At 38.3% G+C, this 288358-nt stretch overlaps 4 protein-coding genes across 5 annotated transcripts in view; 1 reads left to right on the top strand and 3 right to left on the bottom strand.

Moving 5' to 3' along the window:
* MRC1 (mannose receptor C-type 1) overlaps nt 1-19097 on the bottom strand; it is a 120607-nt gene extending 101510 nt beyond the window's left edge. The window contains 2 exon segments of the mRNA XM_043969197.1: nt 1395-1796; nt 18901-19097. Of these exon segments, the coding sequence (XP_043825132.1) occupies nt 1395-1796; nt 18901-18961 (463 nt within the window). The 5' untranslated portion in view covers nt 18962-19097.
* An 18135-nt stretch (nt 19098-37232) lies between these two features.
* TMEM236 (transmembrane protein 236) lies at nt 37233-78166 on the bottom strand. Its single transcript, XM_043965385.1, has 4 exons — nt 77910-78166; nt 70610-70682; nt 62856-63000; nt 37233-37810 (listed from the first exon to the last, which is right to left on the bottom strand). The coding sequence occupies exons 1-4, from the start codon at nt 78164-78166 to the stop codon at nt 37233-37235; spliced, it is 1053 nt and encodes a 350-aa protein (XP_043821320.1).
* Nucleotides 78167-103640: 25474 nt separating this feature from the next.
* Nucleotides 103641-176434, bottom strand: STAM (signal transducing adaptor molecule). The gene is made up of 14 exons (XM_043967367.1): nt 176065-176434; nt 154830-154914; nt 137264-137339; nt 137089-137184; nt 134652-134798; nt 128896-128986; nt 121442-121634; nt 120201-120295; nt 117721-117809; nt 114986-115073; nt 114541-114595; nt 113547-113700; nt 111826-112001; nt 103641-108655 (listed from the first exon to the last, which is right to left on the bottom strand). Exons 1-14 carry the CDS (start codon nt 176282-176284, stop codon nt 108421-108423), a joined length of 1800 nt encoding a protein of 599 aa, XP_043823302.1. The 5' UTR covers nt 176285-176434; the 3' UTR covers nt 103641-108420.
* Nucleotides 176435-188744: 12310 nt separating this feature from the next.
* HACD1 (3-hydroxyacyl-CoA dehydratase 1) lies at nt 188745-228157 on the top strand. 2 transcript variants are annotated; one of them, XM_043967422.1, is made up of 7 exons: nt 188745-189112; nt 208283-208400; nt 208910-208928; nt 209183-209271; nt 213824-213945; nt 219972-220150; nt 226075-228157. In XM_043967422.1, the coding sequence occupies exons 1-7, from the start codon at nt 188976-188978 to the stop codon at nt 226155-226157; spliced, it is 747 nt and encodes a 248-aa protein (XP_043823357.1). In that variant the 5' UTR covers nt 188745-188975; the 3' UTR covers nt 226158-228157. The 2 variants fall into 2 exon arrangements, with proteins under 2 accessions (XP_043823357.1, XP_043823356.1); XM_043967421.1 differs by lacking the exon at nt 226075-228157 and adding an exon at nt 222627-222809.
* The last annotated feature ends 60201 nt before the right edge of the window (nt 228158-288358 follow it).

Here is a 288358-nt window from a genome sequence, read left to right as displayed (position 1 = left end):
GCTGCTCTGGAATTTGTTGCATATATATTTGGTATTGATATTACTTCATTGTCTATGGTACCTTTTCAGCAAAATAACTACTTTCTCCTTTGGAATGAGAGGACCCAGATTCCTAATTGGTGATTTCAACTATCTCACAGGGCTATTTTGAGGATCAAATGAGATAACACATGTACAGTGCTTTTCAAACCTTTAAGTGCTACATAAATGTTAATTATTATCATGGTGATAGTAGTAGCAGCAGCAGTAGTAGAGAGGAGTAGTAGTAGATGTAGCAACAGCAATAATAGAAGTAGCAGTAACAACAGTAGTTGTAGAAATAGCAGTAGAGAGTAGCAGCAGCAACAGTAGTAATAGTAAAAGTAGCAGCAGCAGCAGCAGTAGTAGTAGTAGTAGTAGAGAGGAGGAGAAGGACCAACAACAGCTATTGTTTGTTGGGTCCTCTAATTCCAAAGGAGAAAGTAGTTATTTTGCTGAAAAGGTACCATAGACTATGAAGTAATATCAATACCAAACAACTTATGTTCTCAAAAATAGAACAGATTTTCTTGGAAAAACAGTGAGGGGAATTCTAGAGTAAGCCACTGAGACTTTCAGTTCAGCTGTGAAGGACTCTCACTAATTCCCTCATAGTCTGGATAAGGAAGTATAGACTCTCAAATCTCTATTGGTGACTGATATCCAAAGTGCTTTTCTTTTCTGTGTAGTGCAATTAGAGGGCCATTCCTTTGTTAGTCCCAATTTATATAGTAGTAATAATTGATGGAGTAAGTAGAAATCTGAATATTTCTTTCTGTAATTGGGGGGGGGTGTCCAAATCTGTGATTTCATTAGTATAGAGAGCTCCCAATGTGCAAACTCACTCTATCAATGAAGATGGACGATTGTTTTGCAACTTATGCATTTAGAGAATTACCTGGGGCACACTGCCAGGTTAAGTCACTTGCCCAGGGTCTCACAGTCAACATATATGAGAGTTGACTCAAATTCAATTTTCTTGACTCTGAGGCTATATCTGTCTCCAATACTACATGATGCCCTTATAACATATTACTGTATTTTAAAGCATGACCACATCCTCCAAGCTAGCCAAAAACATTTTTGTTTCAATTAGTGATGAGAAACTAGCTTTTGATTGAGCAAATTTTTAAAAATCATAGGTTTGAACCGCAGTACAGCTCTAGACCTAGAAGGGAACTTCTAGCCCAACCCCTTATTTTATAGATGGGGAAACTGATGCCTAAGGCAGCTAAGTGATCTGCCCAATGTCCATAGATAGTAAGTTAGAACAAGAATTTGAACCCACGGTTTGTGACTCTAGGGACAGCACTTTTCCCCCCTCTATATTTCCTCCATAAGTAAGTAGGCAGGTTCAAATAAATTCAGAACCTTACCTTCATAGCCTCGTGAGCACAAGTCATCACTAGTTCCATGGATCTTCCATCTGCTCCACAGCCCCGATCCTTTGTAAAGCATAATATTCTTTTCTTGTTTGTTTCCATAGTTAAAATATAAATCTTCTCCGATGATTCCAAAAAGGGTGTCATTTTTGCATTCCCATTTCTGAAGGTCACTTTTTGAATCACAGGGAAAGAGAGTAACCTGAATCCAGTCACTCTTGGAGGACACTCCCAAGCACAATTTTAATGCAACACTCATCAGCTGGGTGTCAGACACCCAGCGAAATTTTTGTGATTCACTCTCTGGATTGCATGGGGCTGTTTGAACAGCAGTGGCACTTATTGCATTCACACAGCGCTTGTGGTCTTCATTGTAGATTAAAAATTGTTTGGTGTCTGTAAAACAAAACAAAACTTATACTTAGTTTGGTAAAGTTGACAAGGGGAAAAAAATTTAAGAAACATTTTTATTTATAGTTTTGAGTTCCAATTTTTATCCCTCCTTCCCTCCCTCCCCTCCACCTCCCTGAGGTGGTAAGCAATCAGATCTGGGTTATACATGTCCGGTTTAAGCCAAAGGTTCTTAACCTCTTCCAGAAGTAATCTCTTTCATTTTCTGGTAGTCATATCATCATTAATGAAGGAGAAAGGAAGGAAGGTACTGATGAGCTGAGAATGAAATCATTGAGTGGAGTAGAGAAGGCAGTTTGCCTGATGACCTCCCATCAGTGAATTCAAAATTGAAAGGGATTGATCCAGGAGATGATGGTGGTGGTGGTAGTAATGTGTTGATGATGATGGTGATGACAACAGTGACACCTCATCAAGCATTGGGAAGGTGCCCTAGATCACCAAGGTTATTATAATATGTGCTGCTGAATCTGCAGGATGTTTCTGAGATCCTTGGGAACAGATTTGTTATTGTTTGAACTAAGCCAGCAGGAAATAAAGGATTCTGCAAGAGCTGGTTGGGCATGTTGAGCAGTTGCATTCTTTTCATCATTAAGACACAGTGAGAAGACTTATAGTGTAAGCAGCTAGGTGTCACAGTGGATAGAGTGTTGGAACAGGAATTAGGAAGAGCCAAGTTCAAATCCCATCTCAGACTCTTATCAGCAGCATGACTTAACCTCAGTCTGCCCGAGTCTCCTCATCTGTAAAATGGGTATAGTAATAACAAAATCTACTTCTCAGAGTTGTTATGAGGATAAAATGGGATATTTGTAAAATGCTTTGCAAATACAGGGGCAGCTAGGTGGCACAGTGGATAAAGCACCAGCCCTGGATTCAGGAGGACCTGAGTTCAAATCCAGTGCCAGACACTTGATACTTACTAGCTGGGTGACCCTGGGAAAGTCACTTAACCCTCATTGCCCTGCCCCCCCAAAAAAATGCTTTGCAAACCTTAATGTGCTATGCAAATGTCAGATATTATTATCATTAGTGGGAAAAGTACTAGATTTGGTTTCAGGAAACCTAGGGTGGTTCTAGCTGTGTGACCCTGGGAAAGTCAGTTACCTTCTCTGAGCCTAGATTTCCTCATCTGCCAATTGAAGATATATCCCTATAATACTTAGCTCAAAGAGTTGTTTTTGTGTAGCTCACATGAAAAATTAGATGTAATAAAATGCTTTGCCACTGAGTAAAGAGCCTTGCAAATATTAGTCACTTAAAAATGCTAATTGAATAGTAAATTATTGCTTTGTTTCACCCAAGTCCAAGTGAACAGTAAGGAAACCCTTTATTTGTCTTTTATTAAAAGAATGTAAAGGAAGTATCTTTGAAACTGAAGATATTTATCATTTATGAAACTGTTGCCCTACCTTCACTCAGAGGACCTGAAAGAACTTTGCAAAGGGTCTAAACCCAGCTCAGACACAATAGATGTGTTCCTGGAAAAGCTGTGGGTTGAGTCATTCGGATTTTCATTTTGATTTGTTAAGGGCTAAAATTCTAGCTAAACTGTCTAAACTATTTAATGAGTGGTTGCAAATAAATTACAAGCTTTAGCAAGAGTTAGACTTTTAAGCATTTATTAAGGAGAATAAGAATTTGATAAAGAGAGAAGAAAGGCCTAGATTCCTATCTATTAAAGGGAGAGCACATTTCTAGCTCCGCTCTCCACCAGAGTCCTCAGGAAAGAGCCTGAGACCCAGTGCCAGTCTCTTCCTTCCTCCTCCCACTAGCCCACGTCACTTCCTGACGCCAAAGAAAAGACTCCTGGTCTTGCCCTCAAAGACCTTCGCTTCATGGGCAGAACTCTTCTACAGTAAGTCTCCAGCAGGTAGCGTCATTCTAATCGTTACAGATTCATGTGATTGCAGATCTTAATTCAGTTGCCTTGGACTTTTTAAAAGACTCTTGCACATAGTAAATGGCAGAATTTAATTTTAAACTGCTCCCCTTTTCTGCCCTTCCTCTCTCTCAGACTCAAATCTCAGTCAGGTAATGACCTCAACCCTTACCATCACATCCCCGTAAACCATGATTTCATTGGAATAGCAACTCTCCCCACTGAAGCAGCTCACAACTCCTTTGTAACTAAGGAGGTCTTCCAAAGTCAGGGCCTCAGCCCCACAATTCATCACCCAGAAGCCTTCCTGGCAATGATCAACTCCCAACCTAGCAAAGCCGGTCTTCAGAAGACAGAAGCTGGACTTGGAATCAGGAAGACCTAAACTCAAGTCTGGCCTCAGACACTAATTGGGGAACCCTCAGCAAGTCATTTCCCCATCTGCAAAATGGGGATGATAACAGTACCTACTTCCCAGGGTTGTGAGGATAAAGTGACCTAATATTTGTAAAGAGTTTGGCAAACTTTGAAGCACTATATAAATTTATAAAATAAATAACATCCTAGAGGTTATTGAATTCTATTATTATGAATAAGAATTTATTTAAGCATCTCCCATGTAACAGATACTGTGCTAAATACTGGAGCTATAAAGACAAAAAGTCCCCCCTCTCTAGGAACTTACATTCTCTCAGGGAAACAAGAGGGTATAACAACAACTACCACCACCATCAGCACCACTACTACTACTACCACAAAAAAGAAGAAAGAGAAGAAAGATTATTGTACAATCATCATATTATTCACCATGATTTTTATTTTAATATTATTTATGAGTGGGTTATTAATGATTAATGCATCCATTACTCTTGCGTTATTAATATTGTAATATATACTTACAAAGTATTGACGATTATATTGCATATTAATAATGTAACAATATTTGTTATTGTTAGTGGTGGTAGTAGTAGCAGCACCACCACCACTAATGACAGTAATAGTATAATTCACATGCCTAGGTCTCTTCCATCTTTAGGATGGGCCCCTTTCATACTTTGTCAAGTTTTCCAGATGTAAGGAGAGAGTATTAGAAACAACGATATGTTATGGTGTGCCCTATTCAGGCTGAATTTGTATCTTGTTAAGGGTGAGCTCCTTTCAAATTTTATGTATAATCTCCCACCTTGTGAGGAAGATGCTATAACCATTTTACAGATGAGGAAATGGAGGCTCAGAGGATTTATCAAATATCACAGAGCTAGTAAATGTCCGAGGTGGAATTTGAACTTGGGTCTTCCTAACTGCACGAGCCTAACATTCTCTCCACTACACTACCTAGCTGTTTCTGTCTACAAGTATATTGAAAATAAATACAAAAGAAATCCAAAGTAATTTGGGCTGCAGGGCACTAGCAGCCATGGGGATCTGGAAAGGTTGTAGGCAGAAGGTAATGTTTGAACTACGTCCTGAAGGAAGTGAGGAATTCTTGAGACTGCAGTTAAGAGGCATGGCTTTCCCGGCATGATGGAGTGTGTAGAGTTCGGAGTGTGCAGAACCTTTGTTTCTCTTTAGAGAGGCCAGCTGGGTGGCGCAGTGGATAAAGCACCAGCCCTAGATTCAGGAGTACCTGAGTTCAAGTCCGGCCTCAGACACTTGACACTTACTAGCTGTGTGACCCTGGGCTAGTGACTTAACTCCCATTGCCTTGCAACTCCCCCCCCCCTCCACCCCCCGCCAAAAAAAAAAAAAAAAGAAAGAAAGAAAGGCCAGCTTTGAAGGACTTTACAGGCAAATATAAAAGTTATCTCTTTTATCTCAGAGATAATAGGGAGTTCATTGAGTTGGAGAGTTACACAGTTAGATCGACACTTAAGGAAAAACACTTTGACAACAAACATTGACTAAACATCTACTGTGTATAAAAAACCATATTGGGTTTTTGTTGTGGTTGTTTAGTCATTTCAATCATGTCCGATTCTTTGTGACCTGATTTGAGGTTTTCTTGGCAAAGGTACTGGAGTGCTTTTCCATTTCCTTCTCCAGCTCATTTTACAGGTGAGGAAACTGAGGTAAACAGGGGTAAGTGACTTGCCCAGGGTCACACAGTTACCAAGTGAGGCCAGATTCAAACACAGGAAGATGAGTCTTTACTTTACCTAGCAGCCTTCCCTTGACGTCCTCAGTGGCTGATACAGTGCTTATAATAATAGCATTTTATAGGTGCTTTGAGCTTTACAAAATGCTTTATAAATATTTTCTCATTTCATTCTCATGACTACCCTGAAAGATAGGTGATATTATTATTCCCATTTTATAAATGAGGAAATCAAGGGAGGATTTAAATGACTCCAGATGACCTTGGACAATTGAATAAATAAAAGAAGATAAAAGTGAATACTCATTTATGGGAGAAATGGTCATACAGAAGTAGGTGTCCCTCATTTAGCAGAATAGAAAACTGATAGCTAAGTTAACCATATAATAAATTTCTGCTGTAAAATTCTATTTCCCCCTTTTTTTCCTCTCTTCTAAAACTGGAAATTCCATCTACTAGGAAAATTGATATATTAAAATCATACTAAGAAGGGCTGGAACTCTTTTCAAAGCACATTTTAAAGGAGAAATGATGAGAAACTTGGCTGTTTGCCCTTTGCTCTCTTAATCCAACGAGACTTGTCTGCTTTACACATTCTGAAGTGAGCTCTAGCCTCAAACAGAAAATACATAAAGACCTTTGGCCAGAGAAAGAGATTTTTTTTCCAAGTCAAATTCCATCCTTGCTACTGGTGCCCTATGCCCTTTCATAGATCCTGACTTCTTGCCCAACTTCTTGGCCGTCTCATAGTATGTAGTGTGTTTCCTACTTACCATGCTCCCTGGACTCTGAACTTCTTGCCAGCTGAAACCCACAGTTACTTCCTGCTCCTCCCTGGCTTTTCTGAACTGATTTCTGGACTTCCTCACTTCCTCACTTGTGCCTTACCTGGCTCAGCCCCCAAGGCCTGCTTGATATGTGTGGAAAGAGATAGGAAGGACCATCTAGTGCCTAAAATGGGAGGATGGAGCTCCTCAGGAAGGGAAGAAAGAGGAAAAAAAGGAAGTTTGGGACACTTTGTCTACTTCACAGTTTTGATTAGAGCTGGCCCAGAGAACAGGATATGATTGCTCAACTCATGCTTGCACCTGTCTTCTGTTTACTTAAGAAACAGAGGTTTGGGGGAGCCTGGACACGTAGCTGTGAATTATTGCTTGTTCACACCTGGACTATTTATCATGCAGTAAAACCAGACCACGTGTAAAGGGAATGGACAGGTGGGCTTTATAATAGTGATGAAAACATATGACAACCGGGTAGTTTACCAAGGGAATTAGCAACAGGAGTGATCAAAAGATACCACTAAGAATTTTATCAGGAGGTCCAAGCAAAGGCAGCATGGATAGGGTTGGAGCTAAGTAGGGAAAACATGGATTCAAATCCCAACTCTAACACTTGGCTGAAAACACAAGAGAGCATAGCACCCTTGTTGTTTCTGTTGATAACACCAAGCCTGAAAGGATAACTACGTTACAGGACAGTATAATTGAGATCCCAAACTAATTTAGTAAGTCACAATCATGATGGAAGAGGCAAAATTCACAAGGAATTAATGTAAAGTGTAGATTTGAGTTGGAAAAAAACAACTGTACAAATAATGATAAGCTGACGTTTTGAACACTGTAATAATAAACTGAAAATAGCATTTATATAACACTTTAAGGCTTATAAAGTACTTTACAGGGGGCAGCTGGATGGCGCAGTGGTTAGAGCACCGGCCCTGAATTCAGGAATACCTGAGTTCAAATCCGGCCTCAGACACTTGACACTTACTAGCTGTGTGACCCTGGGCAAGTCACTTAACCCTCATTGCCTGCAAAAAACCAAAAAAAAAAAAAAGTACTTTACAAATAATCTCATTTATATCCTCATGACACACCTGCAAACCTGCTATTATTAACCCCATTTTACAGTTGAGGAAACTGAGGGAAATGGAGGTTAAGTGACTTGCCTAGGACCCCATACATAGTAATTGTCAGAGGCAGGATTTAAACCCAGGTCTTCCAGATTCCAAGTCCAGCTCTCTCAACCACTGTCCCCCTAGCTGTAAAGGTTTGCAAAGCATTTTGAATGTATTCTTTTATTTGCTTCTTATAACCCAGTAAAGAATCAAAGCTGTTCACATTCCCATCTTACACAAGAGGGAACTGAGACTCAGAGAGACTAAGTGATTTGCCCAGAGCTGAACAGCTGGTTGAGTCTCTGAGGCCAGGTTTGGACCAGATCTTCCTGGTTCCAAGTTCCAAAGCTTTATACTGATACATTGTGTGCTAGCAGTTGCTAACATTATTATTTAACTTCAGTTCTAAATACGGGGTGAACCAAAAGTCTTTCTGTGGTTTTAGGCTTAAAACCGAGACAAGATTTTCGGGATATCCTGTATAAGAGGAAGCGGGGTAATGGAGAGAGACTACAGAGCTAGGAAGAACTGAATTCAAATTCCATCCCTGACACATGCTGACTGTATGACCTTGGGGGCAATTAACCTCTGACGATATCAAGGCAGAGAAGGTGCAGAGCTGAATGGGCACAGGGAGGTTCCTTATCCCAGAGTTCCTACATCAATGAAATCATAGCTCTAGGCTTACTTGCCATTACACACTCCTTTTGCCCACATCAGTATTTGACTGTATGTAAATGGTCTCTAAAGAGTAAGTATACTTATCCATAAGAACTAAAGCATAGTAATAAATTCAATTGAGATTAACATTTCTTTTTTTTTTTTTAAGTGAGGCAATTGGGGTTAAGTGACTTGCCCAGGGTCACACAGCTAGTAAGTGTAAAGTGTCTGAGGCCGGATTTGAACTCAGGTCCTCCTGACTCCAGGGCCGGTGCTCTATCCACTGTGCCAACTCGCTGCCCTGAGATTAACATTTCTTAAGTGCCTACTATGTGCCAGGCAGGAGGGACCTTAAATATCATTTGGTACAACCCCCTTGCTTTCTCCATAAGGAATCTGAAGCCCAGAAAACTAACTTAAGGTCACACAGTTATTACTCTAATTTAGTAATTACAGATATAGCACTTTACAAACTAATTTTTTCTCATTTAAAACATATCGAATTATAATTTATTAGTAACTATAGGTTGTAGAGAGGTGATAATCTACACTGGTGGAGGAAATTTGCTAACCTGAACGTCCCCCACAACAAGGCCATCACAGGTCTAGTCCCTATCTCTATAAAAGAATGATCTGGAAATGATTACTTTGTTATAAAAATATGGTTCTACACTTATCTATATTTATGTCTTTCATTAACCTTTTTAGTTTCTAACAAGGCAAATCTCATATTTATGGAAGACATGATTTGTAATCCTTCATGAGCCCATTAAACTCTTGGACATACAAAGAAATGTGTAGTTATTACAAACGGTGGGAAATTCACATGGTATACTCCAACCGTCAATCAGAGATGCTCTACTTTTGTAAATTTCTATAAGTAATGCTTACAATTTAACATTCTCAGGGCAGCTAGATGGCGCAGTGGATAAAGCACCGGCCCTGGATTCAGGAGGACCCGAGTTCAAATCCGGCCTCAGACACTTTACACTTACTAGCTGTGTGACCCTGGGCAAGTCACTTAACCCTCATTGCCCCACAAAAAAACAAAACAAAACAAAAAAACAATTTAACATTCTCCTTTTTCCTAAAAAATGAATTTAAAGTTCTTAGGGTTAAAAAAAGAAGACATTTGCTGTTATTACAACTATTAAGGAATGCAGGGTTAATCTAATTATTCTTTGAAAATAACAGTTCAGTATCAGCTAGGTGGCACAGTGGATAAAGAACCGGCCCTGGATTCAGGAGGACTTGAGTTCAAATCAGACCTCAGATATTTGACACTTACTAGCTGTGTGACCCTGGGCAAGTCACTTAACCCCAATTGCCTCACAAAAACAAAAACAAAGAAGTCCCATAATCAGGCCTCTTCATTTTACTGAGGAGGAAACTGAGGCCAAGAGAAGACAAGTTAAGGTCACAGAACCAAGGTCACAGAGTCAATAAGTAGTAAAGCTAGGATTTGAACCCAGGTTCTCTGGCTCCAAAGTCTTTCTAAGACACCACAGCTGTCTTCAGTCTCTACTAAGTGCAAAGTAATCATGACATTAATGATTCCTTGTCATGTGCAAAAGAGAAAATCAAAGAGATGCACTTAATTTTTTGTTTTATGGGTTAGGAATGTAATTGAGGAGTCTCTTAAGCAGACTCTTAAGAACCTAATAGTTTTCTTTTTGTTTTTTTCAGTCCCAGATCTCTGATTTCATCAGGACAAGTAGCACCTGGTGAAGAACTCTATCAGTGCAAATCTGCAATTCCCTTCAATTTAAATTCTTAAGAAAGTTGTCTGAGGCTGTAACGATTGGAATAACGCCACCTGCTGGATACTTACTGTAGAAGAGTTCTGCCCATGAAGCGAAGGTCTTTGAGGGCAAGACCAGGAGTCTTTTCTTTGGCGGGAGGAAATGACGCGGACTAGTGGGAGGAGGAAGGAAGAGACTGGCCCTCGCTCTCGGTCTCACTCTCTTCCCTTTGGACTCTGGTGGAGAGCTGAGCTAGAAATGTGCTCTCCCTTTAATAGATAGGAATCTAGGCCTTTTTCTCTCTCTTTACCAAATTCTTATTCTCCTTAATAAATGCTTAAAAGTCTAACTCTTGCTAAAGCTTGTAATTGATTGGCGACCACTCATTAGATATTTTAGACAGTTTAGCTAGAATTTTAGCCCTTAACAAGGCACTGAAAGGGGTGAATGAGTTGCCCAAGGACACATAACTAACATGAGTCAGAGGAAAGATGACCACAAGTTTTCAAAACTGAGATAGCATCTTTGTTTGCTGTCATAGCAAATATGTTGACATATTCGATGTCGACATCATTTTTAAAATAGCTAAAGCAATGAATGTAAAGTCATGAGTGAGAACATTTAAGGAATATGACCAATTGTCAGATTAACTTGTTCTTTTTGTTGCCATTGTTGTTCAGCAGTTTCAGTCATGTCTGACTCTCTGAGACCCCATTTGGGCTTTTCTTGGCAAAGATACTGGAGTGTTTTGCCATTTCCTTATCCAGCTCATTTTACAGATGAGGAAACTTAGGTAAAAAAGGGTTAAGTGACTTGTCCAAGATCACACAGCTAGTAAGTATCTGGAGCCAGATTTCAACTCTCTATCCTCTTTGCCACCACATTGCCCAACTTATTCCCTGCTTTTTCCCATTATCATCGGACAATAAAATGTGAACCTGACAATCATAGCAATTCTGGCACTGCTCCATCCTGCCCCTCCCCCAGTTTCCATTGGGTCCCTCCAGATCACATCCCCTAGGTTGGTTCCTATTGGAACCTATATAACTGGGAGGGACAGAGGGGAGGATAATCCAGGAAGATGATGGAAGAGAGGATCATAGGATCTTTAAGTCCACTTTGGAGATAAATAGATAGAGGTATGTAGATAAAGCATCAGGTAAATCATGGGGGGCTTAATTAATACAGTCTCTTTAGAATTCATTCTATGACCATGTAACCAAACACTAAGAGAAGATAAGGTCCATATGGTATGATATGGGTAGAATGAATGGAGAGGAGGACATTGCATCAACGTTCCCTCTGAATATATGACTATTATCAATATAAAAGTGTAAAGCAATAGGAAGGAGACTAGACATGTAGCCCAAAAGACCTAACTCTGAATCTGACTGCCATTTACTTATTGTGAGCTTGGTCAAGGCATGTCCCTTCTCTAGGCTTCAGTATTCCCATCTGTTCAATAAGCAGGTTGGATAAGATGGTCCCTAAAGACTCTTCTATCTCTAAATCTGTGATCCAACTGTAACATACAGTGATTCTGCGAATACCCAGAAAATCCTGCTCTCCATATTATGGAACTATTGTATTATCATTCTGGGTTCAAGACTTCCTATGCCCTGTAATTCAAGCAAAAGGTCACTTTTCAAACCTCGGCTAGGGTATAAAAATCTGTATACTGGGTCTAGTGGGACTCTGGTATTCAGATCCTGCTGGGATATTTCAATACTCTTTTTAGAATATGGCAATGTTATGAAATCCAAAAGGCGGGCATTCTTTGCTTTTTTAATTGGGATCCCTTTCATATAATCTATTGTATACAGAATCCTCTGCCACTTAAGAAGAAAAAAATCAGAGCAAGTTTCAGGAAATAAATAAAGCTGGCTCATTGGTGGCACCTAATTAGGAAGACATTAAAGTACCGGAATGGAGTGGTTTAGGCCATAGTCCCTCAAAAGAGTCATCTGTCCAAGAAAGGGAGCACAAAGTGGTTTACAATAGAATTTTGGAAGGAACTAACAGACTAATAATAATAACTAATAATGAGAAAGAAGAAAAGCTGAAATGGTGCCAGGGAAAGCTTTACAAGAATGAAAATGAATGAAGAAAAAGCTATCATTTGGAGGTGTTGCTCATTTCATTTTGCCAATGAAGAAACTGAGACTGAGGGAGGTTAAGTGATTTGTCTATATTCATACAACTAAATGTGAGTATTACAGGTGGAATTCAGAGTCAGCTAGGTGGTGAAGTGGATAGAGCACAGGCCCTGGATTCAGGAGGACCGGAGTTCAAATCTGGCCTCAGACACTTGACACTTACTAGCTATGTGACCCTGGGCAAGTCACTTAACTCTCATTGTCCTGCCCTGCCCACAAAAAAAAGGTGGAATTCAAACCAACTAACTCCAAGTCCAGTGGTCTTTTCATTATACCTCAGTGGCCCAATTACACAAAAGTACAAAATTGATGAGTTAAAGTGAGAGATGGATCGCTACCTCTAGAACATAATGGAAAAGTAAGAGTTTATCCTGGAAACATAAATAAAGGTCATATTATAAAAGATTTTGACTGCTGGGATAGGTAATTTGGTTTTTACTTACTAAGCAATGGGGAGCCATGGAATGTTTGTGAGAAGGGGACTTGTGTTTATTGTATATACTATTTCAACACTTCTATTTATAAAGAATCTCCATTCTAAAAATGTGCTTTATTGCCAAAAATTTGAGTAACCTACCAGAGACAAAAATAACATAGCAGGTACAAGAATCATGTTCCAAAACAGCTTGTCAAAGTCTGATCTAAAGTCCCCTAGAGGTCCAAAAGATTCTTTCAGGAGGCCCATAATGGCAAAACTATTTTCATCATAATATTAAGATGATATAATTATTAATATAGTACTATAAATATTTATAGAAAAACCCCACATAAACAAAAGCCCTTTGGAGGAGAATAGTCCTCAAATATTTTAAGTATATAAAAGGGTCCTGAGAAAAAGTTTGAGAACCATTGTCTTAGGATATACAAAAGAGGAAGGCTACAGAATCTAAGCATAATTAATTATAGTAGCTAAAATCAATTTAAAGCAAAAATAAAAATTAAGTACCTGGAAATCTTAGAGCAAAGGGAATGAATAAGGTTGGGAGAACCCAAATCAGACAGGAAAGACAGAAAAGGCATAAAATGCAGAAGCCTATATGAAGCAATTAACACATTGCCTCAAGTTCATTCACACTAAACATCTTTTAGTCAATCAACATGTATAAGTGATAGATTTTTTCCTGTTTTGCTTAGGGGATGAGAGCAGGAAGACAGGGGTACATGAAAGTGTGGGGGAGGGGGTGAAAGGGTCACCATGGAGGAGGGAAAGCTACATGGAAAGAAAAGACTGGGGATGTCAAGAAAAATACTTCCAATTTCATAATTTTTCTAAGTTTAGTCCTGTTCATTGTGTATAAAATGTGCGTAGTTTCTTTTTTTAAAATTTTTGGTTTTGATTTGGTTTTTGTCCTGTACCAATAAGAATATAAGTGGCTTAGTGAGAACATAAACTATTAGTCTAATAACTTTGTCAACAAAGGATATTAGCTTACTCTGGCATGACCTGTTCTTGATGAAGCCCTATTGGCTCTTTGTGTTCACCCCTTCCAGATGTTAACAATGGTCTGAAATTCTTTGAAAATATAAAGGAAACAAGTGACATGGTATAGTGGAAAAAAGAGTGGACTCTGAAGGGACCTGAATTTGTTAGTTTCTATCTGTACATTCATGTAACTTAAACATCTCTAAGCCTCAGTTTCCTCCTGTATAAAATGGGAATAAATAGCACCAACCTCCAAGGATTATTATGACGATAGAATGAGATCATGAAAATGCTATAGAAATGTCAACTATTCTGGAGTCTTGGTTTTTAAATTATGAAAACTTGCATCATTTTTATCAATAGGTATTAAGTAGATAGATATAGATATAGATATAGATAGATGATAGATAGATAGATAGATAGATAGATAGATAGATAGATAGATAGATAGATAGATAGATAGATAGATAGATATAATGGAAGGTGAGAGATCATGGAGTAGTAGATAGAAAGCTGGCCTCAAAGTTAGGAAGATTCCAGCTCAAGACCTGCCTCTGGCAGATACTGGATGTGTGACTCTTGGCAAGTCATTCAAATTCTCAAGATCCCCAGGAAAGTCTCTAGGACTGTAATTTAAAGTGGACATGCCCATCTGCTTAGGTAGAGGAAGTTCTTGACTGGGAGCTCCTGACACCAATGAAGTCACACGTTCAGTTTAAAAAAAGGGCAAAGCATATTAAAGCACAATTGTTCCTGCCTTCTAGAATACAAACAAGGAGGGGAATATGGGTGTAAAAGGATACAGATACCTACTAAAACATTAATGATAACTCACATTTATATACCACTTTTAGATTTACAAAGTAATTTTTTCACATTACTTCCCCCTTGTGAGAGGCAAATAGTGTAAGTGTTATCATCTGTATTTTTCAAGTGAGAAAACTAATGTTCAGAGAGGATAAGTGACTAGCCTGTGACTGCACATAGAACTAGTAGTAAGAGAGTCAGGATTCAGACCCTAGCTCTTCTGACTCCAAGGCCAGAGCTCTTTTCACTATACCACACCATGTTTTTGTTATAGGAGGAGGAAGAGGAGGAAGAGGAAGAGGAGGAGGAGTGGTGGTGTAGTAATAGTAGTGGTGGTAATGGCTGTAATAGTAGTAGTATTAATAGTAGTGGTGGTAATGACAGTAATAGTAGTAGTATTAATAGTAGTGGTGGTAATGGCAGCAGCAGTAGTAAAAGTAGTACTAGTAGTAGCAATTGTGGTGTTGATGGTAGTAGCAGTGCAGGTGGTAAATGGTGTTGATTGTTGATAGCAGAAGCAGAAGCAGTAGTAGTAGTAGTAATTGTGGTGGTGGTAGTAGCAGTGGAGGGATGGTGGTAGTGGTAGTGGTGGCAGTAATAGTAGTAATACTAGTAGTGGTAGTAGTACTGTGGTGGGAATGGTAAAGGCATTTAAAAGCACTTTAAGATTTGCAAAGCATTTTGTAAATATCTTCATTTGATCTTCACAACAACCCTGGGAGACAGGTGCTGTTAAATATCCTCATTTTACAGATGAGGAAACTGAGGCAGACAGAGGTTAAGTGACTTGACCATGGTCACATAGCTAGTGTCTTAGGCAGGATTTGATCTCGGGTCTTTCTGACTCCCAGTCCAGCACTCTATTCATTGTGTCCTTCCTTATCATAAATTAATACTGTGGGGTTTTTTAAGTGGCATGGAAATATCCAAAGGCAGGTGGACCTGCTGATTTGTTACCCTGAAAACTAAGACTATAGTATTTAGAGCTGGAAAGAACCTTAGAGGTCACCTAGTTGAATCTGATATCATTTGATAGACCAGGGAAGCACAGCCCAAAGGGGCAAAATGACTTGCCAAAGTTACCAGGCATGATCATAGGAGCAGAGATTTAGAGCTTGAAGGCACTTTATAGGCTGCATAGGGCAACCTCTTCCCTTTACAGATGAGCATCTGAATCCTAGAACTGCCAACAGTCACATAGCTATTAAGTGACAGAGTGAGAATTTGAACTCAGTTCTTTGAACTCCAGGTCCAGCACCCTTTTCCACAGTACCATGCTGTCAATAGCCAAGGTGATATACGTCTCCGGATTCCTAATCTGGCAGGTAATCTTTGAGCTAGCCAACCCTGGATCATAGAATGATAACATTGCATTGGAATACCTTCAAACCAGACCTGGACACAAATGCTGAATTAAAGTTTTTCTTATGTTCATTAACCCACCCAAACTCAAGCCCTTTCCTCAAAAATCCATCCTAGGAATGATAGCAAATGAAGTCCCATAACTATAACTCGTTAGGTATTTAATATTGGAACAGACAACTTGGATAATTAGACCGAGAGTATGCTCAGTGATTTTGCAGATACCAAATCAGAGGGAGTGTGGTTGCTAACAAGGGGAAAACCATCCCTCTTTCTTCCCTTGAGAACAGTTGCTATTTCAGGAGCCACATTTGGGCAAGTTTTGGAGAACAAGGAAGTCCTTAGCCCAGTACAATTCAACCCCAGGACTACCGGTACTGCTCTCTCTTCCCTTCCCAAAATCAATTCCATGCAATTGTCCTCAGGAGAGTAAGAAAGACAAACTAGCTGCTCCTTCTCTACTGAACTGTAATATTGAATTGGTAGTCTCTTTTATTTTTAATCACTCCTTTTATTGAGAAGTTGTTTCCATCAAACGCAAACTTCTGTTATGAAATTTTAGCTCATTTCCTCTATTTTTGTCCTGGGAAATGGAAAACAGTTGGTCAGCATTCTCCTTTTAAGAGCCATTTAATATGCTTTTAGAAGGTTATTAAGTTGCTCTTTAACATTCTCTCTAGAAAAAAAGCACCCAGTCCCACTATGAGAAGAGTGTCCTCATTGCAGTCCATCTTTCACTCAGTGACCTTCCTCCAGGGCAGTTCTGACTTTCTCTTCCCATCCCGACCCCCTTTATTATTAGTCCCTACTACCTCCAGGATCAAATATGAAAATTCTGTTTGGTTTTGAAAGTCCTCCATTTACCTTTCCTGTCTTCTTACAGCTTAGTTCTTTCTCCAGACTACAATCCAACAAGCAACACTGTCCTTGCTGTTCCTCATTCACTCCACTCCATCTTCCTGTTCCTTTTCACGGACTGTACCTCATGCCTGAAATGTGCTCTCTCCTCACCTCTACCTCCTCAAGATAGCTCAAATCCGGCTTTCTAAAAGAGACCTCCTGCTAGTACCTTTGAGTTCAGATGCAATTTATACTCTATATAACTCACATGTGCCTAATTGTTTACTTGTTGCCCTCCCCACACACACACACACACACACACACACACACACACCTTAGATTTTAAACTCCTTGAATGCAGAGACTGGTTTGTGTTTTTTTAATCTTTTTTTGCATGTGCTTGCCCAGGATCACACAGCTGGCAAGTGTCCCAGGCCTGATTTGAACTCAGGAAGATTAGTCTTCCTTACTCCAGGGCCAGCCCTCTATCCATTGGGCCATCAAGCTGCCCCTGCCTGGCGTATCATAAGTACTTGATTAAAGTTTGTTAACTGGATTATTGACTGATAGAGGACACAATTTTGAATCTTTTCTCTGTGGCTTTGGGTCTAAGTTTCTTCATTGGTGGTTAGGGTACTGAACTAGGAGTCAGAAAGACCTGGGTGCAAATGCTACCACTGGCACTTACTAGCTGTGTGGCCAGGTTCAGTAGATCACTGAACTTCCTTTCCCTCAGTGTCCTTTTCTCTTCAGTGGGGATGATAATGCCTCTCTCCCTGGCTTGCAGTGAGCATATGTGCTGTAGGGTGCCACATAAAATGTTAAAGAGTTATATCTTCCATTGCCACTGTCATTATGACTTTACCTAAAAGAAGGGGGTTGGACTAGATCCCCCGTGGCTCTGTCTCCCATTCTCCCTTTACTTCTTTTTATTTGGGGCCAGGTCTTCTCCCATCAGGTCTTCCTGACTCCAGACCAAGTGCCGATCTATCCAGTCTCCTGGCTCTTAGGTGATCCTCTTAGCAAAGGATCACTGAGACTTCCACACCTTTCAACTTCCAGGCTAATTTAGGAAGCTTCACTGCAGAAGAATCTCTGTATGGGCAGAGCACAGGCTCTGCTTTCTCCTTTCACCACTGATCCTTTCTCTCTCCCGTTAAGTTCTCAGCAACCCCATCGGGACAAACAAACTCTTTGAACCCTTTTGAGTTCTGTTTCCCTGTCCCTTCCCCATCTTCTCCTAGCTCTAATTAAAATAGATGAGGGGCAGCTAGGTGGCGCAGTGGATAGAGCACTGACCCTGGAGTCAGGCAGGAGTACCTGGGTTCAAATCCGGCCTCAGACACTTAACACTTACTAGCTGTGTGACCCTGGGCAATTCACTTAACCCCAATTGCCTCACTTTAAAAAAAAATTAAAAATAGATGGTCAGGTAGTGGGGGGAGGGGAGGAAAGGTGTGAACTCTTTGTGATCTTGGGAAAGACACAATCTCTCCGGACCTCAGTTTCTCCCCATGTAAAACAAGGTAAACAAAGGATGTGGGCTCTAATCTTGGCTCTGCCACTCAATACTAATGTGACCTTTGGAGAGTTAATTCATTTCTCTGTGAGTCAGTTTCCTTATCTATCACTTATCCTTGTCTTCTTTATTCTGAAATCTTATTTTTTTTTTGGTGAGGCAATTGGGGTTAAGTGACTTGCCCAGGGTCACACAGCTAGTAAGTGTTAAGTGTATGAGGTCAGATTTGAACTCAGGTCCTCCTGACTCCAGGGCTGGTGCTCTATCCACTGCGCCATCTAGTTGCCCCTATTCTGAAATCTTAGAACTAAATATTACTAATCAGAATTTATATAGTCCTATAAAGTTTATAAATCAATTACCTTACAACAATAGTATGAATCTCTAGGCTTAGAAATGTAAGTGATCTTAGAATTCCTCTAGCTCAATGATCACATTTTATAGATGAAGAAACTGAGCTCCAAAGGGTTAAATGATTTCCCTAGAGCCCCCCAGCCAGTATCAGAGTCAAGATTAGAATCCAGTCCTTCTCTAACAATGTGTCTTCCCTCTACACCTGACTGCTAGCCAGCAATGAATCCACAATACTTTGTAGCTATGACATTGTAGAAGTCTGTGAGCTCATCCCTCAAAGATGCCACAGTGTCCTTGGGACACACTCACCCCATTGACCACCACCACCAACCCACCATGTAAGACTTACCTAACAGCTGAGAAGCACCGCAAGAGAGAGACAGGAAGACCAAGAACAGTGAGACCCTCATGGCCCAAAGTTCATTCTCTTCTTCTGAAGAAGTGGAGAAAAGAAAGGAAAAGATACCAAATGTCCTGAAACCAAAGTCACCTTAACTTAATGGGATGGATGGTGACAACCTCCTTCCCCCACCTCCTTCCCTTCACAGAACAGCCTCTCAGAGAAAAAACAGCAGGGTTAGCTCTGACTTTTAAAGAGCTAGTGAATTGAGGGGAAACCTCCAATAAGGACATATCCTGTCACATGAGGGTGTTTGGAAAAACAGGAATTCAGTTACAACTTTGCTTTGTAAGCTAACTTCTGAGAAATGCAGATACAAAGGAAGAGAAGGGAGAAACTCAGAGAAAGACAGATACAAGAGGAGAATTAGGAAGGCACCAGGGGAAAGATAAGGGGGAGAGATGAAGGGAGAGAGGTGGGAGGAGGGCCTGATGGTTTGAGAAAGAAAAGCTATAGAGAGAAAGGAGAATAAGAGGAAGGCAGAAGAGATAAGAGGAAAGGTGATGAGATAGAAATGTAGAGAGAAAAAGTAGGTAGAGGTGAAAGAGAAGAAGGGAGGAGAGAAGGGAGAAAAGAATTGACTAAGAAAAGAAGAGGGAGAGGGAGAGGAGAGGAGAGGAGAGGAGAAAAAGATGTGACCAGCAAGAGAGATGGAGAGAGACAGAGACAGAGACAGAGCCGAGCTAATGAGTTCAAGAAAGAGAGAAGGGTTGTGGAAAAGTGAGAATGTAGGGGAGATAGACAAACAAAAAAGAGATATTGCGAAAAAAGAGAGCAGGGATAAAAATAAAATGAAGAAGAGGAAGACTCAAGACATAGATGGGCAGACAGAGATATAATGGTGTCAAAACCCCCATTCTTGTGTAACCAAATTGTTTGCACATGGAGAATTTAGATGTGCTCTGGAGAGAAACTAAGGTCAAGCTGCCTCAAGTACTCCTGCTCTATTGGAAGTGTTAGAAGTAACAACTCACTCAAGAGGAGGTAGAGATATGGGGACAAAGAGGAATTCTGACTATGAAGGATTTTGGGATTCAACCGCAGAGTTTTCTCAATGTTTTCCATGCTTCACGACCATCTCACAATTTTCTAAGTTTATGAAACAAAGCAATCCATTCTGGTCTCTCTCTCCTCCCACCCTGTCTTCTTCTCTTACTCTCTTCTTTTCTGTTTGGAAGGACTCTGGGAAGTTTGTGCTTTTCTATAGAAATGCAATGAGTGGGTTTGAATAAGATAGGGTTTGAGGAGGGGTGAGAGGGAGAAGAGGAAACGTAAGTACAAGGAAACAAGCTGAGATGAAAAACCAAAGATGAAAAAAAAAAAAGATGACTCAGGTAGGACCTCAGAAATCCCTTTCACGTTTAAAATAAGCAGTCACATTCTGTTGGGGGGAGGAGGGGGGGAATCCTTCCTGATCATGAAAAACTTACTCATTTCATCCTGCTCTTGCTGATGAGAGGCCAGAAATTTTTTTTAAGTCACGTCATAAAACACAATAAGAATCCCAAAATACACTTCTATTATCTTTAAAAATAAAAGTAAAAATGAATTACTTAGTTTTTTTCAAAGCAGATACTGAAAATTGGCTAATGATAGAAATGTGAGAAATATTGTCAAAAACAAATATATGTTTCATTCCTTGAGAGGCAATGCTCAACTGAAGAAGGTCTAAAATGAACTAAGGGAGAACAAAAGACTTAAAATTCCTAATTAAAACCTGATAGATGTGAAGTTATTGAAACAGTGGAAGTCTTTTAGGCATATTAGCAAAATCATTCTCTTTAAAAAATGGATGTTGAAGAGAAACCTACATAAATGATCAGCATTTCTATATATGACCAACAAAACCCAGTAGCAACAGATAGAAAGAGAAATAACTGTAGACAATACGAAATACTTGGGAGTCTACCTGCCAAGACAAACCCAGGAACTATATGAACACAATTATAAAACATTTCTCATACAAATAAAAAGACCACACATTTAACCAGTTGGAAAAATATTAATTGCTCATGAGTATGCCAAGTCAATATAATAAAAATGACAATCTTACCTAAATTAATCTATTTAGTTCCATACCAATCAAACTATCAAAAAAATTTTATAGATCTAGTAAAAACAAAACAAAACTCATCTGGCAGGTCAAAAGCTCAAGGATATCAAGGGAATCGATGAAAAATGCAAAAGAAGATGGGTCTGGCCATGCAAGATCTCAAACTATATTATAAAGCAGTAACCATCTGAACAATCTGGTACTGTCTAAGAAATGAGAGTGGTAGATCAGTGGAATAGAATAGTTTTGAATTACATTATAGTAAATGACTATAGTAATCTAGTATATTATAAATCCAAAAAAACAAGATTTTGGAACAAAAACTCATTATTTGACAAAATCTTCTAGAAAAACTGGAAAACAATATAGCAGAAACTAGGTATAAGCCAACATCTAACACTGTATACTAAAATAAGATCCAAATGGGTACATGATTTACACATAAAGGGTGATACCATAAGTAAATAAAGAGAGTATAGAATAGTTTACCCGTCAGATTTATGGAGAGGGGAAGAATTTTGGACCAAAGATGATATAGATAGCATTACAAAATGTAAAACAGATAATTTTGATTATATAAAATTAAAAAGCTTTTGTGCAAACAAAACCAATACAAGCAAAATTATAAGGAAAACAGAAAATTTTGAAAGAATTTTTATAACAAGTATCTCGGATAAAGGTCTTATTTCTCAAATATATAGAGAACTGAATCAAATTTATAAAAAGACGAGTCATTTCCCAATTGAGAAATGGTCAAAGGATATGGACAGTCTTCAGATGAAGAAATCAAAGCTATCTATAATCATATGGATAAAATGCTCTAGATTACTATTGATCAGAGAAATGCAAATTAAAACAATTCTGAGATACCACCTCACACCTATCAGAGTAGCTAATATGGCAAAAAAAGGAAAATTTGGATGTTGGAGGGGATGTGGGAAAACTGGGATGCTAATCCACTGTTGGGGTTGTGAAAAGATACAACCATTCTGGAGAACAATTTGGAACTATGCCCAAAGGTCTATAGAACGGTGTGTACCCTTCCATCCAGCAATGCCTCTGCTAGTTTTATATCCCAAAGACATCCCCAAAAGTAAAAAGGACCTATTTGTACAAAAAATATTTATAGCAGCTCTTTTTGTGGTGGCTAAGAATTGGACATCAAAGGGATGCCCATCAACTGGGGAATTACTAAACAAGTTGTGGTATATGATGGTGATGGAATATTATTGTGCTGTAAGAAATGACAAACAAACAGGGTGGTTTCAGAAAAAACTAGAAAGAATGAAATGAACAGAACCAGGAGAATGCTATACACAGTGATAGCAATATTGTTTGATGAAGAATTGTAAATGACAGCTATTCTCCCTAATACACTGATCCAAGACAACCTCAAAGGACTAATGATGATGCATACTATCCACCTCCAGAGAAAAAACTGGTATTGATTGCACACAGACTGAAGCATGCTATTTTCACATTCTTTCTTTCTTTTTTTTTCTTTTATTCAAGTCTTCTTACACAAAATGACTAATATGGAAATGTTTTACATAATTGCACATGTATAACCTATATCTGATAGTTTACTGCCTCAGGGAGAGGGGAAGGAAGGAGAGATAGAATTTGGAACTCAAAACTTTAAATAAAAACATCTATTAAAAGAAAAAAATGGATATTGAAAAATTTCACATATGAAAAGGACAATGTTGTATAGTGGGAAAACTGTTAGACTGGCTTGTCAGGAGACCTGGATTTGGGAATCAGCTCTGTCACTTATTGTGTGACCTTGAATGAATTCTTTGACCTATATTTTTCCTTTTCTGTAAAATTAAGAGATTGAATGAGATGATCCATTCCAGAAATAGTCTTCTGCAATATGCAATTAACTGGGTACCTTTAACCTTTACAGAAACACATATTTTTAAAATAAATCTTTCTCCATCTCTACTTAAGAACCTCTATTTCCTTTTTCTGAATATTAAATGGCAGAATGGGATTTTCAAATAATAAATGTATCTAAAGCCTATAGAAGCATTAAAATAACAATACAGACACTGCCTTTCCTATATGAAGATGAAAATATTGACTTAATTCAACAATCTAATCCACCAAGCATTTGTAAAGCACCTAACTAAAATTCCATCTCCTACAGGAAGGAAGCCTTCCTCAAACCCTCTTAATTTTTGGACCTTCCCTATATTAGTTGTTTCCTGCTTATCTTGTATTACTTTGTACATATTTGTTTAAATTGTCTCCACCATTAGACTGTAAGCTCCTTGATGTCAGGGACTGTCTTTTGCCTCATTTTGCATCCCCAACATTTAACATGGTGTCTGACATACAGTAGGGGTTTAATAAATGTTTATTGGGCGCTTGAATCCTATTCTGGGAAAACAACAGGTTAAAAAAGCCTAGCTCTCTCCCCATATTCTTTGTAAGCAATGTACCTACTCCTTTCAGACTTCATCAAATTTTCCAAATATAAGAGGCAAGTAACAAAACAATGAGATGTAAGGATGTGTCCCATTCATAATGAATTTCTACCAAGTAAAGGTATATTTATATTCAAATGGTAAATTTATATAATTTATTATACCATTTATAAAGGTATATTTATATTAAAATGGATCACTCTTTACCTTGAAAAGGATTTGAGGCTTTGGGTAGTTCATTTGTGTAAGAAAAGTCCAAGAATGGGGCAGCTAGGTGGTGCAGTGGATAAGGCACCAGCCCTGGATTCAGGAGGACCTGAGTTCAAATCCAACATCATAACTTTGACATTTACAAGCTGTGTCACCCTGGGCATGTCACTTAACTCTCATTGCCTCGCAAAAAGAAAAAAGAAAAGAATTGAATAGGCAAATGAAGACACAACAAGGTTTGTCTCTGTACATTTTTCCCATTTGCATGTATCAACAGGAAGTTTAAAATAATGAGCAACCTTGAACTTTAGAGCTATTTAGTGATTATTAGACAAATGACCATTGTCTATTTATGGCCTAACTTGCAGAGATAAGATTTGGAAAACATACTAGATAGTCACTATAAGATCTTTCACCAAGAGGAATCTAGTTCTGTACCAGGAAGCTATTGAAAGGCAAGACAAAGCAGAAAGATTATAATTCTGGGATAACCCTTTTCTCCCACCTTCCTCCTAAGAGATGGCAAGCCTGAGCCAAGGCCCCATGGAAGCAGATGTAGAGAGGCTGCAGTGGATAAAGCACCAGCCCTGGATTCAGGAGTACCTGAATTCAAATCTGGCCTCAGAGGCTTGACACTTACTAGCTGTGTGACCCTGGACAAATCACTTAACCCTCATTGCCCTGCAAAAAAAAAAAAAAAAAGATGTAGAGAGGCCTAAGGTAAGGGTACTTGTTCTTTCTGAAAGAGTACAATAGGACCCCTAACCAAGGATTGCAGCTAAGGCTGATGCTGGAAGTGTTGGAGATTATAGCTGCCCAGTGAAGCCAGTTCAAGTGGATCTTGGCCCACTTCCTGAGGAGAAACACAGAAGATGCACAGAACTGTGCACTTCAACCCACAGCATTAGACGCTATTGACCCAATTTTTTTTCCTACCTGTATAACTATAGGTACAACCCAAGGTTCTGATCTGAGCTCTCTTCTCTCATAGTAATGTCATCAACTTCCCTGTATTTGATCATCATCTTTGTGTACATAATGCTCAGATCCACATCCCTAGTTTTCATCTCCAACCTGAATTCCAGTCCCACATAAATAGCATTTCTCTTTATCTTTGAACATATGCTACATATATTACGAGTGAATTTTATAAAATGGTTATTTATAAATGGGATTTTCAATGAAGTTTAAGAATAATTTAAAAAGTATAATTAGAAGCTGAGAGCAGTTATAACTACTACATTTCCAACTTCATCCTACATCCAAACCATTGAGGTCAAATCAGGTCAGTAGTTTTCTCAGTAGTTCTCAACCCATTTACAGGGCTGGTTGTTTTACTTAGTACACAATTTCTTATAATCCAATCCCTTTAATAATTCAAATATGATTGATGTTTTATATTCACTTTTGTTGTTGTTCAGTCATTTCAGTTGTGTCTAACTTTTTGTGACCCCATTTGAGATTTTCTTGGCAAAGATAATGGAGTGGTTTTACCATTTCCTTCTCCAGCTCATTTTACAGATGTGGAAACTGAGGCAAACAGGGTTAAGTGGCTTTCCCAGGATCATACAGTTAATAAGTGTCTGAGGCTGGATTTGAACTCAAGGAGATGAGTCTTCCTAACAGCAGACCTGGCACTCTATCCACTGCACCACCTAGCTGCCCCTTATATTAACTAGACATACCTCATAGCATTTACATTTCTAAAATTCACCCAATATGATGTAATTCCATATAAGAGCTCCATGGTTTAACCCTAATTCTGACTATAATGGAGAGGCAATATAGCATAATACATACACTACTGAAATTCACAGACATCAGATTAAGACCCCATGGTCTAGGGATAACAAATGTGGCATTGATCCCTTGCTAATTTATTAAATTTAAATAGATATGCAGCTCCTCATCTGGTGTATCCTGGAAAGATCCCTTTTGTTTGTAGTTAAATTCAATCTCCTCTCCAGGATACTTGCTCACCTGTCTGAGGATCCCTGATTGCTTTTGGTGATGTAGCAGCAACTACCCACAAGCCACTAGCCCTGCAGGCTGATAAGCAGCATCAGGGAAAGGAATGATCCCTCGCTCAAGGCAGGCAGAATACACTGCTACATCCTACTAGTTATCAAAGTTACCAACACCTCAACCACCTTCATGAAGGATGTTTTATTTTTCTACATCCAAGGGAACATTAAATAATACATCCAGACCCATGAAAGAGAAGGGAACCACTGGGATGTTAATCTTTTGAGAAAACTGGTCATTTGCCAGTGAAAATGCCAGAAAGTAAAGGATGAAACAAATATACCTCATTCCTTGGGGCAGGAGAAGCAGTGCATTGCTGGTGGAGAATGTTGTATGAGTTGAGGACACTGTATGGGATCTGCCCAATTATCTTTATCATAAAGGACCTTTCAATCTGGTTAGGAGAGTGTGAGAAAACAATTATTAATAGTGAATTTCTTGGGGACCCAGGGACCCAGTTTCAGTTGTCTTTCTCTCCCCCTCACTTCAGAAAGGTCAGTTCTTGAGAAAGTTCTAATCTCAGAGAAAGCCCAAAGGTACAATAGAAATAGAGATATAGACTCTTTCATTTCAGCAAAATTGAGCTGATGGGATTAAGCCACGCCTACATAATGGATTTTGCCTTGAGCATCTTTGGGGAAAGTCTTTTTGCACACTTCCCCCTGATGTCATCATAAAGATCGTTTTAATATGGACCCCCCCCTCAACCAATGGAATTGCATGATGCTAGTAAATTATCTTTGATCAGTATATAATAACCTACCTCCATCAAAAGAAGATAAAAGCCAAGACCACTAGAGGCTCCTAGCTGTCGCCATCTTGGATTGTACTCTTGGCTGGGGAAGGCTCTCGGTTGGTGAGTGCTCTCCTTTTAGGACAGGGTAGGCTTGAGGCCATGTGCTCTCTCCCTCTGTGAGACATGGTGCTGGGGCTTTTCTCAGGCTTCTGTTAACTGCCATGCAGTCAATTCTTTATTAAGTTTCAATATTAATTAATAATAAATACTTACTATAAAAGGGGGTGCAATAGCCATTATTATATAAATAACAATTAATATATGTTGCAATAATATTAGAGAACCCGGCCTAGTGCCAATAATTTTTTTTGGTGGGGCAATGGGGTTTAAGTGACTTGCCCAGGGTCACACAGCTAGTAAGTGTCAAGTGTCTGAGGCCGGATTTGAACTCAGGTCCTCCTGAATCCAGGGCCAGTGCTTTATCCACTGGGCCACCTAGCTGGCCCCTTAGTGCCAATAATTTTTAAATAATACCAAGAGGATTCAACACCCCACCACCCTACCCCAAGTCATGACTAAAAACAAGGAATATCCAAAACCAAAAATAAATAAATGAATGAAGGAATGAGTGAATGAATGAATAAAACAACCTGCCCCCTCCCACATTCCTTCCTTGCCAGTCTTTTTCCATCTTACTCCTCTCCATGAATTATGGAATCCAGTGACACTGGCATCCTTGGTGTTCCTTGAACATGAACCCAGGACTCTATCTCCCAAGTGGGCATCTTCACTGGCTGCTCCCCATGCCTGGAATGCTCTCCCTCTTCATCTCTCCCCCCTGGTTTCCTTGGCTTCCTTCAAGTCTCATATGAAGTCCCACCTTCTGAGACAAGCCCCTCCTAGTTCTCTCTAATCTCAGTCCCTTCCCTCTCAGATTATCCCTAACTTTTCTATATAAAACTTGTTTGCATGTAACTGTTTGACTGTGAGTTCCTGAAGGTCAGGGACTGTTGGGTTTTTTTTCTTTTGGCCTTTCTTTGTATTCTGAGTGACTTGTACAGTGCCTGGCACATAGTAGGGATACAATAAATGATAATTAACTGACTGGCAACAACAAAACTAACAAAAACAATAACACTTGATACCTTAAAGCATCCTATTCCATTGATCTCCCCCCAAAAAAGTCTCACTTTATTTTGCAAAAATATGAGGGGAAAATGCAGTTTGTTTGTCTAACATGGTCCAGAGATGCTGAAACATAAGCAAACAGGGATAAACGCACATATCTATTCCTTGGGGAGAAAAGAAGCATCCTGCTCTGGGTCTTCTCCATAGGGAGAGATTATTGAGCTTGCCAGTGGTCATTCTGATGCTGAAACTGGATGTGAAACAGTAAGAATTACCAGAGAACTGTGACAGCCACCAGTTGCTCAACCAACAACATCCTGTTTGTAACAAATGTTCCCCAGGGGCAGCTAGGTGGTGCAGTGGATAGAGCACCGGCCCTGGAGTCAGGAGTACCTGAGTTCAGATCCGGCCTCAGACACTTAACACTAACTAGCTGTGTGACCCTGGGCAAGTCACTTAACCCCAATTGCCTCACTAAAAAAAAAAAACAAATGTTCCCCAACAGACCAATTCTGCAAAAGAAACTGGCATATACGTGGCTATAATTATTGTGGCTATTGTTTTAATACTTGGAAATGAAGAATTAACAAATGATGAAAGGTCTTCTCATAGCCTCATATCCTCTTTCAGGAAACTATTCCTATCTTTCTTAACCTGGAAGAAAAGAATCTGAGAGAGATCAAGACTGCACCCTCCACATTGATCCTAAGGTCTTGGTTTCTGGGTTTATTCTACTAATGATAATAGCAAATCTATTTTTTTAATCATTGATATTGGCTCAACTCACTATTTCCAGGCACTTAAGTGAGTATGAAATGGGAATTTAAATTCAACAAATAAATACCCAAAGGGATCTGTGATCTCATCAACGTGAATGTACTCTCTGATACAGACCACACAACCCATCCATGCCTTTCTGCCCAGTGAAATTCTTGTCTATATTCTCTCAAAGATTGGCCACTGAGAATCCACCCACTATGCTATGCTGGGGGCTTTTGTCATTTTCTTGTGACATCATGAGAGTACTAGTGGAGTATGCACACTGTTGATTCAGTTACCCCTCACTTGTCAGCCTTTTTCCATTTGGGAGCATCCATTTTTTTAAATAACAGCCTTTACTCCAGCTCCCTATTTTTGTAGGTTTGGGTTTTGTTATGTTTTGCCAATTTTAAAAAAAACCACCTCAAGTGAGAATTGTTTAAGAAACTATAACACTAAACCACATGTCCCTAGATAGGGTAGTGATTATTCAAGAACAATAAGAGAAATTACTGAAATAGGGAACAAATATTTCTGGTCAACATGTTATCTACTTAAGGGAAAAACTAGTTTCAAAAATCAATCTCAGATAGAGCACCGGCCCTGGAGTCAGGAGTACCTGAGTTCAAATCCGGCCTCAGACACTTAATACTTACTAGCTGTGTGACCCTGGGCAAGTCACTTAACCCTAAAAAAATAATTAAAAAAATCAATCTCCAATGTTCCATTGTTTAAAAACCAAAGGTACTCCACGGTCATTCCTTGAGATATTGATGTGATTTCAGGACCCTCCCTCCAATGAGGCCCAGAGGTTACACAAAAGTTAAGCCATTATCACATGCCCATAGCACAAAAGCCAAAAGAGCTAGCATCTCCTGTAAGGGACAAAAATCAGGAATGAAAGTTGCCTTCAGCCCTTGATAGTGATACTCCTAAAACACAGGTCTGACCCTATTATGCCTGTGATCAAGAACTTTCAGTGATTACCTACTGACTCTAGGATCAAATGCAAACTTCTCTGTTAGACATCAAAAATCCTTCCCAACTTACTCCAACCTCTTCTTCCAGGCTAATGCCACGTGGCTCTCCTTCACATTCCAGTCAAAGTAACCTACTTCCTATTCCCCATGCATGATGCTCCACCTCACTGCTCTGATTTGGAAAAACATAAATATTCCCTGGGTTTAGAATATTCTCTCTGTTCAAAGGGGACACAAACAGGGCAATTTTGTTACTACCTTCTTAAATGTAATAGACACTTTGTGAAAACAAATTAGACAGGACAGAAGTTCATAGTTAACAGTCAATAAACAATTATTAAGCACCTACTGTGGGGCACTCACTGAGTTACAGCACTGGGGAAAGAGAGAGAGACACACAGAGAGACAGAGAGGGAGGGAGAAAGAAAGAAAGGGAGAGAGAAAGACAGACAGAAAAGAGAAAAACAAACAAAGAAGCAAAAATAGTCCCTGCCCTCAAGGAGCTTACAATCTAATAAGGGAGACAACATGCAAACAAATATAAACAAAGCAAGCTGTACAAATAGGAAATAAAAGATAGAAAACCCTGGAATTAAGAGGGGTTGATGAATGTTTCCTGTTGAAGGTGGGACTTTAGTTGGGACTTGAAGGAAGCCAGAAGGGATATTAGATAGCATGAAGGAGGAATAGTGGTCCAGGCATTAGGGACAACCAGAGAAAACGCTTAGAATTTTTAGTTAAGATAATTTAAGTAGATTCATATACAATCCTTTTCATTGCTATTCTTCTTGGTATATTGGAATGCTTTGTCAGTGATAATTAAATCTATAATAAAACAAACTTTTAAAAAATTCTCCCTGCTATACTTCTTAGAACTCTTGGATGCCTTCAGTTACTACCTCCTTATAAAAGGCCTTTTCTGATTTCCACCAATGATTAGTGCTCCTTTCCCATAACTTTGTATTTAAAATCTATTTTCTTATCTTTGTATATATTTTTTGCCCCCAATAGAATGTAACATTTCTGAGGACAGACACTTTCATTTGATCCCCTCCCACTGTGCTTGGCACATGGCAGGTGATTAATATTCACTCAGTGACTAGACAAAGAGGAGACAAAGCTATCCCCATTTGTTGACAATATGATTTACCTGCAAAGCTTCAGTGAGTAAGTAAAGAAGCTATCTTACTAGCTTCAGTAAGGTAAAGGATACAGAATAAATCTACCAAAATTACAAATGTATTCATATAATAAAAACACCATCCAAGAGGAAATCATTGAAAGAATAGTCTTATTCAAAATAGCTACAAAATGAATAAAATATCTGGAAGTGAGTCCACAATGGCACACTCAAGATTGCTGTAAATATAATTACAAAGCACTTTTTTTTTTTAGTGAGGCAATTGGGGTTGTGACTTGCCCAGGGTCACACAGCTAGTAAGTGTTAAGTGTCTGAGGCTGGATTTGAACTCAGCTACTCCTGACTCCAGGGCCAGTGCTCTATCCACTGCGCCACCTAGCTGCCCCCCAAAGCACTTTTTAAAAATAAAAAAGACCAAAAAAAAGGGAATATTTATTAGTTATTTGGTTGTGACAAAATAATTAAAATTATAATACTTAAATTAATTTAGAGTTAGTATTATTGTAAGGGGCTAACTAGTCTGTCTAAAATATCTAATAAGTGGTCGCCAATAAACTATAAGCTTTAGCAAGAGTTTAGACCTTTAAGGAGAATAAGAATTTGGTGAAGAGAGAGAGAAAGGTCTAGATTCATCTATCTATCTCTGGGAGCTATCTATCTCCTGCTCCGCTCTCCACAAGAGTCCTGGCAAAAGAGAGCGAGAGAACCAGACTCGCCCCCCTTCTTCCCACAAGCAAACATCACTTCCTGACACCAAAGAAAAGCCGCATGGCTTGCCCTCAGACATCTTCTCCTCATGGTGGAGCTTTCCTACAGTAAGTCTCTAGCAGGTGGCGTCATTCCAATCCTTACATTATACCAAACCACCAAGGTGATACTTTATAGAGCTAGGCAAAATAACTCTTTGGAGGGACAGAAGGACTAGAACCGGGGGTAGCTAGATGGCGCAGTGGATAGAGCACCGGCCCTGGAGTCAGGAGTACCTGAGTTCAAATCCAGCCTCAGACACCTAACACTTACTAGCTGTGTGACCCTGGGCAAGTCACTTAACCCCAATTGCCTCACACACACACACAAAAAAAAGGACTAGAACATCAGGGGAAATAATAATAGCTAGCATTTATATAGCACTTCCAGATTTCCAACTCACTTTACTTATGTCATTTCATTTATCCTCACAAAATAGGTGGTATTATTATCCCCATTTTACAGATAAGGAAACTGAGGCTGAGAATGGCTAAGAGATTTGCCCAGGAGCACACAAATTGTTAGTGTCTGAAAAAGGATCCAAAATGATGAAAAAAGTAGAAATGAAGGGATTTTTAATCAGACTTACAGACTTCAAATTATGTTAGAAAGTGGTAATCATAAAAATTAATGGGCAGTCATTAAAAAAAAACATCAAAGAGAGGGGATATGGGCTAATGGATAGACAGCTGACCTTTGAGTTACAAAGAACTGAAGTCATGTCCCACCTCTGACACATATTGGCTGTACCATCTGGGGGAAGTTACCTAACCTCTCAGTGCCCTAAACAACTTCCTAAAGATTGTAGAGTACAGAGCAGGTACCAAGTGCATTGATGGGTGGAGCTGCTCCCCAAAAACTCCCTCCAATGATCAAAACCGCAAGACCAATCCAAAATAGCAAAACAAAACCTACCAAATGAAAGACAGTTTTTTAAAAAAAGGAGAATAGGGACAGCTAGGTGGCGCAGTAGATAGAGCACAGGCCCTGGAGTCAGGAGGACCTGAGTTCAAATCTGGCATCAGACACTTAACACTTACTGGTTGTGTGACCTTGGGCAAGTTACTTAACCCCAATTGCCTTACCAAAAAAAAAAAAAAGAACAGGCAGAAATAAGCAAACTCAGTATTTAACAAAGCCTATGCTTAGCACAGTATATAGCATGTAGCAGGCACTTGATAAATGTTTGTTGATTAATTTATCTGAGAACATGAACCACTTGTGGAAGAATTATCTATATGACAACTGCTGGGGAAACTAGGAAATTGGCTTAGCAGAAGTTAGGTTTAGACCAACATTACCAGCATAAACCACAACAAATTCAAAAGGGATAGATAAAATGAATACTAAAAATCATACCAGTTTTTAAAAAAGAGAATCAGAATATGTACCTTTCACAATAGAACCTGATGGAGTTCTTAATTAGGTGGTGGTGTTCATCCTTCATTTTTGAAGAGGACCAATGACATCATGAGTGATATTTTGACTTAGATTTAAATGACACAGAGGTACACAGAGTCATCAGCCTTACTTTCTTTTCCAGACTCATTAAAGTCCAATGACAAAAGTCAAGATAACTGATGATGGTCTGGGACACAGTAGATGACCTTGGCATTTGATGTCTGCCTGAGTTCTAATGCTCCACAGCATCTGTTTCAACTGCCTTCATGGCCATTGGAACAAACTGTTCTTATCTGACCAATTCCACCTGGGAAGGTCTTCAAATGCTTGGGTACATATCCCCCTAATTCATCAACGGGTTTGAGGCCTATTGGTTACCCTCAACCTAGCTTAGCCTATCTGCTAAGATGGTTTTAGAGGGATGTGGTCACTGAGCACACTCATAGAAGAAGTCACAAAAAATAAAACTGGTCTTTTCAATTACATGAAATTGAAAAGGTTTTGCAGCAACAGAAACAATGCAGTGAGAATAAAAAGAAAGATATGAATTAGGGAAAAATATCTTTGCATCATATATCTCTTAGGGTCTGATATCCATGGCATACTAATATAGCTAAATATGGGTCTAAACCCCTTTCGGGTTTTAGTAGGAATGGTTGTCAGTGTACATGTGTTTGTGTGTGTGTGTTTCTCTTTGTATCAGATCCGTTAACTAGAATGAGGCAAACAGGGCTTTCCCCCAGAGAACTAAATTTAAGGTGAGAAATATTTCCTCACCAAGAGGGGTACACTCCCTATGCCTTGGCTTGGTAGCAAATAGTACAGTAGTCCTGTTCTCCATTTCCAAGGTCTTGATATCATGATATTCCTTTCCAGTAAGCCATGTCCTCCCTCAAAAACTCTGAGGGGACAAGGATCTCATTCTCTTTGGGATGGGCTACCCCGTCCTAGTGGCAAGAATGCACCCATGATGGTACTTTCCACTGTGATACTGTCTTTGCTGCCCCCCTCCACACACCTTAACTAAATTTTTCCCAGGTACAATTATAGTTAGTTACATCTTGGGTGTGTTGTTTAGTCACTAAACTGAGTCTTCATGAACCCATTTGGGGTTTTCTTGGCAAAGATACTGGAGTGCTTTGCCATTTCCTTCTCCAGTTCATTTTATAAATGAGGAAACTAAGGCAACAGGGTTAAGTAACTTGCTCAGGGTCACACAGCTAGGAAGTATCTGAGGCCAGATTTGAATTCAGGTCCTCCTAACTCCAGACCCAGCACTCTCCACTGCACTATTTAGCAGCCCACAGCTCAGGTGTATGCATATATGTATGTGTGTGTATGGATAGATGAATGTGCGGACACATACGCATGTGTGTGTGTGCGCATATGTGATCTTTACCTTTCTCTTTATATCTGTTCATTTTGTCATTCTCTGACTTCAAGTACCTCTGTGGTGTCCCAGTCTCTTCAGAACTCCTACATGATTGACACAAACTGACTCATTCGAGAAACCATAATGAATGCATAAACCCAGAATAAGTGAAACATGAGACCATAACACAAAATGTCTATGTAAAAATCCAAATATAATTGATATGCAAAGTATTTTAAGATACAACTTTAATAGCATATGTCTTACATGCAGTTTTCCTTAATAATTTCTTGTTATTAAAGTAGCACTTTTAAATTTTGTAGTCATATATGCATATAATACATGAAGGAAGAAAAGTCTTCAACCAAGGAAGCACAATTGGTACATTCACAAAGTAGGGTCCTATTTCTAGTTCTACTGTGAAAGATAATCCCATCTTTCCTTACATAGCAACCAACTTCAACCCTGGGAACTTTGACTCCATAAACAAAGACTTTGGCTCCCTACTGACAAGAGACTAGTGAAGTTTATACCTGTTTTTGAAATCCAGGCTCATTATTCTTAAATCACAATCACTAATATGTCTGAGGAAGATGATTGAGGATATTTCAATCAACTAATTAGTTAAACTTGTCCAGAGAAATATAAACATGGCCCTAATTGATAACAAATTTGCAAAATGTTCTTTCTTGCCAGTAATATTGACTACCTGACCTTTAATCCAGACAATAGATCTTTTAGCTGGGTCCAAAACATACCAAGTACATCACAACCACTAGTGAATGTACTGTAATTATGTCCAGACATTCTCATTTTCCCATTCTTCTTTGTCACATTAGCTTGGTTTGGGAACTGGCACAAAAATCTACTCAGAAGCTATTAAGTACAACACAAACTGAATAATATAGCTTTTCATCTAATCTCATCGAGTTTAAATCTAACACCTCACTAATATACCTTTCTGCATTATTTCAATACTATAGAGGAAAATACTTACATATCAGAACTATCTTTTAGTTCAAATGATCCAAGTTGGTTTTATATAGAATAGAGTTTTGTAAGAAATTGATTCCAATTCAACATATATTTATTAAATACTTTCTATGCTTCAAGGTCTTATTGTTTAAATTAAATAGAGTACTCTGTTATTAATTCAATGAGAAAACTGCACAGTTCCACATATCCTCTTGAGTGGGGTGATTTCATTATTTTGTGTGAAGTATTGTAATTTCCCAAAACATCAGTCACACCCACATTGAAATATAAAAACAAAAATTAATTCCAAAAGGCAAACATTAAATACTTGTATATCTGAACTACTGCTCTGTTTATTAATTCAAATGATCTAGAACCAACTTTATGTAGAATAGAATTTTGTTAGAAATTGATTCCCATAAAGGCTCTCCAAATCCATAAAAAAAAAAAAAAACTGTGGAATATCGACGCAGATTCTTTTGTTTTTCGTGCTGTTGTTTTTCTTTTTTGAGGTTTTTCCTCTTTGCTCTGATTCTTCTCTTATAACATGACTAATGCAGAAATATGTTTAATGTTATTGTACATATATAACCTATACCAGATTACTTGCTGTCTTGGAGGGGGGAGGGAGGGAGAAAAATTTGAAACTAGAAATCTTATTTTTAAAATGTTGAAAACTCTACATGTAACTGGAAAATAATAAAATACTTTTATAATTTTAAAAAAAAAGAAATTGATTCCAACTCAGCATGTATTAAGTTTTTCTTTGCTCCGGGTACTGGGGATACAATCATGGAGGGGGAAGGGGGGAGTGAGATGATAGTTCCTGTTATCCAGTGGAATTCTTCATAGATTTGGTAGGTGAGAATGAAGGAGGGAAAGAATGTGAATACTCACCCCATGGGCTATTATTACCTAAGGTGATATTTTGGGGACCAGATTGGACCCACCTTGATTCAAACCCCAACAACAACAAAATGGGTTCTAAAGGGCTTTTACCATGTATATATCAACATTTACATGTCTAGGTTTTAAGAATAGTCTCAATGTGATTGTGTGTGTGTGTGTGTTTTTTAATTTGCATTCTTCTGCTCAGTATGTCCCCCTATGTCTGAGTAATCGTGTCTCTTTTGGGTCTTTATATCCAGGAGATTATACCCATAATTAGTATGTCTTCATCTGTATTTGTACATGCATTTGTATATCTCTGTGTTATGAGAGTAGAAGATTCTTGAGGTCAGGGACGCTACTTTTTGTCTTTTTTATCAGCACGGTCTACCACCATGCTTTGGTCTATAGCAGGCAATTAGTAAATGTAGTTGGAATTCAATGGAATAAGGATGAGCAAAGGTACTTGGCCAGAAAAGGTTTGTGAAAATGGGTTTTGGAAAAAAAACAAAGTACATTATACAATGTGTCCGCTTGTTCTTAGGGTAGTTCAGGCGACTTGCTTCTCTTCTCTTATCTCTCTGGCTTCTTCTTGTCTTTCAGCCATCTTGATATGGTCATTAAGATCAACACCAGAGGGAAGATTGGGACAAAAAGAGGCAAAACACTGAAAGTAATATTGGACCATTTGGAGAATTGCGCCTCCTTCTGGGATGAGGCAAGGGGAAAGTATTACGTTTTATGACAAAAATGAGACTTGGAACTTTATAGCTAGGATTATAAATGAGAGATTAAAGAGACTAGAGGCCATCAGGTAAGGAAACTGAAGCCCAGAAAAGTTCAGTGACATTCAATGGTTTGCAGGATATGTGAATAAAAAATCATGGAGATTTTCAAGGTTATAAAAATGTCATCTACACATTACCTCAATACTTCCACTACTTTTCACAGAAGATAATTTCCAATTGATTGTCATTTGTTTTGTTAAATATAATACAACAACATATAACAAAACTTCATTTTAGGGCTTGCTCTTGAGAAGACAAGTCCATATTAATGAAAAGTCTCATAGAATATCTGTAAAATAATGAGTGGATGCTTGAAAATTTTTTTTAAAAAACTTCATTTCTCTAACCCTAAACTACTCATAAGACCTTTTCTGGGGGGTTTATGTTTTAAAGAATAAATAAAGCTCTATTTATAAATAGCATCCATTAGATTGCAACTAATTGATAGGTTCACATGTTTAAAAAAAAAGTTCCCTCAAGAAGGCTAAATATTTCATCTAAATCCTTGTTTACTATTAGTTTGCTTGACAAATCTTTATTTCATAGTTTTTTATCCAGACTCCAGATATAGCAAAGAATAGCAATGGGAATTACTAGAATGAGGTTTTTACTGTACTACTATTAAAAGCCAAGGAACATTTTCTATCTAAAAGGAAGTTTCATTGGTGTTGAAAACCCTGAATGTAGTGAAGTAGTTGAAGTAAAAATAAGAAAGGGTCACCAGAATGTTTTTTAAAAGACCTAGGATGGGAGTGATTGTCCCCAAAACAGCAATCAAACCAATTCGAACAAAGATAAAAGGGAAATCCTGTAAAAAGACACCTGCAGAATTCACAAGACTTTTTTGTGGTGTGAGTGCAATTCGAAGCAGTGAGATATAGCTAAATATGTAAACAGGATATAACCACCCTGACTTAAACACTGCAGAGTGCCCAGACACTCGCAGCATCTCAATGGTGTCAGACCACATGATGAAACTACTCAGAAAAATTGCTGCACGCTTGTCTTGGTGAGAAATGGCTCTCAAGACTCCAGAGTTGAAGGGTGTCTCATCAGCTATAGTTGATATAGGCCTAGGGTTCTGGGAGCATGTTCTTGGCTTGGGCATGGGATTCCTCCTTGCTGGCTCAGAGACTGAGTTGTTTTCCTCACTTGGCTCCACCTGCTCACTCACAGTTTTCATCTGCTGCAAATTAGTTGTATGGATATGCCAATCTTCATTTTCTGAAATAAATCAAATATTTAACAAAGTCAATTAAAATGTTATACTATTATACTTTAAGGTAGAACTTTAATATATTCTTTATATACCTAGTAGAACACAGATCTAGATAATGGCTAATAATTTATTGATGACATGATTTCAATGTGATATCAAAATCATCAAACATTTCTTAAGGACCTAGTGTGTGCAGAGCACTGGAGGAAATTAAAAAGTTGTAGAATAAGCAGACCTTGACTCTCAGGTTACTAAAACTGAGGTGCTACAGAGAGTCCAACTCCATTAAGAATAGTTATAATGGGGAGCAGCTAGGTGGTACAGTGGATAAAGCACTGGTGCTGGATTCAGGAGGACCTGAGTTCAAATCTGGCCTCAGACACTTGACACTAACTAGCTGTGTGACCCTGGGCAAGTCATTTAATCCTCATTGCCCACAGGGGAAAAAAAGAATAGCTATAATGTATAACAGAGGTCACAAACATAGGACTCATGGCCAACATGAGGCACACAATACTTCTGAGGGCTGCCAAAATCAGAATGAAATGCAATTGGGAAATATTTTACAAAATAAATAAAAATACAATAGAACATAGATAAAGTCAATATGTGATTTTCTAAATCAATATACAGCCTGCAAGTACCTTTATGTATAGTTTAGTGGCCCCTGTTTTTATTTGAGTTTGGCACCACTGATATATAAGATTATACATCATTGAGGTATTTGGGAGGACCAAGGGAAAAGGTTATTGTTGACAAGATGAAGGGAGGGGAAGTAAGAAGAGGCTTTATGAAGAGGTAGCATTTGAGTTTGAGATACAAAGAATGAGTTGGAATCCCAAAGACAAAGAGCTGAAGGAAAAAATATTCCAGATACAGGGATACCATGAGTAAAGTCATAGAAGTGGAAAAGATAAATTAACAAAAGGAGCACAGTTAGTTCAAAGTTTATTGTGCATGAAAGGGAGCAGTAAGTCTAGCTAGTTAGAGATCAATTAGAAGAAGGCTTTGAAGGACAGGCAAAGAACTTTGATTTTTGCTCAAGGAACAGGAATGAACTATTCAAGATTATTGAAGGGGCAGCTAGGTGACATAGTAGATAAAGTACTGGCTCTGGATTCAGGAGGACCTGAGTTCAAATCCAGCCTCAGACACTTGACACTTACTTACTAGCTGTGTGACCCTGGGCAAGTCACTTAAACCTCATTGCCCCACAAAAAGAAAAAAGATTATTGAATAGAAAAGTAGTATCATATCTATGTATAACTATAGGGTAACAAAGTTTGTTGCCAGCACATATAGGGAAAGGATTTAGGGACAGAAGATTGAAATGAAATGTGAGGCCTGCAAAAATCTCTGCGTAAGGATATTTTGCTTCCCCCCTCCCATTTATTTGTACAGGAGACCAAAAGGACTCTTGGGTCAATAAAACCTAGGTTACTTCAGATCCAGAGAGTCTTTGGAAGCTTTTTGAAAAGAAAACCCCTGAAAATAATTCCAAAGTGGTGTAGTTTGGCACTTGGAAACTACATAAGAGTTATAAGGATTTTCTAACCTTGGGACAGATAAAGGCTTAGACCAAAGATTTTAAGTCAAGGATTCTTAATTTTTTTCCACTCATGGGGCAGCTAGGTGGTGCAGTGGATAGAGCACCGGCCCTAGATTCAGGAGGACCTAAATTCAAATCCGGTCTTAGACACTTACTAGCTGTGTGACCCTGGGCAAGTCACTTAACCCTCATTGCCTAGCAAAAAAAACCCTATAGTGAAGAAAGTATCAGGGAGAAGAGGGTATTGACAGTATTAAAGACTGCAGAGAGTTCAAGAAGGATGAAGATTGAGAAAAAGTCATTCGATTTAGCAAGTAAGAGACTGTTGGTAACTTTGGAGAATGATGAGCTTGGGAGATAGGGAGAGGCAAGGAAATGAAGGCACCCATTGGAGAGAGCTTTCTCAAAGAGATTAGCTATGAAAGGGAGGAGAGATATAGGACAGCAACAAGTGAGGGAGTTTGGAGGATGGGGAATATAGAGACCTTTTTGTAGGCACCAGGGAAGCAGCCAGTACATAGGGAAAGATTGAAAACTAGTGAAAGAGTAGGGATGGTAGAAGGGACAGACAAATGGAGAAGACAAGATGGAATGGGATCACTTATGCAGGTAAAGGTCTTTACCTTGGCAAGCACAAGGGTCATCTCTTCATGGATGGATACAGGAGCAAAGGAGGATTAAGTTCGGGGAAAGCATCTGAGGGATGCGAAATAAGGAGGAATAGAGAAGAGGGAGCTCTTAGTAAATGAATTCATTTTTTCAATAAAATAGGAGGCAAGGTTGTCAGCTGAATGGGTGGGGAGGGAGGAAGACCATGGAAGTTTGAGGAGGGATGAAAGTATTTGGAAGAGCCACTGAGGTGAATCAAACAGTGACTCTATTAAGTATAAAAGTATTCCCTGGGGGCAGCTAGGTGGCGCAGTGGATAGAGCACTGGCCCTGAATTCAAGAGGACCTGAGTTCAAATCCGGTCTCAGACACTTGACACTTACTAGCTGTGTGGCTCTGGGCAAGTCACTTAACCCTCATTGCCCCACAAAAAAAAAAAAAAAGAAAGAATTCCCTTACCACAGTAAGGTCCCAAGGGAAATTTGGACATAAGTTTGTAGTGGACCCAATAGCCATGCTTTCATGTTTTTCATTCAGCAGCATATGAATAGGGAAAAAAGGGTTTTAAATGGTGAGAGCAAACCAAGACTGTGGCTAGACAGGAAAAGATCTTTAACAAAGTAATATAACAAGGGACTTGATAGCATATTTTGTTGAATTGGTTTAACAAGGGGTTAAAATGGAGAAGGGAGGGGTAGCTAGGTGGTGCAGTGGATAAAGCACTGGCCCTGGATTCAGGAAGACCTGAATTCAAATCCCACCTCAGACACTTTGACACTAGCTATGTGACCCTGAGCAAGTCACTTAACCCCCATTGCCCCACAAAAAAACAAAAAACAAAACAAAATAGAGAAGGGAGAATATAGTGAATGCAATAATGATGATGTGGGAAAGAACTGAAGAATTGATGGACTAGAAATCATGAAGTACGGGATAAGGAAGAAGGGAAAATGGAAATGACAAAAGATTATAATCAGAAAAAGGAATTCCAGTATTCATGAACATGGAAGTAGAAAACTCATGGGTCATGGGAAATTCAAGCTTAGCTCTGTAACTGGAGTGGGAAAGAGGAATAGATAATGGAAAATGAGTAAGTTGAAAAACAGGGATGTTAGGAGGTTTAAGGGAATATCAGTATGCATGCTGAAGAACTGTAATATGGGGGCAGGATTTGGGAAGGCGAGAAAGACTGCCAACCAGGTCCCAAATTCATTGAGGAAGGAAGGAGAGTCTCATGAAGTTCTGTAGATATTAGTGACCAGAAGGTTGATTTGGTGATAAATATGAATTGAATGAATCTCAATGGAGAGAAGGTTACTGAATGATGGAGAAGGAGGAAGAGCCTGGGCATGGCAATGAGAAGCAAGGAGTATTCTGACATTCCCACCACCAACAGTGACTAGTCAAGGGGATGAGTTCACGTCCCCATAACTAATTCCATTAGTGCTAGAGAGGTCAGAGATCCCATGTCATCAAAAGAGAGTCAGTAAGATCACCAAATCAGCATTTAATAAATGTTTGTTTTTCTTTCACTTATTCATTCATTTGATTCATCATTCATGAGAACTGGTATGTTTGAAGCCAAGAAAGGAAAGTCTATGCAGGGGGAGGGGCTGGTCGAAAGGGTTTGCAGAAAATGCACAGATCCTACGAATAGATCCTAGATTTAGAGCTCGTATTTAAAGCTGAGAAATCATGTAGTCAAACCCCTTCATTTGAGTTAAGTGGGGCCCAGAGAGAGGGAGAACCCAGAAGAATACAAGCTGCTGAAAGCCAGACAGTATTTTCATTTCTTTCTTTGTGCTTCCAGAACCTTGCATATAGTAAATTAATAAATGCGTGTTGAATTGAATGGAAGGAAGTCCCAAATAAAGCCTTTTGGTTGTCTTTGCTAGAACAGATTTGAGCTCGAGGTATCACTTTGCCAATCCTTCATGGTAAAATGCCCCATACTGTCTTAGTGGTAGGTATCCTTTAGGAATCATTTAGAACAATTCTCTCATTTTATATATAAGAAAAAACAAAACCAAGAGAGGTCAAATCACTTGCCCAATGTCACCTGGCCAGTTTTTAGCAGGGCCTCTTTGCCTGATTCCCATTCCAGTGCTCTCTACCGCATTCTATAAATTATAAATAGTTGAATATTGAGTTAGGATGAATTTTTAAACCACATACATGTGTTGGTATTGGAGATGAACACCTTGAGGGAAAAAGACCAAAACTGTCCTTTCTATATTAATTGGGGATAAAAGGGCAAGGGGCAATTTCTCCTCAACAGAAATAGTTCTATTTTAGAACAGGCCTCTATCTCAGTATACATTAGGCAGATCACATCACTTCCTCACATTTGGATTTACTACCTCACCACCCACTCTGCTTGCAAAGGCTAAAGGTTATCATTATAATAAAATAATTTGAATAAAGCATATACTGATCCTGCCCCAATTCCTACAAATTCAAACTACTGAACTAAGGCTTTGATAACATATCTTATCAGCAGTAACCTTCTTCTCACAGTGACAGACTAGGCAGTAAAATATCGCAAACCTACATCTGATAATTGCATACTGTTTATCTCTCCTTGTTACCTTGCACTTAGCAACAGTTTGTAAAACACCATAATAGCCACCAGTATTCACTTATTTCTTCATTTTCTTATATACCTAATGGCTGGAATTTGTAGGTAGAGTCCATCTAGTTTACAAAGATTTTCTTTGGGACCCAACAGAAAATAGCCACCATGTTTGTTTGGTTTTTACCCACTTTGTGTATCCTTCTCCCCAGGACATAATCAAGTCAAACTTCTTGATTTAATAGAGAGCTGACTTGGGACCAGAAAGACCATATCTGACACATACTCCCCAAAAAAGTCCTTTGCCAAATGGCTATACATTCCTCAGGGTGATTGTAAAGAGCAGTTGTTTCTGTTTTGGCCAGAAATCCTGACTGATTTGATTTGATTTGATTTATTTTTTACTAGGTAAGAGGAGCCATTCTTTGCCTCATTTCTTACCTAGCCTTAATGGTGCCATCTCCAGTCACCCTGATCCATATCTTGCCACTGGACCCAGATGGCTCTGAAGGAGAGAGTGAGGCTGGTGACTTCGCACAGCTCTGCCTCACTTAAATCCAATTCACCGTAAGTCATGACATCACTTCCCAATGTCATGGCCCACAAACAACACATTTCAAGAATGTCCTGATTTGCATTAATCATCGAAGTTTCCTTATCTGAGAGTTTCCTATATCAGTGAAACTACAGGCCCAGCCCTTGTATGTACCAGATGCAGTGCTTGGCACTGGAACTACAAAAACTAAAGTGAAAAAGACTCTGTCCTTAAGAACCTTACATCTTACTAAGGTGAATGGGGAATGGAGGCCAGGGAAGGGAGTTTGTCTAGGCACTCAGAGGGACTGTGAATGGCCCCACGGGACAGTAGATAGTCATGCCTTGATCAGTAAAAATGGTTACAGTGATTTGATAATAATTGTTCTCTGAGTGAGTTGGAAGGTGAGAGAGGAAGGGGCAAGGGAGAGCAAGAAAATGTGCAGATGGAAAGATACTTATGCTGGCTAGCCCCTTTGCACCCTAATATTCTGATAGAGAGCTGGAAGGGATTTTTCTCTGAGCTTAATCAGCTCAATCTGTTAGAGCATGGTTTTTTAAGGAGGTCAAAATATGAGTTTAATCCCTCTGTACCCATTAGCTTCACACAAAGAAAAATACTATTCCAAAGTCACAGATCAGACCAAACACAAGCCAACAATCTCAGGTAACTGGGGAAAATATATGGATAGTTTGTCTCAGTGGATTCCATTGTGCCATGACATATGTGTAGGGGGAGAGAAGGAGGAGGACACGTCTAAATGTTTGTCCTTTGATAGGGCACCAGCAGAGGTACAGGGTGCGGAGTTGAGATTCGTGCATATAAAGAATAGCACTAGGGGCAGCTAGGTGGCGCAGTGGATAGAGTACCGGCCCTGGAGTCAGGAGTACCTGAGTTCAAATGCAGCCTCAGACACTTAACACTTATTAGCTGTGTGACCCTGGGCAAGTCACTTAACCCCAATTGCCTCACTTAAAAAAAAAAAAAAAAAAAGAATAGCACTGGGGGCTCTCTGTTCCTTGTTCTTTGCAACAATTAAAAGAGCTGCTATAAATACACATTTTGTACAAATGGGACTGTTTCCTCTTTCTTTGATCTGATTAGGGGATAGGCCTAGGCATTATGTTTGCCAAGAGAATAGGTATGAGATAGAACCTCAGAGTTCCTGCCATTTACAGTTCTATAATCATTAGTGTTTTGAAGCATTGGATATAGCTACTGATAGCTTAGATTTCTTCCTTTGATAACTTCCTAGTCACATGCTCCAATTTTGGAAAACAGCTCTCGTTCTTATAATATAATTGAATGAGTTCCTAATATACATATTTGCTAGGAGACCTTTATCAGGGAAGCTTACTGCAAAATTTTTTTCCTCAGTTAAATCCTCTTCTCATTTTAACTGCATTGGTTTTATTTACAAAATAACTTTTACATTTTATAAAATAACACAAACAAGAAAAGAAAGAAAAGAGAATCACGGAAATTCTTTCAATGTATAAAAGGGAACAGAGAAGTTCAGAAGGAAATAAATGCCACCAAGGACAGTTTTAAAAATAACGTTGATTTCATTATACACTTTTTAAAAAAGCAAGCTGTTTGTAATTAAAACTCATATTTTCATATATAATTCTCTTTTTCAAATTAAAAGATCCTTTTTGGTGTTTTTGAAATTTAGAATAAAAAATTGAAATAAGATAAAAGTGGATTTTTATATATTTTAATATACAGCTAGGTCCCAATTTGTAAAAAATAATGAATCACCTTGTAATGGTGATGTTATGTGAATTTATACTACATATTTCCATTGAACTGAAGCCAATTACTTTATTTTATATAATTATAACTTTAAAGAGTTCAAATTCAAGTACATGTGACCACTTGAAGGGACTTGGATTTATTAGAACCAATTTAGAATCAGATCACCTGAGCTGGAATTTGGTTTTATTCAGTGATGTCTGGAAACCTCTCTGGAGCTCAGCTTTTTCATCTTTAAATGGGGATCATTGTTTGATGGGGCACAAAGGTCCATTCTCGCTTCTAAATCTTTGAGCCATTACTTGCTTTTTAAATGAGACTACTTGCATTTTTTTTTTAGTGAGGCAATTGGGGTTAAGTGACTTGCCTAGGGTCACACAGCTAGTAAGTGTTAAGTGTCTGAGGCCGGATTTGAACTCAGGTACTCCTGACTCCAGGGCTGGTGCTCTATCCACTGTGCCATCTAGCTGCCCCGAGATTACTTGCATTTTTTAAGCACAAATAGCCCTCCAAAGATTTTGTAGCCTAATAACTCACTGTACTACTGAAAGCCCCACTCTATAATTTAAAAGGGAGATAAAAAACATGTTTGCTAATTGTTATTCAGAATCCATTCAATTAACACTCATAGTGCTAGACGGGACCACAAGAGAGGTCATCTTGTCCAGCTACCTACCTTCAAATTACTCATACTTTGATGGGGAAAAGTCAATAATAATGATAACCGTAAGAGGCAATTTTGATTTCTACATAATACACATGTTATGCAAAATTATATATACAGGTATAGGTTTTATATGATATTAGGAATGCCCTGACCCTATGATTTCATCGATATCAGGAATTTTCAGGTGTAAAGTTTTAGAGTTAGCTCCTAGGTCAGTGGTGTTAAACTCAAACAGAAATACATCCTTTTGAGATGCTTATTGCTATAGAAAACCACAGATTAACATTATCTATGATTTACTATATACTTTTATTTTGTTAAACTTTCCTAATTACATTTTAATCTGGTTTGGGGCCCCGCTAAGGAGTTTTGTGGACCCCAAGCAACCCTTTCAAGTTTGACAACTGTGACCTAGAATACCAAATGATTAAGTGATTTGTCTGGCATCACATAGCCAGTACATGTCAGGGTAATACTTGACCATGTCTTTAAAGCCAGCTCTCCAATCACTAAACCAAGTTGTCCCTCTATGTGACATAAAGTATGGTATTAGTGGGGGAACTCCCCCTACCAACTGAGATCTTTACCCTTCAATGACTACAGATTGAGAATCAATTAAGGACCAGAGTTTAAGAGGCTGCCCTGAATCACACAACTAGTAAATGTCAGTCATAGCATTTGAATCCAGGTCTCCCTTGCTCAAAGTTTGACTCTCCATCCACTAACTACACCATACCACCTCACCATAAACATATACAGAGAGATATAGTCTATAGCTAAATACATCTATTTCTCTAGACAACAAAAAACTTTGTCTCCTACAAGAAACAGAATTAAGAAAAAATTACCAATTCAAAGGGAGGGAGGGAGGGAGGGAAGGAGGAGGGAAGGAAGAAAAGAGGGAAGGAGGAAGAGAGAAAAGGAGGAAAGGAAGGAAGGAAGGAAGGAAGGAAGGAAGGAAGGAAGGAAGGAAGGAAGGAAGGAAGGAAGGAAGGAAGGAAGGAAGGAAGGAAGGAAGGAAGGAAGGAAGGAAGGAAGGAGGGAAGGAAGGAGGGAAGGGGAGGAAGGGAGGGGAGGGGGAGGAAAGGAAGGGGAGAGGGCGGAGGAAGGGAGGGAACGAAAGAGAAAGAAGTGTATACATACATACATAAATACATATATATATATACTTATTTAACTAGGTATAGATTCAGTGCATGCAAATCTATATGTCTGTTTAAAGAGACATGTGTAAGGGAACTTATTTATATCCTTTTTCCTTTTAGAGAAGCTTCTCCATAGACTACATTTCTCCCAGTAGACAATTTTTTTGGCTGATAATCCAAAACCCTGAGCCAATTTTAAAAGCATATTACTTTGGCTACATATTTGAAGTTGGTTTAAAAGTCAATGTTGGGGGCAGCTAGATGGCGCAGTGGATAGAGCACCGGCCCTGGAGTCAGGAGTACCTGAGTTCAAATCTGACCTCAGACACTTAACACTTATTAGCTGTGTGACCCTGGGCAAGTCACTTAACCCCAATTGCCTCACTAAAAAAAAAAAAAGTCAATGTTGTTTATAATACAGGAAGTGGTCAACTGATTTTTATCAAAAGGGGGAGCGAAAATCCAAGCTTGGCTATTGACCAGACAGAAGCTGGCTGAATAATTAAAATTATAAGTGCTTCATTTTAAAAATCTTATCACAAGGTACCCTTAATAAATTCTTTTAACAAAAATGTATTAACAGTCTTCTTTTTCTATTTTTGTTACTTTTAAAAATATTTATTTATTTTAATCATTCTCTTCTTTTCAAATTTTGAGTTCCAAATTCTCTCACTTCCTCACACCCACCCACTGAGAAGGCAAGCAATATGATTTCAATGAGATCAATCAATGATAATATATAAAGCCTCATGTTCATCTCACAATGATTCTATATCATACACAATACACAATAGATATTGATGATGTCTGGTCTCCCCAAGCCCTGAACTCCATTCTCAATCTCCATTTACCCTCTCAAATACATTCTTTCAAAAAATAATATATTGATGTCTTATATATGTATATATGTGTGTGTTTATATATATATATCACTGACCATTCCCACCTTCTCTCTTCCCTCACCTCATATAATGTTTCTTTGGCATAAGTATAGTCAAGCAAAATAAATCACTCTGTTAGCCATTTCTTACCATTTCACTTTCTCTGTTTTGCCAGTGTCTGGTAGTGCCAAGATAACTTGGGGCTGTGGGAAGGGCAGAGGATGACTAGAAAGCTCAGGGAATCAAGAAAGGCTTCACACAGAAGCCACCTTTTCAGCTTCAACTGGGTGGGCCTTAAAGGAAGCTGAAGACTAAAGAGACAGTGAGTGAACAAGTGCATTCCAGGCATGGGGGCCAAGCAATCCATGTGGCTGGAAATATAAACTGAGGTAGGAGAGAGTTAGAAGAAAAGCTGCCAGAAGCTGAAGAAAGAATCAGAAGGAGAAAAGTTGAGAAAAGTTTACTGAATTTGAACATCTACAATGTCTTGTGATCTGAGGGAATATAGTTTCAGTAAATTAGAGGCTAGAATTGAATGGAAAATTGAGTGGGTGGTGAAGAAATGGTGGGTGGAAGCACAGACTAGACTTTCTTAAAGTTTAGCAATGAAGAGGAAGAGAAATACTGTATAACACAAATAGTTTAAGGGGGGAAACAGGATGTAAAGTAGGTGTTTTAGAATAAATAAGGCCTGAGAACATTTGTAGGAAGAGAGAAAGGAGTGAGAGGAGAAAGGAAAGAATATGAACATGGTTGATAGAGCAAGGTTTTAGAAGAGAGAGGATAGGGTGGTATTAAGGACACAAGAGGGGGTTTAGTCTTGACTAGGAGACAGTCCAGTTTAACCTCTTGAAACAAGAAGATCTGAAGTCTTTAAAAGACATTGGAATGCTGATACATGCATAATTTCAGAAAGTTGATGGTGAAGGATGCCTCCTATTCCTAAACAGAGAGGTGATGTACTAGAATTATGGATACAATTAACATGCATTTATTAAACACTTGATGTGTGCCAGACACTGGGAATACAAAGTCAAAAATGAAACTATGAGATGGGCCAAAGCGGTCATTTATTTTGCTTTACTATACTTGCTAAAAAGAGGAAGGAGGTAAAAATGGTTGAGAGGAGGAGGGGAGTGAGAGATGGTGGGAATGGGCACTAAGATACTTTTTAAAAAGGAAGGAATATGTGGGGGCAGCTAGGCGGTGCAGTGGATAAAGCACCAGCTCTGGATTCAGTAGGACCTGAGTTCAAATCTGGTCTCATACACTTGATACTAACTAGCTTTGTGACCCTGGACAAGCCACTTAACCCTTATTGCCCTGCCAAAAAAAAGAGTGGGAGCCAAAATGGTGGAGAGAAGCCATGAAGTTGCCTGAACTTTCCCAAATTTCCCTCATAAACATGAAATTAAACTTCTAAACAGATTCTGAAGCTACAAAACCTACAAAAAGACAGTGTGAAACAATCTTCTGGTTTAAGACAACCTAGAAGGACTTCAGGAAAGGTCTGTCTCACTTGGGTAAAAGGGGAGTGCAGCCCAGCACAGCACAGAAGGTGTCTGGGCAAGCCAGCAGAGGGCTCTTAGCCACAGCACACATCAGCAGCTGAGGACCCTTGGTCCTGGCTCAGCAGGCTAGTGATACAGTAGACCAGTTGTGAGACCACCTGCCTCAACACAAAAGGCAATCTGCCAGCTGGGGTATCCACTATACAACAAGTACAACTAGACTGGGCCACCCCAGTACAGAGAGCAAGGCTTGAGCTGCTGAGGCCTCAGAACAGAAAGCCAGTGATTAGGCCCCAAGCCCCAGCAAAAGAAGCTTGGGGCAGTGCCCCTTATACCCTAGGAGCAGAGCTCAACTTTAAAAGGCATGAAATAGGCTAAAGCATGAGTAATAAACATAAAAGAACCCACACCATAGAAAGCTATGGGCAACAGGGAAAAAGAAAACACAAACTCAGAAGAGGACAACAATGTCAAAATGGTGAAAAGTCTCAAAGGGAAAGATGAATTGGTTTTGAGTCCAAATAGCCCTCTTAGAAGAGATTTAAAAGGATTTTATTAATCAAATAAGAGAGGTAGAAAAAAATTGGGAAAAGAAATGAGTGTTATGCAAGAGAGAGTGAATAGCTTGGAAAAAGAAAACAACTCCTTAAAAAAAATACAACTGACCAAATAGAAATGGAGGTGCAAAAGCTAACTGGAGAAAACAATTCCTTAAGAACCAGATTTGGGTAGAAGGAAGCTAATGATTCAATGAGACATCAGAAAGCAGTGAAGCAGAATCAAAAGAATGTAAAAGCAGAAGAAAACATAAAATACCTCATTGGAAAAACAACAGACTTGGGAAAATAGGTCTAAGAGGGACAATTTAAAACTTATTGTACTACCTGAGGGCCATGATTAAAAAAAAAGGCCTGGACAGCATATTTCAGGAAATTATCAAGGAGAATTGCTCCAATGTCTTAGAACCAGAGGAAAAATAGTCATTGAAATTATCCACCAATCACCTCCTGAAAGAGACCCCAAAAGGAAAACTCCAAAAAAAATCCAGTCAAATTCCAGAATTGCCAGATGAAGGAGAAAATACTGCAAGCAGTGAAAAAGAAGCAATTTAAATATTAAGGCACCACAATCCTGATTACACAGAATCTGGCAGCTTCGATATTAAAGGATTGGAGGGTTTAGAATAAGATATTCCAGACTTAACTACTCTCAGCAATACAATGATCGAAGTCAATCCCAAGGGACTAGTGATGAAGTATACTATCCACCTCCATAGAAAGAACTGATAAAAAGAGCACTTGTGGATTGTACATATATAACCTGATTGATGTCTTGTGGAGGGGGGAGGAAAGGGAGGGAGGGAGAAAAATTTGGAACTCTAAATCTTATGAAAATGAATATTGTAAACTACCCTTACATGTAACTGGAAAAAATAAAACAAATGTTTGTTGCAAAGAATATGATATTCCAGAGGGCAAAGGAACGTGGGTTACAACCAAGAATCTACTACCCAGTAAAATTAAGCATAATATTTCAGGGGAGAAGATGGACATTCAATGAAATAGGAGATTTTTTAAATATCCAGAACTGAAGAGAAATTTCAGTCTTCAAATAAAAGACTCAAGAGAAGCATAAAAAGGTAAAACGGGGGGGGGGGGGAACCTTGTTATTCAATAAGGCTAAAATGCTTAAATCCCTACATGAGAAGATACAGATAAATGTCAAGAAGTATATCTCTAATAGGCCAAATAAAAAAGCTAGAAAAAGAACAAATTAAAACTCCCCAATTAAATACTTAATTAGAAATCCTAAAACTCAAAGGAAAGATTAACAAAATTAAAAATAAGAAAACTATAGAATTAATAAATAAAACTAAGAGCTGGTTTTATGAAAAAACAATAAAATTTATAAACCTTTGGTTAATTTGATTTTCAAAAAAAGAAAGAAGAAAGCCAAATTACCAGTATCAAAAAGGAAAAGGGTGAATGCACCACCAACAAAGAGGAAATTAAAGCAATAATTAGGAGCTATTTTGCCCAACTGTATACCAATAAATTTGACAATCTAAATGAAATGGATGAATATTTACAACAATATAAATTGCCCAGGTTAAGAGAATAGGAAATAAAATATTTAAATAAGCCCATTTTAGAAAAAGAAATTAAAGAAGTCATCAATTAACTCCCTAAGAAAAAAAAAACTCCAGTGCCAGATGGATTTACAAATGAATTCCACCAAACATTTAAATAACAATTAATTCCAATATTATATAAATTATTTGGAAAAATAGGTGAAGAGGAAGTCCTACCAAATTCCTTTTATGAGATAAATATGGTGCTGATACCCAAACCAGAAAGTGCCAAAACAGAGAAAGGAAATTATAGACCAATTTCCCTAATGAATATTGATGCAAAAATTCTAAATATAATATTAGCAAAGAGATTACAACAATTTATCACCAGGATAATACACTATGACCAGATGGGATTTGTACCAGGAATGTAGGGCTGGTTCAATATTAGGAAAACTATCAACATAATCAACCATATGAATAACAAAACTAACCAAAAGCATATGATTATCTCAATAGATGCAGAAAGTTTTTTACAAAATACAGCACCCATTCCTATTGAAACACTAGAGAGAATAGGAATATATAGAGCTTTCCTTCAAATGATAAGCACTGTCTATCTAAAACCATCAGCTAGCATTATATACAATGGGGATAAGTTAGAAGTGTTCCAATAAGATCAGGGGCAAAACAAGGATGTTCATTATCACCACTATTATTCAATATTGTACTAGAAATGTTAGCTTTGGCAGTAATAGAAGATAAAGAAATCAAAGGAATTAGAATAGGCAAGGAGAAAATAAAACTATCACTCTTTACAGATGATATGATGGTATACTTAGAGAATCCTAAAGAATCAACTAAAAAACTACTTGAAACAATTAACAACTTTAGCAAAGTTACAGGATATTAAATAAACCCACATAAATCATCATCATTTCCATACATGACCAGCAAAGCTCAGTAGCAACAGATAGAAAGATAAATTCCATTTAAAATTACTATAGACAATATAAAACATTTGTGAGCTGACTTGCCAGGGCAAACCCAGGAACTCTATGAACACAATTACAAAACAATTTTCACACAAATAAAGTCATATCTAAATAAATGGAAAAATATCAATTGCTCATGGGTAGGCTGAGCTAATATAATAAAAATAATATAATAATATAATAAAAATGACAATTCTACCTAAATTAATTTACTTATTTAGTACCAGACCAAACTCTTATTTTATAAGCTAGAAAAAATAATAACAAAATTTATCTAGAAGAACAAAAGGTCAAGAATATCAAGGGAATTAATTTTAAAAATGCAAAGGAAGGGGCCCAGCAGTACCAGATATAAAACCATATTATAAAGCGGCAATTATCAAAACTATTTGGTACTGGCTAAGAAACAGAGTGGTGGATCAGCGGAATAGGTTAGGCACAGAAAACACAGCAGTAAATGAATATAGCAATCTCCCCTTTGGTAAACTCAAAAATTCCATCTTCTTGGATAAGAACTCACTATTTGACAAAAACTTCTGGAAAAACTGGAAAATAGTATGGCAGAAACTAGGCATAGACCAATATCTTACAGTGTATACCAAAGTAAAGTCAAAATGGGTTCATGATTTAGACATAAAGGGTGATAGCATTTGCAAATTAGAAGAGGAAGGAATAATTTACCTGTCAGAAGTATGGAGAGGAGAGGAATTTATAACCAGAGATGAGCTAAATCATTTAGATTACATTAAATTAAAAGACTTTTGCACAAACAAAACCAATGCAAACAAAATTAGAAGGAAAGCAGAGAGCTGAGAAACCATTTTTATAGCCAGTGTTTCTGATAAAGGCCTCACTTCTCAAATATATAGAGATCTGAATCAAATGTATAAGAATACAAGTCAAAAAAAAAAAAGAAAAAAGAATACAAGTCATTCCCCAATTGAGAAATAGTCAAAGGATATGAATCGGTAGTTTTCAGATGAAAAATTAATGGTATCTATAGCCATATGAAAAAATGTTCTAAATCACTATTGATTAGAGAAATGTAAATTAAAACTACTCTGAAGTACCACCTCACACCTATCAGATTGGCTACTATAACAGAAAAGAAAAATGATAAATCTTGGAGAAGAAGTAGGAAAATTGGAATTCATTGGTGGAGTTGTGAACTGATCCAAACATTCTGGAGAACAATCTGGAACCATGTCCAAAAGGCTATAAAACTGTGCATACCCTCTGACCCAGCAATACCACTATTAGGTCTATATCCCAAAAAGATCATAAAAAAGGAGAAAGGACCCACATGCACAAAAATATTTATAGTAGCTCTTTTGTGGTGGCAAAGAATTGGAAATAGAGAGGATGGCCATCAATTAGGGAATGGCTGAACAAGTTGTATATGAATGTAATGGAATACTAATGTGCTATAAGAAAAGATGAGCAGGCAGATTTCAGAAAATCCTGGAAAGACTTACATGAACTGATGCTGAGTGAAGTGAGCAGAACCAAAAGAACATTGTACACATAAGAGCAACATTGTGTGATGGTCAACTGTGATAGACTTAGCTCTTCTCAGTAATAGAATGATCCAAGATAATTCCAAAAGACTTATGGTGGAAAATGCTCTCCATATCCAGAAAAAGAACTATAGAGTCTGAATGGAGATTGAAGCATACTATTTTCACTTTTTTGTTTTCATTGTTTTGGGTTTTGAGGGTTGGAAAGTATGGTATATAATCATTGAGAAATAAACACATAGACTGGCAAAAAGCAGTGCACAAGAGAGGCTCAGTAGCCCGAATTTAAAATAATCTAGCAGCTCAGTTTTATGACTTCCTCCATCTGCCCTGTGCTCTCGCTCCATAGTTCAGATTCAAGACAAACCAGTATAGAACTCCACAGAACTGTCTCCTCCATCACTCTGGACTCTATGTCTCTTAATGCAACCTATGACTATACTGACTTTTGGACAGCTGGGTCACAGTGTTGAATCACATCGTGTTTGCAGAACAGTGAAACCTTTAGGTCTTTTTCATGTGATCTGCTGTTTTGCCATCTCATACTTGTGAAACTTGTTGAGGTTTTTTAACCCTATCACAGGATTTCACATTTCCCTCTAAGAGTCATCTTCTAAGATTCTGGACATCTTTTTGAATCTTGCCCTTGGCATCCATTAGGTTTAACTAGTGATCCCTCCCAGCTTTGGGCCATCTTCCAATTTGATAAACATGTGATCTGTGCTATTATATGTCATTAGGGGGGAAAAGGTAAAACAGCACAAGGAGATATGTACGGTCCTCTACAAGGTCCTGTCCAAGTTGACATGAATTTGGTTTCCTTTGGGTCTGGCCACCGTTGCAAACTCATCTAACTGTATTAACATCTAGCTCACATTTCTCCATCTTTCCCACCAGAAGAACATGGGGTATTGTTCATTTCTTTGCTGAAGTCTAGGTGTAATATAACTGCAGTGACAGGGCTATCAGTCTAATACTCCTGATGGGAAGGAACAGGGAAGAGAAACAATACAAGCATCTATTCAGTGCCAACTCTATGCCAGGCACTGCACTAGGCATTTTACCAATATTGTCTCATTTGAAAAGGTAAATCTGGCATGATCTGTTCTTGATGTAGCCGTGTCATTACAAATCACGGTTTAACCATCTTTGTGACAGTCCATGCTAGAATTTTGCCAGAAAATGAAGTTAAACTCACTAAGTCTATAGTTTATATGTCCCCAGATGGCCTTTTCTCTGTTCCTCACACACAACACTCCATCTCTCATCTCTGTGCCTTTACACAGACCATCCCCATGAGTGAGATGCCCTCCCTCCTTACTCTTCTTCTAACTCATCTTAAGCACCATCTTCTGTATGGAGCCCTTTCTGATATTCTCCCCCATGCCTGCTACAATCACTAGTACACTCCTCCTGGTGCTACCTTGTATTTAACTGTTTTGTCATTTGTCTTTATTCACTTCATATTTATGCTGTATATATTTTATCTGTACTCATCTCTTTCATTGGAGTGCTAACTAGGAATTGTTTCACTCCTTGTCTTTGTGGCTTCTGTGCCTGGCATGTCGTTACTACATGCTAAATAAATACTTGTTAAGAGATTGATGACACCCTTTTGATCTTTTTGGAAATGGGGGCAATATTTGTCTTTCTCCAGTCCTGCAGCCTATTCTCCATGATTTCAAAGATCAACAGTAGCTTAGTAAGTCCGTACCTGCCAAGTCTTCCAGGACTTTCCCACATGGTTCATAACAACTTGTTGGTTTGGACTCATATAAGGGAAAGCAATTGTGGTCTTACTATCACTTATCTTAGGTTTCGATTCCCTGTTAGCCACATTTGTTCTAGCCTTCCTAGTCCAAAGATCATTTTCCTCCCAAGCAAAAGAAAAGTTGATGAGGCCCATCTTCTCTCCATCCTCCATTGTTACTGTCACACACCTCTCCTCCCTCCCAGAAGTTGTTAAGTCCTTCCTTGAATCCCTCTGAAGCTGTCATCTAGCTTTCCTCATACTTTTCTGACTGTTCCTTCTCAGACTCTTTCACTGGGCCCTCATAGGATTATTGATTTATAGCATGAGGCACTTCAGGAGACATCTAGGTCAACTGCTTGATTTTACATATTGCAGTTTACTCAGTTACAGAGGAAACAGGCACCCATCAGGGTTAAGTGATTTTTCCATGGTCAAACAGAACACACAGGAAGTGTCAGAGACAGAATTTGAATCCAGGTCCTCCGACTTTGGAGCCAGTGCTCTTTCCACTATATCATGCTACCTCACCAAGAGGTTCATCTTTCTCCTCTTGGCCCCTAAGTGTAGTGTCCTTATCTATCTTCTTTTTTCTCTATATTTTCTCCTTTAGTGATCTCATAGTTAGTTCCCAGTGGTTGAAATACCATCTCTAACTTGGACAACTGCCATGTCAATGTATCTATTCTCACTCACTCCTCTAAATTCTAGTCCCACTTTCTAATTGCCTGCTGAACATTGCCACTGGTCTACTGGTCCACTGACAACTCAAACGCAACCTATCCAAAGCTAAATTCATGATCCTCTCCCACTAAACTGATCCCTCCCCCCAACTTCCTTATTTCTATTAAATACCACCATTTATCAGTCTACCAAGACCAAATACTTGACATTCAGTTTTCCAGATCATGTTTATTCTAGTTCCTCATTGTCTCTTGCATACAGACCCCTACAGACATGGACATCAGTCTGGTTCGGGCCCATCATCACAGCTCACCTGGACTATTTTGTTACTGTCCTACCTTAACTCTTTGCCTCCAATGTGCTTCCCCAAACTCCATCCATCTTTTATAGAGTTTTTCAAAATAATCTTAATGAACACCTTCAGCCCTATCACCCTCTCCCCCAGTCTTCAAAACCTTCTATAACTCTTCATTGCCTAGAGAATAGAATGTTAATTCCTTTCTTAATGGAATGACTAGCCTGAACACTGTAAATATAATGTGTATAGAGTTAAACATAGTACTTGAGGGGCAGCTAGATGGCGCAGTGGATAGAGCACCAGCCCTGGAGTCAGGAGGACCTGAGTTCAAATATGGCCTCAGATATTTAACACTTACTAGCTGTGTGACCCTGGGCAAATCACTTAACCCCAATTGCCTCACTAAAAACAAAAAACAAAAAACAACAAAAAAAACATAGTACTTGATAAGTCTGTCCCTGTGAGCAAGATAGGATATGTTGGCTTTATAATAGTCTGGTTAGATGGATTAGTAACTAGTTGGAAGATCAAGCCAAAAGAATGCTACTTTCACATAGCACTTGTTTTATACCTAATATATTAATACTTAAATATAATACACAATATTACATGATATTTGTACATGAATCTTTTACCATTACTAACAAGTTACTTGAGAGTGGACACTATCTTCTTTATACTTGGTATCTCCAGTAACTTACTTTCCTAGGAGTGTGTCAATGTGAGTAACAATAAAGAGTCTCTGAAGGGAATGTATGTTCTGAATTCTGGTACCCTATAAATTCTAGTACCTTTGGACAAAATCCTGATCACCCTACCCTAAAAATGGAATTATGGATAGATGACGACAAGCTCGTGAAGATAAGCTCTAACTATCTGTAAGGTCTTTTTCAAGTCATCTTCCAGTTGCTTCTAATTCTCTCCTTTCTTTACATAAGGCTCCTGTACTTCAGCCTTTTGAAATTTTTGCTGGAAAGAGAGTATACATACTCTATTCCACCTCTTCTCCTCATTGTCCATTCTACATGTATGTTCTTAGATAAGAAACTGGCAACACAATCAGATCTACATTAAACATATGTAGATTCTAGGGGAAAATACCAAACCAAGGCTAATTTGGCCTTAATTAAAAAAGTAATAATGGAAGAGTAAAACCAATGTTGAGTAGGACCAATGGCTCAGCCCTTTACCATAATATTATCTCTATAAGAATCAAGAAATCAGAGCTCCTCCATCAGTTTTTCTTGTTTAAAGGTCTTTAGAGATGAAATTATTATTGTTGTGAAAGTTGGGAAAGTGATCTGAGATATATGCAATTAACAGTGAAGCAACAAAAAATAAGGGGAAGGAGCAAAATAAACAGGTTATGTCAACTTCAGAAGAGTAAAGGCTTAAAGATGGAAAAGAAGAAAAGAAAGAAAAGAAGAGAAAAGAAAAAAAAGACAAAGTAGATTGGGACCAGAAGGGACTTTAGAGGGACCTGGGTAGTGAAAAATCAATGAACATAAAACACCAAGTTTACCTTTATAGTTAGAGAAGCATCCTAGTGCAGTGGGAAAAATATTAGATTTATAGCTGAGGAAGTGAGTTCAAATCCCCTTTCTACTATTTACTACCTCTGTGACTTTGGGCATGGCACTTAACTTTTCTAAGCCTCAGTTGTCAGGGTTTGTTTTTTTAATCTGTCAATTGAAGGGCTTGGACCAGACATCTTAAGCTCTCATTGATTACTCCTGACATCAAAGCACAGCAATCCCATCATCAGCATCACCATCATTAGCATCATCCACAAGCATTCATCAATTGTCTACCATGTGCAAGGCACTGTACTAAGGAAAGAAAGAAAAGCACATTCTAATAGAGAAGACATGTAAATACAAAATATATACAGTGCAAGTGGGAAGTAATCTCAGAGAGAAGGGGCTACCACTGGAGGGTGACCAAAAAAGGTCTCTTGCAATAGGTGAGATTTGAACTGAGTCTTAAAGGAAGCCAAGAGATCCAAAAGGCAGAGGTAAGAAAGAGCATTCCTAGGCATGGAATGATAAGGTAGAGTCAGAAGATGGAATATCACATTATAGGAAGATCAAGATATGTAAGATCCTACAGGAAGTAGAGGAGAATAAAATAGACATTAATTTTGGAGAAGAGAAGACTGGGAGAGGAATGGATATCATTGTGAATATGTGAAAGTCATTAGATTTGTTTTCTTCTCTCCCAAAGGCTGAATTGGGAGCAATTGTTGGAAAGTGTCAGGAAGAAAATTAAGGCTTGATGTAAGGAAAAGCTTTCCAACAATGAGAGATATACAAAAACAGAATGTATACTTCAGGAGTTAGTGGATGCCACCTCGTTGGTCATCTTTAAGCAAAGGCTTCATGCCACTTTTCAGATTATTTGGGTATAACATCATTTTCTAGATGTCATTTAGATAAGATGTCTCTGCATTCCCTTTTTACTATGAGATTTGGTGAATTTGGATCTTTGGGGTCTATTTGAGAAGTAGCATACTCATTAAAAATCTAATCTGGTTAAAAGTTCATTGGAGTTTTTTGCTAAATCTAGTCAAAACCTGGCTGGACACATCCTGATGCTTGGTAATTCATAAGAAGCAGTGAGTAAAACCTCCATGCAGTAAGTGATCTAGATTTATTGCAAATCATTGCATATTTCTTGGGATACAGGGTGGGGATGGGCAGGGGTTGGGACAGAAATCCTAGAAGTGATGAGTTTCCCTCCAAACTTCCTTCTTCTAAAAAGGAGGTTCTAAAAGGAAACATCCTCCTCTTAGTGTGGTGCTTACTGGACATGGTGTTCTCCATGCTATTCTGTGCATTTTTTTTGGACATGTTGCACAAGATCTAAGAAATCACACACTGCATGCTCATTTCAATTGTTCAACAAGCTCCTTCTTAAAGAGAAAGGAAAGAGGAACTCTATATTAACTGCAATTCATACCTACTCAAAGAAATACAGTATTTTAAAATTTCTTTGTATAATCTGAAATTCCTTATATTGTACTGAACTAATAATTTCAATGAAATTGTCAGGTCCAGTGACTCACCTTTAAAGATATTTTGAACAACTTTTCTGACATATACTACCTATCTGGAGGTGATTTCTGAGAACAAGATACATGTCGTTAATCAAAAATGAAATTGCTATTTAGTTCACAAATGATACTTTGTTATAAACATCAAAACAGAAATAACTCAAAAATCAAATGCCTGGTCACAACAACTTTTCTTTGTTAACTGCAAGTGCAGCAACATCACCTAAAACCATATTTATTAAAATTATAAATATATAAAAAAGTAATCAAGCAATCAATTAGCAAGTCTATATTAAGTGCCTCCTAAGAGTCTCTGCTCTCCAAAGAGTTTCTATGATGTTGCAAATTACCTATTCCTTAAGATTATGTCATTATAATCACTGATTTCTAACTTTCTTTACCCTTTAATAGCAGATCTTTCAGGGGTTAGACCTCAAAGCTGTTGGTTCTCCTACTGGGGAATTCATTTTTTTCTGGACTTCAGTCCCTGACCCATGTGATTTCTACAAGTGTAGAACTGGCCACAGTTGGATATGAGTCCCCTTTCCTTCAAGCCTGGAGATGCCCCATACACATACTAGGGCTTGTCCTAGTTTTTTCTGCTCTTTAGTTCTCTGGCTGGGTTCTGCTATGGCTGGACATTGAAGCCATAGACAGAACACACTTCTGCTTTCCAATACCTTCTTTATAGATTTGGGGGAGGGGCAGGAGGAAGAGGCAGGCAGAGTTGAGTTCTGCTGCTTATTGTCACAGAATGGTGAGGTGAGGGCAGGATCAGGAATTACTCTCATTCTTTGATGCTTTCTTTCAAAAATCTGCTCAAGAATCAGATTTTTCATTAAGTCTTTTGTTTTTGCAATCCTGTATGCTCAGATCAATGGCATTAAGGCACTGAACAAAAAAAACCAAAGTGCCTTCTGAATCATAAAAGACAAATTAAACTGTTTGTAGTAATTCAGTTCAATTTGATTCAAAAACATGTATTGATTGCCTTCTGTTTACACAGTACTGTGGTAAGCACCAGAGAAGATACAAAGTTCTATCACCAAAATTCAAAACCTTGAAGTCACTCCACTCTACCCTGTCACCATCCTACATACTCAATTATTGAGAATGCAGGATGCCAAGTCTTATTGACTCTACTTCCTAATTGGTTGCTCTAGTTGCTAAAGTGATATTCTCAAACAATAGGTCTGAAAGGATATGTATCACATCAATTGGGTAATGGCCAATAAATTATGATACATGAATTAATGGAATATTACTAAGCTGTAAGACATGACAAATAAGGAGGATTCAAAAAAGCATGGGTAGACTTGTTAGAACTGATACACAATTAAATCAGGAAAACAACACAAACAATAACTTAATGTGAACAGAAAATAAGAAAGACAGTAAGACAAAACAAAGAGTGCTGTAAACATAATGAGCAAGTTTGGCCCTGAATAAAGGAATTAAAAACGTATCTCTCAGGGCAGCTGGGTGGCACAGTGGATGGAGCACCAGCCCTGGAGTCGGGAGTACCTGAGATCAAGTCCAGCCTCAGTCATTTAACACTTACTAGCTGTGTGACCCTGGGCAAGTCACTTAACCCCAATTGCCTCTCTAAAAAACAAAACAAAACAAAACAAAAATGTATCTCTCTCCTTTCATTAGAAAGATAGGGGAAGATGGGTATAACATAATGTATATACTATTAGATACATCAATAACTTGGCTGTTTTTGTGAAACTGCTTTTTTCTATTTCTTTCAAAATCTATTATAAGAGATGGCTTTCTGGATGGGCAGGAGAGGCATATTTGGAAATAAATATCACTTTAAAATAAAAGATGTTAACAAAAATATAAGAAAATTGATGTATGGTACTATATATAACTGTTCAATTCTATTTAGCAAACACTGAAGCACCTACTATGTGTTCAGAACACTGTGCTAGACACTGAGAAATTGATAAGTTTTAGATTAGTTTCCCCATTCAAAACCAAAAGCCTAATATGGAGATGTGACACATATACAAATAACCATAATACAAAAAATATATGATAAATATGTAAGAGGCACAAAGCTTGAGTAGGTGGAGGGCATTCTAGACACAGTGAACAGTTTCATCAAAGATGTGGAGGTAGAATAGTGTATGTATATGTATGTATGTATGTATACACATGTATGTATGTATGTATGTATGTAAAGCCAAGATGGAGTAGTGACAGGTTGTGAGGATCCTTGAATGCCTGATTAAAGAATATGAATTTTTCTCAGTAGAAAATGAGGAGCTATTAAATTGTTTAAAGTAGAGAAGTCACATGATCACATTCATACCTTAAGTAAAATAAGTCTAGTAGTGTGTGAAGGACAGAATCGAGCAGGGAAAAGAAACAGGACAGAAAGGTCTGTTGTGGGTCTGTAGCAATATTATAAATACAAACAACTTTGAAAGACTTAGGAACTCTGATCAAGAAATGACCAACCACAACTCCAGAGGACTCAAAAAGAAACATGCCCTTCCTAATAGAGAAATGATGAACTTATAGGGTAGATTGAGGCATGGATTTGGTGAGTTCATGGTTAATGTGGGAATTTGTTTCATTTGCCCAGATTTATTTTGTTTTTGAGGGTTTTTGCTCTCTCAGTTGGGGTGAGGATTGTATAAAAGGGAGAGAAATCAGAGCACAAAATAAAATAAAAATTGATTTTTTTTAATAAGAAAAAGAATATGTTGCAGTAGGCAAGAGGATTGGTAATGAAGTCTTCTATTAAGGTGATGGCAATTGCACTAGCGAGAATGGATGTGAGAGATGTTGCAAAATCATAGGACTTGAGAAGCAAAAGAATAAGAGATGAAAGATAACAGTCAATAACATTTCTTTTAAGAACTTACTATGTGTCAGGCATTGTGCTGGCATAGCACAAATGCTCTATACAAAAGAGGCTAGATGAATCAAGGTGTTACAGAGGAACAGTGAAATCGGGAGGAATATGTTTTGGGGAAAAGATTATAAGCTCATTCCTGGATATGTTTTGCTTAGGGACTAGTGGGAAATCCAAGAAATATCCTATAAACAACTGAAGCTCAAGAGTAGTACTTAATATCCACTTAACCAGAACCTCTCACTTCCCTCCGATTCCAGATAAATAGGAGTCACTGTGACTTGTGAGAAAATGAAGATGTTTCCAAGAAATCTTGATTAAGTGAGTAATCTATGACCCATTATATGAAATAAATTTCAATGATGCATCTGGAGCAACCTCAAAGGAATTATTAATATAACACTTAAATCATTCTCCTGACTGCTTATAATTAAAAAGTAGTCAGTTTCTCTCAGAAATGTAATTGTAAACTCTATTATTTTTAAATGTCATCAAACCTTTGAAAAGTTGAAATAATATAATGATTGAAATAGTAAAATGGTAATATATTGCAGACTTAAAAATAACCCAAGTTTCTAAATATTACTTACTTATTGGTTTTCCTTTGAGAGGATATTTCCGGAGTTTTTCAATTATATCAACAATTATTAAGGAACCCAGAACCAGTGATACCGGTAAGTCAGGTAAAGTGTCAGGCAGGGAAGATGTTGAACTGTTTGAGGCACTCTTTTGGATCTGTTTTAAGGGAACCAATGAGAAACATTTACAAAATTTTCATTCATCAATGAAAGACCTTTTCCAACTGTGGAATTGTGTCTCTAATTACCTTTACTGACATAAAAGGAAATTTCATTCCCCCATGTCCCCAGCTCAATGAATCACTTGAGTAACAAACTAGGTGTTTATATCCAAAGACCCTTTCCTAAAGCATGAAAACCTTCTTTCTCTAAGATGGAAGATGGTCACACTCATAAGTAACCCTTAAAGGATAATTTCAGTCAGTTGAAAGGCAGTTCTAACAGGAAGGCTGAGAAATATCATATCCCAGTGGCAAGCAGCATGAAGACATCATGAGAAGCAGAAAGTCCTTGAAGCACTGCAGTTCCAGATACGCAAGTTGTTTTGGCTATACATGTCCCCTATTTGTATGATTCTTACAGGATAGACTAAATTTGTAGCCACTCTTCTCACAAATGCTGTGTGTATTTGTAAGAGAGTGCACCACAGGTTTCTATGAAGGTATGTTTTGTAGCTATTGTTCTCACTGTGCCATTTTAGTAAATGGGCTCCTCTAAGCAAAGATATTATCTACTAGTTGATTATTAATGGGCAACACACCACTGGGGGCTCAAAAGTTATGAAGAGAAGGAGGAGCAATACTAAGAAGAAGGGAAGAGGAAGAGGAGGAGGAAAAGGGAGGAGGAGGGGAAAGAGGAATAGTGATAGTAAAAAGAGAACTAGTAATACTAGAAGGACCTGCCAACTGAGTGACCCTTGGCAAGTTACCTCAATTCTGCCTCAGTTTCCTCCCTATAAAATGAGGATAATAATAGCACCTTCCTTGGGGCAGCTAGATAGCGCAGTGGATAGAGCACTGGCCTTGGAGTCAGGAGTACCTGAGTTCAAATCCAGCCTCAGACACTTAACACGTACTAGCTGTGTGACCCTGGGCAAGTCACTTAACCCCAATTGCCTCACTAAAAAGAAAAAAAATGTTTATAAAAAAAATAATAGCACCTTCCTCACAAGGCTGTTGGGAGGAACAAATGAGATATCAGTAAAGTGTTTGACACATTGTTGTTGTTCAATCACTTTTCAGTCGTGTCTGACTCTTTTTGACCCCATTTGGGATTTTCTTGACAAAGATACTGGAGTAGTTTGCCATTTCCTTCTCCAGCTCATTTTACATATGAATAAACTGAGGTAAACAAGGTTAAGGGACTTGTTCAAGCTCACACAGCTTGTATAAGTATCTGAGGCTGGATTTGAACTCAGGAAGAAGAGTCTTCCTAACTCCAGGCCCAGCACTCTTTCCAACTGTGCCACCTAGCTGTCCTGCTTATCACCTAATAAGTACTTAATAAGAACACGTTTTACTTCTTGCTCTCCTTTTCTTACAAGGGATGTTTCAATGGGAAGGCTAGAGTTAGCTGTAGCTTTAAAGACAAAAAGGCATCAAGAACTTTTTTTGAAGAAAAGTCCTGAAGTTAAAAGGAAATGAATGAAAAAATAAATAAAAGGAGAAACTAAAGATTCCCTCTTCACCTAGTGTCACCCAATGAAAGTATCCTTATCTAAGGTAAATGGCTAAGTTTACAAAAGAGCTCTAAATACTAGTTCAGGTTTGGTGATAACAACAGATAGTGGGAACCACACAGGATTGTGGTTTTAAAAGGCCTAGATTTGGGGCAGCTAGGTGGCTCAGTGGATAGAGCACTGGCCCTGGAGTCAGGAGGACCTGAGTTCAAATCTGGCCTTAGACACTTAACAATTACTAGCTGTGTGACCCTGGGCAAGTCACTTAACCCCAATTGCCTATCTAAAAAACAAAAACAAAAACAAAAAAAAACAAACAAACAAACAAAAAAGGCCTAGATTCTAGTTCTACTCTGCCATCATTTAGCTGTGTGCACGTGACAGTCTCTCTGGGTCTCAGTTCTTCACCTGCAAAGTATGAGGCTTGCACTAGATGGTCCTTCTAAAAATTCTAGATTCTATCAAACTATTTAATGCCTGGAACAAATTCCACATAAAGAAAAGATTTGTTTGTCTTTAGGGGCAGCTAGGTGATGCAGTAGATAAAACAATAGGTGTGAAGCCAGGGAGAGCTAAAGTAAAAATTGGCCTCAGGAACTACCCAGTTGTGTGATATTGGGCAAATCACTTAACTTCTATTTCCTGCCTCAATGTCCTCAATTGTGGAATGAAGAACAATAGCCCTTCTCTATATGAAGAATCAAATAGTAGGTGCTTTATAAGTTCTGGCTATGGTGGGTGGTCATGATGGTGGTGGTTGTGGTGGTGGTCTAGGTGGTGGTGGTTGAGATGGTGGTGGTGGTATGGTACAATGGAATAAATAGTAACTCTGGAGTTAGAGAATGAAACCTCAAATTTCATTGCCTACAGTTACTCCCTGTGTGACCTTGAACAAGTCCTTTAACGTTCTCTGGCCTCAGTTTCCTCAACTAAAAAAGATGAAGAAGTTAACTAGAGAACTTCTTATAATAGTTCTGTTTCAGCTTTAGATCAATGGCCCTGTCGCTTCCCACTCATAGCAAACAATTTCCATCCACTTGCTATATACTCTCTCTCCAGTACTAAGCTTCCATATGGTGGCAATGAGAATATAAAGTGATGGATATGAGTTCACCTTTCATGCCTTTAACACAGTCCCTCCATATCACTGCCTATTGAAATACTTTTCTTCCTTTGAGGCCCAGATCACATGCCAACTTTTCCAATCCTATCTTCTTTCATAACCAAAAGCAATCTCTTTGCCTCCCATTTCCCGAGGCCTTGTGATGATACCTCATTAGTTCCAATCACATTCTACCCTATATCATCTCCATATCTTGTCACCACTATTAAATTTTAAGTTCCTTGAGGGATGGAGTGGCATTATTTCTCATCTTTCTATCTTCAATGCTCAGTGGGTATTTAATAAGTATATATTGAATGAATGCTGTGTGAATTTTGAAATTCACATATTAAATAGATATGCTTTCCAGTTTCAGTGATGATGATTTTGGATAAAACTATGACTCCCATGGTAGACACTCGGTAAATTAATATTTGTTGATTTCCGTGCATTGTTCAAAGAAAATGCTCTTAGCTGTTCAGGGGCAGCTAGGTGGCACAGTGGATAGAGCACCGGCCCTGGAGTCAGGAGTACCTGAGTTCAAATCCGGCCTCAGACATTTAACACTTACTAGCTGTGTGAGCCTGGGCAAGTCACTTAACCTCAATTGCCTCACTAAAAAACAACAACAACAACAAATCTGTTCAGTAATCTAGTCAATTGTCCCAGACTACTTTTTGGAGAGAGAAGTGTCCTTTCCCACTGTCTGCTGCTGATTTAGTTGTTTCGTTGTTCCTATGTGTCCACATAGACGAGAATACTAGAAGGTTCTGTTGTTTAATCAGTGTAAGACACTCCTACCACCAATGCAGATTGCAACCCATATGACTTAGTTGACAAATCTTGGGGAATTTCCTAAAGCACAGAAGGGTTAGGTAACTTGCCCAAAGTCACCAAGTAAAATGGAGAGAGGGCTAGACTTGGAATCTGGAAGAGCAAAGTTCAAATCCTGCCTCAGACACTCTTGCTAGCTACACAACCCTGGACAAGTAATTCAACATCTCTCAACTTCAGTTTCTTCTGTAAGAAGAAACTCAATTCCATCTGTAAAATGGTAATAATAATAATAGCAAATACTTCACAGGGTTATTGTTCAATGAGACGCTACATGTAACAAATGTTAATAAATGTTAACAAATGTCAAAATGCTATGTGAGGGCTAATTATTGTTGTTGCCGTTATTATTTGTAAGGATAATAAGTTATTTTTAATTATCATCAGAAGTAGAATTTGAACCCAGATCTTCCTCCAATTTTAACACTGCATACAATGCTCTGTTTCATGTCTTCTTATTTGGGGAACATAATAAAAGTAGAAGAAAGAGAAATAAGTGTCCTATTTGTTAATCAGGATTAACAAACACAAAGGATTTGGCAAGGGAAAAATGGAAACAGATCTTCCAGCAAGAGTTCTTAACTTTTGAAGACCATGATTGTGGAAGAGCCAAGATGTTGGAGGAAAGGCAGTAAGCTTTAAGAACTCACAACACGATCTCTCAAAAAAACCCTCCAAAATAATGCCATAGGACAATTCCTGGAGCAGCAGAACCCACAAAAGAATAGGCTGAGACCATTTTCCAGCCAAAGACCGCTTAGAAGGTCGGCAGGAGGGGGCTGCTGTGCTGGGGCAGGTAACTGAGGGGCTGACACAGATCCAGTCCCAGGCAGGCTGAGTCAGAGAAGGAAACCCCTGGCGCCTCTGAATTAGCTGCAGCACCAGTCATCTGGAACTAAGTTCACTGTCTGGTGAGAGGGCTGAGTGGTTGGTTGGGGGGAGATTATAGGGGTCTCTGCTGGTGCTGAGGTGGAACTTGGGTGTTTCACCCCTGCTGGGAACCAGGAAGTAGGCTTGAGTGGCAGTGGCCCAGGTTGGGGAGGGGCACAGGCTTGGCAGAGCTAACAACCACAACACACAAAGTTTTGCTGCCTGGTTAATTAGCAAGTAGGCCTGGGGTTATCTACAGACCAGAGAACAGGCCAGGCAAGTGAAGAACCTGCCCCTCCTTAAATCATTCTACCTTAGACCCCCTGAAGCTTGGGACAGTACATCCTGGAAGCAGTGCCCCACAAGAGTTCTTAACTTTTGGCATCATGGACCCTTTTGGCAGTAGTGAAGATGTTGGACGTATGCTCAGAATCATGTTTGTAAATAATGGTAGAAAAAATGGTAAATTTCAGATAGAAATGAGTGAAAATAAAGGTGTCATTTTTTCCCATCTAACATCATGGACTCCCTGAGATCTAGTAATAGACAGAACCCTTTAGGGCAGAGATTCTTAAACATGCAGTGTGTGTGCTTAGAAAAAAAATGTATAATCGTATTTTATTATAATCAGTTTCCTTTGTAATCACATGTACTATATTTCAAAACATCATTGTGAAAAAGAGCTCACAGGTCTCACCAGACTTTCAAAGGGGTTCACAATACAAAAAAAATGTTCTAAATCCCTGCTTTAGAATGTTTGTTGTTTTTCATCCTGAATTACCTTGAATATTAAAGGTTTCTAGAAATAAATGCCAATGGGTAGAGGTTATATATACTATCATATAGCAAATCCTTCCTGTGCAGAAGTAAAATTTATGCAGTAAACTATTCCTGTAAGTCTAAACATCAGAAGATTATAATGCCCATTTCGGAGGATTATTCTTTAAGAAAATTATTCAAGTGAACAAAGTCTGGTAAAGAATGTTTTTCCCTTTTGGTTTCTCTCTTCCTTCTTTTTTGGTGTTATCCTTCAAGAGGCAACTCACATATCTTCCTCAATTGCCCAAGTCCCACACTGAAAGATTCCATGGAGGCCTGCCTTTTCCTACCAGTGAACCCCAACCTGCCCATCTCACTTCTCTGCCACCCAGAGCTTATTTTCATGTTCTCATCCCCTATCTCGAATTTTACCGTAACAAGGGAAATAGAAGCCTTTATTATATCTCCTCAGGGCTTGACTTTTACCCAGAGTCAACAAGGAGAGTGTGCAGATTGGAAGGAATCCCCAAGGCCCTTCCTCCCTTTCCTCAGTAACATATGGTTTTTGATAACATAACCCTGACTCTGCCATTGCTATTCCACTGATCTTGCAGCATGAGGAGGCCTGTATTCAAAATCAGGACCTGCTTTGGAAAGTTATTTCTACTATCTGCTGTGTAACTTTAAGCATGACATTTAACCCCTCTCATATTCATCTCAAAAATGAAGAGGTTCTTACCCTAACATTCATAAACTTTAAAAAATATATATAATGTGGTGGCAGCTGGGTGGTGCAGTGGATAAAGCACCAGCCCTGGATTCAGGAGGACCTGAATTCAAATCCAATCTCAGACACTTGACACTTACTAGCTGTGTGACCCTAGGCAAGTCACTTAACCCTCTTGCCTCACAAAAAAGGAAGATAGATAGATAGATAGATAGATAGATAGATAGATAGATAGATAGATAGATAGATAGATAGATAGATAAACTGTTGTTGTTATAGTCATTTCAGTTGTCTGGCTCTTTGTGTCTTTGTGACTCCTTTGGGGGTTTTGCTTGTGAAGATACTGCAGTGGTTTGCCATTTCTTTCTCCAGCTCATTTTACAGAGGAGGAAACTAAGGCAAACAGGGTTAAGTGACTTACCCTGAGCCACACAGTAAGTAAGTGTCTGAAGCCAAATTTGAACTCAGGTCTTCCTGACTCCAGGTCTGGTGCTCTATCCACTGTGCTACCTCACTGCTGATAACTATTTCAATACATATGGTTTCCTTTGTGATTTTATGTGTTTTATTTTATGTATCCCTGTTTGTACAAGCTTTAACAGCTTAAAACTGGATCAAGACTTTTGGGACACTACATGTAAAAACATTATTCTGAGAAGGGACCCAGAGGCTTCACCAAATGGCCAAAGAGGTACCTGACACATTAAGGTTAAGAACAGGACAAGATGATCTCTGACACAGCTTCCAAAGCTAGATTCTATGATCCTGTCATCTTGTCCCATAGGAGTGATTCTACTGGTAGGAATTATGAGAAGAATTTAGAAACAATGTGGCATAGTGAGGAAGAGCATATAATTTAGAGTTGAAGGATCTGGGTTCAAATCCGAGTTCTGCTATGTACTAGCTAGGTGATGTCAGCACATCTCCTTAACCTATATGGCCTCAGTTGTCTCTTCTGTCAAAAACCAATGCAGTTGGGTCAGCTAGGTAGCACAGTGGATAGAGCACCGGCCCTGGATTCAGGAGGACCTGAGTTCAAATTCGGCCTCAGACACTTTACACACTTACTAGCTGTGTGACCCTGGGCAAGTCATTTAACCTCAATTGCCTTACCAACAAACAAACAAACTAACAAACAAAAACCAATGTAGTTGGACCAAATGTAGCAAACAGCTACAAAACTCCCCAATGCAGAGGAACAAGATGAAAATGTAATTGGGAAATGTTTAACAAAATAAATGAAAATACAACTAGATAATGGGAATTTCTAAGACAATATCTGACCCTTCTATTTCTTTTTTTAATTAATAAAGTATTTTATTTTTTTCCCGTTACATGTAAAGATAGTTCTCAACTTTTGTTTATACAAGCTTTCCAATTTCAGATTTTTCTCCCTCCCTTCCCTTCTATTTCTATTTGAGTTTAGCCCCACTGGACTAGATGACTTCTTTTTTTGGTTTTGTTTTTTTATTTTTTGCAGGGCAATGAGGGTTAACTGACTTGCCCAGGGTCACACGGCTAGTTAGTGTCAAGTGTCTGAGACTAGATTTGAATTCAGGCTCTCCTGAATCCAGGGCCAGTGGATATTCACTATACCACCTAGTTGCCCCTGACTAGATGACTTCTGAAGTCTCTTCCAGTTCCAACTATAATTCAATGGATTTTAGGTCAGATAAACAAGGTAATATGGTAAGGGAGATATTGGGGAGCAATCAGAGCCTTGGAGCATCCTTCAGTCAAGTCCATGTTCTAAAAAGTCCATGTTCTATCTAGACAAGAAAATCAGTCTTACCTACCTCTGTGACTGCTATAGAAAATCCAAAGCATGGAAGTGTTGTGAATATTATACATATCATCAACGGAGGTCTCCTAGCAAAGAAGAAAATAAGTGAGTAAGCATAAGCAATAATGTGCAGGATTACCACTTCCTGTTATATTTTGCTAATTCAAGGACAGTTTTTCTAAGAAGTTCCTTCTTCCCTATTTCCATTTCCGAAATGTTTCAAAGTGGGGACACACATACACACACACCCCAAATTATTCCTCTAGGAGAAAAAAATGAAATTTTGAAATCATGAGCAAAAGAAAATATATGCCACTGGAACTTTTAGTTTATAAGAGCAATGTAAAGTGGCATTTGTTGTTGTCATATTTCATTAACAAGATTCCTGTTCGAGAATTTGGGATCTGAGACCAAGGCAAATAAGGAAGATTCTGGTAAGCTTACAGGATTTGCTTCTGACTCAAAAACTGATCTTTGGGGGAAATATGTGTCAATAATAAAATAGCAGACTTGTTCTTTTTCAGTCATGTCTGACTCCTTGTCATCCCATTTGGGGTTTTCTTGGCAAAGATACTGGAGTGGTTTGCCATTTTCTTCTCCAACCCATTTGACAGATGAGGAAACTGAGGCAAACAGAGTTAAGTGACTTGCCCTGGGTTGCACAACTAGTAATGTCTAAGGCTGGATTTGAACTCAGGAAAAAGAGACCTGGCACTCTTATCCACTGTGCCACCTAGATGCCCCTGGTAAACATTTAGGAACTATTTTTAAGACACCATCACAAAAAAGGTATGACCAAAAGAGCATTGAATTTGATGTCAGAAGATCTGGGTTCGAGTCTTAGACCTGGGTTTGTGGTTATTTACTTTGCTAGATGACCTTGGGAAAGTCATTTCACTCCTCTAAACCTAGTTCCCTCACCTGGAAAATGGACTTAATGATCTTTACACTCCTTCTCTCACAGAGTTGTTGTGAGGAGAAAAGCTTTGGAAACTGTACATCAATAAGCATTTGTTAATCAGTGAACAAATTTTTATTAAAGAACCTACTCTATGTCAGGCACTGTGCTAGGCCCTAAGGATATGAAGACCAATATAAAAGAAGGTTAGAGACTTATAGTTAGAAGAGCAATCTAGTCCAGTTCCCTTTGTTTTACAGATTAGAAACTAATGAAGCCCAGAGAAAGGAAGTGATTTGCCCAAGGTCACACAAGTAGTATACAGTCAAGAAGTCAAGTCGATAATCATCTGTTAAGCACCTACTATGTGCCAGTCACTATGCTAAGCACTAGGAATACAAATAAAGGCAAAAAATAGTTCTTGACCTCAAGGAGCTCACAGTCTAATGGGAAGACATAATGCAAGGAACTATGTCTAAATAAACCATATATAGGATAGAGCGAAGGGGGAATTGAGAAAGGCTTCCGGTAGAAGGTGGAATTTTACCTGAGACTCGAACGAAGCCAGGAGGCTGAAAGGAGCAAATAGCATAGTCCAGGCATGGGGGACAACCAGAGAAAATGCCTGGAACTCAGAGATGGATGGCTTTGGTCAAGGAACAACAAGGAGGCCAGTGTACTTGATCACATAATACTTTGAGGAGGAAGGGGTATGAAGTGTAAAAAGACTAAAAGTGAGGGAGCAAGTTATGAAGGGCTTTGAATAACAGTGTTTTATATTTAATCCTGGAAGTGACAGAGAGCCACTGGAGTTTATCGAATGGACGGATGGGGGGCTGACATGGTCTGACAAGCATTTTCTGAAGATGGCTTTGACAGGTGAATGAAGGATGGACTAGAATGGGGGGAGACTTGTGTCAGGGAGCTCAACCAGCAGTCTACTGGAAGGCTTAAAGAGATGAAACCCTGCACCAGGGTTCTGGCAATGTCAGAGGAGAGGAAGGAGCATATGTGAGAGATGTTACGAAGGTAAAACTGACAGGCCTTAGCAACAGATATTTGGGGGTGAAAGAAAATAAGGAGCTGAGGACAACATCTAGCTTTCAAGACAGGGTGACTTGGAGGATGGTCATGCCCCCGACAATAATAGAGAAATTCAGAAAGGGCAAAGGTTGGGGCAAGGAGGTGGGGAAAGATAACAAGTTTGGTTTGGGACACATCAAGCTTAATATCTCCACAATACATCCAATTTTAAATGTCTAATAGACAGTTGGAGATGTAAGAATTGAGGTCCAGAGAGAGGTTAGGGCTGCACAGAGATGATAATTGAATCTATGAGAGTTGATGAGATCTTTATCTTCACACACACACACACACACACACACACACACACACACACAAAAGAAAAGAAAAAGAAAAAACAAAAAACCTCTCCCCCCTCCTGAATTTCTCTATTACTAATGAGAAGAAAAGAAATTAGAAGCACCTATTGTATATAATCTTCTCAAGGAGCTTAGCCACAAAATGGAAGAAAGGTATGGCAGGACAGCTCAAGGAGATGGATGGATTATATGAGGTTTTTTTCTCAGTATGGAAGCAGGCCACTGACAGGAGAGATTGGAGGTCCAACGCAGTGTAGAAGTAGAAACTTGTCCCTCTGATTCTAAATCAATTGTACTTTGCACTTCTAACCATGATTCCTCTCAAAGTCCCAACCTTTTGTTCTTAAAATTCTTGGTTGTTTTTGCAGTACAACCTTGTATTTTAGGAAAGAACATTTTCCTGAATAGAGCACCAAAAAACCCAAATATTTATTTAATTATTGGGGTATGAAGGGGCAGCTAGGTGGTGCAGTGGATAAAGCACTAGCCCTGGATTCAGGGGTACCTGAGTTCAAATCCAGCCTCAGACACTTGACACTTACTAGCTATGTGACCCTGGGCAGGTCACTTAACCCCCATTGCCCTGCAAAAACAAACAAACAAATAATTATTGAGGTATTGAGAGTCCTTTAGTTTTGTCAGTCTTACCATTTAAATTGGAAATCAAAGTGGTTGACTTGATTATTATTTTCAGTTCCCCAAACTTGCCAATCCATCTCTGACCTCCACATGTTTTCACAAGCTGTTCCATAAGCCTGAAATACATTCCCTTCTCATCTCCACCTCAAGAATTCCTAACTTCCTTAAGATTCAACGCAGGAGTCACCTCCTTTCTCCATGCCCCTAATTATCAGTGCTTCCTTAAATTATTTTTTCTTACATATCTGTGTAAATGCAATATATATAAACTCCTTGCCTTGCTTATAGTGTGTGTTGGATAAGTATTTGTCTAATTTAATATTATAATGATTATAATATTTATATGGTGCTTTTTTTTGCAAAGCACTATATATTTATTACATCATTTGATCTTCACATCCATGAGAGGTAGATGTTATTATTATCCTAATTTTACAGTTAAGGAAACTCAGTCCAAGAGAAACTAAGTGACTTGCCCAGGGTCACACAAACAGTCATGACTGAGGTAGAATTAAACTTGGGTCTTCCTGACTCCAAATTCAGGTGCTCAATCCATTGGCACTACCTACCTATGAATTATGACTTTCCATCTATAAATGGGAGTCATCATTCTCAATGGGCTGAGGATAGTTAAAGCATTGTGAAAGTCATTCTTATTTTCAGCATTGGTTGTGTCCCTTGACAGTTGTTATTTCTGCAGCAACCTCATTTAGACAACAGGACGTCAGAACTCAGATATTTGGCTTCCTGGTTATTGCTCCAAGTTCATGATCATATACAAAAGTACTCAAATGCCTTAAGATACAGGTTAGCCCAAGTCATTGTGCAAGAGTGGTCCTTTCATATGTGTGTGTGTGTGTGTGTGTATATGTATACACATACATACATACATGCGTACATAAATATATGCATATTTACCTATATACTTACATATACATACACATACATGTGCATGTATATGAATATGTGTGTGTATATGCTTATACGCACACAGAGAGAGAGAAAGAAACAGAGAAACAAAGACACAAAGAGAGAGAAATAGAGACAGAGAAAGAAACAGACAGAAAGAGAAAAATAGTGATAGAGAAAAACAGAGAGAGAAACAGAAAGAGGAACAGAGACAGAGGGACAGAGATAGGAAGAGAGAGAGATAGGGAGAGAGAGAGATAGGGAGAGAGAGAGACAGGGAGGGAGGGAGGGAGGGAGGGAGAGAGAGAGAGAGAGAGAGAGAGAGAGAGAGAGAGAGAGAGAGAGAGAGAGAGAGAGAACTTTCAAAGTCAAAGTCAAAGCAGGAAAGAGTCCAGGAGGCAGTGAGTGTCAGGAAGTCAAAAGAAACTATCTTTGGTGCTTTATTGAGCTTATAAAAATAAGACTTTCTAGGTATAAACAGTAAACAGTCACACCTATCGAGAGCAATTTGAAACTTGGAAGCACCAAGTGCACTTCCTGGGCTGGTCTCAAGAAATGAAAGCATTATTTATAATGCTGGCACATACCATTTTAGTCCAGAAGAGGCCTTTTGATCAGAAATGAGAGAAAAGCAAAAGTTACAGGATTCCTAGCCCAGAAGAGAGGAAAATCAAAGGTGGACATTTTAATATAATTCCCTCCCTTCCTACTCTCTCTTCTGGAAGTATCCAACCTGTTGCTTCCTGATTCCCTGGTAAAAGGGAGTTCCTGGCCTAAGAACCACCATGATTCTGAGACTTTTCCAAGAATTTGAGTCAAGCTCAGGGAAATCCTTGGAAACTCAAAGTTTCCCCAATAGTTCCTTCCTAGTCCAGGAGATTTTAGATTGGAAACCATTCCTGTAGCAGTTGGGAAACCCTAAGGGGACCTCAGAACTTCCATATTTAATCCTCTGGATTTTGGGGACCTTCCTACCTGAGTTCAGAGAAGACCTTTTCATTTTTTGTCTTATGAATTTAACAAACACGAACATTTCAATATACAAAGACTGGAAAGAGAGAGGATTGTATGTAAAACTGCAAACTCATCACATTTTTAAGTTTATATTAAATTTAATATGGTAGTAACAAAATGGCCCTGCTTAAATCTGTGTCCCCTTCTGCTCAGAGAATTCTTAGGGTAATTGTAATGGCAGGTCTCTAAATAATCCTTGGGAATCCATGGTATAAGCCAAACTACCCAAAAGCCCAAACATCCAATGACATGGTAACTCCAAGATGGTTAGTTTGTGGGTTTTGCTTCTGAAAAACAACTGAGGGGCAGCTAGTTGGTGCAGTGGATAAAGAACCAACCCTGGATTCAGGAGGACCTGAGTTCAAATATGGCCTCAGACACTTGACACTTAACTAGCTGTGTGACCCTGGGCAAGTCACTTAACCCTCATTGCCCTGCAAAAACAAAAAACAAAAAACAACTGAGCAATAACAACATTTTGGAAGCCAAGCATGGGTGGTGAGATTACATTCAGTAATTTTCAGTAATTGTGCTCATAGAGCACTTCACTTTTTGCTTCAGTTCTGGCATCTCTCTTCCTCCACTAGAAAGGACTTTTTTTTTCTTATTTCTAATCTTTCTTATTTTACATTCAAACCCTCATGTATATTAAAAATCTGGATGTATGATCTCTTACACATTCTGTATAGCTCAACTTCAAAATTAAAATGATAATCATAATGGGAAATACACATTTTTCCCAGGGGACATCAATAATGCATTAGAAAAGATCAGATCATTCATTAAAGTGGATAACTATATTTAGAAGAGGGAAATTTGTTCCCATAAGCTTCCCACCTCCCCCTGTGCGTTAGGGCTGTTTATGGGGCATATAAATGTGACCTCTATAAGTATAACTATAACTTCCCTTTAGTTACTCTAAATCTTGCCTTCTTGTTTTAAAATGTCGTTCCAACTCAAGATTCAGAATGAAGCACATTTTTGGACATAATCAACGTGGAATGTTTTGCTTGATTTTGCTTATTTGTCACTTTTTTTCTGTGGAAGGGGTTGGGGGAAGAGATGGGATGGAAAGAAAATGAAAGTTTAAAATTATAAAATTAAACAAATGTAAAGGTATTAGCCAGGATGTGGCTATTTAAAGCAATCATTTTCAAGTGATAGAGACCTTATCAACATATCAAAGTGGCTATGAGTCAGAATTTATGAGATCTGGCCATTTAAAAATCACATGCAGATAGACTGTCAGAATGCAAGGTAGACTTTGAAAACACCAAGTCACATAAAACAAAGTTGGCATTGTTTTAATGTTGAATAAGAGTAAAATTCAACTTCTAGGCACTCGTATCTAAGGCTACAATAGGTGTGTACGATTTTGTGTACACAAGAAATAGGTCTAATGCTTAACTCTCCCTAATGTAGCATTTACATTTTTTTATCATCTAGACCTGTGGTATCATCAGTTAAGGGAAAGCCTGGTGAGGAAGCTCTTTCCCCAATGTAGATTGACACCTCATTGGCAATTTCTCGTCTCAGAACGTCAGCCGGGGCACAGAGGTAAAGTGGTATAGCTAAAATATATGAGGAGGACTTAAGCTGGATCTTACTGAATCCAAAGTCAGTCTTCTATCTATTGTACTGGGCTGCCTCTCAGCATTTAAATACTAATTCCAACAACAATTGAGAGTATTGTGAATTCATGTTAATTTTATGCATATCAGGAAGACTCAACCTCAAGACTTCTCATCCAGCCTCAGACACTACTAGCTGTGTGACCCTGGGCAAGTCACTTGACTCTGTTTGCCTCAGTTTCTTCATCTGTAAAGTGACAAGAAAGCCCCAAGTGGGGTCCCACAGAGTCAGACATGACTGAAATAATTCAACAACAATTTTTAATGTGTTCTTCTTTCCCTAGGAAAAGCTATACTCTCACAATATGGACAATTTCTTAAGCATTTCTGTAACTGGGTCATGAAAGTGATGCAAAGTTTAAAAAGAAAAGAGCATCACCAAAACATTTAGAAACTCACAGAAAGAGCAAGAGGAAGTACGTGACACTGACAAAAACTGCTGTCATTTTAACCTGAATACGCACTTTTTAAATGTATATAAGAAAAATTCAGTTTCACATAATCTTTTTTGTGTTCTTTGTATGTTAAAGTGTCCATATTTTTTATGTTTAACTTAATAATAAAAAGTAATAGAAACAACTATTTTTCTAACAGCAAACCTTTTCTAAAATTTCAGTAGAATAAATTTTTTTTGCTTTCAGATTAGTAGTTAGGTCAACTCTAAGCACTCACGACATGGTCAGGCACTGAGCTAAACCCAGAACAAAGAAAGACAAAACAAGCCAACCAACACCACCCCACCCGTAACAAGTCTTGACTCACAACTTGGTGGAAGCATCACAGGAGTTTTCCACCCAACCTCCAGTTCCCCGGCTGGATGTCTTACCTGGGTATACTTACCATAGTTTTATTTTGGAGCAGAGACGATGCTTTTTGTGTAACAGAACTTTTACAGGAACCCAAAGTACCAATGCCAGCAATGCCACATAAGCTATGGAAATGGACACAACAAGCCAATAATATGTCTTCTCAGTGACATTCTTTGTCCTTTGGTAGGCTGAGGCAAACTGTTCTGCCACCACAATCGTTGGGGCAGAAAAAGAAACAAATTCTAGGATCTCATAAACCAGGAGTTTGATTAATTTTCCAGAGACCATTCTGAAACAGCTGCTTCTCAGGAGAAAAAGCTTTCTTTCCCTCTAGATAATCAGTAATAAATACATACGAAGATACTGTTATGAACTATGTTCAAGTTCTTTGCAGGAGCACACACAGGCGCACACATTAACCACAGATTTTTTTATTCTTTTATTGACCCTTGTAGGGTTCGATGATCTCACTGCCTAATAACCTCAAGGTATCTGTGAAAGTGATTTCCTAGATTATTGATATGTGGGTTACCTAAGTCATAATTTTTGTACCATATTTCTTTGCATTGGTCAAAAATATTAATTATTACTTATTATTGCCGTTAAACACAATGGTGCCTCTAAATATTTACAAAGCACCTTGGTCTTACAAAGTTCTTAGGGCAATAACTAGCTATCCCACAAGCAAATTCTTCTTGAGACAAGTAAATCCTGTTATTTACATTTCACCCATTAGAAAGCTGAGACATAGACACACTAGCAATGGTTCAACAATCAACTTTATTAAAATAACCACACCATGTCTAGGGCAAAAAATAAACAAAAAAATCCAGTATTTTAAAGAAGCCAATATCCCTAAGTTGTGGGACGTTGGTCTAAATCTAATTTCTTCCTTACTGCTCTCCAATTTTCCCAGCAGTTCTTGTCAAATAGTGAATCCTTATACCAATAGCTGGGGTCTTTGTGTCTATTTAATACTAAATTATTAGATACATTTCCTTCTGTATTTTGTATTTTTTCAAAGTAATTAAGTTGCTATTTGTTATTGCTATATACACAAGTTTTAGATAAGCATATTATTTATTTATTCAATATTATACCAGTAAAGGATTGACCATGTGTCTCCCTAACTTCTCATGGTCTCAGGCAGAATGGTAGAGAAAGCAGGGAGAGAGCTTCAGCATGCCAGTTAGCGAGCAGAAGAGCCTCAAAAGACCCATAAAAAACCCATGGTTTCAAGGAGACCTAAGAGAGCTCAGAAGACCTAGAAAACCCAGAAGACATCTAAAACCCAAAAAGCCCCTACTGGTGTCTTCCGAGGGTTTTTATCCTCTTTTGATAAGAGGATAAAAAGCTAATTGGTTAACATCATTCAATTCCATTGGTTGACATGATTTGAAGGTGGTCTACATTAAAATGAACTCTATAGGTGACATCAGGGAAAAGAATGCAAAAGACCCTCACTGAAGTGGCTCAAGGCAAAGTCCATTACCTAGGTGTAGTTTGATCCCATCAATCCTTCACTGAGCTAGACAAAATAATCTAATCTCTGGGTCCCCCTAAGAAATCCGTTATTAAGAATTATTTTCTCACATTTGTGTACCTCATCTGTTCCACTGATTGATCTCACTATTTTTAATGAGTATCAAATTGTTTTTAATAATTCCCACTTTGTAGTGTCACTTAAAATGCAGCCCTTTTCCTTCTCATTTCTTTTCATTATTTCTCTTTAGCTTTTTTACCTTTCCCCCTCCATAAGAATTTCATTATTGTCTTTTTTCCCACCATATTTTTTATTTGTGATATAAAATTAAATTGTATACATATACCAAACATAGATATAATATACACATACACACGTATATGACATATATAATGTATATTTTCTACCTTATTACATTTAGATATACGTAGATATATTCTAGTACATATAACTTAGTATTGTAAATCCTTCCTCTTCCTTTTTTTTTAAATAGGCAGTTTTCTTTCCTTTTTTTACACAGGTAAATAACTGTTTTATAAACAATGTATACATATCAATTTATATAAATAATATATATGACAAATTAGTTTAAATATAATTACTATATAAGACCTGAGTAATTCACATATGCACAACATATATATTTATATGTGTATGTATATAGATACATATATAATCTTGTACCCTTCCAGTAATCCTATGCTACTTTGATTGGTATGACATTAAATGAGTTTATGGATTTAAGTAGTCTTGTCCTTTTTAAAAAAATATATATTGTTTTAATTTCTTTTGTTGGTTTTGTTTTGTTTTGGGGGCTTGAGGGGGGCTTTGGGGGCTTGGGTTTTGAGGGGGGTGTTTTCTGTTTTTAATTTTTTTTGGTTTTTTGCTTTTTGTTGTTGTTGTCTTTATTTCTGTAAGCAGTTTTTGTAGTTATATTTCTATAATGTGCATCTTGGGGAGTAAGCTCCTAAATATTTTATACATTCTCCAATAATTTTAAATAGAATTTCTCTTTTTTCATCTCTTCCTGGAAACTAAGGGAATATCCATGAATTGAGGAAGGGCTGAATAAGTTGTGGTATCTGAAGGTGATGAAATACTATTGTGCTGTAAGAAATGAGCAAATAGCTTATTTCCAAAAGACCTGAAAACACTCAGAGGAGCTGACACAGAATGAAATAAAGAGAACCAGAAGAACAATTTCTACTATGTATCAATAGTATTTTAAAAGGTAAGTACCACAAGAATAGTACAAATAAAGTGTTACTGGAATTCCAAAGAGTGAGAAATTATTTTTGTATCAGTCTTTATAGAAAATGTGGCATTTGAGCCAGACCTTAAAGAACAGGTAGGACTTTGATGGACTAAAATTGGGCATTCCAGACAGAGCATATAAATGGACTGGGCACAAGTGAAGGTGTATCTAGTAAATGATGAGCTGTGGCATTTGATTGAAAGATGGGGGCTGAAGAACCACACAGAAGGAAATAAAATGTTCCAAAAGGAACACAAATAAAGATTTTGTTAATAACTTGTTAAACTTTACATATATAAGCTGTTGGTGCTACAATGGCCTGAAATAGTTTGGCAGCAATGGGAATGGAAATCAATCAACATATACTTTATGAGAACTTCCTATGGAGGAAATGGATGAAAATGGTACTTTTGACATAGAATTAATAAACTCACTGGCTATGGAGAACAAGTGAGCAGAAGGAACCGTAGATGATGCTAAGGTTTTGAACTTCAGTGACTTGGGAAATGGTAGAACTATTAACACAAGAGAAATCAGAAGAAAGAGGTAGAGATTTGTGGTAGGTAGGAAATGATAAATCCTAATTTGAACAGATTGATTTTGAAGTGCTGAGAGGATATCCATGGGAATATTTATTCCCCACACAGGTAGAAATGTATATATGAAATTCAGGTGAGGAGTCAGGGCTCAAGATGTAAACTTGGGAGTCACCTGAATAACAGCAGTAATTAAATCTCTGAAAGCAGATGAGTTCATACATCTTATCTATAATTTATATATTCAAATATTTGCATATATTTATATAGAGTGTGTATTTATGTTTCTAATACTTTCCCCCTTCTGTGGTCCTTCAAAAATTTGAAAATTGCCATCACATCTGAACCACCCCTATACCAGGTATTCTTTTCTCCAGCCTGGGATATTTGCTCATGGAACCCATAACTAGCAAGTATCTAAGGCAGGATTCAAACTGAGTCCTTCCTGATTCCAACTTCAGCACACTGTAATACTATTTCTGAAGAGATAAAAGGGTCCCTTTCAAATTTTTGCAACATATTTCCAGAAAAATGGAAAGATAAAGTCTATGAGCTTCCACAAATTCCAGTCTCAATATTCCATTCCTGTAGCTATACCTCTTATGAGAAACCCACAATGGTGGAACAGTTACTATGAGGAATAGTATGGAGACATTTTCATCAGGGGAGAAATATTTCTTTTCCATCACCCAAGTCCTACATGGTCTTTAATGCTACGTTCCACCATTTCCTTATAGTAACCAGATTTAATTTGTGGTGAAAAATTTGTAAGATCTGATCAGAATTCACTTACATACTAAAATCATTCATGCTATCAGCATCATTCCCCCCACCCACCCATAGAGATATTATATAATCCAATGGGATTCACATTTCCTATTCTTCACATTTCCAACTTCTATTTCCTTCCTGCCTATAGGAGTTCGGAAATTGAAAGTCTCTTAAGTGATTAGTCAAGTCATCTATGTTCCTAGGTTTGTTCATTGTTTTCAGCAAGTCCTATGAAACAAAATGTACAAACAGGCAGGAATGTCCTGGCGCATCTGTAGTTTGTTTCCTGTGAAGATAATTGTTGATGGGCCAATAGAACTGGTGACTGAGAACTGGCATTTAGAATCACAGCTGAAATCCCTGCAAAACTGAGGGGACAAGTTTAAAGGGGAGGTCTATCCAAAGGCCCATTTTATCACCTTCCAGTGTCAGGTTGCCCATAATTATGAGTATGTATCACCAAATAAACCCACTGAACCCAATTCAATATCCACATGAAAAGTGTATTTCCTGTTCACTATATGATCCCCTTTATGAAATATGACTGCAGAACAAGAATAATGGGGGATTAATTTGCATGATCATTTCTTATGTATAATCTATTTCCCCTATGAAATTTCAAAATCCTTGAGAAAAGGGACAGAAGTGTTGCTCATGTCTACTTTAATGGTGCCTTCTACAAACCAGGCACTAAATAAACAATTCAGCTCCCTTAAAATGAATTCTATCATTGGTGCTATTTCCCTTTAATAATAGAATCACAGTCCACTATGTGCTACAGCCAGCACACCTTAAGCTCACCTAGAGCTGGTTGTTAAATTTTCATTGTAAGCATTTACACCTTGGAAATGTACAAACACTATAAAGTCAGGCTTGATTTGTTGTTTTGTTGCTTGTTTAGATTTAAAGTGATAGAGAAAATATTAATAATCTGGATTAAACTTAAAGTGTTTCCTGAATATGGTTGGAGGTTTGGGGGGGAGCAGGTTTGGAAAGCTGATTGTTGGGGCAGCTAGGTGGCACAGTGGATAGAGCACTGGCCCTGGAGTCAGGAGTACCTGAGTTCAAATCCGACCTCAGACACTTAACACTTACTAGCTGTGTGACCCTGGGCAAGTCACTTAACCCCAATTGCCTCACCAAAAAAAAAAAATCCGATTGTTAAACATTTACCAGCACACCACTAACCACACCTTTATACACACACACACACACACATATGCTGTGAGTTGTGGTAGTCAGGGAGTAATGAATGTTAACAGAGAGGAAATGACCAGAACAAGAAAAAAAATGCTAGTTTTTAGGAGAGTCTCTATTTTCTTATTGCAGTAAAACCAAAATGACAAAGTGAAAAGAGATAGGAACTGATTTTTGGAAGTATCATACCCATGCAAGGTCTTCTTGTTTGTGTTAAAGAAAACTGACAGTATTAATACACCTTTAGTCTCTGCTGATTTTTAATCTGAGTTAAAGTGCACCATAGTTTGTTTTCCCAAGTCACACAAACCTAAGTAGGCTAATTAGAAGCAAACAGGCTAATCATGCCAATAATCCTAAAAAGAACAAAGTCTGCTATTTAGAACAGCACATGCAGAGAGATAACAGGTAGTGTTTCTATTTTTAACTTGGATCATTGACTGACCTTAGGTATGTTATTTAAGTTATATGTTTCTCTGCATTTAATGAAGATTCTATGGACCCATATCATAGGGTTGGGCTATGGTAGTTTAGGACATCTATTATTGTAGTTGTTATTTGTCCTTCATTCTTGAGGAGGACCGTGACATCAGAGTGATGTCATCACTTGCACTGAATTGGATTTAAGTGAGGGAGGGCTATGCAATGTCACCAACCTCACTCTCCTCCAGAGCCATCTGGGTCCCTTGGCAAGATATAATCAGGAAGACTGGAGATGGTCCTGGATGTTTAAGGCAATCAGGATTAAGTGACTTGCCCAGAGTCACACAGTAAGTGTCTGAGGTCAGATTTTGAACTAGGGTCCTCTCAACTTCAGGGCCAGTGCTTTATCCACTGAACCACCCAGCTGGCCCTTTTAGTATCTATATCTCCATTTTCACTAACTAGTTACTAGTTTGCCACAGTTAGTTCTGACAGACCCCAGTCAGTGTATTCAAGGTATTTAGTAATTTGGACAAGTCATTTAACTTTTGTACCACAGGTTCCTCAAGTGTAAAATAAAGAAGTTGGATTTGATGGCCTCTAAACTCTTTTGCAGCCCTAAATCTATGATCTTATCATAAATTCCCCTCTGAAAATATAGACAAGCAACCCCTCTATGACTTGTAGTCTTATAGAATCAGATGAAGCATGGAAAGGTTAAGTAACCTGCTCATAGTTGCACAAATTGTATGCATCAAAGGTAGGATTTGAATCCATGTCTTCTGGCTTCAAGGCTGACTTTCACATCACCACCCAACATTGCCTCTATATACTTTATTTTAACATTCAGTGCCATGTCTATCATGCCTTGAGTTGCACATCCTACAGCAGAGCAGCCAATTTAAGAGGCTAGAAAGGGGTGGGTGACAAATTTTGTTGGAATCAATCTGTCTTCTTAGCTCTTTTCCTGAAGAGATGGTTGTAGTATTTCACATTCTGGAGCATGTGGGGGTTCTCTATATTCTAGACTCTGAAAGAGTCCCAAAGGTTATTTTTCCTCGTTTTAAACTTTTAACAGGCATGTTACTGGTCCCAATAGCTTTAAAAATAAGACCTACCATCTCTTTAGAGGACATGGCCATAATTTAAAGATGTTTGAAACACATAGCATCTTTCACGTTTTTCAGCATTTGTTAGTGGCAACTGAAGGACTAGTACTAGAACAGAACTGTGAGAATAATAACTGGAAACTATAGAATGCCTTAAGATTTGCAAAGAACCCTCTCAACAAGCCGTGGGAGGTAGGTGCCCATTTTACAGACAAGGGAAGAAACAGGTTTAAAGAGGTTGACCTGGGGCAGCCAGGTGGTACAGTGGATAGAACACCGGCCCTGGAGTCAGGAGGACCTGAGTTCAAATTCGGCACCAGACACTTGACACTTACTAGCTGTGTGACCTTGGGCAAGTCACTTAATCCCAATTGCCTCCCCCACCCACCCCCCCCCCACCCCACCCCCACCCCGGCCAAAAAAAAAAAAAAGAGGTTGACTTGCTAGGGTCATGAAGTCAGTATTTGAGGCAGGCCTTTCCAGGTCTCACATTCTAACCAGATCCCCACCTAACTCACCTACCTGTGTAATTCAATTGGGCTATGGAAACTTGGTTTCAGCTATCACTTAAATAAAAATTCAGTCAAGGGGTTTGGATTTACTCAGAGTGCAATGTCTGAGTAATGCCACCAGGGGATGGTATGTTCCAGCTGTTCCTCACTATTCACTAGAGCTCACTTTTTAACAGGCTGCAATATCCCCTCTGGCTCCTAGAGGGAACTCAAAGCCTCTGTGATCATCACAGCCTTAGTAAAGCTAAATCATGACCTGCAATGAATTGGATTTAAGTGAGGAGGGACTGTGCAAAGTCACCAGCTTCACTTTCTCCCCCGGAGCCATCTGGGTCCAGTAGCAAGATACTTTCTCAGGACGACTGGAGATGGCCCCAGATGCTTAAGGCAACTGGGGGTAATCGACTTGCCCAGGGTCATACAGCTGGTAAGTGTCTAAGGTTAGATTTGAACTCAGGTCTTCCTAACATCAGGGCCAGCGTTCTTCCCACTGCGATACCTAGCTGCCCAGACCTTGGATAAAAGAGATCTGAATCCCCCCTGCCATAGTGTACCAGAGCTTAGCACTCCCTGCCTTTTAATATAAAAGAGACCACAAAGCATCATTAGTGTCTTATTTATCCTAGTCCTGCTCATTGCAAAGTAGTTGTTGGTAGCAGGGTCTCTGAATGGGATATGAAGCCTTCAGGGCCCACCAGATCTTTTCAAAAGCAGCAAAACTGGGGCAGCTAGGTGGCACAGTGGATAAAGTACTGGCCCTGGATTCAGGAGGACCTGGGTTCAAATCTGCTCTCAGACACTTGATACCTACTAGCTGTGTGACCCTGGGCAAATCACTTGACCCTGACTGCCCCACCAAAAAAGAAAAAAAGAATAGCAAAAAAAAAAGAAAAAAGTAGCAAAACAAAATCAAAATTCCCCTGGGCTCCATGGACATTCTTTCCAGTGATACAGATGACAATCTGCCCATGCCTGCCCTGTTCTCTATGAGGCTTTTCCATGTTCTCACTTAAGTTCAGCACAGGGAGTCACCCACCTTCCTGTGCATTTTTTTCATTAGTTCCCTTGATATCCTTGACATTTTGTTTCTCCAGATGAATTGTGTTATTATTTTTTCTAGCTCTATAAAATAATTTTTAGGTAGTCTGATGGGTATGGCACTGAATAAGTAAATTAATTTAGGTAGGATTGTCATTTTTATTATATTAGCTTTGACTATCCATGAGCAATTGTTCCATCACTCAACAGGCTGGAGCTGCACCAAGTTCTCCTGATTGCACGGGGCTGTCAGTAGAGGGTGTGAGCTGACCATTTACCCTCATTTCTCACCACATGACCAGACCTTCTTCTTTGGGGACCATGTTTCATTGAGGAGATCCTTCACACAGCTTCTCCTTCAGTATCTCTCATTTGGAGGTGTGGCAGCCTGCTCGCACACACCATGTACCTTTCCACTGCCCTTTGGATGAACCTCGGACTCAATTTGAGCCAAGAAACGGTACAATTTCCAAAGGCACATTAAATAAAATCAATTCGCATTTATTAAGCAACACTAAGTCAACACTAAACCTGCAATTTCAGGGACATAAAAGTACCGTAAAATAGCGTCCCTGTCCTTAAGATGCTTATAGTGTTGCATTATTGTGGGGAAAATACACACATGTATTACATATATTAACTATTTAATGAGCATATTAGCTATTTAATGGGTGTAGGCTCATTAAATAGCTAATAAAAACAATAAAATCACAAAACAACAAGATTAAATGTTCATTGAGTGAAATGAATAGCAAATGTTCCCTCCTTCAGAGAAGGCAATATTATTCCCTTATCCCTCAAGGAACAAGTACAATTGTTGCCAATTTGTGGTTGAGAAAACTGAACCTCAGGGGGGTTGAAACTTGCCCGAAGTCACTTAGTTAAGTGTCAGAGCCTAGACCAAAGGCAGGAAGAACATAAGGGATTTTAAGGGGGAAGGAGTCTCAGAGATTTTCTAGTTCAACCCTCTCCCATTTTACAAATTAGTAAACTGAGGCCCAGGAAAGTGAAGTGACCTGCCCAAGGCAAATAAATGAATGGATGGATGGATGGATAGATGGATGGAGTAAAAAGGAAGTAGATCACAGTGTCAGAAGCCAAATCCAGATAGATCATCTGGACTCTTTACACTGTAACCTGATGGAAGTTAAAGGGACTCAATGCTGTGGATGGGGAGTGCAGTGAATTTTTAAGGGGGAGGGAAAGGATCACATTAAAGGATAGCATTAGACAAAGTTGGATGGGTAAAATGGGACCAGATTCCAAAAGGTCCTAAAGAGTTTGAGGTTGATTCTAGGGATGATTGAAAACAATGAAAAAAATTTCTAAGTACTCCACCTCAAGATATTTCTTTTCCAATGTCCCTAAAAACTTTGAGCAGTTTTAAGCTATTAAAACTTTAAAGATTATATATAGCATTTTAAACTTTAGAAAGCACTTATCCTCACAACAACCCTGTGGAGTAGGTAGTACATTATCATCTTCATTTGACATATTAGGAAACTGAGGCTGAGAGATTAGGTGACTTGTCCAGAATTACATATCTAGTATTAGAGGCGGGTTTAGAATTCAGGTCTTCTAATTCCAAGTTCAGCTTTTACAAAGGGTCGTGTTATTCTTGCTTACACAAGCCACTTAGTTGGGTTAAGTCAGTCAACATTATGTATTAAGCACTATAACAAAGGAATATAAAAATAGTTTCTGCCCTCGATGTGCTCACATTCTAATGTGGGAAGACAGTGCACAACTAGGTACACACAAAATACATACGTCTGAGGGGGAATATACTATGGTGGGGGGAGGGTGGTGATGGTGGAGGTAGGATTTAAACTGAGTCTTTAAAGAAGTCAAGGAATCCCCAGTCATTGGAGGTGAGGAAGAGTATTCCATGCATAAGGGAGAGCCAATAAAAAAGGCACAGAATTAGGAAACAGAAGATCATTTACCAGGTACAGCAAGAAGGCAGGTGTTGCTGGATTGTAAATACATGAGATGGAGCAAAATGAAAGACTGGAAAGTTAGGAACTGGAGCTTTAAATGCCAAATAGAAGACTTTATTTCTTATCTAGGAGGTTGTAAGGAGCCACTGGAGTTTACTGAGTAGGGGGTGTGCATGTGAGACACGGTCGTGCTCGAGCTTTAGGGAAATCACTTTGGCAGCTAAGTGGAGGAGGGTATGAAGTCGGGAGGGACTTGAGGTAGAAGTCCAACCAGATGGCTTTTGCCAAAGTCCAGGTGTAAGTTGATGAAATCCTGTAAAAGAGAGGTGGTGGCTGTGAGTGGAGAGAAGAGAGTATTGATGAGATGCAGTGAAAGGAGAAAGGACAAGAATAGACAACAGATTGTACATATGGATGAATGAATGGTTGAGCATGACTTCCAGGTAATGAGCCTGGGTGACAGTCCATTAGACTGTGAGGTTCTTGAGTGCAATCAAGCATTGTATGTCTTTTGCCTTTCTTTGGATCCCCAAGGGCTTGGCATAGTCCCTGGCACATGACAGGAGCTTAGTAAATGCTTTTTATAAATAAGATAGAGTAACAGGGAAGTTTGGAGGTTGGATGGCTAATCCACAGCTTTTAGGTATATTCTCTCCTTTTTATATGAGACACGAAGATGCAGTTCACTTTTTTCCTTAATTATAACTGTCCCTTCCTAATGAGGATGATCTACAATCCTCTCAATGCTGCAGGCTGCCTGGAAGGTGACAAAAGGTGATGAGAAGCTTCTTGTGCTTTTCTTTCTCAGAAGGTTCAGAGTGAACCATCCATGTGGCTTTGGTGATAGATGCTCCTTCTCTACCAGCAGTTTGCCACACAATCATTTAGAGGTCAGCTTTCAATATGGTGCATTTCAGCACGAATATGAACAAGGCTTGAGGTCCTAAAGAAATAGGAACACTGAATGGAAGTTAGAAGGGACCTCAGATGCCATCACATCTAACACCCTCAATTTTCAAATGGGGAAACTGAGGCACAGAGAAGTAAAATGACTTGCATACATACAGTAACAGAGCTTGGATAAGAACCTATGTTTTTGTTTTTACTGTAAATCCAGTGTTGTTGTGTTTTTCTTCTTCACTATTCCAGGCCAAAATCCTGCATATTTAAAAATCTTTAAATCAAAATCCTAAAAAGCTTGTAATATGTAAGTTGCTTGGGGAGGCAATGATCTGGAATTAATTGCTTTGAAAACAAGCTATTTCTCAAGAAGACTGCCTAATGCTTCTATGGTCTTCAATTATATTTCCAGTTTAGACTTTTCAAGATCCCATCTCTGCTGTACCATCTACTGATGAATCTTGTACATATTTTTTAACTGTGATAGTCATTAAGCAACTATTTCATATGCTTGTACCAGTATATATTGTTCATGAAAAATATGTGGGGCTTGGTTATCAGAGGAAGGTTATTTTAGAAATGCTTTCAATTTTAGGACTACAGTTATCCCTTCCACATCATGAGGGTTAGGTACACAGCACCCAACCATCTGGAAAATTGTGTAGGTTTTGGCCCTCCCTTCATACCAGAAAAGTAGTCTGAAATTGTTCCTTTTCTTTTTTCCTTCATTAGGTCTTTACAGTACCTTACTGCAAATTTTGAGTTAAGCATTTGGTCATAGGCTCTGTGGCATCTACTGGCCTTTGTGTGTTGTCTGCGGCTTCTACAAAACTCTCCCCAAATTTTCTATTTAATTTTTGATGCCTACCCACAATTTATCTCAACCATGATGGGGAAAGTTGTGATGTGGAAGGGATAACTGTACTCAGAATCATGGGGGAAGCCACAGGAAGTGTTTTAGATAAGGAAACTGCCACCAGGATATTTCAGGTAAGATAAGGATAGGAAAGGGTCCTGTGGTGTCACTGGTATAAATGAGTACCAGTGGCCACAAGGTGAGAGAATGTGGAGGGACTAAAAGTAAACCTATCACCTTTACTGGCAAAACAATTCAAATGTCAGGTCATCAGTCTGTTTTCATGCATACAAAATATAGACTGATTATTTCAACAGGGCTTTAAGCTCATTGATAAGAATTTCCTCTCCGATGCTATGGTGCAGACCACAACCTAACTCAACCTGTGTGACTCTCCTCTGTGTCCTACCCTAAATCCTTCTTAGGAGAGTCAAAGTGCTAGGTGCATCTTCCTTTAGGCCTTTCGACATTGTGAGTACTAGCAAACATAGCACACAGACTGTTATTCTTTCCTCTCACAACATGACCAGCTCATCTCCCTTTCTGGTCATACATCTCTTGAGGGGTATCATTTATGGCAAAAATGACAGAGATAAACAATACATATGGCAAGGAAAACCAGTGGATCGGAAATCAAGGAGACCTCAGTTCTGTTTTTGGCTTAGCCATGTTGGACCCTAGTCAAGTTGCTTCTTTAACATACTTAAAGTTTCCTCAGCTATACAATGGATATAATTCCAACCCCAGGACTGGATCATCGCTCTTATCACTTCCTACTCTAAAAGGCTGATTTTATTTCCCAAGGATGTTGAATCAAATGAAATGGTGTGTTTGAAATGACTTTGAAAAGTATTAAGTGCTTTGTAAAGTGCAAGCCATTACTATACAACCTAAAATATTTTCAAACCTCTCTTAAGGGATAAATTATTCAGGCAGCATTGGCCAGCAATATTGGTCACACAAAACTTAGTAGCTTTTCTATTTAATGAGAATACAACTCATTTCTTAGCTCATTAAACTGACAGCTCTACCTAAATCATACACCACCCCGTCCCCACATGGAAGGCACTCAACTGAAAACATTATTGATTTATGAAAATGGATACAATTTGACAAAACTGCCTGAGCTTCAATACTTTCATGGTTATAGATATCTCCTCCCCCCTCCTGAGGAAAGATTTACCAAGTATGTTTTGATAGAGGTCTGCAAAAACTTGAAGTACTTCCCACATATCAAAAGGAAATATTTAATTCTGAGTTTTATAGTTTTCCCTCAGGTCTAACCCTTCCTGAAATAAAGGCCTCTTTTTAACAGCAATAATTTTCCAGTGCTGTTTCATGGTTGTAAGCGAAGGCATATATTCCCCAAAGAATGAATTACAGATCACTCAAAGATTAATGGAGTCCCACAGAAGGAGTAAGCTGCAGCACAATATCAATGTACAGGAAATTAAGACCCAAAGAAATAAAATGATTTGTTCATGATCACGCAGCTATTGCGATAGACAGGATTTTTTTTTTTCAGGGCAATTGGGGTTAAGTAACTTGCCCAGGATCACACAGCTAGCAAGTGTCAAGTGTCTGAGGCCACATTTGAATTCAGGTCCTCCTGAATTGAGGGCCCCTGCTTTATCCACTGCACCACCTAGCTGCCCCCAGATAGCAGTTGAACCCAGTTTTTACTAGCTAAGAAACTGTCATAGTATCATCTGCTCTACTTTTAACAAAAAGACTTCCAGGAGATTCCCCATGACAACTGTCTTGCCTTTGTGGTCTTCATCAGGAATTAATCCCCAGTTTCTTTCACCTGAGTAGACGACCTGTAGCATTCTCCCACATTTGTCTTTTCTTTGATCCTCATCCAGATGTTCTCCCCCAGCCCTGTGCCATCCTCTCCAGGTCTGTCAGTTGTAGCATCATCCCATCAAGTTGCCCATTATACCACCTTTCCGTCTTGCCTTCACAAGACCTCTCCCCATCTCCCATCACACAAGGCCAAATATTAAGCTGTAAGACAAGAGTACTGTGGTTTTTGGTTAGTCCCCTCCCTTTATGTCCCACTTCTCTGGGAAGCATGGTAGGGAGGGGAGACGGGCAGAGAAAGGAAAGCAGATGCCCAGGAGCCATCAGAACTGAGGTATAACAAATCCCCATCACGCCACTTTCACTCACTGGCATGAGTGAGACTTGATGGTCTCTGAGGTTCCTTCAATCTATGGAGCTTTCAACAGACATGCACCTTAACACTTTTCTATTGGGTTTCTGCACGCGCGTGCACACACACACACACACACACACACACACATACAGAAGCCCACAAGGTACCCCCGTCCAATAGCATATGGGCTAATATAATAATGGATATGCTTTCAAAACCCCCAATCATTTTCTGAAGCAAAAATGCCACAGAAAAATAATCAGGAATGGATGGAGGTTACCAAACTAGAGTTCTTAAAAAAAAATCCTGGAATTTAAAAAAATAATTACCAAAATACTCATATTATATGCTTTAATAATTACCTTTTCTTAGATAAAATTCTACTACTGGCTTATTGCCAAGATATAGATTTCAGCTTCCAAACTTACCAAATGCCTGGCCTAAGACTAAAGCTATGGGAAAAGGTTCCCATCTGTAAATGAAGCAACTCAGATAATTGATCTGTTTTGTCTACTTAAGTTCATATACAGAGCATCTCTAGAATATTAGTACAGCTTTAAGTTAAAGGCTTAAGCTTAAAACTATACTAAGACTTTTGGGACATCCTGTATAGTTCATAATTCGGCAAGAATAACAGCATTAATTGTTACATGTTAATTTACTACATAAAATCTTAAAATTAAAAGAATACATTAAAGGATTTCTTAGTTTTCATAACACTTTCTTTAAGGGCTTTCTCCTAAATATATTTTTATGAATAACTTCCTCGGTGTTTTTACTCCACTTGTGTGCACAAGTAACTGCTTCCACTTTTCTTCATCCCGGGTAACTCCTGTCTGTTTTTCCAGTTCATTCTTCATAGCAGATTCACCCAGTGAGGTGGTAAATTTATTATTTTGGAATCCTGGGGCAGCCTTCAGGTTGTCCATATGCTGTTCACGTGCTGTCCCTTTCTCACATTTCGTGACATTTTCTGGGCATGCACATCCTTGTTTTCAGAGATGGCAATATGATGTAGAACTACCACATGTCTTCCCCTGTCCTGTGGGTCACCTGGAATTCTGAACCTTTTCAGATTGTGGTGTCCTATTATTTGCACAAAGCTCCAAAGAGCAGGCAAATGTTGTTCAAGACAAGCTTTTTCAACACACAAATGTCTGAGATCATTAAATAGACAATTAATTAACTGAAATTCAATCCTTCCAATTCTAGGTCTGCATGAATTGTCCACTTTAAGAGCCCAAACAAAACCTAGAGATTAACTCAATGGAGTGCCCTCTAACTGAAACAGAAATTGGGACGTTTTCCATTCACTGTTTTTTAAGTGTTTTATGATTAAGCTGATCTCAGAGATCTTTTGTGCTAGAGCTTGATACAATTAGTAATTCTGCAAGGAAAAGAATTTGAATATCTCACCAAAAAGGAATTCTTTTGTTTAGACATATTCTTTTGTTCAGGACATCTTTGTTGACAAAAGTTCACCCTAGGTGGATCTACTATTGTCCTATTTGATGTAGCTCTCCAGTGGAACCTTAAGGTCATAAGTGATCCAAAAGAGATGAAGCTAGTTCAAAATTCTTATTTTACAGGTGAGGAAGCTGAAGATCAGATGAATAATGTTCCTAGTTACATCTGTCAATTTTTTTTTGTTTTTAGTGAGGCAATTAGGTTTAAGTGACTTGCCCAAGGTCACACAGCTAGTAAGTGTCAAGTGTCTGAGGCCAGATTTGAACTCAGGTCCTCCTGACTCCAGAGCCGGTGCTCTATCCACTGCGCCACCTATCTGCCCCCATACAATCTTTAAATATAAACCAAAATTCTGAACATGTAAATAAAATGTTGAGTACATAACCAGAGTTTATTTTGCAATAGGAATGAATAGGCTTTAACGAAGGGCTATTACAAATTAAAGTCAGAGTAGATAGTATATTTTCAGTTTCAACCAGGGTCCTTTTAAAATCAGTTATTTCAATTTATACACACACACACACACACACACGTGTTAGAAAAGCTACTCCTAGTGGGAAAAGCATGAAAATTTATAAAAAAAAAATAGTGAAGAAAGCTATTTTTATACAAAGTAGTAGGGTGCAAAGTATTTCTCAAAGTCAGACATTACTAAGTAGCCCTCTTTAACAAGAGTTATCATTCAAGAGAAACAAATTATTAAAACTAAGTTTAACATGAACCTTTCTAGACATTTGCAGAAGTAACTGGCTTTCTACGAAGGGTGTAGATGAGGGGAGCACATAAATGAGAATCTGAGAACCGAGTTCTGAGGGAGATGTGTAACCCTTAATATACAGTCACTGAGTAACATTACAGCAGCCTCAGCTACAGGGAATCTCCTTTTCCAGCCTTTCTGTGTATGTTGGAGGAAGACATGTTCCAAGCTGCATTTTGGGATTCTTACCGTGCTCCAGTGCTGGTCTAGGGTGGAGTTTTCCTCAGCAGTGGCAAAGGACAAAGGGATGATAGTCAAGGACATGGTACTTCTTAACATTTTTATTTTGAACCTTGAAGATTCTATTGGAACTTTCTGCATTTCCACCATCTGAATTACTTCCTTAACTCCAAAGTGAAGAAGAAACTGCTGAGTTGCGGGAGCTTTTTCATCTGCAGATCAAGTGAAAATGGCTGCAGAAATCTCCATCTAATATAGAGCAAGGAAGTGCTAGATTTGTTCAAATCCTAGCATTAAACCTCTGAGAACCTCAGTTTCCTTATATAGCAAATAAAGGTGACTCAATACCTCTAAAGCCCCTTCTAGACTTTGTATCCCTAGTGCTTAGCTTAGTGTCTGACAGACAATAAGTACTTAATATATGTCTGGCTGATTGATTTGTAAAATAGTTTATAACATTAAAATTATAGGCAAAGAATTACAATTTGGCCACTACAATGCACTATTCACCATGTTCACTGTTCATCTTCAACAACTTTATCTCCTAAATCTGAAAAGACTGCCATACGTTGATGTGCATTTACTTACGATAGCATCTATTTTTTTTAATCACGTACATGATTTTATATGTATATGCTTTAGAAGACATTCATATAAACTGAAAGTCTTATCTTTAGTCATCTAGTAGGAACAACAAAAAAGATACCCACATTTTTAAAAATGGCAATGAATACTCACATATCCACTTGTCTGGGAAACTGCTGTTAATCCTGATATTTTCATCAAGCTTTCCTGTCAGTGGGCCAGCTAGTGCAGATAAGGCAGGGTACTTACTCTGGCTCTCCCAATCTGACAGCATCTACAACTATGTATGTATCTACAATGACGACTGAGATAACTGGACTAAAATCACTGCTCTGGGACTCATCTTTGAATTGGGTGAATACCAAAGTTCTGAGGAAATCTGTTATAAGAATTAATATAATAAACTGTGCTTCAATATTCATTTCACCATTCTTTTTTAGGCAGTACTTAAGCAATTAGTATGAAGCAAAAACTGGAATAATTATCCTAGGAATTTAGACTCCTTAACATCTAATTGTGATGAGTGGGGGATTGGGAGGAGACGGGGAGGGAGATGTATAAAATCCATCATTGTTAGCAGCTGTCATTAATCTTATAAATAACAGATGTGTTATTTTTGTAATATAAACCTTTATCAGGTTATAAATTAAAGGCTGATTCATTTCTAATGAAAGACCTTGGGTTTGCCATTCTGAATTGCATTGATTCAAATGACAACTATAAATATGAAAGCATATTTTCATTTACTTTGTGAAACACAGGCGTGCCATCCTCTGAAAACACATAAAATTAAACTATTGTTCCTCAAAATAGATTTTGTATGAACTAAGGATAAATCACCAAATTACATGTGGTCCACAATTACTTCATTTTTTTATGAATAGGATGTATAGAAATATACTCCTGTTCATTTTACTTTCATCACTTTGAGAGGAAATTGTATTTCTTATAGGAAATAAATATAATTTGCAAAAGACTTTTGATATACTAACTAGAACACTTGTCATTCAACCTTCAATTTTGGCATGGACATCAATTACTTAAAAGTGGAGAATACATTGTCAAAGTCTATGTCTGATGATTACTTTTTCTCTGCTTATGCTCCATGCAACTACATTCCTGTAGCCACAAATATCATTGAACACCCTTGATGTAAATTTAGAAAATACAATGCAAATTGCTCATATGATCATATGGGTTTAAGAAATACATAAGCTTATAGCACAAACTGAATGCTTAACAAATTTTAATTTTTTTGCATTCAAAGCAAAAAGTTAACATTTGGGTTTTTTACAAATAAATTGTCTTTGACCAAATAAAAGGAACTTCCTTATTAACAAAGTACCGTAATGCAGTATGTACATAAGTAGTATGAAACTTTAAAACTTCACTAAAACATACTGTATACCTCGAGAAAAACTACATTGCTACTTATTTCTCTTCAATTCCTTCAGCAGAGAAAATTATCAGATGACCAGTATCCTAAAACAAACCTCAGCTACCTACTTGAAGGCTCCTAACTTTGAATTCATAAAGTTTTTACTTGGGAAATAAGTATGCTAAATTATTTTTTTAAATATAATTTAGATGCGATTCTGGGAGCACATGTAAATAAGATATATTTTTCCTGGTGTTTTCACACTGCAGTGCTTAACCAGTACCCATTTAATTTTTTTTTTTGGTCAAGTCTTAGGATTTCATTGATGTAAACATGTTAAGTTCTTTCTACCAGCTAGTATCTAAGGAGGAAACTAGTAACTAGAATCCAAAATACTCTAGTGTCAGAGGCATTCTGGTTACTTAATGATTAACAGGAAGCTTAAAGGATGGCAAGTGGGAATTGTTGCATCACATATGTAAAAAGCACAGAGTGAACAGGAAGACTAAGTCGTTGTGTTGCCTGGTATATATTTAACTCCAATGAAGCTAATGACATTTGATTAACGCCTCTATCCTTTTGGTTAAAGCCACATGCCTTACAAAGAACATTAACTACCACTAAATCCAAAAGCACCCCTGTAAAAATACAGTTGTTTAAAAGAAAAAATCAGCACCAGAGTATGAGATATTAAGCCTTAGCAATGTTAAAAGTATCTCCTCCCCAGGAGGTCCATATTTGCCGTGGTTATGGAAAAAAAAATTAAAGGACTGAAAGCCTATTGAGAAAAAGTGACTCCCAAAGTAGAATTTTGCTAGAAATCATATTCCCAGGCTTCTTCACGAAAAATTTAACAATGGCTCTGAAAGCTGGCTTCCACACACCCCTGATTATGACCCTTAGCCTTCTCTTCTACATTCTAGTGAAGAATAATTGCTACTTATTAATAAGACTTTTCTACAATGATTATTTGTCAAGCACTATGCTTAGCACTGACTAAGCTATAACAACAGTCCAGGACCTTAAGGACCAATATGATTTGGTAAGAGTTCAGAAGCTGGCTCATTCCCCCAAGCACCAACTCCACACCCCAACTCCCTGACTAAAATGCAAACACATAATTAGGTGTTTTATTATAGACAGAAAAAGGTCTAGAAAATGCATGCAGGCATGTTTTATATAAGTAACAAATGAATAATGCGATATTATAAGCCATCCAGTACTACATGAAAACAGTTTTGTTATACAGAATGCTTCCTTCTGGCAGTACTGGATACTGAGGCTTTTTTTTTTTTTTAGTGAGGCAATTGGGGTTAAGTGACTTGCCCAGGGTCACACAGCTAGTAAGTGTTAAGTGTCTGAGGCCGGACTTGAACTCAGGTACTCCTGACTCCAGGGCTGGTGCTCTATCCACTGCGCCACCTAGCCGCCCACCTGAGGGTCTTTTAAGTGAAAACATGTAATTCCTTTCTCCCAGGAATAAAAGTAGCAAAATAAATGCATCCTGATTTGCAATTTTGTATAAACCTCTGAGGTATAGCTCTTTTCAGCACAGAAAGAGAAACAGCAAAGGGTCTTACGAGGAAAGTAAAGGAAGCAAAAACTGAAGAACTTTCTAGGTTTTTCAGAGACAGTTCACTAAAATGTGGCTTTGTAATTTCATTTGAATACAAGCTTTCCAAAATAACACCGATACTGAAATAGAATAAAACAAAAATTCTTTGCCATAAAAGATACCTCTCACAGAAAGGTAGTGGGCAGGGATACAGGAGAACTTTGGTTGATATAAAAAAGATAATTTAAAAAAAAATAATAAAATATAATAAACAAAAAAGGAAAAATAGTCATTTTATATAAGGATATATATATATATATATATATATATATATATATATATATATATATCTTCACCACTGCTTTCCTCTCCATTAAGGAAGATATAATTGAGAGTTCCTTGCAAAATTATAAAAGGATATAGACTACAAAGAAATGACTGTCTTCATTCAAGTTTCATATTAATATCCAATATTTCAAAATATAGCAGACCTCCATTATAATACTGGTGCCTAATACTATCAAGTAAGGAGATATCCTCGTTATATACTGCAAATTATCATTTATGTAACAGACAAATTAACCAAACAGTACAAAAAAAATCTAGTCTTTCAATGTATGTAATACTCTTCTTTTATGACCATTACTTTTAAAGTATCCCTCTACCAGCTAATATCAGAAAAAGTTATGTCTTGCAATAATCTGTAAAAATCAAGTTTCTTCTCTAAAACTGGTGTAGAATATCACAAGTGGAACAACTGAGAAGTAATAACATGTAAGTTGCTTCTGTGTTGGTAATTCAGGGTTTCTTTGAAGATATGCATAGTTGAGACTTCAGGGGGTGAACCAAGATGGCAGAGGAAAGGCAGTGAGCTCTTGAACTCATGACACAATCACTCCAAAAACATCAAAATAATGCCATAGGAAAATGCCTTGGAGCAGCAAAACCCACAGAAGAATGTGCTGAAGTCATGTTCTAACCAAGAATGGCTTGGAAGTTCAGAAGGAGGGAGCTGATGTGCTGATACAGGAGTCTGGCCCAACCCCACAGTCACCCTGACACAGATCCAGTCCCAGGAAGGCCTCACCAGAGAAGCAGACCCCCAGAGCCTCCTAATCAGCTGAAGCACCAGTGTCGTCTGGAACTAAGCTCACAGTCTGGTGAGAGGGCTGAGCCCTTGGCAGGGGGGAGACTACAGGGGTCTATGTTGGTGCAGGGGCAGAAATTGGGTTTTTCACCCCTCCTGGGAACCAGGAGGTAGGCTCGAGTAGCAGGGACCCAGGTGGGGGAGGGACTGACAACCACAACACACAAAGCTGGCTGATTAGCAAGTTGGTCTGGGGTCATCTAAGGACCAAAAAACAGGCCAGGCAAGTCAAGAACCTGATTCTCCTTAAATCATACTACCTGGGACTTCTTAAGCTTGGGATACTGCAGCCTGGCAACAGTGCCTCACTTTAAGGAGCTAAAAGCCAAGTAAAAGAAAGGAAAGATGAGCAGATACAGAAAGGTGAGGACCATAAAAAGTTTCTTCAGTAACAAGGAAGACTGAGGGGCACCCTCAGAGGAAGATGTCAACGTCAGGGACCCTATATCTAAAGCTTCCAAGAAAAATATGAATTGGTCTCAGGCCATAGAGGTGCTTAAAAAGGACTTTGAAGATAAAGTTAGAGACGCAGAGGAAAAAATGGAAAGAGACATGAGGGAGATGCAGGAAAGACATGAGAAAAAAGTCAAACTGGCCAAATGGAAAAGGAGGTACAAAAGCTCTCTGATGAAAATAATTGCCTAAGAATTAGGATTGAACAAATGGAAGCTAGTGACTTTATGAGAAACCAAGACACAATAAAGCAAATCCAAATGAATAAAAAATAGAGGGCAATGTGAAATATCTTCTGAGAAAAACTGCTGACCTGGAAAATAGGTCCAAGAGAGATAATTTGAACATTATTGGTCTACCTGAAAACCATGATCAAGGAAAGACCCTAGACATCATCTTCTAAGTATGGTAAAATAATGGAATTTGGCAGACACCCAGGGGTCTGACTTGATTGACTTAGTAGTGTTTGAATTAGGTGTGAATAAGGAACTACTAAGTACCCACTTAAAGGTGATTAGATTTTAGCCACACCTGGCCTGCCCTGTTAGCTACCTAGTTTAAATTTAGCCACACCTGAGGAGAGTGTGTTCTCAGAGGCTATGGACTAAGACATCAACAGGAGACCGCTCTCAGCCAATCAACTTAAAGAACCTTCCATTTCTGGGAGGAGGACAGGAAGTAGGAAGCTGAGGCTGATGGATGGGATCTTTCTCTTTTGGTTCGAGACATCAGCTTGGTGACAGGACTTCGCGTGGGCTGTTAGGAAAGATAGGATTTCCATGCTATAAGGAATCTGTTCTCAATCTTTTTCTTCACTATCTTATATCTTTTAATAAACCCATAAAAGCCTAAAATTTTGGTGAATTTATCAGTGATTTTAGCCAGTTTCCCCCCAAAACTGGGGGGGGAGACAGATTAGAACCCACAGTTAGATTTTTTAGACCACACACAAGATATTCTTAGGGAAAATTGCCTTGATATTCTAGAAGCAGAAGGTAAAATAGGAACTGAAAGAATCCACCGATCACCTCCAGAAAGAGATCCCAAAAGGAAAACTCCTAGGAATATTATAGCCAAATTCCAGAGCTCTCAGGTCAAGGAGAAAATATTGCAAGCTGCCAAAAAGAAAGAATTCAAGTACTGTGGAACCCCAGTCAGGATAGCACAAGATCTAGCAGCTTCTATATTAAAGGACCAGAGGGCATGGAATATATTCCAGAGGACAAAGGAATTGGGATTACAACCAAGAATCACCTACCCAGAAAAACTCAGCATAATCTTTCAGTGGAGAAAATGGGACTTTAATGAAAAAGAGGGCTTTCAGGTATTCGTGACAAAAAGACCTGAACTAAATGGCAAATTTGACTTTCAAATACAAGACTCTAGAGAACCATAAAAATTTGGAGTTGGGGGACATACCTGGGGTCGTGCAGTGGGTGACTGTCTTGTGTCTGAGGCTGGGTTTTGGCTGGGATCCCCCTGGGTCCAGGGTGGATGCTTTGTCCACTGTGTCACCTAGCTGCCCCATGATGACATCTTTAGGGTTAAATTGAGGGTTGAAGGGAATGCACTGGGGGAGGGGGAAGGGCAGAGGTGAAATCCTACTTGAAAGAAACAGGAAAAAGCTTATGGAGTGGGGGAAGAGATGTGGGAGGAGCAAGGCAGTAAATGAATTTTACACTCATCAGAAAAGGCACAAAGACCTTAAACTCATCAGAGTTGCCTCAAGGAGGGATTAACACACACACCCAACTGGGGGGAGTAATGTATTTAATCTGGGGAGTAAATGAGCCTAACACTCATCAGAATTGACTCAAAGACCTCAATCTCATCAGAATTGGCTCAAGGAGGGAATAACATACGTACTCAACTGGGTGGAGTAATCTCTCTAACCCTGCAGGAAAATAGGAGGGGAAGGGGGTAAAGAGAGGGGAAAAAGAAGGAAGGGCAGAGTGGGGGAGGGGACAGACAAGCAAATCCTTTTTGAAGAGGGATAGGATGAAAGAAGATGGATAATAGAATAAATATCATGGGGAAGGGAATAGGCGAGCCACCCAATTAACTTTCCATATATTAAATTTAGCCCTAACAATAATAATCATGAAAAAGAGAAAAGGGGGAAAAATTGTACAAAAAATATTTGTAGCAACTCTTTGTGGTGGCTAAGAATTGAGAATCAAGGGAATGTCCATTAATTGAGGAATGGTGGAAGAAGCTGTAGTATATGATGGTGATGGAATGGTATTGTGCTATAGGAAATGACAAACAGGATGATCTCAGAAAAACCTGGAAAGACTCATGAACTGATGTATAGTAAAGTGAGCAGAGCTGGGAGGACAGTGTGCAGAGTGACAGCAGTATTGTTCAATGAGCAATTGTGAATGACTTAACTACTCTCAGCAATGAAAAGATCAAAGACAATCCCAAGGGACTAATGATGAAGCATACAATCCACCCCCATAGGAATAACTGATAAAAAGAGCATTTGTGGACTGTACATATATAACCTGGTTGCTGTCTTGTGGAGGGGGGAGGAAAGGGAGGGAGGGAGAAAAATTTGGAACTCTAAATCCTATGAAAACAAATGCTGAAAACTACCCTTACATGTAACTGGAAAAAAAAATAAATGTTTGTTGCTTAAAAAAAGAAGAAGTGCATAGTCTCCATCAACTAACAAAGGTATTAAATCATTAATAAATAGTTTGGTTGGTATTAGGGATGAATCAGAATTCAGAGAGTAAGATTATTATAGAAGACATTTACCCAGGTATACAGTGTCCTCTCTTTATAGAGTAAAATCATTAGCTTATCTAGATACACTTTAAATAGGTCTGGTTCAATATTTAAAAGTTACAGACTCTAAACACTTCAAATCCATTTTGTTTTAAAACCAACAAATTTCCTATTAGACACTCATATGGAAAATCTATTCATTCCCCCTGCTTTTAACAGCTTGGAATTACAAACTTTTCAAGATTCAAAAAAAGATAATGTAGTTAAGGAAACAGCCTTCACAGATACCCAAAGACCTGGCAACGTTCAGGCTAATAATACTTTTTAGGTGTGATGATTTTACGTTTTAATTCATATACATTCATATTTGAGTTATTAGCAAGTAAAAGAGCATTTCCCCCTTTTTACATTTAATTCAAGAACAAAGGAATATAATGTGACGTTATAAAGAAACAAAAATTATTTTAACCAAAGCAGAACTTATATATGCAAATCTATTTTCTCCCTTCAAAGTAAACATTTTGTACACTTACTCCAAATAAACTGCCTTCAAGGACATTCTCTACATTGGAAATAGCCACTGGGCTTCTTGAGATCATCAAAAGTCACTTAGAGGGGCAGCTAGATGGCACAGTGGATAGAGCACCGGCCCTGGAGTCAGGAGTACCTGAGTTCAAATCCAGCCTCAGACACTTAACACTTACTAGCTGTGTGACCCTAGGCAAGTCACTTAAAAAAAAGTCACTTAGAATCAAGTCTACGAGGCTGAACGCTACCAGACTCTTTTCTTCTGTGGCCATACCAACATGGATGAAATGTGTATAGACTCTTTAGGTGGTTATTTTAAAGGAGACAAGATTCATTTACTTATATAAGGTGTGTTCTGTACAGCCTCTGAAAACCCTTTCAACTCTTCAATTTTGTAGAAAAACGATTCAGTCACATTGCTTATACTTGGCTAATTTTCAGTCCACTAAGAAAAAATGAAGATATTTACAATAGCATATTGAAGAGCAAGCCAGATAATCACTTCAAAGAAAATATACTGCAGTAGGAGTATATTAGGCCTAGACAAATCTTAACCCTCATTGCCCCACCAAAAAAAAAAAAGAGTATATTAGAGAATAAACACAGGGAAAAGCTCAGCAAAGGCTATTAAAATAAAAGTGATTGTATAAGACAAGACACAGAACAAACTGGTAAAGCTATTAAAGGGCCTTATAAGATATATCAGCCCAAGGATCTCTAAGGAATTAGACTTTTCAATGATGGACTGGAGTTAACCAAGGTACATTCATCAAGAGATTAGGAAATAAACTTGATAAATGAAGAGTGGCAAAACAAATTATATTTTTAAAATATGTATCAATCTATTCAAAATTAAAAATAGATGAGAAAAAGTGGTAGAAATAATGTGGGTACTATTCAAGGGAGCAAACTCAGCTAAAGCAAACCTAACAAGGATCTTTACCTTTACAATAAAAGTATTAACGAACCAACAAAATCTTTTAAACACAGTGGGGGCAGCATGACCTAACAGACTCAGAAATAGACACAGGGCAATTCATTATACTTCTCTGTGCCTCAGTTTCCTCATGTGTTAAATGAGCATGTTGGACTTGACGGACCTTAAGGACTACCTAAAGAGAAGTTCTCCAGATATTTTATGGCACTGAGTCCATGATTTCATCAGTTTAGAGAAAGGAGATCAATACTTCACCCAGAACTTGTGCTGGAGGGTTGCCAGACACACTGAGGGATTAAGTCACTTGGGTTGGGTCCAATAGCTGGTATACATCAGAAACAGGACTTGAAGCCCTATCTTTCTGATTCCCAAGTCACACCTCTGTCCACTACATACTACTTGTGTGTGGTGATAGCTATGGGCAATTATAACCTTTTAAAATCTGAAGAACTCAATTAAAAATTTTAAAATTGTTGTCACCAAATCTAATGTTTAAGTATTTAAGAAACAATTGACTAGATCAGATTCAAAGCCTGAATTCTCCCAGATATAACCCAAGTGGTGAAAAAGGTCTTTTGAGTTCCTAAGTAGCCATCATCAGGTTATTAATCTTTCAAGTTCTCACTCAGAACAAGGTTTTTACTTAAAAATTCACAATAAGCTTAGTTATCTGGTTTCTCATATCAAGAGCAATACAATATAAAGTATTGGAGTAATTGAGACCCACAATACCGAGTAAACACATAAAATTTTTAAAATAGATCAAGAGTTATGCTGCATTTTACAGGAAAAATACAAGGAATGGCTCTTCATAATGATAAATTGGAATCATCAAGAAAAGGTTTAAACTATGATCAGAGCCCTTTAAGGAAGGAAGGTGAATGAATAAAAGACACTTTAGAAAGATTTCTACCAAGATTGGCTAAAGCAAACACAGAAGAATGTATTTGAGTTATATAGAAAATTCAGTAATTATAAAATTTACTTAAAACCTAATAATGTAGTTCAAGTTCAATACCTCAACTAAGTGAAGTATTAACATACTTATTAGAACGCACAGAGACTATGGGGAAATTTTAGAGAAAAAAAGGATTTAATATGTGCTTACTATATGCCAGGCAATTAGCTAAGCACTAAGGATATAAAGAAAGCCAAAAACAGTCCCTGCCCTTAAGGAGAATAGAAAACAAAACATCAAGGGAGCCAGAACTCGAAAGGCAGCCAGGGAAGAGGGTGTGAAGTAGAACATTACTGGGGAGCTTCTTGAAATAGGCAGGCAGTCATCAATCAAGAGAGCAGGGCCCTTCATGGAGGGGGTTTCTCCAGTGCAGCCAGGTGGCTAACCAGGAACAAGGAAAGTCTGGAGAATGGAGACAGGAGTTAAGTGGAGCATTGCTGGGGCCCATTAATAATTATTTCAAAAGAAGAATATCCTATAGAAAAAACAGACACTCAAATCTGAGACATATTATTTCACTTATATAATATATGGAAGAGAAATTACAATTTTAAAAAACCTTATCATCAGGTGAATTACAACACTAAAATGGAGGATCTTTACTTATTGCAAGAGATACTTAAGCAAAGTTTTTTATAAAGTGAAATTATCTTCATACTAACAACTGTAAGTAATCAGTTCAATGAAGAGAAGGCTCACAAAGAATAGGGGCTAACAATGACAAATTTGCAAAAATGGTTGCTTTTTCTCAAAAACAAAGAGCAACACAATCACAAACCACATATATTAGGTGGGTTACTAAGTAAATTAAGAAGAAAAAAATTATATGTATTTGATTCAACCACAAAGATTAAAATTTCTATCAATAACCCAATATTTTAAATAAACTTGATTTGTAAATATATAAATTTACATAAAAATCATGGAGGACACAACTTAAAACTTAGATATTTTCAGGCCAGAGGAGATCAGGTACAAAACATGGTATTTGTTGCTTATGTCAAATACTACAACCAACGACGATCAGTACTTTAAAGAAGAAGAAAACAAAATTTTCAAAGTTGTTATGTGGGAAAGAGGAACTATTGACATGGAGGAAATATCGTTCCAGGGAAGAAAGGATAAGAACAGTGATGGAGACATGCTACGGTTAGACACTGACTGCAAAGATGTATATGGACTACAAAACAGGATGCTCCCATCTCGAAACAGTGCTGCTGAGGTAATACTAAATCCAGCAAACCACGTCTACTACTATTTCTACACAAAATTCTCTCAAATCTTACAAATTTGGAAAGATAGGATTTCTTTGAAAGAAACAAGTAATTCAATTTACACTCATTTTTTCCTAAACTAATCTATCAGATAAAGGATATCCTAAATAAAGGGTTTATAAATAGTTTTATACCCAAGTTTGATACACAAAGGTTTCTGAAGCAAAAGCAACAAAAATATAATATTAAGTATAAAGACACTTCAAAAACTAAGTTACTTGCACATTTTATGCAAATTTTCTGGAAGTTGATATGTGAAATTTTAATAAGGCAAGACAGAAAGCAAAGAGAGGCAATGAAATATTAAGGATGAAGGAGAAGCTAAATTTTATGAATAGATTTCACACTTAGAGTCTTAATAAATGTAATAAACAAGAGAAAGATCCATATTTTTAGTTTTAAATACTTACCATCTGAAATGTTTCTGTCCATAAACCTAGTACTCTAATGAAGACACAAAAATCTGCATGAGTCTATAAAAAGTCTGAATCTTTCCACATAGGGATTAAGGATTATGGGATATAAAGGCTGGCCACATAAAAACTGAAAGACATACCCACTAAAGAAGACAATATTCAAAATTAGCTAACTAGGATTTGCCAGATACATATCAATAAAAAAGAAGCACTAACTTAGGGCAAAGTTTATCAATGGTGCTAAACCATTCAAGTTAGAAGAGAATACATCTTGGGCATCAATGCTTTTCAAGAAGGACAATGTCAAGAATAAACAATGAGTAATTTTAAATAAAATTTGCCATGAGGTTAACATAATGTCAATGTAGCAAAGCATATCACTCCAACAAAATATTTAAGACCATCAAAAATTTCCAACATTCCAAAAAATGGAATAATAAGTCTGTTCAAATATTAGTAAATCAACTATCAAGTGGTGAAAATATAGAAGAATACAAATCAAATATAACATTGTTCATATAGATGTGAAAATTTGCTAACTCAACTCATTTGACAATATATGCCTTTGAATACTGTGAGTGATATATTAGTGTCTAAGTGACAGAATACAGTACAACCAGAATAACCGTTAATATTTAAGGAAGGCTAGTATGTTGTCATCAGTGTCAGTGTTATTCAAACTGACTGAAGATAAAATATTCAAAAGCATAACATCATCAAATGAATAAAATGGTATTATCCACAAAGGAGAGAAACAAAATGAGATCAAAAGAAATAAAGAAACAAGACAAAGAACTACAAACAACCAAATTTGAGTCAAAGGTTAAGAGTTGTAAATACATAAGCTGCTAAATAAAGTTAAGAATATAAATTACTTTGAATTATCTGTTTTCCTCTCTAATGAATTAAAGAACACACTGCTAAAGCAAAGAAATTGATGTAAAATAGGCAAAGAGGATAAAAGAGATGAATCAATTTCTTAGTTTCCAAAGTTGTTTATAATTTCTCAACTTCCAAGGTTCTTTAACCTCTTAAATAATTACAAGACACATCAAAAATGTAGTGTATTTTATGTTTTCTTTCCAGTTTAAAAATTTCCATTCATTCCCCTTGTCTTTGGTGTCACTGCCACCAATAAACACAGAAAACAGTTCAGAAGTCTAGTTACATATTTTTCACTAAGAAAAAAAAAGCCCACAATGTGTTTTAAACAATAAGATGTAAGATATGAGATTGTACTTAATTTATCTCATGGTCCCATGATATGCTGAGTATTCTTAAAATATCAGGGTGAAATTTAATAGCTGGTTAAAAGAAGGGTTATCATTTTCTATGACCTCGTCAAAAATTTGGGTAATTCATCTTGATATGACAGTTAACAGTAATCAAAGGCTTCAAAAGCCATGATACATTTATATTCTGTTTACAATTAGTGAAACATAATTAGTGTGAAACAAAATATAGACAACATAAAGCTCTCAAATATTAACTTCATTCTCCTGCATTTTAAAAAGATATTGTAGTCTCCATAAGTCCACATAAAACTATGAAACATGGTAGTTTGCTTATGACTAAAATAAAATAGTAAAGCAAAATTAATTTAAGTGTTAAATATATTCACATGATCACCATTGCAATTCAAAATGGTCACTAATGAAGTCACACACAATATATGTACATAACATATATGCCACAAGTTTTGCAAGTTTGGGTTTTTCACAGACCAGCCAATTTTACCAGACATAAATAATCGTGTACCAATTTCCAGACATTTTGAAAGGAATTAAATGTCCTAAGTAGTTTCATTCCTCTGCAAAAAATGAATTCCCTAAAAAGTCAGTGCAAATTGAACATAGTTCTACCTTCTTCAATCACTGCACTTGTTTGTCGAGATAGATTCCTATAAGTGGAGGATAAACAAACCTTAAGATTCTCATAACATTGCCAGCTGCACTTAGCAGAGGTTAGCCACAATTAGGAATCTCAAGTTCGGGTCCTATAGGAGAGCCTTCTGGGTGTATGTTTGTTGCGGCTGAGGCGGTGGTTGATTACCAGGTGGCTGAGGCAGTGTAGAAGATGCTAAATTATAGTTTGGCACCTGGGACAGACTAGTTCCAGCATTCTGGTATATTGTGACATCAGTAGCAGTAGCAGCAGCAGCAGCAGGAGGAGGACTATATACTGAAGCCTGGTTGGGGTATGTATTTCCTTGTACAGAACTGACCATTGTGCTGAAAAAGAAAAAAAAATCTAAATTACATAAATATTCAGTTATATTAGCATTAAGAGGTAATAAAACAGGAAAAAATGCTAGATATATACAAGACTGGGAATAGTTTAAATTTGAGTTTCCTTTCTAAAATGTCACAAATTATGAAAAATTCAAATTGACTGGTCACAAAACCTTTAAAATTCCTTGTCAAATTAGTCCTAAACTTATTTTCTGCAACCACTGTTTATTAATAAATTTTAACAATAACCCTCTTGAAAAACAGAAATTAAAAAAACAGGGTATTTTTAAATAAATGCAATACACTTTCTAAGTTGTGGCAATTAAAACAAATTGTGGCTTACAATATAGTTCCCTTCAACACCTATTATACAGATTTAAGTAAATATTTTAAGAACATTTACATTTCTGCTATAGCAAGGTTTGCATAAAGTATCAATAAGTCACATAATGTATACACAAGAGACTGATATTCTTCAAGCCATTTCAACTTCAAACAATATAGGACCTTCTCTGAGATAATTATCAAAAGTGGGGCCAAATTTTATCTTGACAGCATCAACCTGATCAACAAATTTGTTGATTTTTCCGTTAGTATTCTATATTAGATCAATTTCAGAAAAAATACAAAGTTCTTAATGTATGTTAATGGTAGGATTAGGAAACCATTACAAAAACATACAAGGTATATCAACTATATTAAAAAAAAACCCTTCAGAGAAAAATTACTGTATTTATTTATTTCAAAGAAAATAAGCAAGTAAAGATCATGGAAAGGAGAGAAAAAAAAGAGAAAAAAAAACCACAGAGTATATTTTCAGGCATTTACCTAAATTGAGAGGGGGACCTCAGTATTTGGGCCTCATTTCTATTTAAGGAACAAATATGAGCACCAACTTCTATTTGAGCAACAAATTCATTCCAAATACACTAAGGGTCAGAGGTCAGGAAATGAAATCTCAGTGTGTGCTCCATCTTCCCTCAGTAACCCTTAGCAAGACAAAGATTGAGACACATTGCCCTGAGATAACGATAATTTAGATTAAGGTCAGTTTGGGATCATTTCTGCACACTGTGGACTGCAGGGGCAGCTTTATGTGCCAATTTAATGTGAGTTGAAATTTGCTTACAATGAACTGTCTGCTATTGTATTTTAAATTCCAGCTGTTACAGTAACCCTCTGGAGTTTTACACATTGGTCTCCAAAAGACCCAAGATTAAAGGTATGTGACTTAAAGGGAAAATATAATTTTATGAATTTCAACATTAATACAAAATAGAATCCTTAAAGACTAGACAAAGAGAAGATAAACACATTTTTTTTTTCGGGGCAATGAGGGTTAAGTGACTTGCCCAGGGTCACACAGCTAGTAAGTGTCAAGTGTCTGAGGCCGGATTTGAACTCAGGTCCTCCTGACTCCAGGGCCGGTGCTCTATCCACTAGCGCCATCTAGCTGCCCCAGATAAATACATTTTTATGAGAATAAAGTATAGGCAAATTAAATCATATTTATGGGACACCCATAAGAAAAACAGTGATGAATGGTCAGTAGGGATAACAAAGAACAGCATAGGAGTATTCCATGTCAAATGACAAGAGTGGGAGTAACTGGTAATTGTCCAGGATTGGATAAATTTCCATTATCTTACAATTTTGCCTAGTCCTAGTCAGCTGTCACAGCACTAGAATCAGAGGATAAACTTGGTGGATATCTGCAATGCCAAAAGAATTATTGTTTCTATAATTAATGATTAAGTCAACCATCAGACATAATCACTTTGGGATATCTGATGAAAAGGCAGCAATGATAACCACCAGCACCACTACCTTCACACTCAGAGAATAATGAGAAGCACCAGGGCAGGCTTCTACCTGAGTCCTGCACATCCTATGCCAATCACACCAAAGATGACCCTCATCAGAACCACAAAAGATCATTTTAAGAGAACTTGTAGGGGCAGCTAGGTGGTGCAGTGGATAGAGCAATAGCCCTGGAGTCAGGAGGACCTGAGTTCAAATCCAGCCTGAGACACTTGACACTTACTAGCTGTGTGACACTGGGCAAGTCACTTAACCCCAACTGCCTCACCCAAAAAAAAGGGAAAAAAAAGAAAAAGAGAACTTGTAGAGAAAATAGCTCACCATTACTTAGCATCTCAACTGCCAACCTTTCTATGGCCTTAGTGGAAGAGAGTATGTAAGACCATTCCAGAGAAGATACAACAAGAAAGTTTCCACACGGTATGAGTGTCCATGTTATACACACCACAGGGCCAATGAAGGCAGCCCTCCAATGCCCTCCTGAGTAACTGCACAAGTGGGCCTGAGATAAATTCCCTCTTTACTCAAGCTCCTCGGAATCTTTACTCTCCTTCAAAATTCAGCTCAAGTGTCCCCTTCTAAAGGAGCCTCCTGATCCTTCCCAGGCCATTAGTGTCTTCTCCCTCCACCAATTATCTTCTATTTATTTATTTCCATGGTGTATACCCTAGTAGAGTTATAAGCTCCAGGAAAACAGGGGCATTCTATTTTGTCTTTGTGCAAGGCACAGTGCTCTCTATATAGAAAGTGTTTAATTAATGCACACTGAATTGAATCGCTTTTAAAATTCTCCTAAGATCTTGAAATGGCAGCTAGGCAAACGTGCTTACTTAATATGTCTTCTGTGTGTAGCGCGCTGTAAATATGTTACCAATATCTAGGTGAAAAACTGCACCTGTTTGGCCACTTATACCAAAGGCATTTGTTGAATGGAGTTGATCTCTAGCTTTTGTCCACTAGCACCTAACCTCCCTATTATAATGAAATGATTTCCAAGCCAGAAAAAAGGAAATGTGTCATCAACTTTAATGACTTCTGACCATGTTTATTTAGTTCATGAACCTTAATTCTTATGAATAAAAAAAAATTACTAGACAATTTGAAATGTTAAATGAATGTTGTGATCCAAACCATAATTATTATCAGATTTAAATTTCAGAAAAACCTTTTTCAGGCATTTTCTCAAAGGGGGCAACTAAATACTTCTCAATGGAAAAAATGTCTATGAATGAGAAATTTTGATCCAAGAAGCTAAATCTAATCTGATCATTTAAATGCACCCATCTGGATAGTAAATGAAAAATTTAAAGTTTTCCTAGAATTCATTCAAAACTAAACATTTAAATTACTTAGGGTAAGAAGTCTGAGCTTGTTGACTTGTAAGTGCTGGGTTTGCTGACGATGGAACTGCTCCTTGACTGAGAGAAGATATTTGCTCTGGGGGAAGACTGTAGCTCTGAAGGTGGCCCATCTGGGCATTCCCTGCCACCAAATAAGCACCGCTTTGAGGCTGCCCTGGATATACCTAGAAAAATCATACATGATAAATATTAAACATCATAAAGGTCCATTTTAATTATAACCTAATAAAGAACTGTCTCTTTAAAATATCAGGAAGAATGAAAATCTTTTCAAGAGTTAAACTGTTTCAAAAGGAGTCAACATGCCTCAGACACATAACTGACTCTAGGTTCCACCTGACAATGATCCAATGCATGGCAGTGAGATGGATTTCCAGCTGCCAAGGCTGAGGTCTCTTACTTCCATTCATGATTACCTGTGTGACAAGGAGACAAAGACTTCTCTCCCAGGCCCTCTCTGACTGAAGGAGGTGGTGGGGCAGTGGGAAGAGCCTTAGATCTTAAAAGCCCCAAATCCACCAATTGCCAGTGTAGAGTGAATGAACACTGGCAAGCAGCCTGGCCTCTCTGCACCTGAGCTTGCTCATCTATAAAAGGAGCAGACTATAGCTACGATTCCAATCTCTTTCCATTTGATTGTTTGTTTATTCTCCCTGAGAGAACTTCAGAAGATCTTTAAGAGATTGCATGTGAGTTCCCTATTTTATATTAACAGTGTTCATTTGCCCAAGTCACCAGAATCTTCTCTGGGCATCACTTTGTGGAACAGATACTGTGTGCCCAATTTGAGAAGATACACACTCTCTAAGACAAGCAGGACTTCAGGTGGTTTTTTTTTAATATAAAATTACGTTTTTACTTAAAAAGTCCTTCCTCTTAAACACACATAATATGCACTTCTCTCGAACATACCTAAAATGCTTACATTCTGTATATCAGGACTGTCTGGTATATTATTTTAGAGTAATGTTAATGTTAAAGACTAGTCTGTTATAATGAAAAACAGTACACACAAAATTTTAAGATAGGTGAAAATATTTCTGTGAAATACAACCTTAGACTCAGCATATAGCTAAGTCTTGCTTAATACAAATAATCAGTCCCATAAACTAGTTGAATGTAATTAAATCCACAGATTTCAAAGTTATAATTATGGAAAATATGGAAAATGGCTCCAGCCCAATGGCAACACGCAGTATAAATTCAAATAATGTGAATACTTTAAGGAATTCATTATCTGCACTATTAAGGATAGCTGTAGTAAAAGCTATAGCCACAAGAAGTGTTTTATTTTGCAGAAGAGTTTTACTTATCTTACAATAAAACAGCAGTATTTTTATTTTAAACACAGAAACTAAGTTAATTCAGAATAATGTATCTAGTTAGCTAGTGACCCATCAAACTACAGACTAAGAACATTCTAGGCAACCAAAACATCTGATTTTTTAAAAATATTTAACATTTGATGTTTCTACTATGATATTCAAAAACAACAATGTGTGCTACAAGATATTCTTATTTTATCATAACAATTCCTTTTCACCTTAAAATGCTAATCTGTTCTAATATTTTTATAGTACAGAGACTAAAAGACAGGTGAGAATCTGCTAAATAACTAATGACAGCTATGAAAACCTTGAATCATTTCATTACGCAATTTTAAAATCACACACATAAAAAAGAAAGCTTTTTTTAAAATCCAAACATACCTGAGAAGCAGAAACGCCAGGTGACTGCATATAATACTGTTGGTTCTGTAATTTTGCATACATGGAATACATTGGGTCTTCATTCATCAATTTGTTATATAATGAAAGTGCATCCATCACTTTCACATTAAGTTCTGAAAGTTCTGAGTGTTTTCTGCAATATCACACAACAATTATAAACTAAGTTGTTGTTTAAAAACTAAATTGCTTAAATGATAACCTTTATAACTAAAAAATAAAATGTACACAGAATGCTACACTGTACAAGTTAGCCTGTGGTTCTTACAAAGTGGTAGAGAATCCCTGTTCTCACTTCTGGTCTGAGCTCCCCAGAAGTTCTACACTATGGCAAATAAAATTCAGTTATAAAAGCCAAACAGGGAGACTCCTGTAGTTTATGGGGCTTATGCAACCACAACTGAAGGTTTCCCCAATTATTTGGGGTTTAGCCCCTTGTAAAAGGAATGACCAGATTAAAATGATCTCTTATTAGCAAGAACAGCATTCTAAAGTGATTTCTGAAGAGCCAAGATCATTGAACATCAACTAATTCCTCATAGTAATAAGGAAGAGGGGTTGGCGGATTTTCATCCTGAAGTCCCAAATGGATAAAGCAGTGTGATAGCATCAAACATGGAATCAGCAGAGGCTAGATTCAAATCCTTAGTCCAATACATAATAATATGAAAATGGACAAGTCACTTAATAGCTCTGAGCCTCAATTTTCTCATTTGAAAGATGGGGATAATTCCTGAAGTATTTGACTGTGAGGTTAATTGAGAATATAACATTCCTTACAAACCTTAAAGTTCTATATAATGTCAGCATTCACTATTTTGAGTCCCCCTTACTACACTTTGTAAAGATTTGGTAGATTTAGGTAAAGAATTTGATCGCTTCATATTTTACAATGTAAGCAGATATGATTCTACTCAGTTTAGAGACAGAATTAAAAGAAGCACAATGTTGATACAGAATGACTTATGTTCTTTACCTGTCAATATCTTCCAGTTTTTCATCGATAAGTGGTCCCATTTGGTGACATATTGCTAAGAATACAAGATATGTTAAAGATATGATCACACAACACACAGCCACATTTTGCCAGCCCCTCTTCCCCTCCCAAGGACTGTCATTTTTCATCTTTGTATCTATCCCTAGTGCCCCTCACAGTAGGTGGCACATAGAAAGCATTTAATAAATCTTTGTTCCATAATTATCCCCAAAATTTTGACTAAAATTGTCTGATTCAGTGCAGTAGAGAGACCAAAAATAGCCTGAATAAGACCTTAATCACAGAAATCAAGTGAGCCCTAAATAATGACAAAGCAAAAAACCATGAAGATTCTTAATTTGTATACAAAGTAGCCTGAATCCTAATGATGGTCCCAAGTCCCATTCATGAAAAATAATTGCTTTAATAGGAAAATAACATTTACCTTCCAAATGAAGCAGCTCTGGTAAATCTGGCTGGTCATCATTTGGATCTGCACTTTGTAACATCTGCAGAAGCTGGTCCATTTTGTCCTTTAGTGATAAAGTAGTGAGCATATAGTAACAATGGATTCTCCTTATTTGTGTTAAGTAATATTTGACAATACAACTTTCCAATGCCCAAGAATCCTCCATGTTGACTCCTCTGTATCTACTTTAAATGTACTGTCATGTGATCATTAAGTCATGTAAAATCCTCATTTTTTAACCCTAAAAAAGTGGTTCTGTGTAAGAAGTATAAATAGATGCATACATATAACCACTACTCCCCCAGTAAAGAAGGCGGCATCTGGGGCAGGTTCTTTGAATGAGAATGGCTGAAACCATAACACTACTAAGCACATTGCTAACTCAGGATGGCACTTCTGTTGACTACTGTCCTGATTAATAGTTCATTTCCCATCACACCTAGAAGTAAGTTGAGTTTTGGCATCTGCTTCAGCAAGTACTGGCCCAGATATTTTCAGATATTTTCTAGTTTTAAGTGGGGTCTTAAGTGCCCCTTGAGTATTCTGAGTAGTTTCACTGCCTGTCTCAGGCTGGTTTTAAATGCAGCAGGTTCAAATGGCTGGCCAGATGATCACTGCCTTTCTATCATCAAAACTATCTTTGACACTCTCCTATGCTTAAAAGGTTGACAGAAAGATCATTTTGAACGCACGATTTATACTTCCAATGAAGAATATTTTTTAATTTCATAAATGGAATATTTCTCTTCTCCTGTGTGGTTTAAAAGGATTCCAGATCAGCATATCAAAACAGTATTAAGCCATAAAGATACGAAAATCAGTCACCAAATTCTAAATAAAAGAATTATTTAAAATATCTTTTAATGGGGCAGCTAGTTAGGGCAGTGGATAAAGCACCGGCTGTGGAGTCAGGTGGAACCGAGTTCAAATTTGGCCTCAGACACTAGTAGTGTGACCCTAAGCATTACTTGACCCTACTTGCTTCCCCCAAAAAATATATTTTAATAAGACCACAGAATCTTACAGCTGAAGAGATCTTAGAGATCATCTTCCAGTCCAACCCTTTTTATTCTGTCAAAGCAGAAATCAGACCAAAGAAATTAAGTAACATGTCTAAGGAAACACAGCTAGTTAGTGGCAAGACCAAAAGATGGTTCATACGGACGATGCACATGTATCCTCAAATTTTAATTCTGTTAGCTATCGTTATGTCTACATTCTTTGAAAGTCAAAAGAATTAAGGTATCTTAAATAATCTGTTATTGCCACCAGAACAATAAAGAGGATAAATATTTACCATTCATTTTACAATTTTATTTTTCAAGTGAGTTTAAGTGAAGTTCCACACTAAAGCATATTCTCCTAGCATTACAATTCAACAAATAGGGGTAGCTAGGTGGTGAAGTAGATAAAGCACCGGCCCTAGATTCAAGAGGACCTGAGTTCAAATCCAGCCTCAGACACTTGACACATACTAGCTGTGTGACCCTGGGCAAGTCACTTAACCCTCATTGCCCTAAAAAAAAAAGAAAAAAGAAAAAAATTCAACAAATAGTCTGGCACAATGCCATGCTCTATCAAAGAATTTCTACTGATCCTGCTATTAGAGTATCATTTAATTAGGATGAATGGATCACTGGCATAATCAGCCTGGCATTTTAATATAATGTGTTTGGGCTTTTGCTGATCCAGCATGATTTTTCTAATTCTTGTAGGGACATCAGTCTAGATTGGTCCTCTGAAGGCAGTGTGATGTAGCACAAAGTATGTTGGAATTAGAGTGAGCAAAAACCTATATATGAATCTGTCCTTTGACATTTACTAGGTTAGTGATGAGGGCCAAATTGTTTAGCTTCTTTAAACCCCAATTTTGTCATTTGTAAGATGGGGATAGATAATGCTTGTAAAATCTACAACATATTGACATTCACTGGGAGTGTCATGACATTCAAATGCTACAACATACTTAAATCACTTTGTAAATAAATAATTTCAGCTATTGGTATTTCCATTGCATCCTTGGGTTAGTCCACAAAATCCTTTAAGTCTCTGAACTAATTCCCTAAACCCAGGGTGCATAGACTGCACATACCTTGAAATTAAAAAGTTTTATGAAGGTTATAGAAGAATTTATAAGAAGGTCAAATCTCTAGGAAAGTGCTAAATGATAAAACTGTTACAATACTAATCTTGCTTTTTAAAATTTATTAGAAATTATAAAAATGCATTTCAAGAATGCCAGAAACATAAAAGTTTTTAGTTTTAGTGAATAGAAATGTGCATTCCCATTATAGCAAACATGCTTTCAAATGGCACTGCAAAGTATATACTGTTTTTTAGATATAAACCAAAAATATACATAAATATTTCATTGGAAATAGTGGATAAACTACAGTATTCTCCAAAAAAGTATATTTTATAATTATGGAGGAAAAAATTTTATATGCGTGTATAGACACACACACACACACACACACACGTAAACAAAATTTTTTCCTAGCCTAAGTTCTCCATTTTTATTAATATTTTGCTCTAATTTTTATAATAACTTACTAATGGTACTAAGTTCCTGTGGCAGAACTATAAATTCTTTTCAATGATATTCAACAAATAGATGTTATTTTTAAGACAAGTTTTAGTTATACATAATCATCTTATGGATCAATTCCATTTTAAAATGAAAAAAGTTATGAAGACAATAGTATACTTACTTCATCAATATATACTGGTTCAGGCTCAGGCTCTATTGTTTCCACCTGAACATCATCACTGAATTGTACCGTCTTCTTCTCTGTTTTAACTGTAACGTATAAGCATTTTTTAAATGTATGAATTACTAAATATTTTCAGTTATAGCAAAATTAGTAACTGTTCGAACACTAATTGAAACTCTACCCCAAAAGGCAACTAGGCTGAGAGACTCTAATTCTTCAGAGTATAATCTGATGAAGTGACAATTCACTTTTTCTTACTAATAATCTTAAAATTCCTTATAGTCCTTGAAGAGGCAAGAGATCACTCCCTTCCAAATGTGTATCACGCAATAAGGTAAAATATAAACCCATGCTAAAAGTGATGACTTTGTCAAAGTTTTTTTTAATGTGGTTTCCCATGTTATATATTTTTCTAAATCCTGAAACTAAAGGATTTATAATATACTAAAATCAGAAATTAATGAGGGGAAAAACACTATCAAATCATAATGGTCTTTTAAATGCTCATCATTTCATGGAAACATACCATTAACAGTTAAACTGATAAAAATTCTATTTAAGGAATCAAATTTTAATATACTAAGTAATTGCATGAAACCTGACAGGAAGAAAAAGAACCAAATAAAACCCCTAGCTAACCACCAAAATGGATGAAGAGTGCATGAAAACTCCATCTAGATAATGAGTGCTTTTGGTAAAATATGGTAATAGTGTGTCCTAATCTACTTGCCTCTAGTTTTCAAACCACATTTTGTGATGAAAAAAGCCATTTGGCACTTCCTAGAAGTAGGAAGTTCATCTTGCTCTTTCCTACCACCCTAATCTTCTGTCTAAAATAACCATTACATTCACTGATATATGATACATATAAGGATACTTCCCTTATATGATGTGTAAAGTCCTGAAAATACAATTGTCAGGAACATATGTCCTTACTTGGACTACCGTAATAGCCTCCTAAACTGGTCTCAGGGGTCAGATCAGTTGCTACTCCCTCGGTGAAGCCATTTCCATTTTTAACCTTCTCTCCCTCCCTGTCCCTCTCTGCCTCCCCCTCACATATGTGTGTGCGCGTGTGTATATGTATATGTATGTAGATAGGCATGTGTCTATATGTGCACATTACCCACACGTGTGTACATGGCTGCATACATTCATATACATGTGTTTATGTGTTTGCTGTAGCTGTTCCCTAGAAGGTAAGCTCCTTGAGGAAAGAAAGCTGCTCCCTGGATTCCCAATGCCATACAAAGAGTAGGGAATCAATAAAGCATTGAAGAAGTGAATTTTTATTCACATTATGAAAATGCTAGCATCCAAAAGAAAAATTTTTGCCATTTTTTTCTGCACGCACAGTCATATATCTTCTTTGCTTCGTTTTCTTATTTGTGAAATGGGGGAAATAGATATAGTACAGTTCTGGGGACACAGTAGGTGTCTGATGCCTTCTCCCTGCCCCGACCCCCTCTCACACACACACACCAAAGCTAAGCTGATTATAAAGTAAAGCCCCACGCCCTCCAGGACATGTTTCAAATGCTTCATGTTAAAACATATGCTGCATTTCAGGCAGCCCACAGGAATGCCCTTCCACTAAAACAGGCCACTGAGAAAACAGGCATGGCAAGAATACACTGCTCTCTGCATTAGGTTGTTGAACAACACATGGTCTGTGAGAAGCACTTGCTGGAGTTCCTGACCACAGAATAACCTGTTTATTGGCTCAGGGCTGTGACATCCAGCTCAGCACAAGGCCTACATATGAACAATGTAACTGGAAAGAAAAAAAAACACTGCCTGCTCTATAATTATAATAACCAAATTTAGCCTCAAAAAGAAGGTGAGAAAATGCAGTCCCCTCCCTTCCTGGCAAAGACGGAAGACTATGGGTGGGCAAACACAGCATACACTGTCAAACTCAGCTGATTTGTTGTTAGTTTTGCTGAACTCCTTACTTTGTTATATTTCATCACAAGGAATATAACTATGGTTTGGGGAGGGAGAATACATTCATATAAGATAGTGACCTAAAAATAAAATTTAATAATAATTTTTAAAAGAAAAATTATGTAAATCCAGCACATGATCCACTCTACCCCACCCCCCAGGAAAAAAAAATGAACTAACCTGGTGAATGAAAAAGTATGTAGTCTTTCTAGCCTAGATTTGTTTTCTAGTCTAGACTACTAAAATGTCTGGCTAATAAACAGAAATTTTTAAAACACAAATAAATTTTAAAGGAAGTATGACCTGAAAAAAAGTATAAGCAGACACTTATAGAATGTTAATAAGTATAAAACTAGGACAGCAATGCCCTGGATGTCTGCTCAAAGAGAGGAGGTGATCGCTGACCCAGCACAAGTCTCTATTCCTGTAAATTCAAACATGCTATGATTCCTTCTGGTTGGTTCCTCACTATGTACAAGATTATTCTATGTACAGCAGCATTCTCAGTACACAGTTTGCATGATACTCACTCATTTCTGGTTCAGCACTGAGGTCAGCTGTCACAAAATTAGAGGGAAACAACCCTATGCCTTGATGAGTTTCACCTTTCCACCAGTTGGGATCACTAAAATCAATGGAAAGATCCTTTTAAGCACATATTAAAGCATTAAACATTGTGGCAGAATATATGTCAGCTCTATGTGAAATGGGTTTAAATTAAAGAAATTATAAGGAAATAAATGGAATATGATGTAATGAAACAAAATATATATATAAGGAAAACAAACAAGGAAACAAAATAAAAGCGTAACAAAAAATAGAATATACAACATACAAAAAGTTTTTCTATGAAGATCAACATGTACCATCAGCAATAGCAAATCCAACAGCAGAATAAGCCTATGTTTGAGATGCTGCTAAGATAAAACTGTTGCTGATAATTTAATTAATAATGAAAATTGTTAAAGGTAGTGTTTGACAATAACATTCAATTAGATTAGGTACAATACGCACAAAATGCACACATGACTGTGTATTTGTCCAAACCTATGACCTTACTGGCTAAGACATAAATGAATGAATAAATGAATGAAAATGAATGCAAATGAAAAAGCAGTTGTTAAATGCCAAACATTAGTGATGAGAATGGAAAAGGCTATGCAGTGCCTGTTCTCAAGGAGCTCATATTCTAAATGGGGCAGACAATAGATAAAAAGGAAGTTTAGTTGTAGGGTGTTCAGAAAATCCAGTTAAATTTTAAGGGTGCAAGGGGAAAGGCCTAGGGATCCTTAAGTTACAGCAGTAGTTAGATCACAGAGCAGGGAGAAAGGAATTCTGCAGATTATAGAGGCAGAGCAGATGGTAAGGTCAGAAGGACCCTTTAATGGCAGAAGCAGGACAGATGGGGGGGGGTGTCCCCCAATTCCCCCAAGCCATGTGAACATTACAGTAGGCTACATCGACAGGTGGATTCTGAGAGGCTCCAGCATGGGGAAAGGAGTAAAGGAAGAAAACAGAGGGTGGGAGCTGGGGGAGAAGAATTTATAGACTTAGAGAGTGGCCAGAGGGCACTGAGAGATTAAGTGAATTAACTACCCAGAGACCCACAGCCAGTATGCGTCAGAGGTAGAACTTAAAGCCACATCTTCTTGACGTTGATGTCTGTTCTCCTTCTAACATGCCACTCTGCCTCTCAATATAAAGACATAATATTTTCAAGTCCAGAACGCTCTTTTGTGTGTATATATATAAAAACTTAAAAGGTAATTACCTGTCATCAAGAACTGTAATGATTTCTCCAGCTTTAAATGTTAGTTCATTATCTTCAGCAGCTTCAAAATCATAGATAGCACGAACTTTCCTACCTTCATGTTGGTGGTTAGTTAAGAGGCTTGATGTGCTTGGATACAAATTGGAAAGTGTGGCTGGCTGTTGCCTTTGTTCTTTCAGTGACAACTCAATGGCTGAAAAATAGTTGAATTTTAATAAATAATTGTCTTATATAGTCTCCACATCTAAGCATACCAGGTCATGTGAATTTGACAGTAACATAGGATCCAGAGCTTGAAGGATTGTTGTAAATGACTAAGTTCAAACCTTCTCCTTTCAAAGAGGAGTAAACTAAGACATAGAGGGGTTATCTGACTTGCCTAATGTCACACAGATAATAAGCAAGAAAATAAGGACAACAATTCAATGCATAACAAAGAATTTTACAATATGTAGCTATACCCTTTCAGAAAAGCAAATAGCTTAGCCAATTACAATACTTAATTACCTCATGATCAGTTCTTGCAATGTTACATCATTTTACTTCATTTAAGTAACTAAAAAATCACCAGCATCCACAAAAGGCACACAATTTTTAATGTTTACAAAAGCATATAAATTACCTTGCATAATCAAAAGTCAAACTCTCATATCAAACCTTATTGACCTCATGGCTTAATTTAAAAATACTCTCCTAGCAGTCTCCCCTTGTTGTATTTTTTTCTAGACTCTCTAGTAAATGATTACTCAATAAATATATAGAAATCTAAAATTGTAGTTGCTTGATACGTTTTTTAAAATATGGCCTTGATTTGCAAGAATAAGTTGTTTAGGTTTTTAATACTGTCTACAAAACTAAAGTTATGATGAAAGAAAACGTATGTCATTTAACGTATACTAAGTTTGTAACAAACAGTACTACACCTAATAGTGGTATTAGGTAGGGGACAAGACTCATACCATAACATTCACATTTATAGTAGAGTTGAATTATATACACACTGTGCTAAATTCAACTACGCACCTGGATCGATGGTTTACCTGGAGAAGAAACAAAAAGGCCAAAGTCTGATTGATTTAAAAATCAGCATTGGAAAGTAAACCTTTCTCACAGCGTCTCAGCTCTCTATCATCCTCCACAGTGTGATAACTGGGGGGTGGGAAAGGAATTTTCCCCTTGAGTTAGGTTCCACTAGAGGAATAAAGTAATAGCATTTCTGGCTAATTAAAGGTGATGAAGGCAAGAGTAAAAACAAAAAGGGCAGCAAACTTTTGGCAGGAAGAAATGAATTATAAAATTTGCAAGAAAAATGTGCTTAGCTTCTACAATGAACAGAGGAGAGGAACAGCCTTCTGCTGACAACACAAAAGACTAGAAAACACTTACCTTATTATCAATAAAATTATTATGATCTCCAACTTAGAGATGACTAAACTCAAAGTCAGAAGTGAAAGGTCTGCCCATTATCACCTAGCAAGTATCTAAGGTGGAATCTAAACTCAATTCGCTTAATGGAATTAAGTCCAGCACTCCATCACCTACACCATGCTGCCTCATTTTGGGTTTGTGTTAGCCAGATAGTGAGCAAGGGGAGAAAAGGATTAAAACCACTGGTGGTGACCTCAACTTTGAGAACTGAGAAAGGCTGACCCCTTTCCTATTCCTCTGTATCTGCAGTTGCAGTTAATTCCCTACATGATTTTCTTTAGTTCTTTAAATCTTGTTGTTATTAGTGGATCTTTTTCATAAAAAACTGTGATGAATCATAGCTCCTATGTGATTCATCTGTTCATCAACTGTGTGGTGTGGCTCTAAAATGGAGGAAACTGGTGAATACCATGACATATAGAAATAAAGATGGAGAGAGAATGAACCTTCTCTGTCTGTCCAGAGAGGAGACAAGGATTTCTTTCCTTTCCCATTTCTGGCTTAGGGCTGTGCCTAGTGAAAGAGGAAATATGATGGTTTTGATTTTATGATAAGCCTTAAAAGATTCTCCAAAACAGAAAGAGACAAAGTACAGGACTCAGGACTGTTCAGCCTGGGCCATGGAATAATGAGTATTAAGAGTGTGGTGACCTGGAGAAGCCTTCTTAGTAGCAATCTAGCAGGAATACAAAGGCATAGTCTGGAAAGAATGTGAGATGCCCACAAACATTTCTTTGGTAGGAGCTGCTCCCTCATGTTCCTTTGAAGCCCATCTGTGGCTTACAAATTTGTCACAGGTGAAAATTTAAATAGAAAAAGAAAAGAAAAGTTGGGGATCTTTGCTGATGTGATAAAAATTTCCCCATATTCTTGAAATGAATCCAGTGTCTTAAACTTCAATGAAGAAAGGCAATCAAATTGTAGAAGTGTTTTCTACAAACAATATATATTTTCTCATTTGCATCACAACAATTTTCATAGGTATTATTATCCCCATTTCAAAGATAAGAAAACTGAAGATGAAATGGTTAAGTAACTTTTTTGAAGTACCAGAGGCAGGACTTGACTCCAGGTCTTCCCAATGTCCAGCACAATAAGCTTATTTTATCTATTTCTATACAAATCCTAGATGAAAGGGGGCAGCTAGGTGGTGCAGTGCCACCAGCCCTGGATTCAGGAGGACCTGAGTTCAAATCCAGCCTCAGACACTTGACACTAGATGTGTGACCCTGGGCAAGTCACTTAACCCTCACTGCCCTGCAAAAAAACAAAAACACAAATCAAATCTTAGATGAAAGAGAACAATTGGAAATTAAAGTGAAGAAACACAGAAGGTCATTTTCTTAATACTCCTCTACAATACTCTTGTAAGAAGTAAAACTACAGATACACACCCCTAAATTTTAGGATATACAGATGAATCAATACATGTGACCCATGGTCCAAATATTCTAAGTGAGCCCTTGTAGACCCTGGGGACACATTATAGTGTTAAGTTCTCAGGTCAGCCACTGAAACTTAGTTCATCTATAATGTACCTAAAGCATAGTAACAAAAGTATTCATTTGCCTACTTTTACCAACTAGTTAAAATGTTGTTTTTAGAGGGAAAATATTTTATGGCTTCTATTCTGTAAATCAAGAATACCCTTCCTCCTCCCCTGACTTTGTAGGAGGCAGGTGATTAGAGAGTCATCAGAAATACCTTAATAAGTTTCTAAACCTCTACAATTCTATTCAGTAACTTGCCAAGCATTCCAAATTAAGAAACAAAGAACGGTTGTTCCCATTCATGCACTAAAAGGCCATCGCATACTGAATCAGCATCACATCACTACTCTTCACTGAATAACAATATAAAGATCAGAGAATTACACATACAACATATACACACCCCCCTCATATTCTGCCCCATTCTCCCCTCCCCCAAACATGGTAGATTAAAACTTTATAGAGGTTATGTTCTAAAGTCAGCCTATAAAGGAAAAATCAGTATGTCATAATCACCCTTGAAAAATCCTTTAAGTCACCTATGATAAGACAGTATATTTCTAAACAGCTATACCTGGAAAGAGTTTCTTTAAAAGAAAGCAGCTATTAAGAGAAAATAAATCCAAGACTGTTGCCATGGAAAAAAATGCGCACAAATTTTACTTTATTTTTTTGCAACACCCAATTAAATTACCAATTATAAGAGAGGTAGGAGCCAGGGTTTCTATTCAGGCAGAAGGAAAAAAAATTAGGTAAATTGAAGATGGGGGGACAAAGCAGTCTTCAAAGTGCTTCACACTTCAGTTTGATCATAGTAGAAGGTGATCACACATATCTGTTTCTTCCTTCAGCTTTGCCATAAGACAGACAAAAGGAGATATATATAGGGAACATGGATGATTCTAGATGATCAAGAATACTACTACTACGAAGGTCAACTACAGCTGTGATATTCATTAGCTCTACCACCTTAGGCACAATAGACTGTGGGTAAGAAGAGAGATTCCAGAATCCCATTCAATTAAGTGAGATCTTCATACTTTAAGAGGCATGTGAGAACTAAGGCAGAATGAAAGAAAAGTAGATTCACCTATCACATCTTGAGCTCACTACAGGGCATACTCTCATCAAGTGGAAAAGTTGGGAATAGTCTTCCTGCTCTCTGCCTAGCACATGTAATTGAAGTCAGAAAATGTGCTTATCATGCAATTACATTGTATTTCTATGACTAGTACTACTGGGGACACTGGTGGTGATTTTTTTAAAGAAATGCGTATTTATTATTCCACAAAAAAAACTTTTAAAATTAAACTATAGAGACTTCCGGGGTGGAGCCAAGATGGCGGAGGAAAGGCAGTGAGCTCCCGAACTCATGACACAATTGCTCCAAAAAACATCCAAATAACGCCATAGGAAAATGCCTTGGGGCAGCAAAACTCACAGAAGAAGGTGCTGAAATCATCTTCTAACCAAGAACAGCTTGGAAGGTCAGAAGGAGGGAGCTGCTGTGCTGATAAAGGAGTCCAGCCCAACCCCGAAGTCACCCTGACACAGATGCAGTCCCAGAAAGGCCTCCCCAGAGAAACAGACCCCCAGAGCCTCTGAATCAGTTGAAGTGCCAGTGTTGTCTGGAACTAAGCTCACAGTCTGGTGAGAGAGCTGAGCCCTTGGCAGGGGGGAGAATACAGGGGTCTTTGCTTGTGCTAAGGCAGAACTTGGATTTTACACCCCTGCTGAGAACCAGGAGGTAGGCTCGAGTAGCAGGGACCCAGGTGGGGAAGGGGCATAGGCTCATCAGAGCTAACAACCACAACACACAAAGCTGGCTGATTACCAAGTTGGTCTGGGGTCATCTAAGGACCAAGAAACAGGCCAGGCAAGTCAAGAACCTGATTCTCCTTAAATCATACTACCTGGGACTTCTTAAGCTTGGGATACTGCAGCCTGGAAACAGTGCCTCACTTTAAGGAGCTAAAAGCCAAGTAAAAGAAAGGAAAGATGAGCAGATACAGAAAGGTGAGGACCATAGAAAGTTTCTTCAGTAACAAGGAAGACTGAGGGGCACCCTCAGAGGAAGATGTCAACGTCAGGGACCCTATATCTAAAGCTTCCAAGAAAAATATGAATTGGTCTCAGGCCATAGAGGTGCTTAAAAAGGACTTTGAAGATAAAGTTAGAGACGCAGAGGAAAAAATGGAAAGAGACATGAGGGAGATGCAGGAAAGACATGAGAAAAAAGTCAACAGCTTGAAAAGTCAAATTGGCCAAATGGAAAAGAAGGTACAAAAGTTCTCTGATCAAAACAACTGCGTAATAACGAGGATTGAACAAATGGAAGCCAGTGACTTTATGAGAAACCAAGACAAAAAAAGCAAATCCAAATGAATAAAAAAATAGAGGGCAATGTGAAATATCTTCTGGGAAAAACTGCTGACCTGGAAAATAGGTCCAGGAAGGATAATTTAAAAATTATTGGTATACCTGAAAACCATGATCAAGTAAAGAGCTTAGACATCATCTTCTGAGATATTCTCAGGGAAGATTGCCCTGAAATTCTAGAAGAAGAAGCTAAAATAGAAATTGAAAGAATCTACTGATCACCTCCAGAAAGAGATCCCAAAAGGAAAACTCCTAGGAATATTGTAGCCAAATTCCAGAGCTCTCAGGTCAAGGAGAAAATATTGCAAGCTGCCAAAAAGAAAGAATTCAAGTACTATGGAGCCCCAGTCAGGATAGCAACAAGATCTAGCAGCTTCTACATTAAAGGACCAGAGGTCATGGGATATGATATTCCAAAGGGCAAAGGAAATGGAATTACAACCAAGAATCACCTACCCAGCAAAACTCAGCATAATCTTTTAGCGGAAAAAATGGGACTTTAATGAAAAAGAAGACTTTCAGATATTTGTGATGAAAAGACCTGAACTGAATGGCAAATTTGACTTTCAAATACAAGACCCTAGAGAATCATAAAAAATTGGAGCTGGGGGACATACCTGGGGTCATACAGTTGGCGACTGTCTTGTGTCTGAGGCCCGGGTTTTGGCTGGGCTCCCCCTGGGTCCAGGGTGGATGCTTTGTCTACTGTGTCACCTAGCTGCCCCATGATGACATCTTTAGGGTTAAATTGAGGGTTGAAGGAAATGCACTGGGGGAGGGGGAAGGGCAGAGGTGAAATCCTACTTGAAAGAAACAGGAAAAAGCTTATGGAGTGGGGGAAGAGATGTGGGAGGAGCAAGGCAGTAAATGAATTTTACACTCATCAGAAAAGGCACAAAGACCTTAAACTCATCAGAGTTGCCTCAAGGAGGGATTAACACACACACCCAACTGGGGGGAGTAATGTATTTAATCTGGGGAGTAAATGAGCCTAACACTCATCAGAATTGACTCAAAGACCTCAATCTCATCAGAATTGGCTTATGGAGTAGGGGAAGAGATGGGAGAGGAGCAGGGCAGTAAATGAATTTTACACTTATCAGAAAAGGCTCAAAGACCTTAAACTCATCGGAGCTACCTCAAGGAGGGACTAACAGACACACCCAACTGGGTAGAGTAATCTATTTAATCTGGGCAGTAAATGAACCAAACACTCATCAGAATTGGCTCAAAGACCTCAATCTCATTAGAATTGGTTCAAGGAGGGAATAATGTACACCCTCAATTGGGTGGAGTAATCCCTCTAACCCTGCAGGAAAATAGGAGGGGAAGGGGATAAAGTGAGAGGTGCAAAAGAAAGAAGGGCAGAGTGGGGGAGGGGACAGACAGAAGCAAATCCCTTTTGAAGAGTGATAGGATGAAAGAAGATGGGTAATAGAATAAATATCATGGGGAAGGGAAGAAGATGGAAGGGAAACAGTTAACAATAGTAATCATGAAAAAGAGAAAAGGGGGAAAAATTGTACAAAAAAATATTTATAGCAACTCTTGGTGGAGGCTAAGAATTGAGAATCAAGGGAATGTCCATCAATTGAGGAATGATGGAAGAAGTTGTGGTATATGATTGTAGTGGAATGGTCTTATGCTACAGGAAATGACAAACAGGATGATCCCCAAAAAACCTGGAAAGACTAATGAACATTGATGTATAATGAAGTAAGCAGAGCTGGGAGGACATTGTGCATAGTGACAGCAGTATTGTTCAATAAGCAATTGTGAATGACTTAACTACTCTTAGCAATGCAATGATCCAAGACAATCCCGAGGAACTAATGAGGAAGCTTACTATGCACCCCTATAGAAAGAACTGATAAAAAGAACACTTGTGGATTGTACATATATAACCTGGATGCGATCTTGTGGAGGGGGTAGGAAAGGGAGGGAGAAAAATTTGGAACTCTAAATCCTATGAAAATGAATGTTGAAAAGTACCCTTACATGTAACTGGAAAATAAAATAACTGTTTGTTGCTAAAAAAAATTAAACTATAATCACTGATCCTGAAGTTTCACATAAATTAATAAATAAAGACATGCTAGGTCTCCTCTGAAATAAAGAACTTCTCTCTCAGTTAGCAGTCACTTAGTGCACACTCACCTTTCGCTAGATCTTCCTCTTCCTTTTTGGTAGCCACAGTACCAGGATCCTTAGCTACAAGAGCTGGGCTTGCTTTCGCTTGTTCTGCAGCCTAATCAAAAGAAACAAACAAAATGCTTTATAGTTAACTCTAAAACATTTTTTTATATACTCAGCTACCCTAATGACTACCAGGACTTTCCTACTTAGCCTTAACAAAATACTCCCCAAAAAGGCAAACCAAGGATGATTGACATCCATGTTGCAAGGAGATGGAGATCAAGGTTGGGGACAACAGACTAGAAACAACTCTCCAGATTGGAAGATGCCTCTTGTGAACTCATGACACAATCGCTCCAAAAAACATCCAAATAAGGTCATAGGAAAATGCCCAGAGGAGCAAAACTCACAGAAGAATGTGCCGAAATCATCTTCTAACCAAGAACAGCTTGGAAGTTCAGAAGGAGGGAGCTGATGTGCTCCAGCCCAACCCCACAGTCACCCTGACACAGATCCAGTCCCAGGAAGGCCTCCCCAGAGAAGCAGACCCCCAGAGCCTCCGAATCAGTTGAAGTGCCAGTGTTGTCTGGAACTAAGCTCACAGTCTGGTGAGAGAGCTGAGCCCTTGGCAGGGGGGAGACTACAGGGGTCTATGCTGGTGCTGAGGCAGAACTTGGGTTTTCACCCCTGCTGAGAACCAGGAGGTAGGCTCGAGTAGCAGGGACCCAGGTGGGGAAGGGGCTGACAACCACAACACACAAAGCTGGCTGATTACCAAGTTGGTCTGGGGTCATCTAAGGACCACGAAACAGGCCAGGCAAGTGAAGAACCTGATCCTACTTCAATCATACCACCTGAGACTTTTGAAGCTTGGGATACTGCAGCTTGGAAACAGTGCCCCACTTTAAGGAGCTAAAAGTCAAGTAAAAGAAAGGAAAGATGAGCAGATACAGAAAGGTGAGGACCATAGAAAGTTTCTTCAGTAACAAGGAAGACTGAGGGGCACCCTCAGAGGAAGATGTCAACGTCAGGGACCCTATATCTAAAGCTTCCAAGAAAAATATGAATTGGTCTCAGGCCATAGAGGTGCTCAAAAAGGACTTTGAAGATAAAGATAGGGAGGTAGAGGAAAAAATGGAAAGAGAAATGAGGGAGAGATGCAGGAAAGACATGAGAAAAGACATGAGAAAAAAGTCAACAGCTTGAAAAGTCAAATTGGCCAAATGGAAAAGGAGGTACGAAAGCTCTCTGATGAAAACAATTGCCTAAGAACAAGGATTGAACAAATGGAAGCCAGTGATTTTATGAGAAACCAAGACACAATAAAGCAAATCCAAATGAATAAAAAAATAGAGGGCAATGTGAAATATCTTCTGAGAAAAACTGCTGACCTGGAAAATAGGTCCAGGAAGGATAATTTGAAAATTATTGGTCTACCTAGATGCATAAACATGTACTCTCTCTATATATATAAATATATATATATATAAATCTTTGACCCAGCCCCTAAAGAAAACAAAGAAAGAAGAAAAAGACCCAGATGCATAAAAATAAATATGTACTTTTTTATAGCAAAGAACTATAAACAAAGTAAGTACCCATCAACTAAGGAATAATTGAACAAATTATGGTATAGGAACATAATGGAATATTATTGCATAATTTTTTAAAATGATGAAAGAAATAGATTCAGAAGAATCTGGAAAAATTTATACAAATTAATACAGAGTAAAGAAAGTAAAACCAGGAGAACAATTTATAAAATGACTAAACACTCTAAAGTAAAATAATTTTGAATGACTTAAGAACTCCAATAAATGTAATAATCAATAAGGACTCCAGAATACTGATAATGAATTACACTTCCCATAGAGGTTATAGTCTATAAAGCAACAGACATGGAGGAACTGTAAATGTTTTGTTTTACTATACTTTTTATTACAAGGAAGGATTTTTATTGGGGGAAGGGAGTAGGAAATGATAGTAAATACAAAAATAAGAGAAGAAAAGAAAGGAGAAGATGGAAGAGAGATAAAGGGAGTAGAGGGCAGTGAAGTGAGGGAGTAAAGGGGGAAAGGAGTACAGAGTAAAGTATAAATGAAATGTGAAAATTACACATTTTACATTTACATTTAAAAGGGGACAAAGACAAGTAGGGTAGTTCTGCTACTTCTGTGATAAATATCAGGTATATTTTAAAAAAAAGTTGTACAAAATGGAAACTCACAGTTTTATATACAACCCTCTTTTTCCTGTTCTTTGGATATGAAAATATTTGTTGAGGCTTATTCAAGTTCATTAAAAAAAAAACAAAAACTCAATGTATTACAAAAAAAAATCTGCACATTATATGACATTAAATTTAACACAATTTCTTCAGAAACAAATTTGCAATTAAATTTACTTTGAAAAGTTTTCTTTTTCTCATTGCAAATGGAGATGCAAGTTGTAAACTTTACAGAATCTAGGATCTCTTAGATTTTGCCACTTTGTGTGAAATAGAATGTAAGGCACAGCTGACTAGCTAAGTAGTACTTAACTTGAAGAATCAGATTCCAAGTGCACACTAAGGGCACAAAAGATTTCTTCATTGTCAAGAAGAACAAAGAAAGATTACCTTGTGAAAATTGCCAGTAGTGCTGCCAAAAATGCCCAGAATTTGGGCCTGGTTACTACCTTACCTTAAGACTTAACGAGTTAATAAAAATCACCCTTATATCAATAGTTGAGAGCCTATTTAGTATGGGAGCTCCCTCCAATGATACATCTTCTTAGAAAGTTGTCTGATGCTCAAGAAGTTAAATAATTTGCTTGATATTACATGGTCACAAAACTGACGAATGTCACAAGGGATCTGAACCCAGGTCTTCTTGACCCCCCAAGTCCAGCAATATATCCACTTTTGACACGTCAACTTTTAAAAATATGCCTTACATAAACTAGGTATAGGTCCAACATCTTACATAGTGTACATAGTATCCAAATGGATATATGCCTTGAACATAGAGTGACATCAAACATAAAATCAGAATGAGAAAAAAATTACCTTTAAGATATCTAGTGTAGTAATTGTTTATACTATATGTTTCATGTGTAACAACTAAGATTCTGAATTTCCTTAGACACATTTTTGAGAACTCTCATTGTTTGATTTATTAGCAAAGCTATTTAAAGTTGTTAAGCTCAATTTTGGAGGAAATTTTCCTGGTTAATTACCAGCATCTGAAACACCTGAGAAGACTTCCATTCCACAACTACACCTAGAGGACATCCCAAGAATCATCTGAGAAAAGACTTCCAAAGACTTAAATGGACATTTTCCTATTTTACGCTATTTGTAATAGTGACCAGGGAGTGACCCTTTAGTTTACTGTCAGTGAGTCCCTCAATTTCTTTTCTCTTTTCATTCCCTTTACATTATTAGTCATAAGTATCTGCAATGTTATTGCTTCATTAAGGAAACAATGTTTCTTAACAAAGCACAGGGGGAATGTTAGAAAATAATGGGATTTAGCAGATACTCAAAAGTCCCACCTGGAGAGTAATCTAAACTGACTGAATGAAGTCAGAGTGATTGACTTTGGATTAGCCTACTTCAAGTTAACTAGATTGTAACCACACCTGGTTAGACCTTAAGGAGGTATTGTTCTTAGAAGCTAAGGACTCTGAACTCAACTTGAGACCACCTTCAAGTGCAGTGAATCAATGAATTTGGAAGGCGCCAACCAATCAGCTTGAAGCAGTGTGTAAGGACCGCCTCTGCTCCAGACCTATAAAAAAAGCTTCCACACTCGGTTTGAGTAGTTCGTGGTTGAAGCAGGCTCATGGCAGAGGACTTGAGAAAGAACCCAACCAGGCTGGAACTCTAAGCGAGATAGGCCTTTTTTTAACTTTCTAAACTCCAGGGGAATACCTGGTATGCTTTAATAAATGCTTAATGCCCAAAGACTGGTGCTAAAACTTCTAATTTAAGGCGACCACACATTAAAGGGAAGAGTTCATAATTAAACAAGAGAGAGATTAGAGAAGCTAAAATGGGTGATTTTTATTAAAGTTAAAAACATTTTGCAAGAAACAAAATTAATGCAGCCAAAATTAGAAGAGGAAACATAACTGAAGAAAAGTATTTTTTCACAAAAAGTTTCTCTGATAATGGTCTAATGTTCTATATACAAGGAACTGATTCAAATGATAAGAATGAATCATTTCTCAATTGATAAATGGTCAAAGAATTTGAACTCGCAGTTTTCCAAAGAAGAAATCTAAGCTACCAGAAGCCATGTAAAAAAAAAAAATTCTTCATATCACTAATAATTAGAGAAATGCATTAAAGTAATCCAAGCAAGTTTCCCTTTCATACCCATGAGACTGAAAAATGTCAAATGTTGAAGAAGAGGCTACAGGGAAAACAAGCTAATGTAACTCACTATTGGTGGGTTTCTTAATCCAGCCAAATCTGGAAAGCAATTTGGAGCAATATCCTAAAAGTTAGAAAAGCAATTATATCTACCCATACCTGTCTCCTATCACAAAACTAAATCCCCGTTCCTAAATTCTTTATATTACTAAGGTAAGATTCTCAAAATTATTTTTATTATTTCTCATATTACTACTGCCCATTCAGAACCAGGGATGAATGACATGGGAGAATGCTGCTCTACTTTATTCCTTATTTGTGATACATATGTTTAGAATACTCCTCTTCTCTTCCCTATCTGCCTTCGCCTCAGCAAATTACTTCACCTAACACAGCCACAGTTACAGTTTCCTTTATGCCTTTTTTTTCCTAAAGGCAACAAAGAAATACAAGCCTTCTAAGCTGGCAAAAATTTATACATACTGAGCCAATGCTAAATTCATTATTTCCAAGTCATTTTACCTTAAGGCTCAGCTTCATGATTTACTTGCTTCTGTAGGAGTAAGTAAAAATCTTACTTCTACAAGTTTAGCCCCTCCCTCCCACTAGCACTCTAGCTCTTCACTTTCCATTTTACTACTTTTTTATTTCTAAGGCATTCAGATGACATCAAACCCTTAATTGTGTCTTGAATAATGATTTCCATAAGGATGTTTAAGTTGACAAAAGATTTCCAGATTTTTCATTATGTAAGGTCATCTCACTTCAGTGTTCATGCTAGAAAAACAAACTATTACAATAATTACAGTTTTTGCGCCACCGTCCTTTACAAAGAAGAACTTGACAAGGTTCTCCAACTTACATCAAAACAGGCCAATACCAAGATTTCAGTGCTCTAGCAAATGAAGGGAAGAATGGCAAAATATATGATTCAGCATTAATAAATCAAAAAGGCCAAAGGGTTGTAGAACTGGAATCTAAGGAAATGTCCATCAATTGGGGAATGGTTGAATCAATAATGAAATAATGGAATATTATTGCTCAGAAAGAAATGGTGAAGGAGATTATTTTAGAAAATCTTGAGAATCATGAATTGATGATGGAGAGTGAACAGAACCAGAACAAAAATGTATACAATGACAATGATACTGTAAAGACAATACAACTCTTTACAAAACTAATCAAAACAGTGACTGGCCACATCTCCAGAAGACCTGAATAAAGCAATGACCCACTGACTGAGATTATACTCGAGGCACAGAAAAGGGTACACCCTTTCGAACATGGCCACTGTGATTTTTTTGTTACAAGGCGTTTCCCTGGCCCCCTCTGTTTTTAATGGGGGATGATGGATGATGGAGGGTGGGGGTGATTTGTTGTCATCAAAGAGCAGTACACAAAACAATGCTTTTTAATATACCTGTGAGCCAATAGCTGGAAATGTCACTCCTTGTTCCTTAAGGTTTTTGATCATGGCAGATATTAGACTAAGCTGTGGATCATTCTTGAATTCATCAGTCCATTCCACCATAAGAGCTTTTAACTTTTCACAAACTTTTGGATGACCCTAAGAAACAGAAAAGATATTTTAATGAAAAGTAACAAACCCACTGATATTCGATACAAATGCCTTTCAACATAAAGACAATGAAGAGAGCTATAGCTTCTTTTGACCAACAAGGCAGACTTGGTACCAAGAAGACCAATATTTACTCTCTGTGTGACCCTAGGCAAGTCACTTAACCCTTGTTTGCCTCAGTTTCTTCATCAGTAAAACAAAGATAAAATAGAGTATCAGGGTTATGAAACTGAAATAACATTTGTAAAGCAATTTGCAAACCTTAAAGGATTACATAAATGCTAGCTACAATAATAAACAATAGACTATGTGTATGAAAAAAGTTTGACTAATTCTTAGTAACCAGTCAATTTTAGTTACTAAGATGAAATGGATTTAAACTTTAAAACTAAAATTGAACAGAACTTTTCAACTAAATCACACATTTCATCTTCTTTAGTATTCCTAGTTCAACAGGCACTATTAACCACCCCCCCACCCCCCACCCCAACCATCCCAAACTACCTCTCTCCTCCTTTGACTTCCATACCACTCTATTCTACTAGCTTGCCTGTAAACACTCTAAAGCCACTTTTTTCTCTGTCTCCTTTGATGATTCTTCTCTTTTGGGCCCTAGTCCAGTTTTCCTTGGTCACTCTTCAATCTTCTTACATGACTCCAAGTACTACCTTCTATGTTGACAATTACCAAATTTGCATTCCCATTCACCTAAAGAATAGCTCCAGATAGATGTCCTATGACTTAAAACTCAATTTGTATAAAACTTGACTCACCATGATCTCCTCCTTCCCCCTCAAAAATGGCATCCTTTCTAATCTTATCCATTGCTGTCTTTTCTTCCAGCATCTCAGGTATAAAATTTTGGTGCTGATATTTTCCTTTCCTTTTACTTATCCAGTTAATCACTTTTTTCTGCAGATTCTCGCCTGCAATTTTTGAAATTTAACCCTTTCTTCTTGTTTCCATAGCTGCTGTGTAATCCAACCTCAGAGATAAATTACTTTAACAGACCCTTACCTAGTGTCTCTGTCTTTATATATATTCCCAGCAATTTAAATATATCCCTCATAATTCTTCCTAAAATGTAATTTTCAAGACTCTATTCTGTTTAAGAACTTTTAGTATTATACTGTCTATTGTTGTTGCTCAGTAATTTCAGTCATGTACTACTCTTCATGATACCCATTTGGGTTTTTCTTGGCAGATACTGGAGTGGTTCCCCATTTCATTCTCCAGCTTGTTTTACAAATGGAGAACTGAGGCAAACAGGGTTAAGTGACTTGCCCACAGTCACAGAGCTAGTCTGTGACCAGAGTCTGAGGCCAGATTTCAACTCAAAAAGATAAGTCCTTCCTGACTCCAGGCCCAGCACTCTATCCACTGAGCCACCTAGCTGCCTACTGTCTGTCAAATTATATCCAAATTCTTCACTCTCTTCTTCAAGGCATTCTATTAACTAGTTCCAATTTTGCCTTATGGTCCTACAACACAATTTTCCAATTCTCTCTCCCTCTCCCTTTTCTGTCTATTTCTGCATAATGTATCTCTGTATCTCTCTCTCTCTCATATAGACAATAAGCCCAGTATCCTTATCATTTGTGATCTATACTATTTATGCCAGTGAATATAAAATATCATCACATGTATAATTTGTAATATATAAAACAAATTCCATACCACAGGACCTATTGGTAGTCCCACAATGTTGTCATTCACTAATTCCCTCCAAAAGATCAATTCAAGGATCCCTTTAAAACTAATGCACAAAAACCCATCATTTAGAATTTTATCTAGTGAAATGATGAGTACTACTCTGCTCTTTTATTTACATTTACTGCATTAAAAAAATGTGCCCTGCATTGTCAGGATTCACATCCTATATAATATGTACAGTAAATAAAGCATTGCTATTAGTCACGAGGAGGATGGATGGGTACTGTCAATATGCATTAGGATAAAAATTTATTTTTGCTCCTACAGATTTGAGAATTGTATAAAGTTAGTATTATTTAAATTAGACAAAAAGTGAACAGAATTCTCCACTCTTTCCCACTGAGATGAGAACCAATGAAAACAAAGAGTCAGACAATAACATGTTCAGAAAAGCAACAGCTCTGGAAGGAAGATTTACGATACCCTATTTCTTCAGCAAAATGAAACTACTTTTTAGTGGGAAGAGGACTAATCTAAAAGTGTCAGTAAATTTTTTTTAACTAAGCAATAATAAAATGCATGCACAAAAAATAAAGATGGGCCAGGTTTTTACTGAAATACTTACCTTATTTAATACGTTGCTTACTTCACTAGCAAAATCTCTTGAACACACTTCTAAATGAAAAATTTTGCCACAGTTCGATACACACGCTCCTAGAAGCTAATTAAGAAAAAGGCATTGAGTTTAAGAAGGCTTAATCTTGGTAATCTGTAACATAACTGTGAAAGACGACACTTACAGTCAATGCTTGCATTGCTACATGAGGGTCTTTGTGATTCACTCTCTTCAGAACAGACCGCAGACAGTCCTTAGGCCTGGAAATCGAGAGAAGGAGCAGTCACCCGTTTCTTTCTTTTTCTTACTTAAAAGTACAGAAGGACACAATAACTGCATCTGAGATGCTTAACTTCATGCCTCTTGTTTAAGCATCCCTTTAAAATATTTTAACAAAACTGTCAAGATCTCTCAACTAACAAGAGAGCTAAGGTGGGTACTTTCAGGCTTCAGGGCAAATTGTTATTTAACAGTCAGCTTAATATGTGATTGTTCATTTAATCAATGAATCAGTTCAGCTTGGAATTTTGTAGAGTACAGTCTACTATTTTAAAGAAAAACTGTGAACTATCCTTCCACTTAGTTATAACTTGTCATCTGGTTCCACTAGTAAGAATGTCAATATGTATATAGCTCATGTCCTATCTAGCAGTATATCAATTCACACTGGTCACTGGACAAGGATTTCACATTTAAATTGCCAACAGTTAATGTTCATAAAATGTCTGTAAATTGTATAATTCTTAGACCAAACCTTTCTGCCTTCCCCCCAAATTTATTTTAACACATAGATTCTTCCAGTAATACTATGTAGTTGAAAAATAAAGAATATCACAATCTCCAATAAGAATATGCCAATGGTTCTATGACATTGTTGAAGTAGGCACTCCCTTCTAATACTGTGCATTGTAAACTGTTCATGCCTACCCAATAAGTTCAATAAAGGGAGTCCAAAGAATATTCTAGAGGCCTTTCTCAATTTCTTCTGTCATTCTGAGGATATCAATGTAACACATAAATTGTCCATTAGTAATCTTTTGCACTCCATGATCAATCAGCTCTTGTCTTCTTAGGAGTAGACCTAAATCCCAAAGAGTCCCTCAAGTCAATTTCATTCTCTTCTGAATCTTAAAATAAGCAATAATCTGTTTTCTTCAGCAGATTGCTTCTTCCATCTTCCCTCCCCAAATCTTCAACTTGTCTTGAACAAACTGGTTCTTTCCAACTGCCTTTCAAGCATGTTCAAATACCCCTCATCCTTTAAAAAACAAAGTCTAAGGGGCAGCTAGGTGGCACAGTGGATAGAGCACCGGCCCTGGATTCAGTAGTATCTGAGTTCAAATCCGTCCTGAGACACTTAACACTTAGTAGCTGTGTGACCATGGGCAAGTCACTTAATCCCAATTGCCTCACTAAAAAAAAAAAAAAACCCAAAGTCTATTACCACCCCCTTCCATCTCCTCAAGCCATTCTTCATTCCCTATCTCTCCTCTTTCTGAGATGAACTCCTTAAAAGTTGTTTACAGTCACTTCCTCCCTCTATTTCCTCTCTGGTCACTGACTTTTCAACCCCTTACCCTTTGACTTAATCACTGAAACTACTCTCTAAAATTACCAATTACCTCTTAATAGCAAAGATGATGGTCTTTTCTCAGTACTCCTCCTTCTTGACCTATGTTTCTCAATTTGACACTGCTGACCACATTCTCCTCCAGGGCACTCTTTCCTCTCTATAATCTACCTTTCTCTCCCTTCTCTCCTCTCTCTTTACCCCCGTCTTCTTTCTCCTATCTCTTTCTCTTCTTTCTCTTCAGCTTCTATGCATTTTAAAATTGATGACTTCCAGTTCTGTATTTCTAACTCCGGCTGTTTCTACAAACTTCCCTTCAATATCACCAGTAGCCTAGTAAGCATTTTAAACTGGAAATCCTGGAGCTATTTCAAACTCACCACATATAAAGATGACCTCATTATTTTTCCCCCTAAACTCTCCCCTCTTCTAAGCTTTCCTCTTTTTGTTGAAAACATCCATCATCCTCCTGGGAGCTTGGATTCAGAATCTCTGCATTATCCTTAACTCTTCCCTCTCCCTCACCCCATACATCTCATCAGCTGCCAAATCTTGCCATTTCTACTTTCTCAACTTCTCTCAACTCACATGGATACCCCCTCCTTCTTTCAGTTCTTCAGCTCCTCTCACCCAGATCAATGGCCTAATGGATCTCCCTGTCTCAACACTCATCACTCCAGGCCATTGTACATACTGGTAAACGATGTAAGAGGTTCTGTTAGGGCAGTGTGTGTGTGTGTGTGTGTGTGTGTGTGTGTGTACTTGTTTTTTAAAAGTACTTTGATAACTACATTTAAAATCATTCTGAGAAGGAATCCATTGTCTTCATAAGACTGTCAAAGTAGTCCAAAACACATTAAAAAAAAAAAAGATTAAGAATCCCTGTACCAGAGTCAGTTCTATTAAAAGGTTTGACATTTAAAACTCAGCAATTTATCAAATACAATGGAAAATATTGGTAACCAATTACTAAAGCTACAGGATAGATTCCTCCCTTCTGTCAAGAATCATGTAGCATCAATCACAATAATTTTTAAGTGGCTTTGTATACCTTTTAAGAAATGTACTTTCTGTGTAATGGGTAGAGTTTAGTTATTTGATGGGAGGTTATACGTTGTATATATATTTTTCAAAAAAAGACCAATCTACCAGGAATGGATGCTCTCTTAAGTCCCTTTCAGTTCTAAATCCATTAGCCTAAAACAACTTTAAAAAACCTCAGTGACTTAAGTAACATTCTAAAAGAGTTGCTGCCTGAATGAAATGAGACAATGAATACAAAGTCTATTGTAAAACTTATTGCCATGGTACAAGAAGGGAAGAAATAGAAAAGAGGGAAAAGGTGGGGAGGCAGGGAACAGGGGACAGGGAGATAAATATTAAGAATGGGGCAGCTAGCTGGCACAGTGGATTGAACACTGGCCCTGGAGTCAAGAGGACTTGAACTCAAATCTGGCCTCAGACACTTACTAGCTATGTGACCTTTGGCAAGTTACTTAACCCTGACTGCCTCCAAAGGGAGGGAAGGGAAGAATTAAAATACAGAGATGGAAAATAGTTGGAAACTAGTATCCCTAAGAAAAAGCTATAAACATGGAAGTTTTAATTAAATATATAATTATTGTAGGATGAAAACAATAAACATGCACCCTGAAAGAAATATTAATATATTTTGTATGGATATTTACTACAGAATATAGATTATGCATATACTAGAAATATGGAATGTTTCATGGATTTTCATGTCATTCACACACTAGGGTTATACTATTCTTTCTCTGTAGTATTCTAATTATATTTACTGACAAAGTGAGCATTCTGATTACATTTCGGCAAATGCGGGGGGGGGGGGGGGAAGCAATTGAGGATAATTCTCCAAAAGTTTACAATTATTATAATTATTTTCTATCTAGAGAGACTGACAAATTATCATAGCACTGCATAAGCAAATCTGACTGTGGGAGGTAGAAAAGGAAACAAAAAGACATATATGGTTTCAATCTCTCTAAAAAGGTCAATGAGCTTACTGAAAAGGATAACATAATTTTAAAACTATAAGACTAGACCTGGTTTAAAATTAACGTGTAAAAAGTATTTCAGTTAGTTTGTAAAAAATGTGTACACCAAACTTGTATCACAATAGAGATGTGACTAATGTCTATAAGTATTAATAGCTTGAATAAGTAGCTTGGTAATAATTACTATTATTTTCTATTTTTCATTTAAATTAGATATTTTCCACATGCAAAAAAATTATTCTAGGACCAGAATTTGTGGTCCCATTGCTGTCTGTGAGTTCAATGAATTGTTTTTCTTTTGGGGGATATTAGGAAATGAATTAAGTAAAAACAAATTATTAACAAAATTAAGCAAATCATTTATATCCCTGGAAAAAATCATAAAATTCTCATTTCAAAGAAAGATTTGCACAGAATTAGAAATTTTAAAATATATATAAAATATGTAGGATATATTTAATGTATATCTATAATATCTATATTTAATATATAAGGATATATATCCTTAAAATTTTAATTTAGAATTTTCAATATGGCATGCTGGGACATAGAATGTTTCCAACCTTACATGTCGGAGCATTCCAACTTGATAGGGACCTGAGACTATTAGGAAGAAAATCATTTGGTTCCAATGTCAAAAGTCAACTTAATTTTTATGCCATACCTTTTGATAGACCAAAGTTCAATCACTGACTAATAAATTGACTAGAACTAGTAAACTGACTAATAGTGACCACAAGATAGTAGTCTCTAAAATATTTTCCTATAGAGTTGAATCAATTCTAGTTTATTCTTTTTCTTGATTCCTATATTTTATATCTAAGAAACTGAAACCCAGACAATTTAAGTGATTTGCCCCATGTCATTCTGGTAATGACAGATTTGGGATTTGAACCCAGGTCCTTTGACCCCCAAATCAATTATTTTTCCACCAAACCACATTATACCTCTTAAATTTGACTTGTTGATTTTTTTAATTGGTGGATATTTCATGAATTTGAGTTACTAGTATTATCCCTAATAATTTCCAGGACATCTAAGAGCTGGCCATATTAAAATCCATTGGACTGATACGCATGTTATAATGGAGAGATTGTTCACCCCCAAATTAAGAAAACCTAATTAACCTCTTCACCTTAGTAGTCACTAGCTTCCAGGGCAAATCACCTAACTTCCCTGTCTTTTAGTTATCTCATTGGTAAAAATGGGAATAATACTTTACTATTTATTGGTTTGATGCAGGGGAAAGAACGCTAGCTCTGGAATCAGAGAACCTGATTCAAAAATGTCCTCTCAGATCCCTACTTCCTATGTGACCTTGGGTAGTAATTTACCTTCATGGCCCAGAGGATTTTCATCTGCAAAATGAATGAATAAACAAGATGGCCTCTTAAGTTCTTTACCACATCTAGATCTATGATACTATACTTATCTCACAGGGTTATTTTTTGTGGGGAAAGTGCTTTGTAAATCTTAAAGAACTATAAAATCAAGTTATTATTCATGCAGGAAGGAATTAGGGGAACTATTATGTACCTCTTGCACCCCCTACATCTCATCTATACATTTTCAATTTAGCAAATTCAATTTAATGAACTTTAAGTTGTTCAAACTACTTTAAACTTTTATAGTTTTAAGCTGAAGAATACAATCAGTGGACATGATTTTCAAAATTTTTTTATTGTTGATTTAATGAATCAACTTTGACTGTCTTCTGAATTAAAACTTCAGCTCAATTTCTTGAGCCTCAACTAATCTCTTTACCTTACCTTACTCATCAGCTTCAAAGATGCAAAGCTTTAAAGAAGGCCTCTCTTATTATCTTCCTAATTCTCTGTCCTGGTTCAACCTTCTTGCCTCAATCCTATCCCTTACAGTATAGGTGATGTGTTAAACCTCTCCTCTAATTCTTATTTGAAAGGTAGTGAAAATTTGCCTTTAGTCACCCTTTGATCCTGAGATAAGGCAAAAGTAGAAGCATATCACTAATTTTCAAGCCCTAACAAGTTGATACTATTAAAAAAAAAGAAAGAAAGAAAGGAAAGTAGCAGAGTAATTCTACAGAAGAAAAACAACATTTAGTTTGTTTCAAGCTTTCCCTTGAAAGACCACAGCTTATTAAGAGAGAAAATTAATCATTCACTCTCCTCTCAATGGCATCCAGAAAGAAGTGCACAAATGGAGTTTTAAATATGCAAATCTACCAGTAAAATTTTGTGCCAGCATAAATTTCATATTACGAGTATAAATAGTATGTTATTAACACAATTCAAAGTCTAAGCAAAGTATGTATGGTACTTAACAGTATTTTCTACAAATTATAATGCTGCTAAGAAAAAAATCATTACTGATGCAACCATTCTGGAGAGCAATTTGGAACTATGCTTGAAGGGCTATAAAACTGTGCATATCCTGTGATCCAGCAATACCACTGCTAGGTTTATATCCCAAAGACATTCCAAAAAAGAGAAAAAGACCCATTTGTACAAAAATATTTACAACAGATCTTTTTGGGGAGGCTAAGAATTGGAAATCAGAGGAATGCCCATCAATTGGGGAATGGCTAAATAAACTGTGGTATATGATTGTGATGGAATACTATTGTGCTGTAAGAAATGACAAGCAGGACAATTTCAGAAAAACTTGTATGAACTGATGTATAGTGAAGTGAGAAACCAGGAGAACGTTGTGCACAATACAGCAAAATGTTGTTCAATGAAGAACTGCGAATGACTTAACCATTCTCTGCAATACAATGATCCAAAATAATCTCAAAGGACTAATGATAAAGCATACTATCTACCTCCAAAGAAAGAACTGATATTGAAAACAGACTGAAGCATGCTATTTTTTGCTTTCATTTTTTTCTTTTATTCAAGTTTTCATATACAAAATTACTAATGTGGTAATATTTTACTTAACTGTACATGTATAACCTATATCTGCTTACCACCTCAGGAAAAGAGGAGGGGAAGGATAGAATTTGGAACTCAAAACTTGAAATAAAAATGTATATTATTATTCTTTTAAAAAGAAAAAAAATCACTCAATTAACAACTGATTTTTAAAACCACCATGCTTTTTATCAACCAAAATAAAAATTTTAATGTTTTATATCATGTTCTGATATTGAAAAACAAAAATAATACTGACATGCTAAAGTTTTCAAACAAACATTTTTGCATCTGTAATTAAGTTTCCTGGAAGTCTCATCATCACATTCAAGTAAAGTGCTTGATTTCAAGTCTGAGAGTTGTGGGTTCCAATTCTTCCTTAGCCCTCTGCATGCTCTATGGCCCTGGTGGGGAGCTAATTGAAGTTGCCTTCCAACAAGTATGATAATAGCACCTTCCTCAAAGGTTTTGAGGATCAAATGAAAAATGAATGGTAAAATGTTCTGCAAACCTTAGCTGCATACAAGGTGAGCTGTTACTATCATTATTGTGTATTCATTTTACCTAGTTGCAGCTCCATGAAACTAATGTATTTTATTTATACCGATGAGCAGCTAAAGTCACTTGTGGTAAACATTTACTATAAGTAAAACATTACTAAAACTCAGTCAAAATATTTAGAAATTAGTGTTAGCTTTCTCAGCACTTTATATATAATAATAAAAATTATTATTATAGCATTTTTATATAAGAGGGTAATTTTGACACCCCCAGTCAAATTAATCAGTATTTACTAAGTTCATTGTACTTTGATGGGTATCAGTGATTATATTAGTGAATTAAGCAGAATACAATTAATTCTGGGGTAGTTATGTTAGCTAATGCTGTAAGAGCTATGAATGATTAGTCCACCATGTGTTGATCATATTACTTCTATTTATCAGCTGGACTAATATTATTAGTCAGAAATGTAATAACAATATAATTGTTACACTACCTCCCCACCACCCCCCAAACCCTGGTAACAGGCTATAATAAGGTTCATTTGTTGGTGCAGCTCTTCTTTCACCCCTATGAATCACCACCTTCCACTTCTTTGTGACCTCTGCTTCAAACCCACAACTTCCTTGGACCCCAGGATACTGTTGGTCAAACACTAAGGTCTTATGACTTGTGGCCCTGAGATTTTGTTGAAAGGGGCCTGTGGCCTTTGGAAAGCCTTTGCTGAGATGAACTGGCATTGATGACTTATGTGTGGAAGCTATCATGACCTGTGAAAAGAGCCTGCTGACTGTGATTATAACTGATGGTCATTTCCCTTAGCCAATCATAAGATTACTCTACCTCTGGAATTGTCCAATCAGTGAACTGTAATGCCTCCTATTTTTAGTTCTCTCCCAAGTGTATAAAAGGAGCTAACACCCAAGGGGAAGGAACCCTGACAGTGAGTAATGCCTTGGATCCAACTAACTAGGGACCACTGGTATCGCTAATAAATTGAATATACTCGTAGTTCTAAGTGATTTTTTACATATTAGAATTCTGTGGCCCCACACATAGCAATTTTTAAAAGTTTGCAAAACACTTTTAAAATATTATCTCATTTTAACACTTACCAGCTGTGTGACCCTGGGCAAGTCACTTAACCCCCATTGCCCCGCAAAAAACAAACAAACAAAAAATATTATCTCATTTGATGCTCAAAATAACCCTGGAAGATGGGTAGTATTATTATCCCCATTTTATAGTTGAAGAAACTGAGACAACAGAGGTAAAATGACTTGCCCAGGATCACATAACTAGCAAGTGTCTGAGGCCAGATATGAATTCACATGGCCTGTGACTCCAGGCCCAGTGCTCTATCCAATGTGCCACCAGCTGCCACAGTTTGTCAAAGGAGGTCCTTAAGGAACAAAGATAATAGCCAGCATCGTATAGTGTGTGTTAAGGCTCGCAAAGCTTTACAAATAATCTCATTCATCAACATTTCCAAAGTGAAGTTTTCAAATACTCCATATGTCAGGAGGCCTTTCTAATGCTCTGAGTCTTATGCTTTTTCTCAAGTTGTGATAAGTACTTACTCCCTTCCCAAAAGAATGTGCGCTTGCTTCTTTAGAGAAAGGAGTGCTTCATTTCTCTCTGTGTACCCAGTACTCAGCACAGAGCCTGGCAAGTAAGAAGCACGAAACTAATGATTGATTCAAACTTTCTAACACTTTAATTTTATTCAAAAGGTGCTAAAATGCTTCTATAAATTGGCCTGGGTTTTTATCTTTCTGTTAACAAAGAGATGCCTATCGCAAAACAGAGGAACCTAAACATTATCATAAGTAATACTGTTTTGTTTAGAATTCAGGACCTATCGAGCCAATAAGAAGGATGTTGCGGATGTTTGTCCTTCCTTCTGGAAGAGAACCATTACTTCCAGGAGGTGACATCATGATTTACAATGAACTGGACTTAAGTGAGGAAGGACTGCGCAAAGTCACTAGCCTCACTCTCTCCTCTGGAGTCATCAGAGTCCAGTGTCAAATTGTGTGTGTGTGTGTGTGTGTGTGTGTGTGTGTGTGTGTGTGTGTGTGTGAGAGAGAGAGAGAGAGAGAGATAACAGGACAACTGGAGATGGACCCCACTATGCAGTGGGAGACCTTGGCCTTTTAAGCTAAAGCCTTTCATCTGAAGAACACCCATTTGGTGATTAAGGCTAAATAAGAAAGGAGTCAAAGAAAAGACTCTTACCTAATCAAAAGAAAATAAAGAGCCAATGAGAAGAGTATTATTACTGAAAGTATCAAAGAAGAAGTCATTATTTGGCACTTAGAAAAAAGGGATGGCTATATAGCTAGCTTCAGATTAGTGGAAATAATGGATCCTCTGAAATGATAACATTATTCAAATTTGCAATGTGTGTTTCCATTGGGCTAAAACCAATTACCTACCATATTTCATGTAAGTATAACTTCAAGCACTACAAATTTGAATACATTCAACCACTTCAGTGAATTTAACATTAATATTAATTGGGACCCACCCCCAAAACAAATAAATGAAACAAATGCCAAATACAAAATAACTTCAATTTATGGTTCTACCACTAATTCTACCTGTTATTTCAGCAAAATAAATTGATCCCTCCAAAATGCGGACAACTATTCCTTTCTTTCCTTACAGCAAAAGGTTGAAAAATAACAGTTATGAAGCACTCTTAAGTGCATAAAAGAAAACATAAATAAAATATTTTATTCTTATCAAAATGAATGATACAAAAGGAAATGAAAGTGTACCTGAATAGGTCACCTTTAGTTATGAAGTTGAAAGTGTAAAAGGCATGCAATGTAGTCCTTTACACTCAATAACTTGTCCAACTGCAACTGTGAGGTGCTAAAAACAAAAAGGATTTATGCATTCTCCTAAATTATATCCAAATGCTATTCTGAAGATGTACATTTTAAAGACACATATTCTGAAGATATATGTAATCAAATCAATAGATATCAAGGGTTTAAAAATGGGAAAAATTAGAACTTTTAAAAATTGATTGCTGATATAAACACTCCAAGAAGAATACTGAGAACTTATTTTAAATAAAATACATATGACTTTCAAATGTTCTGATCCATTGACTAGAATTTCAAGCAGTAACAATGGAATACAGGAAAGAATTCTGTAATGAAATTCTGATTTACTCCTACATTCTAAATGCAAACTGTAATGATTGGAATGACGCCACCTGCTGGAGACTTACTGTAGAAGAGTTCCACCCATGAAGCGAAGGTCTTTGAGGGCAAGACCAGGAGTCTTTTCTTTGGCATCAGGAAGTGACGTGAGCTAGTGGGAGGAGGAAGGAAGAGACTGGCGCTCGCTCTGGGGCTCTTTCCTGGGGACTCTGGCAGAGAAGGGAGCTAAAAATGCGCTCTCCCTTTAATAGATAGGAATCTAGGCCTCTCTCTCTATCAAATTCTTATTCTCCTTAATAAACGCTTAAAAGTCTAACTCTTGCTGAAGCTTATAATTTATTGGCGACCACTCATTAGATATTTTAGACAGACTAGCTAGAATTTTAGCCCTTAACAAAATGTAACTGAACATGTACCATATGTTACATTCAATATCTAAAGTGAAAAGACTCACAAAATAGTAAAGATTACTTTGAATGAAGTTCAATACTATTGAACAATTTAATGCTGAACTTTTATACTAAGGAAATCAATGAACTATGAATCAAGGCAAATACACAGCAAAAATATAGAGGACAAGTTCATGATCCAGGGAGAATTCACTGGAAGAAGGAATAAACAAAATGAACATGAGTATTTAATCGACAAGATACATAACAATAGCCACTGGGTACTTGAATTAAGTTTCCTGGACCACAAGAGTATGAAAGTATATTTTAGTCACGGGAAGCAAGCACATTACAATATAATAGATTGTGAGAAAGCACCACAAGCCCTGATAATGGAAGACAGAAATCTTAGTCTCGTGCCATATCAAACTTCCAAATACTGTTCAAACAAACTAGCACTTTAGAAGGCAGACTAGTGTAATGGAAAGAAAATCTAGGAATTCCAGATTTTAAAAGCAACTTAGCAGAGTACATCGATTTCTGGACTTAGAATAAGAAAGAACTGTATTTTATTCCATCTTTGACTATTTCCTAAGTGACTCCATGTAAATTACTTAATCTCTTTAAGCATAAAGCATCCACAACACAAGGTTATTGTGAGGACTAGATTTCGCAAAACAATGAGCTATATAAATATTAGATATTGTTAGAAATTTAGTCTCTTTTGGTCATGTCCGACTCTTCCTGACCCCATTTGGGGTTTTCTTGTCAAAGATGCTGGATGGGTTTGCCATTTTCCTCTCCAGCTCATTTTAGAGATGAGAAAACTGAGGCAAACAGGGTGAAGTGATTTGCCCAGGGTCACTCAGCTAGCAAATGTCTAAGGTCAGATTTGAACTCAGGAAGATGAGTCTTCCTGACTCCAGGCCTCATACTCTATCCACTGTAGCACCTACCTTCCCATGTCTTCCACTACATGTCTATATTTTGAAAGTTTTCCAATCCATGTAGCTCAAAGATTATGTATAGTCAGTAGGGATGCATGAGTTTAAAAAAATGCACTTAAGTTTGTGATCATGTGGCAGTTCCTATAGTGTGTGTATTTTGGGATCTGTATTTGTAAATATAGGGATCTGTCAGGCCATGAAACATAGTGATCTGATGTATTTTAGCCATAAGGTCCTATCTTACTAGATACAGAGAGTTCTTACTTTAAGTGGACTGTTCTATAGACCTCCCCCTCCCCTTGGGGAGCTTTGGTGTGGCCCTATCCCCTCCTCAGATCTATGTCAAGGAGCCCAAGTAGCTTGGGGGAGGGGGTGGGGCTGGGAGAGAATCCTATATGTAGGATTTATAAAAAGAGAGAAGAAAGTCACACAGGATGAGTTGTCATCTACAAATGTGGAGAGGAGGAGAGAAATGAGGAAGAGGGAGAAAAAGAGAACTGAGCAAACTTGTATTAAGCACTTGTCATGTGTGAAGCCCTGGGAACACAAAAAGAAAAAATTGTGCTCTCAGAGAAGTCATATTCTAATGGGGGGGGGGGTGCGCAACGACAAATCATAGAGGAGAGTTGGGCAATAAGTCAGATGAAAGACTCAATCTTCCTTATGGTGCTAGAGCAAAGCAAGAGTAAGTAATGCATCTTGTTGAATGTCATTTTCACTGACAAAACACTGGCATCTTCTGATGCTAAAGCATTTGAAAACATCAATGGCTTTTGTGCCAAAATCTTTATTTTCTGAGTAGTCAGTAGCTGTTAGCTAGAGCATATGCAATGCTTTTCCAAGCTACGTTTCTACAGGGTTTGCTTCCATAGATGTCGGCTACAAAAGGGCTGTGCTGGAAGCAGGTGATCTGAAGGTACTGTTGTTGCTCCTACAGCTCTTGAGCCCACCTGCCATAAGTGGGGGTTGGTCAGCAATTGGGATTTGTAGGGACAAGGAAGATGATGGATCCCGTCTCTAAAGTGCCTGTTCCTCCAATAATGGTAGAACCCCATTCAGAAGTAGTTTTGGTGGCCCAGAGGCTCTTGAGTTCATGGTCTATCTCTACTGAGATCTGACTGGCTGCCTCAAGATGCTCTGATGCTTCAGAGCCGGCCTGTCCTGTAGGATGATGTCCATATCAATGAGATTACAAATGAATTCAATTACATTAGTGTGAGAAAATGGGTAATTGTCTCCTCTCAATGTGGATATAACAGTCAGTCATACTTCTCCTGACCTGTTTGTAGGACAAAGGTCTCAGATCCCCTCCTCCCCTTCAGGCTAGCAAGGTCACATGGTTCAAGGAGCCCTGGTCTCAATAAGGTCAGCTCCAGAGTTGTGTCCATATAAGGAAGTATAAGGTCCACTCCAGAGTTATGCCCATACAAGGAAGAGGGGTGGGAATACTACATTCCAATTAGCCAGTTTTTGCACATAGATCGTAACCCTTGAGTAATCAGAACAGTGATGAAAAAGGGGAGGATCCATTCACATTAGGGACTAGGGCATAAAACAGGGCCTTCGAGCCCCCTTTTGGGGCACCCATTAGCTGCACACTAGGGTGCCTCCTTCTCATGAGAAGAAAATAAAGAGCCTTTGCCACATCCCTGTTGAGTTCCTGAGAATTATTGAGAAGAGGATGCCCCCCCCAAATTAGTTACTGTCACTTTAAAGTTTTTTTGAATTCTACAATTCAATTTAACAAACTGGAATTTTTAGGCCATCATATGACTTAATTAACTGCACATTTTTGAGAACTTTCATCATATGCTGTAATTACATATGAAAAATCACATGAGTACTTAGAGGCCAAAAAACCCCAACAACCCAAAAAAACCCAAAGCCCAGATGTTTCAGATATTAAAAACTTAAAAAGTTAACATAAGACAAAAACAGAAAAATGGGTATTCATCTGTAATCTACATGAATCAAAAATAATACATATTTACTAAGCTCAACAAAACTCTAACAATTATTATCCCAGAAGAGTGTTAAACATTCATACGGTTCTGACCAACGTACATCTTACAAATGGGAAAGAATTTTTAAGTCTTTTTGAATGTCTGGCAGGTTCTACCAGACTGGAAAAACTAACTATAGACTTCATCCATTTCAAAATGAGGAAATATTTATAAAAGAGCTTAGCACAGTGCCAGGCACACAGGAGGCAGGAGAAAAATGCTCATTCCCTTTCCCCCTTCTTCCTTTCCTATTTCTGAAGGTTTAAACTAGTCCAGCTAAATTCAGAAAGAGCCATCATCTGTCCATTTGATGATAAACTCTTTGGCCATAGCAACCCATGAAACAGAAAAATACATTGTAGCGCTCAATCTTGGAAAGGGCTTTCGTTTTTACAGAGATGATAGCAAAATGGGTAGAAACTACTCAGAATCACAGTTTACACCACCTAGTAATGTGGGAGGTACTTGTTTAGTAACCACTGAGTAGCTAACATACAAGGAAGTGAATTTTACCAATTTGAACACTCTTGATATAAAGGAGACAAACCAGAAGACAAAAGCAAGTAGTTGTGTGGAATGCCTGGAATGTGCTGCCACTTCACATTCACCTCTGAAAACCCCTGGCTTCCTTTAAGTCTAGGCTTAAGTGTCCTATCAATCAAGCTAGTTCTGATCCCTCCAGTTCCTGGTCTCCTCCTCCCCCAAGAAATGACTTTTATCTATTTGTCTTTATACACACTGTTCCCCTCATTCTGGGATGGACTTAACTGAGACCAGTCTCCCGATAGTTTAGGTTTGGTACTGGACTAAAATCAGACACTTAGAAGTCATTCAATAGTTAGCACAAAGAGATTTACTTAACCCCAGTCAAGCATCAGAGGTTTCCTAGAGCTTTTCCAAGTTGCTTTGTGCTCAGTGGAGGAAGAAGTGACATCAGTTGTCTGAACTTTTGGTCTCTCAGTCAATCAAGTCTCAAGGAAAGTCACCAGTATCTATTAAGGAAAAACTAGCTTAACTTGTATAGGGGGGAGGGTCAGGATATTGCTTTGACCACACACCCAATAGGATATAAACCTGAAAGTCTTACCTTTCACCCTAGAAAGGTAGTAAGAGGCCTTAATGTCTCTACTTCATTCTTAAGTACAGGTGCTTAATGAACTGGATGAATTCCTTTCAATCATTCTGTGAATGATGTCACAACAGAAAGAACATTGTTCAACGATGCTCTGATTATTAATATCAAATTAAGCAGGGAGACAGGCTCATCACAAAGTGTCCACTACTGACAAGGAACATGCCCAAGCACAGAGTCCAAAAGGAAGGAGGATTCCATACAGATGGTGAGAGGTCCTCTAGATACTCCCATTTATGTGTGTCATTGTGTTAACTCCACGTTCCAAAACATTGCAGATCTCCTTAAATAAGGGCCAGAATCTGACAAATGAGTCCATAGAAGAAAAACCAAAGGAACAAAGAGTGCCTATTTTCCTGATTATGATATTCGGTGGGATGGACAACCTATAAACCTGACATCAGGATAGTGGACAGGCACTTTAGATGCATAAATAAAATGGGGAAGACAGCATGAGGCAGAGGGAACTGTATGATGCTTTTAAGGATGCCAAGCTTTACTCTCAGAGACCCATTTTTTTTTAAATATTAATATCCCCTTGGTAATATTCTATTAGTAATAGTCTCTCAAGAATTAAAAATCAAGGTCCCCAAAAGGGCAGTGGAGAAGTGCAAGTGAAATTTATCAGAGAGCTGTATGACTGGAAATAGAGGTGGACTGGTCATGTAAAATGAAGGAAGATAATTAATGGATAAACCTGTTTTCTCTATTGGTAATCTTGCAACATATAAAGAGATCCAGATCAGGGGTTATTAATATGGAAAGGATCCTTAAGGTGCCACGGACAGATTTCAAAATGTTATGAGCCTAGCACCCTAGAAGTTCTCTGAGATAAATCAAAGAACCTTCTCCTTTAGAAACTAAACCAAAGGACAGACACACCTAAAGAGATTAAGTGGCACCAGATCAGGACTGAGCTAGCTCCAGGACATCACCCTTCATTCCAGTCTCCCTCACCCCTGGGAAGATAAGATTAGGTGTGGCTACTGCCTTGGTGGCATGAGGAGGAGAGAGATGGCTTGAGAGATCCACAGCCACCCCTCACCCAAGTCCCCTAGCCATCACCAGTGGGGGATGGTCCTCCCCCAGAAAGGGAACTTTCCACAGTCAGATGATTATCCCCTTCAGTTCTCTATAAAGTATTTGCCTGCCACTCCTCTTCTCTCCCCATGAGAAGAAGTCCAAGGATTTCTCTCTTGGTCTCCTTTCTCTAGCACCCTAAATAAACTACTATTTTATTCTAATTGGATTTGTGTGCAAGAGGGTGTAATTCTTTAAAGAGGAATTCCTAAGGACCTTACCTACCCTTACCCCAAACCCAATCCCTACCCCTACCCCTATCCTAAGCCCCTACTCTATTTCCCCATAACAAAAATATCCATGAAATTTAATGGGGAAAAAATTATATCTTTATTTTCACAAACTTCTAACTGAAATTCAGCATTTCCCTCAATTGCTTAAAATCATTATTTTGGGAAAGAATTCATGGGTTTTACCAGACAGTTAAAGGAGCCTAAGGTAGAAAAACAAACAAAACTAATAACTTCTGATCAAGATAAAGACTCTCAGAATACCAGTCAGACTGTCTTCAGAGGATTTATGAGGACATGGACCAAATGTCATTCAGGATAAAAAAGTCATATCAATTCTACCTCTACAACTTCTCTTTCATCCATCTTTTTCTCTCCATTCACATATCCACCACTCTAGTTTAAGCTCCTCTCACCTCTCATTTAAATAAATACAATAGCCTCCTACTTGGTTTTTCTGCCTCAATTCTCTCCCCACATCAAACCATCCTCTACACAGCTGTCAAAATAAATAAAGCAAAGGTCTGATTCTGACACCCTCCTGGCTAAAGAATGCTCAGTGACTCCTAACTGACTTTGAAAAAAACATAAATTTCCCTGTCTGATGATTAAAATCCCTACAATCTGGCTCAAATCCATCTTTGAAAGGCTGATTTTGACCTTATTTCCCTCAAGCATAATATCAGTCAAATTGGCCTCTTTTATGATCGCTATCCATGAGCCGACATCTCTTGTCTCTCAGCAACAGCTCTTCCCAAGCTAGGAATGCCCTCATGGCTCCCTTCTGTTTCTTGGTGTCTCTAGCTCCCTCAAGCACAGCCACCGAGAAGCCCAGCCCAATTTCCCTGTGATTAGTGCTCAGACATCTTACATGAACTTGTGTCTATTTCTTTGCACACACTGTGGGTCCCCCATCTCTAGATGGTGATGAGCTGCTGGAGGACAGAAACAGTGTCATTTTGTCTCTGTATCCCCAGTGCACAGCACCTGGCACCTTGTAGGTATTGAATAAGTACTTTTCAAACTGCACAGCACTGCACTATGCTGTTGGAAGATACAATCACAAATCCATCCAAAAGAAAATCACAACTCCATTCATTCTATGACCTACAACCTGTCAAGCCAGTCAGAGTGAAAGCTTCTTCAGGGCAGGGAACACTTAAATTTTATCTTTGTACATTCTTCAAGGCCCGGCAGAAGAAAAAGATAAACAATACATAGAAAGAGACAAAAACTATCTGTTGATTATGATGAGGAGGAAGGTCTGGGATTGGAAAGGAAAAAAATATACAGATTAGCATGGCAAACTCTATTAGTACGAAAGACTAAAGAACCAAAAAGGATAAAACACTATGAATCCAATATGTTAGCAATTATTTTCCCTTATCCTCAAGGTTCTACAAAGTCACAACAAAATAAACAAAGGAGTAACTCCTTTCATTTTGAGGCAAATGTGATATGTTAGTAAATGGTGACAACATTATTTTGGGGGAAAAAAGTTAACCAACGATCACATTAACTTGCAAATCCAGGAAGCAATGCTTGCTAAAAAATTACTTCTTTGTACATTCAGTCCACTGTTCCTATCATCAACAAATATTATTCACTTAAACAACCACTGTGCCAGGTAAAACAAGGTGAAAAGTAAATAATCCCTATCCTTATGAAGACTAGAATCAGAGTTCTTCTGTCTTCCTAGTAGACATGCTTTTAAAAAAGTGAATCTTGTGTGTGTCTATGTATTACAGTATCTAATCATATTTAAGTAGGAAGGAAAATGAATGGAAATCCTCAGCAGTTTTATACTTACCCAGTACGAGACTGGCCTACTTTATCACAAATATCCAAGATAAGACCCCAGTCTTCAGCAGTATTCATCTCACTGGTTGCTTTCTCTGTTGAGTTAAAAACAGTACAGAATAAATGTATTAGTAGTTAATGTTTTGTATTCAAATTGCTAGAATATAGTATGTTAAATGCATAAAGCATGTTATAAAAATATTACTACCAAACTGGAACAGTCGACACTAGTCAACATATCTTCATTAAGAAATAAATGACTAGAAATCCTTATCTATTTAAATAGCAAAACCCACAATTTACTGTCAATTATAGCTCTTTGACTCCTTTCATGTTTCAAATATGTTTAACAGCAGCAATAAATAAAAGTTAAAGTGAGTCAGTCAATAAACATTTAGTAAGTGCCTACTACATGGTAAGTGATGAGCATACAAAGAAGCACTAAAGACAATCTCAAGGAGCGCACAATCTAATAAGGGAGATAATAGGAAAACAACCATATAGCTATATACTCAATAAACTCGAGATAATTAACTGAGGGAAGGTACTAGTATTAAGGGGTATCACAAAAGGCTTCTTGTAGAAGGTGGAATTTTAGCTGAGACTTGAAGAAAGTCAGGAGTTGGAGATGAGGTGAAGCATTCCAGTTATAAAGTACAGGCAGTAAAAAAGCGTGTAGTCAGAAGACGAAGTATTTTGTTGGAGGAACAGCAGGGAAGCCAACATCCTGTGCTACAAAATTACAGGGGGGAGGAGAGTATAAAAAATAAGAAGGTTGAGGCAGAGGGAGTTATAAAGGGTTTTAAATACCAAACTAAGGGTCCTATATTTGATCTAGGAAGTGATAGCCACTGAGGTCTACTGAGGGCAGGTAACATAGTCAGGCACTGGAAAAGAAAATGGCAAGCCACTCCAACATCTTTGCCAAGTTTGCTTGGGTCCAACAGGGTCATGGAACAGTCTGATACAACAAGCACAACAACATGGTCAGGCCTGTGCTTTAAGATGATTACTTTGATAGCCGAGTGGAGGATGGACTTGGGTGGGAAAAGACTTGTGGCAAGGAAACCAACCAACAGGCTATTGCAATAGTCCAGGTGGACAAAGATAAAGGCCTGCTCCCACGTGGTAATATTATTAAAGGAAAGGGAGTCGATTAGAAAGATCTAACATAGGTAAAACTAACAGGCCTTGGCAACAGATTGGAATGGGGGGCAGAAACTGTGTGAAAGAGTGAAAAGTCAAGAATGAAACCTAGGGGTCTGTATACCAAAGATATCATAAAAAAAAGGAAAAGAACCCACATGTACAAAAATATTTATAGGGGCAGCTAGGTGGCACAGTGGATAAAGCACTGGCCCTGGATTCAGGAGTACCTGAGTTCAAATCCAGCCTCAGACACTTGACACTTACTAGCTGTGTGACCCTAGGCAAGTCACTTAACCCCCATTGCCCCACCCAAAAATATATATATATATATTTATAGCAGCTCTTTTTGTGGTGGCAAAGTATTGAGAATTGAGGGGCTAGCCATCAATTAGGGAATGGCTGAACAAGTTGTGGTATATGAATGTAATGCTATAAGAAATGATGAGCAAGTGGATTTCTGAAAAACCTAGAAAGATTTACATGAACTGATGCTGAGTGAAGTGAGCAGAGCCAGGAGAACACTGTACACAGTAACAGCAACACTGTGTGATAATCAACTGGGATAGATTTAGCTCTTCTCAGCAATACAATGATTCAAGACAATTCCAAAAGACTCATGATGAAAAATGCTCTCCACATCTAGAAAAATAACTATGAAGTTTGAATGCGGATCAAAGCATACTATTTTCACTTTTTTTTGTCTCTCCTTTCTTGTGATTTTTCCCTTTTGTTCTGATTCTTCTCTCACAACATGACTAATATGGAAATATGTTTTAACACGACTGTACATATGTAACCTATATGAGATTTCTTGTTGTTTTGGGGAGGGGGGAGGAAGGGAGGAAAATTTGGAACTCACAATCTTACAAAAATGAATGCTGAGAACTATTTTTACACGTAATTGGAAAAAAATAAAATACTATTACGAAAATAACAAAGAATGACACCTAGGTTGCCCTTTGGAAGGATTGTGGTCCTCTCAGCAGTAATAAGGAATTTAGGAAGAGGAGAGGGTTTAGAGGAAAAAAGATAACAGGTCCAATTTTGGATAAATTAATTTTTAAGATGTCTACAGGACAATCCAGTTGAAATGTCTAATAGGCAGTTGAAGATGTGAAGACTGGAGGTCAGCAGGGAGATTAGGGCTGAAAAAGTAGATTTCAGAATCATTAGCATATAGATAATAATTAAATCTATGGGAGCTGATGAGATCACTAAGTGAAATAGTATAGATAGATGAAGAGGGCCCAGGACAGAGCCCTGTGAAAAACTCAGAATTACCAGACATGACCTGGATAAAGATCTCGCAAAGGAGAGATTGAGAAAGATCAGGGAGGTAGGAGAAGCAGGTGAGGGTAGTGTCATGAAAACCTAGAGAGAAGAGAATATCAAGGAGAAGAGATGAATGTCAATGTCAAAGGCTGTAGACACATCAAGGATGAGGATTTTAAAAAGGACATTAGATTTGGCAATTAAGAACTTTTTAGTAACTTTGAAGAGAATAGTTTTTGATTGAGTGATGAGGTTGGAAGGCGGATTGTAAGAGAATAAAAGGAAAGGACATGGAGGGTAGTATACAGATGGAGAGATCTAGCTAGCATGGATGGGTCAAGTGAGGGTTTGAGTATAGGGGGAACATGGGTGTGTATATATATATAAGCTTTAGAAAAGAAGCCAATAGACAGGGAGAGACTGAAGATATGTTACAGAATGGAGATGCTGGCATAATCTGCTAAATCTGCTAGAGAAGATGAAACGGAATAGAATCACTTGTGCATGGAGAGGGGCTTGCTCAGCAAGGAGAAAGGCCACCTCATCAGATGAGACATAATTCAGAAAATTGTATCTAGGTGTGCCCCATTTTATCAACAAAACTTTAACATGAGACTATTTTCATTACAAATTTATCAGCTTTATAACTAACAATTCCATTCCTCTCTTGACATTCAATGCTGAACTCAAAGTAACATTCATTATTTCTTCACCAGATCCTTCTTTGATTTCTCATTTTTCAGTAGTAACAATATTCCTAATTCCCCATCTTGTAGCCTCAAAGGCCAGAATTTGACACTACTCTTCCCTTTGCTTCATACACCCATTTTGCAACCAAAATGATTCCCTGTAATATTAACAAGCTCTCTTTCAAATATAGGCCCTAACTAGCGCCCACATAACTATGATAGCCTTCTGACTACTCCCTGCCTCAATTTTCTCCTTTCTTTTCTCATGTATTATCACTTTCATTTTTAAGACCCTTTTAGCAACTCCCAATTTACTCCACTTTTAAATCTTTATAGCTTTTAATATATTTTTTTATCTAAATACTCTCTATATACAACTATTTCTGGGTGGTACACTCCACTTCAATCAAATTAACCTCTCATTCTACACAACATGTCATCATTCAATTCAATAAAAGTTTATCAGGCACCTATATGGAAAACACTGTGCTAGGCTAAGGATACAAAGATGAAAATCAAAGGGTCACCACTCTCTGCAATGTCTCCAACCATTCTAATCTTGAGCCTTTCCCCAAAATTCTACTTTCAAATTTACAATCAACATCCTCAATTAAAAATTCCTAGATAAGTCAAAATGGTTTCAATTATTCTAAACATCCTAGTAATTCTTCATTTTTTCCAATTCCCAAACTACAAACATAAAAGTATAAACAGCATACCTCATTTTACATACCAAATGTTCTATGTGTAAATGAAAATTATATTTTCCCACTAGGCTATGGTGCTATTTCAGAGATGCATTCCTATCAGGAAAAAAATTTGTTCTTTAATGTCAAGAAGCATTCTTTGTCAATGTAAAAGCTCATCATAATGGACCATCAATTCATATCAATTTCACACACTCGATAAAAACATAAACATGATAGGAACTTAATAAATGTGTTGACTTGAATATGTCAAAAATACAACAGTTTCTCGTACCCGGCAGACAATAAATATTGCACTGACTGTTCATTAACAGTTCCTCCCAACATTTTTCTTACTTGGCTTTCAGTAAACCTTCCCTGTATTCCCTATTCAAAATAAAAGGAAATAAGTACTAGAGTTTACTATGCATGTGTATAAAAACAAAATAAAATATTAATTTTTAATTTAAAAAAGTTTCAACACGTAACATTTTAGTACCATATAATTAGAACTTTATCAAAACAAAGTCAAATTGGGGGTAGGTAGGTGGAACAGTAGATAAAGCACCGGCCTTGAATTCAGGAATACCTGAGTTCAAATTTGGCCTCAGACACTTGACACTTACTAGCTGTGTGACACCCTGGGCAAGTTACTTAACCCTCATTGCCCCGCAAAATAAAATAAAAAAAACAAAGTCAAATTAATGAATGAGACCCCTGATTCTGTTAACTCAATAAATTTAATTCTTTGTAGTTTTTGAAGGAGATAACCCCATATTATGTTTAACTTCAGTTTTGTTTCTTGCCTTGAACTAGACTGAGACAGGACAGCAAATCCTGATTCAGAGAAAAGTTATTAGTTTTCACTTAATATCACTACTTTTGAGTAGTAGGCACTTAGCACAAATGCCTGGCACAGAGTTGGTGCTTGACTGAAACATTTCAACAGAGCAATAAAATAGTTACCAAATATTCCCTGTCCTCCCTTTGACAAGCTTCTCATACTACTGGACACGTGTATGTAACACATTTGGGAAACCTAGCTCAAAGACTTAGAGACAGCCACTACTTTAGAGGTTACCTAGCCTAAACTCTCAGGTAAGGACTTCAGCTCTGTTAAATGATCTTATCAGAGTAAGACCTATAGTAAGACTGAAAGCTCCATTTCAGGGAATCTAAAAGTCAACAGCCAAGTCCCCAGGTTCTTTTGCCCTTCTTATGTGAACCAGCATGAATCAGCGCCAGACTCAGGTCCTTGACCTGCATACCCAGCCCATGGCCCCCGCCTCCTCGCCACCCAATGTCTGGTTCTACTTAACCCATATAAGAACCCTGTAAAAACTCATCAGGATTTACTGGCTTTGGTGACTCCTTTCCGCTGAATCCCAGCAGCCCTAACCTGTTTCCATCATCTCTGATTGCCCCTCCTCTCCCTAGTATTGTGTTCATTTCCACTCAGTTAAGCTTGGTTGCTTTACTTTCTACTAGCTTCTGTCTTGTGCAGTGTTATGTCTGGTGATACTCCAACCCCTCCTTGTACTGTATGTACCGTGGAAACCTGATTTTTTTTCTCAAAATAAATTAAAACACCTACTCAACTGCAATAGAAGAAACTGAATGCCAAGAGAGGTTGAAGGTCACAAACAGATAAGTAGCAAGTAGCAGAGCCTGAGTTTAGCAAGATTTTTTTTTTTTACCAAATTTTACATGTTTTTCACCGTATCATACTGCCTCATTCAATGCAGAGGAGATATCTATTGAACACAAGGGGTAGAAGACAAAATATAAACAAGAGAAGAGGCATTTTTCTTTAAAGGGTTATGAGCAGTTATCAAAAGAATAATTACAAACTACTGAAAACCATATATATGGAACGCTCCAGATCACTAAGAAAAAATGGAAATTCAGTAAATATTTATTAAGCACCTACTGTGTTCCAGATATTCTGCTAAATACTGGGGATACAAAAAGAGGCAAAAGACAACCCCTGCCCTCAAGGAGCTTACAAATCTAATGTAATCAAATTAACACAATTCTGAGGTTTCTTCCCATATCTATCAAACTGGAAAGATAACAAATGACAGAAGCTGTCAATATCTGAGTAGGCCCATTAGTGAATTGTCGGTAGAACTTAATACAACCATTCTGGAAATCAAATTGGAATTATGCAAATCATGTGTCTAAAAATGTCCATCCATACCTTTTCACCCAGAGATTCCACTACTAGTAATACTCTCCAAAGAGGCCATTGATTTTTTAAAAGTCTCTACATATACCAAAATTATTTATAGCAGTACTTTTTGTGGTAGCAAAGAACTGGAAACAAAGCAGATGCCTATCCACTGCAGAATGACTAAACAAATTGTGGTACATGAATGTAAAGGATTATCACACTTCGATAAGAAGCAACAAATATAGAATATTATTGTGTTATGAGAAACAACAAATATGATCAATACAAAAAAGCACAGAAGGGCTTATATGAAACTAATGTAAAGTGAAGCAAGCAGAGTCAGGAAAACAACACAATGACTACAGCTACATATAAATGGGAAAGAATTAGCCACAAAGCAAATGAAAACAAATGCTGCAAAATTACAAACAATAAACATGGCTCTCCAAAAAAAAATAAAAGACACCTCCCTCAGTTCTCCCACTATTTTAAAGAAGTTGGAGGTCTATAAGTGTGGAATATTGTATATACTTGCAGATTCTTCTCAATTTACAGATCCATTTTGCTATTTTTCTCTTCTTTCTCTTAAAATTTAATGTTTATGGTATAGCAGGAGAGAAGACATACAAAAATAATATAATAAAAATAACTATGATACATCATAGTGGTACAAAGAGCTTTGAAAGCTCAGACAGTGAAGAGATAGAACACCTCTGGGATATGTAACTTAATAATAATTTATTTATACTGCTTATGTGAGGTACAACAAGCACCACAAAAGTTTCTACCCAAAACAAACTTATATTTTCCTGGAGACTGCAATAGTTTCCTGTACTAGGTGAAATTTGGACTGGCCCTAGAAAGGGGCAACTAAGTGGCACAATGAATAGAGTGCCAGGCCTGGAGTCAAAAATGATTCATCTTACTGATGCTGACTGAGAGAAGCAGAACCAGAAGAACATTGTACTCAGTAACAGCAACATTGCGTGATGAACAATGGGGATAGATAGACTTGGCTCTTCTCAGCAGTACAACGATCCAAAACAGCTTCAAAGAACTCATGATAGAAAATGTTCTCAACATCCAGAAAAAAGAACTGTGAATTATGAATGCAGATTGAACCATACTATTTCTACTTTTGGACTGTTTTTTTTTTCCCTTCTTTTTTGAGGTTTCTCCCTTGTGCTCTGATTCTTCTTTCACAAGATGACTAATGTAGAAATGTTTAATATGATTGTACATATACAACCTATATCAGACTGCTTTCCGTCTTGGGGAGGAGAGAAGGGAGGGTGGGAGAAAAAAATTTTTGGAACTAAAAATCCTTTGAAAACAAATGTTGAAAATAATAAAATACTTTAAAAAAAAGATTCATCTTCCTGAGTTTAAGTCTGGCCTCAGATACTTCCTCACTGGGTGACCCTAAACAAGTCACCTAACCCTGTTTGCCTCAGTTTCTAAATCTGTAAAATGAAGAGAAGGAAATGGCAAACCACTCCAGGATCTTTGCCAAGAAAACCTCAATTGGGATCAGGAAGAGTAGTACACGACTTAACAACAACAAAGAAATGGGTAGGATTTCAACAAGTGGAGATGAAGGGTGAACATTCTAAGTGAGGCATGGAAACCTGTTACCAGTGAAGAGTTCAATTGACTGACATGTAGATATAATAATAATGGAATAACAGACTATGTCAGTTAAGGATTAGAGACAGACAGGATATGAGGGTGACTATAGCAGTGTGTCGTATGGAGTGCTGTACTGAACAGACTTATCCTCTTCAAGTTAAATAAATACTCACATACAACAAAAGGAATGGCCCCACGGCAAAAGGACTACCAGAAGACTTGAATGTCAACATATTAGAGTAGTTCTCTGAGAAGAAACAGTTTGTTACTAACTCGGAGGGAAAGTTGAACCAATACGCGGTAGCCAAAAGTGGAACAGAAAAGCAGTGGGCAGCTTTCAGATCTGGTATGCAGCACTGTGTTTGCTCCTCTGGGTCAGAACACTCACAAACATGAAGACTGGTTTGATGAAAATGATGGGGAAATTCAGAAGCTGCTAAGTAAAAAGAAAAGAAACGAGAACTCCACAGGGTTTACCAGCAGGATAGTTCATCTGTGTCTAAGAAGGAAGCATTTAACTCTTATCGAAAGTAAAATACAACCAAAACTTAGAGAAATGCAGGATTCTTGCTTCAGTAAGAAAGCAGAGGAAATTCAGTTTTTTGCTGAAAGTAACAATCCAAAGTGCTTTTATGATGCCCTGAAGGCTATACATGTGGATGTGGGTGCTCCTCCCTTTCACAAACTTCTAAGAAAAAAGCTGTCTGTAGTCTCTGGTCTCTTCTTCCTTTCCTCTTAATTCTCAACTCCTTCCAAATTTCATCCCTCAATAAACATTGTTCTGTCCAAGATTATTACTGATTTTTAAATTACCAAAGCAAATGGCTTTTTCTCAGTCTTCCTCCTTCTTGACCTCTCTGCAGTATTGATGTTATTGACCTTCCCTCTCCTCCTGGATACTTTTCTCCTCTTGGATTTTTGTGACCCTGTTTTCTTGTTTCTCTTCCTACCCATTTGGCTGCTCCTCTCCCTCTCCTTTACCGGATGGATCACAATCCAAGTCAGGCCCAACAACTCTGTGTCAACCCACTGATTTTCTCTTGGGCTTTCTTCTTTTCCTTTAATCTCTCTTGATGACCTCATCAGCTCCCATCAGCTCAATTTTCACTTCTCAGCAAATGAAACAGTCCCAACAAATAGGCAGGTGTCCTGAAGTCATTACCTTTCCACCTTTAAATAGACTCCTTTTCTGAGCTTCTCCATCTCTGTTGAGAGTATGACCATGCTTGTTCAGCTCTCAGGTTGGGAAAATTTATAAGAAATCAGCTAAAGTAATTCATTTTTTAAAAAGGGAAGCCTTTCAAAGTCATTTCTATTATCTACCTTTGGGGGGAAAAGGATCTCAGCTAAAATCCTATTCAGATGCCTCATTAGACATGGTCCTGATAGGCTGTTAGAAGCAAGGGAAATCTGGTCATGATTTGATGTCTTTTGTCCAAGCATAGTCATATAGAGATGAATGGGGGGAGGGGGTGGAGAGCATTTATTAAGTGCTTATTTTCTGCTAAGCACTGTAGATACAAGATAGTCCTGTCTGTCAAGGAATTCATATTCTAACATAAGGAGAAAATACATACAGATTTGAGCTACAAGTCAGATGGAAGGTCCTGTGGTACTTATTGTGCCATGGCAAAACAGATGGTAATACTTCCCTATTTCATTTTCATTTGGTTTTACAAAACCATATCGGCTTCTGATGTTATACCATTTGATAGCAACAAGGACTTTGATGGTCCTTTCCTTTGGGCTATGAACTAAGTCAAGGAAGCATTTAAACAAACTTGGAAATTAGCCAGAAGTACAAAGTACTTCTAGATTCCAAAACAACTGGTTCACATCATTAAATAATTATTTAATATCATTACAGTATTAATAATAATAATATCAAGGAAATTAGTATCAATTAAGGAAAACTAAATAGGTGGTGGCAGCCAAACAGATTTTTCCACACATCAAAAATAACTTAAACAATTTTTAAAAATTAAAACATGAACTGCTAGGTAACTACCAAACATGGCTCTATATGGAATAGAAAATTGGTTCTAATAAACAAGCCTTATAGAAAAAAGACAAAAGACAAAAAAAAGTGTTAGATTTACAATAAGTACATTCTCAAAAGAATTTAAAATGTTTCACAAGTATCCATTTTACCTAAGATTCTCTTATGCAGCTAAACAATTTATCCAACGGTCTGACCTCTCATTTTGCTTATCTGCTCCTCTCAGTCAGCATATCCATTTACTTCACATATTAAAACCATTAGGACTGAGAAAAGGCGTTTTTTTTTTTTAAATCTTTCTCTTTTTATTCTTTGTTACAAGGGGTAGCTACTCTCTAGATAGGGAAATGGGAGAGGAACATATGTGTGCATATATACACATAATATAAAAGTGAAACAAAAAAATCAATGAAAATGAAAAATAGAGTTCAAATTCCTTAAGACACCTAGAATTCAAGGGTAATGGTGACTTCTTGATTGCCAAATCGCTATCCCTAATGCTAACCCTTTGCTCAGTTCACATGCTCCTTGAAATTTCTCTTGCATTTGACATTTCTGGCTACTCCATCCTTTGAATCAATTTAACAAATATTAAGCATTTACTATGTAAATGTCACCATGCTTGGTCTTGGTGTTACAAAGACAAAGATAAAATAGTCACTGATTTCAAGAATCTCACATTCTACTAGAGGAATAATAAATACAGAGGTAAGTACAATACAAGGTGTACATACAGTGAACCAAACAAATGAGAGGTCAAAAAAAAAAAAGAAACGAGGAGTGAGCCTTTAAGAGATGTGGCATCCTGGGGCAGCTAGGTAGCACAATGGATAAAGCACCGGCCCTGGAGTCAAGAGGACCTGAGTTCAAATCCGACCTCAGATACTTGACACTTACTAACTGTGTGACCCTGGGCAAGTCACTTAACCCCAACTGCCTCACCAAAACACAAAACAAAACAAACAAAAGAGATGTGGCATCCTAAGGGGAAAGCCAGGTTTCAGTTAAAGTATAAAAATTGGTACAAAAATTGAAAGCAATACAAAGTTTAAGAATAGTTAGGGAATTCCAAAAAGCATAGTGAGATAAGCTAGGAAATAGGCAAACTGGGTCAGAAAGAACCTAGTGAGAAGCTGGGCTAATCAGAATATGAATGAGCATTCAGGAAGAACTACTACAGGCAAGACACTTGAATCTAAGGCTCTCAAACTCAAATATAAGACCATGAAATTCAATGACCAAGAATAGAGAATTGGAACAGTAGAAGTCAAACTGGGATGACACGTTCAATTGGCAGGAAAAACAATGGATGACTTGTCCTACGACTATATAACATAACCTTTCTACTTTCTTCAAATCAATATGCTCATTAAACATTCCATTCTCATTCACATCCTATTGCTAGATACTCCTTCTATTCCCCCTAAATACAACCTACCTATCATTTAAGAATAACTCAAGACCTGCCTTCCCCAAAAGCATTCTCAGATTACTCCAGCCTATAATTTCTCCCTTCTCAAAATAACTTACAAATTAATTATGTTTCTTGTTGGTCTTATCTCCCCAACTAGATCATAGCAAGCTTCTTGCACTTGAACCCCTTAGCCTGCACATTTACAAAACATATAGTATGCATTCAATAAGTACTTTCACATCTATACACACATACATGTATACATATACACATACATATTTATATTTATATTTGTCTTATGTACATGTGTATATAAGACACCAAATAAAATGCGTTAAATCTCATGACCTATCCCTTCACTCTATCCTTCTACCCCTCATTTTTCCAGACCATTAGCCCTGCTCTAACTTCACTTTAGTCCCTCTTCAATCTCAACCCTTTAGTTAGCCATTTAGCTCTACACTAACCTGAACTCTCAAATCCTTTGCCTACTTGTCCTAATACCATTCATCTTCTGCCAAACCTCAGAGCCCTGGTTTATTCCCATCCCCTGCCTTCCTCAGCTCCAACTCACAATCCTGCTCACTGGCTACATTACAAACTCATGTCATCCAACCCCAACTGAGCCCTCATTGCAGAAAGGAATTTTATTCCTCCCTATCTCACTCCCCACAGAAGCTATTCTAAGCCTTCTCAATCAATCAATCTCTCTCTCTCCCCTTTTCTCCCTCAACCATCTGTCCCTCTTTCTATATAGATAGAAAAATAGATAGATATCAACATATAATAATGAACTTTTGTTTTAGCTCCAGTCTCTCCCCTAAGTTTCAGTCCCATATAATCAATTGAAAAGACATTTCAAACTGGATTTCCTGAAAACATCTTAAACTCATCATATCAAAAGCTAAACTCATCTCCCCAAAACCCTGCCCTCTTTCAAACATGCGGATTTCTTTCGAAGGTATCACCATCTCCTATGTTTGCAACTTCAGCATTATTTTTAACTTGTAACTCTCCCTCACCCTACACAATCAACTGCCAATCTTCCCTTTTCTACTTTTACAACCTTGCTCCTATATAACTCCTCCACAGTCTTAGTTTAGGTTTTCATCGCTTTTCCCCGGCCTCGGCAATAATCTCCCAATCGGTCTCCGGCCCACCCTACATACTGCTTGCTGCTGAAGTGCAGATCTAAGTATGTCATTACCCTACTCAATCACCATCAGTGGCTTTCTATATTCTACAGAATAAAACATAAACTCCAATTTGCTTTTAAAGCTCTAAACAATTTCCCCCAACTATCTTCCCAGCCTCACTGGACATTACTTCCTCTCTCGAACTGCAACCCAGCCAAACTGGCCTTCTCAAACCCAACACTCCAACTTCCATCTCCTTGTCTTTGGATCTGACTGTCCACAGACCTATAATGTATTCCCTCCTCACCTCAGCCTCTTGGAGTCCCCCTCCTTCTTTAAGACATAGGTCAAGAACCACCTTCAACGTGAAGCCTTTCCCGATTCCCCAACTCCCAACTATCCTGGAATGTATTTAACTACTTTACATATGTTTATGCTTATGTTACTTGCATTTATAAATGTACTTCTTGTCTCCTCCATTATACTGTAATCCCTTTCAAGCACTGATTATTTCATCTTTCATAGGCATACAGTAGGTGCAAACCTTAAAATACTATTAAAAATGTGAGCTGTTGTTGTTGAGTAATTATTTTATCTCCCAGTTTCTGGTCTCTTTCTGGTCACGTAGCTACCAAAATGGCATTCACACACAGGTCAACCTCCCACTAAAAAAGCTGCATTGACACCCCCCCCCCCATACAATCTAAGCACTTCACCCTTGCTCAGAAGGCCCCTCCCAACCTGACTCCACACTCCTGTCCTATACTCCACAGAACCACCACCCTGGCCTGCTTGCTGTCCTCAGGACATGCCATTCCATCTCTTCTCTCTCCTCATATCTCCCAGAATCTGTAGCTTCCTTCAAAGTTCAGCTCAAGTGCTATCTTCTTTCTACGTGAAGCCAATCCCATTTCTACAGCTGCTATTGCCTTCCCCTCCCGAGAAAAACTTTGTACATACCTACTACTTAATCTTCCAAATGCCTGTTGTTTCTCCCCAATAGTATGAGCTCCCTGAGGGGAAGGACTGTTTAATTCTTTTTCATACCCAGTGCCTGAGACATAGTACGCATTCAACAAATGTTTGTTAAATTGAATACAATTTTCTTTCTTGGGGGAAAGAAGGCAGTCCTGTGACCAAAAACAAAATTCTTTCTTGATGGTGACTTCATGAGTGCAGGAAACTCTGGGGAAATCCCCACTAGCAGTCTAGAACAAAGGCAACTGTTTTACAACTTCTAGTCTAAGAGTTGAGTGGGGTGTCAAGGAGAAATCAAATGACTTACTGCCAGTCACTGCTAGTATGTGCCAAGAGGCAGCACTTGAACCCAATTCTCTGTCTTGTGGATTGGTTCCTCTATTCACTATTCCAAGCTGCCTCCTTGGAACATACATTATTGCTAATTTAATTTCTTTAGATGGTTAATATATTTGCCAAGTAGGGAATAAAGTTGTACTTACATCTTGGTAAAATCATTATAGTACTCTACATTACAAACCACAGTATTTTGTAATATGATAGCACTTGAGTCCATCTTCAGCTGTAACTTAAGAGCCCTGAATGGAACTTATTCTCTTTCCTATTCTGTCATCTTTCCATATTTTTCTATTCTTATGTTTTGTGAATACTAAGGAAAGTATAATGAAATGTCAAGGTAGCTTTAGAATACAAACATTTCCGTAGAAGAATCTATGAGTATATTCTGTATAGCTGTAAATCTAGTGCTTAATGAAGTATTAAATAAGCCTCTATTATGAAATAAGTTATATTTGGACATGTATTCTAAAGTATGTATAAACATACTTTGACATTTTGATTAAAATAGTAAAAAAATTAACAGAAGTTTTTAAAAATGTTACTTTTTTTAAAGAGCCAAAACATTTGATTGCTTCTTGAAAGTAAATGTCACAATATAACTACATTCCAATGAAATTTTTAAATATCTTTCAATTTATGAAAAACATTATAAAAGTTTTTTCATAAATGTCATCAAAGTATTGGATCTCAAGTGAGAAGTCCAGGGCTCAGAAACCTGCTTTGCCACTTTCTACTTGTATGACTTTGGAAAGATTCTTAACTTCCCTAAACCTCAAGAACCTATCTGCAGGTTATAGATTGGATCCAGGGGTCAGCAAACAACTTGAGGGCAGCCAAAGAATTTTTTTTATATGTTTAAATAAAGCCTTATTGTATTTAAACATGTAAAAACCATTCTTAGAAACTGAAGGGGTGCCACAGTTTCCAACCTCTGCATGATCTCTGATCTCATGATCTCTTCCAGCATGTGTATCTATGGTTCAATGATCCATGGAGTCAAGCAGGATGTCAAGTTCTGCTTCTAACACCTATTAGCTATATATGTGACCGAGGGCAAGTTACTAAATGTCTCAGTTCTCCTTGAAGATTTGCACCACTGGAGGGAGTTTCACTAAATCCCTACACGGATAAAAAAAAAAAGTCCCAGAAAAGAATATAAACCACTTAGAAAATAATTTTATAACTTTAATAAATTTAAAGATTTTATAAAGAACTTTATACCAAATAAATTTTATCTACTAAAACAAAACTAGACACAACATGACAGTAAAGAAACATTTCTATAAAATTACAAAAGGATAAGAGTAGTTGTGTTGTCTTTTTACCTTAGAGAGAAGATAATAGGTTTTGGGCCAGCACAATTTATAAAATGTTCTCATACAGATTCATGGGCACTTTGAAAATAAGAAGGAAAAAAAGAGATTCTGGACACTTGGCAGTTATGAAAAAGGGGCCTTATTATCTATCAGGCTATGTTATAGTAATGACCTAGCACTTACCTGACAAGCTTTTACTATGTTATAAAATCTTTACAAGATGGAACTGTATTTCATATTTCAGTTGTACCCTACAGTATCTGGAATAGTTGTTGTTGAGCTATACAAAGGAGAAATATTAAATACTTGTTGAGTGACCATTGTTTGTAGTGTAACAGAACAAGATTTAGTGGAGTTTACCTTCATAAAACCTAAATAACTCTGACCCTCATAGATTAGCCAACAATAGGTCCCAGCCCAGGCCTCATTTTGCCAAAGTTTGGCCTCTAGATGGCTCAGGGTAGGCCTAAATAGTAATTATATCTTTTGGTCAGAAAACCTGAAGATCCTTCCCACCCCCCAACCCCTTTTTATCTTTTTTTTTTCTTTTTTGACTAGGTAAAAGAGGCCTTTGCCTCTTTTATTACCTAGACTTACTCAATGGGCAGAGATCTGTGAAAGGCCTTAAATTAAAAGGCCAAGGTCTCCCACTGCATCTCGGGACCATCTCCAGTTGTGTACACACGTATGTACACACACACACACACATACACACACACACACACACACACACACACACACACACACTCTCTCTCTCTCTCTCTCTCTCTCTCTCTCTCACTCTCTCTCTCTCTATTTCTATCTCTATAACCTGCCACTGGACCCAGATGGCTCTAGAGGAAAGAGAGAGGCTGGTGACTTTGCACAGCCCTTCCTCATTTAAATTCAATTCATTGCAAGTCAGGACATCACCTCCTGGATGTGACAGTCCTCTTCAAGAATGAAGGACAAAAACAACAACAGGATTTCTGCCTATAGGATGGAGCTTCACGGGGTTAACTTCTGTTGATCAAAGAGGACCTGAGTTCAAATCTCACCTCAGACATTTACTAGCTGTGTGACCCTGGGCAAGTCACATAACCCCAATTGCCTTAAACATCCAGGGTCATCTCCAGTTGTCTTGATATGTATCTTGCCAATGGACCGAGATGGTTCTGGAGGAGAGAGTGAGGTTATTGACCTCCCTCACTTAAATCCAATTCACTGCAAGTCATGACATCACCTCCTGATGTCATCATGGTCCTCTTCAAGAACGAAGGACAAATAACACTCTTTTCTCTATGTTTTTGTGACACTGCTCCCTCCTAGTTCTCCTCCTCCTACCTATCTGACAGCTCCTTTTCAGTCTCTACTGGATCTTCATTCAGGTTATGCCTGCTAAACCTGGGTTTCTCTTCTCCCTCTATACTATTTCACTTGGTGATCTTATCAGCTACCAAGGATTCAATTATTATCTCCATGCTTATGATTTTAAATCCACTTATCCAGGCCTAATCTCCCTGCTGACCTCCAGTTTCACATTTCCAACTGCCTATTAGATATTTAGAAATGGATTGTCCAGTTGACATCTTAAACTCACTGTATCCAAAACTGAACCTATTACCTTTTCTTCCAACCCCAGCCCCCTCTCACTAACTTCTCTATTAATTTTGAGAACACCATCCTTCCATTTCCCTAGGTTTTCTAGTGGCAAGCTTGATATCATTCCTAACTTCTTACTCTCTTTCAGACTTCACCTCCTCCTCCCACCCCCCAAATCCAATCTGTTGCCAAGGTCTGTCAATTTCACCTTCCTAAAATCTTTTGAATTGTGTTATTTTAAAAATTGCTATGGGGTAAGCATATATTAATTAATTATACCAATCCAAGGATTGACCATATGTCTCCCTAACTTCTCATGGTCTTAGGCAGAGGGTAGAGAAAGGAGGGAAGGAGCTTTAGCATCCTAGTTAGCTAGAGCAGGAGAAATGCCCCAAAAGTCCCAAGCTATCTCCCAGAGAGACAGCATGTGGTCTCAAGGAGACCCAAGAGAATTAGTGAGAGAGACAGAGACCATGTGGTCTCAAGAGAACCAAGAGAAAAGCTCAGAAGACTTTCCCTCCATAGCATCTTCCGAGGGCTTTTTTATCCTCTTTTGATAGAGGCAGGTCATTACACATTGATCAAAGCTAATTGGTTAGCATCATTCAATTCCACTGGTTGATTTGATGTGAAGTTAGTCTACATTAAAATGAACTCCAGAATTACATCAGGGAAAAGAATGCAAAAGACCCTCACTTGAGTTGTGATTTAATCCCATCAATTAGAGCAGCTAGTGGGGCAGACACTTACTATCTTGTGTGAGCCCGGGCAAGTCACAACCTCAACTGCCTTAAACTTTCAAGGCTATCTCCAGTCATCTTGCCAATGGACCCAGATGGTTCTGGAGGAGAGAATGAGGTTGATGACCTTGAAAACCCTCCCTCACTTAAATCCAATTAACTGAAAGTCAAGACATCACCTCCAGATGTCATGGTCTTCTTGGAGAAGGAAGGACAAACAACAACAACAATCCCATCAGTCCTTCTTAGATATAGACAAAAGAATCTATCTCGATTCCTTTTGTTCCCTTGGGTTTGTCCCAGAGGAGATTTGATTGAAGTTTCTCAAGAACTAGGCTTGGGGGGTGGGGGTGGGGAGTGTTGATGAACTGAGAAAGTGATCTCTTGGGTCCCCTAAGAAATCTATTATTAATAATTATTTTCTCACACAATTGCCCCCCTTTTCTTCTCCAATACTTTCACTACAGGGGAACAGGCCTTCATCACTTCCCACATGGACTATTTCAACAGCCTGCTGTTTGGTCTCCCTGCCACAAGTCTCTCTGCACTCCAGTGGATCCTCCACTCAACTATTATAGTGATCTTCCTAAAGAATAGGTCTGACGATGACACTTCTACTACTCAATAAATTCCAAGCATCTTTGACCACCTATTAAGTCATCCTCTTAGAAAACCAAAACAACTCAGAAATTTATACCTCTTCAATATACACGCTTCTCCGGCTGGAGAGTAATGAGAGCTTCACCCTACTCTTCTATGTAAGGAGGGGCAGACATTTCCCACCTGGCAGCCCACCAAGCTCCCTTCCCTGCCCCCCTGCCCCTTGCTTACTTAGCACAGTTTGTGGACTATAGAATAAATGTTTTTGACTGACTGGATAACCTCTTCAAAGGCAAGACATTCAAGGCACTTTTCCCCAAAGGCTAGTAGTAATGGCAACTCTGAAGAATTAAGCCTGCAGTTATTAACTCAGGTCTATGGTTATGCAACTTCTTCATACCTACAGCACTCAAAAGTTCCCTAGAAAATATTAAATACAGCCAAGTAGCTCTTTTAAAAGTAAGAAGAGTAGAAAATTACTTCAAAATCTAAAATAGGACCCTCCTTCTATGGAAGGCTATAAGGAACTTAAAATAACAAAATTCAACACCTAGAAGCTTCAGAGGTCAAACAGATATAGTAACATCAAAGACCTTTATAAAGTAAGTGTACTTTATAGCTTTATCAAAGCATCAGAAACTTCTCACTTACATCTAACTTTTTGTATCCCCAATTCTGTCTTTTTTTCTTTTCTTTTCTTTTTTTTTGGTGAGGCAATTGGGGTTAAGTGACTTGCCCAGGGTCACACAGCTAGCAAGCGTCAAGTGTCTGAGGCCAAATTTGAACCCAGGTCCTCCCAACTCCAGGGCCGGGCCGGTGCTCTATCCACTGTGCCATCTAGCTGCCCCTCCCCAAATCTATCTTACAGGACTACTGTGGTTATATTAGTATTGTTTCTGTTCCCTCAGAAAAATTATGTGCAAAGTGCAGTTACCAAAGACATTCCCAAAGCAATCTCCAAACTTTTTTCCCAGGAGCTCCTTATATCCTACCTCCCTCAGGCCAGAAAAACAACTTGCTGAACTAAGCAGAATTTTCTGCTATTATTATCAGTGAAACATCAACACAGTAACACAAAAATGAGCACCTTTCAGACTTCCCAACATAAAGATCTTCTCTGTTGATCTTCTCCATCTCTATCCTTAGAAAGGCAACAATGGAACGGTATCTGGTTCCCTACAGGAGATGTAATCTTTCCATGTTCCTTCCAAGGTCTGGGCTTCAACCCCAAACTACTTCTTCCTGCTCTCATCTGTTCCAAAGGCCCACTATCATACCTGGGCCCTTGTGTGGTAGGGGGAAAAAAGAAAAAGCAACAAATTAACTGCTTTCTTGGTCTGACCATGTCACCCCCCTGTTCAATAAAGCTCCAGTGGCTTTCTTTAGGGTGAAATATAAAATCTTCCCTTTGGTTTTTAATGCTCTTCATAACCAAGGCCCCTCCTACCTTTCCATTCTTCTTACACCTTACTCCTATCCACATACTCTGCAATCCAGTGACTCGGACATCCTGGCTGTTCCTAAAACAATGCTGTGTTTGAATTTTGCTGTAAACACTCCTTAGCTAAGTGACCATGAGCAAGTAATTTAACCTCTCTGTGCCTCAGTTTTGTCATCTGTGAAATGGGGGTAGTATGAGCCCCTGGACCTTGCTTAGGCTTGTCATGGGGATAAAATGAAATCATATTTATTGGTCGAGGGTTTTGAAAACCTTAGAGCACCCTATAAATGCTAGGTATTATCTTCAGAACTCCTGTATTTTCACAGGCTGGCTCCCCATGCCAAGAATGCTCTCCTCTGGGGGCAGCTAGGTGGCGCAGTAGATAGAGCACCAGCCCTGGAGTCAGGAGAACCTGAGCTCAAATCAGGCCTCAGACACTTAACACTTAGTAGCTGTGTGACCCTGGGAAAGTCACTTAACCCCAACTGCCTCACTAAAAAAAAAAAAAAAAAAGAATGCTCTCCTCTGTCTTCTGGCTTCCCTGAAGCTCCAGTTAAAATCCCACCTTCTGCAAGAAGTCTTTCTTTAATGTTAATTATTTCCCTTGGCAACAGTAGCCCCATTTGACAGATAAGGGGGCAGCTCAGGTGGAGCAATGGATGAAGCACCAGCCCTGGATTTAGGAGGACCTGAGTTCAACTCTGACCTCAGACACTTGACACTGACTAGCTGTGTGACCCTGGGCAAGTCACTTAACCCTCACTGCCCTGAAAAAAAAAAAAAAGACAGATAAGGAAACAAGGTCAAAGTAATTAACCATGGCCAAACACTTAGTAACTGTGCCAGGTTACAATGAATCAATCAATCGATATTTATTAATCACCCACTATGTGCCAGGAACTGGAGATACTAAAGCACAGGAGATACAAAAGGATGCAAAAGACAGTCCCTATCCCCAAGAAGCTTACAATCTAATTCCTGACTCCCAAGTCCTGCCTTCCTTCCTGTCACCTGGCTTTTCGTCTAAACCGGGGCTTCTTAAACTTCTCCACTTTCTTTTTGCCTAAGAAATTTTTATGCGGCCGCAGGTATACAGGTATATAAAATAGGCATACATAACCGCTTACTGGTGCCAAAAATTTCCCCACGGCACATTCAGTTACTCGACCCCCAGTTTTAAGCTTTGGTCTAAACAATGTTTACATTTTCTCTGGCTGTCCCCCAGGCCTCGGCTCCAATTACTCACTTCCTTAGCTTCCTTTAAATCCCAACTAAAATCTCACCTTCTCTTTCCCCAACTCCTCTTAATTCTAGTGCCTTCTCTCTCTAATTATTTTCTATTTATTCTGTATATACCTCACTTAATTTGCACGTAGGTTTTCCCCATTAGATGACAAGGTCCTTGAGTGCCTCTTTTTTGTACCCCCTTCCCGGGGTGAATCTGATTGTTTACATCTGTTTACACTGTAAGTGATTTGCTTTGTACATATTTGTTTGTATCTCGTCTCCCCCATCTGACTATAAGCTCTTTGAAGTCCAGGACTGTCTTTTACCTCCTTTCGTATCCCCAACACTTCGAGCAATGCCCGGCACACAGTAGGCGCTTAATAAATGAGTGACTGATTATGGTGGATGGTATCAGGTCCCTCAAACCGCCTCTCCCTTTCCAAACGTGAGGCACAGTGAGCCCAACCCGTTTAGTCAATAAGCATTTATTTGGCACTTACGATGGGCCAGTCACTGCACTAAGAGGGGAGAATACAGAGAAAGACAATGTAGTCTCTGCTCCCACGGAGCTCCCAGTCGGAGTGATAACAAAGATACAAACAAGTTCAATTGGAGATAATCGATAAAGGAAAGACCTTCTGGGAACACCGTCCCCACCCCCAGATGCTACAACTTCCGAGCCCCAGGTCTGTGCCCGGAGCCGGCTCCGTCTCCACTCGTGACCTGAAAGTCGCTCCGGGGTGCGCGCCAGGCCCGGGCGCTGGGATGGGCCGCCGCATCGCGCCCCGCCCGGGGCCCGGTGACAGCTGCGGGGACCGGAGGCCGGGGCCCAGGGCCCGACGCTGGGGGTCCGAGAGCGGCCTCGAAGACTCTTACCCACATCCTGGTCGAAGGGGTTGGTGGCAAAGAGAGGCATCTCCGCGGCGGCGGCGGCGGCGGCGGCGGCGTCTCCTCGGAGACGCCCGGACACGGCGAGTGCCTCCTCTCCCTCCTCCGCTCTCCCCAGGCGAAGGCGAGCGCGGCGGCGGCAGCTACGGCCCTGAGGGGAGGTGCGGGGCGGGGAGGAGGGAGGCAAGGGTCCTCGGATGCGGGGCATGTCGGGAAGCGGGGCTGCGCCCTCGCTGCCTACTCCCAACCCGAGCCAGGGGAAAAATAATTCCAACCGCCCGACGCTCTCACGAGTGCTTTGAAACAATTGCCCTTGACCGTGAACGCAGCCCGTATTTTCTCCTTAGGTCTTGGTTCACCCTTAGCGCGACCCGGCTTCTTCAAGGGCGAGGTCCTTCAGGCGCGCTGCGGCCAGCCGGCCCGCGCGGGGAGAATCTCCGCACCGCTGAAGAGGAATAGGAGGAGCGGCCGCGGAGGCCGGGGCTGAGACGGGCTCCGAGGGCCAGCTCTTTTGCCCGGACACGCCCAGGAGCCCTCGCCGCGCTTGGGGAGGAACTGCCCGGCCCCCGCCGTTCCTGTAGCGTGTTGGGCGCTCTGGTTAGCGAACCCCCCGGCCGCGGTGTTCCCAGAACCTCGCGGTCTCCTCCTCCTCCTGAGGCGGGGGGCATGGCCGGCCGCGGCCGGGCCTGCGCAGGAGCACGGGCGGAGAAGAGAGCCGGGCCTCCCGGGCCCCATTCCCTGCGGGCCCCCCGGCGGAACCCCCCTCCCTACAGGGCTGACCCTGCCGAGCCCCGGAAGCGTGCGGACGTGCTCGGGGCCCGGCGCGGGGCAGGGCGGGCCTGGTCTCTGCGGGGCGGCCCCTGCGGAAACTCTTTGAGAAGTCCCTGTGACCCCCTGAAAATGAGGCGCCAGAGTTCAAATCCTGCCCCAGACCCTTCCTCCAGTGTGACCGGGGCAAGTGAAGTTACAGCGTCTGCCTCGGTGCCCTATCTGTGAAGAAGGGCTCAGGATGGGTTGGTTGTGAGGATCCAAGGAGCCAGTATTTGTAAAGCTCAATATGAATGCCGATATTATTAGATGAGCGTCTATGGAACTCAGGCTTGCAAGCTTTACTTTGCGGATCCTCTCCAAACCCTGGGAGTTAGGCCCTTTTATTCTAATTTTAGAAATGCGGAAACGGGCTGAACGGGATTAGGTGTTTTGCCCAGGGGGTCATAGTGGCGTCCAAGAGTCGAGATTGGACTGGTCGTAGGTCTTTTTCACTTGCAAGATAAGTCCCCTGCTTTGTTGGCCTTTGCATTGTGTTTTAAGAGTTATGTTCCAAAGACTCCACCAAACTCCCAAAGAAACCCATGGCACGGGAAAAGTGGTTAAGAACCATAGCTCTAGGGGGCAGCTAGGTGGCGCAGTGGATAAAGCACCGGCCCTGGATTCAGGAGGACCTGAGTTCAAATTCGGCCTCAGACACTTGACACTTACCAGCTGTGTGACCCTGGGCAAGTCACTTAACCCCCATTGCCCCGCAAAAAAAAAGAACCATAGCTTTAGAAGGAGACTACCACTCAGGAGAGGTAATAGTTGAGTCAATGAAAGGTTTTGAGAGGGAGCTTTGCCCCGCCCCCTCCCCAAAATAATAAATTGTTGGAACTACGAGCTACAGTAGTCATGAGGCATCATTGTTGGAATAAAATGTGAGATGTGAGTTAGGGATTTCCCCTTTTTGCTGCCATGCTTCTGAAAAACCTCACCGCTACATCTCAGAAAAGACCCTTCTCAGAGGAAAGGAAAATGTAATACAGTGACACTTATTTCTAGATCGAAGAAAAGAAGTGAAAGAACTGTCGTCAGAAGTTAGTGCTCCCACCTGGAGGGTTGGTAATTAAGTCACTGAAATGTTCTTACGTTGAAGAGAATGACACAAAATACGGTTTTCATTCCATGGCACTTAAAGTTATCCTCAGAGGACTATGCCATCACACAGTAGAACTAGTGGTGGGCCAAAGAGGTTATTGAGCAAAGAAAAAAGCAGTTGTAAAATGCAGTTTCACATATTTACAGAAAAATCTCGGCTCCATAGTTTTACTCCTCAGGTAATTTAGGGTTTGTTTGTTTTATTTTTTTAAAAGCATCAGGAATCATCCAATATGAAAAACATTCTTTCCTCCTCTCAAAACCTTTCCCCTCCCCCCATGAGCTCAGATATCACTTTGTTTTGACTCTTCAGTGCACCAGATCATAGATTTAGAACTGAAAGATATTTCAGAAATCACCTACTCCAACCTCACCTGTTTTAAAATAAATTATAGAATTAGTTCTATTTTTGCTCTCACCTTCCCTCACCCATTAGAGATGAAGAAAAAAAAACCTTGTTTTCATATAAGCAGAGATAAGCAAAACATTACTACATTGGAGAGGTCTTAAAACGTTTCTCATTTTGCTTATTCATCTCTCTGTCATGAGGTGGGCAGCATGCATCTATCATGCCTCTGGAATCATGGTTGGTCATTGCATTAAAGCAAATTCTGAATAGGTGATGGGGGTCCTTAGGTGTTCCTCTTTAAAGAATGACAAGTCGCTGGGCAGCTAGGTGGCACAGTGGAAAAGCACAGACCCTGGATTGAGGAGGACCTGAGTTCAAATCTGGCCTCAGACATTTGACACTAGCTGTGTGACCCTGGGCAAGTCACTTAACCCCCCCCCCCCATTGCCTCACACCAAAAAAAAGAAAAGAAAGAAAAAGAATTATAATTCGAGCACACAATCCAATGAGATTAAAATGGTCTTTTATTTGGAGGCTAGAGAAAGAGACCAAGAGGGAAGGCAAAGACTTCACCTGGAGGGGAGAAGATGATTTAGGGGTGACCACCTGACAATGAAAAGTGCCATTTGCGGGTGGGGAAAGCTTGAATGAGGAGTAGCAGTCCTGGCTTCTGGAGTTATCTCTGTCCCCTGTTTTATCAGACAGCAGCCATGTTTAATGAGTTTATCTCCCTTTTTTTTTTTGTGAGGCAATTGGGGTTAAGTGATTTGCCCAGGGTCACACAGCTAGTAAGTATCAAGTGTCTGAGGTCGGATTTGATCTCAGGTACTCCTGACTCCAGGGCCGGTGCTCTATCCACTGCGCCACCTAGCTGCCCCTCCCTTACTTCTTAGGTATGTCCATCCTTTAGCTTCTCAAGGAGAGTTACCCCAGACCCGTATCATTAAGAGATCATTTTTTTTTAATGTTGATGTTATAAACTTTACTGCTTACTTCTCTCTGCATCACTTTATACTAGTCTTCCTAGGTCTCTCTAAAATTATCTATTTCTTATAGCACAATAGTATACCATGACATTCATATATCATAATTTGTTTTAAATTTTGTTTATTTAAAATACAAGAAACCACTCTTGAGGGCTTAAGTGATTTTCCGTTGGTTGTTAAGTGGCAGAGACTAAACATTTTGAACCCAGGGCCCTTGATTTCATGTAATAGTGTGCTTTACACTGATCAAGTCGTTTTATTTAATTCATTTCAATAAACACTGAACCTTTAGTCAAGACACTGTATTGATTATTGGGGATGGAAAATCAAAAAACTGCCTTGGCGAAACTTACATTCTCTTGGAGAAATGCAAAGTATATGTAAGAGGATATCTCACTTGTGTGAAAATAATTATTAATAATGGATTTCTTGGGGGACCCAGAGATCACTTTCTCAGTGTCTCCCCGCAATCCCCCCCACCCCCTGCCAAAGTCCATTTCTCCTAGAGGAACTTTATTAAATCTCACCTGGGACAAACCCAAGGGAACAAAAGGAAAGGAAGATGGATTCTTTTGTCTAGATCCTAGAAAGACTGGTAGGATTAAACCTCACCTAGCTAATGGACTTTGCCTTAAGCAATTTGAGTGAGTCTTTTGCATTCTTTCCTCTGATGTCATCTCTAGAGTTCATTTTAATGTAGACCACCTTCAAGTAGTAATGGAATTGAGTGATGCTAACCAATAAGCTTTGATCAATGTATAATGACCTGCCTCTATAAAAAGAGGATAAAAAAGCCCTTGGAAGATACCACAAAAGGTCTAATAGGGCTTAAAGGGCTTCTGGGGAGCCTTCTGGGCTTTTCTTGGCTCTCTGGGACCACCTGTTCTCTGCTTCTCTTGCAGTCTTCTGGGTCTCCTTGAGACCACATGTTGTCTGTCTCTCTGGGAGTCTGCATGGGGCTTTTGGGGCTTTTCTCCTGCTTGAGCTAACCGGCATGCTGAAGATCTCTCCCTGCTTTTTCTACCACTTGGCCTGAGAAGTTAGGGAGACAACTGGTCAATCCTTTACTGGTATAATATCAATAAATTAATATACACTTACCCAAAACTGATAGTTATAGAAATAGTAATTAATTTTTAAAACCACATACTTTACGGTAAATTCTCTGAGGTAAAGGACCTATTAATCAACAAACATTAAGTGCTTACTATGTGCTAGGTATTATGCCAAACAATGGGGGTGTCAACACAAACATGAACCAGTCCTTGCCCAAGACATTTATATTCTGTAGCTGTCTTAGCTTCCTGTCTCCTGCCTTCCCCATGTATTTCAGATATTTATAGATATTTAATAAAGTTTTTTCTTTAATTTTGCTCACAAACACTAAAGTTTAGCAAAAGAAACATAGCCAGCTATTATCAGTGCTTGAAAAAATGTAGGGTATTCAGCACAAATGTTTGGCTTCTCTTACCATGACAGCCCCACCTCCCATGGTCTCATACATGTTCTCTAAGCCACAAAATGCTTCCTAAGTGTAACAGTTGATGGGGCTTGAAGCTGATTAGGGTTTGGTTGGGTTTTTTTCCCAAAGAAACCTGCTCTAATTATGCAGGTAATTGCTATATATCCAACTCCTGGGCAGTGCCTGAGGCACACTATCAAAATGGCGTTGTGAAAGAGCCAAGCACTTAGGGAAAAGCATCTGGTCTTGTTTCATACCAAAATAATGAGATAGAACTCGTCAGTTGCCAACAGGGATCTGGTGACCAGATTGTTTAAGCCTTGATCATCAGGGATATATGCTAAGTATGACATGGCAGCTTTGTAAGTCAAACAGTGAAGAGTATACATCCTGTTAATCATCTATTTCCTAGAAGGTTTATTTATAAAAATTAATATACCATTTATTGTATTATTAAGAATTTTGAGCTACATTTAAAAAGTTCAGAATTATTTAGAAGAAAACCTAAAGAATTCAGAAAAATTATAATGTTCTTGTCATCCTAAGTTTCTAAAAGGTAATTTGATTAAATCTATGTGGTGTTTATTACTGAGTTGACATATTAACTAACCTCAATAGTCAAAGTATATTGCTTTTTAAGACTACACTGATTATATTTAAGTATGTGAATGAATGAGTGTATTGTACCAGCTTCATATTTGTGTAAGTAGGCATGTATTTGATTGTAAAAACCAGAGGAGAATCCAGATTCTCAAAATGCTATCTGAGATTTTGCTCAGAAATAGCACAAACTAAAATTATCTTTACCAAAGAACAAGCAGAAAATAACCTAGGTGTTCTTGGTGAAATATCAGTGACATCAAAAACTGAAAATGTACAATACCTGTCATGAATGTTCATCGTTGGAAATTCCAACTGTCACTTAACTACAGGAATAACTTTGGGCAGATCCCCACTTTGGGCCTCAGTTTCTTCATCTATAAAATGAAGGGCTGGATTAGATGAGAAAGCCCACGTCCAAGTCTAAAAATCCAGTGAACCTATAGGTTTACAGCAGTGCCTATAAATAGACCTACTGTACAAACCCTTTCATTCAATAGTCACTCACTTAAATGCCTGCTTATACATACATACCAAATGCTTATAAGACAGTATATTTAAAATGTGATATCCTCATATTATACCTGAGTGAGAAAAGGTTTTACCACTCTAAGAAATCACAGTTGGATACATGAATATACTTGCATAAGAATTCTGTGTGATTTTAAGATTTAGGAACATAAACATAGAAAAACCTTAAGGCTCTTAAGAGTTTGTTATTTCTTTTTTAGAGAAGAATGCTAATTGCCCTTTCAGGAGAGAAATCTTAGTGCTTCAGTTTCAAAGAAAACCAATAACATCACAGGATGATGTCTTGACTTGCTCCTGAATTGGACTTCAGTGAAGCACGGTTGCACAAAGTTCAGCTTCACTCTCTCTTTCAGAGTCATTGAAGTCCAGTGGCCAGACAAAAGTTAAGACAACTGGCAATGGCCCAGGATGCAGTGGATGACCTTGGCATTCACAATGACTGACCAAGCTCTTAAGTGTTCCACAGCACCTGCTTCACCCGCTCTCATAGCCATTGGAACAAATTGTTCTCATCTGCCCATTCTTCTGGGAAAAGTCTTCTCAAGCTTGCCGTAGACGCCTGCCCCCAATTCACAGACAGGTTTGAGGCCCATTGGCTACCCCTCAGCCTCTTTTAGCCTGCTGATTTGAGTGACAGGTGAATACCAAAGGTGGATAATCAGCCCTAAAAAGGGCCAAGGGTCCCTCAAACCAGAGGTGCAAGTCCTCCCTGAACTTCCCTTACAACCACTCAGGAGAAATAGAGAAAAGGTGTTTTTTATGCGAATGATCCATTAAGCTGGGTTACTTAACTTCTCAGGGCCTTAAGATTCTTCATCTGCAAAATGTTTATTTGTGAACCTGGGTGACTAAATGGATAGAGTGCCAGGCCTGAAGTCAGGAAGACTCATCTTCCAGAGTTCAAATCTGGCCTCAGACACTTTCTAGCTGTGTGACCCTGAGAAAGGCACTTAACCCTATTTGCTTCCATTCCTCATCTGTAAAATGAGTAGGAGAAGGAAATGGTAAACCATTCTAGTGTCTGCCAAGAAAAGCCCAAATGGGGTCCCACAGGGTCAGACATCACAGATGACTGAAAAACAACAACAAAATGCTTGTTCTTCCTATTTCATAGGGTTTGGGGGAGGAAATTGCTTAATGAATATAAAGGTGCTATATAAATGTGAATCATAAAAATGTATAAATGTGAAGTGCATAACGAATATATAAATGAGTTTAATATAAAATGCAAAATGCTTCAATGATAAGCTTCCCTTATATTACAAAATACAAGCATTCCTCATTTTACATGAAGTATTCTGACTCTAAATCCTTGCAGGATTCTGGATTCCCATGAACACCAAGGGATTGGGATAGAGATAATCAGGTCTGGAAAGTGTCTTCTTTGTTAAAATGCATGAACTGCAAAGGATGAAATGCCATTAGAATAGAAATTCTCTATACCAGGGCAACTGATAAGACATCCATGGCCTCTGTGTATTTCTCATTCATGCCCATGGTTTTCTGTAAATCTTTGGGGCAAAGCTAAGATGGGGAAAAAAGCATCTTCCTCTTCCCTTTGCAGAAGCAGAGACCCCTGGGTATGTAACGCTTGCATATATTGTCAGATGATTGACATGTTAGTTTTTCTGAGCTGCTTTTTTGTTTTCCCCTTAAAAAAAAAAATCTTTGTACAAGGAATTGTACAGTCAGCTAGGTGGCACACTGGGTAGAGCACCAGGCCTGGAGTCAGAAAGGTTCATCTTCCTGAGTTCAAATCTGGCCTCAGACATTTGCTAGCAGTGTGACCCTGGGCAAGTCATTTAACCCTCTTTGACTCAGTTTCCTCATCTGTAAAATGAGCTGGAGAAGGAAATGACAAACCACTCCAATATCTTTGCCAAGAAAACCCTAAACGGGATCATGAAGAGTCAGACACAACTAAAAAGGACCCAACAACAACAAACAAGAAATAATTGACCGGGTAGGGGGAATGGCAGAAGGCTATGTGCAAAGATGTCAATAAAAATTTTTAAAAGTTTGTAAAAATCAACTTTTAAATGAGTGAAGCTTTTAAATTCATTGAGAGAATTTGCTATTTAAAATAACTAGTGGATTCTGTATTTTTATAAAATGGGATCAAATCTATCTTTTATACTGCTAGATTAATTTTTTCTAAAATACGGATTTTGTCATGTCATTTTCCTGCTCAAAAACCAGAATAAAATAAAGCTCAGTATGAAATACTCTCCATGCTCTGGCCCTGATTTACCTCTCTAATCTTATCTCACTTTCCTTAATACCAACCCTCTGTTTCAGCCAATCAAGAAATCCTCACTAACCCTGAAGACCACATGCTCAATCTTTGTTTCAAGCTTTTGTTCATTCTTTTACTTCTGATTTGCAATACCTCTCTCTATCTTCTCTTCCTACCCCAAACTTGCCAATTATCCAATGCCTCACAAGTTTTACTTCGTTCAAAAGTATTTTTCCAACTACAGTAGATGTCTCCATTTTTTGAACTATGGCACTGATTGTCTAACTCTATGCCATTTATTTTGGTACTTAATTATACATTGTTTTGTTTCAATATTTAACACTTCACTAGATTGCAAATTCCTGGGGAACAAAAACATTAACTTAGACTCCTTTATATCTCCCTTTATGCCTAATGGAGTGTTATGTACACAGTAAGTACTCAGTAAACAACTGAATGAATGAAACGTGGATTTTTATATGTTGTATTTGAATAAATGTTTACACCTTTATATGTTTTTTTAAAACTTATGGGAAGCAGTGTTCATTCAGTATGAAGAAAACTAATCATAAAAATAAATGTTGGGCAGCTAGGTGGCACAGTGGATAGAGCACCGGCCCTGGATTCAGAAGGACCTGAGTTCAAATCCAGCCTCAGACATTTGACACTTACTAGCTGTGTGACCCTGGGCAAGTCACTTAACCCTCATTGCCTCCCCAAAAAGGAGGGGGGGCAGGAATAAATGTTAACATTTTAGAGTGAACTAGGGAAGTTGTATGTGTTGATTTTAGAATAATAGCATTTTAAAATGCCATTATATCACAGAGATATAACCTGTCTTCCTCCACTAAAGTTATACTCCACTGTTTTATCCTATTGTATTGGTGAGCCTGGGTTTTCAAAGATTTTGTTAGTCATCCATTGTACTAAATTTTACATATGCAAAGGCAAAAATAAAACTCAAACTTCAAAGGATGTCTGTTCTATCAGAGGAAGCAGTACATACACATACATACATAGTATGTTTGTACCTGTGTATCAAATGTGAATGTAAAGCATACATACATACATATATGTATATGTATGTATTTTTAATTGTGGATGGGGGAACACCAATAGATAAGGGCATTAGGAAAGGCTTCATGTAGGAGATGGCACTTGAACTGAACTTTAAAGGGATGAGGCAAAGGAATTGTATTTTGGGCATGGTAGTCGGTGCTGTTAAATTGTAGAAGTCATGTTTATGAGGAAAAACAGGTCAGTTTGACTGGAACAATGAGTATTTGAAAGGGAAAATATGTAATACTTCAGGAAAAGTGAATTGGAATGAGATTATAAAGAACTTTAAATGCCAGTGACTAAGTACTAAGGACCTTATTTATAGGTATTACGTAAGTCAATGGGTAATCTAATGCAAAAGTGAGACTCTACCTGTCTTCAGGAAGCTTAAATTCTGTTCTACTAATCCCAGTGTACCAGGCAAACGTAACCGATGGCCTAAAATGGTGTGGTGGGCCTATGAGTGGAAAGAGAGAGATAGGAGCTAGAAGGTATGAAATTTGGGAGCCGATTGGATATGGATTAAGAGAATGAGTAGAATGAGGAAGGCTTCACCCTTGGTGACTGGATAGATGACAGTTCTCTCAGAAGAAACAAGTTAGGAAGCAGAGTGAGTTGGACGAAGATAATCAGACACAACATAAACTCTAACATCCTACAAAGCTTTGAGTATGTGCCTAAAATGGACAATATCTGCATTAATGATTTTCCTGCAGAAATAAAGAGTTTTTGCAGTATTCGTTTAAGAAGTTGCCTTGCTTGTTTGATGAGAAGCAGTTGGATAGAAGAGTGGGAGAAGAAGAGGCAAAGCACAGGAGAAAATGTGGTACAAAGTATGGATACTGGGGAAATACAAATGAAGTGGAAGATAACTGATGGAGCAAGAGGAACAGTAGGCTCTCAACACTGTGCTAAGCACTGGGGTGAGGGGGGAGACAAAGAAGGGAGAAAATGGGCCCTGCTCTCAAAAAGTTTACATTGTAAGGGGCTGGGTGTGTGTGTGTGGGGGGGGGGAATTACATGTAAATAATTACGTTCATGGGGCAGCTAGGTGTTGAGTGCATAGAGTGCCAGGCCTGGAATCAAGAAGACTCATCTTCATGAGTTCAAATCCGGCCTCAGACATTAACTAGCTATGTGACCCTGGGCAAATCATTTAACCTTGCTTACCTTAGTTCATCTGTAAAATGAACTGGAGAAGGAAATAGCAAACTACTCTAGTATCTTTGCCAAGAAAACCTCAAAATGGGGTCATGAAAAGTCAGATACAACTGAACAAGGAACTAGGTATATACAAGATATATACAGAAAAAAACCGAAATATAGTCTGAGAGGGGAAGTCACTAGCAGCTAGACCACCTGCAGAAGGTGAGATTTGAGCTTTTCTTGAAGGAAGCCAGGGTGCCTAAGAGACAAAGGCTTGAGGGCAGAGCATTCTGAGCATGGGGGTAGCTAATGCAAAAACACTGTCCTGTGCAAGGAACATTAACTATTCCCTTTTAGCTGGATTACAGAATGCACGAGGAGAATAACATATAGGAGGACTAGAAAGGTAGAAAAGAGTCAGGTTATAAAGAGCTTTAAATGTGATCTTGGAGAGGGAGTCGAGCTCACTGAGCAGGGAGAGGTCACATGGACATAGCTATGCATAAGAAAAATCAAATTGGCAACTGACTGAAGGGTGGATTATAGTGAGGAAAAACTTGAGGTAAGGAGACCTGTTAGAAAGTTATTGTCAGGACAAGGGATAATGTAGAGCAATGTCTAAGCTTTCTAAATAGTCAAACAATAACAGGAAATGCTATGAATTGGAAAGAGATTATGAAAAGCAACTTGGCAAGTTTTCTCTGAAGATTTTATATTATTATGCTTCTGGAAAAATAATTTCTGTACTTACTTCTCTATTTAAAGGCCTTACATTGTAAAAGGTGTCCCGAAGAAGGCTTGACTGGCTTTTTGCTAACCCAAATTTGAACTTCTTTAGCCTCTAGTGCCAGTAGTATGTACAGACAGAACGGAAAACTTCCACTAGCATAAGAAGACACTGGGGGAAGGGTGAGGAGAGAGAGGCAAGGGTAGGGAAGTGAAAGTGATAGGCACCAGCACATAAATGGAATAGGAATTAAAAGAGATTTTAAAGGTGTGTGGAGTGAAGAAGAGTGGAATGTCATTCTCAACTGGCTTGAGCATGGGGCCTATTGCAACAATTTACACTCATAATTTCGAGGAACAAATAAATGTAGGAGGAAACCTTGCCCTCTCGACCAGTTTCCCCGAAATGTCACAGTCTGCCTAGGTTGCAAGTAGTATTGATGGACAGCTGAGTCAGCCAATGGAGGAGACGGGGTTTACAGGAATGGCCTGTAATGCCCTAAATTGGAGAGTAATTTGAAGTGGCCTCTCTGTCCCTACAGGTGATTTAACAACTTTTACAAAGCAGAATCCTAAGCAAAATGTGCCTTAATGCAGGACAAATGTCAGGCAGTAGGCACTCCTAAATCCTCAGACAGACAGCTGTTTAGTCTTTTCTTCACCCCTGTGCCACTCGAGTGCTACACAGAATCTCAGCGTTGGCAATGTCTCAGATATCTAGTTGAAATCCTATTCTTAACAGTAAATCTCTTCTTTAAAATCTCAAGTGTACTTTCAGCCTTTCTCTTTTGTTCCCAGTATTTAAATCAATTCTGTAGGTTGTCATTCTGTCCCTTAACTAGGTGATCTGGAACATCATCTCTCTGAAACCAGGGTTTTCAATCTCTCTTTTCCACCTTCCCTTCTACACTCCAGTCTTCAACCAACTGGGCTAAAATTATGTGGGAAATGGGGGTGGATATTTACTCCCAGCTTCATTTCATACAACTTTTGCTGGATCCCGGATTTGGCAAGGTACCTCTTTAGTCTAACTAATGATAAACATCAAAGATGTATTAAAAACCTACTATGTGGGGGCAGCTAGGTGGCGCAGTGGATAGAGCATCGGCCCTGGATTCAGGAGTACCTGAGTTCAAATCTGGCCTCAGACACTTGACACTTCCTAGCTGTGTGACCCTGGGCAAGTCACTTAACCCGCATTGCCCCGCCAAAAAAAAAAAAAAAACCTACTATGTAATAGGCACTGTGCTCGGCAGTAAGGATACAGACTTCAAAAACAAAATAAAACAAAGCCAGGCCCTTGTCCTCAAAGAGCTTCGAGTCTACTGAATGTAAATATCCACCGACGGGGTCCACTGGACATTCGGCAGGAATGCTCAAACCATTAGTCTCCTTTTCCCCAAGAGAGTGTAGGATGCCTAATGAAGGGCACCGCACAGGTGAGCCTCAGCATCTTTTGATGGGCCAAAGGTGCCCATGTAAATTCCCAGGTTGCTGTTCCCTGGCTAGCCAAGTTTTTCCTTAGATCTGTAACCTGTGATCTCCACAGTCCATAGAAATAGGAACGCGCTGCATCCCCTCAGTCCTACAACTTCACCATTAGAGCGTCCGGACCGGGGTGTGCCCCCGTGGTGTGCGGAGCCTTGGCCCCAGCCGCGGCAGCCCGATTCCCGAGGGGGGAGGAGACAGAGCTGGGGGCATCGGCTCCGCTCCTCCCCCCGCCATGTGAGAGGCGCTGGCCACCTGCCGCTGAGCCCCCTTGTCCAGACACGTGGGGTTGAGTCCGGGTCGCCTTCCCAGCTGTCTGCGCCGCTTCCATTCCGCTCTCCCCCGCCCGCCCCGTTTCTCCTCTTCTTCGTACTCTTCTCTTCCCCGCAGGGGTGTGCGGCCACCATGGCGTCCAGCGAGGACGAAGGCGCCAACGGGGGCTCCTCGGAGGCGGGCGAGGAGAAAGAAACGGCCAAGAAGAGGAGACTGGGCTTCCTGGCCACCGCCTGGCTCACGTTCTACAACATCGCCATGACCGCCGGGTGAGTGGTGGCGGGGCAGGCAGACATCCTCCCGGGACAGCTCCCCTCAGTCCTGGCGAGAGCCTGGGCGAGGCCGGTGGGACTCCGGCGCGGGGCCGCCTGGGCTGCCCGGGGGTTGGGGGGTGGCGGGGAGAGGGGCTGAATGAGGCGGTGACCGGGGGGTGGGGAGGAATGGTGGCCCCTCTTCTGGCAGCTGCCCTGTCGGGAGAGAGGGAGCAGCTGGGCTGAGGGCCCTCTGCCGCTGGGGAACGGGCTGGTGGAGGCAGCTGGCACCGGGGGGAGGGGGCACTCTCGGGGAGGGGAGCCCACAGGCAGAAGGGAGCATCGGGGGGAAGGGAGCTGTGAGCCGGAGGGAGCCGCCGGCCGGTTGAATGAAAGCGAGGAGGGGGGAGATAAGGTCCCTGGACTCGCGGGGCATTGCCTAATACGGTGCCGGGCGCTGGAGCCGCGGGCGCGTCAGTGCGCTCTGCCCGGCCGGCTGGCCGCTCCTGAGGTTAAGTATAGACTGAGTTAGGAATGCGGGGGACGACCTAGGGGGACTGGGGGAGAGCTCTTGCGGCTGCCCGCCGGGTCACCTCCATATCCTCCTGCCCACCGTCCTGGTCCATTGTCGTTTTAGCGAAGAGGAGGAAAAAAGAAGCCCTCCCTGACTTCTGATCCAGTGCAGAAAATCTGGAAACGGGAATGAAGACCTGCTTTTATCTCTCAAGTGTTAGAAATAATCATCCTTCCAGTCCCCAAAGTTTTAGTCAAGCAGAGTTACTTGGAACCAGTGTTTTCTGAGCATTCAACTAGTCTAGCCATTCTCTGCATCACTAATACATCGACTTTTATATCTGGCGTCGGGGGTGTCTTATTACTAAGCTTATATAGGGCTCCCTCTTCTTCACAGGATTTTGTCTCCCCTATTAAATAACTTTTCTAAAGTTGTTGGGGAAATACCATCCCATTTCCAAACCTCATTGCCTTTCTGTCTCATTCTAGTTATTGTCAGCCCCCAGTTTTTCTTTTTGTATAGCACATGTTATTTTTGAATAATTAGCAATATAGGTATTCATATACATATATATATAAGATACATATAGATATTATTACTATTCAGTTCATTAAGCCCTCTACAGAAAAAGCTACTTGCAAAATTTTAACCAAAGGAAAAGCATTTATAGAGCTCTAGATTGTTGGGGAGCAAAGCACATTGGGAATATAAAAGACATATCACCTAGCCTGGGGTAGTTTCCAAATAACAAAACAAGTAAAAGAAACTCTACAGCAATTAAGAGCTAAATTGTATGCTACCTCCTTGAACAATAAAAGTTCAAAGCAGATAGAGATTAATGTGGGCTAAAATAATGGGGAGGGGGTCGAAATAGAACTTCAAGTTGTACCTTGAAGGAAGGATGGAGATTCGGAAAACTGAGGAAGGATGACATTCTATGTGGGAAGAATAGCATGAAAAAAAGACTCCCAAGTGGAAATGAACATGTATTAGGTGGCAGTGAGAAAAACAGCTTGACAAGACTAGATAGTGTATGTCTGAGAATAGTGGGAAATAAGCTTGGATGAGTTGCGGTTGGAGACTTTGTTTTAAAATGACTTGAAGGTCAGGCAAAGGAATTTGAACTTATGCAGTAGGTAGTAGGAGCCTTTGTTCTCCAAAGGGAATAAAGCTGTATTTTAGAAAGATTAGTAGTATTAATTAAGAGAGCTGGAGGACAAAAATCAGGAAAACAGCTGAGAGGCTGGTGTAATGCAAGTGTCAAGTGATTAAAGCCTGGACCAGAGTGTTAGCAGTGGTAAGTGAGAAGAATGACATCAGAGAAGAATCTTCAAAGGGAAAAACAAAATGAGACTTGTTGACAGGTTGGTTATTCAGAAAGAAGAAAAGGAAATGTTTTCAAATGTAGGATTCTTACCCTGATAGACCAGACAAATTGTGCTGCCACTGACACAAATGGGGTGAATTTGAGGAATTCATTTTGTCCATAAAATCTAATAACCTTAGGAAAATTGAGTTTAAAACATCCAAATAATATATCCAAAATAATATCCAAAAAATCCAGATAAAAAAATCCAGTAAAGGGGGTCCCCAAAGTCTTAATGTGGTTTTAAGTCTTAAATGAGGTAAAATCAAGAGACTTTTGGGATATCCTATATCATTCAGCTCTCTCATTTTACAGATGAGGAAAGTAATATCCAAAGTGCTTAACTGATTTGTACAAAGTTATGACAATAATTGCAGGCTGACGGGGGCTAGAACCCAGAGCTTCTGACTCCTAATCTAATGTTCTTTCGACTATGAAAGCATTGAATTCATGGTGATAGAAAGATGTCATAGTGAAGGTGTCATACAGGCATTCAACAATACTTGGAATTACATTGTATGATAGTACCATAGAATGTTAGAGCCAGAAAAAACCCAAGGTCAGAATTTGGGGTAGGAAATCCAAACCAGTATTCTAGAAATCTTTTCAGATCATTGATTTAGCCTAAATAAGGAATATGTGTGTGTTTGATTTTTTTTTAATGTATGTATAGAAACATAGATCTCTAGCTTCAAGCATCTTCAGAGGTCATCTAGTTCAATCTTCCAATTCAACAAGAGGCTTGGAGTCGGGGACCTGAATTTAAATCCCAGTTCTGACATTTATCTGTGTGACTGTGGGGAATAGCAATGGGAAATGTTCTGGCAAGGGACCTGGATTGGGATCCTTACTCCACCATTCATAACCTTTGTGACCTTGGACAAGTTACAACCTCTCCAGGCCTCAGTTTCTTCATTTGTAAAATGAGGAACTTTGTCCCTTCCAGATCTAAAGCTCCATTTCTGTGACCTTGGAGATGAAGTAGTCCAACCTCCTCATCTTCCAAATAAGGAAACTGAGACCCAAGGAGGTTATGTGATCTCCCCAGTGTCACAGCTAGTAAGTTACACATTTGGGATTTGAATCCAAGTCTTCTGACCTCAAGTCTGCCACTCTTTCTGCTACAAAATGATGCCTTCAGATATTTGAAAGTCATCCAACAGGGCAGCTAGGTGGCGCAGTGGATAGAGCACTGGCCCTGGAGTTAGGAGGATCTGAGTTCAAATCCAGCCTCAGACACTTAACACTTACTAGCTGTGTGACCCTGGGCAAGTCACTTAACCCCAATTGCCTCACCAAAAAAAAAAAAAAGAAGAAAAAGAAAGTCATCCAACGCAGGTGATAGTTGGAACCACACAAGTAGGTAGGTAGGTAAGGGAATGTTGGTAGAAAGAAAAAATAGATGGAGAGCAAAGAAAACACAGGAGTGATTGAAAAAGGCAAGAAGAGAAACAATATCATTTTCAAAAAAAGGAGAGAAAATTTGAAGACACAGATGACCAATAATACCAAAGAGAGGTAGAGGAAAAAAAAAGAAGAAAAAAAAATTGGATTTGGCAAGACATAGAGTTCATTTAACTTTTGAGAAAGTTTTCAGTGGAGGACTGGTAGAAGTTCAAACCTAAGAGAATGGAAGGAAATGTGTAAAGAAAAAGGTGTAATCATTCATATATATATATATATATATATATATATATATATACACACACACACATATATGTATATGTATGTATATGTATATATATTAATACATAAATATGTATGCATATGCATATAGTACCTACTATGTGCTGAGCACTGTGCCAAGTACTTTACAAATATTATCTCCTTTGATCCTCACAACCACCCTTGGAGGTAGATGCTATTATTATACCCATTTTACAGTGGAGGAAACTGAGGCAAACGGGTTAAGTGACTTGCTAGGGTCACACAGCCTTATAAGTGTCTGAATCTGAATTTGAATTTGGGTCTTTCAGACTCCACAACTAGCAGTATATCCATCACACCACCTAGAAACAGTAGGAGTAATTCCATTTGAAGATGGAAGGAAGCTTAAAAGTAATTTAGTTCAACCCCTTCATTTTAGAGATGAGGAAAATGAAGCCCCTGAGAAGTTAAAATGAGTAGCCCAAGGACACACAGTAGGGATTGAACCCTGGGCCTCTCACTCCACATGGAGTGTGCTTTCAACTTTAACACAAAAGCCGTATCTAAAGTATTCTGCTGACTCTCTGGCCTTCTTCCTTTTCCTATCAGCAACTTGGAAAAGTTCCCCAGAGCCCTGGGCTTTGATAAGAGAGCTTTAACCTTCTCTTTCCTAGAACCAGGCCACCATATCACTTCCTGGCCATTTTTAAATCATTCCACTACAAACATAGCTTAACCCCTTCCTTTCCAACTCTACATCTTTGTCCTATGTTGTCTTCTCCCAGTAGAATATCACCTCTTTGAGGGCAGGGATTACCTTGCTTGTTTGTTTTTGCATTCCTAGCACTTGGAACTGTGTTAAATTATTTGTGCTTTCTAAAAGCATTGCTACTTATAAATTAATGGCTATTGTACCCGTTTTGGCAATAAGTATTTATTATTAATTAATATTACATATTATTAAAGTATTGACTATGTGTCTCCCTGACTTCCCCACTAGCCACAGGCTTACAGGCCTAAACAATTACATACCCCTAAGAAACACAGAGGCCCAGCAATAGAGAGAGAGAAAGAAACAGAGAGGCAGAGACAGACAGAGAGAGGAGAGGGCAATTGGGGAGTAAAAGGAGGCTAACCCTAGTGTAGCCACGAGTTTTATCCCCCTTAGGAAGAGGCAGGTTACCATACATTGATCTAAGCTAATTGGTTATAGCATCATTAGCTCCATTGATTGACATGGGGGGGGGTGTCTAGGGGTCAAATTCCAACCGTCTAGGAGTGCTTCTTCCCCTAGCTAAACAAAAGAATCAATCTGCTTTCCTTTTGTTCATCTGAACTCATCCCAGTCAGGGCTTTCTGGGGTGAGGGGCAGAGAGCCGTTAAAACTAATGTCTGGGTTTCTTCTAGAAATCCGTTATTAAGAATTATTTTCTCACAGTACAGTGCCTGGCACTTCGTAAGAGCTCCATAAATGCATTTGGATCCACCTATTCATTTAATCGTTGGTTTGGATTTCATGTTCAAGGGATGTGGCAGCCAAAGGAAGATCTTGAGCAGTTCTTGATATCCAGGTTGATGAGATGAATCTAAAAAGTTAAAACCAAAAAAAGAAAAATACCACCCTGGAGTGGTGCTTCATTGTGATGTCAAGGGTCCCAAGGTTCTCAAAGGCTGTGATAGTGGAGCCCAAGACTTGAAAATTTCTATCTTGCTTGAAAAACTTTGAGGATGGGGGGGCAGCCAGGTAGCACAGTGGAGAGAGCACTGGCCCTGGATTCAGGAGGACCTGAGTTCAAATCCAGCCTCAGACACTTAACACTTACTAGCTGTGTGACCCTGGGCAAGTCACTTAACCCTCACTATTGCTCCTCCTCACCCCAAAAAGGAAAAACTTTGAGGACTGTCTTGGCAGCAGCCTCAGTCGGCTCCCTAAGGATCAAAGGGACTAATCCAGAGATGCTCATCACCAGTAGACCTGCCACTTACTGGTGACTATTTTGGCCATGGCTGCCCCTCACAGAACACTACAAAATAGCCCTTGGACCCAAGCAGCTCCCTCCTTGTGCAATGGCAGGGTCAGAGGTGCTAAGAATGCCGCAGTCTTTAGACCTGCTTAAGAACTTTAACTTAGCTCTTAATACTCTAAATGTATATCTCATCCAATGACTAATGAGTCATTGCTACTGTTGTTTGTCCTTCATCCATGACATCAGGAGGTAGTCATTACTTGCAGTGAATTGGATTTAAGTGAGGGAGGGCTGTGCAAAGTGATCAGCCTCACTCTCTCCTCCAGAGCCATCCAAGTCCAGCGGCAAGAAAGATATCAAGATGGCTGGAGATGGCCTGGATGTTTGATGCAATCAGGGTTAAGCAAGTTGCCCAGGGTCACACTACTAGTAAATGTCAAATATCTGAGACCCAATTTGAACTCAGATACTCCTGACTACAGAGCCAGTGTTCTATCCACTGTGTTACCTTGCTGCCCGACTGAGTCAATACACTAGTAAAGGAACTGAATCCTGCCAATACTGATTGCTACTTATAAATGAGACAAGAAGACAAAAAAAAAGTTAAATGAAGGATAGTTTGTAGGATTTCCTTGAAGAGGTAAATAAAAAAGGGATGACAGAGTTGATATGACCATGCAATAAGAAACAATATTTCATGGGATTATTGGTAATTTTGTCTTTCAGTGCTCATGGTGGACATTTACAAGAAAGACAACCACAAGGGCAGCTAGGTGGCACAGTGGATAAAGCACTGGCCCTGGATTCGGGAGGATCCGAGTTCAAATCCAGCCTCAGACACTTGACACTTACTAGCTGTGTGACCCTGGACAAGTCATTGCCCCACAAAAAAAAGAAAAGAAAGATAACTATGAAGATAATTTCACTTTATCCACAAATATCTGTTGCATATAGGTGAGAAAGTATAGAAATTCTATTAAAAAAAACACAATAATGACCTCCATTTAAATAAAAAGATTCTCAAATCTTCCATTGTTTCAATATAATAAAATACAATAGGGGAGGGTAGTAAAAATATATTGGAAAATAAACCTTAGGATTAATAAATTTTAAAAAAGAACCCAACTTATACATTATGAAGAAGCTTCATGTCTGCATATGATGATTACTTTCTTTAAGAAGGGATTTGGGAGGTGCCAGACTTGACAAACAATGAATATTACATTCACTCCCCAAATGAACTTTAATGGATGGGAAATTAATGATTAATGTGAGAATAATTTCAAACACAGTCATATTTGTACAGTCGGACTAATGACTTGTTAAAACAAAAATTTAAAAAGAAGAGAATAAAAATTAGAAAATATTGCATGAATGCATCCATGGCAACTCCAACCTAATTTATTAAGCAAGTAAGCTTAGAAAAAAATAGGAAATGGATAAATAAACAGATATTTACAAAGATCATTAGCATTTCCTGAGGAAAAGTATCCAGCATAAATCAATCACCATCATAATGCGAAGATGTTATAGAAGAGATTGCCTGTATTGTTCATGTTGGAATAGATGGCTTCTGTGATATCTTTCAATTCTGTGCTTCTTAGTAGAGAGTTTGGATAGAAGTTACTATAGGCCCTGGATTCAGGAGTACCTGAGTTCAAATCCGGCCTCAGACACTTGACACTTACTAGCTGTGTGACCCTGGGCAAGTCACTTAACCCTCATCGCCCTGCAAAAAAAAAAAAATTTGAAAAAAAAAAAAGAAGTTACTATAGGGTCAGGGGAAGTGGTGGTTTTTTGTTTTTTTGTTTTTTTGTTTTTAAGCTGGACTGAACTGAATGCTTTTGCAAAATTTTAAAAGGAAAAATACTTAAAGATGACTCAAATAGAGTTATATGTAATCTATGGTGTCAGTTTTGTTTTGTTTTCAACTAGCGTAAGGTATTACCAAATTTCTTTCTATCAACAGTCTAGGGATAATATCCAATGAAATTTAAGCTTCTTGCTTTAAGACTTAACATTGGTTACTGTTGTCACTAGGCCAGAATATGATTAACTAATACTTTGCACCATTTTTCCTTTTAAAAACTAAGAAGATTTTTCTTCGTTTCTACTTGACATCAAAATATAAAGAAAACTTAATACAGATTGATACTGAAAGGCATCATTGTGTAATGGAAAGAACATGTCCCAGCCTGGGAAGGGGTCAGAAGGCTATGTAGAATTCAAAATTTGACTGTAACATTTATTAACTATGTCAGTGGACACATCACTTAACCTCTACTTAGCCATATATAAAACAGGAAAAATAAGATTATCTCCATCTGTTAATTCTTATTTACATCTCTTAAATCAAAGGTAATGAGTGGACTGAGTTAACAACCCTAGAAGTATTTATTAATGACTCAAAATATATTTGCATACTTTACAATTATTATTGAATGTTTATATGTATTGCGAGGATGGGATCCAATAGGACAATAAGAATACCACACAAATAAAATTGAAATGGTACAACCCATGCAGCATTATAAGGACAGTGCTCTGACATCTGGTCTGATGGATGATCCTCAGCTGATAATTCCTAAATAATCACCCCAGAATCCACATAGTCAGCTCTGGAGTAGTCATGTTTCAATACCAGGATTTAAGACAAGCCAGTGATCATCAGGCTGATGTACAGCTGAATTCTTAACAGTTCTCCCAAGTTTCGTGGCAATGACCAATCTGGTCCTTTCATACTTTGCAATGTATACATTTGATTGCATAGTTTCTGCTGAGTTTGAACACATATTATTAAGGCACAATAAGTTAATCAATTGGATAAAATCCTGGTGATAGATTCTGGCCAGTGGGGTAGGGGAATAGGATTGGTTTTTTTTGTTTCTCTGTTTTGTTTTGTTTGTTTGTTTGTTTTGTGAGGCAATTGGGGTTGACTTGCCCAGGGTCACACAGCTAGTAAATGTTAAGTGTCTGAGATCGGATTTGAAATCAGGTCCTCCTGACTCCAGGGCCTAGCTGCCCCTGGAGAATAGGATTGGAAGGGGGAGATTAAGGTAGACAACTGCCAACACCCTTAGTGAAATTTCCACCTCGACCAAATTGAATATTTAAATGTTATAAGCTCCAGCCAATACATATGATGTAAGAATTGAATATCACAAACCCAAAGTTTCACCTGACCTATTGCTACTACAAAAAAGATCCATTATTTTATCCCTACTAGTGCAGAATGAAATCCTGTGGTCAAATAATTCATCACCTATTAGACAACCTGCTAGTGACAGCCTCTCTGAACTTATCTTAGGTAGGTTCGTCCCCATTACTTGTCCAGAATTTCATACCCTTTCAGACTGGTAAGTACTGTCAGAGTTTGTGTTAAGCTAGTCTAGCCTTCAGTCCCTCAGCTCACTCCTACAACACAGTAATACGATACAGAAGAACTTGGGTGGAGGATTCTCATTATTATTTATTTATTATTATTCCTTAATATATATGCATGAATACTTGGAGGATCTGATTTTTTTTCCTCTTCATCCAAGAAAAGTTCCATTGGGAAACTCTCCAATGATCACTAGAGAATTCTTAGAAGTTGCCTAAGGTGGGGCAGCTAGGTGGCGCAGTGGATAGAGCACCAGCCCTGGAGTCAGGAGGACCTGAGTTCAAATTCGGCCTCAGACACTTAACACTTACTAGCTGTGTGACCCTGGGCAAGTCACTTAACCCCAATTGCCTCACTAAAATTAAAAAAATTAATAAATAAAAATTAAAAAAAAAAGAAGTTGCCTAAGGTTAAGTGATTTTTTTCAGCAAAGAAGTTACCAGACTCAACATTATCACTATAGTAGGTTGTCTCTTCATTTTTTCTCTACTTAAGTGATGACAAAAAAGATGAAGTCCGAAATTAAAATCTAGACGATTGATCAACAAGACACACTTGGAAATGAACTTAAGAACTCTGATTGATCAGTACAACGGCTACAATATCGGTGTACATATAAAGGAAGCATACTACGCCTCCAATGCAGAATGAGATGTATTTTCTAGACATGGTCAATACAGGAATTTGTTGTCTATTATGCTTATTTGTTCCAAAGGTTTTCTTTTTCTTGTTCTCCTCCCAAACCACTATGGGGAGGAGGAAGTGGGAGGAATAGAAAATTGATTTTTTTAAAAATCGATTCAATTTAAAAAGAAATGAAATCTACCCATGAAAGAGATAACCACTAATAAACCTATTTGTATTTGTATACTAGTTTAACCAGGTCTGCATCAGGCTGATAACATTTTCCTATTTAGACAATCTAGGAAGTCTTGGGGAAGAGTCATGGTATGTGAGGCAAATAAATGTCTTGGAGAGATTGAGACAGTTTGTACCTGCTTCTGGTCTTTTAACCGCCTGCTTGTGAGGAATATTTTTGTATTGGTTGTGTATGCTGGGACTGAGAGGGAGGGGAATCTTTGAAAAGACCTGATTCAGGTCAAACTCCTTCTCTTGGCTTCATTTGCTCAAATACCAATCTGGTGAAGGACCATGCTGGAAGGGAAGAATCCTTACAACCTTCTCCCCTCAGAGGTTATGTGGCTTTGGTCCACACCCTCTGCTTTTGTTTTTTTTTTTTCCTTTTTAGGAAAAAGAGATTGGAGTCTCAGACCTTGTACTTTCAGAAGATCAGAATATCACTTCTCTAAGTGTTTAGATGCTGAGGCTCCCTATAGAATAGACTCATCAGGATGTAGACACTACTTCCTTTACCTAGAACAGAAGAGAACAAATGTAGCTCCCTGTTGTTAGGTCTCTCACCAGATGAGGTGAATGAAGGAGTCAGCAAAGAGAGAAGGAGGGTGGAGAGTTGCCTTGGATTCAGGAGGACCTGAGTTCAAATCCAGGCTCAGACACTTGACACTTAACTAGCTGTGTGACCCTGGGCAAGTCACTTAATCCTCATTGCCCCGCAAAAAAAAAAAAAAAAAGACCTTTTGAAGCTGCCCCCTTCCCTTCCAGATACACAGCCAATCAAACCAATCTCCTCCTAACCATGTGGTAAAAAGATCAGAAGTAGGTACAGAATGTTAATCCAGTCTCTCCAATTCACCCTCCTGACACCCTTCTTACAGGAGGAAGTTTCACTAGCCAAGAAAGGTGATGAGATTTGTGAAGGCACCAGGCACCCGTCATGCTCGAGAACTTTTTTTCTACATTTTGTGCAGCTGATGTTAGTGAAAAAGGGATTTGTTTTTCTCTTAAATTCATTTTCCATCCTTATGCTGCCTTTTTTCTCTGAGTGATCTCATTTTTAATCTCTTTCTTTGTCTCCATACCTCAGCTCTCCCTTGGTTTATGTAGATGCTTCTCCTTTTCCTACTTCTCTATCTTTTCTCCCCCCTCTCCCACCTTGTTCTTCTCATATGAGCATAAGATCTTAGAGCTGGATGGGGCCAACATCTTCTAAAACAACCCCTTTATGTTCTTTTTCCTACCTTCCTCCAAATGTTTAATGGTCAACTGTTACTTTCTGCTACTATTATATGCCTGTCTCCTCTTCTTTAAGCTTTCTAACTTGCTACTTATAATCTGCTATCATATGGGATAGCAAAATGTAGACTTGTGTGTAGATTAAGAGTAAATGGGTTTTTATGGAGACCTTGAGTGGTTCAGCCTGAATCTGAAAAGCAAAACTAAAATGCAGTCATCCTATCTATCTATCTATCTATCTATCTATCTATCTATCTATCTATCTATCTATCTATCTATCTATCTATCTATCAATCTCTCTGTATTTATGTACGTATATGTATATGTATATATGTATATATATATATGTGTGTATATATATATATATATATATATAATCTTTCCTGATAGTTCCAGCTTTGGGTTTTCTCCATCCTTCCCCCCCCCCTTTTTATTTGTCTTTTATATCCTTTGTATTTATTTATTTATACTTGTGGTTTTTCTGGATAGATTATAAGCTCCCTGAGGGCAGGGACCTTTCCCCTTTTTTTTGTTGGTATATCCCTTGTTGTTCAGTTGTGTCAGACTCTTCTGTGACCCCATTTGCGCTTTTCTTGGCAAAGATACTAATGTAGTTTGCCATTTCCTTCTCTAGTTCATTTGCAGATGGGGAAACTGAGGCAGACAGGGTTAAGTGACTTTCCCAGGGTCACATAGCTAGTAAGTATCTGAAGCCAGATTTGAACTCAGGAAGATAAATCTTCGCTGATTTCAAACCTGACACTCTATGTACTACACTACTTAGCTGCCCCACTAGGTGTATACCAACTACAGTATAAGATTCTAGTTATTAAAAATTTCATTAATTTTAATTTTTTTAAAATTCTGAACTTAATAGAGAAAATGTTCATTTCCATGTCCAATTGTGGGATAGGAAGTGAGGATCATATGTGAAAGTGAGGCTCTAATATGTATAGCCTGCTTTTCTTTTTAAAATATATAATAAATTCAACGTGTAACTTTTAAATCTGTCCTGCTCTGTTGTTCTTTCTTTGGCCTTCTTTCTGTGCTATTTTTAAAAGCTGCTTCTGTGATCCTTTTTTCTTTTGTTTTTCCTTAGCTAACATCCCTTTTTCCTCTTCCTCCCACCCATCTTCCAATTGAAAAAAAAAGAAAAGAAAAATGAAGCCCTTAACTATAAGATAACATGTATTTTGTGTCAGTCTAAATATATGGACACAGCTTGCAGGCCATATGCATAGATGTTATCTGAAGTCTGGCCAACTATTTTATGTGAGCTGAAGGGCTGTCTGGCTGCTCCTTCCAGGACCACAGAGGCTGAGCATTCTCTCCTTGAGTCTCTCAAGAGGAATATTGAACTAGAAATATATTCATCTCTCAATCATCCAATGTCTATACTCTTGGAGTACAATGGTTTCAGCATGAAAGGCTCTGTCTCTGATGGCTCTCCAGGACCTAGGCTAACCCTCACTTGCTTAGCTCCTCTGCACTCACTTATCCAAAGTAAACCATAAATCGAAGTCAGGGAATTGGTACAAATTATGATAGGTCAGAGAAAACAATAGCAAGGGAACTTTTCAGCCCTCAGTTTAACCAAGAAGAGAGGGAATGACCTCACCAGTAGTTTATTCTTGTCAGTCTTCTGGTTGCAAGTGCTGGAAGTTGAGTGACATGAAGGGGCACACAGGCCATTCAAACTAGACTGGCTTGCTTCCTCAACTGCCCCTATCAAAATCCCACTCCTATGGGTCCTCCAACAATCTCAGTTAGTAGGGTAATTGGCAACACCTGGCTAACATTCTCTGTGTCGATCAAGAGTCTTTCCACATGCATAGCACAGATAACTGAGCTTTCCCTCGAAAACATATCTCACCTGGGAAATTACATAACAGATATGCATAGTCAAGCAAAACAAATAACTTCAAAAAACACGTCTGGAAATATCTGTCTCCTTGTGTACCTTTAGTCCATCACCTCTCTGTCAGGAAAATTCTAGTTAAAGGATGAAATTTTGTTCTGATTTGAGTGCAGATATGGTCTATCCTCAAGACAGTGAAAAGCAAGAAAGGCAAGAATGAGAGCTTTCAAGTTATCTCTGCTGGAGATTTTACCATTTAAGATAAGGTCATTTGTCTGTTTAGACTCTGGAGCCTCAGATGTGACTTCATAAATAACTGCTTTGAGTTAACTCCTGAGATGTGAGTGAATTTCTACACAAACATTATAGGCTGCCAGATATGAAAGATTAATTGTAAAGCACCATTACTATCAAGCAGTGAGGAGGAAAAAAAAGAGAGAGAGAGATAGAAGATGCAAGTAGTGTTTCATTCTTTATCTGTTAGGCATCAGATCTCCTAGCAAAGAAGACAGAAAGAAGATAGCATTATTTCTCACAGTTGCAGGGCTGGAGGCTTTAGATATTTTATGACAGTTTACTGCTCACTTAAGCATCCTATTTCCAAACTAGTCCTGCAGAATTATAAAAGTGTAGAGGGATGAAGAGGAGAGGAAAGAATAAGATTTTTGAAAGATAAGTCCTCAAACTGAGGACACAAAGGGAGGGGGAGAAATGAAGCAATTAACTGGCCTGGGGCTTCTGAACCAATTATGCAGTGATGATTCTGGATCAAAAACTGAATTAGGAGAGGAATAAGAAGCATGTAGTCTGGGAACAGAAATCTTGCTAGATACAGGCCATAAAATCATTTAACCCAGAAAGCAAGTACTTGAGGGTGCAGAATATCCTACAGCTACCAATAAGAGGAAAGAAAAGATGGGGTGGGGCGGATTAACCAGAGGAGACAACAGATAGGTCACAAAATGTTGGAACTGGAAAAGACTTTAGAAAACTGGCCCGATCTCTTAATTTTCTTTCTCTATGTTGACATATTTTTGTTTGTTTTGAGAAAAATGCCTAGCAAATACCCAAACAGCCATCACCATAAAGTTCAACAAAAACAGACAAAACCACTTAATACCTCAGTTGTATGTAACACCTACCGTTTTTTGTAGTTTACAGGTTATGAGCAGGAACAATGTGTGCTTTAACTCTCATAAGGTAGCAGTGTTGCCCAACGTATTTGACCTGAGATTGTCTGCCTTTTAATGTTGCCTTTATTTTATTAATTAATTTTTTTTTTTTTGTGGGGCAGTGAGGGTTAAGTGACTTGCCCAGGGTCACACAGCCAGTAAGTGTCAAGTGTCTGAAGTCAAATTTGAACTCAGGGCCAGTGATTTATCCACTGTCCCACCTAGCTGTCCCAATGGTATCTTTATTTACAGTGTTGTAGCCACAGTGTATTTGTTTTTTTCCTCCCTGGTTTCTTTTTTCTTTTCTTTTTTTTTTTTTTGCTGGGCAATCAGGGTTAAGTGACTTTCTCAGAGGCACACAGCTAGTAAGATGTCAAGTGTCTGAAGCCAGATTTGAACTCAGTTCTTCCTGAATCCAGGGCCATTATTTTATCCACTTCGCCACCTAGTTGCCACCCCCCCCCCAGTTTCTTCTTGCAACACTTACTTGGGTTTTTCTATTTTCTCTGAATTCATATCCATCAGTCCTTTTAGGCCATTACATTCATATGCCACAATTTGCTTAACTGTCCCCCAGTACCTTCATTTTACAGATAAAGAAACAGGTTTAGGGAGAGAAGCAAAATGCCCAAAGAAGATTTTAAAAGAAAGCAAATGCAGAAATTGCGCCACATAATAGAATGCAACATCAATGCCTAGCGTGCAGGATAAGAAAGAGAATAGCATTTTAAGACACTGAGGACAAATGGGTTATCTAGTTCTCAGCCCCTCTAGCTCAAAAGCTTTCATTAGAGTTGTAAATAACATTCCTCTGCAAGGTGATTGGAACATCACACCAGAAAAACACACTTTTGTTAAATTTAGCTTGGATCCTGGGGCTGTGCCTTATATGATATTGGTGGTTGTTTTTGTTTTTCTGAAAGCAACAGCAAATAGAATTTCAGATTTCTTATCCAAGTTAACACCCTCTCTAAAGGTGTTATTTGTATAATTGTTCTAAAAGGCATTCCCGTTCTTGAACTAAAACCTGTGAAGTCCTTGGCCTAATTTTTAAAAATATATTTTCTGTGAAGAAAGATGGCTTCAGGAATGTATTTCATAGGATAGGTAATCCCTTATAGAATCAAATGAAAGGTGGTTTTTAAAAAAAGCAACTCACCCTGAGAAACTGGTGGTAGGTGCAGCCAACTACTGAGCCAATCCAACAAGCATTTATTTAAGCATCTACTATATGTCAGGTACTATGCTAAGCGGTGAGGAAGCAGTTTACCTAAAATGTAATTGTTACTTTCTGAAAGGAACATAGGCTTTCCCAGAAGGCTATGGGAACTGGCAGTGATAGCTGATGCTAATCTAATTCTAATTCTAATCCCAGCTCTGCCTCTGGGAAAAGTCACAACTTCCTTGGGCCTCATATTCTCATCTCTTCTTCATTTGGATATTGTGAGGCCGAAAAGAGATAGAAGATGCAAGTGCAATTGGGAAAATGTGAAAGGACTACATAGCTACCAGGGAAATTGTATTAAAGACAGTTTCAATTTGAGTTGAACTTTACCTCTGAATGAATCAGTTCATTCTTCATAAACATTTAGGCGCTACTAATTCTTCCAGGCACCGACCTGGTGGAGTGATACAGTGGGAAGGAGGGAGGAAGCTGGTTTTCTAAACAGATGGGAACTAGAACTATGATTTCATTAGCTAGGGAACTCCCCTACCAAAGCAGATCAGCACCTCCTTTGCAATTAGAGTTACTCTAGCACAGAGAATAAAAGTAATTTACCCAGAGTTTCATTTCCAGGATCTTTTGAGGTTTCTAGATAGATCAAGGATTTCTACCCAATATGCTGTAAGCCTATGGTATTTTATTCCAGAGACGATTAACTGAGGGCAGCTAGATGGCACAGTGGATAAAGCACCGGCCCTGGACTCAGGGGTACCTGAGTTCATATTCGACCTCAGACACTTGACACTTACTAGCTGTGTGACCCTGGGCAAGTCAGTTAACCCTCATTGCCCCACAAAAAACCAAAAAACAAACAAAAAAATAGATACTTTAAAGATAATTAACAAGTTGATTCAATAGTAAAAATGAAAATGCCCCCCCCAAACTGCTCTAAGAATTTCTCTTTTCCTAAAATAAAAAGTCCTTGAAAGCAAAGGCCTGATGAATTTACTGAAGTTTCCTGAGGCATGGCATAGCATTTGGTTTTTAAGAGAGCACTGAAATATATACTAATAATTTTCATTCAATGACTTACATTTTGTACTGTACTCTGACTTTTCCAATATGATCTTTTATCTATTTTCTTTGCTATTAGGGATTTTGTACATAACAATCATATTCATATATTAAAGGCTTTTTGTCTCAATTTATTTCCTGAATTTATCAAATAAAAGACCTAATATTGGATTTTGGTATAGTTGGACTGCCTTCTCTTTGCTGCCAAAAAACACCCTCTGATCTACCCAGTTCTCAGAAACCCTTCATTTAGCTCTTCTCTATAATTCTAAACTTCCCTTCCCTTTTTACAGCCAGAGTCTGAGAAATAGTTTGCCTTATCTATTGCCTGTGAATTCCACAAATGCAAAGATTTTCTCTGTCTCCCAGCACACAGTAGGTACTTAATAAGTGCTTGTTGATTGATTGCTTACCCAGGATCTTACAAATAAATCAACAGAAGCAAATAAAACAAAGGAAAAGAAGAGTCCATCCCCCTCCTCATATGCTTCTTTACTCCCTGCTGTCTGACTTCAGATTTCTCACTCAACTGCAACTTCTTTCTTCGAAGTCACTGGTGGACTCAATTGCCAGATCCATTGACCTTTCCTTATACCTCTGTGTAGCATTTAACAGTGTTAACCACTGTCTCCTCCCAAATACTTCCTCCTTTATGGGTTTTCATAAGATTGTTCTTTCTTTTGTCTCCTCTTACCTGACCAACCACTCCTCCTCAGATCTTTTTTGTGGATCATCATGCATGTCAACTCCCTAAATGTGTGTATAACCCAAGGCCTTGGCCTGGGCCCTCAGCTCCATTCTTTCTCCTAGAAATCTCATCAATTACTATGAGTTCAGTTATCATTTCATGATGCATGACTCCAAGGTTATACATCCCGCCCTGACCCATGTCAGCCCTCTAAAGGCTGCAGCATCTCCCTAGTGCCTCCAAGATAAAATGCAAACTCTTTTGTTTAGTTGGCATTTAAAGTCCTTCAACAATCTGGTTTCAAACTACCTTAGTCTGCACTTATTCTACTTTATTTTCCTTCAAGCAAACCGGTGTACTTGTTCATCCTCTTGTGTCTTATATGTTCCTCTCATATTTCTCATTCTGCCTTCTATCTCCATAACTTCCATCTCCTCTCGAACTCCCACCCCATGCTTAGGAAGCACTTTCTCTTAATCACTACCTGGTAGAATCTCTCTCTCCCAGAAAGCCCAGATCAGCTGCCACTCCTCCATCAGATCTCTCCTAATTCCCTGAAGCTGCCAATGTCCACCACACCCCCAGTTATATCGTATTTGCTTTGTGGGTAGTTTGTATTATCTTATGTAAATAATTTATTTAATAAATTACTTATATTTCTGTCTTTGTATACACAGTGACTAGTAAATATGTTGTAGGTGCATAATAAATGCTTGTTGAATTTTAAAAAATGTATTCTATTCAACTCATTGAGGGTTTGAAATATATATATCAATAACTGATATTGCCAGCAGGGTTTAAACTTTTTTTCATAATTTTTTTCCAATTACATGTAAAGATAGTTTTCAACATTAATTTTTGTAAGATTTTGAGTTCCCAATTTTTATCCCTCCCTCCCTTCCCTCCTGTCTCCCCAAGACAGCAAACAATCTGATATAGGTTATACATTACAATCCTATTAAATATATTTCCACATTAGTCACGTTGTGAGAGAAGAATCACAACAAAAGCGAAAAATCATAAGAAAGAAGAAAGAAAAAACAGCAACAAAAGTGAAAATAGTATGCTTCAATCTGCATTCAGACTCCATAGTTCTTTCTCTGGATGTGGAGAGCATTTTCCATTATGTCTTTTGGCATTGTCTTAGATCATTGTATGGCTGAGAAGAGCCAGGTCTGTCACAGTTGATCATCACACAATGTGGCTGTTACTGTGTACAGTGTTCTCTTGGTTCTGCTCACCTCACTCAACATCAGTTCCTGTAAGTCTTTCCAGGTTTTTCTGAAATTTGCCTGCTCATTTTTTCTTACAGCACAGTAGTATTGCCTTACATTCATATACCACAGCTTGTTCAGCCATTCCCCAATTGATGGGCATCCCCTTTATTTCCCATTCTTTGCCACCACAAAAAGAGCAGCTATAAATATTTTTTTATGTAGGTCCTTTTCCATTTTTTATGATCCCTTTGGGATACAGACCTAGTAGTGATATTACTGGGTTAAATGGTATGCACGGTTTTTTGTTTTTGCAGGTCAAGGAGGGTTAAGTGACTTGCCCAGGGTCACACAACCAGTATGTGTCAAGTGTCTGAGGATGGATTTGAATTCAGGTCCTCCTGAAAACAGGGCTGGTGCTTTATCCACTGCACCACCTAGCTTCCCCCAGTATGCACGGTTTATAACCCTTTGGACATAGTTCCAAACCCTAGCAGGAATTTTTAAAGGGAACCAAAACCAGCAAAAATAACCAATAATGATAGTTTGCATTCATGTATCTCTTTAAGGTTTTACAAATACTTTCCATATCTTCTTTCATTTGAAGAAAATGTTCCAACTCCATATAATAAAAAAAGTGAGTTAAGTTCTTTGCATGTCATTTCATTTGGGAAAAAAACTCCAATAATAAATTGTGACTTAGGTACTTTGCATGTCATTTCATTTAAACAAAACACTCCAGCTCTAAATAATAAAAGGAAAACAAGTTGTCATAGAACTTTGAAGGTTTTCCCCAAATCCTTTCCCCATTATTACCCCCATTTTATAGATACAGAAACTGAGTCCTATAAAAGTCAAGTGCCGAAAGTGGGATTCCAATTTTCCCTGACTCCACACGTGATATTCCTTTGACTGCACAAATCCTATTGTCTCATGCCTGTGGCTACACAAGCATTAAGCATTTGGATGTTTATATGTTTGCATTCTGGGAGAAAATCCAATAGTCCTAATTTTGATGTTTCTTATAATACATTTTATTGAATCTAGGTGGCTGGTACTAGCTATTGCCATGGTGCGATTTTACCTGGAGAAAGGAACACACAAGGGTTTATACAAAAGTATTCAGAAGACGCTCAAATTTTTTCAGACATTTGCATTGCTGGAGGTAAACTTTTTTTTTTAAATAATAAATATTTTTTATTTAAAGTTTTGAGTTCCAAATTTTATCCCTCCCTTTCCTCCCTCCTCCCTGAGGCAGTAAGCAATCAGATATAGGTTATGCATGTGCAATTATGTAAAACATGGAGGTAAACTTTTAATCTCTATATCTTGCTTGGATTTTATTTTATTTATATGAAAATGTATTTGATCCGGAAAACCAGATCTTATTATGCTGTTAAAACCTAGCCTGTCATTTTTTGTTTTGTGGGGCAATGAGGGTTAAGTGACTTGCCCAGGGTCACACAGCTAGTAAGTGTCAAGTGTCTGAGGTCGAATTTGAACTCAGGGCCTCCTGAATCCAGGGCCGGTGCTTTATCCACTGTGCCACCTAGCTGCCCCTGTCGTTTTTTGTTTTGTTTTGGTTTTTTAGTAATTGCTTCCTCACTTTTTATGTTGCAGATTCAAAATAAATTTCAAATTATGCAATTGTACTTTTTCTCTCTTTCCTTACAGATAGTCCACTGTATAATTGGTGAGTTCCTGCTTTTACTTGTACTTTCTTAGACTTAGAGCTAGAAGGGACCTTAAAGATCATCCTATCCCTACCCCCTTACTTTTTCCATGAAAAAATCAAGGTCTAAAGCAGTTAAATGCCTCGTCCACAATCAAACAGGCAGTAAGTGATGAAGAGGAAATTTGAACCCAGGTTTTCTGATGCTAGATCCAGCTCCGGCTAAATAAATATTTCATTAAGGGACATCATTGACTTCTTTTCTTCTCTTGAAGGAATTGTACCTACTTCTGTGCTTGTGACCGGGGTCCAAGTGAGTTCCAGAATTTTTATGGTGTGGCTCATCACCCACAGTATAAAACCAGTAAGTGTGTGAATTTGTTCTATAGTCATCTATAGGAAGATTTGTAACAAGAAATGTTAGTATACTTCAAATAATTGCTTGATACAGGCCGAATGAGAATTTTAAGCGCTGTCAGAGAGTATAACGGAGCCCCTGAATATTGGGTTAATATTACGTAACAACATTCACCAAGTCACAGAGTTAGAAGAGGCCTCAGCAACCTATGATGATACATCCGAGAACCACCATCCATCTTCTGCTTGAAGATCTCTAGTAAGGGACTACATGCCCCCTCCCAAGACAAAGGCCACTTTGGGATGGCGTTAATTGGTAGGAAACCTGCCTCTTTGCTGCTTCTACCCCTGGATTTTAGCTCCTTGTCCCTGGGCCAAACACAATCTCCAATCCCTCTGCCAGCTTTTCAAGGGCTTGAAGGCAGCCATCAAATCTTGTAGGAGTCTTCCCTTCTCCAAGTTAAACATTCCCAGTTGGTTCAGTTGATCCAACATAGCACAGGTTCTAGGCCCTTTCTCCCATCTTGGCTGCTCTTCTCTGAACCTTCTCCAGCCTAACAATGTCCTTTTACAGTGCGATGTTCAGGACTAATAGCAGGGGTTAAGAAATCATATTTTCTTTGTATTTGTAACTGCTTTTATTTTCTAATAATTTAGCACAGAGTAATTCTAGACAGAAAAGGAAAATATGATTGGTCAATCGAAGGGCTGATTTAACTAAAAGAGATTTAACTTTTAAAAAGGAGAAGAGGTTTTAACTAAAAATGAGAAAGATTTGGGATCAGGAAACAATTTTTTTTAAAGGGAGGGAGTGAAAATTAGATTTTATTAGACTATAAGCACTTTGGGAAGGGAGTAGGGCTGGTTTTTGACTTTCTTTGTATCCCCAGAGCTTAGCACAGTGCTCAGCACATCGTAGGTGCTTCATAAATGCTTGTTAACTTAGCTTCATTTGAAAAACAAAAAAACTAAGACCATATCCTCAGTTGGAACAAAATATTCATGGGCTTGAGGACGTAGAACTGAACTGGGTGGCCTAAGCACACTGCTATGACCAATTCTTGATTTACAGTGCCAAGAGCTTACTTTGGCCAAGAACAGGAATGTTTTTTGTCCTCTCCACCCACCCAGTCCCACTACAGCTCCCTCCTGACCTTCTGGGCAGACTTCAAGGCCTCCCAAGTACTTGAGAACAGACCTCTGGCTCTCTTTCCACTCCACATAGATCTCTGATCACCCGGGGATCACATAGGGATCACCTTCCTGGCTTTTTGTTCATTCTTTCGATATTTAATAAGCTCTCTGTTAGCAAATGAACTGTTGTCTTTTTCTTTTCTACTTGGAAGAGACCCCTGGCCTCCAGTCTACTTGGGAAGAGGTCTCTTGTATCTATTCCTTGTAGACCTTTCTAGGAATCAGTACCTTTAATTGATCTACCTGTATCCTTTGGTCAGCTTGATTGCACTTGTCCTTTGACCAGTCACCACCACATAGGTAACATTTTATACACACTGGGTGTGGGGGTAAACCTTTCATTATTTCCATTTTTCTAATAAAAGATATATAAACAAAGCATTTATTAACCGTTAATTATGTGCCAGGCCCTGCGCTAAGCACAGGGAATACCAACACAAGCAAACAAGGCCACCCCTACCCTCAAGGACCTCTCATTCTGATAGGAGAAAACAGCTCATAAAAGGGAGCTGGAAAGGGGACAGGGAGGGTACCCATAATTGGGCAAAGCTGATGGCTGGCAGGTGAAGTCCGGAGAGAGTATTGAATTGGGAGTAAAGTAAACATGACTGGGCCCCCTCATTAAATGGAGGTCTGGGCCCTGGACTCATCAAACAGAAGTGTAGACCCTAGGGTAGAGGATTAGAGACGTCTCAAGTGGGACAAGGTTGCTGGTCAGAAGGTTGAGATTATTGGTATGAAACATTAACACTAGTGCAAAACATTAACAGAATCAAAGGAAGGGTTATTAGAAGAGAGAGCGTATGCTCTCTACTGTAGCTAAGGCCTGAGAAACAGACATAAAGTGACAAGGACAAACATTTAAGGGGAGGAGGGTGGTTAGTGACAGACGGGCAAAAACATTGATTCCTACCAATCATCGCCTTTTATCCTCAAGAAATATCACCACAATATTGTGGATCCTTTCCTACTAATGACTTCATGTATTCCTATACAACTTTGTTCCCAAGGGTTGTGACCTCACTCCTCTTCACTCACAGAGACACCCAGGGGAGGGCTCATTGTCCCAGTATTTCAACATCTAACTCTTCCCATTAGGCTTCAAGCTGACCAATAGGGTCAAGTACTTTACTTCCTTCCAGTCTTTTCTTTGTCCAGCAATTCCAAATGGGTTCAACTTTCTTGTCCTTTTCCTTCCTGATTCATCAAATTTTCACTGTCCCCCAGATCTGGAATGCTCCCCCTCTTTGTCTTTGCCTCCTGGTTTCAATGGCTTCCTTCAAGTCTCACCCTTTTATGCGAGTCCTTTCCTCCTCCTCTCAACAGAGAGTTTCCCCTCTGAAATTACCTCCAATTTGTCTATATCTTACGTGGACATAATTGTTTGCATATTGTTTCCCCCATTAGAACAGAAGCTCCTTCAGCGCAGGGACCGTATTTTACCTTCCTTTGTAACCCATTGCTTTGCATAGTACCTGGCACTTAGTGTATACTTGATAAATGCTTGTTGACTTTTTTTTTTTTAAGTGAGGCAATTGGGGTTAAGTGACTTGCCCAGGGTCACACAGCTAGTAAGTGTTAAGTGTCTGAGACCGGATTTGAACTCAGGTCCTCCTGACTCCAGGGCCAGTGCTCTATCCACTGTGCCACCTAGCTGCCCTGCTTGTTGACTTTGGAATACTTATTTCCCCATTGTTTATGCCATTGTTAAACTGTTTTTAAAGTCTACTTAAAGGAACAGATTTAGGGAGTTTGGAGAGAGGGTAAGAAACCACCTATTAACCACTTGAACCAGCTTGGCTATCTGCCAAAAGAATCACTGAAAATTGACCAGTGGTTAGAATAACTAAAAATAATCCTTGGAACATCAGCAGTTCTAAGACCAAGAATAAGGTGAGGGATGGTTTTTAATGAATAGATGATACTTATTTGTAATATTAACTTTCCTTCAAATAAAGTGCTGAAGTTCTTTAAAAATTTGTTCTCTTAAAGATATGCGCCTCTTTCTGGCCTGCATTATTTATGAAGAAAGTATTTGCTAAATAAAAGTAAATTTGTGCCCATTTGTTAATCTCAAATTCTCAGTTAGTGGAATGAAGCTTTAGTGTACTTTGTATTTCATCACCTAGTGCTTTTCTTCAAAACAGATCTTGGTAACTTATGAATGGATTATTTTCCAAAAATTAATGTGAAGGCTGTTTGCTTGGAATTCAGGACACTTTTTTTTTTTTAAAACAAATAAGTATTATATAGTTGGTTGTTTGGTTCTACATTAGGCCACAAAATCTGTTCATAATGTAGTAGAAATACTATATGTTAGCAATGAAAAAGTAAAAAGAATGGTTCTGTTGTATCCATGAGTTAATGAGCTTTTATTAAGTACCTACTGTGCCAAGCACTGTGCTTAGACACTGGGAATATAAAAACAAAAACAAATATCTCTGATCTTCAAGACTTCTATTACTATTAGGAACTAGCTCCCTCTCCCTTAACACTCCCTGCCCCCCTCAGTTAAACAGGAAACTGGTCCTCTCCCTTTGGAAAGAAAAATCTTCGATGTCAGTCCTTTAATTAGAGGAAAAGGAGGAGGGTTAAAGATTTTTTGTAGAAACTCTAAGTGGAATTTCTGAGCACTTTCAAGTTTTTTTGGGGGGGGGAGACGGGTACTGATATGTCTTAATTTCAATCCAAAACTTTTGGTTTCTTTTCCCTTAATTTAGGTGTATCGGTAACATTTCCCTTACACTTAGTTATGATTCAGGTAATTATTTAGCTCCCAGAATAAATTAAGCTTGGGAAAAGGGCAGAGAATTTCCTGAGAAAACCAGGTAAGAGATGGAAGAGAAAATAAGGTAGTTAAAAGAAATACATAAAAGAGACTTTTACTGAGGTGAAATTAACTGGGATATGTGTGATGAAAGGAGAAAACTAGGAACAAATTATGGACAATAATATAAACAAAAACAATCCTGTACACGTTTTGGCCTAGATAAGCATCTTTTAATAGCCTTTGTCACTTGATTTTCTTAAATACAGTTCCCTTAAGGGTAAAGAAGGGAAGTAGTATATCGGAGACATTATGTCAGACCATTCTATGATGACCAAAAGGTGGTGCCATTGTTCTATTACAGCTTGGTTGTGTAAAGTTGAGTTGGTTAGATGGGATAGGGTCAAAGGGAATAGGAGACTGCAATTGGCTTGTATGTAGGAAAGATTTTTATAACCCAATGTCTATTTGTATAAAGTATACCTTTTCTGATAAGGCATTACATTTTTGTCATCTTTAAATGTCTGTGAATGAATAGTTTAAAACTAAAAATGTAGTTTTCCACCAAAGACGCTATTGATTCTTTATAATTCTGCAGATCCAGAATGAGGACAGTGTGGTACTTTTTCTGGTGGCGTGGACTGTGACAGAGATTACTCGCTATTCCTTCTACACATTCAATCTTCTGAACCACTTGCCATACTTCATTAAATGGGCCAGGTGGAGATGTCTTGCAGTTTTGTGCATGTTTATTTCATGACTGCTGAGCTAGCATCACATAACAGATTTTGAGTTTTGGCCACATGTCAGTAGGAGACTGTCATTTTGGATTTTAGAAATGTTACAATTTGCATTCTAAAAACTGTACAACTTAATTTAATAGTATAAATTATCTTTAACATTTCAAACTATGCTAACATTGTTCACACTAGGAACATAAAAAATATTATATAACCTTGGACAAGACATTTCACCTCCTCTAGACTTAAATAAAACTTCAGTCTCTCCTTTTTATGTTAAAGTCTAATATAAAATCTTCAAGTCCATTAAAACTATTTCAGAAATACAAAGGATTTTGTGTGAAATGGCAAAAAATTTGCAATTTAAATTCTAATAATATGTAGAATCCCTTTTACTTGAAGACTTGGCACTTGCATAAATCTGTTTAAATATTTTTTGCCATTTATTCACAAAAATAGTGTTATTCAGTATTAGCGAGATACTAGAGCTATTTAAAAAGTCAAATTCCGTGAGAAATGAATATTTCTCTCTCTTATTTAATAACTAATTATCGTATTAGTACCAAGGTTTTTCCTCTTTTCTATTTCCTCATCCAGAAACCAACCAGTGTAGGAAATCTCTCTTAAAGATTTACCCAGGCCAAGATCTAATTAGACAGTAAAGGAAATTCTAAGTTTAGGCTAATGGCTATATTGCTGCTCATTGTATTTCCTCAGACAGGTCTAAGGAAAGGTTGATTCTCCCTATTATCAAGGCAGGTGAAAAGGAAATTGATGTCTCATTGACCAAGATGACCTAAGTCACATACCGCAAGAGAGTCCACTTTCCATTGTGTTAACCAATCAGAATTGAGTAGGCATCCCTTGGGAACACCTTATCTTTGAATAAAAACTGTGATCCCACCACCATTAGGGGTCTTTAGTCTAAGAGAGACATCCAAATGACCATCCTTTTATTAATAACCTGCTGGCCTTATTAATAAAATGATTAAACAACCCAGAAATTATGTCTCTTGAACCCTTTTAATCATCATAATTCTATTTGTGTGTTGTTTGTTCTATATGTAGATAACCCATAATTACTTAAGAAAACCATGATAGTAAGTCACCACTTAAGTGGTTCTTTAAATGGGATTTTGTCCAGTGAGGTATGGTTATACAATATACAGTTTTTTAAGAAAAGAGATTGAGTTGTTCTAGCTAAATTCTTTTACTGTCTTAAGACATCATACATTTACTATGTAAAACAAAGGACAAATAAGCTATATGTCTTGTTGCACTTTTGAATAAATAATATTCAGAGAAAACTTATCAAAGATTAAGAGGAATAAGGGAATCAAATAGCTCAGAGGGGTTCTTACTTTATACACTTTCTCCCTGGTTCTTATTTTATTTCCAAATTAAAATAAGATATTTATGATCTCTTACGATATTTCAAACTTCAGACTCTCATGATGTTCCTAAACTTTGATCTTGGCATTATTCTTTTAGTGAATAGGGCATGTTTGAAAACCAAATGTACTTTATGAACTTATCCTTCTAAATAATTAAATATCTTCAAAGTATTGACATTTAAATAATGAATTAGCCTGTCTGAGACAGGAATAATTCAATTGAAAAAATACTGATTAAATGCCTACTGTGTGCAAGAGAAAAATGCAATTAATTGAATTGTAGAAGATATTAGATATTCACAGCTTGTATGCAAATGTACTACTAAAGTTTTATTCTTTGATCCTGAAGTTCAAATACCTTTTATTTGAAGACTTCACTGCCATCTCATATATGTGCTAGAGTTTGTATTTTCATTGCCCACATGTGTTTTACGTTCACGTTCAGCCATTGAGCCTTTTAAATAATTCATCTGTTTCTCTACACTGGGCTGTTTTTTTAAAAATGCTATTGGGTTTCATTAGTTTGGATATTATCATTCATGAATATCATTTATGAAATCACTCTTTTCCAAGGTTGATCTCAACCTTTACACCTTCATTTACGTATCTGTTCATAAAAAAGTTTCCTATTTCACTGCTGCCTTAAAAAACAAATCATCTGGTTAGGTTAAAGAATGTTCATTGTACATTTCTTTTAGGCCCCTACACTAGCTTTCATTGCTTAGCCAAGCTGTCTTTTAGTTAGTAATTAATTGCTTCTGCATGCCTTGACTCAATTTCTGGAAATGTTTTCAAAACACTGCTGTTACTTCATTTCCATTTTAAAAATTGCATGTTGAATGTGATATTTTTAAAACATTTTGCTTTGATTGCCTTAATATTAAATGATATGCTCTGGATTTATCCTATTTCAAATTGCATGTGTTCATTTCATCTACTTCATGTTACTCATGTTTGTTTATGTTTAATCAGACCTGAGAATGTCACATGAAGATGTTACATGCATTGGGTGTTGGTAGAATTAAGATTTGCATTCAATTCTAAATACATCTGTCAATTCTAGAAATAATCTGAAATTATATTTACAAATTATATCTATTTAAAATATTGAGCCTTCCTCTTAATAATAATTTGCTTTGGAATCTCTAAATTCCATGAAAAACTATTTCCTATGCATAAAACATAAGGATTGCTATGATATTATATTCATATAACTTAATTTTGCCTATTATTGTTCTGAATAAGTAGTAAGTCAAGTAAACGTTTGTATAATGAATAACATTTTCCCTCTGACTTCCATTTTTTTTTTCAATATACATTTCCTCTAAAAAACCTTTTGATCTCAGCATATAATAGCAATCACACTTAAGAATTCTCACATCATGGGCAGCTAGGTGGCGCAGTGGATAGAGCACGGGCCCTGGAATCAGGAGTACCCTGAGTTCAAATCTGGCCTCAGACCCTTGACACTTACTAGCTGTGTGACCCTGGGCAAGTCACTTAACCCCAATTACCTCACCAAAAAAAAAAAAAAAGAATTCTCACATCATGTCAGGAAACATTATGCCTTTTCCCTCACAAGTCTAGGTGGTGATCAAATAATTTTCCTATTGAGGCCTGTAAGAAGTTTACCAAATGAATTCTATACATTCTTTCAAAAATGCATATTTAAAAATAAATCATATGGTTTATTCTTATTTCATTTGGAATGCTTCCTGACTCCAAAGGACATCGATTTAATATATTTCTGAGGGTAGAAAGGTAGCCAGTAGATAGGCACTGGGCCAGGAGTCAGGAAGACCTGAGTTCAAATCCAGCCGCAGACACTTCATAGCAGTGTGATCCTCGACAAGTCACTTAACCTCTGATTGCCTGACAAAATAGATCCACTTGAGAAGAAAATGACAAACCACTCTAGTATCTTTCCTAAGAAACCACCAAATGGGGTCATGAAGGGTCAAATACATTTGAAACAACTTAACAACAAAGGGTAGGGAATTTTATTCTACTGAAGATCAATGATAAATAAAAATCATCTTTGGACATAAGTGCAAATAAAAATAATGATATATGTATACAAATATTATCATATATATAGATTCCTTTCAAAGAGATCTCATTTTAGGGATGTACCAATATAAGTATATTTCTACACTATAGCATTTTTTGTTTGTTTTGCTGACAATGAGAGTTAAGTGACTTGCCCAGGGTCTCACAGCTAGTAAGTGTCAAGTGTCTGAAGTCGAATTTGAACTCAGGTCCTCCTGAATCCAGGGCCAGTGCTTTATCCACTGCGCCACCTAGCTGCCTCTCTACATTATAGCATTTTAAAGAGGAAGGAGATTTTTTTAGTCAAAAAAGGGAAAGTCATTTAGGAGAACATCTTTTCCAAATTAATGAAGAGGGAAGGGGAAAACAGACATCAAGGCCAAAACCTTCCATCCAATCTTGGCTTTGTTCCCCATAATCCTACCCTGATCAATTCACTTTAATGTGCTCTGCCATGCAGCCTTAACAGTTGCCCCTACCCTGATGAATGCTAATTCTATACTTTTCAAGTTCCTAAAATATACTTTTTATATATCTTTGACTTGAGTGTACCTTTAGTCAAGTAATCCTACTGATTATCTATATTCCCTATTCCTTGATTTTTTTTCTTTTTTTGGTGAGGCAGTTGGGGTTAAATGACTTGTGCAGGGTCACACAGCTAGTAAGTGTCAAGTGTCTGAGGCCAGATTTGAACTCAGGTCCTCCTGACTCCAGGGCCGGTGCTCTATACACTGAGCCACCTAGCTGACCCTATATTCCTTCTTTCATAGATTTAAGGAATGGTTTCAAATGCTTTCAAAGAGCCTACTTCATTTCTAGTTTGTATTTGACCTTCAGATGCTTTCTGAGCTTCCAAATTCACTCCATTTGGGCTTTCTATTTTTTGAATAATCTTTTTTTCCCTCTACAATCTTTTTTGACTTTGCCAGTCAGCCAGCTATGCTAATTGTGGGGAGGAGGGGTGTTTTCATCTCTAGCACATGATATTTTTATACTGCCACATATTTACTTGAGTTCCAGATAAAGCATTTTTAAAAGTCAGGAACTTAACAGAAAGCCAGGAAATCCTTTAAACTTTTACCTTTTCAACTTTTCTGAATTAGGATTTGATTTTTGTCAGTTTCCCTTTCTAAAACTGAATTTTTAAAAAGAGCTGAATTTATTTATTTTCTTTTCCACCAGGATGTGAAACTTAATTGCGTTTCAATCAGTATCAGATAGGGGTTGTATCATAGAAAAATGTTTTTCACTCCATCTTGTGGCCTTTAAAGATATTCCTGCTAAAGAGTTAGATCATTTTAAAAAATTCTCTCTAGGCTTTGGTAGAAAGGGGAGAGATGCCTAACAGACACCAGGAAGGAAATGAAACTGTCGTGCCTAACACTTTTTCCTTACCCTAGTATAAGCAGTCACATTGGTTGTGCCATTACTGTAGAATAAGTAAATAGCTGGAAATACCACATAGATTCATTTTCTGATTTCAGTTTAATAATTCCTGTTGCTGTCCCTTTAAGTAGTATAATCAGTTTTTGTAAAAAAAGTCAGCAAATAAATGTTAGTAACAAAGATTTATTTTTTTAATTATTTAAATAAAAACTTCTTATAACTTTGGAAATTTCAAGGTTTCTATAGAGACAGCTAGGTGGTACAGTAAATAAAATTCCAGGCTTGCCGTCACAAAAATTTATCTTCCAGAATTCAAATCTGGCCTCATATACTTGATGTGTGACCGTGAGCAAGCCACTTAAAGCCATTTACCTCAGTTTCCTCATCTGTAAAATGAACTAGAGAAGGAAATGACAAACCACTCCAGTATCTTTGCCAAGAAAACCCCAAATGGGGTCACAAAGATTCAAACATGACTGAAAAATGACTTGACAACAACATATGTACCTCGCTATCATTGCCAGTATATAAAACTTAAAAGTATTTATTAATTTATTAATAAAAACACATAAATACAAAAATAGAGTAGGAGGGTCATGAGCAAGACTGTTCTACATGGCAACGAGTTCAAAGACTGTCTTTCCCTTATATGTAGAAATTCTGACAGGTATTATACTGATGTGGTAGCAGTGGTGGTAGGTTTTGTTTTTAAATCCTTTGAATAATATAAATGAAGAAAAACCAATTATACACTAATAGTACTAATTATGCAAGAGCCAGAGGAAAAAGTACTAGATAGACTTAGAATCAGGAGATCAAATCTTTCTCCTTCCTCCCACCCCCATACATATACTTGCTTATAATGTGAGGACATATAAGTTACTTAATTCTCTAAGCCTATTTGAAAAATAGTGATAGAAATGCTTAAATTGCTTAGTTCACAGGGCTGTTATTAGAAAAGAGCATTGCAAACCTAAAGGCCCTATGTAAATTTGAATTGCAATTATCCTATTAAAAGACCCTGACTTAATGGCTGGAAATTTGTTCTAAGATGTGTTGGTAATATGTAAGTGTTGGCAGGAGAGATGTTTTAAGTAGTTCTGCAACTATAAGAAATCACAAAAATTAAATTTGAATTATTTGTTAGGAAATAATTCTCTGTGTTTTTTTTCTGCAGATATAATTTTTTTATCATCTTGTATCCTGTTGGAGTTGTTGGTGAACTTCTTACTATTTATGCGGCCTTGCCCTATGTAAAGAAGACAGGAATGTTTTCATTAAGACTTCCTAATAAGTACAATGTTTCTTTTGACTATTATTATTTTCTTCTTCTAACTATGGCCTCCTACATACCATGTAAGTATGTGTTTACTATTATTTTGATTTAGGAGTAGGGATTTTTTTTTTCTACAATAGTTTAATTTTTGACAGTTTTTTTGTTTTTGTTTTTGTTTTTTTTTGGGCGGGGTAATGAGGGTTAAGTGACTTGCCCAGGGTCACACAGCTAGTAAGTGTCAAGTGTCCAAGGCTGGATTTGAACTCAGGTCCTCCTGAATCCAGGGCCGGTGTTTTATTCACTGTGCCACCAAACTGCCCCCTGATTTTTGGCATTGTTAACAATAATCTAGCTCAGTAGGTGCAAGACTGAAGTATATATTTATAGCTAAATATAGTAAAACTTCTTTTCTCTCTTTTTAAATCACATATGTGGCATGTTTGTCCATTGTTTATTTATTTATTTATTTATTTGTGAGGCAATTGGGGTTAAGTGACTTGCCCAGGGTCACACAGCTAGTAAGTGTTATATGTCTGAGGTCGGATTTGAACTCAGGTCCTCCTGACTCCAGGGATGGTGCTCTATCCACTGAGCCACCTAGCTGCCCCTGTCCATTGTTGTTTACGTGTTGTCTCCCTCATTCAACTATGAGATCCTCGAGGGCAGAGACTGTTTCTTCTTTTTGTTTTTGTATTTTTTGTCTTTATTTGTATCCCAATACTTAGCGTAGTGCCTAGCACACGTTGTTTTTCAGTTGTGGCCTACTCTTCATGACCCCATTTTGGGGTTTTCTTGACACACTGGAGGGCTTTGCCATTTCCTTCTCCAACTCATTTTACAGATGAGGAAACTGAGGCAAACAGGCCTAAATGACTTGTCCAGGGTCACATAGCTAGTGTCTCAGGCCAGATTTGAAGTCAGGAAGATGACTCCAGGCCTGACACTCTATCCATTGTGCCACTTAGTGCCCATAGATTGGGGCCAGGTTACCCAAATAATCCAATAAACATTTATTAAGCACTTGAGATTTTTTAATACTCCTAACAGTCTTAATTTATGGAGATTTCAGACTATCAGAAGCAATGACCGGTATATTAATTGTTGCATGTGTTCAGTCATTCAATCATGTTCCAATTCTCATAATTCCATTTGAGATTTTCTTGGCAGAGATACTGGAGTGGTTTGTCATTTCCTTCTCTAGCTCATTTTACATATAAGGAAATTTAGGAAAACAAGGCTAAGTGACTTGCCCAGGGTCACATAGCTAGTAAGTGTCTCAGGCCAGATTTGAAGTCAGAAAGACTCATCTTTCTAACTCCAAGTCCAGTGCTCTATACACTACACCACCTCACTGCCCTGCCTGATACATAGTCAGCACTTAATAAATACTTATTGACTGACTGAATTGAATAGTTTTTATTTATGATTTCTTGAAATATAGCTCTGGACGAACAGTCTTTGAAAAAGCCCATTGTGATTAAACCTAAATTACTCTGGCTTTCATTGATTGGTCAATAATACGTCCCAGCCCAACCTTTCTTTCTCATGTTTGGGTTTTGATGGTTCAGAGTGGTTGTAAATAGCAATTATTTCTGGCCAGAAACTCTGTGGGTCTTTCCCTCCTGGATTGATTCCTTAGTGATGGCAAATTAGACCATCTTTTGTCTCAATTCTTACCTATCCCTTAATCACCTGAAGGGCATTGTCTCAGACAAAATGAGACCTGGGAAAGACCTTAGCTTAAAAATGCCCACGCGTCCACTTCCTGCTGGGGCAATCTCCAATGATCTTGACTTACGTCCTGCCACTGCACTCAGGTCACTCGAGGAGAGAGGCTGATGACTTTCCACAGCTCTGCGCCACTGAAGCCAATTCACTCACAAGTCGCCTTGTGATGTCAGTGGTCCTCTTTGAGAACTAAGGACAAGCAACATTTACTGACTGACTTTGATGGTCTTGATTTTTCAATAATCACTAATTCTAGATGTGTGATGCTGAGGCGAGACTTCGTTAAGCAAGACTGACATTACTCTTACATTATTCTATAAAGAAAAACAGGGATGTGAAATGTATTAGTAGCATGCAGAACAAAAACTTAAAATTTTCTCTCTCGCTAAAACAGTACATTGTCCTGTGGAAATTTACCAATGGAGGAAACATTGATCCGTTTTGAAGCACTGAATGAGCTTTAATAATAAAGTTCATATGATGGTGTCATTTCTAAAAAAAAAAAAGAAAAGAAAAAGAAAAACAGGAAGGAATTGCAAGTAAATTAATATAGCTAGTGCTCTTAGGGGCAGGGAGGCTGCTAGTGACGAGTCATTAGTGACCAGATCCATGATTTGAAATTCCCCAGGTGATTTCTATTGGCATGTAGTCTATAATAGACAGTCTCGAGTTCTAGAGAGATAGTCTGGGACGCTGAGAGATTAAAAGATTTGGCCATAGTCACACAGTATGTGTCAAGATTTTAACTCACTTCCTTACAAGATCCTAGATTTTGAATGGAAGAGACCCTAAAGGTCATTTAGATCTACTACCCGTCTCATTCTACAGATGAGAAAAACGGAGGCCCAAAGAAGTTCCATGGCTTGCTTCCAATCACCCAGCAGCTCTGTCACACGCCAAATTGTCTGCTTCCAATTCCAGTGATCTCTCCTACTGTGCTGGTCCAGTCAATAAAAAATAGCCCTGAACGCCCCACACTTGGCAAAATCTTTGATGATGGCTCTTAGCCTAGTATATGCTAATATATATAATATATATGTATATGTATATGTGTGTATATATATGTATATACTATATATGTGTATATATATGTATTATATCATATATCACACATACACTTGAAAGTAATAAAAGTGCTTCTCTTTCCATAGTCTTATCATTTGTAATTTTATTGATCTTCACATTCCTTCTACCAGTTCAGAGAGCAGTCAATCCATGTTTTCTTTATATAGAATGATTTTTGTCCTTTTCCCAGCCATAAATTACTAATCCTATGATTTTTTCCATAAATCTCCCATAGAGGTTTTAGTTAATGTGCTGGAGGCTTTGATGGGTCTTTTAGTGTGTCATGATTACTAGCATAACACTTGGGTTATCTTCACTTTATCCCTCATTCTTGCTTATCCACTTTCTTTCTCTTTTCATCTGTGTTCTTGGTGATGTTTTTTATATCACTCCAAGAGATGGAAGGGATGTCCAAGATGATCTATTCCAACCCCCTCATTTTAAAGATGAAATTGAGACCCAGAGAGGTTTAAGGACTTGCCCAAAGGCACACAGGTAGCAAGTGATAGAGCTAGGATTAAACAAAGTTCCTCTGACACTAAATGTTTTCCCCTTATTCTAGATGTCTCTCTCCCCCTACCCTCTTTCTCCCAGAAGTCTCTGTCTTTCTCTCTTTTGGTCGCAAATGCCCATCTCCCTTTATATGTTAAAATATGGAATTTAAGTCTACATTATATAAGCACATATATGTTGTATATATATGTGTATGAAAAATAGGATACTGCCTAAAATGAGATTTCTTTGAAGAGGCAAACTGCATATACAATTACATACTGAAAAAGAACATTGAGTCCAAACACAAGCTTATGTGAGCCAGGTATGGGGTGGGGGGAGAATAGAGGCAATATTTAGACCAAATAGTTATTTCATTATAGTTAGTTTGAGTGTGTTTTCTTAACCTTCTCTTGGATTCTGGTATCCTAGACCATGAAGACAGTTCAAGTTGCTTTATCTTTGGCATATAATTTCTGTTTGGAGAGGTTTGAGAGGTTGTAGGGATTGGAGAAAATGTCTAGTCCACCATTTTGTTGCTTACACGCACCCAGAAAATCTCCATATTCATTGTATTTAATTAGCTATGGGTTGTTCTTATTGACTTTAATATCAAGTAAACCTCTTTGTTTCTTCCCCTTCTAAAAAAAATCTTAATAAAACATGTCATGGAAGCTTTTATTATCAAGGCATTATTGCTAAAAATGGTTCAATAGCACTGGACCAAGGATAGATCCACGGACATTCTACTAGAGACTCCCTTCTGAAGTGACATTGACACCTTTTTTTTTTTTTTTGGTGAGGCAATTGGAGTTAAGTGACTTGCCCAGGGTCACACAGCTAGTAAGTGTCCTGAGGCTGGATTTGAAACTCAGGTACTCCAGAATCCAGGCCCGGTGCTTATCCACTGCGCCATCTAGCTGCCGCCCCGACATGAACCTTTAATAGCTAGAATCTGGGTCTAACCATTTCCATTCACATGAATGAACTATCCAATGACCTACATGTCCCCATTTTTTTTCCTCAAGAAGAATCTGAGAAGCTTTGTCAGATTTGCTTTAAAAATAATTTGCTAGGCAAACGATACCTAATAACACTCTCTTGTTGTATCAACTCTAGTGATATTGAGAACCGGCCCTATTGAGAAGTGAGATAATGAGATTGGCCCCAGTGGAAAAATGAAGCTAGTCTTGCGTGGCCTATTCTTGATGAAGACATTCTATATTTTTTGATCACTGCTTCCATTTTAGTTGTTCATTACCCATCCCCTTAATAATGAATTTTAGAATTTAGCCAGGAATCAAAGTCAAGCTTTTTGGCTTATAATTTACAGTCTCCATTAGCTTTACTGTTAAAAAAATCAAGACAATATCTAACTCGACCTGGCTTACACAGCTGGTAAGTATCTGAAGATTTTCAACTCTGATCTTCCTTACTCCAAGACCCACTCAACCCACTGTGCTACCTACCTTTACCATGTTTCATCATAAGACAATAAAGCATTGGCCTACTTTGAATTCTGAAATGTCAAATTTTCTGATAACAAAGCTGATTCACAACTCTGGGTTGTATGTTTAAAAAGAGTTGCCCTCCTTATTTTCTATAACTGTACCTTGGCACCATTGTGCTATATCAGAATGAAACAACGGTGAAATTATTCAAGATCTCTTTTTTCCCATCAATAGCAAAAATCCCAATCCAAAACGTTTCCAGATTCTTTCTTGGCACCTCCAATGAGGCAAGAAAAGGAAATCCCCAGGAAGATTACATTTTAATGGAGAGAAAGAGAGAAGTGGGAACTTTTCTAAACATTTCATGTGGTTTCTGGAAATGTTTTATTTGTCTAAAATCATTCAGGCAACTTCAGAAATCTGGAAAGTCTAAGCATTTTGGTCATTCTAAAGGGCTCCAGTTGCATGAGAATGAACTTTACAAGGGTATTACACTTTAGTATGAAGTAGCACTTGGGATACTTACTTATATGGACCACATATGTTGTTAAGAACAGACCAACCTTACTTGTAGCCAAAGAACTTGAAACTCTTAGTTCCCCTTGAGCTAAGCATTTTCAAGGTGGTGCAGTGAGTTCTGAATATGGAAACAGAGGATCTGGGTTCAAATCTCAGCTCTGCCACTTATCTGTGCCACTTTGGACAAATTACTTAAATCTCATCTATAAAAATAAAGAGGTTGGCCTGAATGCATTAGCATTCACTGTTTTGTTCCGATACATACACATATTTATACACTTATACACATGCATGTATATACATATGTAAATGCATGTATATGTGTGTATACACACAGATACACATACATACACATGCATTTTTAAAAATTTGTATCCTTAGTGTGAAACACAGTATCTGGCACATAATAGGTGCTTAATAAATTAACCTGTCTGCCTCAGTTTTGTCATCTGTAAAATTGGGATAATATCAACAACTTCCTGGGGTGGTTATGAGGTCAAGATAAAATGTTATTGGTAAAGTGTTTTACAAGCCTTAAAATGCTATATTCGTGCCATTTGTTACACAAAACAGGACTATATATCTTGTACACATTTTCTGTGTGCACATGAATATATACATATGTTTGTATGCATAGCTATTCATTTGCTCTCAGTCTTTGTTTCAATAGGTAACTATTTGCATAATTATAGTGTCATTAACTTGAAGCATTATCAGATTTTTCCTTGTTTTCTCTCTTTTCAATCAAGTGTTCCCACAACTCTATTTTCACATGCTGCGGCAAAGGAGAAAGGTGCTTCATGGAGAGGTGTTTGTGGAAAAAGATGATTAAATATCCCTATGAGGAAGGTGCTTTTTCAGAATAAGGATTTTACAAAAACTCTTTGATCCTCATCCTTCTCCACATTTAATAACAAGAATAAACAACATCTTGAAATACCCTGGATTGTATTATTGCCTAAATGTTAACTTGAGACTTCATATTTACCATTTTTTACCTCAAATTATGCCATGCTCTTTTTAAAGGCAATGAGTTTATGCAAATATCAACCATAAAATGTTAAATTGATTTTTATTATTAAATACCTAATAGGCATCAGGAGTCATTAGACGTTAATGTAATATGCATCAAATAGGAACGTTCCTTTTTAAAAAAAAAGTCCTCGGTCATCTTACTAATGTGTTTTCCTTGAAAAAATGCTTAGTCTTCACAAATCAATGTTAATAAATTAGTTTAGTGGCTTAATATTATAGGAGTGGGAGTGAGTGCCATTCAAGTGACATTTGTCAACTCAAGTAAATCCAAGATCATAATTGCTTTAATAATGTATTGATATTTCTCTAACTCAATTTGTCCATCTCTGAAATAAAGTATATGATCTGTGGTGGCACAGGAGAGACATATACTATTTTCTACAGTAGGACTTCTTTGTGGGTCTAGGGAACTCCTGGATGAAGATTACCAATTACCAATTACCAATGAAGTTTTGAAACTATTTTGACACTTTTAATCTTAGAGAGTTTCCTGGGTACTGAACAGTTAACTGACAAATCCAGGCCTTCCTGGCTGTGAGAGGGACTCTGTTTTGTAAAGGTATAAACAAAAATGATAAGTGGTCATTGACTTGCTTATATTGAGGGGTCCTATGTAAAGGGAGGGCCAGGCATTTGTGTTAGCTAAGGTTTGACACTTTGGTTCCCCTGAATTTGAAAGTGGTGCCCACTGGATGTTTCTGTCCACTGGAGGTTTTAGGCCTTGACTTTAACTCATGTGCCTTGAAGCATCAAAATAAATGCCTACCTGCCAGGTGATGTGAAACTCTCTGCAATTAAAGAGTATGTGTGTTTTAAATATGATATTGATAAGTGCTTCCCCTTTGTCCCCAGTCACTTTGCATTGCCAGGCAGCTGCCTACCCTGTACCTTGTCAGTTCTACCCCTAATCATGGCTTTAGATTTATGTGGTCTTTAGTCTTTAAGCTGTTGCTATCACTTTCTGGAAAAAAAAATATGTTTATTTGGATACCCCTGAATAACTTTTCTATCCCTACCCCCAAAGTTAGATTAGAACTTTTTACTTGTCTGATACTTTTTTCTCCTGTTTCTCAGGAATTAAAAGAGTTAAAAAAAAAAGTAAAAATAAGTGCATACTTCCATAATAGAACCTTGTTATAATTCTATTATCAGTTGCTATACCATAGTGCCTCTTTTAAGGAAGAAGCACTTTGTAACAAGGTCTTTTGGATACATAACTAAACTCTCTTTAAGAAAGACCTTTCCCATCTTATTCCAAATTCTTCTCTGTATCAATAGCTGTAATTTACATGTCTATTAGATAATTTTTTAAAAAATTATTTTAATTTTTAAGGTGACCCTCCTAAGGTTTTTTTGTTTTTGTTTTGTTTTTTTTAGTGAGGCAATTGGGGTTAAGTGACTTGCCCAGGGTCACACAGCTAGTAATTGTTAAACTCAGGTACTCCTGACTCCAGGGCCAGTGCTCTATCCACTGCGCCACCTAGCTGCCCCAACCCTCCTAAGTTTTTGATTGATATTGATTCCCTCTCATAATAAAGTGATTTGGGCAACTGTTTGACCTAATTTAGAGAGATTCTCATATGACTCTGGGGGAGGAACCCTACAGTCATGGATTAAAGTTTGGTTTTCAACATACTGTATTGTTTACATTTACAGTCAATAGATGTAATCTTATTTTTCAATTTTTTTTGTTTCATCTTATAGACCGTCTTTCAAAATTCTGCAATGTATTAGGGATGTTGGTATTTCAAAAGCTTTTTTTTTGCCAATCTTTTATCTTTTAAAACAAGTTGATGATCAAAGGTGCTATCATTTCACTTATTAAACTGTCTTTTATTGTTTTATACAGCTGAATGGCCTAATGTGTGATGTTATTGGGTTACTTATTTACAAGATATGCATACTATATACATAAAGACTTCCAGTCACTTTTTTCACCCTGAGAAAATCTACATTGTACATTATAGATATTTTCAGTTTCATATACAATTCTCTTTATGTGCTACTATGTATATGGTGTAAAGAAATTCGCTAGGTTAATCAACTCCAGCAGGCTCGCCAAAACTGTAGGGACCAATTTTTAATTGGGGAGTGTTAGCTAGGTGGCTCGCCGCAATATTGGGGGAAAGGAGACCGGCAGCCTCCCTCAAAACAGAGCAGGATTTATTTAACAAGAACAAACTTAAAAACTACAAACAGGATCAGTAGGAAAGGGAATAAAATGGGGAAAGGGAAATTATACAACCTGAATACCACCACCACCCAGGAATCAGCTGAGAACACACAGCAGCATCCTGTCACCTTCCGGCTTCATGCTAGAATGGCGGAAAATATCCCTTCTTCCCAGCAGACCCCAGACTGACCACACACAGCCCCCAGCCAATTGGCTGGCCACTCTGACAGTCACATGACTGCCCTCACTAGGCTTTCAATCATAATTTTGCCAGGCCCATGTAGGCATCAGCAAGTGGTGATGATGGGCAACAGCCAGAACCAATGGGTGGAGCACCGTGCAGTTTGCAGATCCCAGGCTAGTGAGTGCGCTGAGGTTTTTTTTTTTTTTTAATTCTAGCCAAAAGATGGGGTCATAAAAACCTCAAATAACAATTCTTTACATTGTATAATTTCCCTTTCCCCATTTTATTCCTTTTTCCTTGATCCTGCTGATCCTGTTTGTGTTTTTTTTTTAAGTTTGTTCTTATTAAATAAATCCTTCTCTGTTTTGAGGGAGGCTGCCGGTCTCCTTCCTTGCCCCAATATTGCAGCGAGCCACCTAGCTAATACTCCCCAATTAAAAATTGGTCCCTATAGTTTTGGCAAGCCAGCTAGGAGTTGATTAATCTAGCGAATTTCTTTACAATGGAAATGTTCATTTTACATGATGTTTAAGGTCATATTTTAAGAAAAAAAAGAAACTCCATAATGGTTCAATCCAATTAACATTTATTAAGCATCTGCCATGTGTCAGGCACTGTGCTTAGTGCTAGATACAAATAAGAAAAAGAAAGCCAATCCCTTCCCTCAAAGTTCTTATATTCTATACACAAAAGGAAACTGAAAAGAAAGGGGGTATGATGTTCTCTTGAGTCAAAACCTAGCAGAGCTACTGGTGGAAAATGGAGAATTACCTGGAAAGTTCTGATACCAGCCCTCTTTGGGGAGGAGTTGAGTGCTCCATCTTCCAGCCCTCCAATCAGAAGGGAGAAGCCAAAGGGAGTTGAGAAGGTGTTGAGTATCAAAAAACTGAGTCAAACAGCATCATGATGAGATTTCTTCCTATGTGGGCCTTGATGTTTCATGGAATCCAAACCATAGGAAAAATTTTCAGGAGAAAGTTTTCCCACAAAGTAGCCTAGAATAAATAAAAACTAGAAAATACATTTTATTTGATATCTTAAAAAAAGAAAAGCAATTTAAATCACAACCTTAGGAACAATTTTCAATAGTTCAACTTGTCATTTTTTCTCTGAAATATTTAGGCAGCTGCCATTGATAGAAGCTGTGATTGATATTTAAAAAATTGTCATTGCATGAGCATAATGACCATATACTTAAGTTTTAGAGAATTGTTCAATTTTCCCTATTTTTTGTATTTTACATTTATAGCTCTCTTCTTCTGTGTTATAGTCTTGAGTCCTACTTTTTTCATCATCTCTAGCCCTGGGAGATTGGTACTTCTCTAAGAATTCTACAGGGCCCAGGGAAGGGGGTGTAGTTTTTAGTACTAAAGCTCATGAACTCCCACTAGTGTGTTTCTCCCATTGATGTCAATTGGTAATATTTATTCACCTAGTCTTAGGTTTTAAGAACAAGTATTTATAAAGTTGTATGGTAAGAGCAATTGGTATAAAACACTTCTCCAGACTGGGCACATACTCTCTCCCTTATGTATGCAGTGAGTCCAGTGGAAAGCGTGTTCAAAGTTAAAGCCTATGATGTGGCAAACAAAAGTAACTTATAGCCCCTGGAAGTCTTTTTCTCCCCTCTGTAGGGGCTTCATGAAGTTCTCTTTGGTGCAGCATTCTCCCAGGTTCTTGGTGGAATCCTGAAGCCACCTTTCCTCAGGGGACTTAGTTTATCTTTAGTATATAATGTATACACAGCAATCAGTGGCATACTGCTTAGATACAATGAGAAGTCCACAATCTTCTGACGTTTTGAAGTTCACAAGGTCACCCTCTGGTCAAGAAGTGGGGAAGAGTAGACAAAAGTTCTCTTCCCCAAGTGATTCCCTCTCAGGGTCTTTGCTGGACTACCATAATTTCTTGGCTGGCCAGACAAGAGAATATCACTTTTCAACAGGTTTGCCCTTTTTTTTTTTTTTTACAAGACTCATAGAGTATGACTAAGTCTCTTTAGCCAATCTAGACACTCATGTGCATGCCATTTCATTCCGATGGCTTTCATTTTTTCCAAAATGATCAGAGACTTCTTGCATCTATTTTAATTCCCTTGATTAACTGATTAAGTCATTGGAAGTGTTCTTAGAGATAAAGGTATCGAGTATATGGGGTGTTCAAGAGGACTAACATTTCTGGTATGAGGGCTGATGAGGGATATGAGCCCTTTTCAGGACTGCTCATTCACTTTTGGTATCTACTTGGTACTCAACGCTTACCTGGGGATCCAAAAAGCTGTAGCATGTGCAGTGGCTTCATAAACCATCCCGACAGATGGGTTAACCCAGGTTGAGGGTAATCAACCTGCCTCAAACCAGTTAAGGGTATATCTACCCCAAGCATGTGGAAATTTCCCTCAGCAGAATGGGCAGATGTGAACAATTTGTTCCAACAGCCATGAAGGGAGCAGTGGAGCATTTAGAGCTTGGTCAGACATCAGAGATGGCAATCCACTATACCTAGAGCCATTGACATCTTGGTTTTTGTCTAGCCACTGGACTTGGAGGACTCTAGAGGAGAGAGTGAGGCTGACAACTCTGTGCTATTCTGCTTCACTTACATCCAATTCACACACAAGTTAAGACATCACTCTGAGATGTCATTGGTCCTTTTGGAAAATGAAGGACAAATGGCAGCGATAATCAGGCCATTACATCTTGTTAGTTCAATTTGGGTGGAGATGATTGATTGATCTATTGACCCTCTGTGGACCTATTTAGCCCTCTGTGGAAAAGAAGCTAGAGCAATTTAATCAATTTATTTTTTGTGGGTCAATGAAGGTTAAGTGACTTGCCCAGGGTCACACAGATAGTAAGTGTCAAGTGTCTGAGATTGGATTTGAATTCATGTCCTCCTGAATCCAGAGCAGGTGCTTTATCCACTGCACCACCTAGCTTCCCTGAGCAATTTAATTATAAAGCAGAGAATATTTAGAACAACTTGGTGATCTTCTTCCTTTTTCCTCTTTTGGTTTTCTCCCTGAACATCATGCAGCATTTCTTTCAACTGGCACGTCAGGAGTTAAATATAATGTCCTCAAATGGAACTTGAACTCAATTCCACAAAGCCAGGCATGCAGAAACACCTAGCTGCTCAACTACTTTAAGCTTCATTTGATTACATTCTAATGATACCTACTATATATTTATTTATGTATTATGTGTAGTCCTCTGTACTATAGACTTCATAGTTTTTTGGGATTCTAATGCTTTGTAAATCCTAAAGAGCTAGACAAATGTGAGCTATTATATAAATAGCCTGATGTTATTATCTCAAATGATATGCAAAAAATCCTTTTTTTTTTCATTTCATGTGGTCCAAGTTGATATTCACATAGTGATATCCCTGACAGTGTGATTTTTTTAAAAGGATCTACAAAAATAAATATAAAAAGGATTTTGATTAGCATTCCACACATGTTTTCCATATTTGACATCTGCCCTTATCTGTTACAGGGCTTTGGGATTTAAAGGCCTACATAATGTTTAAAGCAACAGACCTTTATGATGGCATTTTTAACTCAAACAAAGGAATGCCCAGAGATTAAAATGAGATGTCTGGGTAGTGGGGGGCAGGAGAGCACAAGTAAAGATGCCAATAGGAGAATCAGAAAACCTTAGTTACGATGTTCTTTTGGGTATGGTAGAGAGGACAAGGAGACGTCAGCAATGGTCTTGTGAGAGGCTACATGACACATCCATATTCTGCCAAGTTCTCATCTCTTCCTGATGGAAGAGGTGCATAGGTCCTTGGTCTCCTCCACATCAGGTCAGTTTGGTGATTCAGATAAAAACCACGAATTTTATGGGAAGGGGGCATGTTTGGGGCTGGGGTTGACTCCACCATTCTTCTAATCATTTAGGCCCGGTATCGGAACAATATAAGGCACTTGTGGGTTGTGGGATAGTGAACACAAAGAGGACTTAGCCATAGCAGGGGAAGGACACTCAACAAAGTAGGCGTCTAGGACATTTGAGTTCTGCCCCCTGAATCACCCGTCACAATCCACCAACCAAGCATCAAAGTGCCCCTGGAGACCCCGTGATAAGGAAATGATGTCAGCAATTCAAAACTTTAGTTCCCTGAGCCAACCAAGTTTCATCCAAGGTCTCGATACCTATTAAAGAAAAAACTAGACTAACTTGAAGGGAGGAGGGAAGGAGGGGTTGGGATTATTGTTCCTATCACAGCACCCTATTCTTGATTAAATTCATCTGAAATAGGGGCAGCTAGGTGGCGCAGTGGATAGAGCACCGGCCTTGGAGTCAGGAGGACCTGAGTTCAAATCTGACCTCAGACACTTAACACTTACTAGCTGTGTGACCCTGGGCAAGTCACTTAACCCCAATTGCCTTACTAAAAAAAATCATCTGAAATACATTTCATTTAAGATGTCAGAGGTAGGCAGATATTAGGGAAGGTCCTAAGTAGGGATGTTTCTAATATGCGGTAAGGAAGTTTCCAGACAGAGATGGGTACACGTATTAGGCAGGATGAGAGGATCAAGTCCAGAGCAGAGACAGCCTAGGGAAAGTATTCAAAAAAGGCAAAAAGAAAAAAAAAGCCCAGAGAAGATTTTTAGACTATCATACTTCACCCCTCAACAGGCTGGCTCGAATTGGTACCCCCTTCTCATGGCAACAGGGTTGAGTTCAATTTAATTATGCAAATAAATACTACCATCAGGATGAGTCCTACCACACAAATATGGCATTCTTGGGGTAATAGTTCAAACACCATAGCTGAGATGCTCTGAGTCAGCACAGAGGGGAGGAATGGGGAAAAATACCTTTAGAAGAAGTGTTTTGGGTAATCTAATTAATCTCTCCATTCCTCTGTAATTAATACATATTATCAGAGAAACTTAACTATAAAAGGGACTTTGATTTGAAAAATGACCATGTAGGGGTCCTTACAGTCACCCAGACAGTTAGAGATTTCTTTAGATTAACCTAAGTGGAGGTGATGTCATTTCCCTACATCTAATGTTGCATTTGGGTAAAATTTGAGAATTATCTATCCACAAAGTATAACTAGATAAGTGGCATTGCAGACAGACTTATGGTCAACCAAGTGGGAGCTGTTCTTAGGAAGGAAAACAGGGAGAAATCTTCAGAAAAGTCTAGCCATCAACTCTAGGAGGCCACTTTTCTAATTTAGCTCACTGCTCCCACCTAACCACAGTGCACCAATTCTTCAGTTATAGGTGCTACGTGGAAGTCATTTGTTCACAGTAGTCCATTAACCACCTCTCTCTGTGAATTGTTGATTCATCAATGTGCCCACATTTTCAACAGCTTTGTATTATAATTTGTGAAAGTTCACCAGAATAGAACATATGGGAAAAACAAAATCAGAAACAAACTCTCTGCAGCAATATCATACAGCTAGTTAACTATTTCCATCCTCACATCAATATTAGCAAGTATCTCACTGGCAGCAGCAGACAAGTAAGAGAGGGCTTTGTTTTTTTGTTTTTGTTTTTTTAATAAAAGTATTTTATTTTTTCCAGTTACATGTAGAGATAGTTTTCAAAATTGGGGGGTTTTTTTGCTTCTTTTGTTTTATTTTAATTTTAACTTTTTGGGGGGGCTGGGCAATGAGGGTTAAGTGACTTGCCCAGGGTCACACAGCTAGTAAGTGTCAAGTGTCTGAGGTCAAATTTGAACGCAGGTCCTCCTGAATCCAGGGTCAGTGCTTTATGCACTGCGCCATCTAGCTGCCCCTCAACATTTGTTTTTTTAAGATTTCTGATTTCAAATTTTTCTCCCTCCCTTCCCTCCCTCCTCCCACCTTCCCCTAGACAGCAGGTAATCTGATATAGGTTATATATATGTGTGTGTGTGTGTGTGTGTGTGTGTGTGTGTATAAAATAACATTCAACATATTTTTGCATTAGTCATGTTATAAGAGAAGAATCAGAGCAAAAAGGAAAAACCTCAAAAAAGAAAAACAATAGCACCCAAAACAAAAGAAATAGTATGGTTCAATCAGCATCTATATTCCACAGTTCTTTTTTTTTTCTGGATTTGGAGAGCCTTTTCCATCATGACTTCTTTGGAACTTTCTTGTAGCATTGTATTGGTGAGAAGAATCTAGTATATCACAGTTGATCAACTCTGGTTCTGTTCATCTCACTCATCATCAGTTCATGCAAGTCCTTCCAGGTTTCTCTGAACTCCTCCTGCTCATTGTTTCTTACAGCACAATAGAATTCCATTACATTCATATACCACAACTTGTTCAGCCATTCCCCAATTGATGGGCAGCCCATCAATTTCCAATTCTTTGCCACCACAAAAAGAACAGCTATAAATATTTTCTATCCTTCCACTGTGGTTCTGGAACTCCATTCTACTGTGGACAAATTGCCCTTCATGTTGGATCTCTTCTCTTTGTTTTTAAATTGCTTCCTAACCTGGCCCCAACCTATCTTTCTAAACTAATGTATGAGTTGCTCTTCTCCCTGAACTCAATGATCCAACCAAACCAACCTTCTTGCTGTTCCTCACCCTTGACTCTGCATGTCCCACCTCCATGCCTTTGCATTGTCTGTCTTTAATACATGGAATGAACTTCCTCCTCAAACCCATCTCTTAGACTCTCTTGTTTCCTTCTGAACTCTGCCCAAGTGGCATCTTCTACAATTCAGAAGTTCTTCATTGTGTGTGTGTGTGTGTGTGTGTGTGTGTGTGTGTGTATACCTTTTTGGCAGTGTGATGATGCCTATAGAGACCCAATAAAATACAGGATTACAAAGGAAACCAGCTATATTAAAAGCAGTTATCAACGACTTAAAAAAATAACTTCATGGACCTGAAGTTCATGATCCCTAACCTAAATCTACATGAAGTCTTTCCTGATCTGCCCCACCCCCTCACCCCCACAATGGTTTAAACAAAATAATAACACTGATCTAACCTAGAATGGTTGTTATGTCTTTGCCAATTTCTTTGGATATATTGTGACAGCGCTGAATAATAGCCCCAATCCTGAATAAAAATAATGTAAACTGGAATTTTAAACCATTTATATACCCTAAAATATATGTGTGTCTCTAATCCCTCTCCTGAGCTCTAGGATCACATCACAATCTGGCCACCAGAGGGAGCAGGTGCCATGGATAAAGCACTTGAGCTGGAGCCGGAACGCTGGCTACAATCCTCCTCCTGCTGATTACTACCTGTGTGAGATAGGACAAGTGACTAAAACTCTCTGAGGGTCTCTGAGCCTCAGTTTCCTCATCTTTAAAAGAGGAGGTGGGGACTGGATCAGAGTCAGCACGTGCTAGCATTCCCTCTGAGTGTTGCCAGAAACAGAAGAATATGTGATTAGGAAATATGAAACAAAATAAAATAAAACAAATATAACATTGCATTTGAAAATGAAGTCAATAGGCTGCCCACAGGAATCCTCATGTAGGGAATGGTGGCCGCCGTTTCTGTTTGAGTTTGACATCATTGGACCAGCTAACCATTGAAGGTCCCTCTTCCAGCTCTAAGTCTTTGATTCGATAGTCTCCAACTGGATAGCCCAACTGGATATCCCATAAGTTCTCAAGCTCAACATGTCAAAACATCCCTCCTAAACAAACCCTTCTCCCAAACTTCCCTATTTCTTTTTTAAATATGTTTTTAATTAAATTATTTTTATTTATTTATCTATCTATCTATTTTTTTTTTATTTTTTGGGTGAGGCAATTGGGGTTAAGTGACTTGCCCAGGGTCACACAGCTAGTAATTGTTGTGTCTGAGGCCAGATTTGAACTCAGGTCCTCCTGAATCCAGGGCTGGTGCTCTATCCACTGCACCACCTAGCTGCCCCTACTTCCCTATTTCTTTTGAGGGCTTCACCATCTTTCTAGGCATTCAGGTTCATAACCACAGTTTCATACATGATTCTGATTCCTTTTCCCTCATCTCTCTCTGCCATATTGAATCAGTTGTCAAGTCTTATAAATTCTACCTCACAACACATCTTACAACCCTTCCTTCTTTCTACTCACATGGCTAGCACCCTAGTTCAGCCCCTTGTCACTCTTTGCCTGGACTGTTACAATAGACTTCTTATGCCCTCTCACCTCTCTATCTCGGAAGCATCTATACAGCACTTTAAGCTTTGCAAACCACCTTACAAATAATTCAGTTTATCCTTACAACAACCCTAGGACGTAGGTGCTATTATCAGCATTTTACAGATGAGAAAAGCAAAGCAAAGGTTAAGTGATTTGCCCAGGGTCACACAGTTAATAAGTGTCTGAGATTGGAGTGAAACTAACGTCTTCCTGTCTTCAGGTCTTGAACTCCATCCAGCTGCCAAAAAAATCTTCCTAAAACACAAGCTGACTGTATTTCCCTCTTCCTCAAGAATCTTCCTTGACTCTCAATTGCCTCTATGATAAAAGCTCCTCAGTTTAACAGTTAAAGACCCACACAATCTGATTCTAGCCCAGAGGTTCTTAACCTGGGATGCCTATACTTGTTATCATAGGTGGATAGATAGATGTGTGGATGAAAGAGATAACTACATTTCAGTATTATTGGTTTCCTAAATACCCCATGTGTTTTATGCATTTAAAATACATTATCTTGAAAAGGGGTCCACAGGCTGCTCTTCCCTGAAGTCAGCATTCTCTTACTAGCCTAATGCCTTTGACTGTCATGCCTGGAATGGTCTCCTTTTTGTCTTTGCCTTTTAGAACCCCCATCTTTCTTCAGTGTTCCCATGTAAATCCTTTCCATCCCTACTTGATTGTATTCACCCCTTCTTCAAGTAGCCATGATATATTTATGTGTTTCCATATGGCATTGCTTAAGTAGAATAAAAGTTCCTTGAGGATAAGAAATCAATGAGAATTGCTGAGATCACCAAAAGAAGACAAGGTCCAGGACAGAACCCCGGGGTACACTTGTGCAGAGGGGCCATACCATGAATGATGATCCTGCAAAGAAGACTGAAAAGGATGGGTCCAATCCAGGTTGAAAGAGAACCATGACAGAGCAGCATCATGGAAACACAGGAGGAAGAGAGTAACTTGAAGGAACGTTGGTCAAAAGCATCAACTGCTGTAGAGAAGTCAAGAAGGATAAAAAGCAAGGAAGGGACTTGATTAAGCAAGCAAGAAAGCATTGGTAACCTTGGAGAAAGCAGCTTCCATATTCTGAAGCCATATTCTAAGAGTTTGAGAAGTGAGAGGAGGTGAAAGGTCAACCAGCATTTATTAAGTCTTCTGGTACTGTGAGAGAGGAAGGATATGGGAGATATGAGAATGGTAGAGTTAAGGGAAGGTTTTTAAGGTTGGGTCAATCTGGGAATGTTGTAGGCAGGAAGGAAGGAGCCAATGGGTATGGAGAGATGAATATTGAGAAAAGCTGGGGGAAGATTGAAAAGGCAAACTCATAAGGGATAGGCTCAAGGACACTAATAGAGGGGGTTTTCTTTCATAGGATAAGGAGCAACCTCTTACTTAGGGACTGGAGCAAAGTGGAAGAGAATGAGAAATTAAATTAAAGGGATTGTAAGGAGTAGCATAGGAGGATGGAGGGACTTTTAGACACATTGCCTCTATTTTCCCAGTAAAGCACATAACAAAGCCCTCATATAATAGGGAATGTGAAGGAGGTGATATAGAGCAGTGGTGTTAAACTCAAACAGAAATGGATAGAGTGACATATTGACCTAGAAAGCTACAAATTAACGTTATCTATGTTGTATGTTGATTTATTTTGTTAAACATTGATAAATTACATTTTGATCTGGCTGTCTGTTCTACAAGGTTGATTTGGTAGGTGGATTTGACACTTCAGAAGTAGGATAGAATAGAAGTATAACTCCTTTGGAGAATGCAATTGTCAATTTTGGAACAGTAAAAAAAATTCCTTATGATAGGAGGGCAGAGTTGAGATAAGATGATTGACCTCACAATTCTTGTTATAACCATGTTTTGTTGTAATAATGATTTTTTAAAATAACAGTTGACCTTAACTTTGTAACTTGAGGGTTTTATTGTAAGCAATTAAGCCACAATCCTATTTATCACATGAAGATGGTCAGGACTATGGACAAGTCATGTCTATTCCTGTCACAGGGATGCACATAATACAAAGTAAGAGTAATTTAATCTGAATGACTTTTAATTTCCCCATAAATTTGCTAGAATAGGGTTACATATAAAGTAGTGTGTGCAAAACCTTGTCTTCTTGAATAAACCTAACCGAACTTACATTAAAATATGAATTAATCTTAAGTACTGAAGAAATGGAACAATTAACCAAGAATACCAACATTAAGTGTACTGGACTGGAAAGGATTACTTTTTCAAAGGATTTCTACTGGGGAATGGAATAATAATGGAACACTATTGAATATTAGTTGAGTGGCAAATAGAGACTTTTTTGAGCTTAAATTTTATTTTTAAACTTATTTATATATTTGATCTAATTAATCATCAACTTATAATTCAATTCCAGTTAAATTTATAGGTGATCTTGGGTATAGAAACTGAACCTGTAGTATCCATAACATATGGGAAATAAAAGATTATTTTTATGGAAAGAAAACTAAAAGTAAAATTTAAGAAATTAACAGATGTGTGAATGAAAAAGTTGGTACTTTTTATCATTATATACATTTTGATGAAAATTATGAGAGATTCTGACACACTAGAACAACTCTCCAGAAGCATAACCAGGATGGTGATAGGACTTGAAAACATGTCATTAGAATTGATTCAAGTAATTGAGAATTTGGTCTCCCAATGTTTAAGGTGCCATCATGTGGAAGTGGCATAGACCACTTCTATGTAGCTTCAGAGGACAGTGCTAGGATCAATAGGTGAAATTATAGGAAGAGAGATTCTTGATTCAATATAAGGAAAATATTCTGATAATTAGAGCTGTCAGAAAATAGATGGATTGTTGCTTGAAGTTGTGAGTTTTTAGTCACTGGAAGGATCCCAGTAGAGGTTAAACGGACACTTTGGGAAATGTCATGTCTTGCATTGGCTAAAGGGTTAGACTAGGTTACCTTAAGGTCATTAGTTACCCACTGTCAGTTCTCATATTCTTTGCCTTCTTAAACATACCAATAAAATATAACCTTTTCCTGATGACTCAGTGTCATTCTGAACACTTTTGGACCAGACCTGTAATTTAATTGGGAAGCTAGGTGGCACCATAATGTATAGAGTGCCAGGCTTGGAGTCAAGAAGTCTCATCTTCCTGAGTTCAAACCTAGCCTCAGATACTTGCTAGTTGTGTTACCCTGAGCAAGTCATTTAACCCTGTTTGCCTCAGTTTCCTTATCCGTAAAATGAGTTGGAGAAGGAAATGACAATCCACTCTAGTTTCTTTACCAAGGAAATGCCAAATGGGGTCATGAAGAATCAGACATGATTGAAAAATGAATGAACAACATAATTTCATTGGTTTAAGGAACTAAGGGAACTCCTATCAAAGTAGTGGGAAAGTTGCCTGGAGCACTCAGAAGAGACTTGCTCAAGAGGTTGTTTCAGAGGAGAGAATGGAATCCAGGTCTTCTTAACGCTAAGCCTGATCTTGGTCCATTATACTCTTTTCCCTCTCCGCTGCTCTATATCCTGTGCCATTTTAGAGCTTGCCCCTAAAATAGCTAACCCCAGACTGCTATGATTTTTGTCTCCTGGTATTTACATTTTGTAGATTTCTGATGTTTAACTCATCATCAGACTCTAAACTGTCACTTCTTCCTGATCTCAATGGGCTTGTCTATTCAGGGGTTCTTGTTTTTCTTTTTTAAAAATTATTTTATTCTGAACTTAAGAAATAAAACTATTATTTCCATACATAGTAGAGTAGAAAAAAGATGATTGTATATGAAATTGCAAATTTATTATGTACAACTTGTTATTCCTTTTAAATATATAATAAAGTCATCATGTAGCTTTTTTCCCCATTTTTTCCTTCCCTCCCCCATCCCCCATTGCTCTAGAGATGGCACCATTATGCATCTTAACCTGGGGTCTGTGAATTTGGGGGTTTGTTTGTTTGTTTGACTATCTGGATAACTATTTCAATATAAGTGGTTTCTTTTGTAATCCTATATATTTTATTTTATTTTATGCATTTGGAAATGTTATTCTGAAAAAAAAAGCCTAAAGATTCCACAACACACTGCCTAAGTATGCCCAAAAGGTTAAGATTTCTTTCTCTAGAAGCTCCCTTCCCCCACCACACACATTCTTTTATAAATTGTCATTAGAAGCTAGGAAACAATAACCACACTCGTTAGAACTGAGAATAAATAATAATAGGCAATGTTTATTTGTTTTTGTTTGTTTGTTTTTGGTGAGGCAATTGGGGTTAAGTGACTTGCCTAGGGTCACACAGCTAGTAAGTGTTAAGTGTCTGAGGCCAGATTTGAACTCAGGTCCTCCTGACTCCAGGGCCAGTGCTCTATCCACTTTGCCATCTAGCTGCCCCAATAGGCAATGTTTATATAGGACTTTGAGGTTTTAAAGCACTTTGTGTATATTATCTAACTAGATGCTCACAACAACCATGTGAGGTAGATATCAGAGGTTGTCTCATTCCCGAGGAAACAGACTCCCAAAAAATGACTTGCCCATGGCCACATAGCTAATGTCAGCGGCACTCTTTGAACTCAAGTCTTGTTTGATTCCAAGTCTAGATAAATAAATTTAGGAAGCAAAGAAGGAGCCAAGCTATAAGGAGAAGAAAAGCCCTAGATTTCTGAAGAATCCCTCCAAATACTCTGACCATCTTCTCTCTAAACCTCACTGGCCACTTTGCCCAATCTGGAACCATGAACCATGATGAAATCAATTTTGCCATTGTTCCTGGATAGGATGTGTCGATCTATACCCTGATGATCCCCTGCTTACCATCCCTGTAACTTTCTGGCACAAAAGTAATACCCACCTTGGCCACAACTCCCCATTTTGGATCTCCCCCAATTAAAAATCCAAGCTTCTTAAGGGCAAGCACTACCTTTGATTTGTGTGTGTGTTTGTGTGCCTAGTGGTTCACACAGTGCTAGGTAGATAGTAAATTTTTAATAAATGCTTTTTCATTCATTTATTTATTCCTATTAAAGATGGAGGTGGTTCAGAATTTTTTAAAAGGAGAGGAGATCAAGGGCACAAGTTGTTTTAGAAAAATAAAGGACTCTATTCATTCATCATGAAACTATAAATTAGCTTTAGTGCATGGACTTTTTTACTCATACTGTGGTCATATCCTAGATTTCCCATCCAGAGTCTCGACTATCTTCAAAAGACCTGTGGTTTTTAAATAAATGAGCTCTACATGGATAAGGTATTATTGTAGAAATGTAAGACGTCTGTTCATTTCTATTCAAGTCTAATTATAGTTATTTGAACTATTAATACATCTATACATGTATGTGCATGTATAGTCATATATGCACACATATGCAGGTATGTATGTATATACATATATGTGTGTATATGAATGAATGAAATAGAGATGTGGGAGAAAAAACCAATCAGTATTTTGGGAAAAGCATATATATGTATATATACACCTACACACACACACACACACACACACACATATATATATATATACACATACACATATAGGGACCAGTTATGGGGTGGGGTCCTAGAACTGATGTGTTATGATTAGAGAAGATGGGACTTTCACATATTTGCAGGGGGTGGTCAGTCCAGGCCAGATTCAGGCCAGTACATGGTTCAGACGTGGAACTGGAATGAAATGAGTGACTCATAGACCACATAACATTAAATAAAGATAGTGTTGGTTCACTTGGGTACAACTCTTCTTGTGCATTTGTTTGCCACAATGGCATACCCAATCAGAAGGCTATGGTGACTCACATAGCAGTGGGAAGTCTATGGACCTGAGGAGGCTTTAATGCCTTAGGGAACTATGAAGTCGAATGAGCTGGACTGATTAAGTTGTAAGGATGATTTCATTGCCTTTTAGGGGAACACCAGACTCTTTGGCAGAGAGCTTTGACTTTTCCTGCCATAGGTTTCTACCTGCATAATAGGGCATTCTTACTTCTACCAATTCTGTTCTTCCTCTTGCTTTTGCAAAGCATCCTTTACCTCCACAGTCAGGTACCAGCAGATTCAGATGTAAGATCTCCTTTCCCAAAAGGCACCTAAGATACACTGACCCCTATGTGGAACAGAACAAACATATTCTCACATTAGAATTTTAAAATCCATATCATCAGATAGGGATGGATGAGGAAAGAACATCTGACCTTTGGAAAAATCAAAATCTCTCTGTAAGTTGGGGGAGTGGCTAGTCCAAGGTACCCGGGCAGGCTTGCACTCTTTGCAGAATCTTCACTGACAGCAATGTTTAGCTTACTGTAGCCCTTAAAGCCTCATCCTACCCTCGGCATAGTGTTGGGACTAATTATTCATGGCTTTTTGAAAAGGGAACGTGGCTATTGCATAGCAATAACCAGAAAGGCTATGCCACTTGCCCAAAGTTACTCAGTAGTTAGGTGGAAGAGGTGAGATTTGAACCTAGGTTCTCTCACTGCAGAGTCAATATTCTTTCCATTCTGCCACACTGGGCCTCACATTCCCTATGATGCACTTAGGTGGCACAGTGGATTAAGTGTTGAATTGGAGACTCTTAGCTGTGTGACTCAACCTCTGTATGCCTCAGTTTCCTCATCTGTAAAATGGGGACAATGATAGCACCTACCTCCAAGGGTTGTTGTGAAGATTTAATGGGATAATATTTATAAAGTGCTTTGAAAACCTCAAAATATTATACAGTATTATAATATTGAAACAAGGTGGGGGTTTCTGGAGGTCACTTTTAGCTCTAAATCTATCATTTTATTATTTTAATTATCATAAGATTCCGAGAATCCAAGATTAATCCCACCTCAGACATTTACTACCTGTGCATGCATGGACAAGTCACTTAATCATGGTTTCTTCATTTGTAAAATGATGAGATTAGACTCCATAACCTCTGAAGTACCTTCCAGCTCTAGTCTGAAGATGCTGATGCTGATAGTTATAGTAATGATGCTGATGATGTGATTTCAGGGCTGTCAGAAGGACTTTCCGGTCCTAAAATGCATTGTCTAACCCTTCACCAATCCCCTGAAATACCTTTAACTGCGAACAATTTTTTTTTTTTATTACAGAATAAAAAGGATGGTTTGAGATTCCTAAGGAAAGCAACGCTAATTGAATTTACAATACTGCCTGACACAGGTCCTTTCCTAAATGCTGTGACTGCTGTTGTGGTTTCAAAGAAAGACTGGGAAAGAATAGTAACACTGAGTTTCCAGAATGGGTAAAGATGGTCCCAAAGATGAGAGTACAAAAAGACATAGAAAACAGTGGCTGTGAGCACCAACGTTACTTGCCAATTTTGTCCCTCCTTCCTGTTATACATGTAGGAAACAGAAATGTAATTGAAGTGTTCATCTTATAAACTTTGTTCAGTTTATAAGAATTTGTTTTTACCCAAAAAATGAAAAATAAATTTGGATTTTGATCTTTTATACATAACATTTAAAAATTCTTTTTCATATGGTGTATTACATGTGATTCCTATGGTTTAAACCTATCTTCTCTCTTTGTACTCTTGCAATTAGTTTATTTCCCTAAATTATGGATGTTGCCTCAAATTTTCATATTTCAATTCTATTAGAGACTTAGACAATTGGTTGTAATTATTAGGTGATATTTTATTTTATTTTAATTTTTCATCACAGTTTTCTTTTGCATTCACAAGAGAGAAAAATATCCTTGACCACAAAGAAATAAAACATTTAATTTATTCTACAATGATTCTTCTATTTATTTATCAAGATTCTTGCATTATGAATGTTATTTTAATGTTCTGTTTAGTGTGTCAGCTGTTTTGACTGTTTAATATGTATACATACATATGTATGTATACATACATATATACATAAACACACACATATATATCATAATAGCCATGTGTTTTTTGAGAATTTACTTATCTTGGTCTTAACAACACTATGTATGTTTGTCAGTTGGGAACCAACAATTCTTTTAATCTTATTTAAATGTTGAAAAGTTATTCATTGCAACAGCTGTAGGTTACTTTTTCTACTTCCACCCATTTGTCCTATCCATTATTAAATACTCATAGGATAATCTTAGTGCCTAAATTAGAAGAAAGGCATACTTTACTGCAAAGCAATTTAGTCACCAAAAATTAGCCTTAGAATAAATTGGAAATTAATAAAAGAATTTGGTATCTATCTGTTCCCCAAATACCCATTAAAAGAATTCAGTCAACAGAAAAGTGATTTTAAGTAATGTATACTAAATTATCCTGTCATTCATATCCTATTGTGATGAAATAATGAGATTTAGCAGATACTCAAAGACCCACCTGGAGATTAAGCTAGACTGATTGAATCAAGTGAGAGTGATCAACTGCTGATTAGCCTACTTCAAGTTAACTGGATTGTAATCACAGCTTGAGAACACCTTCAGAACCAATGGATTTGGATGATGCCAACCAATCAGCTTGAAGCAGTGTGTAAGGACCGCCTCTGTATCAGAACTATAAAAAAGCTTCCACAGTCAGCTTAGGAGTTTCTGATTAAAACAGGCTCGTGGGAGAGTTCCTGATTAAAGCAGGCTAGTGGAGGAGGACTTCAGGAAGAACCCAACCAGGCTGGAACTCTAGGCTAGGTAGGACTTCTTTTCATAACCTTCTGAACTCTTTGTAAATATCTTTATGCTTTAATAAATGTTTTATGCCCAAAGACTGGAACTGAAGCTTTTTAATTTTGGGCGACCACAATTAAGACTTTAAACATCACACTATCCTGATTACAGCAAGATATGAGTAGATGACCTGTTGGAAGAAGCTACCATTGCCAAAATGTTATTTATAGCACTATGGGGTTGGAATCTCAGGTTCATTGCTTACTATCTGTATAAGCTTGGACAGTCATTTAAACTCTTAGAATTCAGTACCTCATTTATAAAAAAAAGAGGGGAGGAGATTTGAACTGTATGACTTCTAAAATTCCTTCCAAATCCAGAGATCCTATGATTCTCTCCCAGGTTCATCTAAAAATGGTTTTAGGATGATCTGCATTAAATTTCATATTCAACTTTCTGTATATTTGTTTGCCTGTCCATTTTTTTTACCCTTTTTTGAGATAATTCAACTCGTAATAATCTTTATCCTTCTACATAAGGTTTCACAGATGAGCTTGTGCTTTAAATAGGTGTCCTTAGTTTATATTCTTTTCCACTTGCCAAGAAGATCAAGTATTTGATGGTTGAGGTGGTTTCTTGGTTTCTTTGGCTACCTTTTTTAATGACTTTTTACATCAGTTAAACTTCTCTGAGAAATGGTGACAGAGTCCATTTCTTCTTGTTTATCCATCTTCTATTTTCCATAGTTAAGAGCTAGCTTAAATAAATCAAGTTTAAGCTATTATAGTTATACAATGTCTGCTTGTCATTTGATTTTTTTTCCTTTAGTCTGATGCTGATGTCAGCATTCCTGAGGGCAGAACAAGAATCAGCCTTTGTTCTGACTAGTCAATAACCTGACTAAAAAGACACCGTGAGTAAGCAGTGTTGTCCTATGTATTTTGTTTTAAAAGTTAAAGTAGGAAACAATATTAGCGCATAAAACTGCTATACTGATGAGTAATCTTGGTGTCATTTGGAAAGCAACTCAGATTCATCTGACTTGCTGAGTTGAGTGGGAAAGCTAGATAAAATCTTAGAGATCCAACTGAAAAATAGTCACCTTTGCCAACATTCATTTGTCCAGAGGGCTATATTGATGAGCAATCTTGGTGTCATTTGAAAAGCAACTCAAATTCATCTGACTTCCAAAGTTGAGTGGGAAAGCTTGACAAAATCTTAGAGATTCAACTGAAAAATAGTTGCCTCTCCCAACATACATTTATCCAGAAGTCAGAACAAGAATTATTTGATGGAAATTAAGGAGAGGCAGATTTTAGCTCAATATAACCAAGACTTTTAAAATAATTTAAATTGTGTAAAAACAAAATTAGATAGTGTACAAGGTAATGAGCTCCAGACCATTGAAAGTATTTAAGCAGATGGAAGATTACAATCTGCTATACATGCTCACACATACACAGAGTTTCCTGCATGAAATATAATGGATGAGGTATTATGGACACAAGGACATAAAAACAAATTTGTTAGAGTGGAAAAAATAAATACAACCCTATACTCTAACCCCTGAAAAACCTCTTTCTGTTGTAGAAGAAATGTACAAGACATTAGAACATGGTTATTATGAAATAAAAAACATGACAGGTTAGTGAAAAACTCAAAAACTGGAATATTTTTAGGATATAACTTTAAAAATGGATTTTCTGAGGGAAAACATAAAGTTTTGTGGAAGACAGAATGGCAAAACCAGCAAAAAGAAAATAATAGTGGAAAACAACAAGAATAGAAGAATGCTTAGGAACAGAGGTGATGGATCTGAAGTCAAAGCTCAGGAAAATAACCTGAAAGGCTTTGAGTTCTCAAAAAAATGAAGAAAGAGTCCTCTTCCATTTCAGAAAATCATTCAGTAAGGTTTGCCAGAAAAGTTGAAATCAAGGGACAGCGAGAACATTGACAGAATCCACAGAATAGGAACAGGATGAGCCCTAGATTAAAATAATCCAAAAACATTACTGTTGAAATCTAAGATTACAAGTGCACAAGAAATTTATTTTAGATTCAGGCCTAGAATAAAGACAGCATCACATCATTGCATATAATGTTCTAAAATAAGATGAAGGATAGCAGAGCTTAAATATAATATAATAAAAATTAAGGGGTGCTAGGTGGCGCAGTGAAAAAAAAAAAAAATAGAGGCACCGGGGCCCTGTAGTCAGGAGGACCTGAGTTCAAATTCCGTGGCACTCAGACACTTAAACACTTACTAGCTGTGTGACCCTGGGAAGTCCTTAACCCCAATTGCCTCACTTAAAAACAAAAAACAAAACCAAAAACAACCAAAAAAAAGTAAGGGGAACTAGAGACTGCAAATGAATTGTAACTAAGCATTCTGTGACTTTTGCTTTGATGCCTTTTAAAAAAATTACCCTTAATGTTTTCTGACACCAGGTTTTGTTGAATCAATAATACCTTTTTCTTTATTATATGATTGATTAAATTCCTACTTAAGACACACTATCCATCCTTCCTTCCCTTCCCTCCCCCTATTCCCTCTTCTCTGTGAGCACATCTCATGTTGATTTCCTCCTCAGCACAGTATTGCTCCTGGAATAGTGGTTTTGTATGAATTCTAGGATCTCCCACCATGGGGCCTTATGTTCCAAGGTTTAAGACCTTTCTTTCCCTTAACTAAATTTGTCTTAAAAAGTTGATCTGAGGACACCTTCCAAGCTGTTTTCTCTATATTTTATTTTGTTGGTCATATCACAGGCACCAGAATTGTTAGATATGACTCAATATGAACTAAAATTCTACAGAGGAAGACAGCCAAGGAGTGAGAAAGCAAAGACACAAAGAGAAACGATGTCAGTGAGGAGCAAAATTGGAAGTTGTCTAATAAGACAGATTCTGATGACCAGGATGCTCACTAAGCAAGCTAGATTAAAAAAAAAACGCAGAAAAGATGTAATCAAGGGCAGAAAATAGAGAGAAAATATAAATATGTGGAAAAGAATTGGGTTAGACATGCTAAAATTCAGAATGAGCTGAGGATGATGAAAAAAGCTAAGGAAAACAAAAAGATGTCTGTTTTTTCAAACCTGTTCTAGTGTTGTCATCTGGATCCTATGAACAGACAGGGTAGATGACCCAGCCCTGTGTATATGTGTGTGTGTGTGTGTGTGTGTGTGTGTGTGTGTGTGTATATATATATATATATTAGCAGGCAGTGTTATAGAATATATATATATATATATATATATATATTAGCAGGCATATAGAACATTAAGTGCAGTGACAGAAAGAGCTATATTTAAGTTCTATCTCTGACAAATTTCAACACTATGTTCAAGTTACCAAAACTCTCAATACCCCACAAAACTCCTGAAAACTTTAAGTTATGAACTAGTTGTTGATCTCAGTTGGTAGAGTGACTTTAAACACTGAGGGTTCCCTAAACCAATGAAATCATAAGTCTGGCCCCAAAATAAGTGTCAATCATGATGTGTCATACAATTCTGCCTCTGCCTATCAAGCACACTTCCAGATTCAGCATACTGTTTTAGTCCCTCACCTCCATTCAAGGTCAGAGATGAGCAAGCGGTTTTATGAGACTGAATAATTTGATAGATCTGGATATGGATCTCCAATTTACTATGGTTTTATCACAAAGCACCACATTCCTTTTCTTCCAAGTTCCAACCTTCAAGGCAAATAGACAAACAAAACCGTCTCCAAGTTGGAGTCTCCTTCCTCCTTCAACCTCTGAGATACAGAATGGGGGCAGGAGAGAGCAAACTCAGAAATTGTGACCTATAGTAATCCACCTGTCTTCCACTAAAGTGAAGTGGGATCCAGACAGTTAACTCACAACAGGATATTTACAAGAGGGTTGGAGGATATAGTGGAAGTTTTCAGTGATTCTAAGGCTCAGAGCTGTATGGGTAAAGAGGGCAGCAGGAACTCACTTCCTGAGTCCCTGGGCACTACTCTAGGGTCTGTTGATTGATTAGTCTGCTTCACATACCTTTCTGTCCTTGAAGTCTCTCTTTGACTGGAAAGTGGGATTACTTAAAGGATCCTAAGATCAATGCCACTGGACCCAGCAGAAGGGGGACCCATAGGATGTGCTATATCTTTGGCCATAATTTCCTCTAAGTCTCTATCCTTTGCCTTTAAGCTCCATGAACCTGTATCTAGAATCCTTTTTCTGTTTTTTTCCCCAGCTGTTGTAAATCCTGGGAAGCAAAAGGGCAAATGGACCTTAGGTCCAAATATAAGAATGCTGGAATAGGGCTAGGACGCTACCCTTACAAAGCTATATTTGGGGAGAGAAGAAGATCAAAAGAAGGATAGAGTTGCTGTTGAGGATAGATAGGACGATGATACCTTATCACAGAAAGGAGAGATTATTTCATTTTTATTTTCTCTATCAAAGAGAATAATCTTGGGACTGGAAGAGATGGATACAAAAAATAGCTGAAAGGGAGTTTAGACATCAAAGGAATAGTAAGAGAGTACCTAGGTGTCCTTGATGAGCTAATGTCACTAGTCCTGGATGAACGACACCCTCAGGGCCAGAAAGAATTGGCAGATATGATTGCTGAGCCACTGCCAGTGATCTTTGCAAGACTCTGGGGGGAACAATAGTAAAGGATTGGGGAAGGCATCTGTGGTCCTGGTATTTAAAAAACAAAAGATCAAGGAGTCTGTAAACTCTAGTTTAGCAAGGTTGACTTTTGATTCCTGGGGGGAAAAACCTACAATGTCCATTAAAACAATGGTTATCGAATATCTAAAAAAAGGAATTTTGTTTACAAAGAGCCACTATGATTTCCCCCAGAGAAAGCCATGCCAGACTGACTTTTTTTCCTTTATTGATAGTGGTATTAGACTGACAGATATGGAAATGCCATAGATGTAGAATGCATAGATTTTATTTTATTGCTCGTTTTTTATTGATGTATTTTTAAAGCAACTATAATTTCCTGATATATTACTCCAGCCTTCCTCAGTATGAAAACAAATAAAAATAGTTAAGTGAAACTGACCAATAAAGTGCCCACATCTGTTAGCTTAGGTGACATTCCAGCCTGTGGTTCTTTTCCTTTTTACCTCTCCAGACCTGAGATGGTATACCTAGATTTTAGTAAAGGAAGGGGTAGCATGATACAGTAAGTTAAACTGGCCTGGAAGCCAGGAAGATTTGTATTCAAGTCCCACCACTGACACATAATAGTTGTGTGATCTGTGACCCTGTCAAATTTCTTAACCTCCCTGTCACCTAAGCAACTCTCTAAGACTAAAAGTCTCTGAGAAATTGTTGACTTGCACTGATAGAGTGATTTCCTCACCCAATAGTTCCTCATACCAATAAAAACACAAATTCAGAGCTTGTTCCTAAGTAAAGGAGATTTAATAACAGGAATGTGCAAGTAAATGTTTAACAACCAGCTCTCTGAAAAGTACATGGTGGAACATACTTTTAAGTTTAATTGACATTACTAACACTTTCCTGTGTTTAGATAATAAACAACACAATAAAATTAATCCCTGATTTGTAGCACTTTCTAAGGTGTAAATGCTCACATTGAAAATTTAACAAACAGCTCCTCGAGCCAGTTAGAACAGCATGTTCCATGTGCCAAAGCCTCTCATTCTGCTAACTAGATCCATAGATGGATGGATGGGTGATAGATGACATACAGTCAGGACAAAGAGAGATTTGAGCTAGATAATAATAAAGTTAGGTGGATTCAAAAATAATTGGATGGCTAGATTCAAAGAACAACCATTAATGATTGGTGTCACGAAAGAAGGAGTGTCCTGAGATTTTATACTTGGTTCTTTGCTGTCGAACACCCTCTATTGATGACTTGGATAAAAGCCAAAATGACATACTTAACAAATTTTCAGATGATGCAAAGCTAGGAAGAATAGTTAACATGCTAGGTTATAGTCAGAAATTAAAAAGGCCTTGATGGAGGAGAACATTGGTCTGACCTGGTCAGACACAACAACTAGGGGGTTGTATTCAGTTCTGGATAATGTATTTTAAGGATCAATTTGATAAACTGAGTGTTCCTGTGGAAAGCTGACCAATTCAGTAAAAGGCTTTAAAATTATCAGGATTTGCTAAAGGTATTAGGGATCATTAATAGAGAGAAGAAAAGACTTGCGGGGGGGGGGGGGGGGGGGGGGGGGGAGGGGGGAGAATGTTCAAGTGTCTAAGGAGCCATTTTATGAAAGAGGGAATTAGATTGGTTCTGCTTGGCCCCAGAAAGCAAAGCTAGGAGCAATGTGGGGAAGTTATGAAGAACTGATATAAGAAGACAATTACTAACAATTAAATCTATTTTAAAAATGGAATGGGCTGCCTCAGAAAGTAATGGGTTATCTCTCAATGGAGGTGTTCAAACAAAACTCAGAGGAGTCCACATTGGGAACATGGTAGGGGAAGATTCTTATTCATGTAGGAGTTAGACTGGGTGGCCCAAGAGCCTTTCTGATTTTGTGGTTCTGTGATATGTTGTAAGGCACTACTGAGGCTACAATCCTGATTCCTGCCGAGTATCATTGGCTCATAACTCTTCTTCTAAAAAATTTTATTTGTTGTAATTAGCCAAAATCTACCTTCTGCACCCTCTATCCCAAACCCTCTTCCCAAATAATAATAAAAACAAACAAGAAAAACAAAATCCATTACACACGTGTTTCAATAAAAAACTTTTCATATTGTTCATGTCCAAAAAAAATTATCTCATTCTGTATTCTGAGTCCTTCACCTTTCTATCAGGAAGTAGGTAGCATGTTATATAACTCGCTCTTGGGAATTATGATTTGTCATTACATGGATAAGAGTTCAAGAGGATAGTATCCCAGAATATGGATATATCACAACGTATTCATGGATTCCCCAATTTATGAGCACCTCCTCAGGGTCCTATTCTTTGCCATCTCAAAAAAAAGCTATAAATCTTTTTTGCATACCCTTAGGGTTTGTTTCACTTAGCACCAATTCCTCCTGTAATCTACTCTCGCTCTAATTTCTCATCTTCCCTCTTCCCTTTCTCCCAAAAGTATTGTTGGATGAATGCTTATGCCCATCTCTCTCTCTCTTCTTCCTTCTTTTGACTAGTTCAAATGAAAGCTGCTCTGCTTTTGGAATTCTTCATCATGCTCCAGTAACCTCATCATTAGGAAATTGTATCATCTTACAAAATTGAATTAGCCTTAGGACTCACATCCCATCAGTACCTTCTGCTCCTCTGAATAGAGAGGGGAGCATTGAGATCCAAAACTTCCATTTAAGGAGGGGGTTTGGGACAGTCATCTCACCAGCTTCACTGCTTTTCGATTTCTTTGGACTTCTCCAACATGCTGCTATGCTGAGTATCTTCTTTCCCCTCTCCTTTGTTTTTTTTTTTTTAAGTGAGGCAATTGGGGTTAAGTGACTTGCCCAGGGTCACACAGCTAGTAAGTGTTAAAGTGTCTGAGGTCGGGGGCAGCTAAACAGCGCAGTGGATAGAGCACCGGTCCTGGATTCAGGAATACCTGAGTTCAAATCCGGCCTCAGACACTTAACACTTACTAGCAGTGTGACCCTGGGCAAGTCACTTAACCCCAGTTGCCCTGCAAAAAAACCAAAAAACAAAAAACAAAAGTGTCTGAGGCTGGATTTGAACTCAGGTACTCCTGACTCCAGGGCCAGTGCTCCATCCACTGCACCACCTAGCTGCCCCTCCCCTCTCCTTTGTTTTTAAGCTTTCTTTGGTGCATTGTCTTTACCCATTAGATTGTAAACTGCTTGAGGACAGGGCAGTCTTTTTTTATTTGTATTTGTATCCTCGGCATTCAGTAAAATACCTGACACATTGCAGGTTTTTAATATATGTTTAGTGACTGACCAAAACAGTGAAGTTCAAGTGTCAGCCACTTGTCTCACTCCTTCCTTGATTATGTGAGATAATTTCCCCCAAACTTCCTCTCCCTACCTCCTCTCCAACCCAGATATTCCTCTTCCTCTCTCTTTTCATTCTTTTCTTAAGATCATCTAGACATAACAGAATCACTCCCAGGACTTTCTCTATGACTCCTGATAATGTTAGGATTCAGAAGGGACATACATATGTATCATCTCCCCATATTTGAATATAAGCAGTTTATCCCTGTTTGGTTCTTGATCATTGTCCATTCATGTTTACCTTTTAATGTTTCTTTTCACTCTTGAGTTTGAACTTCAAAGTTTCCTGGCCACCCTGATCCTTTCATCAGGAGTGCTTGGAAGTCATCTATTTCATTAAAGTCCCATTCCCACTCCCATATCCCCATAGCATTATACTCAGTTGTTTTTCTCTGGATGCTATTCTTACCTAGAAGCCAAATAACCTTTGCGTTCTAGAACCTTGTATTTCATGTTCTTGTCTATTCCTTTATAGTGGTGGCTGCTAAGTCAATGTGATCTTCAGTCCTTGAATTCTCTCTTTCTGATTGCTTGTAGTATTTTTTTCTTCGATCTGGAAATTTTGGATTTTGGCTATGATATTCCTGAGGTTTTCATTTGGGGGGGGGGGTTCAGAAAGAGATTGATGGGCTCTTTCTATTTCTGTTTTACCTTCTGGTTTTAGAGCTCTAGCAGTTTTGTTTTAAGAATTCTTGAAAAAATAGGATATGGAATCTCTCTCTCTCTCTCTCTCTCTCTCTCTCTCTCTCTCTCTCTCTCTCTCTCTCTCTCTCTCATCAGGGTATTCACATAGTCCAATGATTCTTAACTGTTTTCTCCTTCATCTGTCAGTTGATTATGCCATGGGATTTATTACATTTTCTTTTCTTTTTTAGGTTTTTGGCTTTGTTTTAGTATTTCTTGTCACCTCATTGGGTCATTGCCTTCTATTTGGTTCATACTGATTTTCATGGAGTTTATTTCTTGGATAAGGTTTTGTTTTGTCTTTTTGGTGAGGCAATTGGGGTTAAGTGACTTGCCCAGGGTCACACAGCTAGTAAGTGTTAAGTGTCTGAAGCTGGATTTTAACTCAGGTCCTCCTGACTCCAGGGCTGGTGCTCAATCCACTGCACCACCTAGCTGCCCCCTTGGATAAGGTTTTGTTCTGTTAAAGGGCTAAAATTCTAGCTAAACTGTCTAAAATATCTAATGAGTGGTCGCCAATAAATTATAATCTTTAGCAAGAGTTAGACTTTTAAGCATTTATTAAGGAGAATAAGAATTTGGTAAAGAGAGAGAGAAAGGCCTAGATTCCTATCTATTAAAGGGAGAGCACATTTTTAGCTCCATTCTCCGCCAGAGTCCCCAGGAAAGAGACTGAGAGCGAGCGCCAGTCTCTTCCTTCCTCCTCCCACTAGCCCGCGTCACTTCCTGACGCCAAAGAAAAGACTCCTGGTCTTGCCCTCAAAGATCTTCGCTTCATGGGCGGAACTCTTCTACAGTAAGTCTCCAGCAGGTGGCGTCATTCCAATTGTTACAGTACCTCTTGCAAAGCTGTTAACTTCCTTTCTGGTTCTTTTTACTATATTCTCATTTCTTCTCCATTATTTTCTTCAAATGTTTTCATTCCATTTATGAAATGTTTTTTAAACTCTTGCTTCATCTCTCTTAGACCTAGTTGAGTTTGTGCCCAAATTATGTTTTTCTCTGGGGGTTTATTTGTAGATGTTTTGGAATCTCTCTCTTCTTCAATGATTGTGTCTTCAACTTCTCTGTCACCATAATAGCTCTTTATGGTAGGTTCTTTTTCTGGTTGCTCCTTCTCCAAACTACTTCCTGACTTCAGACTTCATGTTAGGGTTGGGCTTTGCGGCATTTTCAGAGGAAACATTGGGGCCGATCCTATTGTAGCACTGGGGCATTGAATGTTGTATTATTCCTATATCGTAGAGATAGACTGCAGATCTGTAAGCTTTCCATGCTCCAGAGTGGTCTGATCAATGGCAAAATTGGATTCCTGATCACACTGTTCTGAACTCTGCAAGGGACTGGCCTGGCTTGGGTCTGAGGAAGAGTAAGCTGTTGCTTGATTCAGCCATTATCAGTCAGCTGGAAAACTACTGGTTCAGGGTGATAGAACTGTAGGATTCCTTTCAGTCTGTGATTCTGAACTGATTATTCCTCTGCTGGATTCAGCCTGGGTAGAAGCTGGAAATACAATCTTTCTTTCCTCCTAGGGTATGAGTTACGTAGCTGCTAATTGCTTCTGAATTTCCTCTTATCAGTGGACAAAGATTGTGTTGCATACATGTGACTTTTTTTTTTAATTTAAAAATATTTATTTATTTTTAACATTCTTTTCTTTTTAAATTTTGAGTTCCAAATTCTCTCCCTCCCCTCTACCTCTTCTTTCGCCTACTGAGAGGGCAAGAAATATATCAATTACATATGTGAAATCATGCAAAACATTTCCATATTATTTTTAAAATGAAAGAAAAATCAAGTGGGAAAATATTTTTTAATTTGTACTCAGAGTCCATAATTTCTCTCTCTGGAAGTGGATAGCATTTTTTTTCATAAGTCCTTTGGATCATTGTATTGATCAGAGTAGCCAAGTCTTTCACCATTGCTCATCATTACCACATTGCTGTTACTGTGCTCAGTGATCTCCTGGGGTTTTTCTCATTTCACCTTGCATCAGTTCATATAGGTCTTGCCATATTTTTCTGAAACCACCCCCTTGTTATTTCCCACAGCACAATAGTACTCCACAACTTGTTCAGCCATTCCCCAATTAATGAGCATCTCCTTATTTTCCAGTTCTTTGCCACCACAAAAAGAGCTGCTATTAATATTTTTGTTCATATAAATCTTTTTCTTTTTTCCTACATCTCTGAGGATATAGACCTATTAGTATTATTGTGGGGTCAAAGGGTATGCACAGTTTTATAGCTCTTTGGGCATGGTTCCAAATTGCTCCAGAATGGTTGGAACAGTTCACTACTCCACCATCAATTGATTAGTGTACCTATTTTCCTTCATCCCCTCCAGCATTTGTTACTTCTGATAGGTATGAGGTAGGACCTCAGAGATATTTAATTTGCCTTTCTCTAATCAATAATGATTTAGAGGATTTTTAATATGATTATAGATCACTTTGATTTCTTCTTCTGAAAACTATTTATATCCATTGACCATTTATCATTCAGAGAATGTCTGTCTGTCTGTCTGTCTGTCTCCCACACACACACTTCTGCCTCTTGACTTGGTGTTCTAAGGTCTTTCACCTTATCCCCAACTAAAAACACCCCAACAACCACCAAGTACAAGTGCAAGTAGAATAATGGACATGCAGAGAGACCGCAGCTGGGGCCAGATTGGAGGCTTGAGACCTCCAGTGCTGAGAAAGGAGACCTTTGATGCATTTGGCTCACTTGCCTGAGTATCCAGCTGTCATGTGTCTGTCTTCCATTCATTTGTGCTTGGGCACTGCATGTCTGTCCTTGGTCCCAGAATGTTGCCTGTCCTCTCCTGTCTGCCCACCCCCTCTTCCTCTCCATTCAGTTTAATTTTATTGAAACCTTTATGATTGCTTTTTCATGTTTACCTTTTCATGCTTCTCGAGTCTTGTGCTTGAATGTCAAATTTTCTATTCAGCTCTGGTGTTTTTATCAGGAATGCTTGAAAGCCCTCTATTTCATTAAATATCCATTCCCCTACCCCCCCCCCAAAGCATTATACTCAGTTTTGCTGGGTAGGTGATTCTTGATTGTATTCCTAGCAACTTTGCCTTCTAAAAGATCATATTCTAAGCCCACCACTCCTTTGATGTAGAAGTTGCTATATCTTGTGTAATCCTGACTATGGCTCCACAAACTTGTTTCTTTTTGGCTGCTTGAAGTATTTTTTCTTTGACCTGGGAGCTCTGGAATTTGGCTATAATATTCTTGGAAGCTTTCCTTTTCAGATCTTTTAGGAGATGATTGGTGAACTCTTTAAATTTCTGTTTTACCTTCTGATTCTAGGATTTTGAAGCTGTTTTCCTTTATAGCGCCTTAAAATATGATGTCTAGGCTCTTTCTTTGATCATAGCTTTCAGGTAGTCCAATAATTCTTAAATTATCTCTCCTCAATCTGTTTTTCAGGTCACTTTTTTTTCCAATGAGATATTTCACATTTTCTCCTATTTTTTCATTCTTTTGACTTTGTTTTGTTATATCTTGATGTCTTAAGGAGTCATTAGCGTTCACATGCCCAATTCAATTTTTTTTTAATTCATTCATCTATTTATTTATTTATTTTGCAGGTCAATGAGAGTTAAGTTACTTGTGGGGCAATGGGGGTTAAGTGACTGGCCCAGGGTCACACAGCTAGTAAGTGTCATGTGTCTGAGGCTGGATTTGAACTCAGGTACTCCTGAATCCAGGACTGGTGCTTTATCCACTGTGCCACCTAGCTGTCCCCCCCCCCCTCCTCCATTCTAATTTTTAAGAGATTATTTTCTGCAGTGAGATTTTAGACCTCTTTTTTTTCCAGTTGGCCCGTTCTGTTATTTTTAAAAGGAGTTCTTTTCTTCAGGGAATTTTTGTACCTCCTTTCCCATTTGGCCTATTTTATTATATATAAGGAGTTCTTTTCTCCAGTAAATTTTTGTGTATCTTTTACCATTTGGCCAATTCTGGTTTTTAAGGTATCATTTTCTTCAGTATTTTTTTGTGCCTCTTTTATCAGACTGTTAATTCTCTTTTCACAATTTTCTTGGATTACACTCATTTATTTTCCCAATTTTTCCTCTACCAACTCATCTCTTTTTTTAAAAACTCTTTCAGGGATTCTTATTGGGCTTGGGTTCAGTTAGCATTTTTCTCTGAGTCTTTGTAGCTGTTTTAATATTGTTGTCTTCTAAATTTATGTCTTGGTCTTCCCTGTCACCATAGTAACTATTTATGGTAAAATTCTTTTTGTTGTTGTTTGCTTATTTTCCAGCATATTTCTTGACTTTGAACTTCCTGTTAAGTTGGGCTTTGCTCAGACTTTTTTTGTGCTGCTGTTTTCAGAGCTAGTTCTGGGTGTGTGCAAGTTTTTGATGCTTCCAAAGTGGTATGATCTTCGGAGAGGTATAGTCACTGCTTTCCTGGTCTGTACTCTGGTCTTTACCCAGGAATGGACCCTGGTCCCCTAAAACAACAAGTACTAGCATTCTCTTTGCCTTGGAATTGTGGCTAGGGTCCCTGCTTCCTTGTGACTGACTTCTAGAAGTCCTTATGGGCAATAGAATTGCCAATCAGTGCCAGATATATGCAGTGCCAATAAAGGGTCCCCTGTAAATTCTTTTTGACCACTTATCCAACCTCCTAACTATCTCTGGGGTGAGAGCTCTCAAAGCTGCTGCCATTGTTCCTGCTGCTGTGTGTGGGTTATAGAAAGACTTCCACCCAGACTTCAAAGATGTTTCCTGCTGACCTCTTAAGTTTTCTTAGGCTAGAAAATTGTCTCACCCTGACCTTTTTTGGTTCTGCCACTCCAAAATTTTATTTGAGGCATTATTTTAAAGTTGTTTGGAGGGGAATGTCGAAAGAGTTAAACTGGGTTGCCTTTAATCTACCATCTAAGCTCTATCTCTCTGGAATACATCTGACTTCTTTTTTTTTTGTGTGAGGCAATTGGGGTTAAGTGACTTGTCCAGGGTCACATAGCTAGTAAGTGTCAAGTGTCTGGGGCCTGATTTGAACTCAGCTCCTCCTGAATCCAGGGCCAGTGCTCTATCCACTGCTCCACCTAGCTGCCCTGACATCTGACTTCTTAAAGAATAAATTTGTAAATACAGGGTGTCCCAAAAGTCTTTGTGCAGTTTTAAGCTTTATTACCCCAAAACTACACAAAGACTTTAGGGACACCCTATATAGTAGGAAGATCAGTTTTGTGTATGTGTGTGTGTGTGTGTGTGTGTGCACCTGTTCTCAACTGATATGTATAAGAATAATTCTTTTCATAGCACTTACCTTTGATTTCAGGAATTCCAGGCACCACCTAAACCTTAAACTTCAGGCATTATATAGTGAAGCATTTTATCTGATTATAAAAATAAAGGCAGAAGACTAATTGATTTAAGCAAGGTTGCACAATGATTCAGTACTAGCTAGGAATTGTGGTGGGTGAAAAATGAAATGAGGAAAAAAAGGTTTGAGCTTCCAAACATATCGATTTATTAAGCAATGCATGCCAATTGCATAACAAATCTAGACCAGGCCTCTCAGCTTAGGGCTGGACCCTAAATAACGGGGGAGACAGACAATTATCCATTCAAAACAATTAATCAGATGAGACCAATTAATTAAAAGAAAACAATTAGCCAGGATACAAAATTAGGAAATCAGATTTATAATTGGAGGAAAGATTAAGAATGAACAGGGGGCAGCTAGGTGGTGCAATGGATAAAATACCAGCCCTGGATTCAGGAGGACCTGAGTTCAAATGCGGCCTCAGACACTTGACACTTACTAGCTGTGTGACCCTGGGCAAGTCACTTAACCCCAATTGCCTCATTTAAAAAAAAAAAAAAAAGAATGAATAGGTACAATTCCCTGAAATCAGAAAAAGAGGTGTCCCACTTTCACCAGTATCTATATTCAATCAAAGGTACAGTAACTCATTGATCAGCACGGGGCCAGTTTTCAGATTAGACATACGGTTTACTTGAGATGTATAATTGTAAGAAAACGTCTTGTGTCAGCATAACCTAAGGGTCTCTAAACAATAGGTAGAGGTGATCCAGCTTCCCAGACATGGAGGGGGAGTAGATTCAAACAATGCCACAAAGTTTTCTCCCAATTCCCACAACTGAATAAAATTTTGCTGCAAGACAGAATTTGGACTAGACCCATACATAATTGTGAGCTAGATCCAGAACTGAGTCTCAAGATGGAGTCAGTGTGGTTCACCCAATTCTCACTATCATTTGCTGTTGTAATTCCCTCAAAATCGAATGCAGACTCCAATACTTTCCTTCCAACTAATAAAATATACAGCCTAGAGATGTATTAAAATTAAGGACATATTAAAAATCCTATCAAGTAGGCAGGTTTATGACATTTAGCACAATCATTCTGTTTGTTCTGGGAGAGCATAGAAGAAAATGGCTTTTTGAATAAACAGTGCTTAGCAGTTTTTAAAGGCAGTGATTGTGAAAAATTTACATCTCCTGCACTGAAAGACAGAGAAATGAATTAATTTGAGGATAGGAAAAGGTGGTTTACTATTGAGTTATAAGAATGCATTTGGTAGTAGGGAAATGGTTGCCTGAGGCTTATTTTAGTTTGCAATGAGGAGAATCAAGAAACAAAATAATGTGAATTCAGTATGCTTAAAGCTGTCATCATTCCCATGTGCTCATATTCCTTCATAATTCAGGATATTCTTGTAGTGAAATTATTGGAGGAGGAGGGAATCTGGTCAAAGTCCAGAATCTGGGGAAGATTCTTTCATATGCTGAACCATTATTGAGCTATGATCCAAATAAACCTTCATCCAGTTATTATAGTTCATGATCCATCTGTCTCCCTGCCAAGTCCTTTCTGGGAAGCCAAAGAGAGAAAAGGACTCATTGGCTCCAACTCTGACTTAATTTCTTTCCTTACTACTGTGGGTAATCATTCTGCTTTTTGTAAAATTTCGGGGACAGCGCCTAAAGTTGGAAGCCATGCGAACAGAGAGCTGGCACTTAGTAAATCGTCCTTTCCTTTCCTTTGCTTTGCTGGAGCTAAGGCTGATCTAGACCAAGCTGTCACATTAGGTCAAAATTCCAATGGCTGCCATGTCATGGAGAAGATGATGTAAGGATTTATTTTATGTTGATGCTGGCAGGCTCCTATTCTTAAATATGTGGGCTTTGAAACTTCACATGTTTCAGCTACACTGTCATGTTTTGAAGCCACTGCAAGATTCTTGAATAATAGTATTGTTTTCTTTTTTTTTATCAGAGCTAAGCCTTCAGTATAAAATAAATTACTTGTCTTAAAGCTACTCCAGAATGGTTAGGTGGAAAAAGCCATAGATTTTGGCTTAAAGGATTTGGGATAAAATTCTGACTCTATGACTTACTAAACTGTGATCTTGAGCAAGCCAATCAAATTCTCTGGCCCTCAGTTTTCTCATCTATGGCAAATTTTGGCAAATCCAGTATCCTGGTACAATGAGGGCTGGGGCAGATCAATAGACTGACTCACTTTTTTTTCCCCTTCTAAAGCATACTGCAGGATTCAAGGATACAAAATCGGGTGTAATAATAATGATCCTAATAGCTAGCTTTTATATAGCAAAGCACTTTACGTAAGTTATCTCACTTGATCCTCATGACAACTCTCTGAGAATAGGTGCTTGTTATTATTATTATTTCCATTTTACTGGGGAGGAAATCGAGGTAAACAGAGGTTAAGTGACTTGCCAGGGTCACATAACTAGTAAGTGTCTGGGGTGGAATTGGATCTCAAGTCTTCCTGATTTCAGCTATAGCACCCTAGTCACCATGGGTAGCTTCTTACATGTTCCTATTCTCCTTCAAAGATACCTTCATGGTCTTCTTATACAAAATGAAGAATATGGAAATGATTTTTATAATTCGACATTTATAATCTGTATCTGATTGCTTACCACCTCAGGGAGGAGGGAGGAGAGAGAGAAGGAGGGATAGAACTTGGAACTCAAAACTATAAATAAAAATTAAAAAATAAAAAAGATATACTCATGATCCCGGAATGATCTATGGACTGGACACAGTTCAGATACCTTTCCATCACCACATGACTCTATATAGGTATTGGCAAGTAGGCCTTTGGCTCTTCCTCATCTCCTAATTTCCTATGAATCAGCTGGTCTAATAGGACACTACCACCCCTTTCTTGTTCTTGGAACTTCTTAACTATGTCCCATCTATTATCTTTGGACTGAGCCAAACCACTTAATGTCTCTGCATTTCAGTTTCCTCATCTATAAAACTAGGTGGTTGGAGACAAAAACCTGAGATCAATCAATACATTAATTAGCATTTATTAAATGCTCACAGTGTTCCAGGTGCTGGGGAAACCCCAAATAATGGTATGATTATAAGATCAAAAGCTGTAAGAACAAAATATAAAATAGATAATTTTGATTATATATAATTAAGAAACTTTTACACAAATAAAACTAATGTAACCAAGATTACAAGGGAAGCAGAAAACTGGGAATGAATTTTTAAAACTAGTATCTCTGATAAAGGCCTCATTTCTCAAATATATAGAGAAGTGAGTCAAATTTATAAGAATACAAGTCATTTCCCAATTGATAAGTGGTCAAAGGATATGAACAGGTAGTTTTCAGAGAAAAAAAGCAAAGCTATTAATAGTCACACAAAAATGCTTTAAATCACTATTGATCAGAGAAATGCAAATTAAAACAACCTCAGAGTGATAAATATAACAAAAAAGGAAAATATTGGATGTTGGAGAGAATGTGGGAAAACTGGGACGCTAACCCAACTGTTGGAGTTGTAAACAGATCCAACCATTCTGGAGAGTAATTTGGAATTATGCCCAAAAGGCTATAAAATTGTACATGCCCTTTGATCCAGAAACCCCACTGCTATGTTTATATCCCAAAGACATCCCCAAAAAGAGAAAAAGATCTATTTGTACAAAAATATTTATAGCAGCTCTTTTTGTGATGGCTAAGAATTGGAAATCAAAGGAATGCCCATCAATCGGGGAATGGCTAAACAAGCTATGATATATGATGGTGATGGAATATTATTGTGCTATAAGAAATGACAAGCAGGACAATTTCAAAAAGGCCTGGAAACACTTGTAGGAACTGATGTGTAGTGAAGTCAGCAGAAACAGGAGAACATTGTACACAGTGACAGCAATATTGTTTGATGAAATACTGTGAAGGACTTAACCGTTCTTGGGAATACAATGACCAAGACAATCCCAAAGGACTAATGATAAAGCATACTATCCAATTCCAAAGAAAGAACTGATATCAATTGAACACAGACTGAAGCATGCTATTTTTTCACTTTCTTTCTTTTTTCATTCAAGTTTTCTTATACAAAATAACTAACATGGCAATGTTTTACATAATTGTACATGTATAACCTATATCTGATTTCTTACCACCTCAGAGCAGGGAGGGCAGGAAGAAGGGGTAGAATTTGGAACTCAAAACTTTAAATAAAAATATTTATTGTTATTTTTTAAAATGCATACACAAGCTGTAAGAAACTTAGATGTTATAAAGTCCAATGCTCTCATTTTACAGATAAGGAAACTGAGGCTCAGAGATGTTAAGTCACTTGCCCCAAATCACACAAGCAGTAGGTGACTAAGATGGGATCCCACTGCACCATATTGCCTCCCTCACATTGCCTGTCTTCAAGGCATTTTACTGGAGAGATACAGCATAGCCTGGTAGCTTTAGATATGGAATGACCCTCTCATTTTACAGATGAATAAACAGGGAATCAGGGAGATTTGATTTTCTGCCAGGTTTCACAGATCCTAGATTTGAATCCTGGTCCTCTTACTCCAAATATAGTGTTCTTTCAACCAAACCACTCTACTTCACATTGGCTTATTAATATATATAGGATATATATATATATATATACACACACATACATACATATATACATACACACACATATATATATACACAAAGTGATTGGTACTGGAGATGGGGTGCAGATGGGTGGAGAACTTACAACTGGAGGAAACAGGAAAGACCTCTTGAAGGACGTAGTAAATACGCTTGGCTGAGTCTCAGAGAGAGCTATAGTTTCCAAGAAATAGTGGTGAACATTCCAAGCATGGGAGAAAGTCTAAGCAAAGGCACAGAGGTGGGAAATGAACATTCTCTTCCAGTTATAAATCTATAAACTTATAATTCCTATAATCATAGGGTTATAGATTTAAACCTAGAAGGGACCCTAGATGCTGAACCTAACCCCCACAGTTTATAGATAAGGAAGAGAAGTCACAGTTAGTAAAATCGGAGACTAGATTTGAATCGGGATGTTCCTTACTATAAGTTTAGTGCCCTTTCTACCACAACATGCTGCCTCTCCTTATTTCCTTATTAATCAGACTGTGCTTTATGTTAATTGTGCATATTTTAATTATTCTTCCCAATGAATTTATGAAATAGGTTACTAACACCATCTAAAATATCCTATTCTGCAATTCAGAAAATGAATGCACAGAAAACAGAAATAATTTACCTAATGCCTAGCTCCTGGTAGAGTCAAAACTAGCACTGTTCTCTGAACTAGAGATTTGGTTAAATGAATGAGGCTCCTTCGGTCAGTCTTGTGAATCTTCCTTATTTCCAGGCCTTTTTAGAGACCATCCCAAGGGGATTATGTAAATTGAAATCATTAGTATGCAATTGGTCTTCTATATTAGGTTTCTCAGTTCACTCCTTCCTCAAGGAATTAAACTTCCCCAACCTTATTCTACAACAATATTGGTAATGATATGCCTAAAGTGTATTCATCCTCATTCATCATTTTGGCAACCAGATTTAAATTAGTAAGAATGGTTTAGTTAGTTTTAAAATCATGTAGCAACTTGGCAACAGAAAATTTTGTGACTTTAGTCAAAAAATCCTTCATGATCTTCTATTCCAATGCCTCATCATGTCATCCAGGTGACCCTGAATTCTTGATCAAAATGATTCTTTTTTTGCAGGGCCAATGAGGGTTAAGTGACTTGCCCAAGGTCACACAGGTAGTAAGTGTCAAGTGTCTGAGTCTGGATTTGAACTCAGGTCCTCCTGACTCCAGGGCCAGTGCTTTATCTACTATGCCACCTAGCTGCCCCTATCTCGAGAGCACATACTCTAATAGCAAGTTGTACTATGATGGAAAGGTTTTGAGAATGCCCCCAGTCATAGACAGTCTGCTCTCTGAGGACCACCCTATCTAATAAGAAGATATGTATCACTAGTAGTCAAGCAATTTGATAAAGAATTCTATGGTCAAGGCAACCCATGACAAAAAGAGAAAGTCCAGATGGTCATTAGCCCATAGTGGCTACAATCTACTTCTTTGTGTTGGTGGTGAAGGAGAGGGGTGCAAAAGCTCAGAGACTACAAAGAATCTCTCTCAATATGAGATATTTGTTTGGTACGAGCAATGGAACTTCCTGCCAGAGGAAGTGAATCATTCTAATCTTGACATTGTCACTATGAATGAAACCAGGAGACAAAAGGAAGTTGTAGCCAAGTGGAAGGGGGACTCACAGGTTCTCCTTAGAGTTGGTTTTGTTGGATATCTGGGTTTACTGAAACCTCATTTCATGAGACATTTGGTCATCTTGTATTGTAGTGCTAATAATAAACATCTACAAGAATGTCAACATGAAAGCAATTATAGGTTATGGGCCAACATCCACTGCAGAGGATGAAGAGGTAAGAAATTCCATGAAGAACTCAATGTATCCCTCTAAATTAAATCAACATATACAATAGTCAAAGGCTATGGACAGTCAGTTTAGAAAAGAAGAAAGGGAACATAACAACCATATGAAAAAATATTACAAATAACTAACAATAAGGGAAATACAAATTAAAATTATTCTGAAGCTTTATCTCATGCCCCATGAGGGTAACAGAGATGAGAAAAAGGGAAGAAAGGACAATGTTGGAGGAACTATTAGAAGATAAACATAATACTATACTGCAGGTGAAGCTATGAATTGCCCCAGCCATTTTGGAAAGCAATTTGGGAATATGCTCCCAAAGTCACTACACTGCACATATTCTTTGACCTAGCAACACCACCATTAGGCATATATTCTAGAGATCAAAGAATCAGGTGAAAGATCCTACATGCACAAAAATATTTATAGTGCATTTTTTTGTTATAACAGAGAATATGAAACAAAGTAAATGACTATCAATTAGAGAATGATTGAACAAATATGGCATATAAATAGTTGTAGTACACCAAAAGAAACGAAGAAGAGAATGGATTCAGAAAGATCTGCCAGGACTATTATGAACTGATGGAGAACAAAGTGAGCAGAATCAGGGGACAATTCAAACAATGACCACAACATTGTAAAGAAAACAACTATGAAAGACTTAAGAGCTAGAAACATGATCCCCATTTCTTAGCAGAGGGGTAATAGACTAGAGATGCAGAATAAGACACATTTTCAGACATGTCTAATATGCAGATTGATTTCGTTTGACTGTTTATTTTTTATCAACTAATAAATAGACATATTCTTTAATAACTTTGTGAGAAGTGTAAAAGTTGGCATAGGTAAGGATGGCAAAAAATGTTTAGATAATATGGTTCAGAGATTATAAATGAAAGAGGCCAACAGTTTATAGTCCACTAAAGAGCCTCACATCTGTAAATCTTGAATGACTCCTTCAAGAAAAGAATTGAGAGGTTGTAGAAATGGCAGACATTAAATATCTTGAAGGATTGGTGATCACATCAGTTGTTCCTATGGTAGAAACTTCAACTCATTCATACTGTGTGTCTCCTTTTGTTATCTTCCTGTAAATTCACCAGAGGTGTTCATCCACTATTCTAATGGACTTCCTCTAGATGTCTTGACATTGCATTAATACTATTGGACCATGTAGGCTGTTCATTGGCTATCCTTCACTTTTTTTAGTTTTGGGGTTTTTTGTGTGTGTGTGTGAGGCAATTGGGGTTAAGTGACTTGCCCAAGGTCACACAGCTAGTAAGTGTTAAGTGTCTGAGGCCGGATTTGAACTCAGGTACTCCTGACTCCAGGGCTGGTGCTCTATCCACGGTGCCACCTAGCCGCTCCTATCCTTCACTTTTGCTATGAGTCCACCTAAAAACAAGGAGAACGCAGTACAGTGCAATGGGAAAATTGTCAGATTTGGAGCTTTGCAAAGAGTTTGGGCTCAAATCTCACCTTTGCCACATGCTATCTGTGTGACCCAGAGCAAGTCACATAACCACCCAGGATTTCATTTTCCTCATCTGTACAATGGTTTCCACAGTCACTTCCAGCTTTAAATCTATGATCCTTGTAACAACCCTAAAATTGAAATTGATTATATTTTAACAGATGATAAATAACATGTTACTAACATGGAAGGCATTTCTAAATCAGCTATCTATGTACAATCAGGCCATGAACTTGTTAGCACAAAGATAAAAACTAATATCAAACTAAAAGACTAAAAATAAGAAAAAGAGATGGATTATTTAAAAAAAGGGAAAGGATATAAACCTTATATAGTGCTGCACTGAATAATTTTTATAGATATTATATGATTTGATCTTCACAACAAGTTGATAGTATCAAAATGGAAAATGAGTGGAGGAATGGGCATTGAAAGAAATTAACTAATTGTCATAATTAAGGGGATCTAAAAGGCTTAGAAACTGCCTCAACCAGCAAATGCTTGATCTCTTTGTTACAAGGAAGCATAACAGCCAAAGGCTATACCCATTTGGACTATAAACTTGTTTGGAAATTCATATGGAGGAGCTGGAAGATTTGATCAGCATTGCCTCATGAAATAGCAAGAAACACTAGTTTTAGGAAAACTTTGTGAGGGATTAGTTAGAGTCAACACAAAGACAATTAAGGATGAAATCAGTACAAGAACAACAGATAAAACATCTAAAAGTTCTTTAAAGATCTTCATATTAAAGATTTAAAAGCATATAAAGATGTAAATTTCACCATCGCATACCAAGATGCCTTGCTACATCATGGCAGTCAGGTGATGTCAAACTGGTCAGTTACAGTTACTTCATCTGTGAAATGGGAGTAATAATAGCACTTACCTCACCAAGTTGTTTTGGTGATCAAATCAGTTTATACATGGGAAGCATGTTGGAAATCTGAAAGTTTTGATCTATCTAAATGTTGACTCTTGTCATAGTATTTAGACTATTATAATAGAATATCTTAGCTGTATAATATTAAGAGTGGAAATGGTATTGAGGGGGAAAATGGAAAGAGCAATTAGACTAGACCAAGCATAGGCCGACAAGGTCTGTGCTGGAGGTGACCACTGACAATATTGAGGGCATTGAAGGTATCTGAAAATGTGGAAGATACCAAAGAGACAGAAGAAAACTGAACCTAATTATTATCCTCCAAATTACCGTTATCTTAAATAAACTATTGACCCATATTCCTACTTTCCCATCTCTACAAAATTTTTATAAGAATCATTTTTGGGGAATAAACATTTAGCTAGGATATCTTTGATGTAGATATGAGAAAGAACAGTTGGGCCTTCAAGAATGACATTCTACAGAAGATCACATCTGAACCATTACACAATTGACTTAAACATGTAGAAGAGGCAGAATCCTGTTGCTCTTATTGTTTATAGACTATTAAAAATTTCACTTAATAGCACAAAACACCACATTAAAGGCTCTCTTCCAACAGGGTACCTTGGATTTATGTCAAAGTCATCCACAATTACTTGAAAATTGTGACGTCAGAGATAATTTCTTCAGTGAGTCTTTCATTATTAATATCAAGCAAAGAATAAAATGGATATTATGTTCACCAAAGGTATTTGTTACTGTCACTGAGAATATCCAGAATAAAGAGAAATGGAAGAGTTAGGGTCTTATAGACATAGGTCAGTGTTACAGTGGATAGAACTCTGGTCCTAGAGTGTAGAAAACATGAGTTCAAATCCAACCTCAGACACTTAGTAGCTACATTTCCCATAGCAAATTAGTTAACCTCTTTTGCTTCAGTTTCCTCAATTGAGCATGTTAAATCAATAATTAAATCTTAATCAAAATAAATAAGTAAAATGAGAATAATAATTGCACCTCCCCTCTCCCCCAGGTTGTTGTGAGAATCAAATGAGATAATAATTGTAAAACACTTAGCACAGGGTCTGGCCCACAATAGGTGCTATATAAATGTTTATTCCGTTTCCCTCCTCCCATTTGTGGTTGGTATTGTGCAGATTGCACTAATCCCTGAAACCCCCCGGAAATCTCCTAAATGAGACCCCATTGACCTAACTATGCGCGCGCGCGCGCGCACACACACACACACACACACACACACACACACACACACACACACACGGCATCAATGTATGATTAGCCCACAGAGTTGTTCTAATGCCATTTTCTGATGTAGGTGCTCACTTCCTAAATTTTTCTTTCTCTTCTAAGGTCTTTACTTTCCTTTGTCAGTAGTAATTAAAGACCTATTTCCCTAAATCTGGTTAAATCTTTAGCAAGAACTCCCAGCTTTTCCAACTTCATCCTCAGGCAGGTACAAGCATGTCTTTTCATGATGCTTCTTGTTTTACTCCCGCAGGTTTTGTAATAACTTCTTTCCCCAGTCCCACTGAATCCTCCCTTATGAGAACCATGATGAAGCCAAAACCAATGTATACAACAGCCATACCTACATACAGAGCACTTCAGACCCATAGCCCTCTCTGTTGCTTGACTGAGAGAAGTATTCTTTGGTTTTTGTTTGTTTGTTTATTTTGTTTTGCAGGGCAATGGGGGTTAAGTGACTTGCCCAGGGTCACAGCTAGTAAGTGTCAAGTGTCTGAGACTGGATTTGAACTCAGATCCTCTTGAATCCAGGGCTGGTGCTTTATCCACTGTGCCACCTAGCTGCCCCCTTTTTAATTTTTTTTACCTGTTTTTAAAATTTATTTATCTATTTCATTCATTCATTCATTCATTCATTCATCCATCCATCCATCTAGCTATCTATTTTTTATTATTTTTTTTGCGAGGCAATAAGTGTTAAGCGACTTTCCCAAGGTCACACAGCTAGTAAATGTTAAGTGTCTGAGGCCAGATTTGAACTCAGGTCCTCCTGAATCCAGGGCTGGTGCTTTATCCACTGTGTCACATGGCTGCTCCCAAGAAGTATCCTTTGGAATTAAGCCTGGTTTTTGCACTTAATCTAAATATCTCATCTTTTGGTATGACTTTTTCTATCAACAATAATATTAATGATAGCAATATTAACAACATAATGAAACAAACACTTAATATTAAGGATACAATATTTTTATATTAATAATATTAATATATCAGTAGTGATGATGATGACAGGTCACATTTATATAGAGCCCCTATGTGCCAGGTACAAGTGCTTTACAACTGTTATCACATTCGATCCTTACAATACCTTGGGCGGGGGAGGGGAGGTGCTATTATTATACCCATTTTATAGATGAAGAAACTGAGGCAAACAGAGGTTAAGTGAACTTGCCCAGGTCCACATGGGTAGTAAGTGTCTGAAGCCCAATTTCACTTCAGGTCTTCCTGCCTTCAGGCCTGGCCCTCTACCCACTCTTCGATCTACCTGCCCATATCATTGTGTCATTGTAGTTCTCGAGCTTTTGAGTTGATTAGTTCATACAATTTTTTTAGGCATGCCTTGAAAAACTCAATTTTGTGTACATATTAATTAGGGTTCTATGATTCTATCTAAAGCAGCTTTTAATATGAACTTATGAGTAACAGGAATAATGATATCTAACATTTTAAGGTTTCCAAAGTACTCTATGTTACCTCATTTATCTTTTTTAGGAGGTGGGTACTATTCTTATCTCCATTTTACAGATGAAGAAACTAAGGCTGAGAGGGGTAAAGTGATTTGCCTGGGATCTCCCAGCTAGTAGTTGGGTGCGGCAGGATTTCTATTCTTGTCTCCTTACTCCAGGTTTTCTATGGAGATCAAAAGTAGAGGCAGAATAGTTCAGCTGGAGGACAGTTTCTTTCATTAATGAATTTTTCTGTCCCCAAAGTAATAAACGACTAAAAATTTCCACCTAATTTATGAGGACAATTGCAAGACCAAAAGTTATGCTGCCACGCTGATTATTAAGACTTCATAAAAATGAAAATCTTGCATAGTTTATCTATAACCCATTACAATGCCATAAATCACACTTGACAAAATAAATGAGCAATAAAGTTTTGTGTTATGTCTCCTCAATCATTTTTCATGTTGTTTTTTCACTCTCTAGTTCTCTATATTTAGAAACCCATGATGGAATTCCCAAACCTTTTCAATTAGCAATGGGACTCTGATCTAAAGATGACAATGGGACCGGCCTTCTAGACTTTCCGAGGACTTCTTTCTTGAATAGCTGGTATATGTCTGAAGTCTTTAATAATGATGGCTCAAGCATAAGACTTAAACAGGATAAATATTTTATAATTATATAAGCAGTCAAAATAGGAAGAAATTTATTTATTTGTGAGAGATGATCATTTACTTAAGGGGGAAAAATCTCCAGATTCTTCCTAGCTGGAGCCAGCTAGGTAACACAGTGAATAGAGAACTGGGGATGGGGGGGGGGGCAGCTAAGTGGCACAGTGAATAAAGCACCGGCCCTGGATTCAGGAGGACCTTAGTTCAAATCCGGCCTCAGACACTTGACACTTACTAGCTGTGTGACCCTGGGCAAGTCACTTAACCCTCAATGCCCTGGAAAAAAAAAAGAGAGAGAACTGGGCCTGGAATCTGGGAGACATTAGTTCAAACTCACCATCTCTAACTCTGGGCAAATGACTTCACCTCTGTCTACCTCAGTTTCCTCAACTCTAAAATGGGGATAATAATAGCACCTATCCTCCAGGATTGTTGTAAGGATCATATGAGATGCTATTTGTAAAGTGGTTAGCTTAGTACCTAGTAGGTGCTTAATAAAATGCTTCTTCCCTTCATTCAGCATCAATCTCCTTTCTAAGGAATTTAGAAGTATTGTGAAATCAGAACATGTAGGACAAGTTAAAAATCTTTTCATACAAATTTCACTGGCATCAAGACCAGAGGATGTTAAGCGTATACTATTAAAAAGAATCATACCACCATGCTGACTTATTTAAAAAGGATTATAGGTAAGAAAATTGAGCTGAATACAAGATAATGAAGAAGGGGATAAATGTAAAGTCTTGCATTTGAGTCCAAATAATCAACCATGTAAGTACAAGATAAGAGATCACTGGTTAAATAGTAGATGATATGAAAAAGATCTTTGAGTACCAGGGAAATATAAACTCAATATAATTCAATAGTGCATCATCTCCCACCCCTTACCCCCCCCCACAAAAAAAGAGTTTATAATTTAATATTACAGGATGACAACAAAGAGAATGAGGAAAGCAATAATCATATGGTACTTTCTCTTGGTTAGACCACATCTGGACTATGATTTTTGGTCTGGATGTCACATGAAAGGTAAGAATCTTGCTGAGTTAGAGAGCAAACATCTCCAGGAAGGTAGCTATGATGGTGAGAGGCATCAAGATTATGCCTGAGAAGGATTAGCTGATGAAATATTTGAGGAATATTTAGCCTGGAAAAGAAAAGGCTTGAAGGAGGAGAGGGTACCATGTTGCTTTTCTCTAAGCATCTGAAGGCCTGTCATAAGGAGGAGGGCTCACACTCTTTCCACTTAGTCCCAGAGTGTAGAACAAGGACCAATGGGTCGAAGTTTCAGAGAGGCAGATCTAAAAATTAAGAGAACCAGTTAAGGAAAAGGGAGTTGCAATAATCAATCTATTCAGGGAGGCAGAAAGACAAGTGAATACCAGGAAAGGTACCCACGTCTACTCCAGGATGAGTAATTTAGTTGGTGTTCTTTCCTTTACTGTAAATTTCCAGGTTATTAAAATTCTGAGACAACCCAGGCAAAGATTATCACTTGCACAATTAAGGATTATTGCTATTGAAAAGATTTCCATGTTTGAAAAACGCAGCAGGCTGTCCTGACAGCAGGAGAGAAATAAGCAGACCTTAATAGAGAGAGCACGGAGTTCATCTATAATTGTTTGGGATTTCGACAGACTCGAACAGTAGGGAATACCTGAAGGTACACGAAACGACCATTGTTCTGAGTTGTCTAAGTCGGAGACAATAGATAAGTGAATTAATTTGAAAAACTTGCTTTTGGTGTGGCCACAGACAAAGAAAACCTGACAAAGACTGCTCTGAGACTTTTTTTTTTCTTTAAATAAAGAGCAAGTATTCCATAGAAAGTAATATTCATTATATACTCAGTGTTAAGGTAATATTTGTCTTTGAAAGGCAGGATGTTCAATAATTTTAAAATGGCAACATTGAACTTTAAACAACAAAGAATAAGATGCAGATAAATTTCCTGCTGGGGAGAGTTAATGGAAGAGGAAAAGAAAACCCTGTATTCACCAAATTGGAAGGCATTTTTATAATCTTGCAAAAGCAGACATAGAGGGTAGAATTCTTTATATTTTAAAATAGAGAACACAATTTCACTGAGACTGTACGCAGAGAGAATTTCTAAGGGATTAATGCCTATACTATTTCTAAAATCATCTTTTAGCATTTCTTTTTGTTATAATTACTTCCAATGGTATGCAAGACTATCTTATTTTCATTTGATAAATCTGTACACAAGAGGGATATCTTTGCCCTGCACCAGCCCAAAGTGCTTAGCAGACCCTATCTAGGGCAGGATGATCAAAGTTTCACCCCAGGGTACTAACATGTAAAGGGCACCAAGGCTACTAGAAGTCCTTGAGGGTAAAGGAACACCCGTGCTTAGCACCTAATTAGCAAGAATAATTAGTTAAAAAGAAAGCACTGGTAGCACCCATAACAGGATTTGTCTTTTTTTTTTTTTTTTATGAGATTTGAAGGTGACATATTGTGCTGATTGCCTTGGGCACAAAAAATACAAGTTATGTCTCTTCTGGTTGGTTTTGTCGCCCTTTTGTTTTGTTTTTCAATTTCAGTAAAACAGGGGAGAAGAGGAAGGAATCTATTACAAAAATTATTTTTTGAGATGAAGCAATAGCTTCGTTGATCATAAGGTCATCTTCTTTTCACTGAGCATTCGGGAATTAAAGTCCTTGGATAGCTCATCACAAGGGGGAGGTGAGTCTAGCTTCTGGAAATCTGTATTTTAAAAGCCCTCCATTTGGCTGGTCTTAACAAACCGGAAGGAATTCCATGAGGAAATGTAACATTTGTCTTCGAATCAGCCTGACTGAATCTGGGGAACCTCCTCAGCAACTTGATCCACAGAGTGATACATTTTTCAACCAGAGCAATTCTTTTTTTTTTTTTTTTTTTGCAGGGCAATGGGGGTTAAGTGACTTGCCCAGGGTCACACAGCTAGTAAGTGACAAGTGTTTGAGTTCAAATTTGAACTCAGGTCCTTCTGAATCCAGGGCTGGTGCTCTATCCACTGCGCCACCTAGCTGCCCCCCCCCCCCCATATTATCTCATCTGATCTTCACAATCATCTTGGGAGGGAGGTGTTTTTGTTATCCCCATTTTTAGATGTGGAAACTGAAGTTGAGGGATGTTATGTGATTTGCCCCTAGTGAGTGAGTCAGTAAGCATTCACTAAGTACCCACAATGTGCCAGGTACTGAGATAATTGATGGGAATATAAAGAAAGGTAAGAAAAAGTCCCTACTCCCAAGGAGCTCCTAGCCCGATGTTTCTGGATCAGGGATCAAACACAGGTCTTCCTTATGCCAAGTGCAGTGCTCTAGTCATTATATCAAGTTACCTAAGTAAGCACTTACAGTGCATCAGGCACCATACTAAGTACTCCCAATGTCCAAGAGAAGGGTTGTGATCTTTGTTTATGGAGTACTCACATGGAGGAAAACATCTATGTAAATGTTCCTAAAATTTAAGAAAGCCAGACTTCCATGAGGGTTGAGCCACCCACCGACTCAATATGGCTAATTTCCATGATACCAGGTCAAAGTCCCTAGAAAGAAGCAGTTCATTGCTAATTGATTTTCTACCTTGAACAAAGGACAGATATTGTGTATTACACCAAAAGTCACCAGGAAAATTCCCAGTTGTCTTCTGGAGTGAGCCAGGTGAGTGTAGACAACACTGTGGCTACAGAAATACGGTCTCAGGCTTCAGGGAGTAATTTGCTAGAGAGGAATATAGATAGGGAATACTTCAGAAAGAGAAAGCTGCTCTCTTTAGTCTGTTGGTTAGTCACTGTACTCTGTCCCTACCAATCCACATTAAACACTTATATTTTCCACCCTTTCTCTCAAAGATACACTAAGCTCTGAATGGTGAAAACACAACAGCGATTGGATAGGTTGTCCATGACCTCCAGAGGAGAGTGAAAAAGTGACTTACTGAAGAAAACCCTGAGTTGACACGCATTCGGGCTCCACTAAAGGAATTCTATAGAATTCTATAGAGCTCCTGCTCTATTTTAGTGACGAACAGATCACAAAGCTGGGTGAACAACAGACTGTTAAGGCTAAGGGTAAATACATATAGTTTACTGTTATAATCAAATGAAACTTACAACAAAGCTAATGTGATGCATATTTAACGATACAGATAATTGTTGTTTTGCTGCACGGTAATTAATCCTTAAATGGTAAGCAACTCATATGTATCAGAGCAATTAGCCTATGGTGTGGTAGAAGGGAAAGAACATTGACTTAGAGTTAAGAGGCTTGGGTTCAATTATTCCTTTCTAAGATCTCTAAGCTCTATCTTCCTCTTCCATAAAATGGGAATAATCATATTCTCTCTACTTACCCTATAGGGCTGCCATATGACGGCCAAATGAATTGAAGTACAGAGAACACTCTGGAAAACCATAAAGCACTACATAAATGTCAGCTATTATCATGACTTTTTCACATCTTTAAAATAAATTTTAAGTCTCATAATAATTCTATTAATAATCAACTTCACTGTCAATAGTTTTATTTGGTACTGTGCCTCATCGTGCTAAGCACGGGTGTTCCTTTACCCTCAATAATAGCTAGATGGTACAGTGGATAGAGTGCTGGACCCAGAGTCAAGAAGACTCATCTCCCTAAATTTAAATCTGACCTCAGACATTTATTAGCTGTGTGACTCTGGCCAAGTCACCTAACCCTGTTTGCCTCAGTTTCCTCATCTATAAAGTGAGCTGGAGAATAAAATGGCAAACCACTCCAACATCTTTGCCAAGACCCCAAATGGGGTCAGAAGAGTTGGACACAACTGACAATAACTGAACAACAAATGTCTCATGGAAGACAGGCCTCCAAAGGCAGTGTGTCTAAGTGAAGAGACAGTAGTTCTGGAAGCCAGAATGACTTGGGTTCAAATCCTATCTCTGACACGTATGATCTGTGTGACCCTGGGCAAGTCACTTAATCTCTTAGTGACCTGTGCAACTCTCTAAGACTCTAAGTTACAGAGAAGGTGATACCCTACATGGGTAGAGGGAATTTCCTCACTTGGGAGTTCTCTACAACAATGAAACCCCAGACCCTGTCCCTATACCTGTCTTCATGTGGTACTGAATCATAATTACACACATTAACAAAACCATTCAACTTTCCTCCCAAACATCAAGAATTCATTTACCTTTGACTGAGGCATTTCTCAACTTCGTCCCTTTATGATCCTGGGCTGAAGTTATCTTCTTCTGCCCTTGTGGTTCCATCTATCTCATATCACCCTCTCTTTCCCCAGCATCCCCATACTCCTGAAGGGAGGTACTGGATATTAGAGGGATTAAGTGGAGAGAAACTCTGGGCCAAAGAAAGCCCATCATGCCATGTAGGGGTAACTAGGTGTGCAATGGATAGAGTGCCAGGCATGGGGTCAGGAAGACCTGTGTTCAAATCCAGCTTCAGACACTTACTAGCTGTGTGACCTTGGTCAAGTCACTTAACCCTGTTTGCCTCAGTTTCCTCATCTGTAAAATGAGCTACAGAAGGAAATGTCAATCGTGACAAATGAAAAATCCTGAGAGACAGAGTTTCTTTGTAATTAATCAATTTATTAATTAGGCTAGCTAATAATCAATAAATTGATGATTAGTAGTTTTCTCTAACCAAAGACAACTCATGGAGAGCCTGAATGTTTTATTTTATTTATATAAATATATTTATAAAATATATTATATCATAATTATATCGATTATATAACATATAATTAATAATACAGTAGTAATAAAACATCAATAATGTATTTATAAATATATATATATTTATATGTAAATATAGATTTATTTAAAGGGAATGCCCCTGGCCAGTGAAAGTCAACCCTGATTGGTGGACATTTAATGAGGAGGTAGACTAGAAGTCTCCAGCTCTTCCTTCTGAGTACATGGTTTGATTGTGAAACCCAACCACCTCCACCAATCTGGACAGAGGAATTCATCTCCATCCAGACCACTCTGGTTACTTTTGTCCTTCATGAGCTGGGTCACCCTAAATTCGAACGGAGGGGTACAAGGCCAGGGGCTCCTTTCCCTAGGGTAAGAATTTGCCCAGACTGTATTCTTTTTCTCTTCTAAACAGAAGTTAGGTCTCCTAGTTGGATGGAGCCTACCTAAGATTGAAGAGAGCATGTTCCTTGAGGCTCAACTAGTCATGTCCTTTAGAGACTGACTTTTTACAGGAGATGGGCCTTAAGGAGAAAAACCTGGATCCCGATTTAATAATTGATTATTAATATAATAGTAAAATAATAATTTCTCTCACACGCCAGTATCTTTTCCAAGAAAACCCCAACTGGGATCACAAAGGGTCAGACATACCTAATCAACTTAACAACAGTACCAGTAGGACAGTAGCTTATTGTAAGGTTCAAATGAGATCAAATACATAAGGCACTTTGCACATTCTAAGAAAACTGAATTAGGTATTTTTTTACCTTTTCGGTGTCAAGGATCTCTCACAATCTGATGATGGGTCCCTTATTGGAATAATATATTTTTTAAAAATCATAATTGATAGAATAGTTCAACTTCATTTTGAGATAAGTAAAAATAAAAGCATAACTTTTTTCCCTATACAAATTCATAGACATTCTAAAATCTATCCATGGTTCCCTCTACGTTAAGAACCCCTGCACTCAATAAAAGATAGTAATTGCTATATTAAGAGGGAACAACACATTTTAAAGTATTTCAGTATTTTTTTTAAAGTCAGGTGTGATGTTTTTCAGGATCTCCCACAGAGCTCAGGTAGTTTTTCTTCTTCTAGGATCAGGGTCTTTACATGGGTGGGGCACCTTTTTCTTTCCCCAAGGAATAAATCAATTAAATGAGGATCTAGCACCGAAATGTGCTCACCTATAATGGTGCACTAGGCCCAAATTCAATGATTCTGAGACAATCATTCACACCATGGACTTCAGTTTGAAAATAAAAGATCTTAGCTAGTTAGCATTAAAAGACCTGCATTATTCTGCAGGGATATTTGAAAATATGTCTTTGCTTCATTTTAGACCAACTTCTTTTTAGTTTTCAAGCTAATTCTTCCAGCTGATAGTTCTATATTAGCTTCTGTCTAATGTATTTGCGTTGGAAGGCAGGACAGTAAAGGTTATTGTAGGTCTAGTGTGAGTTGGTTTAGATTTCCTAGGGTTTCTTTAATGAAAACACACAGAAATTCATTCCTAATTCATTTTTCTTGTTTCAAAAGGTTTCACAACTTAGGCAAACCTGCAAAAAAAAAGGCGTGGATATCACAGGAAGTTGCAATGTTTTTAGGCAAAAGTGGAACATTAACAGAATCCCGAACAAATGGTTAGCTTGTCCTCTGATATGGGCATAAGGACATATTTTAAAGTAATATTCCCTGATCTTGTGCCTGTAAAACCCACCTTAATGAGGGCAGATCAAGTAATTTGCTGATAGAGCTCCCAATTTGGTACTACAAATGTGGATTTTGTGATGGAAAAATTTTATGAGTAAAATTAGAAACCATTAGAAGGGAACATTTAGATCCAAATGACTTCAGTTAACCAAGGCCCAAAATGTCTTTGTAGATCAAAGTCATTACCACGAATTGCACTCAGAAGCAAATGGGGAGCCAGTGCAGATTGTCAAACAGTCGCTCATGCTTCTGGGAGCCAATGGGGACAAGATGCTGCTGTATCCCGGACCAACTGACATCTCCACAGTCCAGTTCCAGGGGCTCCATAGTCTATGGAGATGGGGGTGGGGGGTGGAGAGGCAGTACTTGGTATAGTGCCTGACACTTACTAGGCACTTAATAAATGTTTATTGAATTGAACTGAACTCCTGGCAACTGAAAAATATCTTGCTTAGCGAAATATCTTAAAATCTTAAAATATCTTGCTCAATGAAAGGCTGTCTTCATCGTCTCCTAGTGTACTCAATTGAATCAGATTATTCCAGAAGGCAGGGAAGTAAGTTTTCAACAGGGTAGGCATCTTTATGGAGAGCCCAAAGGAATGTGCTATTATGGCTCTTCCCAGGACACCTTGAAGTTATGCATGCCATCTCATAGAAAAGACTTTGTGGGCTTGCATATGTAATGGGAGTTTTGTCACACACATCCAGCACACCCAACATGGAGGTCCTTCTAGTAGAAGACACATTGCACTTGCCTACTGCTTGGGTAGCAATACCTTCCTTCTGTTGGCTGCAGAGCCAGAACAGGCTGGGGGGGGGGGGCGGGAACTATGAGAATACAGCCAATGGGACAGTCAAGGTCTTCAAGAGCAAGCCTTCGGCCTGGGTGCCTAAGAAATGGGCTTTTAATCTGGCCTGTTTCCTTTGTCTTTTTTCACTTCTAGGTGCAGGCAGTGGAGTCCCCCCTGAAACCCAGAGCTTGAGCCATGGTGGCCTGGGAGGCAGGGTTCTAGGCTAAATGTTAGTGCCAGGGCAGCAAGGAAACCTTGAGAAGCCAGGATCCTTGGGATGCCAGCTCAAGGGAGGCCTTGGACTTAGAATTTGGTGGGATTGTGCTATTAAGCAACTAGCTAAGCTGTGGATTTAATTCCCTTCCTCTCCAAAGACTGAGGTGGTGGAAGGGGTGTGGATTATATCCCCAGGTTTGGGGGGGATGGTTGTAAATTGGTTTTTGATATTCCTTCAAAGTAAATATTCCTTTGTAAAAGCTAGCGGTTAGATGGACCTGTGGTTCAAGGAACTACTACAACTTGAAGAACACTATTGATGGGCACCCCAAGTCCCTTTAAGTGTACTAGAGAACCCCAGGGGAGGGAGGGTTTAAATATAAAATATCTAGCATTCAGGAAGTGTGGGATTATTTGGCCACAATTATACATTTAGTTAGGTTATGAGGAGGAAAAGCAAAGCCTCTTTGTAATGGAGAGAGTTGTGCTAGAACATTCTGGTGCCATCTCCTCCTCCAAAGTGACCACACCAACTCCCCAGTCAATTCTAATAGCAGAGACAATGGGCGGGCAAAAATATATGGATTTTCAGGCCAACGTTTTGTTGCTTGTAAACTGTAGCTTCATATGAGCGGCACAGCAGGGGCTCCATGAGTCCATTCTGGGCATTAGACAAGAGCGTCTGAGGGCTTCTTCCTCATCCTCACCTGGCTGGATGCTGGCTACTCATAGTTGGACTATGTGGATAATGGGTTTTGGCCCAGGCAGAGGAAGAGAGTGTGATCAGATGTCTATGGTACCAAGAGGATATTCCAAAGCCAAAATAATTACATCCCAACTGCATTTGGTATTGGAAGGGAACCACACTGTAGTTCATTTTAAAGTCATCTTTGAGTTGTTTTTTTTCTTCTCATCCCCATATCCAATCTGGGTTTAACTCCTGTCGATTCTACCTCTGAGATATATTCTCCTCCCTGTCCTGTTTCTGACCTCCTGAACTTCAAAACTATGTTTTCTCTACTGCTGGCTCAACACCTGGAGCCTCTTGGCTCTAGAGTAGCCTACTTCTCCCAAGGCCTCCTCACCCCAGAATATTCCTCCACAAGGACCGCCCTGCTCCTCCCCCTGGAGAGTTCCTTTTGGTACCTTCCTCTTGTGGAAAGACCCAGGCTGGCCTGCATTCATTCTCCTCCTGCTCCCTTTCCTTACTTCTTGGGCTTCAAAACCACACCTCCTGTTCGGAGAACCATCTCCACTACTGGTTTTTTTATATATTGTCTTCCCATGAGGGGAGGGGCTATCTTTTTTTCTCATATTTGTATCCTCGGTGCTTGGTACTATGCCTGGAACATAGTAAGTGCTTTATAAATCCTTGTTTCCTTTTTCTTTCATAGCTGTTCCTTCCATTACTACTCTTACTTTAATTCATTATATCTCATCTGAGAGATATAGGGGCAGCTGGATAAAGGTCTGGGCCTTTAGTTAGGAAGATTCTTCTTCCTGAGATCAAATCCAGCCTCAGATACTTACTAGCTATGTAACCTTGGACAAGTCATTTACCCTGTTTGCCTCAGTTTCCTTTTCTGCAAAATGAGCTGGAGAAGGAAATGACAAACCACTTCAGCATCTTTACCAAGGAAACCCCAAATGGGATCACAAAGAATTGGACACAGCCGAAAACAATACAACAATACAATAACAACATCAACCAACAACAATAATCTCATCTGAGCTATTTTAATAGCTTTCTAGTTGGTGCCTTCTAGTTGGGCTTTTGATCTTCAGGCCCTCTCTCTCATCTTCAGTTTATCCTACATAGCACTAATGAAGTAATCTTCCTAGTGTATAGATAGGACTGATCATTTGAGTCCACCCGTTGTAAATCCTTTATTGGCTCTCTGATGCTCACCTAATGCCAAATTCAAGTCTCTTCCAAATCTGGCTTCAGATTACAAGTGAAGGCTCATTTCACATAAATCCCCTTCATTTACTCTACTTTTTTTTTCCAGAAAGGATTCCTTGAAATTCCCTACCTCCATGCATTTCCTCATCCCTATGCTTGAGATAGTGAGAGGTGAGTAAAAAGAACTGGTGAACTCAGATTTTAAAAAGGCAACCCCAAAACAGGTAGCAAAGCAAGAAGGCCAATGTGGCTGGGTCGTAGAGCACAGGAAGAGGAGTCACAATGACACAGGTGGAAAAGTAAGTTGGGGCCAGGTTGTGAAGATCTTTAAAAGCTAACAAGATAAGCCTACATTTGAACCTAGAAGCAATAGGCAACCATTGGAATTTATTGAGTATTGGAGTGACATAGTCATATCTGCTTTAACAAAAATCACTTAGATAGATGTGTTTGTAGTAGAAGGGAAAACTTACCCAATTTATTCAATGAGGTAGGTTGGACTTGATGGTTTCTAACCTTTTTCTGGCTCTAAACATATGACCTTATGATTTTTCTTTTTTTAACCTTTCATATATTTATTTTAAAAAATATTTAATTTCCTCCAATTACATGTAAAAACAATTTTTAACATTCTTTTTTTTTTCTTTCAAATTTTGAGTTTCAAATTCTCTCCCTCCCCTCTCATGGAGAAAGCAAGCGATTTGACATGGGTTATACATGTGCTATCATGCAAAACATATTTCCATGTAAGTGATGCTATGAAAGAAAACACAGACAAAAAATAAAGTTCTTTCTCTGGATATGGATAGCATTTTCATCACAAGTCCGTCAGGATGGTCTTGGAGCATTGCATTGTGGAGGGCAGCTAAGTTATTCATATAGCTGTTACTTATACAATGTTATCCTGGTTCTGCTCATTTCACTTTGAATCAGTTTGTGTAAGTCTTTCCAGGCTTTTCTGAGAGCATCCTGCTTGTCATTTCTTATAGGACGATAGTATTCTATCACAATTATGATCCTTCTTAATGAGAGACAGAAATCCAAGATAAGTGAGGAGATGGAAGGAGAGAAGCCAGCCACTTTCTTTTTTTTTTTTTTTTTAGTGAGGCAATTGGGGTTAAGTGACTTGCCTAGGGTCACACAGCTAGTAAGTGTTAAGTGTCTGAGGCCGGATTTGAACTCAGGTACTCCTGAACCCAAGGCCAGTACTCTATCCACTGCGCCACCTAGCTGCCCCTAGCCAGCCACTTTCAATGCATACAAGGCAGCAGATCCAGGCCAATTACAAGGCCCTGAAAAAAAACTTGTAGGAGTGATTACTGAGCTACTTACAGTAGGTGATCTTTGTTTTTTGTTTTTTGTTTTTTTGGAGGGCAATGAGGATTAAGTGACTTGCCCAAGGTCACACAGCTAGTAAGTGTCAAGTGTCTGAGGCCAGATTTGAACTCAGGTCCTTCTGGATCCAAGGCTGGTGCTTTATCCACTGTGCCACCTAGCTGCCCCACTAGGTGATCTTTGAAAAACTGTGAGTCAAGAGAGAAAAGCCATGATACTGGAGAGAGGCAGATGTCTGACCTTCCAAAAAGAGGAAGAAAGTACATTCTTCAAGCTTTAGGCAAGTGAGCTTTAAATTGATTCTTGGCAAAAGTCATAAAATGTGTTACTCTGCCACCTACCCTGGCATACAGTAGGTTCTTAATACATGCTTGTTGATTGATTTGATCAGATGGGGCTATATCATATCTGGAGTATTATGTACATGTGCTTCATCTTAGAAAGGACATTAGCAAAAGGATGGTGACAAGAACAGGGAAAGGACAAGAAATCATGCTATTCTTCAACTGGTTGAAGAAATGGGTATATACATGCTGTAGAAAATGAAACTATCGGGGGCAGCTAGATGGCACAGTGGTTAAAGTGCTGGCCCTGGATTCAGGAGTACGTGAGTTCAAATCCGGCCTCAGACACTTGACACTTACTAGCTGTGTGACCCTGGGAAAGTCACTTAACCCCCATTGCCCCACAAAAAAAAAAAAAGAAAATGAAACTATCTCATTACTTTATCCTTGCACCTTATTCACTCATTCACATACTTGTGAATATATTACATATCTATATATACGTATTACATTAATATTAAAATTAGCCTTAGTTCCCTTAGCAAATATGAGATATTTGATGTAGGAAATTAGTACTGAAATCATGCCAGATGGTAGGAGATGTAAATTTGGGTCTTTTGTAACTAAATGAAAGAACATATATTTGAGTTGACTGTTTTTTTTTTAAATTAACATTGCCACTGGTTTTCATGATCTGTTTCTTTGTTTTCTTGCATAGGTATGGATCAATAATGCAATGTTAACAATATTCTGCTCTTCTCATTCCCCAAAGCAAAAACAAAACCATTAAAATCCTATGGACATTTTCCCTTAACAGTTAGTCAAATTTAAAGTGTCATAGTCACCATCTTTAGGCTGATGGAATAGTAGCTTATCCACTGTGTTGTGATTATAAACAAGTTGAAACTTGTTCATAAAAAAGTATATAATTCAAATATAGTTCAAATACAATTTTCATGTTGAGATTGGTATGTTTTTATTAGTTGCCAACATAATTTGAGCACCCTAGTATGGTCAGTGAGCTACTAAGATTATCCAGTGATAACAGAGCATGATACAAAGCAGTGGACAAGTTATAGAATGCTCAGAGCCATAACTAGGGTGGGTGATGGGGGTTTTAACCCAGGATGCTGACATATAGAGGGCATGCGTCTTCCCCTGGAAACTACTGCCTTGTACTTTGTACCTTGTTGTTGTTGTTGAGTCATTTCAGTCATGTCCAACTCTTAGTGATCCCATTTGGGGTTGTCTTGGCAAAGATACCAGAATGATTTGCCATTTCCTTCTCCAGTTCATTTTACAGATGAGGAAACTGAGGTAAACGGGATTAAATGACTTGCCCTGGGTCACACGGCTGGTAAGTGTCTAAGGCTATATTTGAACTCATAAAAATGAATCTTCCTGATTCCAAGCCCAATATTCTATCCACTGAGCCCCCTAGTTGCCCTACTTTGTACCTCACATACCTCCACTGGATTTCACTTTGTGACTTAATCCTTTTCCTTTGTCTGTCCTCAGACTACTAACCCCAGCATCCCTTCCCCATTTTGTCTGTCTTTTAGGACCTGTGTTCTCCCCATTCCTTTGAAGCTGATTGGCTGAATGTTCTGGGGAATAGTCTCACAGCATCACTTCACACATGTTCTGACTATCTTCTGTATCACTTCCATCTCACCTCTCCAATTGTTTTTCCCTCGGGTGCAGCACTTCAAATTCCCTTCTCCTTGGGAAGATGACCAACCTAGCACACAATACTTCTCCAGACTCACACAACACCCAGCAACACAGATATAAACATCCCAGAAAAGCTGTTCATGAGCTCCAGACTCCCACAACCTGACCCTTCCACCACCAAGATCCCACCAGGATGTACGTTTCTCTGTAACTTACAGTCTAAGAACTTGGGCACATCATCTGACCTCTTGAACCCTCAATTGCCTCCCCTTTAAAATGAGAATAATTAAAGCTCAGCACTTTGGTTCCCCAAAAGGAAGATGCTGAATTGGATCATTTCTGAGGTCTTGTCAGCTCCAAGATCTAGGATCTATAAAGCTATTAAAATTCTGTGCTGGAAGCACCAGAGTCTTTTTCTCTCAAAATGGTGGATTAAAGAGCAGCCAGAAGTCTCTTATTATTGATTTTTCAAGGATTTTTGTTTGCCTAGTTATAGCTTCTGTACTTTGTTTTCTTACACATCCTGGCATATTTATCACAAATCTATGCCTTTAGCAATAGGGGAAACAAAACTCTTCAATGTTCATGTCAAAACCACCAAGATCCTGGATTTGTGTTCAGACTTTGGTTTTTACCTGCCACCCCTGTTTAAGTTCTGTGTAAACTGATTGCCGTAAAGGGAGGTGACTCTTCACCTTCTTCATGGGGCTGAGGTAGTTCAGTCTCTCTCTCCTGAAAGGGCTAAGGGTGGCATCTCTCTTTAATATTTCTACTTCACTGAGGATGCTTGTGGGTTATATGGGACAGCAAAGAAACTCAGAACTGCCCAGAACTCACCCATGGTTAACAAAGCCACCAGCAGAGCAGCTACTTCCCCCCAGAGTTTGATACTTAACAACACAATTAACTTCTAACAACCAAGAAGACAGGTTGCCATACTGTGCAAATTGAGAGACAACAGACCTTCATAACAGCTCTCCACCCTCAAATCACTATAAGAGTGAATTAAGCCCTACCCGATAGTCTTATTGTATAAGATAGGGGCTAGGGATTGGATCTGGGATTTCATTGGGATATAGTACAGGGTCTTTAACCTGGGGCCAATAAACTTTAAGAAATACTTGTTTTGAAAACCGCATTTTTCTGTAATGAGCTTCCTTTGTAATTGTATGTATTTTCTTTTATGCATTTAAAGCACTCTTCTGAGAAGGGGTGCATAGGCTTCACCAGATCAACAAAGGGGGTCCATGGATAGCTAGGTGAGGAATGTCTTTCTACCAATGTAAGTCTCCTCTTCTCCCTGCTCTGCCATTCCCTTCCCCCAGTGCCTACCCATTTGACATTACCTTCTTGTCATTACAATTATTTTTTTGCATATCATCTTCCTCATTTGAATGTGAGTTCTTTAAAGGCAGAGAGAATGCTTTTCTTCCTCTCCCCTCCTCACCTTTCCCACCCCCCACCCCTCCCACCCCACACCCTCCTTAGCATAGTTCCCGGCACTGCAGTCTTTATTGGCTGACTGTTGACTTGAAGCCAGGGTCAACTTGCTCTATACACTACATTTGGAGCATTCAGAAGTTGGCTGCTGAGACTTTAACTCCCTTTCCTGTAAAATTTCAGCAAGTTAAAAAAAAAACAAAACCGACCTGTTGTTATTTAGTCATTTTAGTCACATCCAACTCTTCATGACCCCTTGGCAATTTCCTTCTCCAGCTCATTTTACAGATGAGGAAACTGAGGCAAATTGGGTTAAGTGACTTGGCTGAAGTCACATAACTAGTAGGCATCTGAGGTCTGATTTAAACTCAGGTCTTTCTGACTCCAGGCCCAGGGTTCGATGCTCCATGGGTAAAAACCGAAAGCCTACAGAAACTTATAATTAGGTTTTCAGAGTTACAATGTCACCTTATTTCAGTATGTTACCAGAATAAGGAAACCAGAGTGTGCTGGAGTAGGGACTTGGGTGGGAAGGGGGTCAGCAATGCGAGGAAGCAACTATGGGCAGTGGTCCTCAGGACTCCAGAAACCCCTATGTTGTTTGGAGCTCCGTGCGGTCGGCATGTGAGACCTAGGAGAAATAGGACTTGTCTCCTGATGTGTTATAGGCTGAGCCTTCTGAGAGAGGACACGGAATCATGGATTTAGAGATGGAAGGGGCTTTGAGTGTCATTGTTTGGGGTGGAGAGGTAAAATGAGCTGTGTAAGGTCACGCAAGTCAAGGGTTAATATTCAAACCGAGGTCCTCTGATGACAAAGGCAGCACTCGTTATATCTCACTGTATTTCGGCACTACGGGAACTATGATGGGGAAGTTTGGCCCCCGGAGGTGGGGTCTGGTAATTGTGGGTGTCTTTCCCAATGTGTCTGTGTTTGCATTCCCTAGGGTGGAGTGCATTTCGGGAAAGTCTAGTAGGCTGGGGGCACGCTCTTGAGTTTACTGATATCTTGGGAGCCCAGAACACTGAAGGATTTAGAAGTGATGAATCTGTGTCGTGAGATCAGGGACAACCATATCCTTGACCACACAACCTGAGGATTCCCTATTCTCTTAGATGTGCACCAAAGGTCAGGGGGTCGTGGTAGTCGGGTGGGGGGGGAGGTTTGGCATATTCTGTCAAGTCTTTCTATCTCATTTTTATAGAGTCTCTCCTATTGGAATAAGGCTGAGGATCTTTCCTATTCCTTTCTCCTCAGAGGGATCACTTCCTGAATTAAAAACAAACAGGAGATTTGTCTCTGGTCCTTAAAAAGGTTTTTTTTTCTTTTATTACCATGCTAAGCCCCCTTTTTCCATTAAAAGATTGCCTCTGGGGCTAAGAGGCCATATTAGAATTCTTTTTAAAAAATAGATTTGAAAAAAGCATTTTCTACAACTTTATTATTAAGTGAATTGTGAGCTGGTTGAGGTTTGTATCCTAGGTTGAAATAATATATCAATAAAAAAGCTATTACTAAATGAAATGAAATTATTTGCTGTGTTTTAGCTCTTTCCTCAACAAAGAAACAATTTATTAGCTTCTGCTCCTTTGTAGCTGGGAGAGTAGGGACATGGTAAGTGGCTTAGGAATGGTAAGCAGTACAGTTTGGGCGGGGGAGAGGGGGGAGGCACATAAGGCATTAGAGCCAGGTCTTAAAGAATTTGTGGGATTT

Source organism: Dromiciops gliroides, chromosome 5 (genome assembly GCF_019393635.1).
Source record: "Dromiciops gliroides isolate mDroGli1 chromosome 5, mDroGli1.pri, whole genome shotgun sequence".
NCBI lineage: Eukaryota > Metazoa > Chordata > Mammalia > Microbiotheria > Microbiotheriidae > Dromiciops > Dromiciops gliroides.
Note: the sequence above shows the minus strand (reverse complement) of the source record. Positions and strands in the feature narration are given on the sequence as shown.

Bases quoted from the DNA above. Each gene is read 5' to 3' on its own strand.
- TMEM236 (XM_043965385.1), bottom strand. From the start codon at position 78,166: ATGGTCTCTGGAAAATTAATCAAACTCCTGGTTTATGAGATCCTAGAA. The intron at 70,683-77,909 runs GTAAGTATACCC...CTTCTTTGCTAG, and splicing joins TGCTCCAAAATAAAACTATG to GAGACCTCCGTTGATGATAT. The intron at 37,811-62,855 runs GTAAGTAATATT...GATTTATTTCAG, and splicing joins TCTCAAAGGAAAACCAATAA to AAAATGAAGATTGGCATATC.
- STAM (XM_043967367.1), bottom strand. From the start codon at position 176,284: ATGCCCCGCATCCGAGGACCCTTGCCTCCCTCCTCCCCGCCCCGCACC. The intron at 128,987-134,651 runs GTATATTAAAAA...TCTTTTGATTAG, and splicing joins TTCCAGCTATTGGCTCACAG to GCTGCAGAACAAGCGAAAGC. The intron at 117,810-120,200 runs GTGAGTATCATG...TATACGTTACAG, and splicing joins CAGTGCTGAACCAGAAATGA to TTAAAACAGAGAAGAAGACG.
- HACD1 (XM_043967421.1), top strand. From the start codon at position 188,976: ATGGCGTCCAGCGAGGACGAAGGCGCCAACGGGGGCTCCTCGGAGGCG. The intron at 213,946-219,971 runs GTGGAGATGTCT...TTTTTTCTGCAG, and splicing joins TACTTCATTAAATGGGCCAG to ATATAATTTTTTTATCATCT. The intron at 220,151-222,626 runs GTAAGTATGTGT...CTCATTCTACAG, and splicing joins TATGGCCTCCTACATACCAT to ATGAGAAAAACGGAGGCCCA.